The 288358-nt window shown below is 41.5% G+C and overlaps 1 protein-coding gene across 1 annotated transcript; it reads left to right on the plus strand.

Annotated features, from left to right (window-relative positions):
• The first annotated feature begins 2868 nt into the window (after positions 1-2868).
• Positions 2869-179441, plus strand: Itga8 (integrin subunit alpha 8). Its single transcript, XM_038333456.1, has 30 exons — positions 2869-3214; positions 3815-3948; positions 33875-33975; positions 36405-36528; positions 41597-41658; positions 43238-43283; positions 45155-45280; positions 46412-46456; positions 50393-50436; positions 51800-51856; positions 55293-55345; positions 67019-67224; positions 69549-69740; positions 93666-93711; positions 96347-96454; positions 102383-102438; positions 103243-103397; positions 104880-105017; positions 105475-105542; positions 107074-107221; positions 112973-113065; positions 118431-118510; positions 122887-122967; positions 131586-131691; positions 136654-136812; positions 148355-148483; positions 154698-154811; positions 166607-166708; positions 175035-175157; positions 176843-179441. The coding sequence occupies exons 1-30, from the start codon at positions 3009-3011 to the stop codon at positions 176927-176929; spliced, it is 3189 nt and encodes a 1062-aa protein (XP_038189384.1). The 5' UTR covers positions 2869-3008; the 3' UTR covers positions 176930-179441.
• The last annotated feature ends 108917 nt before the right edge of the window (positions 179442-288358 follow it).

Raw genomic sequence — 288358 nt, forward strand, 5'->3', positions numbered from 1 at the left:
CTCATCTGTAAAGGAGAAATTTATAATATTAAGAATATAACTAACTAAGTTATATTCTTATATACAAGCAAGAATGAATCTATATTAAAAGAAAGGAGTGAATTTTCATCCATGTATGTGGAGATAGGAAATGAGGCCCGAGAAGACAGCTCAGTGGGTGCAATGTTTGCTGTGGAAGCATGAGGATGCAGGTTTGATTTTTTTAGCATCCATGTAGAACCTAGACGTGGCAGGGAAGTCTTTAATCCCCTCACTGGGGAGGAAGAGACATGAAGATCCCTGGAGTTGGTTGGTCATGCAGTTCAGGTGAACTGAATTGGTGAGTTTCAGGTTTAGTGATGTCCTGTCTCAAAATATACGAGTGATTGAGGAAGACACCAGTAAGACATCTGCTTCTAGACTACACACACACGTGCGCACATACACACACACACACACACACACACACACACGATTGCATATCACACACACATGATTGCATACAGACTTGCACATACACAAGTACACATGCACAATCACGCACATACCCAATACCTGTTTTTACTACCTACTTGCGTGAAACAAGAAGAACAAACCCCTGGGGGATATTCAAAAGAAACAAGAAAGTGATATGACAGGGATGCCCTGGCGATGAGCTGGTCCATACCACACAATGTGCATCAGGCAGGTCAGCACTGGTCCTGTGTAGAAAGTCTGTCCCTGGTCAAGGACACACCTAGCGTCATGCTGTCACTTTCTACCCTCTTAGACATTCCACACGAAACTAAGCCTTGCCTGCAATACGATGGCCTTCAAAACTGCAGTGCACTGGTGTCAGGAAATGACCAAGTTGTGGTTATTCCCCAGCCTCAGTGGCAATCACAGCTCTGAGCAGTTCCACATGTGTGCAGCATGTGCGTTGTTCATTCATACTCATGCTGGGGCGTCTCACTTTTATTATTAGCAATAACTTAACCGAAGTAGCGGACTCTATCTCTAACACAAATGGATTTTAGCATAGAGAAGGAAAAACAACCAACTGGTCTACCATCTATTCCTTAGTCTTTATATCTGGGAAAGGACAATAGAGTTAAGAAATGATGATGTGACTCTTTGCCAGGAAGCTTGTGACACCTTGCTTATTTTGGTTTTCTAACAGGAACAGAAGAAACACAAAACTGAATTATCCTACCGAGCAGGCTGTGATGGAAAAGGATGGGAAAGTATGTTTCTTTCAGCAGCTGAGATTTTTGTCTGGTCTCCCCAAGTTGTATCAACCTACTGATGTCATCAACCACACCCACTGGGGGAGTGGTACTAATGCTGAACAAGTTGTCATCTTTTGTTTTGTTTTTCAAGGCAGGGTTTCTCTGTATAACAGCCCTGGCTGTCCTGGAATTCACTCTATAGAACAGGCTGGCCTCAAACGTATAGAGACCCACCTGCCTCTGCCTCCTGAGTGGCCAGGCACAAATTGGCATCTTATTCATCCACTTCTGCATCCTTTCCTTCTAAGTAGGTGCCTTGAGACTCAACTTGAACCCTTATCTTGTCTTTCATCCTCTCCCAATCTTTGGCCTTTCCCTTAACTTTTACGGCCCTTCCCTGTTGCTCTGTTAGCCACGTTGGAACTTCCTGGTGCATCTCTGCATTCTCTGCTGTCCAATAACTTAGCCACTGTACATTTGAATCTCTGTTGCTTGTCATGTTTTTGCTCTGGCTCCCTTTGGCTAGATCCCTGGTCTCAGGATCCATTCTTCTTTCTGACTACCCACTAGCTACTCTTTCTCACTTCAAACGTGTACATGATAATATTATACTAGGTGATTAGTATCTTCAAAGTTTTCCTCATCTTCCCGTCCCATGAGGTCCGAATCTAAGTCTCCTATTCAATTTCCTGCCTACATTTGCATTTGTTTCCAGATCTCCTGAAAACAACCAGAAACTGCTTGTCTCTTCCGCATATATATGTTTGATTTCTGTTTGTTTTAACAACGTCTCAGGCAGGCCATGAGTTTGTTAGATTAGCCCAGGCTGTCCTTAAACTTTAGATCCCCACAAGGCACCTGCCTCCAGATCCCAGTGTTGACGTTCCATGTTTGTGTCACATCATACACTTCTTTCCCTACGCTGAAATTCTGTTACCTCGGCGCCACACTGTTTTATCGCCCACCTATGTCCTCAAAGTCATTGGTATCACATTTCTCTTCTCCTCCCTCCGCCTTCAGGTTCCGCAAAAGATCAACAATTAATACTTGTGGGGTAGAGTTCCTATTGATTCCAACTCCCTCCCTCCCACACCCTGCTTTCGTAAACCGTGAACCCCGGTATTTCTGACCTTGTCGCTCTTCATCACAACCTCACAGGACCGGGCTTTGCTACCAAATCATACAATGTACCAGAGATGTCTTTGAGAAAGATTGAAGAAAACCGACAGGATTTCTTTATTACTATGTCATCAGAGTAGGAGAGGAAGAGGGCTGTTACATTGAAATTTCAACTCCCGTTCACAGAGGAAGAAAGTCACTGTCCCTAAAAATCCCTCAAGGGTAGAGGTGGTGCCCAGATAACCACTTGTTTTCTGGAGGTGGGATACACTTTTGCATCGGAGCCGCGCAACTGTGGGAAAACAGTATACTTTCGTCCCTTTTAGAACACTGCTTCTCCAAAATAATGGCTTGAAATTTAGACGGCCTTTAAAATCGCAACTACTGTAGAAACCCTGCAGTCTCCACCACGGCATCTGGCGATTGCTCCAGTCCTGGAGCGCAGGCTCCGGCCCGCAGCTTGGGAACCAGCCACTGGAGGGCGCCGAGAGCGCGCCGGCCCTAGACTGGAGAAGGTCGAGCGCGGGATCCGCCGCTGTAAGCCCAGAGCCACGGGATCGCCGGCCGCACAGGACGCGGACTGTCACTGTGGACGCGCCAAGCTCACCAGCCGGGGACACTGGCCTCTGGGGAGCATCAGGCTTTTTCCTTCGGACTCCACGGCTCCCGATACCGGGTGAACAGCGTTCGGGGCGGAGGGCGATGTCTGCGGGAACCCACCGCGGTCCCCCGGGGAACCGGGCGCCTCCGTTCGCGCGTCTCTGTTGCGTCTCGGCCGCGCTGGGGATGCTGTGGTCCCCCACGACGCTGGCGTTCAACTTGGATGTGGACAAGCTAACGGTGTACACTGGCCCCGAGGGCAGCTACTTCGGCTATTCACTGGACTTCTACATACCTGATGTGCGCACGTAAGTTTCTGGGTTGGGTTAGTGGCGCGCTCCCGGGTCCTGTACCAGTTCCTCCTTGCCTGTCCCCGCAGCCTAGAGGAAAGGGAGATTCTAGCCAACTGCCTACTCGGGATCGGATTTCCTACCAATTTCTTCTTTCATGGCTCATGCTAGATAGATGAGCCCTGTGAACCCTGAAGATACTCCACTTGTATATAAGTCCGGATTCAAAGACAGGAGCATCATACAAAGGAGAGAATGAGACCGGATAGACTAATTTTAAAAATAAAGACGACGATACAGTCTGTTTCTACCGAGCTCTTATCAACTAAGGTCAGAGTGCCAGTACCTTAGGTTGCAGACAGCTGGGATCTATCCTCTGCTTTTCCCCACCAATCTCCACCTACCTCCACCTAGATATTCAGAAACATTGGCAGCCTCTCCCCAAACCAGGGTTTTGATGCTCATAGTCTTCCCAAAAGAAAATCAAGTTTGACAGTCTTTCCATCGTAAATCTGTTTGTGCTCCCGACCCCTACGGCACTCCAGTGAGTATGCTGTTATGGACCGAATTTTGTGTGCACAGGTCCCTGAGAAGTGACTTTCTCAAACCCTTTCGTAGAGCCAGCGTCTTGGTGGGGGCGCCCAAAGCCAACACTAGCCAGCCGGATATCGTGGAAGGGGGAGCTGTCTACTACTGTCCCTGGCCCGCAGAGGGATCTGCACAATGCAAGCAGATACCGTTTGACACCACCAGTAAGTGATGGTATTCCGCACTGTGACCCCTGGTTAAAAAAGATCCTGAGCCATTCCCGTGGCAACTTTGCCTTCTCTTTGCCCTACTAACGTAAATCCGAGTGCTTGGGAGAATCTGGTTACTTCTGTTTCCCTACTGTTCAGAGGTGAGCATTAACGGGGAGTGGATGTTTGGGAGGAATAGAAAGATACACAATCTTGTGAGCTGTGGTGGCGCACGCCTTTAATCCTAGCACTTAGTTGGCAGAGGCAGGTGGGTCTCTATGAGTTCAAGGACAGCCAGAATTACCACCTCACTTTGACTATAGAGAGGATCGGGTTGCTTCTCAAATACAGATTTGGAAAAAAGACTGGCTTCGGAGCATTTGTGCTTCTCCAGTAACCGAGTCCAGGGGCAAGACTTCCCCTGCAGTAGATCCAGACTGCAACCTGGGGTGCTTGCCATTCTAATTCTTTACAGAGAGAATTTTCTTTCAAAATATTGGTCACTGAATGCAAAATACTACAGGCAGAGTGTGGATGGATTACATTCATTTCCAAAATCCCTAGACAGATGTTTCTTATTTAATTAAAAGGAAAATACATTTTAAACAATTCAGTCTGGTTGTGTTTCGTCTGCTGTTTTCTCTTTGGGTCCTAAGAAAATAATTTAAAAGTAATGTTTTGAAAACATTATCATCAAGTGTTTTAGCTTGTACCGCCCAAACGTTAGCATTCAAATGATATGTATTATCAGAGAATAAATATCTCTTTTCAAAAATGCAAATATGTCAGATCAAATGACAGGGTTTGACAAGGTTTGATGGGCAGTTGTTTAACATACCTTGTACATAGCACAGCTATTTTATGACATCATTCTTGCTTTCCTTGTGGGTTTTTTTTTTGGCTATTTAGATGTCGTGCATCTAGAATTTATATAGAATGTCCATTTTCACAGAATTTTGATGAAGTTGATTGGGTGGTTGGTACTTGTGACTTTAATTTGTATCATTTAGGTTGATAGGGAAGTAATTCCAGGGCTATGAACATGGAAACAATTTGAGAGAAAAAAATTATACAAACCTTACCTTGAATTATGACCCAATTAGGAAAATGTTTTATAAAAGCATCTTTGAAATTGTATTTCCATGCCCATCTAGGGTCACAATATTTTGTTTGTTATTCTATTAAATAATTCAGCAGCTTGATGCCAGGTTTATAAGCTTTTATTTTTTACACGTAAGTTTAGCAGCTGGAAAATTGAAACTTCTTGTAAATAAAGCAATAAAGTTTGAGCTCCTTCCTGATCTTTAGTTTAAGACCAAACTTCTGGGGAGATGGCTCGCTGGGGAGGGTGCTTGCTGCACAAGGATGAGGACCTGAGTTGCGATCCACAGCACCATGTCAAAGATGAACACCTAGGGTGAGTCTGGAACCTCAGTGCTTGGGTGAGTGGCAGGCAGGAAGATGTCAGGTGTTTCCTGATGATCAGTTCTTAGCTAAAACTGTGAGTTCCAGCTTCCGTGAGAGTCCTTGCCTCAAGCAATAAGGCAGAGAAGGACTGGGGAGGATAGAACCTCAAACTTCGGCTTCCACATAGTCAACCTACCTGGGTAAACACATCAGCACACACGTATGCACACAGACATATACCATACACACATGAATACACAAAGAGTTCATCTAAGACTTGATCATATGAGCATGAAATCAATGCCATTTTAATTATATGACCCCAAATAATTTGTATTTTTAAAGATTTGTTTTTATCTCGGTGTGCATCTTCTTGTGTATGTTGCATGTGTATGGGTGCCCATAGAGGCCAGATGAGTGTCTAGCCTCATGGGTGTTGTGAGGCCAATGATGTGGGTGCTGAGAATTTCACTCAGGTCCTCTGGAAGGATAGCAAGCAGCCAACCATTCATCCATTTCTCCAGCCACTAATCTATATTTTCTAAAGGAAATTTAAATTCAAATCTTGACACATAAAGATACAAATCATTGTGCTATTTGAATTTGCATTCAAGAAAAGAAGCATTTCAATTTTGAAATGGTTGGTCTTTTTTTTCCAAGTAGCAATGTCTAGTCATACAAATGAATTTAATAACTTTCTAGAACATTCCATAATGTATGAAATCAGGATGTAGTTAGTGTTTTCTTTTCATTTTCTAGAAGAAAAATTGATGTCTGCCCAGATAAGTTATACCTGAGGATCTTTGTAAGTGCTAATGTCAGCTAGTGTCATAATTTAATAGATAAAAGCCACAGAATCCAGGCATCAAACTGACTTTAAAATTGACCTCTCCAGCCAAAACTTTCCATGTTAAGTTGCAGTGGTTAATATTTTCCAACATTCACTCTAAAGCAATTGTTTGGGGCTTTGAGTTCACTTTTCGTTAGCAGCCTCGTGCAGAGAGCGTGTGTTTGGGTTTCCAGAATGGCCCACAGGAATGCACTTAGCCCATAGTGTAGCTCGATTTATATTGCAGCCGAGCAGAAGGGGAGAAGTGAGGACAATTTTGGCAATTACACACATAGGAAAATACTACCAAGGAAAGACCTTTGTTACTGGGAGAATGTTGAAGCGGTCAGTAGCTTCTTTGTATGGTTCTGAAGACATAGCAGGGTGTCTCAGCACTCAGGCATTGGGGTTATGTTTTGAAAATGTATACAGGATTTCTGTTTTGTGTTTATGTGGAAGGCTAGTAATCAAACCCTGTACTATGCATATACTAGGAAACTGCTGTGCTACTGAGCTACACCCTCAGCCTTTAGATGGATAGAGGTTTTTCTCCATAGAGAGGTGCATCTATTACACTTCTCAGCCACAGTCACAGTAATTTGAGAACTCATAATGGAACAAAGGGGAAGAATGGAAGGGAAAAGAAATGGATATTCCTGAAATAACTACACAAGATTGTGTGTGTGTGTGTGTGTGTGTGTGTGGGTTGGTTGGTTGGTTCTTCTCCCTAGGAGCACCAGGGATCCCCCTGTTTCTACCTCCTCAGCACTGGGAGTGCTCTCCTGTGCCTGATGACCTAATCAATCTTCATACTTCTGTGGCAAGCTCTCTATTGACCAAGTTGTCTTCTCAGCTCCAAGAAGATTATTTTTTCAAAAGCAGTGGAGTAAAAAAGGCTGCACAGACTTTGAGAGAAATGAAGGGATCAGACTGGAATTAATGCTTCAATGACCTATGAGAGAGAGAGAAGTTTCACTGAAAGATAAGGTAGAAATCTCTGGGAAAGAAAAAAAAATCCCCGTGTCAGCCAAGAGGGGGTACTGTGAGTCCAGAAACAGGTTTTTGTTTGTTTGCATGTTTGTTTTGTTTTATTTTTTTGTCATTGCTGTTTTAGAAAGGAGGAGATCTGGGAGGGGAGCCAGAAGCCCAGAGATGGGGTGTATATTCCTGAGTGGGTGCTGTTACTTCATACCCAATCTGTCCAGTTATTCTATTCATAAGGCCCAGGGGAGTGGAATTGACAGTAGCTGAAAGTTGGTGCAAAGACCTGAAAGCAAAGAAGGGACAGGAGAAACCCTCAAAGTTGCTTTCTACTTGAGCTTGGACTTTGTGAGCAGATGGGGATATTAGAATCCGGATGAACGGTGGCCACAGGCTTCACTACCTCCGGGTCTCATGGTCAGTATTGTAGATGCATGAACTGGAGTGGTGACTGCTATGGAGCAGCCCCTTTGGGCTTCTCTTCCTTGCTCCTAATCTCTCACACAATGCAACTATTCAAAACTCATTTTGTGAATCAAGAAACTGACCGCAAAACTATGGCTGAGACCATATGATGACACAGTAGCAGCCATAGGCTGTTTCCTGAACTCGTTCCAGAAATGGAAGAAAGCTGGTTTTCTTGGAGTGCAAGTTCAGGATAATGACTGGGTCTGTTGAGCCCCAGAAGCACTGGGCACCTTCCCTCCCTTTACTCTTGCCCAACCTTCACCTGCCCAACACAGGTGGATCTGCAGATCCCAATGCAAATGTCTTCTTCCTCCAAGAGGCTAAACTAAGTAGCAATTTTGGTAAGAGTTTTGGAGAAACCAAAGGTTTAGAAGTAGGCATGTTCTTGGTGGAAATGATGAGTTGTAATGTCCCTGGTTTATTTAAGTTCCCACTGGATCTTTGCTCAGAGTCCTTAATGAGTTACCTCCAGAGTTTTCCTGGGAAAAGGAAGACAATGCCTTTTTTTTTTTTTTTGAGAAAATAGGGGCTGTGACTTAGGGACACTAGCAAGGTGGCATCCATGGAACAGTGTAGAAAATGTCAGGCATATGTGTGCCCTATGTTGTCAGAATTCCTCTGTGGCGCTACCCACCATTCATGTCTTTCTCCCTACCTGTTTTCTCATTGTGTGCCAAGAATACCCAAGAGAATCTGCTAATTCAACCAAGTTGTTTCAACTTGTCCTAGCCTTGGGATGGTCACCATTTCCTGTTTTGCTTCTGTAACCAAGTGTTCTCAGGTTAGACACTGAAGTAGCTAGCCATATCATCTAGTCTTAGAACTTACCTTAATTTCTTTAAGACTAACTAACTGCCTCCTTTCAAAAGTTACCTGTTAGTTTAGTGCTTTTCATTTATTTTTACCTTATCAATCATCTTGGATTTCATTTTTTTTGCTATATCAAGTGATAAATACAAAACAAAAGGAAGTTTCCGATAGCCCAGGACTTCAAACACATGAATACCGCCAAATTCTGGTCCTTTCAAGTAAAGAAGGAGGGATTTTAAAGGCAGCATATGGTGATGGGGGAGGTGCAGAGAGCAGATAATTTCCCTGCTCTGTACAAAATCAAGTAGTTCCCAAGATGCACTTCTCTCTTCCCCCTTCTGTCTTACCCTCACACTTCAGTGTGGTGGAATTCCTCCTAGCTGCCGAATCGATTCCTTTTACTTTTGCCTCTGAATTGTGCCCCTGTCACACAAACTTAAAACCTCACATCTGCCACATGCATGTGATGCTCCAAGGCTCATTTCTTCTTTCCTCTCCACTTTCCACAGCAATGTGTGGATGGCATAAGGACCAGTAGAATACAGTCCTTCTGGTGAAGGATGGGATGAATGAACTAGACATTTTCAGCCATGGATCATGAAGAGTAAATGACTGACCACTGTAACCAAGCACCAGCCCCAAAATATTTGACAGTTTTTGATTCTCGAGTGACAGACTTGGAAGAGAAAGCTAGTGGCATGTGCGAATTTATGGTCACAATTGTTACAGAAGTAGTGAGTGCAGAGTAAGACAGCTGGGATCCACTCAGAGTTGGAGACCCGCGGGAGAGAAAGAACAGGAAGAGGTAGGAGGTGCTTCAAGCCAACTGAGAAAGACTTCTGGAATTTGCCTCAATGTAGTGTCTTTGTGGAAAAGAAAGAGGAAAATAATAAAAAACCAAAATATTAGGTAATTCAATTAGGGCATTTCAAAGTTCCAGAACTATGAGGGTTTTTTGTTTTGTTTTGTTTTTGTTTTTTGCCGGGGTTGGGCTTGAAACATGAAATTCCTTGTTTTGTGGGATCTGTTTTCGTTTGTGTTGCCTGGGCCCGGAACACGGGCCGCTCTCAGCATCTGGCTGTGGCGCTGGGACTGGTTTGTTTTGAGATAGCGTGGGCTGTGCCGCCGCTTTCCTCATGTGTGAGGTGGGGACATGTGGGTGACAGGAGCCTTGCTTTTCCAGCCTCTCTCTCTCCTGGCACCCATCCCCGGGGCGAGGGAAGATCATGTTTTCTTCAGCAACAAAGGAAAAGGAAAATATAGGTCAGCTACCCAAGCTAATGACAGAAGGAAGATCATGAAGAGCCGAAAGCCGCACTCCCGCCGCACCCCAGGGAGCTCAGCTGAAAGGATGGAGGAGGGGATGTAGTGATAACCTTCGCCTTTGAACATCCACAAGGGAGCTGGTGCCCATACAGACCTGTGATCTCAGCTACGTGGAAGCCTGCGGTCAGAATGTTGATAATTCAAGGCCTGTATGGGCTAATGAGTGAGTCCTATTCCAGTTTGGACAACTGAGACCCATCTTTAAGTGGAGCTATCACTTAGTGGTAGAATGCTTGCCTAGTAATTGGGAAGTCAGGGTCAATCCCCAGCACAGAACACTGATGCGGATAAGGAATGAAAACGGGATGAGGGCTGAATCTGATTGGCAGAGTGATTTCTTGGTATGGATGAGCCCTTGAGTTTGAGTTCCATCACTAAATAAATAAGTAAATAAGTGAAGTTGTAGTACTCACAAATATACATAGATGAATTTTATATGCAGAAATATATGTTGACATATAGAAAGTAATAGGTATATATGAATGCATATGCAGAAATATTACTAGCCATATGCTCATCTTGGCTGACCCTCTACTTTTCCTGTGAACAATCCCCGAGGCTACTATGTCCAAATATGCTGGCCTCATAAAGACACCTACCACCCAGTCCTAAAGGAATCTCCGTTGGCTTAGACTTCCCCACAACAAACACAACTGAGTCCTGATAGGAGAAGGGAGGAGGCAGCGGACCCCGCGGTGCTTAGCAACCAAGGGAGAGGGAGGAAGTAATTAGAAAGAGGAAGCCCTTGGAACTCCAACTAGAAATGGAAAACAGATCCGCTCCACGGCTAGTTGAGTAGTACGAACACTAGGCGCCTGTTGCTTAATCTGCAAAATTCTTTCAAGAAGCTGGAAGTCTGTGTGAGGGAACAGGCTTCCAGGTTGTTGGCAAGAATACGCCAGGCAACAGATGCAGCATTCTAAGAGAAATGTTGAAAAATTGTCTTGAAATTATTCTGAAAGAAGAAAACGGCGCTTTGACATTCAAGCTGATTGGCTGAGACGTGCGCTTGGAACCCTGTGCAGATTTCTGCATCCATGATGAGAATGAGGATCATGGCCAACACCATGGAGATGGCTGCATAGGTGCACTCACCTGGTACTGTCTGGCTACACAAACAGATCTTTGTGGAAGATATATAGAAAGCTAGAGATGATTTCATCAGAAGCATCCATTCATCTTTAAGGCAACAAACATGTTTAGTACATTTAATGAAAATGTCTAATTTTTTCAAAATTCAATAAGTGCATGCTTACCAAAAACATGTGTGTCTGCACATGAGGTGTATCTGTATAATGAATTCTAAAGTAGATTAGAAGTAATGTCAGTCGTAGGCCATGTTGTAAGATCTGAGATAGGCAAGCAAGCCGATGCGCCGATAGGTGGTTTATACTCAAAACACTCTGCCTCTCACAGCAGTCCTGCCCTGTTATGAAATACAGATGGGAAGATCGCAGATGAATGCCACTAGACAGTCTGGGGAAAGTGCACTTCAATCTCAGCCATGCGGAAAAGCCAGAACTGGGATCTCTGAAGCGAAGGGTAGCACCGCAAAGGTCTATCGACACCGCCGAAAGCCATTCTTTGTCCTTCAGATTAATTTTGTAAAGCTGAAGTGTCCATTACAAAACTGGTAATTTCTCTTGAAATGCTTGCTGAACACTCCAAAGGGGAGGAACTGACTTGGGAGGGGCAGCAGGAGGGAGCTGGGGCAGCTTGGTGGAACTTCTAGCTTCCTGATTGTTGGGAATAGTTGCGAGATGCAACTAACTGCTGAAACCTATAGAGGTACGCACGAGTGAATTTTCCTGTAAGTAGTAACAACAAAACTTAAAATTCAAGACAAAAAAAGCCTGTTTGGAGAACAACATATAACAGGAAAATTATATATTTAATATGATTAGTTTTGTAGCCATTGCCATGAACACACGAGCATTAAGGTCTTTAAGCCATGGCGACTTCTGAGCTAATAAAGCTGGAAAGTGCAAGAACAGATCTTTTGAATAATGAGTGTGAGCCATTTCCCCTGAGAGTGAACTACCACATCAGCACGGGGGACCATCTTCATCATTCTTTAAATACAGGTTACTACGAGGAACGTACTAGTTAAGAGAGCTTTGAATGAAATCATCTTGAGTAAGAAAGCGTCTGTTCACTGAGATGTCCTAACCTGCAGTTCCCCAGCTTGTCAAATATCAGTGTGGGACCCTCATCAAGAGTCACCAAGCTGAATTCTCACTTTAGCCATAATACTTTATATCAAACGAGTGCAATTGCACTGTTCAGCATTTACCTAGCAACTTCAGGCTGATTTTTCTTTATCTCTGTATTTGATATATGGGCACAGACTCTCATGTGATACTGTCAAAGCTTCTTTATCGATCTACAGTCTGGACATATGGAGACCAGAGAAAAGGACACACAGCATTGCTGCAGTAATATGTTTACCCCAGGACCCTATGTAACCCATGCTATATCCACTATCCACAAGGTCTAGTAAGGGAAAATCCTAATGGCCAGACTGTGGTTCCATTTCAGATGAGAGAGGAGCATCTGTGTATATGTGCACGAACATTTATTTCAGACAGGGTGGATCATCAGCTTTCCCTTAGTGCTACAGAAAATTAGTACACACCTGAGGGGTTTTAAACAACACACATCGATTGCCGTGCTGCCCTCAAAATCCAAGTCTAAAATTGGTCTCCCTGAGCTAAAATCAAGATCTTGGCACAGCCCTGGTCCTTCTGGAAGCTCTTGGGAAATATTGCTTCCTTGACTTTCCCAGGCTGCAGACTGCCCCCTGCTCTGGCTGGTGGCCCTTTCCATTTTTAAAGCTCACAGAGCAGACCACATGTTTCCCCATGGCTCTCTTCTGGGCCTCCTTTTCTGCTTTGCAGAGCTCCTGTTATTACATCAGGGCACATTAATAAGCAGGAGCCCCTGCCTGTCTTCAGGTCAGGTGACTCACATCTCAGTTGTACTGCAGACACATCTCTCCTTTATTGTTATTTATTCATAACTTATCTGTAGGTTTGTAGACACATGGAGGCTATTAATTTGCTTAACCCAAGTGGCCGACAAGACTTCATTGAGGGGATGATACTCGAGAATAGGCCTCAGCTAAGTGAATGAAGCCTGTGAGAGAGAAGGGTTTTAGAGTGTTGTCCAGGGTAAAATCTGGAGGTGAATATATGCGGACAGTAGAGAAACGCCTGCACTTGGGGAGAAGAGAGTCAGAGAAGAGGAGAAAATTAGATCACAGAGACACTGGGGGTAAGACTGAGTCATGATCCCTAAGCTGCATGATTCTGAAGACCCATGGCCTCTGTGTGTATTTATTCACATATACACAGCACACACACACACACACACACACACACACACACACATCTAAAAAAGACATAGATCTAAAAAGGAAAAGTATAAATGTATCTTACAAAGGTTGGTATTGTGTGCAGCCCGCCTTTTAACTGCGGTCAACTGAGATACTGTGATGGACGCTCTAAAGCAAAGTGTCTCACAAGAACTATCAAAGACTTCATAGAAATCATGGTTTCCCATCTCCATCTCCTCAGGATCCTACAATCTTCCTATTCCCTTTTCAACAGTTGACACCTGAGCCAACTGAACTCATTGGTTCAAACAAACAAACAAGCAAGCAAGCAAACAAACAGTACATGGAGTTGGAAGGAAGATTTGGTGGGCAGTTGATCTGGGAGGAGGTGCATTTAAACAAAATACATTGTATACATGTCTAAGCTTAAATTCTCAAAGTTAAAAATAGCCCCTCAGTGGGTCACCACTGAATGCACAGTTACCAAAAGAGTTGAGATTTGTAGACATTTTATGTTTCCCACATGCAAGTGTACAAAGGACATCTCTTCATCTACTGAGGAAACAGGGACATTTTTTAAGTACATTCACAATGCATAAAAACTAAGTCAACATTGTGCTAATGCAATTTCATGGAGTCAAAAAAGCAAAAATACATAAAGTGAACCAGAACCTTCTAAAGTCTTTCTAAAAGCCTCAGGCCATTTGGATACAGTACTCTTCTCTGGAAACACACTCAAAATAATGCCTTAGCAGGCTTCCATGCATCTGTTCTGCCTGACACGATGCAGCCATTCTGGGTACAGCCAAACCATGCAAATCTTTTCCTAGAACTTGACTTTCCCTCCTGCTTTTCCCCTTCAGAGGGAGTTGTGGTTTGGAGAGTTTGGGGTTTTAACATTTGGCACTATAATCTTTCAGGATTGTGATTTCAGAGATCTTAGATTTTTGGCACTGCAAACCTTATGGATTTGATCTTTCAGAATGTAAACATTTAATATTATGACCTGGTATTGTGTCTTTCAGTGTGCTGACCAGCATTAAATTATATGGTACTTTAATAGTCAGGGCTGAGATTTGGGTTTTATACTAAAAAAAGAGGGGGGGGAGTTTTGGGTAGGAAGCAGGATTATTTGAATTATTGTGTTTTTAAAGGATAAGTTGAGCTTTTGGATAAAGAATGGACTATCACCAAGCCAGAACAGAAGCCAAGGGGATAAGGCAGGGACCTCTTACTACTGTCCAAAGAAAGAAAAACAGCTTGACATTAATAGGAACAGTGAAGAGTGAGAGATGGGCAGAGATGGATTTTACATTTCATTTAGCAGGATCTCATTCTGGATCAGATGAGCAGTGTGAAAGAGAAATAAAAGTTTGACCTTAGCTCCCAGGGCAACTGGACAGAGGCTGGGAACAGTGGAGAAGGAGCATGCCTTGGTGGGACTATCAAGGGCTGAATCCAGATATGAGAAATTTGAGAAGCTTATTTGACTTCCAAATGAATGTCTAATAGGCTGTCGGACAGACTCAGTCCTTGTGCAAGATGCCTGGGATTAAGTGTGGAAATCGTGTGTAGATGAGCTTTAAGACAATAACTTACTTTTGGAGCAAAAGTATACAAAAAGGAGAGAGAGAGAGAGAGAGAGAGAGAGAGAGAGATAAGAAAAGAGATGATAAATAGATTGAAACTGAGTCCCATAGCACACCAACCTCTAAAAAGGTATTGGGTGTTTTGGTGGTTTGAGAGAAAATAACCCCAAAAGGAGGTGACACTATCAGGAGATGTGGCCTTGTTGGAGTAGGTGTGGTCTTATTGGAGGAAGTGTGTTGCTGCACTTTGGAGGCAGGTCTCATAAATGCTCAAGTCGTGCCCAGTAAGACAGACCACTTCCTGCTGCCTGTACGATGCAGGACTCTCAGCTCCTTCTCCAGCACCAAGTGCATGCATGCTGCCCTGTCCCACCATGATGATAATGGACTGAACCTCTGAGCTGTAAGCGAGCCACCCCAATGAAATGTTTTCCTGAGTTGCTGTGGTCATAGTGTCTCTTCACAGGAATAAAAACCCTAACTAAGACAGGTGTAAAGGGGAGTGCATAAGGTATTGAGTGTTCTGTTAAATGAAAGTCGAGATGTCAACAACAAATGTGATGTGGAATGAAAAGATTTGCTTTGCTAACTGAAAGTTATGTGTTTTCTTTTTTTAAAAAAAAAGTCGTTTCAAGGGAATATGTCAAGAAACGATTGGGAGAAGATAACAGGATAGAGCAAGCATGAGAAGTTCGGAGTGGGGCCAGGGAAATATAATGATCAAACATGATTACCATAGCATGGTTGCAATATGACGGAAAATTACCAGAGGGAATGTACCAGAACAATACTGACTGAAAGAGAGGGTGATACACGTAGATGGTAATAGGCAGAAATCAATAGAAAGTCTAGCCTCGGAGGATCATGACGGAAAACTGCTCATTCTCAGTCCTAGCTGGAAAGGAGGACTTAAAAACAAACCCAGGGACAAGTGGCTGATGCATTGTGGGTTGCGGGAAGAAAATGACATTTTATTTCACTTTGTCTTCAGATTTTTATCAATGCACTAAAAAGCAAAGTAGTCAGCTGAGAATGAAGAGACCTAGAAAGCTGGAAGGAGGAGGAAGTGTGGATACTATGAGCAGTCGGAATACATGGAATATTGAAGTAACAAAATAGCTAGACAATAGATTGACCACTGTTTCTGCATGCACTTGCTAAATGAATATAGTTTTCTGTCTGCTCACCCCATAGCATGGGTGTACCTGGGTGGGGTAGAATTTAAAAAAAATCTTCCAGAGGACAAGTCTATCTTGGACATTGATTTTCCAAAGTATAAACTGCAGACATAGAAGTATGGGATTCTGTAGTGCCTATTTTAACAACATTAGGAATGGTTCTTTTTTTAATCATACTATGTCATGGATGGGATGGTTTAGCAGCTAAGATGCCTTCTGTACAAACCTGGCAATCTGAGGAGGATCCCTGGGGCCTACAAAGGCTGGAAGGAGAGAATCAACTCCACAAGACTGTCCTCTGATCTCCACATGCACTGTAGCGATACACACCCAAGTGTACAGGCACACACAAACAAATCTATTTTCAAAATTTAAATTGCATGAACTGTTTCATTAGATGAATGGCTCAGGTCATTTTTACTGCATCATCTTCTTACAAAGGAGATGGAATTCTAAGGAATATTCAACCAAGCAACAGGAGTTAGCTTGTGTACATTCCCAAATGCTACCAAGAGAAGCCAGTTTACATTACCCTTATTCTGAAACCCAATCGTATACTGTATTGAAAAGCATTCCCCTGAGGTCATATTGACATTTTCATTAGCCAGTGACCTTCCTGGGACGACCATACTGAGACTTTTTCATTATTCAATGCAAATGAATGATTGGACATTAAATAGAAGCATGCTGTACCTTTGACAAGTAAATGTAATACACAACCCATATTGGAAGCTCTTGGTTTTAAAGCTAGACCCACAATCAAGGCATGTGATCCCAGGTAATTCCTAAAGAGAAAGAGAAAAATCTAAAGAGGGATTTGAGGGAGAATGATCATAAAAAAATTCAAGGTGCCAAATTAAGGTCTCTTTAGTTGGAAGTGACAAGAATCACCCTGGTAAGATGAAGCTTCTATATGGCTGATTTTTCAGTGAAAAAAACTTCTGCCACTGGGTTGAGAATGGAGTTGAAGATGGTACCCTTGAGCAAAAACAGCCCACTAGAGAGCCATGTCAGCAACTGCAGCTGAAGGGCACGGTGGCTGCCATGAGGCATGAGGCAATAGAGACAGAGAGAAATGCAGCAACTTGAGATCTGAGAGAGATTTAGAAAAGCAATCAGCGGAATGTGATGATGGGATGGAACTGTGGCCCACGGGGTTGATGAGTGTCGAGGATGTAATCCAGCAGACTCCTGACTTGGTTAGTGGGATTGTTTTATATCACACAAAACTAATGGACAAGGCAGACACGACAGTCTGTCCATAAAATATTTAAGTCCAATGGGAAACCAGGGCATGAAATTTTATTCCAAGTAGAGGTGTTCTAGCAGCAGAAAATAAAAAAAGAATTTAGGGGTGCAGAAAGATCCCATCTTCGACTGAAATGTGTGTATTTTGTAGGAAAGCTTAAATCGGAGGAAATGATATAGAGACAGAGTTGAAGAGCAGTGAGTGTGTGCATGTGTGTGTGCATACGTGCATGTGTGTGCACATGTGTGTGCATGCGTGCAAGTGTGTGCATATGTGCATGTATGTGCACATGTGTGTGATGCGCGGGTGTGTGCATGCATGCGTGTGTGCATGTGTGCACGTGTGTGTGCGTGTGTGTGTGTGCATGCATGTGCATATGTGAATGTCTATAGCTGGGGTTGTTAGGTAAGAGAGAAAGCCATCCCAGCCAATGCGGATATAGCGAAGTGAGTTGCAGAAACTGAGGTTTAAGTTGATGGTTCCATCACAACAGTCCAACCACAGTCAACTTTGCTCCGCAGCCTCGCTGCCACACTTGGGAGTTGTTTCTGTCTTGGTTCCTGAGCTAGTCTTCTACAGATGGATTATGATTTCTCTTGGGGAGCTTTTTGGTTTGTTTCTTTATTTCTAATTTCTTGCTCTTCTCGCTGCACCATATAAATCAGCAGAATTCCCGCCCTCTAAAATTGCTTACATTGTCCCAACAAAAGTCCATATGTAATTTCAGAACAAACTTTACATAAAACTTTAGTCAGGTAACATATGAAAAACATTTCAAATAACATTATATGATGTAGAAAACTCATTCATTTTTATGGCTAAACAAAACTAAATAGCACTGGCTAGCTACTATGGTTATTCAAAACAAGAAGCTTGGAATGGTTCTCTGTTCTATGGAAGATGATTTAGATATGGAAATAATTATAGAAAAATTAGGTTCTCATCCAGAGAAGGAAAATATAAAATAGGGATATTGTAATATAATCATTACTATTGCCTTCCCAAACCCATACATATGAACATTATTATTTAAGCTCTAAAGGCACAAATTTATTGTATTTAAGCATCTTAATATTTGATTACATATGGGGAAAACATTGAAATTGTGGTTTTGACAAATGAATTTAAAAGTTTCACAATTTTCAGAACAGAATAATTTATTTTTCTGTTCTTAAACTGTGAACGGCTGGATGAGTTTACCATGAGCAGAAAGTGTATCCAGGAAGTTGAATCCTAATGTCCTTTTGGTTGCCCTCTTATAGAACTCTGTATTCAGTTACCTTAACCAGAAAGGAAAGAAAGAAGGCAGGCAAGAAAAGGAACCTCTGTGGCCCATTCTTGTCACAAAAGTACCCAAGAAAGAGCCTTTCATCACTGATACAACTCTAAGACGACAACTTGTCTTTCAACCAGGTACAATCATTTTCTGAGGTCTTCTGTGTCCCCCAGAATGTGAAATAATCCTATTGGTAAATAACAGAGAAAATGCTTTGGACCATTGTTAGCAACACTGCTTGGTGCCCACCACTAAAACCCATGGAGAATGAAGCTTCATGCAAAACACATTACCGCTTAAAACATTTAAAATAACCAAATATTTTTTCAACTTGAAAAGAGAATTTACAGCCTTCTTTATTTATTTGGTGTTGGCATTGGCATAGAATTCCATCTTGTGCAAACTAGAAAAACATTCTGAGGACGAGCTACGTAACCAGCCCTTTTGTGTAGCCAAATTTTTCTTTCGACCACCAGCTCACAAATAACAACACAGAGACTTTTTAGTAAGTGTGAAAGTTTTGCCTTTAGTTTAGGCTTGCTCACAACTGTAACTTAAATTAACATATTTTTTTTAAAAAAAATGTACTTTCTACCACAAGGTTTTTACCTTTCTCCCATTCTGTTCATCTGATTTGTTCCTGTTCTCTCTGGTGTCCACCTTTCTTCTTTCTTCTCTCCCCAGAAGTCCCACCTAGTCTCTCCTGCCTAGCTCTTTACTAAATTCAGTTCTGTGTTAAGCTCACCACAGTGACGCATCTTTACACAGTGTACACAGACATTCGGCAAAACTTTTGTCACTTGTTTGTTTGCTCATTTGTTTTTGTTTTTTGTTTTGGGATAAGGTCTTACTAGTTAGCTTAGGCTGGCCTCAAAATCATAACTTTCCTGCCCTTACCACCCAAGTGAGGGGACTGCAAGATGTGCCGCTGAGGCTGCCATGTAAAAACAGGTTTAAGGAAACGATTTAGAGAAGTCGGAGATAAGAAAGGATTGCTGTGTGTGTGTGTGTGTGTGTGTGTGTGTGTGAGAGAGAGAGAGAGAGAGAGAGAGAGAGAGAGAGAGAGACAGAGACAGAGACAGAGACAGAGAAAGCAGGATGGAACTAAAAAGGAATCAGGAGAGAGCTACAGGAAGGTAGGTAAGGGAAGCCTCGGACATGGAGATCAGATAAAGTCTGTGTCCTCTGGTATGGAGAGCAGGGCATGGAAACGCAATCTGGCAGGCAAAAGTATGACATTCAGTCATACCGCATGCGTGTTTGCACGATACGTACATACCTACTTACATGGAGAATGCGTATGTGAGTTGAATCAACAATCCCAGTGATTGACACCATATCATTCAATCAGAATAAAACCTCCCCTGAGCGTCAGAGACAGAAAAGAGTCAGAAATTTATTTAAACACTTGAGAACTCCCCACAATCAAGAATGGAGCCCCAGAGCTTTCTTTTAGCATTTTAATGGGAGGGGGGAGATTGAGAGTAATTCATCTGGAAGTTTAATTTTCTGTGACATAAAACCTGCCTCATGCTTTTATCTTGAGCTTGTTTCTTTTAGACGAGGGATTATCTGACGCCATCATTTTATCTTGAACTTTGCATATGAGTATTCTTCATTCTCACGTGCAGAAGTCCGACTTAAACGCAACCTTTACAGCACACATTTGATGATGATCAAGATTTAAATGTTGAAAGATTTCTTTCCCCTTTCTTGATCAAAACTGTCTGGACAGCTCCTGCACCAGCTTGAAGAAAGTCCCTGAGGTGACAGACTTGGAAGTGATAAGTGAAGGCTAGAGCCAAACTTATTGTTTTTCCAAGTTGAAATCGAGAGCTGTGTAATTTCCCCAAATTGTCCCATCTGGTGAAATGTTAGGTCACACCTGTGCAGCTTCAGCTTTCCCGCCCCTTCCCCTGGTGATCTAGCCTCGCTTCAGCTTTCCTGCCCCTTCCCCTGGTGATCTAGCCTCGCTTCAGCTTTCCTGCCCCTTCCCCTGGTGATCTAGCCTCGCTTCAGCTTTCCTGCCCCTTCCCCTGGTGATCTAGCCTCGCGTCAGCTTTCCCGCCCCTTCCCCTGGTGATCCAGCCTCGCGTCAGCTTTCCCACCCCTTCCCCTGGTGATCTAGCCTCGCTTCAGCTTTCCCGCCCCTTCCCCTGGTGATCTAGCCTCGCTTCAGCTTTCCTGCCCCTTCCCCTGGTGATCTAGCCTCGCTTCAGCTTTCCTGCCCCTTCCCCTGGTGATCTAGCCTCGCGTCAGCTTTCCCGCCCCTTCCCCTGGTGATCCAGCCTCGCGTCAGCTTTCCCACCCCTTCCCCTGGTGATCTAGCCTCGCGTCAGCTTTCCCGCCCCTTCCCCTGGTGATCTAGCCTCGCGTCAGCTTTCCCGCCCCTTCCCCTGGTGATCTAGCCTCGCGTCAGGTTTTCTCATTCCACTGAACGCACTGGAGAAATCTGCTTTTACTCATTTGTGTACTGCGTTCTGCAGCCTTGCACCCAACTCTTGCTCTGAAATGCATATTTCCCAAAATAAAAAGACCTAAAGCTGGTAGACTTTGCCACTCACTGGGATCTCTACCCAGACTGCCCAAATATCAAATTTTAGGGGAGCTCATGCACAGCCCAGAAAACAGCATTGCTGTTTGCTGACACCCATCTGTGTTTCTCAGCTTGGCTACGTGTCTTTTCAGGGTATCGTCAGGTTTGTCCTTATCTCCACGCTAGAGAAATACATTAACAGGAAATGTCAATCTCCCCAACTCCGACTTAGGCACACTTACTTTTTCAATGAAAGTGAAATTGTACTGAATAATTTATCCTGGGAAAACTTCTGAATGAGTGCATGGGAACTGCATTCATTCAGTAAGCACTTGTGGATGGCTTACAGGGTGCCATGAATTATTCAAGAAGAGGAAACTGCAGAGGAGAGACAGGATAGTCTCTATGCATGGAATTAAAGCATGTTGTCAAGGGAGAGTCAATACACGTGGAGACTAAGATACCATCATCTCAGACAGTGGTCAGTGCTGTAAGAAAAAACTGTTGCAAAGGACAGGAGAGTCGCCAAGAGTCAGGTGATTTAGGAAATGTGTGTCATAGGGAAGCAGCTGTTTTAACTTTTACTTGAGTGATGAAGAGGAATCAGCCATGGGCAAGCACAATGCAAAGAACATTCCAGACATCAGGAAGAGCAATGGCAATGGGAGAGTCTTAAAGGCTGGGTATATTCACAGGACAAACCATCAAAAATCATAGCTGAAGGAGTTTGAGGCAGCATGGAATCTATGTTGCCCCCTAGGCCACATAAGGGGTCTTTTCTTTTTTATCTCTTTCTCTCTGCCCCAGAGATATAATAGCCACCATTGAGCAAAAAGGTGGCACAAACCTTTAATCGCAGCACTGGGGAGGCAGAGAAAGGCGGGTCTCTGTGAGTTCAAGGCCAGTCTGGTCTAGAGTGAGTTCCAGGACAGGCTCCAACACTACAGAAAAACCCTGTCTCAAACAAACAAACAAACAAACAAACAAAAAAGATTGAATTTTTAATAAATGATTGTTCTAGTTTGTGTGATGGTTTGAATGTGAAATGTGTCCTACAGACTCCTGTGTCTGGACACTTAGCTCCCAGTAGAACACAGTTATAGGAAGTTGTAGAAGTTTCAGGGGATGGGACATGGCTGGCAAAAGTGGGTTTCTGTGGGGGATGGGAAACCTTTGAAAGTAGAACCCAGCCTTAGTTTCAATCTAGTTCTGTTTGCTTCCTGGTTGATAGTTTGTGACCAACCAATCTATGCTCCCCTGACATGCAGAGCCTGCCTATTGTCATGGCTTCTTCACCAAATGAATTGAAGTCTTCTGACACAGTGAACCAAAACCCATGTTTTCTCCCTTCAGTAGCTTCTGTCAGTTATTTTGTTGTCACAGTGAGAAGAAAAGTAACCAATACAATGGTGTTGGGACCCATTACTTTTCATGATGAAATAAGCACAGCATATAGGAATAAATTCAACATGGATCATAAACCTCATAAAGTTAAAAGGCAAAAAAGAAAAAAGAAAAAAATGAGAGAGGGCATATGTAACACACACACACACACACATTGATTATTATCCATCAGTAAAGCCAATAAACAAACTTAACAGGGAAGAATGAATTGTCCACAAACATATAAAGGTGATCAAAGTTACTATATTCAGGAACATAAATAAAAAAATAAATAAGTAAGGTGCCCTTTCCTAGCCAGGTTCCTAGGAAAACCTTAGCTGTCTTGAGTAGCAGATGCTCCTCTCCCTTGCTCTGCTGGTGGGCCTGGGAATTACAGTTACTTTATCAGATGAAATAGATTTTTACAAGGATGCTTAGAGTCCACGTGTATGCAGGTGAAATAGATACCAAACACGTACGTGGTTATCTAGTGGGATATAATACTATATAAGAATTTAAAGGAATGAATTAGATTTATGTTTGTCTGTCCATCCACCTGTTCACCCATGCACCTATGTTTCTATATACATGTGCATCAGTCTAGCTAGCTAGCCATTTGTGGCTGTCTCTCACAGATTTATTAAATGCAAAACACAAACACACTCAGCTACCTAGAGATTACAGAATGCCACTTATCAGTTAAAAGAATAATCTATCAAATGTTAGCAAACTATAACTAGATTTTGCTCCATCTTTTCATTATTATTATTATTATTATTATTATTATTATTATTGCACAGTCTGTAAACTATGAGTACTATCAAAGTTCTAAGTGGCTAACACTTTAAAGAAAATTTTATCACATATTAAAATCATATGGATTTTAAATTTCTGTGCTCATACATTAAAATTTTCTCGCAGTTCTGCCAAGCTCACTTTCCTCTGTTCTGGCTGTGGTTTGATTTGGCTCCGAGTGTAGTACTAGGCGGTTGTAATAAAGAACTGCGGAAGGGCTGCAGTGCCTAAGACGTTTATTGTCCTGTCCTTGACAAATGCAGAGCCTGGATATATATTTTTCATGAGATTGTTTGCTTATGTGCATGTGTGTTGAGTGCACACAGAGGCCAGTGGTAGAGGTCAGCTGTCTCCTGTAATTGTTCTTCACCTGAGTTTTTGAGGCAGGATCTCTCGTTGAGCCTGAAGCTCGCCAATTTGGCTAGACTAGCTAATCAAAGGACCCTCTTGTTCCCACCTCCTCAGTGCTGGGATAATGTGGCATGCCACAGCACGTGTCTTTCACATGGCTGAGGAGGATCAGATCCAGTTCTTTCTGCTGCATATCTAGCACTTTGTTGCCTGAGCTGTCTCCTTTACTCCAGCATTCTTGTTAGACAATCACACAATTCATGATGGTGGCACAGCTAGAGGAGGAAGTTGGCATGGGCAGAGAAGGAATTGTAATGCTTACGAATGTGAGAAATCTGTGATATTGTCAGTTCTGCCAGCATTTACATAACTCTGTTCTTCTTTATGACAGAAAAACTCTCCCATGTATATATCCACATTTTCTTTATCAAATTCTTCTGTTAGTGGACAGTTAGGTTAGTTCAATAACTTAGCTACTGTGAACTCCAGGGATGTGCACGTATCTTTGTGATGCATTGGACTGTGGTCCTTTGGGTGAATACATAGGAGCAGAATAAATTTGGTTATATGATAAAGGTATTCTCAGATTTTGGAGGAATCCCTATACTGTTTCCCATGGTGACTGAATTAGTTTATATTCTCATCAACTGGTTTTCCCATTGAAGTTTTATCTTTTGTGTATTGACTTGTGAATTCTTTTATATATTAATTATAATGTTGCTTCTCTTGAAAAAATATCACATGGAATTTCATTATTTATTAACTTTTATAAATTTTATTTATTAAATACTCTCTTTTCACTTAGAAAACTTTAAATTCTGCATAGTTACTTGGCTAATATTTCCTGTCTTTGGACTTTGTTTCACCTGTCATTTATAATATGTTAGAAAGTTCCTAAGATTGAGTGGTCTTTTTGAGGTTTCTGGGGCGGACAATGCTCTCTTCTGCTTCAAAGGGCATAAAACCTACCCTAAATGTTCTGTTTTGTCATTAGTGCATCAGTTAGGGTTGGGTTTGGATATGGGTAGGAAAATAGAGTCCATTTTGCCTGTTATGATTGGGGAAGAAATTAATATAGCAGCTGAGAGACTTGTACACCCCGGGAAAGAGAGCAGCTTCCATGGATTATGGAATCTAGAAGTGCGGAGATATAGAACATGATCCCAGCTGACCAAAGCACACCAAAGACTTGGATGTCAGGACAACATCTGGGAGTGGCTTGGACACGTGATGAAGCATCACATCTGCCACCAGCCACTAAGAGTCTGCCTGCAGGTATATCAGAAAGGAACAGGCTCCCTGTTTCCCTCTTCTTGTTCATCCTGAATCCTCCTCATAAGAAAGTCCTAGAAATGTGTTTTCCAGGGTTTAGTTCTTGACGTAAAAGGAAAAGGAGACTAGACGGGTAGAAGCGGTGATGAGTAGTGAGAGCTATAGCCTGGGGCTACTTTTAGTAAAGGTCAGGTCAACTATATCAAAGCCATCTTCCATGTATGGAAGGCTCATTGAGCACCAGTATGTGGTAGGTAGATATGGTATGATAGTATGGTAGGTAGGTACTGTGTGGTAGGTAGATATGGTGTGATAGTAGGGTAGGTAGACAGTATGTGGTAGATGGATATGTGGCACCCTGGGTCACGCCAATTGGCATGAAAGAATCTCATTCTGAAGAGGAAGATGAGAACTTAGGAGAGATCACTTTCAGCACCAACCGAACATGTTATTTACCAGAAATGTGAAATTACAATGGTTGGAATGTGTGTTTCTGTTGCAATGGAGGTTGAGCCTCACATGAGGTAGGCAAAGGCTCTACCAATGAATTCTGTTCTCAGATTTCTCTTTAGAGAAAGTCTCAGTAAGGTACCCAGGCTGTGTGCTTCATCCCATTCTGAAGTCCGGGAACTCTTCAAACTTTTGAGACTCCCGCGTTGGCCTACCAAGTAGGAGGAATAGATGCCTGTTTCACCAGGCTCAAACTAAAGTGAGAAAAATTATAATTTTTGAAATTGTCATTTAATCACATTTTCCCACTCCTTTTCCTCCCTCTAATCCTCCCCTGTACCCTCTCCACTTTCCTTGAAATTCATGGCCCATTTCCATCAATTATTATTGAATGCATATGTGTATTTCTATATACCTGTATATATTCCTTTATACAATCTTTAAAAATTTCAGTGAACAAATTTGTTGATTTTATTACATCACTTCCATGCTTACTGTACCTTACTCAAAATTGTCCAACCATCATCATCCTCCCTCCTCAATATTTTCACTGATCCCCTTCTGTTCCCCCAGAATTCTTTCTGTCATAAATGCATGCATGCGTATTTACCTTGATATTTCATAATGAAAATATGTCATAGTTTACCTTTCTTTCTCGTCATTACTGTTCTTGCCTCCACTCTCTTCAGACTTCTTTTTCCTTTTTGTAATCCTATTTCTACTTTCATATGTATATGTAATATATATATGTGTGTGTATATATAAATACATATTTATTATTAAGTCTAGATTCCTCAAATAAGGAAAAAATATTCACCTTTCTTTGCCTGTTTTTTTTTTTCATTTAGTGTGATAGTCTCCAATTCCACCCGTTTTCCTACAAAGTACATAATTTCACACTCCAAGTGAATAAAATCTCATTGTGTGGCTGTGCCACATTTTGTTTATCCACTCACCTGTGGATGGGCATCTAGACTTCCCTTATCCTGGCTCTTGTGGATAATACATCTATAAACACAACTGTACAAGCATCCCTGTGAAATGCTGACTTAGAATCCTGGTAAACACCCAGGAGTGGTGTTACCGGATCATGTGGCCGCTGGTTTCCATAGGAGCCCCGCCATGTTACATTCTAACCAAGAGTGTATGTGAGTTTCATTTCTCCTGCAGTCTTGCCAGCATTTTTTATCTGTTTTCCTGACGACAGCCATCTGGTTACTAAGACCTGAAATCTCAGTGCAGTTTTCATTTGCCTTTTTCTCGTGGTTAAAAATGTAGAATTTGTTTTCAAATGATCTTTGGCCATCTTTATTTTGTCTTCTAAGAGCTATCTGCTCAGTTCATTAGATTACTTGTTGATCAAGTTTGTTTCTCCCTTGTGAAACAGAATTTTTATTTGTTTAATTACTGTAAATTGTGTTCTTATTGTGTATGTATATGATGTGTGTGTTTGTGGGCACACAAGTAGAAGAGGACAACTCTTCTGCAACAAGCTCTCTTGTCCCACCTCTACGTTGATTCTAGGACTTGGGTGAAAGAACTCAGGCTTCTGTGACTGGCACCTTTCCCACTAAGCAACAGCACCAGCCCCAAACAATGGTTTTATAAGAAAATGAAATATGACAAGATAAAATGGAAGCCATCATATTGAAGTTGGATAAGAAAAGCCAACAGAAAAATAAAAGAGACCCAAGAGAAGTCACAAGAATCAGAGACCCACATATTTATAGATTCAGAAACCCCATAAACATTCTAAACTGAAAGTTATAATACACATACACACACACACATACACACAAACACACACAGAGGACTGGTGCAGAGCCATGTAGATCTTGTGATTATTGCTTCATTTTCTGAGTTCATATGAGCTCTGTTCAGTAGATTTAGAGGTTTTTCTTCTTCTGGTATCCTCCATCCTCTGTCTCCCCAAATCCTTTTCCTTCTCTTCCATGGGATACTCTGAGCTCTGGGGGGAGAGATTTGATGGAGACATCTCATTTAGAGCTCTGTGTTCCAAGGTCTCTCTCTCTCCATAATGTTTGGCTGTGGGTCTCTATATATGCTGCAGCAGGAAGCCTCTCTAGTGATGGCTGAATAAGGCACTGAGCAGTGAGTAGCAGACTATCATAAGAAGTCATTATATCGTTACTTTTCTGAAAAAAAAAGGTGAGTAATATTTAGATTTACCCTAGAACTCTAGGCTATCTCGACTCTGGTTCTTGGCCACCCAAGCAATGTCAGGTGCATGTTCCATCTCATGGAGTGGCCTTAAGTCAAACCAGACCTTGGTTGGTTACTCCCACAAGGTTTGTACTGCCATTGCCCTAGCATGTTTTGCAAGGGCAGATTGTAGACCAAAGGTTTTGTGTTTGGGTTGGTGTTTACTTTTCTCTTTTGGTAGCCTGCAGAGGACCTTTCCATGTCATAGACACCAGAACATGGTAGTGACGGTTCTATGTAGGCTCAGGCTCAACCTCTCCATGTTCAATGAGTTGTGTGGGTGTTGCATTCTGTAAAGGGGCCTTGCTGTCAGTTTGTGGACCCAAAACAATTTTTTAAAAGATGGCTTGTGGATGTTCAGGATCAATGAAAGAATAACATACCCCCCATGAGAACAGATCAGGGAAAATTGAGACGGATGCAGTAGGAATCTTCTCTATTACAGTGTTTAAGTTGGAAATGGAATCAAGAAAACTCATTCATTGGTATTCTTCAACTAGAAAAATTTGTTTCTCCAAATAACCACAGTTTTCTCTCTTAATAAAGTTATCATTCAGTTCAATGTGTAATAGCAAAACAAAACAAACAAAAAAATACTTGAGAGACACCCAGACAGAGTCACATAATCCATTCTCACAACACAAAGCCAGACTTGGAACCAGAATTATGTTCCTCGTAATTTTCTTCCTTCCTTACAGAAGCCCGAGTCTCTTAATTCCATTGGGGATCTCTTTTAACTGTGAGTGTTTGAGTTGCCAGTCTCCTTTTCTTGACTTTTTACTAGGTTAGAAATTTCAAAGCCACTCCAGTACTTTCTCCCCATTCTTAATCAAAGCCACATTGACAATCTTGTGAGGTGTCACATATTTTATTCCTGAGCCCCACAAATCACTAATAATAACCTATTATGCTTGTGTGTCTGTGAGTTCCTTTCTAATTCTTAGTTGTAGATTGACTTTCTAAGTTTCTAATTAGTTACTTTTTAAGGATTATGGACATTTGGTCAGATTTCTAGAAGATTCTGCTTAATGTGACTGTCAACTTATAAATATCTTTCATGCCAACTCCTGATTATGAACTTGGTGACTTTTGGTCACCTGCAAACAGAAGGACTGAGAACTCCCAAAGGTTGAATCAACCAGCCAAGACCACTCAGTTAGTGGAGGCAAGATTCCTTGGCCTTGAGTTTTTGGTCCCCCATCTGCCTAGTCATCAACGGCGGTGTTTATGAATTCCATTTCAGGCTTTAAACTGCATGATGCTGTGGTTCTTTGCCCATTGTGTGCATTTGGGTGAAAATTTCCAGAACTTGTCTTTTAAAAAAAACCCTAGAAACATCAAAGCTAAGATTTTTGAAAAGGAAATTCATGATTTTCTACTAACATGTCACAATGTAAATTTTAGATTCAGATTGAATACATTATTCTTTTTAAAAAATGTCTGTAGTCATAAGTAAACTCTGCTGAAGTCTTAATTAGGTGTTTACTTTGGCCTTACCTAATAGAACTTAAAACTTCATTTTGTAATGTATTTATTTGAGAGGCAAGAAAGAAAAATAAAAATCTGTATGAGAGGAAACACATGCAGATAAGATGGCTGAGGACAAATGTCCTTAGGAATTCCTTAGCTATTACTATAGCGTACCATGGAGTGGGGCAGATGAAGCGAAGGGGCACGTCAGTTGACTAGGACTCGGGGGAAAAGAACTGGTCGCTGCTTTGGATTAGGACCTGAAGTGTGTTACACTTGGGCTGAGTTTCTCCTTATCTAGCATCAGGCCAAGATCTGCAAAGGGAATGGAAAACTGTGGTATTATGGACACGTGTTACTCAGTTAAAAGCCAAGTCCTGAGCTTCCTTTCTTGATGGTTTCTGATGCACACTGAGACATTTGGTTCTCATCTGGCCAGGGAGAAGGGTATTTTTTTAAGACTTATTTTTCTTATGTGATGTCTGTGTGTTTCTACTTGTGTGTATATCACCTGTGTGAATGGGTGCCCATCGAGTCCAGGAGAGGATACGGCATCCTCTGAAACTGAAGTTATGGGTAGTTGGTTGCAAGTGGCCCAAGTGGGTGCTGGGAGTTTGCTTCTTGTCCTTTGGATGGGTAGCAAGAATTCTCAATGGCTGAGCACTCATTCTAGCCCCGGGGGAAGAATTTTACACCTGTTACTATTGAAAACTAGCCAGCTTTCTTCAAAGATCATAGGACAATGATCTGGTGTCATATCAGCCGTAACTTAGATGTACATTCAGAATGCTCAGAACCCACACTGTGAGGGAGGTAGAATTATCTCTGCAGTGTGAAATGTAAGGGGAAGCATCCTTTAAGTTGTGAGGTATCTTATATGTATTTTCATGGTGTTTGTGTATAATGAAAGCTACCCTCATGCACGCTATATTTTTGCAGAGCTGGGGATCAAACTTAAGTCTGACACATGCTAAGCAGGCACTCTTCAACTGAGCCATATTCTCAGTCCTAAAACCATCCTGTATCTTACCCTTAAAAAGACATTCCCACAGTGTATTAAAATTAGTTTTCAAATATATTTAGATTGACAGGTAGTACTACTATATATACACATATATATGGTATTATATATACATACTACATATATATAGTATATAATGTGATACTTTATATCACACACACACACATATATATATTTATATGTATGATAGATGTATATGTACTATAGAAAACACAAATCAAACTACTTAATGTATCTTTCAGTGTTTTGGTTACTTGTATGTTGCTGTTATAAAACACTCTAACCATAAACAACTTTGGGAAGATAGTTTGTTTTGGTTCATGCTTCCAGTAGAACAGAGTCGATCATGATGGGGTCCATACAAGAGCAGGAGCAGTAGGTTGGCTGAGTTTCATCTTCACATAGGGAGCAGGGGGTAGGGACTGGAAGTAGGCTGTAGCTATTAATGCTCAAAGCCTTCCCCCAGTGACCTTCCTTCTCCAGCAAGGCTGTACAATGACCTCCCGAAGCATTGTCATCACCTTTGAACCAAGTGTTCAATTACATGATCCTATAAGGAACATTTATCGTTCAAACAATAGTTACCAAGCATCATTAACATTTTACTATTGATAATAACATTCAAAATCTATCCTCTTAGAATCTCCAGTATATAATAAATCATTAAAAACTTTGGGCGCCATACTATCTGATAAATCTTCAGAATATCTGCCTCCTAGCTACAACGTGTCTCCTTTTGGCCATGCCTCCTCCACATCCTCTAAAAAACACCACTGTGCCATGGGTTTCTATAAGTTTGCTCCCTCTGTATCCCACTCACAGTTGTGCTCATGCACTGTGTGTGTGTGTCTGAAAAAATATATTTCAGATCATTAATCCATTGTTACAAATAATAGGATTTTCTTCCTTTTTATTGTTTTTATTGAGCTATATATTTTTCTCCCATCCCCTCTCTTCCTCTCTCCTCCCCTTCTACCCGCTCCCATGGTCCCCATGCTCCCAATTTACTCAGGAGATCTTGTCCTTTCTACTTCCCATGTAGATCAGATCCATGTATGTCTCTCTTAGGGTTCTCATTGTTGTCTAGGTTTTCTGGGGTTGTGAATTGTAGGCTGGTTTTTCTTCGCTTTATGTCTAAAAGCCACTTATGAGTGAGTACATATGATATTTGTCTTTCTGGGTCTGTGTTACAGGATTTTCTTCTTTTATCAGGTCAAATAATCTACTGTGTTTTTGAACCACATTTCTTATTGATTTATCTACTGGTGCCCACTATCTTGGCTACTATGAGTTATGTCATCATGAGTATGGAGTGAGGTTAGCTCATCGACACACTCCTTTGAGGGGGATATAGACATTGGAAAAGGGCTTCTGGATTTGTGGTCATTCCATTTTTAACTTTTAAAAGAATGTGTATATTATTTTCTGTGACAGATAGACCAGTGTATATCCATACCCACCGGGTGTAAGGTTTCTTTTCTCACATTTGCACCAGAATTTGCTCCAGTCTTTTTAGTGATACCCTTTTCCCCCTGAGGTAAGTTGATATCACAAGTTGCTATCCTATGAGACCCCATGATCTCACTGTGATATGAATTTCCATTTCCCCGATGACTAGTATATTGAACACATTTTTCATTTACCTATTTTCCATTTTTCCATTTTCTTTTGAGAAATGCTTGTTCAGGTTCTTTGTTCAGTTTTAATTAGTGTTATTGTTGTCTTGCTATTGAGTTGTTTGAATTTTTACAGTTGAGATATTCCCTTACCAGGTGTATGGTTTGCAAATATTTCCTTCAACACCATAGATGGTATCTTCACTTAATTTGACACAATTTCATTGTCTATTTTTCCTCTGTTGCTTGTGTTGTTGGGGTCATGTCCAAACAAATCTTTGCTGAGACCCACACCATGAACTCTTTCTCTTCACTCCTCTGGCAGTTGACAGCTGGAATACCTTTTGAGTGGGGTTTGTATGTCGGTTTGTGTGTGATAGGGGTTGAATTTCTTTCTTCTGCATGTGAGTTGTCTAGTTGTTTCAACCATTTATTTAGTAGCTGTCTCTTCTGCTGTATGTTCTTACTACCTTTGTTGCAGGTCAGCTAGATAAACTGAAAATGTGCGAGTTTATCTCTGCCCGCTCCATCATGTTATGCCAGGGTGATAGTGCTGGAATTTCTATGGTTATTCAGTGTATCGTCTTTTAAAGTTAAGTACAGGGCTGGAGAGATGGCTCAGAGGTTAAGAGCATTGCCTGCTCTTCCAAAGGTCCTGAGTTCAATTCCCAGCAACCACATGGTGGCTCACAACCACCAAATATTTAAAAAAATAAAATAAAGTTAAGTACAGTGATGTCCCCAGGTTTGTTTATTTTGTTTATGACTGCTTTGGCTATGTGGGATCTTTGCTTTTCATTATGAGTTTTTCTTTCTGTGAAGAACCTCACTAGAGTTTTTATAGAGATTACATCAAGTATGTAATCATGTTGATTGTCATGGTCACTTTAACATTAGCAAATTTCCCAACAGGAACGCAGGCTATCATTTCCATTGATTTTTGTCTTCATCAGCTTCTTCCATCAATATTTTATCATTTTGACATACTAATGTTTTGCTTTGGATACAAATTTAGTACAGAAAATTTGATACTATTGTGTTTTATTGTTTTCTTTAATTCATTTACAGATAGTTCTTCTTTAGTATATAATAATGGTACTGATATTTTTTAAATGCCTAGGGTCTCCCTACACAGCCCAGGGTGGTTTTGAAAGCTCTGTGTAACATAGGTTGCCACAAATTCTCCTTCTCAAATTCCTCAAATTGCCGCAAATTCCTCAGAACTGGATTATAAATTTGTGACACTATAGTCAATTCTGATTTCTAGTGTGTATGTGTGTTTGTGTATGTATGTTTGTGTGTGTGTGTTTGCATGCACATGAACACAATTATGTGTTGCTGTAATATAACCCCTAGGGCTTCACATATTGAGAACAACTCTATCATTTAGCTATATCCCCACGCCTCTGATTTCGATTTGCTAATTTTGTAGCAATTTTACTAAAATAAAAATCCTTAATTTTTCAAACAGAGTTTCTCTGTGTAACTGTGCTGGCTGTCTTGGAACTTGCTTTGTAGACCAGGCTGGCCCCGAACTCACAGAGATCTGTCAGCCTCTGCCTCCCAAACACTGGGATTAAAGGTCTGTGCTGCCACTGCCTGGCTCAAAATTTTATTTCTAATTATTTTTCTGGAGTATTTAGTGTTTTCTACAGAGAAGACCATATTATCTGCACAGAGAATTATTTTCTTCCTTTCTGATTTAGATGCCTTTCCTTTCTTTTTCTTGTCTTATAAGTCTATACATTTCTAACATTTTGTTTGGATATATGTGGACAGTGTGGGATCTTTGGGAGATAACTCAGCAGTTAAGGTCAGAAGATTCAGGTTTAGTTTATAGCACCCACATGGGGGAAGCTCACAAGTGCCTCTGACTCCAGTTCCAGGGGCTCTGATGCCCTCCTTCAGCCCTGGTAGGCACTGTTCACATGTGCACATACAGAAAAGCACGCACGGACACACACACACACACACACACACACACACACACAAATAAACTCTCTGATCTAGATTTAAGGTTTTAACTTTACACTATGAAGTATTATATTAACTTGTGATATATAGCTTCTGTTGTGCTCTTTCTGACATCCCTAATTATCTAGAGTTTTGAACATGACAGAATGCTGAACACTGACAATGATTTATCTGCATGGATAAAATGATGGCAAGTGCTTCTTTTCTTGTAGGGTCTTTGTTTGACTTTGATAATCAGGATAATTTTGCCCCTTGGAAATATTTGTTCCTCTTCCAACTTTTTAGATAAGTTTAAGAAAGACTGGTATTCATTCTTCTGGTGTCTCAACTTATCAATTGGTTACTGTCATTTTAATTGGCTGTCATACTTAATAAACTAGCCATCATTCATTTTTCTTGTTAGACAACAGGAAAATCAGAGTTAATGGAACCAAGGAACCTATAGAGTTTAAATCAAACCAATGGTTTGGGGCAACAGTGAGAGCACACAAAGGAAAAGTCGTGGTGAGTATGAATGGCGCGGGGAGCTGCCTGTCTTGTGCATCACACGGTTTAATGCTTTATCTACACACTTTCCTAGAGGGGTGTGCTGGTTGACGTACTGGCTGCTTAAAGAATAGAGTTCTATACAACCTGACGGTCAGTGATTGAAATGAAAGAATCCATTTTTACAAAATGTGCTCAAAGCTATAGGGAATGAAACCTTTTTTTCTAAAATTCCAGATATTTTCAAACACTTTAAAAATTACTAGGAAAAATGCAAAACTAAAAGCCACACCTGAAGGAGTAAACACCTTATTGTTCAAGATCAATTTAAAAGGCTATTTAAAATTGGTCCTATGCAGATTCCCCCGCTAGCCAGAGAAAATAGGTCTAGAAAAATGACTCTAGGGTTGTTTAAATATTCATCCATTATTGTGGGATAAGTTTTTCTTAATAGTAAGACCTTTAAAAATACCAGCTGACCAATGTTTTTGAATTCATTAATGATTTTAAAAGCAAACAACCCCACTTTTAGGTTGGGATCTCTCAGCTCTCAAATGCTATGACTTTGATTTTATTCTCTTATTGTTGTTAAGAGTTATGTGTCTAAGTTATTGAGAAATGAATGACTTTTTAATATATCTGGAGGGTTTTTTGTAAAAGGACTCAGTGCAGTTGTTGGACAGAGGTCATGTTGGATAGAGGATATAAATCTATTTGTTTTTCTAGTTCTAATTCTGCCACATAATTTTTATTTTTGGTGGTGGATACATGCCTAAAAATACATTTAGTAGTCAAAGTATAAAACCGAAGGTGAAGTTCCACAGCTTCAGAATATCTACTCTAGCTGGTCATTGAGATGTATAGACATTGGTTCTGGTTAATTTTGGTGTGTAATGTTTATTTTATTTGCAATTTTTTGTGCTAAATTTTATAAAACAGATTAATTAAAAGAAGAAGAAATCAGATCATGCCATGAATGAAGCATACTTTTCTCATTGTTTAAATTAACTTTTGCTGGTAAAAATCCCTGATATTTAGCTAGCTAATTTGAAGGCGGGTCATTTCTCCCTCATATAGTCCTTGAAATGGCATCACAAAGCATAATTTAACAAGTATGTTTTTGATTTCATCAGAGTCCTAAAATTAGAACATGTAAGTAAGTCATCAAATAAGTATCTGATATAATAAATTACATACCATAAAACCCAACATGTAAGAACTAATTCATAATAACCTGCTATACAACTGTGTTTCAGCTTCTATGTAGAGGGCATGGATTTAATTCCATTCAGCACGCATTTATTTATTAGGGAGATTTTACACGCAAGCTCCATGTTCAGTGTGGCTAGCAGTTAAATAAATTCTGAGCAAGGCCTTAATGTGTGAGCGCATGTTGACAGCGTGTGCATTCTTCTCCTCGTCCCTGCTCTGTATTTTACCTGGAAATAATCGTGGAATGGTTTATTTATATCCTGCAGGGTTTTTGCCACTTTAGAATTAAACATATATTTATGGAATGACTGGGTCATTCATCTCTATCAAGAAGGTTATCTGTGGCCACTGGAGTTTAACAGAGCAAGTAGAATCAGAGTAGTGGTCACAATACCTTAGAAATGTGTTGTCTGTCATTAGCATGTGCTCTTTGACTGCTTGCCCATCCTCACTGCTCTTGACCTGCAGTTTTTCCATGAATAAAACCCATGACATCTGAACTAGTAAAATGCTATGATAAGGAGGTAGCCCACTTATATGACAGTCATTGTTTAAGAGTCATAAGATCAGCTCCAGGGATAAACCAAGGCAGTGCACAGAACAGAGATTTATAAACCTACATAAGTCTATTGATTTGAAAGCTGTTTTAAAAAAATTAATGACCAGACAATGAAAGGAGTGAGTTATTTTAGGACATAGTGTTAATTCATTCAGTGTTTGAATGTTGTTTGCTAGTACAAAGGCCTTTTTTTAAAGGAATGAATAGGAAATGTGAGGTTTTGACTTTTAGGAAACAATTTTTTTCTTTCTTTCTTTCTTTTCTTTTTTTTTCCTTATTGGTTTTTTTTTTTTTTTTTTTTTTTTTTGAGACAGGGTTTTTCTGTATAACAGTCCTGGCTGTCCTGGAACTCACTTTGTAGACCAGGCTGGCCTTGAACTCACAGAAATCCACCTGCCTCTGCCTCCCAAGTACTGGCATTAAAGGAGTGCACCACCATTTTTTTTTATTTAATTAAAAATTCTGCCATAGAATAGGCTCATCCCTTTGTTTATATATAGTTTTTTTTATAATTTTTCAATGAGCTAATATTAAAAACTAGTTGAAGGCCAGTTAGTTCACTTAACAATTTAATACAATTACCTGTAACTTTAGTTACACGAGTTAGCAATTCAAATCAAGCCATTATCTGGGAAACCTGCGCCAATACTGTGTTTCTTGCCTTTGGTGTCCACAGGCCTGTGCCCCTTTGTATCACTGGAGAACTCTGAAACCTAACCCAGCAAAGGACCCTGTTGGCACATGCTACGTAGCGATCCAGAACTTCAGTGCTTACGCTGAGCACTCTCCTTGCCGCAACAGTGAGTTGTTTTTATTCCTTGAAAGTAAAATTTAGTTCAAAGGCCTCCAGGCTTGACCGCTGTGGTAGGTGATATCTGCGATTCAGATTTCCACTCATCTATTCTGTATTTATTTATGCCTATCATACTTTATATTGCTATAATAAGACACCATGACTAACTTAGAGGGGATAAGAGTTTATTGGGACTTACAGCTTCAGTGATGAGTCCATGACCATCATGGTGGAGAGCACGGCATCAGGCAGGAAGGCATGGTGCTGGAGCAGTAGCCGAGAGACTACAGCTGATCCCCAAAGGAGGCAGAGAGAGCGAGAGCTCCGGGAGAATGCTTTGGTTTGAAACCTCAAAGCCTGCCCCCAGTGACTTAACTCCTCCAAGAAGGCCACACCTCATAGTCCTTCCCGGTTCCACTAACAGAGGACCAAACATTCAAATATATAAGCCTATGGGAGCCTTTCTCGTTCAAACAACCATGATTTATTTATTTTTGTTTTATTAAATTTACTTATTTTGTGTGTATGTGCGGCATACACGCCACGGCACATATATAGAAGTTGGACCATAAAGAGTTGGTTCTCTCCACTATATGAGTCTTGGATCACCAGCCTTAGCAATAAGCATCCACACATGAGCTATGTTTCTGACTCTTCTGTATTTAAAAGTCAGTTCTAGATAGTATTTGGTAGAATAACTGTGTCCCCTAGCTGACAATTTCTGTAGAAAATCCCTACTTTGTGTTCTACAGGATGCTGATTGGCCAGCTTGCTTGTTAAGGAAAGCACGTTCGTATCAGGATGATCGGGCTGGAGTCATTTCTGGCTGCAGCATTGTGTAGCCTTCATTCTTAATGGTGGTTGCTTTGTTTGGCAGCTGTGTGCTTGTTATCCGCATAGGAAACTTTCTGCTTAAAATGTTGAATCCTCTATATTCTCAAAAGACTACATCTGCTTAGAGTCCACATCTCATTCAGCAGTCCTAGGGTTCTTCCAGGACAGTATCCTTTCTATATCTCTTGTGTTGGCTTAGAACTAGCAATGGAGACCAGGTTGACCTCAAGTTACTTAGTCTCCTGCCTCAGCATCTCAAGTGCTGAAAGCAAGCATACACCACCACACAATTGCAATGTTTCCTTTAAAGCAAACATTTTCCTTAGGGGCCCTGACACTGAATTATTCTGGGAAGTCATGACTGATAGTGTGATTACCAATTATCAGCTCAGAATTCTTTTGTAAATTCTATTTCTCTAAGTTTTTGATAGATCATTGTGAGATGAGGAGAAACAACAAGGGGTCTTTTTATTCTTCTTCTAATTAATGGGAACACACTATAGAGAAGAAAATATCACTGCAAAGAATATTAGAGTAACTTATTTTAGAATACTAATTTTTAAAAGACTCCATCTGAAATTATTAGAGATTGTCCTAAAAAGTACAAGTAAAATTTCCCTCTTTTACATACTAATTAATATATTTTTTGATTCAAGATCAATTTGGGGAAGACTGTAAGCAAATATCAGGATAAAACAGTGAAGACAAAGAATGGATAAGGGACTTTAAAGGGTTAATAAAGAAGCCACTGGGATTTATAGCTCCAAACCAAACCTGAACTTTCTAAACCCGAGTTTCTCGTGAGGGTTTTGACAGGAAATGGAGTATGATTTCCTAGGTGTGAGCAGGAAGAATGGCCTGAGATTAAAGACACGGTCTTAAACAGCTTTAAAATGAATGTTCTTTGTTGAGAATGAGACTCCATTATTCATTTAACACGTGTTTACTGAATGCATTGGCACCAACTATTCTATACGCAGGGAGTGAGTGTGTCAAGGAGCTAGAGAAAGCAAACCAACAGCGTCCAAAGAACGGGCATTCTGGTAGGAAAGAGAGGGAAGAAACTAAAATAAACAAATTCATAACAAAATATCAAGTAGTAAAATGTTGTATGAGTGAATAATTAGGTCTATATTCAACAGAAAAGGTAAAGAAATGACCGGAGTCTGGAGGAACACAGAGAAGAGAAAATCTTCAGAAAGGGTAACAGGAAAGATTTTCCAGCAGAGGTCATTGAGAGTAGGGAAAGGAGGAATTATCAACGCTGGTAACAGCCAGGAAGTGGCCATGATCCAAACCATATAAGTGGCCAGCATTATTTCCCTAAAGAGATTCAATGCTAGGCTTCTCACCAAGGCTTCCATCTGTGTGTGTCCTATCCCTCAGGCTTTGCTGGAGGTTCCCTCACAGCAGCAGATGATGGTGTCCTTCATATACCCATTGGCCCTGATGACTTAGACTCTCCTGGCTCTCATGAAGTGTCACTGTGTCTCATTCTGCCCTCATATTTTATGTCCTTGTGACCTGAGAGCCTGGGCTAAGTCATAGCCCACAGAATCTCAGCCTGCTGGGTGCCTCTTTCAGCATGAGCTTCAACTATTTTCTAAAAGTATCATCTATAGTGTCCAAGAATTTTGAGCTCTGTGGGCACATCACCATGCCTGTTTCTTTATTTCTTATTTTCCCAGGTAGAAATAACGCAGAGCCGATATGAAATGGAGCTTAGGTGGAGTTGTGGAATAGTTCATTAGGAAACATTTAGCTCTAGGGCACACCAAGGCCTTTAAAACATACCCTCACACTTCCTCATCTCCAGATCACCCAAAGAGCTGGCTTCCTGTCATGGCTGAGAAGCTCACAGTACACGAACACAAAGCCTGTTTGTTCATGAGCATACAGTCAATATCAGAGACGAGGAATATCAGCAATATCCTTTTCAAAAGGGAACTGAAGGAAGTGTCTTGCTTTGCTCCTGTAAAAAAGATCCAGGGGGCACCCTGCGCGGTGCAGGCGGCAGCCTGCTCGTTTATCTGAATGGCGTGCCTTCTGCTCTTATGGTCATTCATAATTCAGGTGAGGGCGGTTCTCACGGGCCTTCAGTTTCACTTTAGCAGTCAACCACGGGCAGTGAATGAACGTGTGGCTGGGTCCCTGAGTTTATACTGGGGCATACTGTTTAGAGACACTCTGAGGTTCCGGGAAGAAAGACTCCTTAGGGGTCTCATAAATTACAATTCAATGAGAAAAGGGAAAGAGACTTGCTGAGCAAGGAACCCCGACTCTTCTCTAATTGCCACTCAAAACAAACACTGGGAGTTGATTATTTTCTCAATGACGTTTTCAGTTAGAGATTAAAAAAAAAATTTTGGTGTCTTGTTTTAAAATAAAAAATGGTCAGGTTTCTTCTCTTCTGAATAATTTATGTTATAAAGGACCAATTTCAAAAGTAGATTTTAAAGAAGGTTTGTGTGTTTATAAATCATTCCTTAAATATAATCAACGCAATGTACATGGGTTCACATAGACTACATCATACAGTCATATATTTCTGGATGGGTAGAAATTTTATATCATGGAACTTCTAGAAAATTAGAACCCCATAAATTGAGGTTATATAGATGGGATTTTAGAGAACCTTATAAAGTTCATAACCACCAATCCTAACATACACTTGTAAAAGAAAGAACAATTTTGGTGAAAGACATTGACATACAAGTGTAAAGGAAAGAAGGAATTTGGTGAAAGACACTGTATCCGGTAGTAAGGTATTTTAAACACAAAGGGAATAAGATTAAGTGTAGTGATTCATGCCTGTAATTCTGACTGGGAGGTAGAGCCAGGAGGAATGGGAGTTCAGGGCCATTCTCTGCTGCATGGTAGCCTCCAGGGCAATCTGGGTTGCATGAGACTCTGTTTCAACTAACAAACAGAACAGGAGGGGTCTCTGCACAGAGACAATAGGAGAAAAGAGAGCTATGAACTGGTTGGAAGACAGAAGATGGATAAGGTTCTAGAAAGCCAGAAGAACCAGGTGCATTTGAAAGATACTCTGGGATGGGGCATGCCCAGCCTATCGGCATTTCCTACAGTGATGCTGGCTCCTTTCTCTCTCTCACTGAAGTAGCACTTAAATGATATCCTCAGTAAGAAATGTGGAATCATTAGCATGCTCTCATCTAACTGGGATAACGGAGAGGGACCCCTACTTAGCTACAGTTTGTCTATAATTCAAGTATGTTAGAAGGCGCAGGGCCTCTTTCAAAGTATAGGATGTAGGGAGTAAATGTATGATCTTAATTTGCTACAGAGTTGAATAACAATTTCCACGGAGTCAATATTCTCATTATAAAGCCTGAAGATTGTAAAAATGTGTGACGCAATCCCACTGGGTCTTCAATTAGTATAGGGAATACAAAACAAACCATTGTAGGAGGGGCTCGCTTCTGTGAACATTAGCATTGCAGTGCCCCTGTGAGACCATGAGAATCAGAAACACAGTTTTCAAGTTAGCCTAACTTGTCACAGTATAACAATTTAAAATCATGTTCTTATTAAAGAGCATGAAATGGCAGTAAGAACTGGAGACGCAGTTCAGTGGGTGGAGAACTTGGGTAGCAGTCGTGAAACCCCGGGCTTGGGTCCTACCACTACATCAATAGGATGGAATACTTGACACTTGTCATTCCAGCACTCAGGAGGTAGAGGCAGGAGGTTCAGAACTGCAAGCTCATCTTCAGCAGCATAGAGAGTATGAGGCCAGCCTGTACATGAAGAAGGAAATCTTTATCTGAAGAAAGCATGCACTCGGGTGATCTTCACAAGTAGTCACTGTAGAAATGGCAGACATATCAGGAGTGGCCGAAGGAGACATTACTGCCACATGGACATTTTGGGACACAATCAGAAGATGGCGGTTTTATTTTGGAAATGAATCTGCATATTCACCCTGATACAAACCCTTACTTTGACATGTTCCCTAGCTGGATAAGGGCTTGTGTGCCCTGTGCTCAGTAGACCTAATGTCATAACCTCTCACGATCTCACTGCTGCATGGATGTGATAGTCAGGATCAGAAAATAGATGGAAATAAACTTAAGATTGCCTGAAATGCATTTTAAAAATAAAACACAAAGTGGTCTCTTTGATTTGGGGTATATGAAGAAAACAAAAAAATCTGTATTACTTATTAAAATACTTCTCAGAAATGAAGTTATAGCAGGTATTTGTTTTGATCATTCCAGGCAACGCTGATCCTGAGGGCCAAGGTTACTGCCAAGCAGGCTTTAGTCTGGACTTCTATAAGGTAATATTTTTGCTCTCTCAGCGTCTGTGGTTGGATGAATTTTCCTGTCATTGTGGCTACTGTTTGATTTTCTGTCTGTCATTCCCATACCCATTCCCCAAACAATAACATCCAGAGAAGCTTTGGGGCCTATCACATCTGGCAACTTCTCCTTGAGTATTTTTTGTTTTTTTCCTATTTTACTTTTTATTTCTGTTTAAGTCTATGAACATGATAATAGTACGGAAAAGCATCCAGGTTGAAGGCACTCTTCCTTCCCACTCCCAGCATTAGTCGTTTGAATGCAAATCTCAAAATGCATTTCTAAAAAATTACAAGAACCTATAATTCAGTCACTTTATCACTTAGCTGTAATTGGCTCCTTTAATTTCATATTCATACTAAAATGTATATATTCATTCAGAAAATAGAGATCATTTGATGAATATATGAAGGAAAATGATTCCATGCTTTTGAAATTAGCAGAAATCAATTCCATAAACGTTTCTGTCTCACTGTTGGTCATTGCATGTTCTATGATTGTTTGCTGTGATATTTTTCCCCTGCAAGCTACAGACAGAAGCTAGAGAACAGGGCTGCTCGCACTTGATAATCTGGAGTTTTTGCTTTCTCTTTTGAAAAAGGGTGGGTTTACAGATTTTTTAAAAATATGATTTTACATTTCTTTACTTATTGGGGAGAAGGGCTTTTTAGAGTGTGGAGAGCTTAGACGAACCTGGTGACCCATTTCTCTCCTATCACGTGAGTTGTAAGAATCAAATTCAGATTGTCGGGCTTGATGACAAACACCTTTGCCTGCAGAGCCATCTTGCTGGAAATATATATATATATATATATATATTTATATATATATTTATATATATATTTATATATATTATATATATATATTTTATATATATATTTATATATATATCAGGAGTTCTGAACCTCCTGCCTCTACCTCCTGAGTGCTGGAATGACAAGTGTCAAGTATTCCATCCTATTGATGTAGTGGTAGGACCCAAGCCCTGGGTTTCACGACTGCTACCCAAGTTCTCCACCCACTGAGCTGCGTCTCCAGCTCTTACTGCCATCTCATGCTCTTTAATAAGAACATGATTTTAAATATATATATATATATATATATATATATATATATATATATATCAGACATCATTGTTGCCTTGAAAATAACTGAAATTAAGTTTTTGGGTTTTTATCATTAAAGTTTTCAAAAGACTATGCCCATTCAGCTGCAAACAATGTGCAGGCCTTGTAGCTCCAGCAGCCTTTCCCCCAAATTTATATGTTCTCAAGAGAGCAAGGTGAACATGCCTAACTGAGTCAAACTAAAATTATTTAACATAACAAGCTAAATAATTGAAAGCAGGGAAAAGGAGAAAACAACCTTCAGGCCTCAGGTACAATGAAAGTGTGGTTTAAAGTCCTCTTTACGAAAAAGTGGTTTAAAGTCCTCTTCAAGAAAGTGTGGTTTTGCAAAAAATAAACTGTTAGAGCATTGCTTGTCAGCAATGACTCAACGCTCTTTAAAACACTTGGATTCTTGTCCACAAGTTCCCTGGATGCTTCTGTTTTGCAGAATGGAGACCTCATAGTGGGAGGACCCGGAAGCTTTTATTGGCAAGGTATGTTCCGTATCAGAGAAAAGCGTGTGTGGTGTTACTAACACAGGGAACAGAAGTAGCACCAAATGCTGACCTTTTCTAGTGACAACAGAAACCTCTGCTCACATTTTCTTGACTGAAGCATCATTGAACTTTGCCCTTCATTGTCCAAATGATGTTTCTGATGTGTCATTCAGTCTACTACCTATTGCTCCGCCAAGAATTAATTGAGGTTATGCCAGGCTTTGCGTTAGGTGCTGGAGAAGTCCTACTGAGAACACAGACAGAAGGCTTGTTTGTGGGAGCTATGCTAGCACTCACTGACTTATGGCCTTGAGTAAGGGTCAGAGATAGATGTAAACCGAAAATTATTTTTATGTATATACATATTTTTCTCTAATCTTGATTAATTTCATGTTGGTTAATTAATTTCTTATTTAAAGTAGAAAAATATCTCACATGAATTAATAGTCATGTAAGAATACAGAAAAAGTTATCTGAGATGCAGAATTTAAAATCTTATAGATGCTTGAGATTTTTATAGACCTAGCTTACAAAACAAGAAATTGTCCAGATGTGGGAGGAAGGAAGGGGAACACGGAGCTGAAAGTCAGAGAAAACTGGCAAGTTTGACATTCTTCATAAATTAATGTGTAAATCTCATTGTCTTGATAGCAAAGCATTCATTTATCTTTATTACTCAGAAATATTTACAACCTGGTTTGACGGGACTTTATTCTTTTCTTGGACCCAAAAGACTGGGAATTCCCAAAGAATAATGTAGCTTTAGATTGGATGTTAAGCACCACGCTTTCAAAAGCATTTTTCCATCTTGTCTCAAAGGGCATGAGATAACATTTTCGCCTTAGATGTCCACACTAAATATTCAGATGCATAGACTTTTCCATATGATGATGGATTTTTGGTATTTGTATGTCCCAGTACAATCATATCTCAAGACTCCTGAAAGTGGCTTTGGGAGCCAATACTCTTATCAATGTTGGTGGTCATGAATATCTTTTTTGTGTGTGAAATTTTAGATCTCATTGAACACAGCTGCTTTCTATTATCATAATTTTATGTTTCCTTCATATAGTTTTGCAATAAATGTAAATGGCTTGAAGATTTATTAGATCCTTCCTTTAACTTAACTGAGATCTTTACAATTTGTCAAGTAAGAGAGTTCCACATCTATTCTTTGCAAGGAAACAAAACTCCTTATTGGAATGCAAAGGAGACTTTAGTTCTATAACCGCTAGCAAAACTATGTGACTTTGCAGAATGGCATCAAGTTCTTTAAGCATAAAACATTTATGTATGACTGGTTGATGATAAATTTCCTTCTGGCTTGAACATTATTGTTTTGTTGTTGCTGTTTGGTTGTGAGACAAGGTCTCATGTAGCCCTGCCAGGGCTCAAACCCATTGCATAGCCCAGGATGATCTTGAACTTCGGATGCTTCTTCTTCTACTACTGAAGTGCAGGGATTAAAGGCATGCATCATCTCCCTGCTCAGGTTTATGCTGAGCTGGGGATTGAACCCAATGTGTGCTAAGTAAACGGTCTATGAAATGAACTCCACCCTCAACTCTAGAATGCAAATTTAAACATAAATTTCACTTGCAATTGTCCTTATTCTTTTATGCTTTTATCATTTGAAGGTAGAGAGGGGATAGACATTAAAAGTCGAGGAAGAATAGATAAAACATTGCCGTTTATCTCTGGCCTCCACTAGATTGGAAAGTTCTACCCACTCAGTTATAACTGACCTCTGCCTGACAGTTCTTGGGGCAGACATTCAGGAGTGTGTGGTATGGTTCCAGGATTGCTGAGTAAGAGCCTGCCCCTCCCTTGAATCCATTCAGTTGATGTATTACTTTGTTCACACACAGGTCAGGTGATCACTGCCAGCATAGCAGATATCATTGCAAATTACTCATTTAAGGATATTCTAAGAAAGCTGGCAGGAGAAAAGCAAACAGATGTGGCTCCAGCTTCCTACGATGACAGCTACCTTGGTAAGAACCATTGCTCCAGATAGTTGTACTTTCTCACAAGGCAAGCAAATTAAATATACGTGAAATGTTTGGTCCTGATTTATCTGATGTTAACTGACATCTTTTGAAAGTTTTCTTTCTTATTATTTTCCTCTTTTTTTTTTTGGTTTTTCGAGACAGGGTTTCCCTGTAGTTTCTAGAGCCTGTCCTGGAACTAGCTCTTGTAGACCAGGCTGGCCTCGAACTCAGAGATCTGCCTGCCTCTGCCTCCCGAGTGCTGGGATTAAAGGCGTGCGCCACCACCGCCCGGCTCTTTCTTATTATTTTGAGTAGACCCTTACATCTTCTTTTTCACCACAACTTATTTCTTCCCCAGATAGCATATATACTGTACATGACTTGGGCTGCTATTTTGTAGGTGCTTTAACATTCTCATGAAAGATCACTGAAAGAAGACATTTATATTAGCAGGGCTTCTGCTCGTGCTATGGGCAATGTGATAGCAGGCCTGTCCAGTTTCTACAAAACCAAAAAGAATCTTTCTAGGTGTAAGATTGTTCTCAAATCGTATCATGTGCAAGCCATATAATATCCTTCTACTATTACTGATAACTGCCTTTGGTGTCCAACCGATTTTGATTGCTTTCTGCACTGAAAAGTTAAATTATGGCTTTGTTTTGTCAATGTAAATGGAACCTTGCTTTTGAGCTCAATGACATCTGTGGGCCGCAATCATGAAAGGAATTAAGAAGTAGTTCACCATGATGATCAACAGGAAGACCTGAACACGAAGGATGTCTGTCTCATAGGACTTGTGCTCGATAGTGATGAACTTGCAGCTTTTAAAATGCAACAGCTGCCACTCCCCCTTAAAGGGGGTTATGAACCGTTCTTTGAAGGCTGATCTAAGCATCTGACTTACTTTTTTTGGTTTTTTTTTATTTAAGATCTGTGTGGCAGACCTTCTTTATAACTGAGAATTAGTCTGGAAGTGTTAATATTTCTGTGATTATTTTTTCCGCTTAATGTCCTTAATTTTTTAGATATTTGTAGAGGTTTTGAAATAAAATAGTACCATGATATTACTTTCATTGTTTTCTAAATACAACTCATTTCTTTCCAAATGCAATTTGTTTCTTTTATTCAATATAGGCTATTCAGTTGCTGCTGGAGAATTCACTGGGGACTCTCAGCAAGGTGAGAGACATTGTTAAACTTGTCATTTTAAAAGTGTGGAGTAACGGTAAATGGCATAAGAAGTCTTACTGTAAATGTTATTGATTTTCTTTGCTACACAAGAATTTATATAGATGGAATACATACATAATACATAATACACACATACATACATACATGTGTGTGTGTAAACAAATTGTCTTTAATCTCAGAGATTACACTATACTGGGTCTGACAGACAGAACACTTGCCAAAAATTGTGATTAGCACTAGTGATTAGCATCAAGCATAGAGAGTAAATGGCTATGGAAATGAGGTACCTACCGGTGCAGACAAGGGGAGATTTCTACAAGCTAAGTTGTATAAAATATTGAATTAGTTAGGAAATCCGTCAGCCTAGCCAGACTTTTATACTTTGATGGTTAACGGGATTGGAGTAGAGAAAGGGAGGTAGGATCAGCTCACACTGGGTCTTAGGGATCATAAAGCTCTAAGATTATAGGAAAAGAAATCACAGAAGATTTAAGCAGAGGAGGAAATACAATCTAAAACAAAACAAAAACAAAAGGAAGGAAACCACACTGGTTATTTCATATAAATTTTCTTGGGAAGAATGGTTTGATAATAATTTATGTTCATGTCTGTCTTCTTGAATCTAAGACCTATGTCTTACTGTTATTTGTCTTGATTCTAAAGACTAGACAATATTCTTTTCATAAAAGACTCATAAAATAAATAGCCTGAGAGTAAGAATTTGAGTCAGTTTTAAATTCTGACCTGATTAACAGTATTTTTTAGCATAGTACAACCTCTCTGATTCTTGTTTGCTTTTAAATCTGAATAATATTAATGCTATGGGGCCTGAATGACCATTTTGAATATTGTATAAAAATGCATGCAAGGCAAAACAGGAGCTTTTACTGAACTAGTGATATGTATTGAACGAATCAACTGTCAATCAATATTTGCCAGTTTCCATCTTGTTTCTTACCAACATTAACTGCTTTTCCCTACTACATGAGTTTGACTAATGCACAAATGTTTAAGCACAAATAAAATATGGCTATCTTTATGAATCATAACAGGTCTTTTAATTGTTTCATATGCACATGTACACAAATCAAAATTTACTATAAATGGTTTTGCAGTTTGGTACAAGTTCAAAATAATCAGATTTCTAGAAAGGAATGCTTTTCTTTAAATAAAAGCTAATTCTTAATGAACCTCTCTTTCCATTACCTTTCTTTTCGAGCTATGTTCATGTCTGGTTTCTTGAATGTAAAACCCATGTCTTATTGTTATTTGTCTCCATTGAAAGACTAGACAATACTTTGCTCACGAAAGACTCATAAAATAAGTAGCATGATAGTAAGAATTTGAGTCAATTTTAGATTCTGACTTAAAAAGAAGTCTATTAATCTGGGTGTGCTTTAGCATACCTTCAATCCCAGAACTTGGAAGGCAGAGACAGGTGTCTATTTGTTCAATGCTATCCTTATCTGCACAGGGAGTTCCATGGTAGCCAGAGCTGCACAGAGAGATCCCGCCTCAAAAATAAACAAATAAATACAGCATGTTGTGGTAACAAAAAACACGGATTTGGCTCCAGACCTTTAGCCTTCTGCCCTTCATTGCTACTAGTTCTAAGACCTGAGGCAAATTATCTACCGTCCTGGCTTCCAATTCCTCATTTCTAAAATATAGGTAATAATAGTAGTATTGTTTATTTCATAGGATGCTTGCAAAGATTAAGTCATGTAATTCTATATATTAATAAAGCAGTACAATGACTAGCTATAGGAAAGATTCCGTAGATTGGAGGTCATCACGGACAGATCTGAGTAACTAGTAATTTTTTTTAAGAAGTCTAGTCTTTAAAGTTGGGCAGTGGTGACACATGCCTTTAATCCCCAGCACTAGGGAGACAGGCAGGCAGATCCCTGTGAGTTCGAGGCCAGCCCAGTGTACAAGAACTAGTTCCAGGACAGGTTCCAAAGCTACAGCATAACCTTGCCCCCCTCCCCAAAACAAAACAAAACAAAACAACAAAAACACCAAAAAAAAAAAAAAACGGAAGTTCTACCACTGGTTTCATGGCTTAACAAAGGGGAGTGCAAAGTGTGTGAATGGTTTTCTTCAATTCCATGGCACTGGGCTCCTATCACTCTCCAAAAATAAAACTCAATTCCTGCCCAAGGAAACAAGTAGGGTTTATAATCACTCTAGTGACTATATCAGTGGCTTTCACTGGATTTTAGAAATATCTAGAAAATGCATTAAGACTTTGAGCTGAGGATTTGTAAACTGTCAAAGACATCTCAAACAGTTCAGCAGGGCACTGAGATCCATGGCTATCTGTGCTCATTAGCAAGTGGGGGAGCTCCATGAAAGGGAACTTGAGGTACTAGAAGATGGTTCAGTCAGCAAAGGGCCTGATGCACAGAGTAAAGAGCTGAGTTCATATCCCTGGCACCCATGTAGAAAAACAAGGTACAGCTGCAAATACCTGGTACTGGGGCAGAGATGGGACTCCTTGCGGCTCAGTGACCAAAGTCTAAGTGAAAGGGTAAGCGCTAGGTTCCATGAGAAACACTGTCTCCTAAAACTAAAATGGAAAATGATAGACGACTATACTGGATTTCAACCTTTCACCTCCATGCACATACTTGCGGATATGCACATGCCCGTCACACCCCCCCACACACACACATACACACACACACATACAAGACTGTAGTGTGAGGTGCGGCTGCCTTTTGTCCAGCCAGTCTTCTGCCCAACCGGCTAGCTTATGCCCAAAATAATTACACAGAAACTGTATTCATTTAAACACTGCCTAGCCCATTAGCTCTAGCCTCTTACTGTCTAACTCTCACATCTTAATTATCCCATCTTCATTAATGTGTATCACCACTTGACTGTGGCTTACCGGCATGAGTCTAACCAGCATCCATCTTGGGCAGGAGAATCATGGCGTCTGCCTCACTTCCCTTCTTCCCAGCATTCTGTTCTGTCTACTCCGCCCACCTAAGGGCTACCCCATCAAAAGGCCTAGGCAGTGTTCCTTATTCAACCAATGAAAGCAACACCACAAGATAAATAACAAGACAAAGAAGAATGAGGAGAAAAAAGTAACCCTATGAAACTTTAAACATAAATTCTTAACTTGGAATCCTTGATCAGCAATTGGTCCACGGAGGGGCCTCATCATAATTGAACTTCAAAGGATGTATCTTTGTGGCAGTATAAAAGATGTCTCCAAAGTGGAAGTTAGCAAAGCTTCTGTGACGTTTCAATCATACACTGACCTGCAAAGATGGGAGGATATCCTAAAAGGCAGTGGAGCATGCCGTCTAGTTCACAAATTGCAACAGCTCAAAGTGTGACTTTTGCTTGTTTGTTTTCTTTCATCTGTAAAGTAACATCGGGAAGAAAGTAACTGTAAAAAAAACCCCTGATTTCCAGGTTATAACCCTCTCCATCACACATCTCCATGGCCCCATCTTTACTCCCTCTAGCACTCATTTACAAAGCACCATCATCTTTCCACTTGACTGCTAAACAGCTTTAAATATACTGGGAACTGAACAGATGACTCAGTTGGTAAACAATGCATGCAAGCGTAAGGACCTGAGTTAGAGCCTCAGAACCCATCTAACATAGACAATGTGGTGGTTTGTGCTTATAATTCCAGAGCTTGGAAGGCAGAAGCAGGCAGATCTCTGTGGCTCACCAGCCAGCCACATAGCCAAAATAATTTCATAAGCTTCATGTCCCAGTGAAAGACCTTGTCTCAAAAATACAAGGTGTATGTCTCCTGAGGGAAAAAACCCAAGGTTATACTCTGGCCTTTTGATGCCTGCTTACATGTACAACATATATGCATGAATACACATATATAAGCACACTTAATCAATTAATGTGGCTCCCCCTCTAAATGACTCTTCTTATCCCTAGAATTGGTTGCTGGGATTCCAAGAGGAGCGCAGAACTTTGGATACGTAAGTATCAATGTATACCTCAGACATGTTCTTTGTACACTGAAATATTTTTCCCATGTAAGCCACTGTAAATGTTTTTTGCTAATGAGTTCCTACCACAGAAGTGTGCTATTTTCCTACTTATCCCAATAGGAGGTAAATTCAACTATATTGATGTATGATTTCTGGGGATCCATGTGAAACAAAAATGTGGGGTGCATTTTTTGCAAAGAATCACCATTATCCAAAACATAGAAAAATTCCTTCTATATTTGTATTTTCTCCTTTCACAAAAGCTACCCAAAGGGTGAACTTTTCTCCAAGTCCCCAACTTATTCCTCTACAAAGGTATTGGAAAATAAGTGCACATTCTGAAGTGTCAGGTTTGAGAGGATAATACTTAAGACCCTCATAACAGGTTACCATGAAGTTAGAAAAAAGATACATAGAACGAGGCCACACAAAAATGGCTCACAGGATGAGGGAGATAGCACAATTAGTTAAGTGTTCACTGTGGAAGCAAGAGGACCTAAATTTGATCCTCAGACTACATGTAAAAAGAGTCAGACATGGTAATCCCAGCATTAGGGAGACAGAAACAGGCTGAACCCTTTAGGACTCGCTGGCTAGTCTGCTTAGCTCAACTGGTAAACCTCAGGCCAAAGAGTGATGCTGCCTAAAAGAAGTAGGTTGATGTCTCTCAAGGAATGACATTTGAGGGTGACCTCTGACTTCCACATGCACATGCATACATGCTCATTTGCACCCATACAAACATATGCATGCAGTCACACAAGGATTGAAGGTAGGCATGGTGGTGCTATTATTCTACTACCCAAGAGGTTGATAAGTCAGAAGAATCCAGAGTCTGAGGTCAATCTGTCTTACACGGGAAGTTCCAGATCAGTTTATGTTCTAAGTGAATCCCTGTAACAAAAAATAAATTAAAATAAAAAAAATATCTAAGCAATATACAATTTGTAGGTTCGTGTTTGGCTAAATAGGATCAAAGGTGACATTTTTCTGTGTGAATAGCATTAAGAAAGGTTGTTTTCCCAAAGAGCCATTTATCAGTCCTCATAATAACAGAAGCATAAATATTTGTTTAGAACAAAATCAAGCTCAGACGAATTAACTGAGCAACATGCTAACTGTTGCCCATACCCTTGCATTTACCCACTTCCCCTTTTTAGAGTCATAAGCAAGTTCCATTGTCTTATTCTAAAATTATTCTTGGGGCCCTACAATTTTGCATCTTCTACATATGGCTAACCAACTATTACCTTTCATAAGAATTTTGAGTGATTTAAGTTTCAATTGTTTAACACCGGTTTCTCCGATTCTGTGATATGATGTATTTATTGTCTTGCCTTTGCAATTTCAGGTCTCCATCATTAACTCCACAGATATGACCTTCATTCAGAATTTTACTGGTGAGCAGGTAAAGACTTTTCAGTTGTTGTCTTGAGACAGAGCCTCATTCAAACTATCCTGGAATTCACTGTGGAGTCCAGGTTGGTCTTGAACTTACTTCAGTCTTCCTGCCTCACCCTCCCAAGCACTGGGATTGTGGATGTTCACCACCATATCCAGCCTTAGGGAAAGACATTTTAATGCAAAACAACTAATGTTCATATGTAGTCATTCATTCAGGAAATAACACTGGATATAATGGTGCACCTCAATTGACTCAGCTTCAGATAGTGGTTTGAAGAATATGTATAAGTATAGAATTATACATATGGTGGGGTAGTACAAAGGCTGGAGGCCTCTACAGCAGAAATGCCTAATGCAAAGCCAGTGGCAGAGAACACAAAGGCTTTCTTTCACACAGGAACTAGCTGGGCAAATCTGACGTTTCTCAGGGCTGCAGTGGCTATAAGCAAGCAAGCAAGATATAAGTAAGAACTAAGGATTCTGGTAAAAAGGTATGAATCCTGGTAAAAGGATTTTGCCACATCCACTTACAAAATTAAGGGCACAGTGTGAAGCTAATACTGGCAACCTGCATTTCTATCTCTTTCTGGTGCTGAGGGTGAAACACAGGTCCTTGAACACATTATCTATGGGCTCTATCTGAGCTAACCCCTAGTTCTTATTTCTTTGATAGTCTCACTATGTAACTCATACTCCCCTTTCCTCTGCCTCTCATATGCTTGGACTATAAGCATGAACCACCAGGCCCAGCATGATCTCTGGTCTTTCAAGGTATAATAAAGGCAAGCCACAGGGAACCTCTTGGTAGCAGAGAACGGACTTTATATTTTGTCAGAATAACCCCTTGACCACTATATAATGCATTTAAGACTAAAGTCAAGTCATGGAAGGAATAGCCCAGAGTCTTTTTTTAAAAGAAAGAATTGTTTGTTTATTATTATTATTTTAATTTTTCATATATTTTATCATATTCCTTCCCCTCCCTCTTTCCCTAGTCCTCCTCACCTCTTTACCTACCCAAGTTCATGCTCTCTCTCACTTGCTGTCTCTCAAAAAAAGAGAAAAGAAACAGAAAGAAAAGAAAAAAAGAGAAAATTGAAACAAAACCTTTAAGACTAGGGTCTTAATGAGGTGGCTAAGTAATTACTAGTGATAAATTACAACCGCAGGTATAGCTGGCATTGAATGCTGGGAATAGCTGGGAATGGCAAAGAGACCATTTGATGTCAATTCCTGAAAGTCCTCAAAGAAGGAGCGAGCTTCCTGTCAATGGTGTGTTTGAGTAGATATGTATGCACGTGTTCGTGTGTGTGTGTGTGTGTGTGTGTGTGTGTTGGAGAGATGCTAAAGAGAGCAAATCAAAAACCTCCCTTTTAATCCAGAAATTCCTGGAAAAAGACTAAAACATTAAGAAATTTAAGTTGGGTTTCTTTCTTCTCCATGTGTATTGTCAAGGACTTCAGGAAGGAAAGAATCGCTGGATGCATTTAGTATTTAGGATTCGTAGCTTCCCTCATTGCTAGCCAATAAGCCAGGTTTCTATATCACAGCAGACTGTAAGGCTCAAAAGCAAGAAGTCACCAGATAATGAGATGACAGAACAATCTCATTCTATTGAAAATGGTGTTCAATGTAACCAAGCTCTCAGAACTTATTTCCCTGTGACAGGAGACTTGGTGCTCCCAGGGCCTACCCTATTGGCCAGAGTGGATGAGTCTGGCTTCTGCTTCTCTTCCTCACTACACCCGAAGCCTTTCTCTGAGCCTCAACTTTATATACAGTCCTGAAACACTGCTGTCTTGTGTCCCTTCCTTGAAAAAACTAGGCATTTATCTCTATACCTTGTCCTTAACTGAGACCCTCTTGTGAACCATTCAATGGCCCGAATATAGGATGCTACCTACCACCTTCCCAACCAAATATGGTTTGATTCCTATGTTTCTCTAGGTATTGTGACCTGGTGAAATTTTTCACTTTTTTTTCAAGCACTGAAGGTAACCCTGTAGATGAGCCATGTCCAGAGAATCAATTAGGAAGGGTTTCAAATAGATAAAATGAGCTTTTCTTACTGTTGTCAAAATGTGAGGGCTCAGGTACCCATTGCTATAAAATTTTCAACAAGGAACTTCATTCCTCTCCTGGAACTTTGTTGGGTGGTAGGATAACTGAGGCTGGGGTGACAGTGAAGGTGGGTGGGTTGGTAAATTTCAGTGGTCCTTCTGGAGGGATTTTATACCACAATGGAGTATATTCTGGTCCACACATTGCTCAGGCATTTCAGGAAGGAGAAAGCTCAAAATAGACTGAAGTCTGCCTTCCTTGGAACATAGTCTCTATGGGCTGTACTTTCAGTGAATTAGTGGATGGTGGGAGGTTAAATCAGCTAAAATATCAGATTGCAGACTAAAGAAACGACAATGAAGCTAGAGTGTTTGGTCAGACACTTGTGCTGCAAACGCGGGCATCTGATTTTCTATCTCCCGTACCCACTGGAGGAGGGGAGCACAATGGGAAAAGCCTATAACTCCACTTCTGGGGAACCAAAGGAAAGAAAATGCTGCCAAGACAGTCTAACCTAATTAGTAAACTCCAGATTTGGTACAAGTCTGTCTCAAAAAAATACGGTAAAGAACAATTAAAGAAGATACCCAATTGTTGACCTCTGACCTCACCCACATGTGCGTACACATGGACCTGCATCCACGCATGAACATGTAGACAAGGACATACACACATGAAGAACAGCATTAGTAGGATGAAATGATGAGCCAGTCTTAAATGAATTATAAAACTATTTAAAAACAATTCTGAGGGAAACAGTGGGAGATTATTTTATAGCATTTACATTCACTGAAAAGATTTAAGAGTCTTATTAAGTATGATCTCACTATAATTTGATGAATTGTGAATTTCCCTAAAATCAAAATCATTTTGTGATTTAATAATATAGAGGCCAAACTAGATAGTGCAATTCCTGCTTAGCTCTTCTACCATTGTACTTACGAGTGCCCTATGTTCTTTGAGTCTATGTGTGGAATCTCAGTGTCGGACAGTGTAGCATCTGAAAATGCCCTGAAATCCTCCACACATGGTGGAGTTGAGCTAATTCCACAGAGTTCAAGATGGCTAAACTAAGTCAAAGCAGTAGATAGATATCCCAGAAAAACTACAAGTGGCAAAGACCTTCCTAACAGCTGTATCCACCAATTAAAGGGGCCTAATGTATTCAGAGGCTGTGCAAGCAGATGTCAGGGTTATTGCGGAAGGAATTATTCATTAGGTCAGAGGTTAGACTAAATGACTTGAACACTTGGAACAAGTTCAGGGGTCTATGTATTTAAATGCAAAAATGTACCACAGTGCAAGTCATTTCTCATGAATAATTAAGAGGTGACTATAAACATGGCTTCCTGAACACAAAAATTATTATTGTATTGCAGATGGCATCTTATTTCGGATACACAGTGGTGGTATCAGATGTTAACAATGATGGGTAAGTTTCTAAGCACTTCCTCCCTGCTGTATGTTATGTGCATACATAAAAGATGTTACATATTTCCTTCACAGAACACATCCCTCTGTGCTTCCTGAACATGATAGAGGCCCTCTTGTTTTAACTTTTGGTTCAGGACAAGAGGATGCATCTAATAAAGAACTCTGTCATCTTATTTTATGTCTTGCTGAGATTTTCCACATCTGCCACTTCTAAAAAGAGGACAGTTTTGTTTGGTTTTTCTCTGATATTATTAAACAAATAGCCATTGGCCCTTCAGACACCACGGCCACAGTTAAGGGCTTGCTCATCTATTTCTCTTTGTGTCTAGGGGTTTTCCCTCCATGTGATATAATCATAAAGATTTTTCACAGTGATGAATTTTTCCTTCTTATGTTGCTCTAGCCAGCATATCAGTAAAGTCCATAGATAATATGTAATACTTTTAGTTTTCAAATCGTGGCAGCAAATTACAGTTGAGCTTGAACTATAATCCACTACTGAACTGTGCTTGCATAGAAGTAACTATATCAAAAGTAAATGATTTCACACCCCTTTGTTTTATCAAAGCACTTGAGAGATAATTTGTCAAAATATTAAACAAAAATCCTGGCCAAGGATGGCAGTGAATGTGTGTGTCTGTAACATAAGCCTTTTTGAAACTGAAGCAGGGATCATGAGTTCAATGTGTATACATTAGAGTGTAGAGGATGGACAAGAATATATAGCAAGGGAAGGAGGGAGTACAGGAGGAGGAGGAAGAGAGAGAGAGAGAGAGAGAGAGAGAGAGAGAGAGAGAGAGAGAGAGAGAGAGGGGGGAAGAAGAGAAGGAGGAAGGGAGGGAGGGAGGGAAGGAGGGAAGGAGGGAAGGAGAGGGGAAACTATAAGTTGAGATGTCCTGCTCATCCATGTAACAAATGTGGTTGGAGAATCTCATATGAAAGGCATCATTCTCAGTCACCAAAAGCACCATACAAGTGAGACAGACGACTCTCTGCTCTCATGAGGATGACATGTTTTTGTACAAAGTAAGTATCTGAAGGACCCTTACTGTATTCCAGGGTCAGAGCCAATCACTTTAGATAGATCTTTAATAGGTTATTTCACTCACACATTTGCAACACTAGAAATATATTTTATATATCATGGTGTGGCATGGAATGGAGAACAATCAATTCATTCTGGAAAAATGCTTTCACTGCTATCTTCTTGTTGGACATGGATTTGTTGTCCACTGTGCTGCTCTACCGTGCTGAGAGCTGCTCTACCGTGAAAGGCATGTTAGAACTGGGGAGATAGGAGACATTGATCCAAATTAGTAAGTCAAGTGATGAGCCTGTCAGATGGTGGTATCTTCTTCAGAAGAACTAGAAACGAAGATGTCTCCAGTAGACAAGTGAATAAATAAGATATGTTAAATCTAGAAAATAAGGCTTTAGTCTGCATTAAAAGATGAGAGCTTGAAAGAAAGAAAGAAAGAAAGAAAGAAAGAAAGAAAGAAAGAAAGAAAGAAAGAAAGAAAGAAAGACACATTACTAAGTGAAAGAAGCCAAGCTGGAAAAGATATGTACTGTATATTGCAATAGTTATTCTGCAAATTGAAAACTGTAAAAACTGTAAAACCATCAGTTCTTGCTCAAGATCCTAGGAGGTAGGAAAGGAAGAACAAGTAGAACACAGAACACTATCAACCAAAATGAACATATAAGATACCGTTGTTGCCTATTCGCTAAACCCCATAAAGATAAAAGCAGCATCTCTGAGTTCTGGGTAAACTAGGCACTTGGATAATTATTCCTGAATGTTGGTTTATTGTTTCATTAGTGTTCCTCTATAATAGGAGACACGGGGGTAGAGAAGGGGACCAGTCAGAGGGCAACAAAGATCTCAGTACTTTCTGCTTCAAATTACTTTGAATCTAAACCTGATCTATAAAATGAATTCTACTGACTCTAATTTGTAGAGGAAAACAGAGAGGACATATTGGGAAGAACACTCTTTTGAAGCGAACACAGGATAAATATCTGTGTGAGAAGAACACCAAGACAGGGCTGTAGCGTGAGAACCAAGAAAGCCATAAGTAGAAAAGGGTTCCCTGCCAAATGGCAAGAGTATAAATTCCCAGAGGTGGGAGTGTCTGGAATAGTTTAGAAACGGCAAAGGGGCTTGAAGAATGATGAGAACTTGGATTATGAAAGGTGTAGATCCCACTACGCTTAATAGACATGGTTACATAACATCGCTGGGTGGGGATGGGGGGAAGAAATCTGCCTCCACGGGAGTCATTCTCCTCTGAACTACTGGGGATTCAAAAGAAGCATCCATTCTGACGGGTGCAGTCTGTTGGTCTGGTTAGTTTCCAGAGAATGCAGGACAGCGTTTTGGGAGCCAAAGCAGTTGCAAACTGGGTATATCTTAAAGAACTTGCTGAGCGCTGATTTTATCCTACAACCAATTCATTTTAATTGAAATAATATTCATCTCCAACCATCTTAGTTGCAAAGAGAAAGATACTTTTAGGGACACTACTCAGACTTCCCAACCTGATAGGCTATAATTGTTATGAAACCCTCATAGAACTTATTTCAAGAAGAATCTAGATAAAGAAAAACAGGAAACCCAAACACAATAGGGCATTTAGATTTAGTGACTCCACTCGATACTGACAGCAATTCCATGGAGACTGGTCAGATGTGCATAGCCATGTTTCTCTCCTGGGTGTGCATCTAGCCACAAAGGCTGCCCCCTTATGCACTGATGGCATTCCATTAGGCCCATCCTTTCTCCAACAGCCTTCTTGCAGGCCACTTGCATATATTCCTGTGACTTTCCCCAGAGTTCACACATGTTCTGGAGGATTCTCCTTCCTGGAAATATGCTCAATTTAAATTAGAGCACAGCTTTGGGGCAATATTTACAATACACATTTATGCCATGTAAGGAGAAAATGCTTGTGAGAAAGGAGCTTCGTTGGTTTCTTGCTGATCAAAACAACTTGCTAATAGCCAACTCAGTAACTGTTCAAGTAGGAACTCTTGCCCTTTACTTGTGGTTTTAAAAATTGCTGTGCAGACTAATTCTTTCCTAACTAATTTATTTCTTCAATTAATAATGTTTTGTACTCCACTAAAGGATGGATTCATGAACCCCTTACTTTCTCACAGATGAAGGGCCCACAAATTTTCAGTGTGCTAATAATTCACTGTTTTTAATTACTTGGATAATGTGAAATTCAAGGTCCTATCACAAATAAATGTATTCTGGAAGCAAATGGGATTGATCAAAGGCAGATCCATGATAGAGCTGGATAACAAAAGTGAAATCTAAGGTCACAATGGTGGTGGTTTATATAGTTTACTCAGAGAGCTAAGAAAATCACTTAGGTAGGTGAGGGCGCGTGTTGAGAAGGGCCACACCCCTTTAACACACGCATATTCTGTTACTCTTTTACTCTGTGTTTCTCTCTGTCTTCTGTCTCTGTCTCTCTCTCTTTCTGTGTCTGTGTGTGTGTGTGTGTTTGTCTCCAGACTGAACTAGACTTTTCCACACCAAAAGATTACTAGGTACCATTGTGTGTGAGACTGATAATGAAGATTGCTTGGTAACACACATGTTCATCTGGTATACAACAAAACCAAGGTTCTTACCAAAATCTAAACATCAGGTGACATTATGCAAGATGACCAGGTAATGACTGATGCTGATTTTACCATAAGCATTTATATAATGCATGTGTTTATTTTTTCGGTAGATTTTTGCCTTGTTACCAGGCTGCCCTTAAACTCAGGTCCCTCCTATCTCAGGCTCCCTAGTTCTGGGCTTACAAATATTCATCACCACAACTAAATATTTTTATTTAGAAAAAAATCTACCAGTATTATAAATGGATTCCAAACATTTAGACCACACAGTTGTGCACACAGTTTGATGGGGAATATTATCAAGTCTGACATGGTTTTTGAATGATGATATATACAGATTGACAGAACTAACCTCAGGTTTTTTTTTTCGAGACAGGGTTTCCCTGTAGTTTCTAGAGCCTGTCCTGGAGCTAGCTCTTGTAGACCAGGCTGGCCTCGAACTCAGAGATCCGCCTGCCTCTGCCTCCCGAGTGCTGGGATTAAAGGCGTGCGCCACCACCGCCCGGCCCTAACCTCAGTTTTTGTTTCTTGATGCAGCTCATACTATGAATTCATCTATGTAAACCTTCTTATAAATTTCTAGAATGGAAAATGGAGATAGTAATTTTCATTATATTTGTAGATAAGAGAATCTGTTTTAATTTTTCATTGTAGTAATTGAACTGTGTAGTATTACTTATCCTTTTCAGAAGCTCAGAGAATTAAAATTGAAGCCATGGATATTTCCACACTCATTGTTTATTGCTTGAACAAGACCAAAGGAGACACATCTCAACAGACTTTTAGCCATCAGTGAAATTGACAGCACTTTGTAGAGAAACTTTTTTAAAGAAATTAGCTTTGAATAGTTATAATTTTAAGCTGGATTCAGTCCAAATATTTTTTATTCACATAGGAGAAATTGTTATGAGTAAATTAGGTAGAAAATATAAAAAACATAAAAAGGTTATAAGTTAGGTTCATTTGACTAGTGTAACTAGCTTGACTTGCCTTTGCCAGTGCCTATCACAGTTAGGTTGCCTAAATATCAACTCTGCAACCCACTGTTCTGAATTCCTTTAATAAGCAAATTCACTATGAATATTAATGCTAGGTATTAACATACAAATTTTATTCCTGGAGAAAAAGAAAGGGGTTCCTATATTAAATTAGTATAATATCTCTCATCTGCAGGAAATATATTCTGATCCTTCAGATTTGATGTTCTCAGTGCATTCCTGCTTTATCACAAATGGTAACTGTAATGTCCTGTTTCACATGTCACGTGAAGAGGAGATGTTGACCTTTCATTATATTAGGTCATCAGAGTTTATTTAGACATAAATAAGAGAGGAAATTGAAACCTATATGCTTCATAGAGGTGTTTAAGTAGAACATACTTAAACTTAATGCCTTTCAGATAAAATAAAGTTGATATGTTATCGTACCTCCATGAAATGCCTTTTCTAAAGAAGTTAAATCTCACTTACACCACCACTAAAGGAAACAGTTTAAGTAAAAACACATCGTTAACATCATTTATTCATAACTACATTATTAAAAACATTTAAACATATTTAAAAATCTTTCTATACATATTCTTTTTGAATATGCACTAGCCTGCCATACACCATTACTGATAAGATGGTCATCAAAAGTCGTCTATGCTATTAAGTACTTCAAATTTTTGAACTTGAATTGGAATGAACAAGTAAAAGATTTGTCCACATATGGTGGCATACTCTTATAATTCCAATGCTTCAAGGCTGAGGCATGAGGATCATGAGTTCAAAGCCAGTATTGGCTACATAGCAAGACCTTATCTTTAAAAGCACAGAGTTTACTACCTATAGTCTATAATATCTAAGGCACTTGCCAGCTAGAATGCCGGACCAGTGTGCAGACGCTCTGGGTTAGAGTACCACAGAAAATTCAGGCAGGGTAACATCTGCTTGCCATACTATCAGTTGGGAAGTGGAAACAGAAAAATCAGAAGTTTAAAGTCATCCTTGGCTATATAACAAATTCAAAACCAGCTTGCACCCTATCTAAAAAAGAAATACATTGGGGGCTGGAGAGATGGCTCAGAGGTTAAGAGCATTGCCTGCTCTTCCAAAGGTCCTGAGTTCAATTCCCAGCAACCACATGGTGGCTCACAACCATCTGTAATGGGGTCTGGTGCCCTCTTCTGGCCTGCAGGCATACACACAGACAGAATATTGTATACATAATAAATAAATAAATAATAAAGAAATACATTTGCATCATACCCCAGCTCTCTCTCTCTGTCTCTCTCTCTCTCTCTCTCTCTCTCTCTCTCTGTCTCTCTCTCTCTCCTTATCCTCATTATGTATAATGCATTTACTCTGTTTTCTATTATTATATTCAGTTTTTAAAAAAACTGTTTCTGGGAACCCATTCAGTCTATTTCATAATCTTTTTTGTTATAAACTGATTGGCCCATTAGCTCAGGCTTCTTATTAACTCTTATAACTTACATTAGCCCATTATTCTTGTCTATGTTAGCCACATGGCTGGGTACCTTTTTCGGTGAGGCAGTCACATCTTGCTTGCTCTGTGTCTGGATCATGACTGCAGACTCCTATTTCATAATTTTCTAATGGGTTGCAAATCAAGATTTTAAAGCATTAGCCTAAACAATCATATGAGCTGTGATTAAATGATACTATGCATGTAAGATAATATTTATAGCAAGTGAAAAGTAGTCTATGAAGCATATTGTGCCAGCTGAATCTGAGCTCGAAATTGTCTTTTAATTCTATGAGAGCATATGTGTAAACTAAGGATATTTAGAGTATTTTAATAGACATAACGTAAGCGTCTAAGGAAATATATTTCTAAGAAGATCAACCAATGCTCTCACCACTCTACCTTGTAATTCAAATGCTCCATGAATGCTCCAGTCTCTCGTGATCATTTCCCACTTCTAGAATCCTGGGTTTGCAAGAAGAAAAGTATTGGGCCAATTGTGTTGACCCAAGTCAGAGCCACGCCCGCAGGAACCAATTAGATGGCTTTGTTCCTTCTTTGTGTAATGAGGAACTGTTTCTGTTAGTCTCTGTAATGCAGAACTAGTAACTTTGTGTGTCCTACTTTGAGGATCCACACTCACAGTTAGATGATTAACAAATGCATCTTCACATCTACGTGACAGTCAGAGAAACACAGCCAGCCAGGGCACCCTGGTACAAGAGCAGGGGCTGGAAGTAAGGCCCCCTGTTCTCTTCTCCAGATGGGGAACAATAAGATGATGTGATGGCTTTAGTCTTGTTTGTGTGTGGCGGGGGGCTGACATGTATTTGGAGCATCTTAAATTGGGTGTGAACATGTAATCCCAGAACTTGGAAGGCTAAGCAGCAGGATTGTGAGTTTCAGGCCAATTTGGGCGATACAGTTAGATGCTGACTAAAAGAAAGAATGAAAGGTATGGAAGGAGAAAGGTGGGATGGAAGGAAGTAGGGAGGGAGAGAGGAAAGTTTGTTTAGGAATCCTTCTTAGGTTTTGGAATATAAAACAAAAAATAACAGCCAGTCCTGAATTACGTCCCTCTGCCTCTACCTCCTTCTCACCATGCAGGCTGCTGGAAGCTGCTCCCAGTGTTTTCCAGTTTGTTGTGTCTGCTACTGTGGGTAGCCTGAATTACGTCCCTCTGCGCCCACTTCCTTCTCACTGCGCAGGCATGTTTTTCAGTATGTTGTGTCTGCTACTGTGGATAGCCTGTTCTAAAAGCATCTCTGGGCTCCAACCATTCCAGAGTTGCTTCTACTTGTTTGTGGCTCTTACAGTGTGAGAAAGAAGGAAGTGAGCTTTACTTTCTGGACACAAATGATTTCTATTTGCATTGGTATAAAGTAAAAATATTGGGTCTTCTCCTTGCAAGGCAGCCCATGTCCTCCATAACACCTGCCATTTGTTAAATGCTACTGTTCAGGGAGTCAGGGTAGCCAAGAGGGAGCAGGGAGAGAAGCCTGCAATGGTATCCAGTGAAGGAGTCTCTTTCTGTATTGTCCACAAGTAATAAATACACCTCCTCATCGTGATATACATGCTTACCATGGTCCTAGGTCTAAATCTACATTAATTGTAGTGATGAGGCGAGCAGGCCTGCTTTTCATCCTGTCCGGTTCCCACACGGCTAGCTTAGCCCCGGAAACAATAACACAGAAACTGTATTCATTTAAAACACTGCCTGGACCATTAGTTCCAGCCTCTTATTGGCTAATTCTCATATCTTAATTAACCCATTTCTAATAATCTTCGTAGCACCACGAGGTAGTGGCTTACCGGGAAGATTCTAACCTATGTCCATCTTTGGCTGGAGCTTCATGGTGTCTGCCTCTCTGCTTTCTTCCTCCCACAATTCTGTTCTGTCCACTCCACCCACCTCAGGGCTGGTCTATCAAAAGGCCAAGGCAGTTTCTTTATTAACCAATGAAAGTAACACATAGACAGATGACCCTGTTACACCATTTCCCCTTTTACTGTTTAAACAAAATATTATTTCAAAATTCCCATTTTTCTCATTTCATCTGGATTCAACTTACTTCTTCAAGTGCCTTTTTTCTTGAGACAGAGAGACAGGGCTTCCCTGTGTAGCCCTGGCTGACCTGGAACTTTCTCTGTAGACCAGGCTGGCCTCAAACTCAAAGCTCCACCTGTCTCTGCCTCCTAAGTGCTGGGATTAGAGGTATGTGTCACCATTGCCCAGCTCTTCAACTGATTGGGAAGTACAGCCTTGGCAATCCCTCCCCTCCCCTCCTCTTTCCCCTGCTCTTAGCATCATGTCCCTGTGTAGTGCGGGTTTCTACAGAGGAGGAAGCATACTCACCGCAGCAGGGCACAGTTTCCATGGAGATTCACTCTCTACTCTATGGTCCTGTGACTCTTCCCATGTGTGTGTCTACATGTATCCATCATTCCCGTGTCACCCACAGGTGACATTACAGTGTTACTACCTTACAAACCCCAGGCACCTCTTCCTGACCCCTCTACCTACCCTACCCCTACAATCACTGTTTTTCCTAGTTTCCATGGTTTGGGCTTTTCCTGAATTGTGTAGTCTTTCTAGATTGGCTTCTTTCAATCAGTAGTCAGTGCCATTTTCTCCATCTTCCCATGGTTTTGTATCCATTCCTTTCCATTGCTAATGAATATTCTGCTAGATGATGCAACACGGCTTTTGAGGGCATCTTGGTTGTTTCCCAAGCTTTAGCAGTGATGCTGCCATGATCTGCATGCAGATATTCATGTGGGCATTAAATATCAAGTTCACTTAGAAAATTAAAGAGGACTACACATCAGCTTTGCAAGGACCCGCTAGATTGCTTCTGAGCAGCTGTATTGATTTGCATATTGCCAGAGCCACACTAACTTTCGGTGGTAGCAGCATCTGGAGTTCAGCTGTTCCCAGCAATTTACAGTAGTGCTTCATTATTTGAATTTTTAATTCCTAACGACATGATATGTAACGTCTTCTCATATGTGTGTGTCTTCTTTGAGAAGGTATCTATTCGGATATTTTGCCCAATTTTAATAGGTTTTGGCTTACAGTTCTTTATTATATGTTATATAAATATAACATGATCATAAAATAACATATGGTGTTACATAATATTACATACGATAACACTAGAATATATAATATTGGTATAAACAATTATATTTCAATTTTTGAATTCAAAGAATTGATAATACATTTTATCTTTCCAATTGAATATGTTAGAATGCTGAAATCATGGAGCTCACCTCAACCCCTCAGTGTTCTCTGACTTGGCTCATTGGTGCCTTCCTTCATGCTCAACATAGCCATTTGGAATGCTTCCTTCCAGATCCGGTAGATTTCCACATGTCAATGTCCCTTTGTTCCTTCTGAGCACCAGCCTCTCCTTTGTCCATAACCTCAGCACTAATTTGGATCCTAATTTTAATTTTTTCAAGTTGCTTTGTTTGTGGTTATGTTAGTGATAAGTTGAAAGTTTATCCTCTTCGCACTTTGACTTGACCCAATATTCAGTGCTCTATTCTTTTGAGATTATTCGCTATAGTCTTAAACCTAGCAGGTGTACACGATACACTTTTTTGTTTTATTGTGTTTTTATTATTTAAAACAATTTTAATTTTAAAAATAATTTGATCACGTTATTTCTCCTCCCTAAGTCCTTTCAGATCCTCTGCCCCTCCTGACCGACCCTACTTTATGTTCTTTCTCAAAAAACAAATACGTCAAAAAGAACCCAGCCAAGAAAACAAAATAAAACCACATTTAAAATAAAAGCAAAACAAACTAACAACAAAAAACCCACAAAACTTTAGCAAAATAAAAGCACACATATAATATGAAATTCATTGTATGTTGGTCAACTACATGAGGCCTGTCCTAAAGTGCTTGATATACCCAATGTCACTTTATTAAAGAAAACTGATTCCTCCTCTTCCATGAGATATAATTCAGTTGTTAACCTTTACCCTCGCAGCAAGGCTTGCATTCATTCATTTAAATACATAAGATATAATAAGGTGAAACAAAACCATCAGATAAACCAGCAGCAAGGAAAGAGCCCTGAGAAAGAGGTGGTGAACGGCTACTATAGGTGAGCCCTAAATTCAGGGAGAGGTCAGGACGATGAAGTCAGTACAGTGAGTCAGTCACACTGCTTAGAGCTTCTGAAAGATTTTGGCTCTAAAGCTGGACATGGTGGCGCACATCTATAACTCCAGCGCTTGGGAGGCTGAGATTGAAAGATCATGAGTTCAAGGCCAGCCCGGGCTACATAGGAGACTCTGTCAAAAAAGAAAAGACAGAGGAAAAGGGGGGCAGGATGGAAGGGGAGAGAAGGGAGAATTAAAGGAAGAAAAGAAGAGAAAGAGGGAAGAGGGGGAAGGGGAAAAAGAGGAGGGAACAATAAAAAGGGGAAGAGGGAGAGAGAAAGAATAAAGTACGTGGCTTCCAATAGCTTCCCATCCCATTCCTTACTTTTTAAAAGTTATATTATAATTATGCCAAATATTAATATCACTTTTATATATTTATACTAACATACCAAAGCATTGCTATTATCACACTGTATATGATCTTAATATACTTGCTGTATTAATAGTTTATTATTAGTAGAAATATCATAGCAATATATAGTTAAATTATGTGACTGAAAGCATTCAGGTAATTGGGTAACTTGGCAGACCTTGACGTTGAGCTGCATAGACACAGGAGTCAAGGGTAAACTTGTAACTTCATATTATTGCATCTGCCAAGACAGACTTTAGTGGCGCTCATTCAGAGAGGTCAAAGTATGAGTTTTGGTTAGCAGGAATTTTCTTAATTTTTTTAAAAAATAAAATCAAACACTTTAGAAGTCTCCTGACAAAATAGAAAATTCCCTGTCCCCTCTCTTCAGTAATGTCTGCCTATGTGGAGAAGACGCCTCTAGCCTCTTTTGTTTCTTTTCCGCACAGTAGTTATAATTCATCTCTAAATCCTTAAAAAAAATCTTTTATTAGATTCTAGCTATGACACACACAGAATGACTGCCTATCTTATCAGGAATTAAAAAGATGTGTTCCAGCCAGCATTAATCACTTCTCTGGCCTCTTTTATTTAACCAAAGGAAGAACAGGACAAAAATGACTTGAAATCTCGTGACTTTCAAGAAGTCGGGGTCAGTTCAATAAATTACAGACCAACTCTTGTGGCCCTTAAACACTAAAACCTGCCCAGGTCTGTTTGATAGGTTTGCCATGTGTACGAAGTTTCTGGAAATTGCACTAACAAGCCAGAAAGGATGAAATGTCTATGGCTTCTCAGTCATTTTTCGCATAGTTGGAAAGTTCAATGTGATAATTTAACAACCTTTCTTTTCTCCAGAATTCTGCTCTGTAGACATAACAAAGCTATGAAAGAAATCCCATGGTTGTAAAATGGCCCTCAGGAAAGGAACCACACCAAAGGAAGAGGACTCCTCTGGTTGATTACAAGCACACCAGAGAACCTTGTCTACCAAGGTGACTGACTGTCCCCTCTCTCTGTTCCTTGCAGAATGGATGACATTTTGATCGGGGCACCTCTCTTTATGGACCGTGAATTTGAAAGTAACCCTCGAGAAGTAGGGCAGGTCTACCTATACCTACAAGTGAGTGCCCTCCTCTTCCAAGACCCACAAGTCCTCACCGGCACGGAGACTTTTGGGAGATTCGGTAGTGCTGTGGCCCACTTGGGGGACCTGAACCAAGATGGATACAATGGTAATTAGAGCAATGTATGGGACTCACTTGTATCTTAAGGCCGTGTTACTGTTGCAAGAAGAAAACCATGGCCACTTAAAAGATTCTTAATGATGGGGCGGTTTATTATTGTTGACTCTTACTAAATTCTGAAAAATCTCAAGATAAATTTAAGTTTGTATGGTTTGAGTAATTAAAGTTAAGATATTGCATAGAGATTTTTGTCATGTATGATTTCTCAATGTGGCTTGAGAGCTATAGAAATTTGCCTATGAATAGGGTGGAGATAAACACACGTTTGTAGGTTAGCAAATATATAGCTGTATTCTGATGAAGCTATATGGCTAGGCAGTGGTGGCACATGCCTATAATCTCAGCATCTGTGAGGAAGAGGCAGGCAGATCTCTGTAAGTTTAAGGCTAGCCTGATCTACAAGGGTTAGTTCCAGGACAGGCTCCAAAGCTACAGAGAAACAAACCCTGTATCCAAAATCAAACAAACAAAACAAAACAAAAGAGAAATTATATGGGTTATGCCTGTTATACAGACTAATTCTTGGTCAGCAAATGCCATTGCAAAGGCCCTTTATATGTTGGAAATATAATAGTATTAAATTCTTATCTGGGCACATTGTTCTTTAAGTAAAGAATCCATTGATGCTTTTTAAATACTGTCTCAGAAAATACTGAATGCTCACATAAAAAAAAATTGTGAAATTTTCAAGACATGTAGGTGAACAACCAAGATAGTGTGTTTATCATTCAAAGAAGAAGGTATAAGAGGAATTTTCTGTGCCTAACTAGCATAGGGAGGATTCCCATCAGAGGGATAGTCACCGGCACCAGTACCAAGTGTTTCAGAATTTTTTTGAAAAAACCATTTCTCAGTAAAGAGTAGTTGTTGAGAGTTCTACATAAGCACATACTTGGGTTATGTATACAGTAGAGCCCTTGCCTAGCATGTGGGAGGCCCTTGACTTAAGCTCTGCAATTGAGAAGAAAACCAAGTGCATGTTAGATGCTGTTCTGGGAGAATGAAAAAGACAATTCTCCTTGAAGGAGCTTGGCTTGCTGCTTCCTGAGACGGCATCCCCAGCAGGGCATGATGCCGAACTGCGTCAGCTGTCTTTCTCATCCTAGTCTCTGCTGTCTTTCCCCTAAACCAGTTCCGGTGCTCTTAAAAGCTAAGAGAAGAATCTCTTGGGTTTTGAGCCTTGGTGGTCAGGAGCACAACAAACAAAATAATGCCAAGCTAGCTGGGCTGAAACTTGGGGACAGCTGGGAAGTCGTGGACTTAGCAGGAGTGCGCAAAGTGGTCCTTCCCAGCAAGCGCATGGCAATGTCTATATTTTCTATAGAGCAGTTGTTAGATCATTTCTCTTCAGCAGGGTCAGCGGAAGTGGATTTATAGTCGTTATGTACAGTGGGTCATTTCACCAACAAATGAGACCCCTCATGTGGCAAACTTGTTTGTTACTGTTTGGGACCTTCTTTTTAAACTATAATAGTTTCTATTTAATATTCAGGACCTTCCTGATGACCCATATGGCAGGAGATGAATGTTTCATATTAGGGTGAGAGCTGGGTGATACGGCTTCTGTCTGGGTTCTCTAGTACCCTTAATTATAAAATGGGCTTTTTTTAGTTCATTAGATTAGGGAACTGTTAAATAAAACATTCTGTGAGAATGGAGCTTTTGTTCTTTGAAAGAAGAAATTCCTAAAACGGTAGGTAACTAACCTGATCTGCCCACTCCCTGATACATGGTAGGGCCTGGCTGTACCTTTCAAGGTACAACATTGAACCCCTATATAAATAGTTCTCTGCCTTCTCTGCTACTCAGATGGGCCGCCCTCCTTCCACCTCTGGCTACTTCTCCTGGAAGGGGAGGAAGTGCTTTTCCTTTTTAATAGTCACATGCTTGGTTTCTTCATGACCATAGATTTCAGTATGGATGCTAGCCATAGTGACACAATGTCTGACCACCCCAGCCTACAACAATGCCATCTCTCTCCACTGTATCAGTAATTTTTTTAAAAAGATTTTTTTGTAACATTTACTGCTTTTAGTATTTTCTTAATTACATCTCTATTCAAAGTGTCCATTACCTTCCTCTGAAACACAGACTCTGCAAACACAGGGCCTTAGAGCAGCTCACCGGCTTTGCACCTGCTGCTTGCAGCGCCTTGTGACCTCTCAGCAGACACTCATCATGCTGACGGAGGGAATGGCGCGTCTCTGTTGGTTTCCAGAAACCTCTAGAAAATGCAGAAAGCCATGTGGGTCTTATGGCATGGCCTTTGGATTGTATTTAATTATTCTTTAAATTTCCTTTGTTCTCTGTAGACATCGCCATCGGCGTGCCCTTTGCAGGCAAGGACCAAAGAGGTGAAGTGCTCATTTACAACGGCAACCCAAAAGGCTTACACACCAAGCCTTCCCAAGTTCTGCAGGGAATGTGGGACTCACACACCATCCCTTCTGGCTTTGGCTTTTCTCTAAGAGGAGATGCAGACATAGACAAGAATGATTACCCAGGTAAGGTTCACTGTCTTTTCCCACATGAGTTCTTGCTTCCTGGCAAGAGTCCATTCTCTGGAAAATACATTATGCATAAGCATTTCTCTCATAAAAGGCGAAGGTCAAGTTTAACATGGCACAGGTTTTTTAGTATGATTCCAGAGGGACTTTCACAAGCATTTAAGACAAAACAAACAGCCCCTTTAGAGTCAGGAGACAATGTTGGAAAGGCAAGATGGCTTTAAAAGCCGCCTTGGACACAAAGCATGTCAACTGTGCAACCTAAGTTTTCATTGAAACCCCAAAGTAATGTGGTCTCCAATGACATTAGGCTGGCTTCAGACGTCTGCCTAAAGCAATTTATTTTAACCTGTTATTCCCTTTTAAGCTCAGAGTTACCATTAGTCGAAGCATAACCTTGATTTTTTTTTTCTGTAAGTCGCTTGTTTTCAGAGTGTGTTTTCCAACCAACTCCTGGTCTTTCCAAAGACAAGTTGACTAGTTTAATGTAGGGAAAGAAAGAAATGGTTCATGATAGGAAACACAAGCTCTTCCTCATTGCCTTTTTCATAAAGAGGGTGCATGGCAACCCACACAGCACAGGCAGATAATTCATATTTTGCAGACACCACAAAAATATAGGTTTGTCCTAAAGGATCAGCCTGGCAATCAAGAACATTTGGCAGAGAGCATTAAACTTTTTGGTTTCGTGGCTCATTGGTCACGTCTATGTTGGGTTTTTTTATGATGGTCTTAATAAATCTTAGAAATCATTAATACTTGATGGACAACTTTGATTATTTATTAAAGCCATCCTTTCTCCTAATTGGGAGTTTTCCATCTGTAGGATGTTTTCTGATTTGGGGAAGAAGTTCAGTAAGCTGACTAGGCAAATATAGATCCTTGATTTTAATTATTTAGCTTTTGTTTCTCCTCTGCTATACAATACTAATCAATGATGGTCCTTAGTTTGATGAGGTGAGGGTTTCCTACATAATGTATTCTAGTTTTAACTAATTAAAAATTCAACATTCCTCATGTCGTTTCTGTTCCAACTATGCCAAGGTGATTAATTAAATCTAACTCTTAGGTTGCAATTTCAGTTTTTTGAGAAAGTTATGGCTATTTATTATGTCTGCCATAAACATCCTTTCCCCACTGGTAGTAACAGAGAACTTGATTGGCAGAATGGCTGTGCCTTCTACAGGGCAAGGAAGTAGAGGATGTTTCAATCAAACAGTCAGTGTCCTGCTTCCTGTGAAGGCTGAACCAGGGTCAAATGGGGCTAGTGTAAAATAACTTTTCTATCAGATTATATTCCTTCCAAATGAGTAGAACAGGGGAGGAGGGTGGAGTAAGTTGAGAGTCTTCCCCATGTCTTTCTTCACACACTCTCACTGAGCAGCCAAGACTGGGCTTCATAATACACCCGGATGAGCTGTATGGGAGTGGGGTTTGGATTGGGGTTCTGAAAGTTAGCAGGTATGCTAGGTACTTATTGAGCCTGCCTATAAAAGCTGAAGGCATGGCACCCATTGGATGCTTTGATTGGCCAACTCTGGGAGATGCTAAGGGATGTGAGTTTTGAACTCAGCACTCTCATTTTTAAAGCATGCTTCAGAGTCTTTGCTTCACTACAGCAGTGGGGTAGAGTTTTCTCACTTGGCAGGAACATTCATACAGTCTTCCACACTTCATTTCTCCTCACAAGGACTGCAAGCTTAGCAGCACCTCTCTTTCCCAGATCATTCTTGTGCTGCTGCTACCAATGTAAGGGATGAATGTACCACAGGCTACAGTCTCATCTAGAAGAACTGAGTGAGAAAGGCACATCTTATTTTTCATGTACCAGTCCCCAATTATTAGAAATTATCTGTGTACTCAAATTAATGTTTTACCAAGTATTATTGTTGGAGGAGGCCGCTAGTTCGTTCCCAGATGCTCAGCCCCAAAATAATCACTCAGAAACTGTACTATTTAAATCACTGCTTGGCCTGTTAGCTCTAGCTTCTTATTGGCTAGCTCTTGCATCTTAATTTAACCCATTTCTATTAATCTGTGTATCGCCACGTGGCTGTGGCTTACTGGCAAGGTGGGCGTCTCATGTCTTTTTCCTCTGGCAGCTCCATAGCATCTCTTTGACTCTGCCTACTCTCTCTCTCTCTCTCTCTCTATATATATATATATATATATATATATATATATATATATATCCTTCAGCCTCCTATATTCTTCTTTATTAACTAATAAAAGCAACACATATACAGAAGAACTTCCCACACCAGAGTATCATTTAAAATACACTAGCACAGTTAAAAATCAAAGTGTATTAATCTGGCTTAGGCAAGAAAAGGAGTATTTATATTAAAGTTAAAGGACTCTTTTCAAGTTGCCCTCTGATATCTACATGTGTGCTAACACACACACACACACACACACACACACACACACACACACACACACACACACAGTAATTTTTAAGTGAAAACTATCTCAAGACAACACAGGCAGGATTTCATCAAGCCCTAGAAAGTATTATCTTCTCTCTCTTTATTCTCCTCTGCTTTCTCCTCTCTCTTCTCCCCTGCTTTCCTCTCTGTCCTGTCCTCATTTCTCCTCCCTCCTCTACCATTTTGTCCTCTTCTCCATTTTCTTTCCCTTCCTTCCTCCCTTTCTTTCTTCTGTTTCTCCTCCCCCACTGGCATCTCTTTCTTCTCTCATTCACCTAACTTCCCTCTTCTCTTCTCTCTTCCTCTTTCTTCCCCTCCTCCTGTCCTTTTGCTTCCTCTATTTCCCTCCATTCTCTCCTCCCCTCTCTCCCCTCCACTCCCTCCCCGCCCCCTCTTCTTTACTTTCTTTTCCTCTCCACACTCCCATCTTTTGAATCTCAGGCTCCTCTCTCTTTCCCCCTTGCTCTCATGTATTCTCTCTCCTTCCCTCTTTCCTTATACTTCCTCTCCCTTATCTTCCTCTCTGGCTCTTTCCTCTCTCCCCTTTTCCTTGCTCCCCTCTCTCTCTAGACCAAATTTCTCTGTACATAGGCTGAGCTGTTTCTGCTCTCAACTCCAAGGACAACATATTTCACTCGAATCTACTTAAAGTCTGCAACTCATCTTAGTCCTCTGGGAAGAACTTAGACAGACGCTGAGACAGAGACAAAATAGACAAGAATTGGCTTGTAGGTTATGCAGGCATCCCAGTAAGCATCCAGTATGGCAACCCTACCTAAGTCAATAAAACAAAAATGACTCCCAGAGAATACTAACAATAATAAGAAATGAGAAAAACAATCTAAAGAAAAATATTACTTGAAATGAAACACTGATTTTAAATTTCTCAGCCTTTTTTTAAAGTTGGTTATTTTAGTTGTGAGGCTTAGGATAAAGATAATTAAGACACTTCATTCTGTCAAACAATATGTGTTTGGCTTTGCTATAGGGACTACACACTGTGTTGTGGCTAGCCTAGTTGCTGCCTTCCCAAACTTAATACCATAGGCAATGTTTACAGCAAAGGACAGGGATTTCTGTAATAGGTGAAGGGAGGCTCATTCTCATTTGGGGACTGCTCCTCGCTGTTTGTAGAGGACCTCTGAGTTGACCTCATGTGAGGGCTGAGTATGAAGCAACCATGTGGGGAAGGAAGGCAGGGAAACTGTGATGAGAACATATGATTTCCTGAAACAGCGGAGGCATCCAGAGTCATGGACAAATTACAGGGCAGAAGAGAAGAAGGAGGCAGAAGAGAAGTCGTGTGGGCGTGTCCGCTACAGTGATGGGAAAAAGGCCACACCTGTTTACACTAGCTTTGGTGAGGGAGCTGGGTAGATGGGGGAAGGGGACTGGATGATATAAGTTCAGTGGAAGATTAGATCTTGGTTGTGACAATGTGTGTCATAACGACATAGACAGATGAAAAGCATCTTAATAGGTGAGTAACTGTTCTATGCACAGGACAGGGTGATTTTTGAATGGCTTCCAGTTTACAGACCTTGGCAACTAGCTACGTGGCAGTAGCATTCCATTAATTCAAAGAGTAAATACTGAGGAGTTCCTGAGCTACGGTGGAGGTGATGATTTGTAAATATCATGCACTTGGGATGACTTTGGTTATCCAGTGGCAATGCAGAGTAGGGGTGTGGTGTGTTGTAGCATGGAGCTTATCCAACTGCAGGCCCGGAAGACATGTGCACTGAAGCAGGGGCTGTGTGAGCTGCCAGTCCGAGTGGCAATTCAGACACAGTGAGATTCCACATCTGTAAAATGCCATTTGGAGCACTGCTAAAGACCATGAGAACCTTCTTAACCTGCCGAGCATCCATTGCTCAGTTCTACCAAATAAAATGTTCAAGGCATGACAAACAGCCTTCACGCTAGAAAGAAAACCATTTTCTATTTTAGCCATCTCTGTCTCTTCCTCCTCCTATATTGTGGTGTGTGTGTGTGTGTGTGTGTGTGTGTGTGTGTGTGTGTGTGTGTACATGTTTGGAGGCCAGAGTAAGATGTCATGTATTTTCCCTCTCTCTCTCTCTCTCTCTCTCTCTCTCTGCCTTATTGTTTCGACGCAGGGTCTCACTGAGCTGGCAGCCGGCTGCTTTCAGTAGGATGGGGGCTCGTAGGATCCATCCGTTTTCAGTTCACAATGCTGAGGTTATAGATGCATATACACTCATATTCAGGTTCTTTTCTTCTTGAGGAATTTGAACTCATATCCTAATGCTGGGAAAGCAAACATTTCTACCCACCGAGCCATCTCCCCAGCCCCCATACCTTGGCTTTCTTGACTTTCTCCAGGAAATTCATAGAATGTAAAATTTTTGCAAATTCATGAAATACTTATACTTTGAAAGTATAGATTTGGGGGGATAGAATAGAATAAAATACACTCACAAAATTTTTAACTGTTGAGTAATATGCTTGTGCATTTAGAAATATATGTGTATATATATTTATGAGAGAAATAGTGCTAGCTTTTAGAAATTTTATAATCATTTGGTCTTAATTATATGCATTGCCAGAAGAAAATGCTCAGGCCCTGTAGTTTCATAAACAGTCACCGTCAGTCCCTGATTACTTCCAGAACACGAGCTGGTGCCAAAATCAAGACAGATGCTCATGATACACATACCGGTCTCACCCAGTCAAGGAGTAAGTGAGGGCAGAATCCAGAAGGGAATTCCTCCCCTAGGGAAGGCCAGAGACACACTTGAGTATTCGCACACAGGCACATTCTTCATGCCTTCCTTTCTAAGCCAAATAGAAATACAAATCAAACAGATTCAGAATTCCAGATTTGGACCAAGCCAATCCTTGAAGTTCTTACCAATTGGAAAAACAACTAAAAATGGTGCTCAACCAACAGTGGTGACAGCTGAAGTTACTGATTGTGTTACAGGGGGCGTTGATTTTCTGGTTTGAATGAAATGAACACTGCTCCTCACTGAACACACCAATAGGCTCAGCAGTAGAGCACTGTTGGTTCCAACTGTCTATTGCCTCTTTCTGGGCATCCTGCTCTTAGACCTCCTTGTGGCATGGCAGGACACATGCATTGTCTCAGTTTGTAAACTAGTGTTCTGGATACAGCTTGACTGCTTTCTTCAGAGAGAAAGGGTAGGGCTGATTGTCATATGCTCTAATTCAATGTCTTGTATTTGAGCAGGGCCTCTCTGTCTCCCTGTCTTTGGAAGAAGGGATGTCAGAATTTAGCAAGCATGGGGCCAATTGTGCTATTAACATTTTTGCAATAATAACCGTGAACTCTCTCTGTGTGTGTGTATATGTGTGTGTGTATGGGGGGGAGGTGTATGCACATGTGTGTGCCGACACAAGTGACCTGTAAATCCTCGGAGAGCAGTGAATGACCTGCACTAGCACTCTCTGCCTTGTTCCCTTGAAGCGGGATCTCTCACTGGACCTGGAGCTAGGCTGGCAGCCAGCAGGCCTCTCTGCCCCTCCCACCCAGCACTGGCCTTCGAGGTCACGGAACCAATCCCAGTCTACTACTGTAATTACTGATCATTAAGAGTCCCAAGCATGCTAGAAACTGTGCACAAGATATAGAGTATGTCCATTTGAATACTATTCTCAAATCTTTTTCACACAGATATATGTGGTGTGTGTGTGTGTGTGTGTGTGTGTGTGTGTGTAGAGCACAAGTATGTGCAGTAAGACTTGACGACACCCTACTTGATTATACTTTGAAAAATGTTGAATCAGTATTGTCCGGGTAAAGTTAGCAGAGCACATCTGAATGGGGACTTGAATTCAGAACACCCCTGTTCAGATTCCCACTGATTGGCTTGACACGCAAGGGGCCATTTGACTTGTGCGAGCTTCTACTTCCCAGGAGTGTCTGTAGAGCCGTGTGTATTGGTTTGCGCTTCTAAGCTGGGACAAGATTCTTACAAAATACTGGGTGTCTCTTAACATAGGAATGGGATCTGGATGTCATGGGCAGAGCCAAAGCCACTTTGTCACAGGTGTGTTCGGTGACAGAGGACTTTGAGAAACTGTATTCTGCTAGGCTGAAGGCAGACTGTCCAGGTTGAAAATGTGACCCTTCTACTTTCCAGCTGGGTACAAGTGAGAACGTGTCTTCACCTTAGTTTCCTCGCATATAAAACTAGACACGAATGTGTGGATGTAAAACTCAAATGGCGTAGGACTTGGCTTGGTGGCCAAGAGAACTCACTAAACGAGTAGGAAGAGCTGAGTTCAAATTTCCAGCACCCACTTAAAACCTGGCAGTGTCTACTCATACACATACAGCCCCAAGGGCTGTAGGGATAAAGACAGAAGGATTGCCAGGGTTTGCTGGCTGCCAGCTTAGCTATAGAGACCTTGTCTCAAAGCAGTAGGTTATACAGTGGCAGAACAAGGCACCCATTGTCCTTGTCTAGTCTGTGAGCATGCACACCTACGTGTATGCAGGTGCATAGAACACACAAGTCGGCTAAATTGTATGATACAAATTGCGATCACATGAAATTAAATTGCGGTTACATAGAACATTTAAGGAATGGCAACTCTCCTCTTTACTTTTAAAACTATGTATCCACTTTTTCCTTTGCAATGCAAGGGCACATTCTTCTCTTTGGCTTGAATAAACAAACTTTCTGGTTCCCTCGATTAACCTATAGGGACATGTTTGTTTCCTTCCCTTCAAACAGGAAGATGAGTCAAGTTGCAGCTACTGTGAGCCCCTAGGTAGCAAGCCCTCAGCAGAAATTTCCCCTATAACCTGTGGATCGCTATCCCCTCTGATGATACAATCCACCTGTCACTGCCAGCCCTGGGTGGGGAGATGAGGTGTTAAGGACTTCTTTCAGGTTGTCTGTGCTTTGCTGGGTGGCAGAGAAAGAAAAATGCACCCATTTTATAGTCCCTTAGTCATTTAAATACGTAATTACATTCCAGTTAGACCTGAACCTCTATGGAAATCGAGAGGAAAGAACTTTTAAATTGTGTCAATGACCAGTAGACTAAACACAGGAATACCATGCTCTGATTAATACAGAGGAGTAGAAGACAGTAAGGAAGAGGAAGAGTAAAGATAACTCGAATATTGACGCAGGATAGTGGGGAAAAGTCCAGACCATGTGAGGGGAGATTGAGATGCGGAACTATAGAGACTTGATTATAAAAATAATGTGTTTATTTTTCTCTTACATTTATGATAGCCATATCACATTTCTGAGTTGCTTTGTATATACTAAGCGTTGCCGCTGGCACATACATATAAATAGGAATCACAGATATTTTCATTTACAAATTAAATCGGAGATGTGTTTAAGTTTCTGTTTGGTCCTCACTGGAAGCCAAGGGCTGACCAGAGGATCTTGTGTACATTAATTGAGAGAAAACATGTCAGAGAAGAAACAGCTGTGGCAGTTGGGAATCCTAAAATCCAATGATCTCGCCTAATCCTGTTAGCCACGATTGCATAGCAACACAGCCTGCCAAACACATAGGCCAGGCAGCACAGGATGGAGGAGGGAAGCGCAGACTCTTCTGAGGAACACAAATCTCACAAGCAATAAAAACCAGAGAAAACATGGGCCGAGGGCCAAGACTATCTTTGTCTTGTTCAGGCTCCTAATATACGGTGATTTTATCATGAAGCCATTTCAGACAATTACACTCAATGAAATAAAATGGCCCATCTGTTTTAATGAGGGCTGGGGAGAGTGGGAGTAGGAGGAAGGAAGGGTAGCAGGGAGGGAGGGGATAAAGGGATAGGGAAACAGGCAGAAAGACAGAGAGGCATGGGGCAGCAGAGAGAGACAGAGACACAGAGAGAGGGCAATGTAAGCAAATAAGTAAGCTAGACCAACCTCCATGTAAGGGGAACTAAAGAGACACTTGACCCAAAGGGAATAGTGTATCTTCATTAAACTTTAAGGACCTTGAAACACCTGATTTGAAGCTGAGTTGAACTGTGTTCAAGTCTTGTGGTGAAAGTTTAAGTTCACTTCTCACAGTGCCAAGCACGTGTCCAAGGCAAATGTGACATTCTTACTGCGGCATGATGCTCATAAACCCATCATAATACATTAGAAATCAGAATAATGCAATTCTTGTAAACATAGCCTACGAGTTTAAATGGAGTTAAATTAATTCAATCGAATGTGTTCTGGAGTTTGAATCAAGCCGAAAGGAATAGAGAGGTAACGGGCCTCAGTTTATGAGCTGTGTCTCCCCATCTCCCCTGGCAGCTCCCCATTTCTGAGCCTTGCTCTGTCTAGGAGTAAAATAGGTATGTAAGTTGCTACTCCAAAGTCTGACCCTCAGCGATTTGGTTATATAACCACATCAAGACACGCTTGCCCCCAATCCAGGTGCTTCTATTATACTGTGTAGGTCTCTAAGGATTTGACTTTGGGGGGAAAAAAGGATTTAATGAAATTATAAAAAGGTTTTAAGTACTTTTGGGAAAGTTTTAGATCCACAGAAAAGTTAGGAACACACTCACATCTCATGATGTGTCCTGCTCAGAGCCCCTATGAACAGTGCCTACATAACTAGTTCAACAGCCATCAACTATAAACATATCCATCAGAAATTCAATAAGACTTGACGGTTTTTAGTTCTTATATGCTTTTGCCACTTCAGAGCAATGAAAGATCCTGCATTGAACTTTATCAGGTCTTCTTATTTCAGTCTCCGACACTCCTTTGATTTTTTTATTTACTGTGACAACCTTGGAACTTTTGAAGAGTATTGACCAGACATTTGAAGAGGACTGAGCTTAGCTTTGTAAGATGTTTGCCTAGAATTAGACTAAGGCCATCTTTTTGACAAGCATAGCACCCACTGGGGTTGTGCTATTCTGGATGCACTCTGTCAAGGGAGGAGCGTGATGCCATTGTCTTCTTGGACCTGTTGCGCTTGCATAAGGGGTTGTCATCCAGGTTCCCCTTCTAGAAAGTTGCTTGTTTTCTGTCACGGTGAGTATATTTAGGAAAATACTATTAGACTATGGAAGCATCTTGTTTCTTTCTCCTGTGTTTCTTCACTTATCTCAGCATCCATAAATAAGTCCTGCCTGCAGAGTTATTCCTGACAAATTTAAATTTATTCTGTATTTAAATTTATTCACTGTCACTCTAATATAGGAATATATATCACCATTTATTTATATACATTGATTTATTTATTCTAATATTCACTAATAGATAGTTATTAATTTTGTCATATTTCATTCCTATGCCCATCTATGTTGCTGAATCTGTTCTACCTTGAGTGACGAGGGGAACCTTTTCATGGGTTTCACTGACTTTTTAAAATTGCTCATCTTTCTATGAATATTTCCATACCTTAAAATACCACATGATATTCTAGGATAGTCTATGTGTGTGCGTGTGTGTGTGTGTGTGTGTGTGTGTGTGTGTGTGGTTTTTATTTGCAGACCTTGTACCCAACCATTCTTTAAGAAGACACCATTCTTTCCTTTTTTCCCTTTAAGAGTGTTATTTGTCAATCAAGATCTGGACACCACTAGAATGCCAAAGACAAAACTTACAATGTGCTGAACTTGGGCTACCTCACCCCACATCATCTGTCTATTGTAATCCATCCTTCAAACTCTATCCATCTCAAACTATCTATACTATTTGAAATCAACAAATTACATGTTTTAACACATAGCTTAACTTGGTGAGTCGGAATTTCTTCACTTCAATTGTTAATAACAGATACTCAGGCTCAGCTAATGTCTAGAACAGCCACTAATTTTCTTTACTATTAGAAATGATAGAAGAATATTGATCAGGTGACATGAAGAGATCACGTTTTTAGGATGGCAATTATTCATTTATTCAACAAATAAATAATAAGCATCTTCTAAGTACCTAGCACCATTCTAAATAAAGAGAATACAGCATTGAATTAAATAGTGATTCACCTCTTTGGGCCTGAGTTCTAAGCCTAGAGGTGACAGTGTTGCAATAGGACCTTGACAAGTGACCGTACTCTGGAACCCCAGCGTCCTCATTACGAAAACAGGTATATTACCTAATAGTACTTTCCTTAAAAGTAGAACTTTTGAGGTTAAGCTAGGTAATATGCATGAAGTACCTAGTACATTTGCTATTATCAGTCACAAGTGAAATAGTAACACTCTGTGGACGTAATCTATGCCCTTAAGGAACACTGTAATCACAGAGACAAAACTTCCAATAATTGCCTTTGATACAAGGCAGAATAGGAGACAATTTTTAAGAAAGTTAAATGTGGGTGAATTTGGGGGAGGGCAACTTGGGAGAAAGCTCAGTCATAAGAATTTTCTGTATAAGCATAAGAAGCTGAATTTGATTTCCTAGATCCCTGGTCAAAAAGGCCTAATGACATACGTCTGTAATCCCAGCAGGGGAAAGGCAGGTACCTGGAGCTGTGTGTCAGTCAGACTAACCTGATTAACCAGTCTGATACCAATGAGAGACAAGACAAGGTGAATAGCTGCTGAAGGATTACCACTGAGGTTGTGTATACACCTATGCACACATACACAAACATACACACAGAGACATACACACAGAGACATATACACACAACACCCACAGTGCTGCTAAGATAATCAAATACTTTCTGTGGGAGAGTTAAATTAACAAGGAACAAGGTTCCAAGATATAGGATATATATATATATATATATACATATATATATGCATATATATATGTATATATATATATATGCAGTTATATGAAGAAGTAACCCAGAAGACTCCAGCACAGCAGGAGTAAATACTCAGAGATGGCATGTCAAGAGTTCTTACCGTGATAACAATAAAGATGTCTTCCTGGTGTAGACAGATTGGAACTGTGAATGGATGGAAGAAGCCACAGATGAGACTCCAGCAGAAGGTCATATGTCTTCAATATGTTATGAACATCATTTGAAAAAAATCATTTCTTACTTTCGAGAAGCCTTCATTGTATCAAGGGACAGAGGGCTGTGAATTACTTGTTTGATTGAGGATGCTTGAGTGAAGATAAAGGACTCACGCATTTCTAGGTCAAAAAGGCACAGACATCTGTAAAAAAGGAACTTGGCATAAATAGTGAATATTAATAGTTCCTGTTTTACATAAAACACTGTCGAATTTGTTACTGTTAGTGTGTGAGAAAATAACTTAGAGACACACCCTCTCATGTTGTCAGATTATGCTAAGAAAGGAACTCAATAAAAACAAAGGGAAAAATTATCTTCTTTTTAACTTTTAAAGCAATTTTGCCCAGACTGATAGGAGCAGAAATAGAGAAAAGGGAAGGTAAGATAAAAATAGATATTTAAAGGCCGTGAAGAATATGTTAAATAATTGACACCGTCTTGGGAATGTAAAGAGAAGCATAGTGTGTTTAATACTTGAAAATAGCCTCAGTCTTTGCAATAAACAGAGTAAGATGTTTATTTATCTACTTTCTACCTCTTCAACCTTCAAATACGCTCTTACATTTGCAAGTGTGTTCACAAATGTTTAGCTACTGCTATCCGGGGGCAAAAGAAAAGCCCGTATTTATAACATGTGCCTATTTCTGCATTGTAAAGTTATCTATAGTGACTGATTCTGACCTTCAGTTACGCTCAGGTGATAAGAGTTAGACAATTGCCTGAGAACAGCTGAGATGAACCCCACATAGCATCCTTCTCCAGTTCAGTCGCTTATATATATTTTAGCTTCCTACTCTTTGTGATATATTGATAAGACTCTCCATCCTTCAGAAGACAGTATAGGAAGGAGTCAATGTGTATAACCCTCAATAGATATCACAGTTTTATTCTTATTACGATATGCATATATCAAAGCTGGGGTAATGACTCAGTTAAAAAGATTTTTGCCCTGCAAGTGTGAGTACCTGAGTTTGATCCCAGATCCCATGTGAAAAACAAAAACAAAACCAAACAAACAAACAGGCATAGTGGTACAGTATGGTACCTGCACCGTGGTAGGCACACAATTAAAGCTCTGAGTAGACAGAGGCAGGATGATTCCTGGGATATACTGACAGGACACCTTAGCCATTCTCAAAAATCAAAAGGTATGGCTCCCAAGGAACAGGAACTGTGGTCACCTTTACCAACAGTATCTCTGGCTTGCTCCTGAGGAAGGGACCATGTTGAAACAGTGTGCCTTCCATCCAAAGCTAAATTGCTAGTCTTAAAATTAATTGTAACTTCTTCACATCTGACTCTGGGTCTAAGCTAAAACTTCCATAAGTACTTGGTAAACAATTCACTCCAAAGCCATTCTATAGTATATTTAAATTATATCCAATTTGAAAGTAGCAAACTGTGGCATTGACCTTGGACTTAACATAGTGAAGGGAACCCTGATGGCTCTTTGTCTTGGAGAGGGGAGGAGTGGGGGTATGGGTGGAAGGGAGGGGAGGGAAGGGGGAGGAGGAGGGGAGAAGATGGAAATTTTTAATAAAAAAATGAGAAAAAAAGAAGTCCAATTGTATGGCTACTGCATTTGTGTGCAAGGTGTCATCTGTCAGTCTAAATCGGAACTAATGTCCTTCTAAGTATCCATAGTGTATACTGGCTTCTTTCTGAAAGCCATGGTATCACTGAGTAAAATGTGATATTACTTACACTTGCTCTTGTTTGTAAAGACATAACTGGTAAAATCCTGATTCCTTACCACAACTTATTTGAAGTATGTTAGGGGCAAGAGTGACATGTGGAAGAACTAGAGTAAGCCTAAACATGGCAGTTTTTAAGACCTCACTTTAATTCTTCCCTCTTATTCCATTCTTTCTATAAGTGATTTAAATTTTTAATATGAAAATGAATACTATTTTAGTGTCTTTCTTCCTTCCTTTCTTCCTTCCTGCCTTTCTTTCTTTTTTCTTTATTTCTTCCTTCCTCTTTCCATCCCCTCTGTTTCAAAGTCTTGGCACACACTGGCAAGAAAATGGCCCATATTTTCTCTTTCTATGTAGAAATTCAGGTCAAATGTCACTTCCTCATGAAGCCTTCCTTGACTGTTAAAATCTTCTAGAAACACACATCGCATATGGAAGCTACAGAAGTGTGTGATTATTTGATAAATGTCCTTCTTAAAATGAAGGGATGAATATGGTTTTGGTTACTTTGGAGTCTTGGTGTCCAAACCATTGGATGATACAAAAAACACCAGGTGAAAATTAGCTGAATAAGTGAATGGTTGCCTGAATGAATGATATAAATACATGAATCAATGTGCCAGCTACCTCACAGGCTCATGTCTTTGCCTACGAACCACTGTCTCTTTCTCTCTTTAACTCACCACTGGCTTCTACCTCTACTGAAACTTAGCAAGTCATTTTATTTCTGCTTAGAATGAGCATGAACTATTAGCAGAGATAATGAGAATGAGCTTCAGTACTTCTCTCCTGAGGGTTCCACTTAAAGTGCCAGTTAGTTCTTGGCAGCTTTGGCCTTTATTCCTAGCTTTCTAACAGACAGACTCATTACCTGTTCAAGATGCTTCAAGGCTAGGTTAGATTTTTCACATCAATGACAAAATACAAAATAACTTAGAGTAGGATGTTTGACTCTCTTAGTAGTCTTGGCCCACACGGTGAGAGAGATGGAAAAGCAGTCTCTACCGGAGCAGGCAGGAAGCAGAGCAGTGCGGTGACAGGTTGGTCCACGGGAAGATGCAGTGTCCAGGGATGCTACTCAGGATTCTTCAGATCTAAAGCCCCGGGAATCTGCTTCTTCCAAAGAGGCTCCACCTCCCACAGCACCACTTCTTTTCAGTTTCTGATCAAAATTGTAATCCATCAGTGGATCGAGTATTGATAAGATCAAAACCCCAGAGTCAGTCATCTCTGGAAATGACCTCATAAACACACACACAAGTATGCTTTACTAATTAGCTAGCTACTTCTCTCTCCAATCAAGTTCAAGATTGAGATTATCCATCATATCAGGTAATGGAAAGAGTACCACACCTGAAGCCAGGAGTCCACGTTCTCCCTTCTTCACCAGCATGGACCAGATTCACCGCCTTGGCATGTGTTAACCTCTGCTTATCTAACCATAGAAAAAGTTAACCAGACTAACCCTCACCATTCAAGCTTGTTCTGGAGGCAATTTGAAAACTCTAGAATTATTGTGACTGAACAGTTAATTATTCCCATTTCTCAGTTCTTCGAGCCAAGTGGAGGTAGCAGGATGGTGTTCAGGCTGAGGTCTGAGCTCTCTGCTTTAGATTCAGTCCTGTGTCCTAAAATGATGACTCAAATAATTAAAGTCTAAAGTTTCCTATAAGAGGATCCGGGGGCCACACGTACATACATGCTCATGCGTGTACATATGTGAAGACCAGAGTTCTATGCCGATGTCTTGTTTATTCTCACTTTTTTTGAGACTTACTGATTCAGCTGGGCTAGTTGGTACACATTACTATTGGTGCTATGTATCGAGTCCTCATCTTTGTGTGGCAAGCACTTTGTTGAGCTAATCCCTAGCCCTGAAATGGTCCATTTTAAAAATAACCAGTAAAGTCCTCTTGAGCCCTTCCTGTTTCCATTATTAATGAGACATTTTTCCATATGCTATTCATCCTATGTAATTTATCGATATCCCTATGGTATTAGGCCTTTTTATCTAATATCCATTAGTCTTAAACGATGTTTATAGAGGAGTGAAGAACAATGGAAAGGCCAGGATGTGGCCAAGCCTTAGAAGGCATGGTGAAGCAGGCAGGGCTCTTCTGAGGATGCTCAGAGTCTCTCTTCTGCTTGTTTTCCTTTCCAGCCATGAAAGCCATAGAAGTGCCATGTTTTACCTTCCCTAGGCATGCGCTAAAGAAGGACTGAATAGTGTCATTGTCATCAATTTAGGGATGATTAGGAAAGACAAGTGACACCTAGAAACTTTGATGCTGCAGGTCCTGGCCTATGTGCCTTACTATCTCTGTTTTGCTTTTTTCATGTTGGGGATGGAACCAAGGGGTGTATTCATGCTAAGCAAGACTTCACCACTTAGTACTCTGTCAGCCCTTGGCCTCCGTTTAGTGAGTTGTACACTGGCCTCTGCGTGAGAGACTAGAAGGACTATGTCCTGCCCACTGATGGGCCTGGGAGGTCAGCACAGCATGACTTGTAGTTGATACAGAAGAATGAGGTGCCTGGCGCATGGAGCCGCTGGTGTAAATGCTGTGCCTGTCTCCTCTACTCCTCTTCAGTCTGTAATTTGTAATTTTACACAGGTGGCCTAGGACAAGGAAAAGCACAAAAAGCATCAAAAACCATGTGTTTCCTTCCAATCTTGTGGACAAGAAGTCCAAAAAGCAAGATAGTAGTGGAGCTGATTCCTTCCACAGCCCTTGCCTTGGTTTGTGTTGATCATAGAGATGCTCAGATATGTTCATGGTCTACTATGTATATTGCTTGTTTCCTCTTATAACACCAGGCATATGGAATTAGAGCCTGCCACAGGATATCACTTTAAATTAACTACCCTCCCCCTAATATAGACACACTCCAAGGTGCTTCCTAAGGAAGTTAGAATTTTGATATCATAAGATCTTTTTATTTTATAATTTTTAACTAAAAATAATTTTAGGTATGTATAAACTGTATTTCAATCTCCCCAATTACCCCTTCCTATCCCCCACTCCTGAACCCCTTCTCCTTCCCCTCAAAGTGTCCATCTTTCTTTCATGTCTTTTCTAAAAGTATACACTTCAGTTCGTGATACTTGGAAAGCACATAAAACCCCATAATGTTCTAATCATAGAAGCTTTCCCTCAGGCTGAACAGGGGTGACTTTCCTGGGGACTGGAAACTCATTTCCTATAGGCTGAGAAAGGCCCCTAGTCCTGAAGAAGCAAACTTTTCTCCAGGACTTTTGGCAGCTGCCTGGCCACTACACACACACTGTGCATCAGTGTGTCCTGTGACAAGGACGTAGTGAGATGATATGTCGAGTGACAATGAAAGCAGAAAGTGGGGGATGAGTGGTTCTTGCAACCACAGGATGTTAATAGCATGTAGAAAACTGTTTTCATAAGACACACTCATTGTTTGATATTCTGCTCTGATTTTTTTGTGGGATTTTTTTAAAGGGAAAATAAACCCTTGGTAAATTACAATGCCGCAACCTAATACCATGTTCAAGCTCATAAATGTTTTTCTTCAGAGTTCATTTGGAAGCATTTCAGACAGATTGTTAGCATTATTGCTTTCTGGGATAAAATCATGCGTTTTTTTTCTCAAACATTTCTTCCTCAGCTCATAACCTTTTCCTCAGTAATATTTTGCATGTTGTGATAAAATAGCAAGAAAAGCAGCCTCTGTCTATTTTTAGATTAACACGTTTGCCAAACTTAAGGAGACTCTAATGTTGGCTTCCCACAACCATGATCTGTTTTTCTGCTCCCCAAACACCAGTTTCTCTGTTTCTAGACTTACACACTCCAATCTTTAACCCTAGCATTCTGTAACAGGTGTCCAGTGCTGGGATCTCGCTTAGTGTAGATGAACAAGTCATGATGGGTCCCCAGATTTTACTAAACTGTCTTTGGTGGTATTTGCATTCTTTAGGAAGAGGCCTGGCAGAAATGGGCCCTGGAAAAGTGGTAAGCAGAGTCTGGAAGAGACTCTATGATGTACGGGCAACAACAGTCCCAAAATATGGATAAGAGTCAGTAGGTTGAGTCACAGAAGTTGGCCAATATCCATGTACAGATTGGAAAGCTAAGAAAACACACACACACACACACACACATACACAACATTCACATACTCTCTCTCTTTCTTCTCTCTCTCTTTCTCTCTCCCTCCCTCTCTCTCTCCCTCTCTCTCTCTCTCTCTCTCTCTCTCTCTCTCTCTCTCTCTCTCTCTCTCTCACACACACACACACACACACACACACCTCTGCATGAGAAAGGCTGCAATACAAAGTAGGAAAGGCTTGGATTAGACCTGAGAACAAAGAATAACATTCATCTAAGCCCAACAAATTTTACTATGCTCTTAGCCTTCTCATTTTAGGCGCCTCAAAGGCTCCATCAGAGATGTGTTAGGGAGTAGAGACTTGTCCAAAGTCATGCAGAAGTCAGTAGTAAAGTAAAGCAGGATTTGGAAATTTAATTCTTCACCTTTCATCCAGCAAACTTCCACTTGACAACACTGCATTTAAAACAGGGCTTCAGGGGGATGGAAAGATGGCTCAGTGGTTAAGAACACTGACTGCTCTTCCAGAGGACCCAGGTTCAATTTCCAGCACACACATGGCAGCTCACAACTGTCTGTGACTCCATCCAGAAGACCCGACACTCATGGCAAAACAGAAATGCACATTAAAACAAAACAAAACAAAGCAGGGTTTCAAAGGTTTTAGAATGTAAATGAGAAATCTCTACACATATAACCACCTATATACACCTATGTGTTGTGACTTCCCATACTTGCAAACAACTTTGGAGTTTCTTAACCAGACAGGCAATGCAACTCTGGGCTGTGTGACAATAACCGCTCATGATGATACACACCCATCATCCCAGCACTTGGGAGTTAGAGGTGAGATCTGGAATTCAAGGTCATCCTTGGCTGTGTGTCAAGTTTAAGGCTAGCTTGGGCTGTGTGAGAACCTATCTCAAAAACAAAAGACAGCAATAACGAAAAACTACCTTGCAAAAAAATTCCATCGATTTACCCTCTCATAAACCAGTCATATGAACTCGGCCCTCCACTAACCACCCCCCAATGCCAATCTTTCATCCTTCTGATTTAAAAAGCTAAAAATAGTATCTCATTGTTGCCTTCATTTGCAATACTTTTGTGACTAGTGAAGTTAAATATCTTCCTGTGTATTTGTTGGCAATAAATGTTTTATATGAATTCTCCCCTTGTAATTTTTTATGAATGTATTCATGGTTTTGTCCATCTGTATGTGTTTGCTACAGATTGGGTATAAACAATTACCACTAACATTTAGTTTTTACTAGGTGACGCAGACTCTGGTAAACATTAAAAAATGCTAACCTTTGATCAGGTGACAACATGGTAGCAGTAGTTCCCTGCTTATTCCGTTCTTTCAAAGATGCTTGGGTGTATTTGCTAAAATTATAATTTGGGAATGCCTGCATGATTTCTTTACTTTCTCAATATTTAAAGTGCCCCCTTTTCAGCTGCGTTAACCTTTCTCTGCAACTACTACCTTTCCACATATGTTATATTTAGGGATTCATTTTTTTATTTATTATATGGAGGATGTGTGTGGCCATTCAAGCCCAGTGTGGAACATCAAGAATCTCGTCATTGCTCTCTGTCTAACTGCTCTGGGACAGGTTGTCCCACTAAGCCAGAAGCTTGCCATTTCAGCTAGTCTAGGTGCTTATTTTGCCCCCAAACGCTGGAGTTAATGGAAAAGACAGTCATGACTGGCTTTGGATGTGGGTGCTGGGTTGTGAAGCAGGTCCATGCTCCTACCCATTGGACTACAGTGCGTGCACATGCACACACATCTGGCAGCCAGAGATGGACTATGCATGTTTTCTTCTATCATTCCCCCACTTTAGTTCTACGATATAGTCTCTCACTGGACCTAGAGTATAGATGTCGAGCTATCCTACCTGATCAACAACCCTCAGGAACCACCTCTCCAGCATCTGAATTTGGATTCTCTTGCTCACACAATGCAAACACTTTGCCCACTTAACAAACTCCCAGGCCCTAGTAAACCTTTTTGAGTTCCAAAATAAAAAAAAGAACTGTCTGATAGCCTTTGTTGTAGCTGACTTCAGATCTGTGTGTTCCTCAGGATAACGGGAAAAGGAGAAGGTTCCAGAGTGGAGGTTACAGGTGAAAAAGACTGCCTGACCTTACAGAGTATAGGTGTATGGATGACAGAGACTTCCCAAGGAAATGACCCTTGATGAAACCTTAGCAGAACACTGTCACCTCTCTTTGTCCCTCCTGTGTGGCCCTTCTCCTGAGAACTCTCCCCTTCTCCTCACTGCATGCTCCCAACCTGCCCCAAACCTCCAGCACAGGCTCCAAAGTTTCAGCTCTAAGATCCCCTTCCTTGTGAGTGAAGACATCCTGCAGTCCAAGCAGCCCTTGGGAAAGTGGAGCGCTTCCCTTCTTCCTTATTTAAGAAGAATAGACTACAAAGAAAGGCACAGCATGGCTCTGATGACTTCACATGTTAGGGTTATTTTGGTTCTTGACAACTGACCCTGCATTTATGCTAAGTCCCCTTTTGTTTCTTTAAGAGTCCTCTGTCCTTCCATCCAGAGGAAAATAAACCCCGCTCCTAAGGCCAGAGAAGCGTGACAAAGCCTCGAAGCATTTGGAGAACATTTTCTGATTGAGTGGAAAGAACTGATTTCGGTTGCCAGCTATTTCTTCCAGAAAAGCAAAACAAAACGAAAACAGCTAATGTGCAAATACGGAGAAGGGCGACATTTTCCCCCTGTTTGTTTTCAGACTTGCCTTTGAAACATTTACCAATAGGAGGAAGTAAGCATGAGCTCATAGTATAAGACCTGTTATCTAGAAGTAAGGGGATGAGGAGAAAGTTTATACGGTTATGGATCCACAGATCAGCAGCAAAATTACTTTCTCTCCAGATTATTGTTTCAATGCCTAGACAAAGGGGCCAGTGAGATGGTTCAGTGGGGAACGGTGCTTGCAATCAAGCCGGCTGATAAGAGTTAGACTCCTGAGAATAACGTGGTGGAGAGGTAAAACGGACTCACACCAAATCAGGACTGTGTAGGAGCGCTTAACAAGTATTGTTTCTGGATGTGCATACGTATTTGTGCATTCAAATATATATATATACAGATATGTAGACACATACAAACACATATTTCTGTTCACATAAAGGATATGTAGACAGGTAGGTGGATGCAAACATGAACATCCATCCTACATCTATGTAATACATAGAGAGAAGCAGAGAGAAAAAGGGAGAACCTACACGGTACTTATCAAAATCGGTCCCATCCTTTAAAAAGACAGATTAGTTAGAAATGAAACCAGCAAATCCTCCTGCTCCCTTAGAAAAGTCTGCCCAACTGGAGATCCCGAGCATGAATGCTTCCTGCCATTGCCGGCAGACATGATACCAAGGTGGGGTCTCAAAAGACAAGCACGCTTTTGTGGTAGATAACTGTTTCCTTGGCCTCCGAATAACTGTGGCTATATTCTTACGAAGAAAATCGGGGCCTCTTTTGTCCATTAGTTTTCTTTTTCCAGACTTGGAAAATTCACTCCCTGAAGCAGAGGACTTAGAGTGCCTAAGGGGACGATCCTCTTCCTTGTCACTGCTAGGAGCTTGTCTCTGGGTTTCTTAGCTCTGATGACAATCTAACTGTGACCGAGCCTCCATGTCACTCTCTAGACTTGGGGGCGTGTGTACACTTCATCTAGTATAGCCAAGGGCACATGCGAAATCCCAGCAGAACTCCATTCTGGTTTCCACTAACCTGCCTGTGTAAGGGGTGCAGTTCTTCGTGTTGCTCATTCTTAGAAGACGATAGCAGTTGCACTTACTCTCCTCTTTAGCAGGAAGCTGTGGGCCTAGATTGTGTGATGGCTCTATGCCTAAGGCCATGAAAGCAAAGATTTACTTCCCTTCTCATTTATTTTAACACATACAATTGGAGGAAGTCGTTATTCTAACTCACAGTTTCCTGCCCTGTAAGGGTTTGTCATCTCATAGTCTTTCACTTTTTTCTCACATTAATTCTCCTCTCTCTCTCTCTCTCTCTCTCTCTCTCTCTCTCTCTCTCTCTCTCTCTCTCTCTCTCTCTCTCTCTCTCTCTCTCTCTCTCTCTCTCTCTCTCTCTGTGTGTGTGTGTGTTATAATGATATGTACATGAGTGTATGGGTGGTCACACTCATACATGACCATGAGAAGGCCAGAGAAGGACACTGCATTTCTTCCTCTAGTGCTCCCCATCTTATGGCCTTCGTAGTTCATAGTTTCCACTAAGCTGCCATGTCCCTGAGCTCTTGAGATCCATCTGTCTCTGTCCCCCAGTGCTGGGGTTACAGGTATGTAGAGTAATGGCTAGTGTTTTACATGATGCTGAGGATTCAAGCTCAGGTCCTCATGCTTGTGGAGTAAGGAATCTTATCCATTGAAATCCTTCAAATAAAATTTCAAAATTCATCTTTCTTTAGTAGACGGTCCATTATTTGTAGATAAATATTTTACTGTACTTAGTGGCAAGAACAAAGCCCACGATCCCTGCAGATGCAAGTGAGGCTGCCTAGGCTGCAGTCATCTCAGGTGAGGGGGAGCCTGCAAGTACCACAAAGGAGAGTTCACGTGCTGGTCACAATAAAAACATGCATCAATATCCTCAAGGAGGCACAAGTAACAAAGACTACATGTGGAAATAGTAAGAGAAGCTGAAATCCTAATACAAGTCATTGAGATGATTTGTAAATCTGGAAGGCTTAGGAACCTAGATATCCTGCGTCAGTGATTTAAGGCAGAAGCTGGCTAGGCTGCAGCCCCCTTTCTTTCCAGAGGTTTCTTTAATTCCAGAGACACGGTTCTCTTCAGATGGCTTGTGTTTGAGTTTCTCAAACAACAGCATGCACAGTGCCTCAGAGTCAAATCCTGAGTCTCTTATTCCAGATGCTGTATTTAAAAAAACAGAAAGGGTTTTCCTGAGGTTTTGGTCTTGAAGATGTTTGAGCCCACTTCTTAAGAGAAAATATTTAATGAGAATTGTTGTATCTCAGACTGAGTTTTCCCCAAGTAGAATTAAGCCAAGGATTAGAAAACAAAGTGTGCATTGGAGGAATTGACCCGCAAAATATTGATAAGGAAAGGATGAAGAAAGACTCAGAAAGGATGGATGCAATAAGTAGAACCACAAATCTGGATGCCTCTGTAGGCAGTTATGGCTTTCTCTGCCTGGGGATATCCAGGACATAGGGAGGGAGACCCCACCAAGATTTCCCACTTGGACAGGGAAGCTGTATGTCTATTGCCCAGTTTCAGCTCCCAGCCCTAAGTGGTCAATGTTGTTCCCAGGGGTACACCTGAGAGAAAGATCCAGACAGAAAGATGACTGACAAGACAGTGTGGCACTGAGTCATTTTGCCATTAAATTCCTTTGCATCAATTTAATTCCTTTATCACCTCCACACAGCTCTGCGAGCTAAGATTCCCCATCGCTCTGCTTACTGTTCTCCTTTACTAGAATAAAGCGATCATAGTTTGGACTGTGTGTATTTCACTCCTCAGCCCTTGTTCCTCCCACACCCATTCTCTGTACATGCTGCAGATGTAGCCAGTGCCATTTCTAACTTTGTGTCTTTCCACCAGGAATGGCCATTGTAAATTAGATAGAGACAAACAGGCTGCTTTGCCTGGGGGACGAAGCACTGAGCTAGTTTGTCCAATCAGAGACCAGGAGTCCACTCCTGCTGTCACTTAGATCTAGCTCTGGTCATGTGGGTGTGAAGAGGTTTATAATGTAGTCATCTTAATATCCAATGTATTTCTCTGTAAGTTGTACTGCTGGCAAACTTTCAAATGTCCTCTTAGAAGTCATAGAAGTCATTGGAAAGAATTTTTATTAAAATATTGGGTTTATTTGTGTGCTATTTTCTGTTACTATTGTTACTTAAGATGATCAGGATAATATTTCAGTTATTTCATATGGTGTGGACTGCTTCACCAAAAGAATACTTATCAACCACACTATCTGGAAAGAGGAGATGGTGGTCACAGAATGACACTCAGAGCGTGCTTCTTTGCAGCGATGATCCTTGCTTCCTAGGGTTGTCCTTGGAAAGGGAGAAATCAGATGGCACGTACAGTGAGTCAGGCTTATAGACAGCACTCAGTGTGTACTTTTCCCTTTGCCTTCTCTTGAGTCATATGGGGAAACAATACCATGGTGAGTTCGCAAGCACATCTAAGACAGAAGGGATCTGAAAGCCACTCATTCATGTGCCAGTTTGTCATCACCCTGAAGCCCCACACTCTTCCAAACTGTCTTAACCGAGTGGAATTCTTCCTCTGTTTTCTTGGTTCTCACTGTAGCCGGCACCCGGGACAGTCCTTGCACTGCTTCAGATTTTGAGCTTAGCGCAGATAAGGCTGAGCCGTCCTCACTAGAAAGCCTCGGAACAGAAGTCTTTAGGATTCAGCTTATTTTCTTTTCCAGTTGTGAAATATTTGCTGTGCATACTGAGAGATCTTCGAGATGGGACCCAAGCACAAACACAAAATGCGTTTACATTTTTTACATATCTTATACACACAGTCTGGTGGTAATTTTATAAAATTTCTTTAATAATTTTGTCTATCAAACAAGGTTTCCTGGTGTGGAATTTTCCACTTATTGCATCATGTTGGTACCCAAAAAGTTTGAGGTTGGGAGGACACTTCTGATCTGGGGTTTTCAGATTTGGAATGCCTGATTACTTTTAAAAAATTATGCATGTATTTTGATTTTGCTTTTTCTTTTAAGATTTACTTGTAGGAGCATTTGGAAAAGGGAAAGTAGCTGTCTACAGGTATGTAGTTGCTGGTATGCAAATATTATTCTGCTTTAAATGCATTTTCCTATTTTGGTAGTTTTGCCTTAAAGAGTCCAAAGACCCATTCCCTTGTTTATCCTGAAGAATGTTTCTATGTCTTTAAAAAATTCTGAGTGTATTTTTCCCTCTGTTTTCCACCTTTCTCTCATTTCTACATAGTTTTATTCTCAAGCTTTATTAGCAAACCTCTAGCCCCTACCAATGTAACTGACATGACATCAGCTATTAAACTCTTGGAATCAGAAAATGGCCCATGTTTTAGATGGACCTGAACTTGGACTTTCTGTACTTTGGGGCTCATCAGTGTCCATACATGCAGGACATAATTGTGGCAGGGAGAACGTGGCTATTTACCCTCACATCCAAGTGTGGACAGGAAGTTGGGACTAGAACATGCCAGGAGTCATCCCTCCCAGAAGCAAGCCCTCGGCAGCATTAGTGCAACAGACTTGGATTCAGAACCTGACCTTTCCAGACACTAACTGTTCTGTAATTCCAGGGAAAACCATAGCAGTGGTTCTCAGCCTTCCTAATGCTGTGGTCCTTTGATACCATTCTTCACGGTGACCCCAACCATAAAATTATTTTCGTTGCTACTTCATAACTAATTTTGCTAGTGTTATGAATCATTGGAGACAGAGGTTTACCCAGGGGTCATAACACACAGGTTGAGAAACACCATTCTATCTCCTTCTAAGCCTCTGGTTCTCATCTATAAAGTGGACTATCCATACTTACCTTATTAGCTTACTTCTGTTTAAAGGACTTGGTGAGAATCTGAATGCAAATTATGCTGAGTAGTAGCTGGTTAGGTGGTTGAGCTTTCTTAAAATGTTTAATATGAATCCAAGAAACTAGATCAGGATTTCCCGAGCAGCTCATAGATGAATGCATGCACACAGACCTGCATGTGCAAGTGTCCCAGGCATGTGCTGCTAAGGTGGCTATAACTCCCAGACAGACCCTAAGGTTAGCTTTCTTCACACCAACTTTTCTTCCTCAGCCCCAACATACATGTGTCGTGGGCTGTTTTGTGCTAGCTCTTCTCACTTAGGATACAGAGCAACAGCGAGCTGAAACTCCCCGCACCTCTGAAGTATGAGGTTTGGGTTTCTTACGGCTGTAAATTTACACCACCAAGAACCCTGCTTTGTTGCCACACTCCAAATCCACCACAGCTCTGTGGCAAGCTCATATTTTCCGTGAGCTACTCCCAGCCTATTGTTGGCATAAGGATATAAATGCACGCCGGTCCTTGGAGACAATCCTGTCACAGGAGCTCTGCCCAAGGACACCCCAGTGTCCACGCCAGAATCTTATTCTCCATACTTGGGGAGGTTATCACCCCCCACTTCCTCCACTCATCCCCTTTTTTCTCAAAGGTGATTGCTACAGCAAATCTCTTGCATGCCTAATACCATTTTATTATCAAATCCTCACCCTCAGAACTGGAGATAATACAATTTTGAAGATAATACCATACAGATAACATCCAGAGGCTTGTAAAATATCCCAGTGGTCCCATGCTGTTATCGTGAAACTGTTTGAAGTATTTGCACAGCATTTACCTCTAGACCTGACCCTCTGTCTATCAGAAGACACCTACTCAACATAGCATCAGAGTACATGTAACTCTGGAATCTTTGGCTCCCAGTGTGTGTCTCTTATAAAGAAACTTCAAAAGCTGCCCCACTTTCCTACTTCATGATTTACTCTCTTACCTTGTTGTCTTCTCTAGGATGGCTCTAATGGCAATCACATCTATTCCCCACCTCAGATATGACTATGACTGTTAGAATTACCTGACGATGTGTTTAAAATTCCAACACAGACCCGTAGCCCAGAGGTTCTAATTCCATTGACCCATGACGATGTCTGGGTGTAGTGTTTGTTTGAAAGCTCCCTAAGTAATTACATTGTGCAGACAGGATTGAGAACCACTTGTCAGAGTGAAATAAAGGATTGTTCTTAAACTGCAAAGCTTAGCTAGAAAATTGCCAATCAGGTTGAAAAATTATCAATGAGCCAACAAAATTCAAAATGCTCAATTACATATTATGAGTAGATGTGTCTGGAGTTGAAGAAGTGCCCTAGTGGTTAAGAGAGCTTGCTGTCCCTGCAGAAGACCCAAGTTTGGTTCCCATATCCCACGTGGGGTGGTTTACAAGTACCCATGGCTCCAGGACATCTGATGCCCTCTCTGGAGTCCACAGTCACTAGCATGTGTACATGGATATAAATAAAATTAAACAAATCTTTAAATAAAATAGGTATCTCCTCAAATATGGACACAGGGCCCCATGAAAATCATGAAGCTGTATAATAATCACACTATATTATCACAACATAGTGAGTCCACGCCATAAAGAAATCAGGTCAATGGATGGAATGTGCTTGTACTGGCCCCCCCAGCATCCTTTGTCAGAGCTCTCTGCTCTCAGGTGGTTTAGAGGGATAATTTGAATGTGGTGCCCACTTGTTCATGCCAAGAGCAGAATTCATTGTGCATGGCTGGCTATGTTGGCAATGACCTCTAGGAGGGTTCCTCTCGTCAGGAAAAGATCCCCTCCATGATTCATGAGTTTCTCATGTCCCGGCTTTCTCCCTACAGAGCAAGGCCAGTTGTAACAGTGGATGCCCAGCTCCTGCTACACCCGATGATTATCAACCTTGAAAATAAAACCTGTCAGCTTCCAGAATTCCCAACACCTGTAGCCTGGTAAGTTAGCCCAGTGCTACACAAATTCTAGCATGGGCTCAAATCACCTGAATCTTTTTTATTTTTAAAAATGCGGATTTGTATGAGGAAAGTCTGGGGTCCTGCACTCTGCATATCTGGAAAAATCTTCCAGAGGTTGTTGAGACCTCCGGACTGCGTAGACTGAGCAGCAAAGAGCCAGTCTTTGCAGACGAGCGTTGATGTGCTGCTGAGCTCTGACTGTGGGCTCAGACAGAGGCCAGTGCTCTAACCTACAGACCTGAGGTTTAAAAAAAAGACCAAAACAGTTGGGAAATTCCCAGTTAAACAAATTTCTCAGCACACTAAATGTTAACCAAACCAAAACACACCAAAAGACTCTTACTTTTGCATAGATTGTGGATACAACTTTTGAAATTTATCATGTCTCTCTCTTTTAAATAAATAAACTAGTCTGGATTACTTAGTTTCATGTACTAAAAATAGCAGTTTTGTAACTTGGCATGGACAACTAGACAGAAGGTCAATGCTATAAAAAGGGGGATTTTCGTACACTGACCTGTTCTTGTGACCATGACATTACAAGAATAAAAGGGGCAGTAGAAAACATGGCTTATCCAGCTTTTGACTTATGTCTGTCACATGAAATAACCATATAAAGCTGGGTTGTAACACATCCCCCAAAAAAACACCAGTTTGCTCGTTAATGTGGGGGCCCCAGACATCAGAAGATGTTGTGCTGGACCACGGTACCAGGACACTTACGGAAAATCAACAAAGGTCTTTGAGAGTCACCCTCATTTTCCAGGAAGACTGATCGGTTCTTGAAAATATCAGAATAAAGACCAGCTGGTCTTGACCCTGAGAAGCTGTTTCCAGCACATCCTAGCATGTCCCTGATGGCCTTTTGACAGGAGTTCCTGCGGGAGTCCAAGCTGGGGGGAGGGGTAGGGGGGAATGGGTAGAGAGTTTTAGGTTCCCTAAGAATTCTTCGGAAAACATTCTGTTGTGAGGGGTTCCCTGTGTGGGAAGGCCTGTCCTCTCCTTTAACTGCCTTTGAAAGTGGTTGGGAAATGCCCTGAGCAAACTTTAAAATGGTTTAAACCATAAAATAGTATAATGAAAACCTGATCTTCGAGAATACGTGGAAGAGCCAGCATTTCCCCACTGCCTGGCGTGATCAAATGAACACTAAAGGAACTGTGAGCGCTATTTGGCTGTGAGCGTTAAGACTCTAATATTCTCCGAGGAGCCCTCTGCTCACACCTTCAAAACCGTGGCTTTCCACACTGCATTCTGTTAAGCACAATGGCAACATTCTAGTATAGAATGTGTTTATTTTGATATAAATGATTTTTTCCTAAAGAGTTTTAGTTTTATGAATTTAAGAAAGAGGCTGAGGTCTTTTTCAAAACAATATAGGACTAATTCCTTTTGTTCAGGAAAATAAAACTTTTTTTAATCTTTGAAAAATTTTAGACATGTCTAGAATGTATCTTGATCGTATCCACCCCTTGCTCCATTCCCAATGCCCCCAGAACCCTCATCACTCCTCCTTCACAATTTAATATACTTCTTTTAAAGTTATTTATTTAGCTCACTGAGCCCAATTAGTGCTGCTGATAAATATGTGGGCATGAATGGTGTCATCCGCTAGGGCCCTGGAAAGCCTCCAGGGCTCACACTGCTGAGGAAAAGTTACTGTCATCCAGGCTGCCACCAACTGCGAACAGCCCCTCTGCTAATCCCTCTCCTTTTGTTTCTTGTTGATTTTTCTTGTTGATTGGAGTCATGTTACTATGATAAAATGTAATTTGTTCTATGGATAAATTATACAACTGTTGCTTAATTCTATTGTATCCTTTTCTGAAGATACTTAATTTTTTTTTTCTGAGACAGGATTTCTCTGTGTATCTCTGGCTGTCCTGGAACTTACTCTGTAGACCAGGCTGGCCTTGAACTCACAGGGATTCGCCTGCCTCTGCTTCCCTGAGTGCTGGGATTAAAGGTGTGCACCACCATCACCTGGCTGATACTTAATTTTCAAATGTAAAAGTTTTTGTGTGTTTCAGAATATTGAAAGACAAAGTTGGGGGTTGAGGGTATTTCTCAGTGGTAGAGTGCCCTGGGTTCTGTCCTCAGAAGCCCAACCAACCAGACAGAAGACAGGAAGCAAACAGCTGACTCACGTAGAATGGTTCATGCAGTTCACCCAGAGTGCTTAAAAAGCATCTTTGCTGTAACTCTGGCCTGATTTGGTATGAACTTGCACTTCAGATAAACCCTTCTGCAAATTCTAGTCACAAATCATTCCTCACTTCCTTCCATGTGGAGTTTTGTGTTATGCAGTCAGCTGTCTGGTTTATAAAATAGCTGTTGTTGGCATTGCTCAGTTAGAAAAAAGAAGTGAGATTCAACATAATAAATATTAAGATAATTGGTTACTAGTGAGAAAAACTGATTTTTTTCTATTTTATAAACATAAAACAAACTATCTACTTCTCCAATCTGATTAAAAGAGGTTTTTCAGATATGAATGACATCATGTAAAATCATATACTTTTCATCCTTAAAGTAGAGTTGAATTGGTAATAGTTGGGCCAATGAGATGGCTCAATTGGTAAAGGCCCTTGCCACATAAGCCTTGGGATCCGAGCTCCATCCCCAGAACCTGAGCAAAGGTGGAAGGAAAACTGATTCTACAAAATTGTCCTCTGATCTCCACATAAGTTCCATGGCATGTGTCCTCCCCAACAAACACACATCAAGTACTTCTTTGGACAGTAATACATAGATAATTAGAAATAGTGATTGTTTGCTTTGTACTTTCATTGTTATTTTGTACATTTGTGGAATGCTTATGTGATACGTATGTGTGTGTGTATGCATGACCACAGGGGTGTGGAGGCTACAGGTTGATATCGGGTATCTTCCTTAATCAGTCTCCATCTTAGTTTTGAGACAGGGTTTGTCACTGAACCTCGCTCTCATCAATTAGGCTACCCTAGGGGTCATAAACCCTAGAGCAGTGGTCCTCAGCCTTCCTAACGCTGAGACCCCTTAATACAGTTCCTCATGTTGTGATGACCCCAACCATAAAATTATAAAATTATTTTCATTGCTACTTCACAACTACAATTTTGTTACTGCCATGAATCATAATGTAAATATCTAATACGCAGGATATCTGGTATGAGACCCGTGTGAAAGGATCTTTCAATCCCCAGGGGGTCTTAACCCACAAGTTGAGAACCAATGCCCTGGAATCATCTGTCACTCTACTCTTCCCACCCTCAAACCCAGCCCTGATGACTGCCGTTGGGCCTGGAGGGTTTATCTGTATGCTGGTGATCCAAATCCAGGTCCCAGGGATTGTGCAACAAGCCCTGGACCGTGAGCATCTCCTCCATCTGGCTTTGTATTTAAAATCAGATTTCACATTTATCTCCTTCCTCATCATACACAGCCACGAGCAGAGTTATTTTTATACAGAGAAGTGATTGTCCACCGGTTTATGGGTAGCAAATAGTACGAGGATCATGCTGTGTCTATCCTGACTACTGTGTATAGCAGCCTATCTGCCGAGAGTTTCGTTTAGATATTCACAGTGAAAGCGCTCAGTTGATTTCATGTAGTTTTTGTTTGGCTTTGTTTTTATTATTTTTCAACCAAAAATTTTGAGACAAATAGGCTTTGCTGAATTTGAACATAAATCATAGCTTAAAATTATATTTCAAATTAAGCTGTATTTCACAGTTTTGCCTGACACAATTCATAAATATGTATTGGCCTGAGACTAGACCTGGTTCCTCAATATATATCTATAGATATAGATAGCAAATAGTTTTCTCTACTTAGAATGGATATTGTCATCCACTACTGTAGAATTTTGAAATTTTCTTTTTAGTTTAGAGTAGAACTATAGAAAAACTACCACATTGAAAAGATTCTTTAACTTGAGCCATCTTTAGCCTGGTGGGTTGAAGTTGAAATGCTGCCATCAATAATTCAGCAGGCTGTGGCAGTTATATTAAATTTGAATGAAAAAGTTAAAGTCGTCCAATTGTTAATGATATTAACAGAAAGGGAGAACTAAGAAAGAAATATAAATGTACTCTGACATAATTTATAAACGAAGATAAAGACTTCAGCTGACATCATTTATCAAATCCCTTCTTGCCAAAGACTCAACATCCATTTTCACAGCCGAGACTTTCTTTGTGAAAGTTCTATTGCTTCATGTTGGATAAAGCAATTACTGTATGTAAATTCATATTAATTTTGTATATTGATAATTTCACCATAAATGTGGAATTGTTTTGCTGAAGCTTTGTCTGTGCTGAGGAACGGTGAATAAAACATAGGTTAGTGGATAATGGTGACTCATACCAAGAGCTTACGAAGAGCTGGGCATGGGGGAAAAATCCATGCCAGAAAATTTAAAGATGTAATTTCCTACCCACCTTCCATGAATAATCTAACTGAAGGAGAAGTGGGCTGCAGTTTGTGATTTCTCTGGGGAAGTGGTATAAACACTTGGAATAGCACAGACGTCTCAGGAAGCTTTTGGCTAAATGGTGTGTGGCGAATTACCTACCCTGAAGGGAGACATTGACTGAGGTCATGGAGATAGATGAATCCCAGATGTGACACATTTTTGTTACGTTTGACACAGGAAGCTGACATCTAATTAAAGCATGATTGGAGGTGGAGAGTATTTACTTCCTTTGAATTCCATAGAAATACTCCAATCATACTAGAATTGTATCAGTAAAATCTTTAAGACTGTCACTAAATGGTCTATTCTCTCGTGTCTGTACTTTCTTAGCAATGCGCACAGGCCCTGGCTGCAGTGCTGGCTGTTAGACTATTTCAGGAGGGAGGTGAGAATATTTGATAAAGTCAGGCAGAAACAAGTAGAGATTTCTCATTCAGTCTGTGGCCATAGACCAGGGCATGTTCAGGTCATGGAACAATCAGCCATGAGTTCTTGGATGGCAGTTAGTGCACACTGAAGGCAAAATGAGTGTCTTCAACTCAGCTGGCATTGCCTTCATACCCATATCACCGCACACTCTTGGCTTGAGTAAGCTGCTCTAACTCTCTCTCTCTCTCCCACCTCTTCTCTTGATGGGGAAGCTCAGCCAATCACATTCTGTTTGTGGGATGTGTCCCCCTAAGGCCAAGATTTACTTATAAATCTTGCGGGTGTGCTTCCCGCTTCTTCTTTGTTTTCCTGCGCTCCTGAATCGCTGGAATCCTGGTTTTGTAAGTTCCCCTTCTTCCCTTTATTAAAGCTAAATATTTTATATTACAGCTAGTCTGGTTAATTCTAAATACCAATCTACCACACCCCTTCATTCTCTCCCTCCACCTCCCAAGTTCCAGGGTCCTCTCAGCAGTGTGACTGACTGGCTTTAAAACCAGCATACTCTTCCATGCTTAGGACTAAATTCACAGGTCCTACCATGACTCCAAAGCCCTATTCACCACCCATCAACCAAACCAGCCAATCTCATCTTCTGGGAGCTCTAACCACACTGAAATTCTTCAAGTCCCTCAAGTAGAGCCATGTTTTTGCTGTTCTCCATGTTTTTCCATAGCCTTTCCCCACTGTGTTCCCCAGCTTTCCCATGTCCCAAGGAAAATCTTCATATGTATTCATTGCATAACGAAACTGGAATATTAATCAATTGATTAAATCTCTATCACTATTTTCAAGAAAAGCTACCTGTGCCAATTGTATTAGTATTGTGTCAAGCTATGGGAGTGTGTGTGTGTGTGTGTGTGTATGTGTGTGTGTGCACATGCACATACATATGTGTATGTAATTAAACATATAGAAGGAAATGTTGTGTTCATTTTATCTGGATGGAGGAGAAGGAAGATTCCTGTCTCAGAATCAGAACTTTACTAACCAGCAAATTACTGACTACTGTTTTCCCACAGCTTTTCTCTAAGAGTCTGTGCATCTATAACAGGACAGAGCATTTCAGATACAATAGGTGAGCATATTTTCATTTTTACGGTGTCTATGCAAAGAAAACATGACATATTTCTCTGCCCAGACAATAGAAAACTAACGGACCCTTTATTAAAATTCAAATTTCTATTGCACATTTAAAACTTTCTAATTAATACTACTTTAATCATGGGCATTAGCAACTAAAAACATAATTTTGGAAAATTATATATATGTTATATATGTTATATATAAGTTATATAATTTAAGTGTTATATATATATATATATATATATATATATATATATATAATTTAAGTTACAAAATACGGGCTAGAGAGAAAGCTTGGTTGTAAAGTTCTCCTGTGCAAGCTGAGGGCCTAACTATGGGTCAGTACTATATAAAGGCCAAATATGGCAGGCGCCTCTCTAATACGAGTCTGGAGAAGTGGAGACAGGCACTGCCTAGACCTCACAGATCAGCGCTCTAGACAAACTGGTGAACTCCAGGCTCAGTGAGAGACCCTGCCTCAAAAAATAAGTGGGTGGGAGAAATCCAGTAAGACACCCAGTGTCAACCTCTAACTTCCACATGCACACATACTCACACATAAACAAACGTGCACATATAAACACATGAACATGTGCACACACATACACCACACATGCATGCAAAGCTTCAAAACTTATATACAGGGCAGTATTTTTTTAATACTTTTTCAACTTACGTGTTATTTGATTCAACTATGAAAAGAAAAGGTTTCCCTGAATAAGTCCCTACCCCTGACAGCACTGTGGTTGCCCAGTGCTGTCCCTCCTGTGACTCTGTTCATTCTCTCTGTCTTTAGCTCTGGTGGCTGAGGTGCAGCTAGATTTCCTGAAGCAAAAAGGAGCCATCAAGCGGACGCTCTTCCTCCATAACCACCAGCCCCATCTCACATTCCCCTTCGTGATAAGGCAACAGAGATCCCTCCACTGCCAGGATTTCAGCATTTACCTTCGAGTAAGTTTTCTAGAAATCATTTCTGGGGCTTCTCACACTGGAATCCGGATTCCAGCCATTTCTATCTAGTTAACCATCACACTTGTCACAGACCTCCCATCTGTCTAGTCTCATTTTCCTGGGAGGAAACTCTAGTTTAAGGATGAATACTTCTTGCTGACCCTGACTTCAACTAACCCAATGATTTGTTGTTATTCATTTCTAAGGGTTCTTTTTCATTTTTGACAACATCTTAATAATAACATTTAACCCAGGTGACTTTCATTTTTAACTGCCTTCCCTTCTCCGTACATAAAAGTTCAACACAATTTATTTGATTTTCTTTTTTTTTTTTTTTGAGCCTATGTGAGTATGTCCTCTTAGATTTTATCAAGATGTACTCAGAGCTGGCTTGGGGAAACATTAAGACAACCAAGCTTTCATTAAAAATAATTTGTTATTGTGTTTTTAAAGGTGATGTGTTTTTACAAATTCTCGTGAAATTTAAAATTCTAAATATCTGGGGCCCCATTATCTACAGCCATGCTGCCAGTTGTTAGACCGTGTGGTCAGTAGTCCCGTTTCTTCTCTTCCCATTAGGGACTTAGTTAACAGAGAACCCTAGTGAGGACCAAAGATCCACAGCTAAGCTTGAGAATGCAAAGCCTGGCCCATGAGTCCCTTCCCCCATCTTAGTGCACCCTTGACTAGCACAACTGGGATGCTGGCTGCACGCTCAGAGCTTAGCACTGGCTGCCCTCTCCTCACCCCAGGACTTTTGTTCCTTTATCCATGACATCTTCAAATGTGCTGAAGGTATTTTAAAGTTCACTGAAACAATTTGAAAGAAATAAAAAAGGGGGGGGGGACAAGAAGTAAAATGTTTTCTTCCTCTGAACCCAAGAGAAGCTTCTGGCAACTTCACCAAAATAAACAAAAAAATACATCCTGATGCATGGTGTACTCTGGCACCTGTGGTGCATGTTTTACTGGTGACGTGACTGATAAGGACTCAGGTGTTGGGGTCCATGGTACCTAATGATTTCTTCCAGTGTAGGGGTTCTCAACCTTCCTAACGCTGTGACTCTTTAACACATTTCCTCATGTTGTGATGATCCCCAACCAAAAATTATATTTGTGTCTACTTAATAACTATAATTTCGCTACTCTTATGAATCATATTGTAAATATCTAATATGCAGGTTATCTAATATACGACCCCTGCTAAAGGGTCATTAAACTCCCTAAAGGTGTTGTGACCCACCGATTGAGAACCATTGCTCTAGGAGATCCCAGGGAAGCCTTGACTGTAGGTGATTTCATCACTGAGTATGATGAAATCTTATTTATTGCAGACCACCACATATATTAGCACCCAGTTCAGCCTGTTGCAGTGAACATTGTCTTTCACTAACACAGATGGGGGTCCAGTGTTGCCTGCTTGTCATAGACTAATATCTTGTAGTCATTTCATGGACTTGAGTTGGTGATTCTTTTTCCTAGGATGAAACTGAATTCCGAGATAAATTATCTCCAATCAACATTAGCCTGAACTACAGTTTGGATGATTCTACCTTTACAGATGGCCTGGAAGTGAAACCCATTTTGAATCACTACAGGGACAACGTAGTTACTGAACAGGTAAGTCCTTGATGTGAAGGTCTAAAGATGTTTTTCCTCCCATTCTCTGGAGAGAATTGTTTTGTGCCCCTCTCATTCCCTTCTGTGCACAGAGATACACAGCAGTAGAGACCTGCTCTGAGCATGTTTCTTCATTGTTATTTTGGAAGCCTTTCCCTTTATGCAACCAAAGTTTGCTTTGTTCAAATGTAGCAGCAATGGAAGCAAGACAGGCAGTCATCCTAAGAATGGTGCAGTTAGCATCCTCTACAGACACTTCAGAGCAAACTGGAAACAGGCGAGGAAATATGCCTCTATCCAGAGATCGCTTAACGTCACAGCAGATGGAGTTGGGAGGCCTCTGCACAGTGAAACCAAAGCTCTGGTTTAGCTGATAGGATCGCTTAGCATCTTCAAGGAAAAGGATCTGATTTGAGCTTTCTCGGCTTCTTCCTGATGCCTCACTTGCTCAAAACAGGCTCACATCCTGGTGGACTGTGGAGAAGACAATCTATGCATCCCCGACTTGAAGCTGTCAGCTAGACCGTAAGTTTAAATAAATAAACGCGTGCATCACACCTGGTGGTCTATGGGTGTTTACTTAAAGCTGCTTTGGGGAGAGTATATTCTCCCAAGAACTGGGGGGTAGGGGAGTGAGGCATGGAATTCTTGAGAGCGGCCACACTTTGGATTTGCCTCTGATCTGGTCAGTCCTCTGTCACTGGTGTCAAGTGACAGACCCTGAGATCTTGCCTGGGCCATTTCATTTTTCAGCAAGAGTGGAGAGGAAAAGCGGTTTTGTTGAAAGGAAACCCATGTGCGGTGTGGCTCAGGTTCTGTTTACCTACCTCAGACAAGTGAGAAAGGGTTCAGACAAGCCAGTTCAGTCCACACCTTAACCAAACTTGTTTTTGCAGCACCCCGTGATTCAAAGGCCTCCTTAAAAACTGTCAAAACAAAATTAATTTTAATTTACTTGGGGGAGGACTTAAAAGACACACCAGGGAGTCAAGCAGAAAGTGTCAGAGAGTCAAATGAGAATCAAAGGGCTTCCCAGCTGCTTGTAATGGCAAGGCTTGACTCCAGAGCTGGAAATTGCCCTGTTGGGTCGTGGAAAGAAATCGGAGTAGGGCTGAGACACCCCTGGGTGGAAAAGTGGGCTGGACACCTCTCTCCCAGGAACTTCTGCACTGCTAGTGTTTGGAATCCGCTTGGTAATCTCTCAAGAGGACTTGTCCCAAAGTTCATAAGTTACTAAGTGTCTAAAGCAATGGCTTTGGGTGGGGGGAGGTAAAGGGAGTGGAAGAGGCATTTCTAAATATTGATTTCATTTGGAGTTCAAAGTAAGCAAAGCTTCTTAAAATACCTTAGAACCCTCTATCAGCCATTTGGGATCCTGTTTCGCCTGACTCTTTTCCCCTCTTCTCATCCATGTTGCTTTGTGTCCTTCCTCTGTTGCTGTCTCTAAACACGCCCTCTTTCTTTCCCTACAGCTCGCTCTCTCCCTAATGTGTATTCTGAGTGATATGGAGGAGTTGGGAGCTCTTCATTCTGGCTCCGAAGTCAAATGTTAAGTTTGCAGGAGTTTTGTTAGCCGACTGAACAGTATGTTGATAGCTTCAAATTGGTCACAGTGGGAGAACACAACACTGGAATCCACAAATGATATGTATCGGTTTTATTTTTTAGAACAAATTGTTAAATAGTTGCTTGCACATCATTGAACATTTCCCTGTCCTTCCCATTCAGAAATTGTTCCCTTAAATCTTCTTGCCAGCCCTTCTTGACCAGTTATCTTCTTTCTCAGTCTTAGCCTTGCATTTGACATTTTCTTTTTTTCTTCCTAAATCATTATTTTTTCTTTGTTTGTTTGTTTGTTTATTTGTTTGTTTGTTTGAAGACACACTGTTGCTATGTAGCTCAGTAGTTCAGGGTTGCCTCAAATTCCAATTCTCCCACCCCAGTCTCCTGAGTGTTTAGATTACAGGCACACATTATTTAAATTTCTAAAATAGATTCATGAAGCATGTGATGTTGAGCTGCATAATCACTCTTTTTAAACTGTGTTTTTTTTTAGAGATAAGCATCAGATAATTATTGGGGATGAAAATCACCTTATGCTCATAATAAATGCAAGAAATGAAGGAGAAGGAGCCTATGAAGCTGAGCTCTTCGTTATGATCCCCGAGGAAGCAGATTATGTTGGGATTGAACGGAACAGCAAGGTGAGGCTTGAATCCACATAAACACTAAGTCTGATCAACAAGGCTTAATCTTTCCTCTCAAAAGACATCAGAATGGTGCCTTCCTTTGTCAGCTCAGACTAGCAATGAGCCTGGAAGAAGATGGGCTGTGAAGTATTAGAGTCTCTCTTTGCCACAGTATGAAGATGAATCGGCCAAAGACCAGGAGCTGAAGCAAAGCAAAGACCAGCCAAAGATGCAGATGACTCATTTCCCAGACTAACCCCTCTCCTCACTGACTTTGTGAGCCTTGGTTTGAGTTCCTTTAAGTTCCAGGCAGATCACAGGAGGCCTGGTTTTTATTACTGGTGATGGAAGAAAAGCCAACCAGTCCTGCTGAGCACTGATAACAGGCTGAACAGAAACTGCAAAGGAAACAAGTTCGTTTGTCTTTCTTCTTAGTCCACATTTTTGGGCCTGCGACCAGAGAAGGGCCTGTTTCTTTCTGGTGTGCCAGCCCTCAATGTCACTGTTATTGAAAAGGTACAATTGCTATTTATGGCCTTCTGGATCTTTACCAGAACACGACTCTTCCCATCCAGTGTGTCCTGGGAACCTGTAGTATTCTTAATTGTTTTGTCTGGAAAAACATTGTAAATAGACCAGTAGGGGCACACATCTAATCCTAGCAGCCAGGCGGCTGGGGGCAAATGAATCCATGAGTTGATGACCTACATGAGCTACATATCAAACTAACTAAAAAGACCAAAACAAATAAGCAAGCAAACAAACCAAACACATTGTTATTAATGTCTGATAGATTGGCAGGTCCCCTGTTTCAGAACTGTTCAAGACATTCAATTAAGGGCAGAGACTAAGTTTCACATTCTTTCACAGGAATAGGAATAGCATGAGCACTCCATAAATGCTTGCTGTTGGATTTATTTGACTAAAATTTATTATGTGTCCACCACTTTTTCAAGACCACATTCTCTAAGGGGCTTTCATAGTCTAATGGTTGAGCAATGTCATGGAAAGTGATCTGTCTGATGTGATGTCATTGTAAGAGCATCTAAAAATGCCTGGTGTGGATGTGTAGCCTTATAATCTAGCACTTGAGAGGGAGAGAAAGAAGGATCACAAATTCAAGGCCAGCCTGTACATATAGGGAGATACTGTCAAAAGAAACAGAGAAGGGGGGGAGAGAAAGAAAGGAAGGAAGGAAGGAAGGAAGGAAGAAGAAAGAATGAAACATCAGTTCTCAGTTGAGATTATGGGTGATGTCTGTTACAATGTTCATAGCCAAAGATACAGATAAGGGTGTTTTCCATTGCAGCAAAAAGAATAACAAACTGGTTGGATGTTCTGGTAAAAGAACATTCTAAAACAGAGGCTTTTAAAAAACAAAGTTAGGGGTCTCTGGGATGATGTGTAGAAAATAAAAACAAAAATTTGACAGGAACCCAGAGATATTTTAAAAAAAAAACACTACACTTAAGTTAAATGTTTGGATTTGTTTATATATCATGTAAGTATCTGTAGGCAACATGCTTTTTCCTCCTTTTAAAAGACTTTTTTTTAGTGTGTGTGCATGTGTGCGTGTGAGAGTGTGTGTGTGTGTGTGTGTGTGTAGATATGTGTGTGGAGCCCAGAAGAGGCTGTCAGATCATCTGGAGCTGGAGTTTCAAGTGGCTATGAGCTGCTTAGTGGGGCTGGTGGGATCTGAACCTAGGTCTTCTATAAAAGAAGTTAGTGCTCTTAGCCCCTGAGCCGTCTCTTCAGTCTTTTCTTCTCTTTGCCTGCAGAGGTTTTTATCATGAGATGGCATTGAACACTGTGATGTATTGGGTGAGGGCTACACTCACCGTCTGTCTATTATTTACTGAAACAACAGAGACACAAACATAAAAACACCATAACTAGAGGAAGGAGAAAATGGGAGCATTTTCTATCATTCCTTGGAGAAATTAGAGTACCAAGGGATGCTGACCGTTGCAGTGGGGGAGGGAAAAATGCCATGACAACTTCTAATATTCTTGGGAAGAGCAGGGAGACTTTCCCTGTAAGTGTCCCGCCTGCCAGTGAGAATGGATTTGAACACTTACACATCAGTGTTTTAAATCGCTCTATTGAGGCATAATTGACAGGAACTCTCAGTACACAATTTGATGAGTGTATGTACTTTTAATCACTTTCTTGAATAGAAATGCATAATGATTTTAAGTGTCAAAGATACTTAATTGCTGTTTGGTTCAATTTTTTTAATTGAGAAAATAATTCAACAAAAACAAGAATCCATGAGACTAGGCATGTAAATAGAGGATTTTTTGTATCCAACTTTTTCTTTTTCCTTTTTAAATTTTCATTCCCTCTCTTCTTCCTTCTCCCCTTTTTCTTCCTTCCTTTCTCTCTCCCTCCCTCTCTCCTACACTCCACACTTCCCTCCTTTCCTTCTCCCTCTTTCTTTCCTCCTTCCTCTTTTTTATTTCTCTTCTTTCTTTCTTTCTTTCTTTCTTTCTTTCTTTCTTTCTTTCTTTATTTCTTTCTCTTCCTTCTCCCTGTGCCTTCAGCCTCCCTAGTAGTTGCTGCGTCATTCACCCCCATGACCTTAAACTCTAGCTCTAGTGAATTTCTGTTCGCTTCGTCCCTCCAATGTGCACTGACACACTAGTTCTATAACTTCACCCTCTTCAGCTACCTCTTTATATTTATCCTTCGGGTCTTCATAATAATTGAAATCTGCTAATAACTGCAGGTGGCTAATAATGAAGACTATCAACATGCACTACAGTTGCTGGGGTCTGGGTACTGCTCTGAACTCTTGCAAGCATTGAATTTGCCTGATCTTGATTCTGACCTTACAGAGAAGAATCAAATTTGTTCTAGAGTTCGTACATAAGCAGACTTGTGCAGTGCACTCAAGTTACTTGACAGTTGTATTGAAGAACCAGTCAAATCTCTCCCATTTTGAACTATCAATAGCCCTTTCCTCGTTTAGCTGAGTTAGATGCTACCTCCTCCAGGATGGCCTCTCTGATTGTTTAAACATGTATGCACATGTATGCATACCTTCCTTAAATTCTATTTTCTTTCTAACTAAAAAAAAAAAAACAAAGAAAGAAAAAACCAGTTAATCCTTCTGTAATTGCATCTCCATTGCTTGCTATAATTCACCTGATAGAATTGTTGTCATGATTAGAGATTCAATAAGGACGTGGGGTCTTGTTTACCTGGTAAAGTAGCAGTCCCAAGACAAATATTTTCAGTGACTGAATAAGGGAGCGAAGAATGCTCTATGAGCCAGAAATGGATTAGAACAAAAATGTCCCTGGAACCAGTGAGAAAAACAATCCGGCAATGTCTAGGAAAAAACGGTTTCTTTTTTCATCAGAGAGAGAGAGAAAATAAAGACTAAAAAAAGAAAGAAAAGAAAAAAGAAAAAGAAAGAGGGTAGAGGGGACATGGTGAAGGAAATGTTTCAACTGATGGCAAAGAACGATTTGTGGGAAGCCTGGGGGGAGTGTACCTATGGGATGTGGCAAGATGGCTGAGCAGTGAAGAGCACTTGCTGCTAAGGAACTGGGTTTGGTGCCTAAGACCCACATGTTAACTTGAATCTAGCCATAACTCCAGTTCTAGGGGATCCAATGCCTGCTTCCGGCCTTTTTGGGCATCAAGCATGCAGGACACATGCATACATATAGGCAAAATACATATAACACATATAATAAAATAAACACTTTTAATTTAAAAATAAATTTTTAAAAAAAGTATGTGTGATCTTCCACCTTCAAGCAAGTCAAACACATTAACTATAGAAACTAAATCCCTGAGTTGTAGCCAGGGGAAACATGGATACTTTCGAAAGCGTTTTAATTTTGTTTGGCTTCCATGATTAATAATCTCAGCATGAAACATCTCTATATTGTTACTCTAGGTTACGAGTTCTAAAGATGAATACCCAATAAACCTACCTTTGAGTAAAGAGATTGCCAGTTCTGGAAAGTTGTGTGAGACAGCTACCATGCCCTCTGCATGGTATTTGTAACCTTGTGTTAAAGCCAGTTCAGCTGAGTAGCAGCCACTCGGCTCTTTCCCACTGACCAGACTCTGCATGTTTACCTGGGTGATGCTAGACCAGACACCTCCTTGTAGTTGCCTCTTTAGGGGACAATGTGTGAACTGCTTCTACCCTGCTCAACTGCTTCTACCCTGCTCAGCTGCTTTGTGCCAACTCTGCTCCAGACGCTGAGACAGGAACAGCTCCAGGAAGTCCTGCCATCCTAATGCTTACAGCCTCAATGTGTTGACTATAGAGTTCCTCAGGTAGAGACTAGAAGATTTTTGGTTTGGTTTGGTTTTTCTTAGTTTGGGTGAGAGTTGGGGAGGGGGTGGTGTCCCAAGGTAGAAAGGAATAGGGAAACATTTTTAAGGCTTTTCCTTGAAAACCTCATATTGTTTCTTTATATAACATCCCAGCAGCAGTACCAGATGAGTAAGGGATTATCACAGTGGAAACCTTCATCCAACTTCCTGGATGTTCCCCAAAGGGTGCTCCACTGTGAAAGTCATTCATATATTATCTTTGGGGATGAAGGGGGCAGGCCACAATTTGATGGCGTAGAATGTCTTAGGATGAAATGATGGAGGAACGTAAGACCTTGTCAGCTACACCATCAGGTGTGGAAAGACGGATAGGGAGTGGGGGTGGAAAGTGAAGGGTGGATTTCCGCCCAGCCATGAAGACATGGGTGGGCTTGGGAGGGGCAGAGGCCACGAAGAAGGGTCTCTGCACCCCGTTCTCATCAGGCAAACTGAGACTTCTTCAGACGAAAACAGGAACCTCCTTAAGCTGGAGTATTCAGAAATTCTGATCAGGATCCGGTGTAGAGAGAGGGGCATAGAGAGGAAGAACCAGTTAAACACAAATCATGAACATTCACCAGAGAATGTGGGGCTATCAAAAGCAATGTGTATATAGCACATAGGTATGAAAATGCCTCCGTGAGGGCTGAGAGAGAGTACAACAGTGTCATGCCTGTAACTCCAAACCCAGAGACCCAACACCCTCTTCTGGCCTTCAAAGTCACCCAAACATATGTGTGCCTACACACACACACACACACACATACACACACACTCACACACACACACACACACTCTCTCTCTCTCTCTCTCTCACACACACACACACACACATAAATACTTTTTCAAAAAAAGTAATTACTGTAATTACTGTAATTCCTTTGTATGCTCACCTAAAAAGTCAATTTTCTAAAATTATATTTTAAATATTTGAAGGATCTGACACACAAGATCTGACAGAGGGTTCATCTTACCCTTCCTCTGTGATGTGTCAGGAGCTGGGTTTAAGGCAGTTCCTCTACAAATGGCCATAGAGACAGAGCAACTGCGTGCATCCCCGTCATTTCGCTTTCGTGGTAGGAACGTCAGAACAAATCTCTTTGTTCTTGTTTGATCACTTCTTGATCTTACTGTTCTGAGTTTAACATTAAGATAGTGAAAGTACAAAATGTCCACATAAGTACTGTCTGAGCCTCTTCTTCCTCAGCAAAACACGTGTTTACACAACTTCTCCAAAAGTTTAACTTGTTCTTTTTCCTCGGGTTTTTGCTCTTGAGTCGATGGTATCCGATTGGATTAACTTGGTGCAGCGTGACCCACACAGGTGTTTGAAATCAAGGGGAGCTCCAAGGCCTCCCACATCGCATGCAACAGGATGTAACTCATTCTGCCCCTGAACTCCATAACGGTGTTCTTTTCCTGTTGTAGGGACTGAGGCCTCTGAGCTGTGAATACAAGATGGAAAATGTGACCAGGATGGTGGTGTGTGACCTTGGGAACCCAATGGTGGCTGGCACGAACGTAAGAGAACACCAGCAGCCCTTCCTGATCTCTGACTGATTGAATTTTACAGAGGACTAGCGGGAAACTCCCCTAATTAGCACCCAGCAAAAAGCAGCTAAAACAGATTGCCCAGGAAATTACCAGCAGACAGGGATTTAGCGTGTTAACCTACACGGAGTGATAATGGTGGGTCAAAGACACAGACAGATCTATGCTTTCACACACTTTTTCTGTAGACTTTACACATTACATCCTGTAGTCACAGAAAGTCCTTGAGCACACGTGCACCTCAGATTTTTGCCTTTGATTATTTTCTTTTAATTCTAATATAGATTTTATTTTAAAACTACAATATTAAGTTAAAAAGCTTTAAAATAAGCTACTTGGGAGGTCTAAGAATGTAGCTTACTTAGTAGAATGCCTGCATAGCATGCACAAAGTCCTGGGTTCGAGCCCCAGTACTGTGTCAACCAACAGGAGTGTAGTCACATGCCTGTAATGCCAGCACTCAAGAGCTGGCAGAAAGAGGACCAGAAATTCATCCCCAAGCTACAGTGAGTTCAAGGCCAGCCTTGTCTAAAGGGGGAGAGGGGATAATTTTTAAACTACATTAGCAAAGCAAAGAGAACTCTTTTCCAGTATGCCTCCCATGTGAATATTATAGTATTTTCATGTTAGAAATAGTCACACCTGGTTTGCAAATGATCTTTGCTGGGTCTTTGTTTGAAAAATAGGGGTAGAAAGGCGGTTCGGCAGTAAGAGCGCTTTGTCCTCTAGGGCCTTAGAGTTCTGTTTCCAGCACCCCCACAATATAACTGTAGTTCCAGAGGCCCAACATCCTCTTCTGGCCTCTATGAACACCTGAACACATCTCTCTCTCTCTCTCTCTCTCTCTCTCTCTCTCTCTCTCTCTCTCTCTCTCTCTCTCACACACACACACACACACACACACCAACCAATTTTAAATAAAATATATTTGAAAAATAATACAAAGATCATAGCGGTGAAAGAAAAATAAGCCAAGTAATGACGCTGAGAGAGAGGAGTCGGCACTGACTCGGGATAACTTGCTCCACTTAGCGTAACTGCTCAACAGCAATGCCTCATAATAAATATAACAGCAGCAATTTTGAAGCCACGGAACATATTCTGAGATTCTGAAAAGGTCACACAACTAAATCACAATAAAGAGAACATACATAATCCTCTGTTTAATCCTTACTTAGGTGTTTCTGTCATCAGCAGAATGTCCTGTTTGAATAGAACTTGGTAAAAGTTTACGATAGCATCAGCTTGCATGGAGACACCTCCCTGGTGGGCTCGAGACACCCATGCTGCTTGGCCATCCTCTCAAGGGGGCTTTGGGGTCCTGTTGCCTCTCCTATGTATCCCTGGGGAGAGTCCCGATTGTCTTTCAAAGGTGCTGATGCGTCTTCTGGCAAATCGATCTTTTATCCCAGTGTTTTGTAACCTGAACTGAGAGTCAGCAACCCTTTCTGAAATAATACCTCTTTCCAATGTGTGCTCCAGGAGCGTGTACAATCAGTCATAGCTTTACTCCTTTACACTACTTTATTGCACTGTTCTTCGGTATTTTAAAAATGTGGCTAGCTGAAATCATGTAAACTTCTTTTTTTTTGTTTTGTTTTTGTTTTTTTTTTTTTTTTTGAGACAGGGTTTCTCTGCAGCTTTTTTAGAGCCTGTCCTGGAACTAGCTCTTGTAGACCAGGCTGGCCTCGAACTCACAGAGATCCGCCTGCCTCTGCCTCCCGAGTGCTGGGATTAAAGGCGTGCACCACCACCGCCCGGCGTAAACTTACTTCTTGTATAAAAAAATTAATTCATTCATTAACTTAAACATTTTAATGCCAGTGAAATCCCTCAACAGATTACTGTTGGTTCTCATGTACCGAATGCCCTCTGTGTCCCCAGACCATCACGAGAGAATAACTATGACAGTGTTTTCCCACTGCGTCTCACCTGTTTAATAGACAAGGACACTCTGGCCTGGAAAAGACAAACACATTGCCTGAAGTCACACTGGTGATGAAAGGCAGAACCAGGATTCCAACCAGGCCTGACCACAAAGCCCAGGTTCTGTCTGGTCTACAGCGCTGTGCAAAGTACTTGAATGGAAACTAATGAACAACAGATGAATGTTAATAAGAAGATATGAAAGACAGAATGAGACATTTTCCTATGATAGTCCTTTCAGCTAGAAACTAGCCTTGGTTTTGTTAGTTTGCAAGGAAATAAGTCCCACCACTCGATGTAATATATATTTACCTGAAAGACAAGAAGAACCTAGTTTGACATGAGGGTATCGACATCAGCATTCAGGTAGGGTCACTCATTCTCACTCAATACCGAGACTGTTAAATCTAGACGGCAGATGATCTCAAAGCGCCAATAACTGTGAGTAAAACTGAACTCAACGCTGCCACCAGTGCCACAACGGAAAAGAGGGATAATGGCAGTGTGGTCTGCACCATGGGAGTGTTTATGTGAGAGGCTATCAATCCATTTTACCAGCAAACAATCTGGAGAAGGCAGGAAAGTAAATTGTTTAGATTCATTTATCTCCAGGTCCCTAGTAGAAGAAAGCTAATAGGTTTCTTATCTTGCCCTTTAATGACCTCAAACACACCGGATTTTATTGCATTCTGTTTTGGTATAAAACATGTTGATTCCCTCACTCTTCATGCTGCACGTTAAAAAGCACTCTCTGCCCACAGAGTGGAGCAAATTGCAGGTGGAAAAGCAGTCCTGCTATTTAAAACGATTTAATAAATAAATAGCCAGGAATATTTATCCCAGGCTCAAAATTTATAAGAAAAATTTTCAAATGACTTTTACCATTAATTTAAACCTGTTCACTCAGTAATCACAATTTTGACTTCTGATTTTTAAAGAGAAAAGTTATTTACATGTAATAAACATGTACATGTAAACATGTAGATGCCATGATGCTATAAAATAGTTCTTATGAGCTAATAATGTTCATAACTTGCAAATTTTCCCAAAGATAAAAAGCAAGACAGATTGGCCAAAATATTGTAGTTAGTATTTTGTCACATACATTTTAATCTATCACTATTTTAAATTTTATTTTATTATTTATGTGTATGGGTATATGCCACATGTGCAGGATGGTTCACAGGGGCCAGAAAAGAATGAGTAGCAAGATCTCTTAACTGCTGAGTCATCATCTCTCCAACCTCTGCTTGTGATGCTTACCCATAGGAAATTGACAGGTCTTGTCTGTCTTCACTCTATATTGTTGTAGGGAGAGAGGCCACTTGTTGGTTCCCAGCTGCTCAGCCCTGAAATAATCACACAGAAACTATATTATTTAAATCATTGCTTGGCCCATTAGCTCTAGCTTCTTACTGGATAACTCTTACATCTTAATTTAACTCATTTTCATTTATCTCTGCATCACCACGAGGTCGTGGCTTACCAGCAAAGTTTCAGCAAGTCTGTCTCTGGCAGTGGCTCCATGGCATCTCCCTGACCCTGCCACCTTTCTCCCAGCATTCAGTTTAGTTTTCCTTGCCTAGCTCTACTCTTTTGCCCTATAACAGGCCAAGACAGTTCTTTATTAACCAGTGGTATTCACAGCATACAGAGGGGAATCCCACAGCACTATATGGGTTGTTCTGTATGAGGACTAACTTTAGGCAGCCTTCAACACAATGACTGCACGTGTGCACAAGGGCAAACTCCCATTCTTTCAACATTTTTTTTTATCACATTCTTCTTGGTGTACCACCATAAACCTGCTACTTAGCAAACATCTGATAAGATCATATGGAAACACGTTATTTCTATGAAACAGAGCACTTGATTAGCAACATCATAGGCTGTGTGAGAAAAGAATAATAATGGAGACAGAGGATAAGAAAGGAACACTTACCTGTCTTAGGCCATGACAGCATCCAATTCATTGCCTCTCTTACCCTGAGTTACAAAGCCTAAGTTTTCAAAGCTCTTGAAGTAGAAAGTGCGAGACAAAGTAAAGATAAAAATCTCCCAAAGAAGAGAGAAGAGCATATGCAGAGGTCCAACAAAAACAGACACATTTGAAATTGTAGAGCAGTTCCTCACTGGGCCATTAAAGCATTGCACACGTTTTATAATCAAGACTCGTGTGCTCTCCCCAGCCAGGTGCTTCGGAACAAGCCCGAAACCAAGTTCTAGGAGGTAACACAAAAAGATCGCTGGGGCTCCAGGTTTAGTGAGAGACCTGTCAAACTAAAACAGTAATAGAAATGAGGTGATGAGGTAGGGAGTTATATAAAGAGAGGCCTATGTCAATCTCTGGCTTCCATATATATATGCACATACATGAGAATACACACACAAACATATATGCACAAAATGATGCTAATGCATACAACATCACGGTAAGGACCATGGGGGGAGGAGTTATGATAAATTATCATAGGTCATTGCTGTTGATTAAATAACATTGTTTTCTGTTGCTGGTTTCATTTGCACAATGCCATAGTTGTAAGGGCTGTTTCTGGAATCTGCCTTACAGGGATTGAAACTCCAGCTCTGCCCTTGGTTGCTCTAATCCTCAGACAGCTACTGAATTGGAGGATGTCAATATAAGTGTCCCTGAGATAAAGCAAACAGGGCAGAGAACATTGCTTGAACGACCATGTAGCGCCATGGTGTATACAAAGGGTGTTACATAGATACATTAGCTTCCATTTTCACTTCCTCATCCCGATTCCCCGTGGGCTCCCTGTTCTCCATTTACAAACCTGTTTTCAGGAGCACTTTTCACAATTTGGAAAATAAAGGAGGACAACGGAATCCTCACAACCATAACCCCAACCTGACTACAACATGTTCTCCTGGAATATTCCTTACAGTACACTTCCACTAACCTTAAGCATATAATAATTTTGCTTGTGTGACCTTCCCAGACCATAGCTAACATACATGGTGCACAGAACTCTGTAACCATCATTCTTGGTTGAGCATCATTATATTAGAATTGTCACATGCATTATTGCATTGGCATCACAGCTGTGATCCCTACAGCTACACCGCATCCATTAAATAGAAGCATCGCAGTTCTCTAAATCTTCTATATTGTGTTGTTAGAAGTTTTGCACCAGAGAGGTAGCAGAAGATGGGCAACAAGGCTAAGTATTAGAGAAGCCAAAGTGTGTATTGAACTGAGTCTCCTAGGCCCTGTGGTCTCCTAGCAGATTTCCTCTTATCTCCCAGTCATCCAGAGTGGGGGATAGAAGGCTGTGATGGTGTTGGAGAAGGGTGGCGGAATGGCTAAGGGTGGGACTGTCACACTGTGTATAGGGTCCTCCTGCAAACACCTTTGTGTCCCATGTGTGTTGTGTTTTGCTTTTAGTTTTCTCTGGGCCTCCGATTTGCTGTTCCTCGTCTTGAGAAAACAAATACGAGCATTAACTTCGATCTCCAAGTCAGAAGGTTAGACTTTTAAATGCTTACTTTGTTGACAGCACCCATGAATAAAGAGCTGCGTGGCGAATATGCGCCCTGTTGCAAGTACCTGCACATTAGAAATTCTCCTAGAATAAGAATCTAGACTCTCACCACCTCATTCTTCTTTATTGTTCTTAATTATTTCACCTTTTTTGTTATTTTGCATTTTGAAAGAGATTAAGGCCAGGATGCAAAATAGTCAGATTGTGTCTGTTGATTCACCTCCATGTTTCCTCTTTCTGGACACAGGACTCTTGTACAACACTGTACAGGACTGTTCTGTAAAACACTATAGAGAGAAAACCTAACCTCACTCTGCACTCAGCAGGCAGGCAGCTCATTCCTGGGGGACATCTGGGGAAAAATTTAGATCTTCCAAGTGAAATCTTGTCATCTCCTAAATGTTCAAGAAGAACTCAGACTCCGGATGGTGTGAATGGCATTCTGTGGCAGGTCAACATGGCCTGACGCTGTGTGGGGACCAGGGCCTTCACTAGTAACCCACAGTGATGCAGAGAGCTGCCCGCCTGTTCTGTAGATCTGGCCATGGCCTTGTCCTTTCATTGTCTATTCTGTTTGCTCTTTTATGACCAGAAATATGTCATGAGCAGGAAGACTTCCAGAGAAATGAAGCATGCACACCGGGGTTTCTCAGATACAAACTTCAGTGCATTGTAATGGAATCAATTAAATGGTTCTAGAGTCTTATTAAAAGAAAAGAAAGTGAAATGAAATAGATGTAATATGATATAACTAATATTTCATGCAGTACAATTGTCTTGTACATGAATCATTCCTTATTGAGAAATATAGATCTAACAAGATACCCTCCCAAATGGATTTCTTCTGCAGTCAAGCATTTCAAAAGCTTTAAAAACCCTATATAGATGGCATATGGGTACTTCTAATTAATTTTTATATTCTGCCTACCATGTAGAATCCTTGCTGGAACCATGCAAATGGCTGCAAAGTTGTTGTTTATTCCTTGGTTATCAAATACTATGTAGTTTACCTTAATATCTTATAAGACAGAGAGATATTAAAGTATGATAAATTTTATGATAATTACTCTGTATGGTAGAATACTTCCTTAATACCTACATCAACTAAAGGTTTGAGAAAAATCTTAGGATAAGAATTAACTTTAAATCTAAATGTGTTACCCACCCCCTCTCCCTGCCCCCACCCAAAGCTTTGATGCAGCTTTCCGGGGATAGGAAGCCTTCTAGCTGGCTCAGAGGCTCCTTTCTCACCTTAATTAGCTTCTTGATTATAATTAGCTTAATTATCTTCTCACCTTCTTGAATTAAGTGTTTTTTTCTGATGAATCTTAGGACTTCATGTGGTCCCCAGATTTTTTATTTTTAAAATCTTGTGAGTGCATATTACTAAGTTTTAAATCTTAAAGTGTAGGCACTGATGAAACCTTAGACAAAAGCACCTGAGGTGTCTGTTTCTCCCCATCATTGTTGACGTCATTGATCCTTCACGGGTCTAAAGCCTTGTGTTACGGGTATGAGGCCTTTTGTCATGTGTGGAAAGATGCTTCGCTTATAAAAACGGAATCCATCGATGAAGGGTTGGATATGGTGGAATCAGAAATGACAACATGGTTAACATGTATTACTTTGTTCTAAAGACAAGTCATGATCATATTCCACTTCTGCTCAAGACAATTGTAATATTATTTTGAAAATTATAAAAGTGCAGAAAAAACTGGGTTATGCATGAGGGATCAGATTTTCAACGTATTTGGGAAATAAAAGAGTTTGAAAACACCTTCATAACAAATACTAAAGAATTTGAAGGTGTTGATCTGTATGCTTTGCTGGCTAACTCCAAAGATGTAAGGATTCACAGAGGTGGCTTTGCATTCAAGTTAAATGTGTTCATACAAAAACTAAACTAGGTCAAATGCTACACAGTCTGCACTCTTCCATGTATTGATTACCATGCTCCACAATGAATGCCCTGTTGTACAAGTTAAAGTCAGAAGGTAGGCTGGCTTCATACATCAATCCACTTAAAATTTATTTCCTGTTACCAAATAATTTTATAAAATGATCTCTCAAAGCCCTGTCTCTGTGTCGGGGACTTTCTCTCCACCCTGAAGTGCAGGACACAGCTCCATAAACACCTTTGTGAGCATTCTGGAGGTTGCTTTCTCAGTCATGGTTAAATGGCATTATAATGTCTTCATTGGCATTCCAAAGGCCAGAATATATGGAAGGTATATTGGGACACAGAAGTCAATAGAAAATGGCACTGTACTAATAAGGAAAAAAACAATGTCCTTTTTATGTGACATGGGTTATAGTCACAGAAGGGAAATTCATCATTCCTTCTGTGGATCTAGGGGGATGGTATAAATAACCCAGGGTCCCTGGTAGTGATGGGTTTCTTGTTGGCATGTAGCTATGGTATTAGTGGGGGAAGTTTCCTTCCAGGAGAGATGTCAAGGAAGCATCTGAGTTATATAGCAAGTCAGATCCTTCCTTGCCGGGAACCTTGCCAGCATTGCCACAGTGCAAAGTGACCCACACTGGCATACTGTGAAAGAGCAATGCTCACTACACAATCGGGGACTGAGCTATGTCAGCCTCTGCTCTCGCTGAATTTCAAAGGAGGAGGTCAGGGAGGAAGGCTCACCAGATGAAGATTCTTGCTGCCAAGCCTGATGACCAAGTTCAATCCCCCAGGACCTACTAGGTTTTAAAGGAGAGAACCGACTCGTACAGTTCTTCCCCAACCTCCAGTCTCATGCTGCGGCACACACATACACTCATATACACATTTATAAGTGAACAGATAAATAAATGTGATTTAAAAATCAAAACATCCTCTGCAACCTCATGTTAAATTCAAGTTCAAAGACAATATTCAGTAGGTGAATTTTTTAATGCCTTCTTTTAAAAGGGATAAAGAAGCCTTCCCCCCACCCCCCGGATGTGGTAATAGTGAAATTAGTGGTTGGAGACGGGACTTTGATGGGGGAAGGAGTTCCTGTAGACTCCATCACAAGCTTAGCAGGGGGAAGTCCCCAACAGGGAATGACCCTGACGTCTGCCAGTTGATCCTTACCAGTGCTGGCAGTTTCAGTAGTCCCCTCGGTAAACACCACCGACCAGGTCTTTTCAAAGGCACTCTGGAAACAACCCTGCTTTCTCCGGTCGGAAGCAGGATTTTATCTACTCCTTTCCCAAGCCACGGCTGGGAGAGCATCAGAACACTCATGCAAATCTACCCTGTGGCCTTTTTCACCGAGAGAGCTTGCCCACTGAACCCAAGCAGCACTCATGAGGACCACAGGGCAGGCTCTCCCTTCTTACCAACCTGGCTATAACCACCACCCAAAGTGGTAGCTCCATCTCTGACTTCGATGAAGGCAGAGAGCAGGCATGAAGTATGGGTGGCAGCTGCATCGAAGGACCACGCGCTGCTTGAGCCTCTTGGGAGTTCTAGTTAATTCTCCTTTTAAGCCCTGACTGCTTAACATGTATTCTTTTTGCAAAGTTCAGTTTCATAATTGATAATTAATCATATTTGCTTGAGGGAAAAGCAGCAAACTTAAAATTATCCGCCATATTCAAAGAGGAATTATGAAACTCATGCTCTCGTAAGACTCTTGAGGCATTTCACAAGCACCCATGTCCTCTGAACCGCTTGCTTATGCAATGCCCTGTTTTCTCGTGCCTCTCAATGCCATAGCCAGGCTTCTAATCCCTCTTGTTCCTTGCCATGGACAGCTCAGGAGGGTAAAATGACTGTAATCACTTATTTTCTATAGTAGTATTAACTTCTAAATATAATAAAACACTTATTTTATTATTAACATTAACTTAAATAAAGCATAAGGAAGATAAAGCTGCCAACAAAACAGCAGATGGTATGATGCACTGTAGAGCCAAACCCAAAAGTTTTCTCAGTTATAAGATGCTCTGGATTATTTACGTCAGGTCTCCATTTATTAGCATGGAAAATCTGGAGTTGACTGAGCTGTCATTTCCTATCTGAATGGCACTGAACATGATGTGTAGGGAAGTAAAAGAATTTGTCTGAGGTAGAAGCAGGAAAACAAATGCCACTCAGTGCCCCTTCGGTTTATTCTAACTAAAAAGTACTTGCTTCTCTCATCTCCACTGTGCTTTCAAACGAGGCGTCACCCCAGGGTCAGCTGATTGGTTTCTATAGATCCCCAAAGCTCTTAGCATCTCCCTGGACAAATGGTTATGATTTTGTAGAATAAATACCGTGGTTTTTCCAAGTGCTGAATTTGGAAATGTGGTTTGCTCTTGTGATGTACAGAAGGTTTTCTTATGACTGTGAGAAAGTGTACTGAGATCATGTCATCGCTGTTTTAGCTCCAACAAGGACAATCCAGACAGCAATTTTGTGAGTCTGCAAATCAACATCACCGCTGTCGCTCAAGTAGAAATAAGAGGGTAAGTGTGGTGCATCATTAAGTTTAACTTTTGTATATAAAGACATACAATAAAGGATTAGACAAAACTACATTCATGTTCAGTTAACTGACTTGTTTTCATCCTTCCTGCTCAGCATTCGATCATCAGCAAGCAAAACGAACCTTGCAAAATAATTAAGTCTAAGGATATCAAAGCAAGAGGTCACTTAACTGTCCAGACTAAGACTTTAGTAACCAAACTAGAAATACCACTAATGAGAGACTAAATAGATAGGTGTGTGATTATCTGGAGGAAAATCCTCACTTTCTCTAGAATTGTTTAACGTGGCAGTCATTTAACCTCGCCCATCTCATTGTGAGTTTGGAAAACTGCTAGCCTGTTTGTGAGCATCAATGACTCCGCGTTCTGCATCCTGGTCTGTCCATCCACCCTATTCTTTGAGAAGGGGAGCGAAGAGGGAGAAGGTCAAGGGAAGTTGTTAAATAACTCCCAGCTGGGAAACCTTGCTTGGCGAAGAAGGAAATTGGATTGTAGCAGCGGCTTTTATTGATTTTGTTACTATAATTCTGCTTTCTTTGGATCAATAGCAGCTAAAAGCGTTAACTGGTACTTTAAACCACATTCTCCTTGGGCTCCAGGATCCTGCTTGCCATCCTTTCCACAGGTCCTGAGTGGTGCTCACTCCTCCAGGATCTCTGCATGCAGAGTTCATGAGGATAAAATGACTGTAATCGCTTATTTTATATATTAGTATTAACTGATATCCTCAATGTACAAGTCAGGGGGTTATGAACACACTGCTAGAAAACACTGAAAGCTAAACTATAACTACAATCTGTCTCTAGAGTTCACCCCCAGGAACAGTGACTGTATCCCTCCTATGAGATAGTCTTTTGAACCTTATTCTATGACCTTGTTAATACTCACTACTGTGGGTTGTTTTGTTGGGTTTTTTTTTTTTGATTCACATAAATGCTTGTGAGATTTGCCCTTCTTAGCTCCTATACTTGTAATTCATCATCTTATTGATACAAGAGTGTTATGTTGTAAAATTCCACCATCACACATCCATTCTATGAATGTCTGGAGCTCCCTCACCCCTAATTTTTAGAACCTTCCATGCACATCTTCTGGTACAATATGGAAGAATTTTAGCCAGAAATATGCTAAGAAGTGGGATTTCAAGGCCAGCTAGAGTGTGCTACTCACTTTACTGACTGACATCAAATCACTTGTAAATGACTTTTACCAAATCTTACTCCCGGAAGAACTGGGTGAAAGTTAGCTCTCAGGGTGGTCCAGCCTTAATCTCTGAGCCTGTTGGTTGGGTGAGACATAGCGTGGTTCTGAAGGACCTAACTTAGAGTTCCCTAGTCCCTAAGTGAAATTGAGGGACTGTTTATACTTTTGTCGTTTTGTTCTTCCTACCAAGAAAATTCATCTCCATATTTCTACTACTGGCCTTTTCCTTACTAACATCGAGATTTTTAAACACCCATCTTTCTTTCGGGAGGTGCCGTAGAGCTCTGATTAGAGTTGGTGAGACTCAGTTCTCTTCTCGTACGTGGGATCAAACTCAGGTCATCAGGCATCTTCAACCACTAGCTGCCCCATAAGAGCTCATTTGTGACCTTAGGCTCTCAGTCGGTCACAGGTCTTTTCATAGCTTACTGGGTTTCCAGCTTGTTTTTAAAGTTAAGTTTGAGATATAGATTGCATGTTGTAAAATTCCTCCTTTGGAGAGCCCACTTAGTAAAGTTAGGATACCGTGAGACCATTGAAAATAACGATTCCTTTGAGCTCCTTTCTGGCCAGCTCTTCTCCTGCTCCCATACCTGGCATCTTGATCTATTTTCTGTCACTTTATTTTTGCCTTTTCTGGAATGTCACAGAGTGAACCCATTCGGAATGAGTTTGGATTCTAATTAGCATAAAGAATTTGAAAAATAGCCATGTTCTTGCATATATATCAGTAGTCTGTTTCGTGTCATGGCTGATAATGTTCCTTTGTATAGTCACCCAATGAATGATTCATTCCCCGTTTGGTGACCATAGAGGTTGTCTCCAGTTTGTGCCAATTAAGAATAAAGCTGCTATGGCTATTCACATACAAGTTTTTGTTGGGATATTTGTTTTCCCAAAGGGAGATACTACTGAGTTATATGGTAAATGCATGTTTATAAGAGCTTGCCCAATTGCCTTGTGGAAGGGCTGAAGGCTGAGCCATGTCTTTTGTGAATTCCCATTAGCAATGCAAGAGAGTCCCTTGTCTCCTATCCATGACATCATGTGAGAGAATACACTCACACACACACATGCACACGCACACATGCACACGCACACACACACAAACGCACACATGCACACACACATACACACATACATTGTAGTACAGTAAGTGTGCATTTTAGAGTACATTTGCTTAAGGACTAGTTGTACTGTTTATGTCTTCCAGGTTTGTTTGCCACTAGTCTCTCTTTTTCCTTGAAGTATCTGCTTCAATCTTTCATCCATTCATTCACTATGAAATTGTTTGTCTTATTAATGATTTGTAAAAACCCCTTACATGTCCTGTGTAGGAAATCACTTGCCACGTATCTGGTCTTAAAATAATTTATTCCCGTGTGATGTATGTGACTCTATATTTTCTTAACAATGTTGTTTAAAGAATGAAAATCTATTAACAGATTTTGTCACCGTTTGTGCCGTTGTGTCCTCTCTGGGAAATAGCTGTCTCTCTGGGCTCACAACAAGCCTTGTCTTTTCCTTTCCCCAATGTTTAGCTTTCTGTTTAGGTTTACAATTCCTTTCCGGGCAACTTTTGTGGCTGGTGTGAGGTAAGGCCCGAGGTGCGTTTCATTCCTGAGTATCTGTTTCTTCTTGGCCTGTTTGCTGGCGAGCCCACCATTTCATCCCTTTTGTTACTGTGGCAGTTGTTAAACAAATCATTTGCTCAAATGTAAGGGTCTAGCCTTAGATGTCTGCTGTGCAATATGACAGGGATGGGAAGTTTTGAAATGGGGGACCATGCCCTGTTTTGGCAAGCATGTAAGTTGCCGTGACATTTTGGTGATTTCCCAGAATGTTTTTATTGCATATGTATGTTGTTTGTGGACAAAATTGTCTTCCCTCTTACTTTCCAAACTGTTTATGCATAAATTTAGCCAATTACAAAGCTGAGGATCCCCCAAAAGAACCAGATTCTAGTTTTTGTTTGTTTGTTTTTTATTGTCAACTTGTCACAACCTGTCACCTGGGGAAAGAAATCCTCTACTGAAGAAATGCCGCAATCAGATTAGCTTGTGACCATGTCTGTGAGTGGCTGATTGATGACTGAGGTGGGAGGGCCCAGCCTCCCTAGACCTCTTGGATGTCAATCTATCCCTAGGCAGGTGGTCTGGGCTGTGTTAGAAATCTGGCTGAGCAGAACCCTGTGAGCTAGTCAGTAACAGCCCTCCTCCATGGTGAGCCCTGTGAGTCAGCCGGGAACAGCCACCCTCCCCCTGGTTTCCACTTCAGTTTCTCCTTGTGTTCCTGCCCTGACTTCCCTTAGCGATAGACTATTACCTGAAACTATAGGCCCGAAATAGACACCTTCCTTCCCAAAGTTGTCTTTGGTCAGAATGTTCTATCACAGCAATGGAAAGCAAGTTAGAACAAGCACTGTCATGTCTAACACAAGCAGCTTACAGATCCTGTCCTAATCTATCAAGCTCACAGAAACAGGTTACAGCTGGGGGAAAATCAGATTGAGCTCACCAAAGGAAGAAGGATAGAAGGAAGGACCTGGACAAGTAGTGCCAAACGCTGGCTTCTCTTTGTCCTTATCTGGAGGGTATGGCCTACTACTTCCACACACTGATGTGCAACAGCAGGCAGGGAGTGCCACCTGCCATGCCCTAAGCCTCAGGGACAAAGTTTCCTTAGTCCTTGTAAAGAGGCATTATTGATGGATTGCCCGCCCGCCCAAGTGATCCATCTCCAAGCTGGCCAAGATGATACGACCAAGTCTCCTGTATAAATTACACTGTTGATGTTTCTGGATTAGACACTATCACAGAAACTCCTCTTGCTGGAACATCTTGTGTGTCCCAAAGCCTCAGACCTTGTCACTTCTGGCAGCCATATGATACCTTAGAAATTATCATGCAGAAAATGAGAACCAAGGCCAGACCTCTTCTTGGACTTGTTGACTGTCCTTCTCTTTTTCTCCTCTTACAGCAAAGACTAAGCTCACTAGTTCATGACTGGATAGAGGGCTAGGAGGCATCCTTGCTTTATTCTCGCTCTTGCAGTGGTTCAGTCTTTCATGTTTAATCGAATGCTAACATTATGGTTTCCACAGATGCTCTTTACCAAGTTCTGGCTGTTCCCTTCCACGTTTTGTTCATTTTTGCTTGAGAACTGCTAGAATGAATACCTATTCAGTTCTGTCCAGTGCTTTGCCTGTGTCTATGAAGATGATTAAATAGTTCTGTCTCCCTCTCCACGGGTCCATGAAAATTGTGAGCTGCTTAATTTTTGTTTTGAAAGTTTAAACTAATCTTGTTTCTGGAGAAGATACTCCAGACTTGAATTGGCAAGAATTATGCTAGTAACTTTTATGCTTATGCTCATGAGAAGTATTGATCTGTCATTTTCTTATAGTATCATTTTCTTTCTTGAGTGTCAAGGGATACCAGATTCATTGAATATATTGGAAGCATTTCTACATCCAAGTGTTCCTAACTTCCGAGCATCTCTCCAGCCTCAGCACCAGCACACGTCCCACCCTTCAAAAGGCTGAGTGTTCTTTCTGGAATGTTTGTCTGAGTGTTATCCTCTCTCCCAGCCCCTTGTCTTCTCTTGCCTACCTCCAGCTGAGGTTTACAGTCTGGGTTTTTTGGTTTTGACTCCCATTGGGAATTCTCTGCTCCCCCAGGGCAGGAAGTACTGATTTCAGAAGGGCATGAGTAGCTCTCTTTCCCCTCATTTGACTCAGACTTAAACACAGTCTCTGACTTCTTGATACTGTGCCCCTCAGGCTATACCTACCTTCTTCCATCACTGCCTTGTTCTGGGGAACAAGGAGAAGGGTGGCTACTCTTCCAGCACCTAGCCACACAGCTCTTTTCTGCTTCTGCTCCTTCTTGTCTCTTTTGTGCTTTTCTGTATTGTTTTCCCTAGTGGATTGATCTTTCTCTCTCCTCCACCAACCCCCGTCTCTGACTCTCTCTCTCTCTCTCTCTCTCTCTCTCTCTCTCTCTCTCTCTCTCTCTCTCTCTCTCTCTCTCTCTCTCTCTCTCTCTCTGTTTGTGTGTGTCTGCCCCCAACCCCTGCTGCTTCACTCTTGAGTAGCTAAAATTACAGTAGAATTACAGGCCTGTGAGTATATGGGATTGCAAATCTGTGCCACCCAATACTCTGTAGTTCATTTTAGTTTTACAACCCAAAAATTATAGAAACCAAGCTGGGTAGAATAGTGTATTATTTATTCACAGCACTTGGGAGGCAGAGGCAGATGGATCTCTGAGTTTGAGGCCAGCCTGCTCTACAGGGCAAGTCCCAGGAGCACCAGGGCTATACAGAGAAACCTTGTCTCATAAAACCAACAAAAATAATAACAATAATGATGATGATACCATGTATATTAATTAACTCCTTTGTAATTCTAAATTTAAATTTTTGTGACTAAATTAAAATGGGGAATTTTTCAGATAATGTATAAGTAATTCCAAGGCATTGAAAGGCTGTAATTCCTTTCATTCTTACACACTCATCTTATGGAATTAATGTTTCCACATCTATTTCTGCCATTGGGTACAGTGAAAAAAGAAATTTCTATTCCTTATTGGCAATAATCCAAACAACTAATTAAAACCGGGTTTCTTGGGTGGATGCAGCTGTTTTAGTTGCTACATTAATGTCCAACAATTGACCATAGTTTATTCTCTAACAGTGTAAATGTTCATTTTGGCCATATCGCATAACAAAACTCTGTCCTCTGATTATGCTTTTAAAACATCGGTTCCAATGTTTAATTCTTCAAGGAACAAGTAGTTGCTATGTCGAAGATCTTCCACGGTCAGCCTTCAGGAACCCTCATTTTCTTTCGGGCACTGGGATTTATTCTGAGCTGCTTTATCATGCTCTATGTTAAGCCCATTTTTATTTGTTGTTGTTCTAATTGTTTAAAAATAATCTTAAGTAGAGTTTTTGGAGTGGGTAAAAGCACTTAAAACTGTTCATTTGACTCATTACTACATGGCATCAACCGGTCTTTGAGCCAGTTGGCAAACAATTCATATGACAAAGGGTTGATTTAACACCGATCTGCACTAAGTAAGCTTAGCCTTCAGTGGCAACACTATGTAGATTTACCAAAATACACAGCCTTTTCATACTAATCCAGTGGGGTTGGCTGTATCAAAAGAGGAAGCAGCAGAACCCACGAGATGGTGCAGCAAGTAATGTACTAGCTGCCCAGCCTAAAGACCAAATTATTATCCCCAGGATCAAAACAAAAAGTGTAGAAGTTCTGACTCATACAAGATATCCTCTGACCTTTACAGGAATATTATGGCAAATACACACACACACACACACATACACACACAAAACACACACACATGCACACACCAGGGAAAATGCAAAGTACGTGCACACACACATGTAATGGCAAATACACATACACATATGCACACACACAAGCCATGGCAAATACACACATGCATGTGCACGTGCACACCATGGCAAATACACGCACACATGCACACCATGTCTAATACACACACATACATGCAATGGCAAATACACACACACATGAGCCATGGAAAATACACACATACACACACACACACGCTGACACACAAGAAAATGAATGAATAGATAGATAGATAGATAGATAGATAGATAATAAAAGAAAAAATTACTAAGAGAAAAACCCATGAATAACCAAAGCCTATGTTGGATTCCGTTCATAGCAGGTAGGGTCAACCTTGTTCAAGACAATAAATTATGTTCTTTGCTATTTGGAATTAATAGAAATAGGAGACAGGTTCTATTATATTTTTAAAAGAATTTGCATCATATAACCAAATCCTTAGTTTTTAAGTTCCCGACAGCAAACAAACTTCAACAACAGAAAAACTATTTTTATTTATGCCAGAAAAATTTATTCCCAGAAAATAAAAACTTAAGCTTACACAGAAATTTCTGTATAAATGTTTGTAGAAATTTATTTGTAAGAGCCTCAAACTGTAAACAACCCAGATGGTTCCCAGTGAGTCAATGGTAAACAAACCATACCATAGAATATTATTCAACAGTAAAGAGGAATAAACACTTAATAGATAGAACAGCCTAGAAGAGGAAAAAATGCTGGAGTTACTAGAGGTTGCATATTACTGAATATTACAGAATATTTCCAAAGCAGCAATTTAGATCCATGCAAGGACTTATTCTGTTGAAATTAATTTTAGCTAAAAAAATGAATATTCTTTCAAAGATACCTTTTCTCAATAGAATTCTACTTTGGGGGCTGGGAGTGGCTCAAGGTAAAGCCCTTGCTGTGCAAGAATGAGGATTTGAGTTTGGACCCTCAGAACCTGTGGAAAGGCTGTGTGTGGCTATGCAAACCCCACAACCCCAACACAGAACAGCAGAGATGGATGGACTCCTTAGGTTTGCTGCTGGGCCAGCTAAAACAGCGAGTGCAAAGATCAGTGAGCTGTCCTGTCTCAAATATAAGGTGGAGAAGCAATTGAGGCAGACATCTCAGCATCAAGTTCTGACCTCCACCTCCTGCAGGAGAAGGGAGTGCTTATAAGCACACATACCACACACACATAGGTACACATGATGCCACAAACTAAATTTTACTCATCAGGTTTGTCTATGTGTACATTGCTAAGTTAATTTTGCACTTAGATGATGGCAATACTTAGTTCTGCCTCGCTTGTCCTACAAACTGTCTGTAAGACAACTCTAGTCTGTGATCACACTTGATTCTACCTGGTCCTGAGTCTGGCTCTGCCCTCTGCAGAAACAGGAGCCAAAAGAATCTACAAAGAAGAAATATATACAGCATGTCCACTGGTCTATGCAGACATATTTAACCAGAAACTGTATATCTTTTCAACTAGATATAGAATACATCTCAAAGGAGCCTAGATATATTTTTACACACACACACACACACACACACCACACACACACACACACACACAAACACACACATCCTCTTTATTACTCTGGGTTAAAGCAGGGATTATATAACCTCTATGCCAGGAAACACATACACATACTTACAAAGAGTGGATAGCAGGCTTTATAAATGTACATATGTGTGTTGAATTGTTCATGTCTGTTCAATAATGCACTCTGCCCTGCTCCCTAGTCTAAGATGTACAAGACTGTAAAACAGTGGCTGGACTATAGGCCAGTGCACAAGAGTACACAGTGCTTCTGTGTCTCCACTATTCCCTCGGTCATTTTGGTAAGCCGTACTAACAGTGTCTAACCGCGTGTCAGATATAGTCCCAGGTAACTGGAGAGCAGTTTGCTTCCTCTGGAACCAGTGTAACTATATAGTAATATGCAACGAAGACGTCCTTAGCAGCGCTCATCAGTAATCAACCTAATATTACACATTCCAGAGTGTCCCACCCTCCGCAGATTGTTCTGCCCATCCACAACTGGGAACCAGAAAAGGAGCCCCACAAGGAGGAGGAAGTCGGTCCTTTGGTGGAGCATATTTATGAGGTATCTATTTCTTGTTTAATTATTATTTTATCAGTTTATGCATTGCGGGTTCTGCCTACATATGTGTGTGTGTATGTATGTGTGTATACATATATGCACAGCATGTGTGCCTGTGGAGGCTAGAAGGTGACATCTGATCCTCTGGAACTGGAATCACAGATGGTTGTAAACTGCCTCATGTGGGCACTAGAAACTAAACTCAAGTCCACTGGAAGAGTAGCCAGTGCTCTTAACTCTTGAGACATCTCTTCAATCCAAGAAAGTTATTTTCTATATTAATATTTTGATGTTGTATTCATGTACTCCTTACTAATAAGAAATTCATAGAACCTCAGGTCCCAGTTCAAGGTCCAAACTTTATAACTTGTGCTATTATGGCTATGGTGCCCTGATGAATAATTACCCATACCCTAGTATGGCTATAGTGGCTGCTGATGGCTACCCAGCTGAGTACCCAGAGACATGGGCACTCAGTCCTCAGTGATGAGATCTATTACCGGGCAAGAAACATTTTATCTTATTAAGTGATCTTTTAAAAATATTTTTAGTTGTTCTCCACTTAATATTTGGAGAACCTATGCATCAAAAGACCTATTTCCTTCGATTGTATTTCTTTCATGCTTTCAGATGTCCCTAAGCTTACCTATGTATAAACTAAATGTCATTAACTATGAAGTACTATTAGAATACTCCATTAATTAGTCATTATTGGACCAAAATATAGATATAATTTATGAGGCAAGAACATGATAGAATGATTTTGCTTTTTGATTTGTATAACTGAAGTTGAAAGTGAATGATTTATTCTCAGATCCAAATACTCCATGGATTAAGCCAACTGTCTTCAGAGGAAAGAGCATCCTGCAAAAAGACCCCCATGTTCTTTTCCCACACAAAGTCTTAAACTGTTAATAGTGAAATCACTTGTTGACATGTTACCTAAAACATTTAAATTTAATATAAACAATGAACATATGACAGAGGCTTAATTTAGCAGTTATTTAGGTTTTTCGTTAAAGTTAATGCTACCAGCCATGTGGTAATTCATTTTCAGGGAACCCAGCATGGAATTTCAGAAAAATAAAATTCCAATCGACTTTCTAATTGAAATCCTTTCTCCATTCATCCTCTGTTCCTCCATGCCTCTGAACCAAATGTTCTGAACATAACTCTCTTTTTTAAAATTGAAAGCAGATTTTAATACAATATGTTTTGATTACGGTTTCCCTCCCTCCAACTCCTCCTAGTTCCTCTCTGTCTCCACGCACACTCAAATCCATACCCTTTCTTGCTCTCTCTCATTAGGATGAAAACAGGCATTTAAAAATAATAATACAATGACACAATCAGAACAAATAAGATCCAAAGAAAAAGCTCAAGAAGCACATATAGGTAGAGAAACAAATGTGCATCTGCACATGAAAAGCCCAGAAAAACACAAAACCAGAAACCATATCTTTATGCAAAGGACCTGTAAGGGGAAAAAAGCCCTGCCAAAGTGTTATGAGACAAAGAACTTCAAGATACCATTGCATTCATTATGTGTTTCCCATCTACTGCTGAGTGTATACCCAGTGAGACTCCATTGGAAAAAACTCTTTTCTCATTTGTCAGTGATTATCAATTAGAGTATTTAGCTTCAGGGCTAGGGATGGAGGCATGTGTCTACTTCCTCTCAGTGCTGAGATCCTACCTGGCAAAGATCCATGTAGCAACTGCTTGCTGCCAGTCTCTGTGAGTTCATATGTGGGTCAACCCTGTGGTGTTTGGAAGCCCTTGTTTTCTTGGTGTCCGCCACCACTTCTGGCTCTAATCATCTTTTTACCTCTTCTTCTGCAGTGTCTCCTAGTCTTGGGAGGGAGTGTGATGGAGAGAAACATCCCATTTAGGATTGAGTGTTCCAAGGTCTCTCCCTCTCTGCATACTCTCCGGATGTGGGTTTCTGCATTTGTTCCCATCTGCTGCAGGAGGAAGCTCCTCTGATGATGGATGAGCAAGGCACTGATCTATGGGTACAGCATAATGCCATTAGGAGTCATTTTATTTCCGAAGATAGCTTTCATCTCGTGACAAGAGTGCATTAGTTACTCTTTCCTTGCTGTGATAAATACACTGAGAACGGTGACTTAAGGGAAGAGAATTTAGTTTAGCTTATAGTCCGAGAGGAATGCAGTTCGTTGTGGCAGCAAAGAATGGCAGTGAGGAGGGAGGACATAGTGGCAGGCACAGGAGGCTGGCTAGTCTCATTGCATCTGCACTCAGGAGTCAGAGAGAAATGCAAGCTCCAGCCACCTCCTTCATTTTTACAGCCCAGGGAGAAAGTCCCACCTACACAGTGAATAAGAACCCTTTCAGCTGGGCAATGGTGGTGCACACCTTTAATCCCAGCACTTGGGAGGCAGAGGCAGGCAGATCTCTGTGAGTTTGAGGCCAGCCTGGTCTACAAGAGTTAGTTCCAGGACAGGCTCCATAGCTACAGAGAAACCCTGTCTCGAAAAACCAACAAAAAAATAAGAACCCTTCCCACAACAATGCAAAATCAAGATAATCCCTGTATCTCAGGTGATTCTAGCTTTTGTCAAGTGACGTTGACATTAACCATTACAAAGGGCTATGAAGACCCCCCTCCCTCCTGGGTTAACAATGAAGCCCAAACTTGAGCTCTTCCTCCATGGGGAGAACAGTATTGGCATAAATTTCCTTCATCTACACCTTCAGAAGCCATGGCCTGAGCTTAGGTTCTTCTGATAACAGAAGGGCAGCCTGTCTGTAGGGGCCCACAGAATTGGGTCCTCTCTACCTTGACTGAAGATGAGAGAGGTTAAGCCTACTCTTGCTCTTTCAAGGTTATTGACAAGAGGTCTGACTTAAGGTGTGGCTACAAAAAAATATCTTGATCTAGGGTGTGCTTACTTGGTGTTTTGGATATTGAGTTGGCCCACAGAAGTGAATCCCTTCCACCCTGACCAAAGGGCAGAGAATTCAAGCCTATTCCTGCTCCTTCAAGGACGTGACAGATGGGTTGACCCAGGGAGTGGCTGCCTACGAGTTGCTTGGTCTAAGGTGTAGTCACTGCACGTCCTGCCTTAACAACAGAATGCTTAACTCAGAATATAGTGACTTGATGTTTCACATACTGAAGCAAGTAATTGCTCTGTCTGTTCTTTGAATCATGTTGAAGCAGTCATTTTGCCTTGCCCCCTTTTGGATTGGGGTCTGTAAGCATATGGAAAATAAATGAAGGCAAATTCAGTATTTCACTTGATTGCCCTCCACATTCTATTCTATGTCTTTGTTCCTTTTCTTTCATATCTCTGTTCTTCCTATCTAATATTTCCACCTCACACACCCCTGCCCTGGAACGTGCAAACCCTGTTGAGGCTGGACCCCGACACCTGTCCCAACGTCCCTCAGGTCAAGAACTTCACAGGGACAATAGCAAGCTGTCAAATCATTATGAAACTGTGGGAGTCAATTTCCTCTTAAGAATGGTAAAACTTCAAAGCTTGGAAAAAATGCTCAGATTCAATCATTTATGTGCAGTTCTGCTTCTAGGATTAGCATAAACATCATGAAAGTTTAAAGTAGGCACCAGGATGCCCCATCCCTCCTCCCAGTCACCAAGTATTTCTTACACACTGATCTCAGGTCTCATAACATGCTATGTCAGTGGATGCCATACTCCTTTAATAATGTGAATTACACAGGCCAACAAATAAAAACTGAAACCACACTGCTTCATAGATTCTAATGGTAATTGTCAGAACGGGGTGGGGGGAGGACAAAGATCTCTACTAATTTTGAAGAGAATTTGTAAACTCATAATTCTTTCCAATGTGCTAAGTGTTTGCGGGGGGGATGGCATCTGTGTCCTCTGAACAGAAGTCACGTGTTTAAAATGTTCGTCTTCATGAGATGTGGCCTTCCTTTCTTGGGGATTGGCTAATGACAGCACATCAGCTTTGAAACACTCACTGGCAGAGAATTGTAAGGCGCACAGACCAGCTTTGGTGCTTGATGGATGGCCCTCTTCCCAGAGGGTGAAAGAGAGTGCATCCCATATGGTTGCAATTGACAAGCCAGTAGTCAGGCAGGAGGAGGCCAATTCCAAATGTAAAGAAAGGATGACTACATGTTGGAAGCCTATAATTAAAATTGAGTTTCTAGTGCTACCGTTAAATTTACATAAATTCAAGGTAAGCATAGCAGTGATTCCACACAGAGAGTACGGATAGGGCCTCTCTAATCTGAAAAACAACGGAATGTATTACAAAGTCCAATTGTTTTGATACCAGCTCCAAGAAGAAAATACCATACCTGACCTCATGGGACAGACTGTAGCCAAAACACAAGCACATTAAAAATACAATGGGCTGGGCAGTTGGCTCAGTGGCTAAAACCCTTGCCATGTGGGTGTGGCAGCCTGCTTGTCATCCAAGGGTTTAGGAAGCAAAGACAGGAGATCCCTGGAGCAAGCTGAACAGCTATGTCCAGCCCTGTAGCAGTGAGCTCTGAGTCCAAGTAAGAGACACTATCTCAATACATAGGTGTGAAGCAATCCAGGAAGACAGCTGATGCCAACCTCAGGCCTCCACGGGCACATGTGTACACAGGCAGCTTTGCACACCCAAATACACTTAAATAAGTAATGAAGATCTAAAAATTTGCCTTCAAGCTACGCATAATAAGGTGTGTCTGAAATATCAGTGAATTTTGTGATTGCAATTGGGTCCCATCCCTGAGTATTCTGAAGCTTAAAATACTTCTGCTCCCAAGCCTTTCTCATAAGAATTGCTTCATGCTCTTCCCTGAATATCTACGTGCTGTGATTTCAGAGCTCCCCTTGCCTGGGGGGACTCCTGTGTTCTACCGCCATAGTCAACACCAAGGACATGGGCTTTCCAAGCAGACCCATGAGAGACAGAGTTGGACCACATCTCCTAATGTGTCACCTTCTTGCAGCTGCACAATATTGGACCCAGCACCATCAGTGACACCATTCTGGAAGTGGGCTGGCCATTCTCGGCACGAGATGAGTTTCTCCTCTATATTTTTCATCTTCAAACCCTGGGGCCTCTGCGATGTCAAACAAATCCTGAGATCAACCCCCAGGATATAAAGGTAGGAGCGTGGTCTAAGCAGTGGCTCAACTTAGCTGGCTTCCGTGATCACTGGGCATAACCTAGTGTAAAGTCTCAACCTGAGCAAATGTTTACTGTTTATAGCAACCTGTCAACTATTGAACCTTTTTCAATGATCACCTTTTATAGACCGTTTCATCAATAGCACAACCAAACCAAAAATCATAATTAGGTATGTTGCATTTGGAAGAGTTAGTATAAAATGCTATTTTTAAAAGTCTTCTTTGGGATGTTGCCCAAAGACATGAGGATCTTTGCCAAGATGGGTTCTTGCAGCTGTTGTCAATAGCAAGTGGTAAAATGTAAGAATTTGCCAAAAGCTGTCTCCATGCCCTGAGAACCCCTAGACTGGAATGTTCAGGGCTCCCATGGTAGTGAAAACTTATAGAGAAACCCAAAGCAGACTGAAAAGCTTCTGGGGGTGTAGGACAAAGTATGGCCAGTGCAGGACCAGTGTCTATGGCACTTAAAAGGACCTTGGCCTATTGGAATGCAGAGGTAGGGCAGGGCCTGAGAAGTCTATTAGAAGCAGAAGCAAAAGCAGAAAGTGTTCTTAGAGGTGTGTTAGAATCCAGGGTCAAAGGAAAGCCTGGGCATCTAGAAAACACTCAGGGCCTGACCTGAGGGGCTGTAAGGAGACTCGGTCAGAACAGGGCCCAGGGCTTTATTCAAAAGCCGGTTCTGGAAGGAGCCTGAGAGTCCATCGAAAATAGGTCCTGGGCTGGGCCTGAGATTCTTCCTCTCTGCCTGTTTCTGCCCCCTCTCCAGGCAGCTGCTTTGCTGGCCACTCATTCATCACCAAAGAGCCCCACTGTCCCAAAGGCAAACCCATCTAGATTAAGGTCCAAATCTGGCTCAGGTTCCTTCTGGGAAGTAAAGGAATGAAGTAACACAAGCTCTTGAGAATGTCACATTTGCAAGGAAACAAAAACAAAACTTTGAGAATCAGATTATGTCCTCAGAAGACAGCCTCTCTTGAGAACCTTCTCCTAGTAGCTACAAGGGCCCAGTGTCTCTGACGCAGAGACAGACTTCCTGAACCACAGTCTTAGCCATCCACAGGACCCGGCCACAGGCTGGGGGTCACTGACACTCTGAATGGCTTTCTTTTTCACCCCCACATGTTCTGTATGTGGGGCAAGAGGAAAACAGGAGGCTCCTCAGTAAAGGACCCAATGGGTGGTGGGCCACCCTCTTTATGGGGCAATAGTAAATAAAGCCATTGTGGAACATGAAATTAGTTCAAATACTTCCTGGAATTCTCGTCTCATTTCCTCTTTCTTTCCCCTTTATTGCGATGATCTCTGTCCTCAGGGACTCCAGCTTTTTAAAAAATAACTGTCTTCAAATGTGAGTGTATACTATTTAGGTGACTCAGATCTCCGCACACTGGGCCCCGTATTTAATATATCTCACACACAGTCTTGAATCACATGCTCCAGCAGAAGGCTCCTAACTCTCAGAGTGCAATGTTTGGCTTACATCTGACAGTGTTTATATATGTTTGTATATATTATGTAACTTGTTTAATGTGCACTATGCTGACTGTAAGGTTTCTTTTTCGTCTGTGGCAATTTAACAATCACTCTCAGTGACAGGGACAGCACTAGCAGATAACTTGCATTAAATGTTGACAGATTCATGCAAACTGAGTGGTGGTGTATACTAAGCACCTGGCATTCTCTGCTCCCTACTTATTCCTCAGTGTGCTAATAGCTTTACATTAAAAAGCTGCCCAAGGCTAGGAAATTCTTTTAATGCAACTTAACTATGCTTCTTTTTTTAAAAAAAGCTTTCAATCTGTAAAAACTAAATATAAGATTTTATGACAATGTGAAGTAACAGCTCCCTAACATAGCTTAATTAGAAGAATGTACAAATTCCTAAGGTATAGAAACATTGTTCTTAACATATTTTATAAAGATTTGCTTTATGCATATGAGTATTTTGTCTGCATATACATATGTGTATCACATGCGTGCTGGGTGCTTGTGGGGGTCAGAAGAGGACATCGTGTCCATTGGAACTGGAGCTGGGGATGATTGGGAGCTGCCAGATGGGTGTTGGGGACAGAACCCAACTTGTTTTGGAAGAGCAAACAGGGTTCTTAATGACTGAGCCATTTTTCCAGTCTTCTTAATATACTTTAACAGGATTTAATATGTTCCCAGAGAAATTTCAAAAAAAAAAAAAACCCTCTTATTAGTAAGTAGACACTAAAATGATAATCTTTAGTTTTAGGCCAGTAGCACTCATAATTTAGAATACCTGAATACCGGTTTTCTCTAAGATATTAAACAGATTAGTGGCACTGCTATTAACTTATTCAGCAGGTATTCCTTCCCTGACAGCGCAGATAAACAACTTTGTCCGGGATTAAGTATGAGTAGAAATTACTGAAAAATAGATTACAACATTTTTTTTCAACATACAGGTTTAAAAATCTTAAAATAGTAATAGCAAAGCTAATTGATAACTTTTCTATATTGTTTTTGTGTATGTTTGTGTAAAGTGTGTGTGTGTGTGTGTGTGAGTGTGTGTGTGTGTGTGTGTATGCGCACGCACGCACACGCACGCTGGTGTCTTCCTCTATCATCCCAGGTGTTCACTAAACCTGGAGCTGACCTATCCAGCTAGCCTGGCTGACCAATGCATTCCAGGGAGCCTGTCTCTGCCTCCCCAGTGCTGGTATTACATTCAACATCAGGCCTGGGGGCACATGTCTGTAATACCATGGGGTCTATTTTATGTTGGCCAACTACTCCTGAGCATGTGGCCTGCTCTGGAGTGTGGGTGATATACCCAGTGTTCATTAGAGAAAATCAGTTTTCTCTAATGGACTGATTCTCCCAGCAGATATCAAGCAAACTGCTCCTTTGTTAGGGGTGAAACTCTGTGTCCATTTTCCCTTCTCATGCTGTTTTTTTTTCTGGGTTGAGTTTGGGCAGGTTGTGTACACACTGTCACAGGCTGTGAGTTCTTATCGGCCCTACTGTGTGTAGATCACATTGCTTCTTTGGAGCCATCCACCACCTCTGACCTTCATAATCTTTCAGCCAGCTCTTCTGTAGCCTTGTGGGAAGAGATTTGATAAAGATATCTCTGTTTGGGCTGACTGCTCCAAAATCTCTCACTCTGCACATTGCCCCATTGTGGGTCTCTGTGCTAATTACCACCTCGTGCCAATGAAGCTTCTCTAACGAGTGTAGACGATGAACTGATTTTGTACCTTCACGCATCCTTCTGAAAAGAAACCTGCTGAATCCATTGGGGCTGCCCTTATGCGCATGAGCATGGGTCCCACCAAAGCAGAGGCAGTCTTCCAGTAACCACACATCCAGAGAGAAATGGCAGCCCAACCAAAAGCCATCAGCTGCCGATACGTCATCTTCTAAGGGTGGAGCCTTACGATCCCCTCCCCCATCCATGATGGAACTTTAAGTGCCTTCCCTTGTACAGGCAGCCATCGCTGCACTGAGCCCACGAGGGCACGTGCCTTGTCACATCAAGGGGACATCATTTCACGTCACCCTTCCCATCCTGCAGCTCTTGTGTTCTTCCCACCCCTGTTCTGTAATGTTCCAGGAGCTCTGAAAGCTGAAGGTGCTAGGAGTGGGCCAGGAAGTGACTGGAAGTGGGTCAGTTGATGATACAGATTCCCATTTGGGACTGAGCACTCAATGGTCATTTATTGTCAACACTTTGACCAGCTGAGAGTCCCTGCATTAACTGCGGCCTACTCCATCATGCTTCAGTAAGAAAGGTGCCAGGCGGTGTCTCTCGAAACATCTGTATTCCTGAGCAGTCCAACTTGTGCCACCATTCAGACGACTTTAGTCAGCACCCCACCCCACCCCCTTCCTGTGCTCAGATACACATCCTAGTCAGCGTGTTCTCCCATGTAAATTCTTGGCTGTGCTCACTTCTGGCTGAAAGGATTTCTGACTTTGCTGTCTCCGTGCAACCTCCTAACCGACTTTGCTTTTCTTTGTTCTTCTGTTCTTTTTTGACACAAGTTCTCACTATGCAGCCCAAGTTGACCTCAAACTCTCCATTCTCCAGACTCGGGCTAATGACTTCTTGAATTATAGGGAGCCCCACCATGCCTGCTCCTCTCACATACTCATGGAAAAGGAACCATCCAGATTTCCCGAGAAGCATTTTCTAGGCCACCCACTACAGGAAACCAGAGCCCCCAACTATAAAGCCTTTGAAATGATGTCGCTATTCCCTTAGAGTCTACCAAACACAGGCACACTTGCCCATTTCTCTACCCAAATACTCAGCATCACAGAGTAAACAAATATTTTTTCTATTTTTTATAATCACTCATATGGCCATTGTACTGGATATTACTATTTTTATTGCAAATATACAGTTCTATGACATAAAAACCATATTGAAGCTAAAGTAGGGTTTTTTTCCCTGGGACTTTTTTTTGTGGACTGGCTTGAGAACTGAGTTACCATTTAAAACATGATTTTTCAAGAGAAATGCTTTCTTGTTGCCAACTATCTCCCAAAACCCTCTGAAATTTGACCTGTGTGCAAACAAAGATGTGTTCCAAATTCAACAAAAGCCTGCAAGTCTTCTCACATGCACACCAAGGTCCAGTAAGCCTGACCTTAACAGGGCTCAGTTTGCACAGTAGGAACTAGTTATTCTATCAAGTTACTCCCATGCCTCCCCTCCAAGTTTGGGGAGGGAACACCGAGTGCCTTTATAAAGCCACCGGCATAATGATTCTAACTGATGGCGGCTTTAGGCAGCAATGACCAAACGATCTCGCCCACATTCACCTCCCTTGCTGCTCAACCACAGCGCATCAGCATCCAAGATGAGATGGGACAAGGGTGGTCATACATAGATGCCACTAGACAACGGGGAATTCTTTATTTTTAATTTTCCCACATCACCCTAAGCTTCATGGAGATTCATTCAGCTTGGCCTGTGAAACATCGGAGTCTGAAGAGAAGTAGAAATGTAGAGAGAAGAAGAGAGAGCAACACAGCCCCTGTTTGTCACTCAAGGAAGCCAATGCCTGGGTGACGTCAGCAGAAAGCAGTAGAAGTGGGTTAGACTCATTGGCTCTACTTGCACATTGGCCTCCCAATCCAAAGGTTGGGGCTCTGTTATGTAGCGATGCTCTCAACCACTTGGGGTTTGGTTACCTGTCTTTTAGATCCCAGGAGAAGGATCAAACATCCATGAAGTTCTGCCTACACACTTCATGGTCTAGGTCAGAAGGAAATGTAGCAGTTTCTCCTTCCTCCACCACCTAAAACATTTTGAAACATTCAACTGTCTGCAGTATTCAGACCGATCCATTAAATCTAATTTGTTCCAGATCCTTCTTGGAATAAGATTTTAGAGTTGAATAAAGTGTTTCTCAGCTATACTAAAGATGGTAAAACGATTTTTTTTTTCAAACTACCAATTTTGTTATTTTGGTGGACTTTATCCAGGGGTTTGAATAGCCTTTCAAACATGCTATGATCTTTAGATAAGATGAGGTTGAAATAGTAAACCCAACCAAGGAACCACGAGTTTCATGAAGAATAAAGGATTTTGAGTTTTTCAATGGGCAAGCTTTTGTAATAAACAGCTCAGCTGTGAGCTAATGAGGAAGAAGGCTGAAGAATTGGAGACTGTGAGTAGCGAGAAAGGCGAAGAAGCTCAGAGCTGATCTGTAGTAGAACCCACAACACCTTCCAGGGATAACTTGAACAAAAGGAGGATCCTCAGGTACAAAGACCAAGAAACATGAGAGTCTCATGTATGCATTGTCCTTGGAGATGTAAGGAGGTCGCCTCTGAATCTCTCCTTGTTTCAGCAAGACTGATCTCACAGGAAGTCCAAATTGCAACCAGATCATACAAACAGGAATGGCAAAAACCCAGAACCCATTCATCTGTCAAGGATTATAGCCCTGCAAATAGTTTTCTAGACTCAAGTGGCCAGCAGACAGTGGCTTGGCAAATTTGCATAGTTTGTCTTATCCCTAAGAGTACTTTCTTGTCATTAACCACCTCTGTCTACTGTTTCTCATCAATTCAAAACCAGGGGACGCCTGTCAGCTCCTAGACAACAGCCCTGGCTCAGTCACCCCAAGGTCCTCACCTAAAATACACCTTTCAAACGAAGGCATAGAAAAGAAGAATATTTCACCTGCCTTTGTCATTGCATACCAATTTCTTTTCATGCCCTTTGGAATCGTTTTAAAGGGCTGGAATGTTCGCAGCCACAGTTTATATCATAACTGAAGCACCCATGACACCTGTGACTTACCCCTATCATGGTCAGGTGTCAACTACATGCTCCCCCTCCTATGAGAAAATATCCTAGCCATCCACAGTTTTAAAAGATCTGAGCAAGACAGCCCACCTGGCTCTGGTTTTCTTTTCCAGCTATGATGCTGTAGTTACCATCTGTGCTTGCTATTGATCTTCTTCATCCCGAAGAATGACAGCTAAGGAAGTCCACTGACTTCCACCTACATGCACATATAACATCAATCTGTGCAACCCCATAGATATTATACAATGGAAAACACCACATCCAAAGGCTAAGGAAGCTTCAGCACCATCAATGGAGTACATTGATTCTTGTATTTAGACTGCATAACTCAGAAAGAAACAAGTGGGGTTTTTCTTCTGCCCACAAACCCTTAACATGTATGTCTTAATTGCAGGGTACATTGGCCCTCTAGGCTTGCCTCCACTTAGATTTAATTATAGTCCCTGAGTGTAGTCTGTTCTTTCGTGTATACTGGGAATACCTGGGCTCCAAAGACACTACAAACAAGAAAAAGATGGGATACAAGGCTTAACTATGGATTCTCAGGGCCACCAGTCTCATTTCACCCAACTTCTTTCTTCAAAGACCATTTTTTCCCAACTGTACTGCACATTCTGGCTACATATTGTTCCTTCAATCCATAAATTTAGGCCTACACTAGAGTGAGGAGTTTGGGGGGGAAATTATGAAAATGAAAAAGTCTTGTTGAGGTCAAATTCTGAGTAGCAGCTGCAGAAAGAAATGTATTTACTAACAATTATTTCCTTGTTGCAGAAGGAAGTTGTTTGTTCTTGGGGAGCCACTTAGTGTTTATTTACAGCTTCTCATAGCATTGAACCCATTTGCTCTTGACAGCATGTCTGCCTCACCCGAGGACTCTGAGTCCAGCCTCCCTCACCTCCACTCATCTCTCCGGCCGAGGAAACGTGTGACCATGGTCAACTGGGAAAGGGACTCCACCGTCCATCAAGAAAATGGATGGGAATTGTTGTTTACATTTCTTGGATAACTTCTCCCCCTTTGTTATGTTTTGTTTTGTGAAATAATTTCTGGAATGCCATTTGAAGAGCTTGGTTTGTAAGCTGTTTGAAGATCCGTTGACTACAGTGCTCAACAGAGACGCTTTTTCTATCTTCTAACCAGTGATATGAAATGAAAGGGGCATGTTCTGTTGGCACCTGTCTTGCAGGGGCCCTGTTTTCTGGCTTGTTGGAGGACCTATGCTTATCCAGACCTGCATTAATATTGACAAATTATAATGGAGCCCAGCACATATGTTCTTTATTTCCACATAAGCCGCATCTGATGAAACCACACAAAGAGTTCTTGGTCTGGGGCCATTGTTTTATTAATACTGATAATAATTATAAGTTATAATTTGAGAATAGAAAATCACAACTAGAGACTCGGGAAATGCCACAGTTGGCAAAATACTCACCGTGCAAACATAAAGACATGAGTTTAACCCCAAGAACCTATATAAAAAAATTACCCAGAGCCAGAGCCAGGCAAATCCCCAGGGTTTTCTGGACTGCCAGCATAGGCTGCTAGGAAAGTTCCAGGCCAGTAAGAGAGTTGGTCTCAAAGCAAACAGAAAAACCCAGAAAACCCCAAAGTGGATACCACTTGAGAAATAATAGCCAAAACAGTACTCTAGCATCCATGTGTATGTTCACACACACTTTCACGCTCTTACCCATATATGACTTACACAAACACACACACACACACAATAATCATGACCCAATTTTTCCAGTACTTCCACTCTGTACATTAGTTTACTTCTAGAGGCCGGGGCAGGAGATAACACGTTTAGGTTAGCCTACACTACATAATGAGACCCCATCTCAAAGGATAAGAAAAGAAAGAGAAGTTGCACATAGTCAATCTGAAGTCCATGGCAGCAGACACATACAGAAATGTAATAGAAAACATATGAGAAACTAGGGATTTACACAATTCTTAATTGTCTGTCTAAGCTCAATGTTTTAAATCTTGGGCTGTAAACACTTTTCTATCAGATACTCCATTTCTGAGCATTTGTGAACAACTCCTTTGTTTATTCTTCTGGCAAGACCAGGCTCTGTCATTGACCTGGGAAATCCCAGTATCCCTAGAGCTGACACTTCTCTGGGTTTCTCACCTCACTCCATCCAGCAGCTCACAATCCTAGGACTTTGGTCATTGTTCTCTAGATACCATACCTCCGTCACACTCAGCATCCTATTCTTCATCCATTCTATTCCTATAATGTTCTCACCGTCTCTCTCCAATGAACCTGCCTCTCTTAATACGCATGCTTTCTCTGAAGCATTCAGCCCAGTTCAGCCCAGTCCATTCTTAAAACTACCTTTGGCCAAACTTTCTTTCCGGTCATGCATAGAATGCAAGACGATTTACCGATTTACCTGGACATTCTTTTAGGAACTTCCAAAGTTTCCAAGTGACTGCCCTGGAAGTCCCAGTTAGATGTACTTTTATAGTCCAGCTTCTCCACTTTTAGCTGGTAGTCCCATTATATCCCAGTGGTTGGAAGTATCTGTAGAAGGAGCGGCAGGCTGCCTTCTTGCCCAGGTCCCGCATGGCTAGCTTTACACCCGAAATAACAACACAGAAATTGTATTCATTTAAACACTGCCTGGCCCATTAGTTTCAGTCTCTTATTGGTTAATTGTCACATCTTGCTTTGACCCATATTTAGTAATCTGTGTAGCACCACGAGGTGGTGGCTTACCGGGAAAAGATCTTAACCTGTGTCCGTCTCAGAGAGGAGAGGCATGGTGGTTGCCTCATTGCCTTCTTCCTCCCAGCATTCTGTTCTGTCTTCCCCACCCACCTATGTTCTGACCTATCAGGCCAAGAAGTTTTCTTTATTAATTAACCAATGAAAGCAACAGATAGATAGAAGACCCTCCTACATCATGGGGTTGTCCTTGTTACAAGGAAGTCCTGTCCTCCTCGGTCTCTATATTAACTACTCCAAGCCTGTGCTGCACTCTTTGTACTGCCTCTCCAGTTTCCACCACATTGCTATTGTCCTGAAGACAAGCGTGTCTTCAAATGATCAATTTCCACATCACAAAATCCAGCCCACAATGTGCACCATCTAATATTCTTTCTCATCTTCAACTTCTCTCTGCAATGCTTTTGGAAAAAGCCATTTCTTTCTGCTGCTCCAGGCTTAATTTTTCTACATCAAATGTCCCCGTTTCCTGTCTTCAACTTCTTCTCCTCTACTATCCCTCCCTTGAACCTTACAAGCCTCAGAAGTTTCCTTCTGCATTAAAATAAAAAGTAAACCAAATAATTCAACCTGCATCCTTTTCAAGAGTGGGTTTTGCCTACCCACTCAAGAAAGGTTTATCACAACTCTAACCAACTAAAAACTAGTTTTTGTTTGATTTCTTGGTTGCTTCATTTGGGAGGGGGACAGGGGGCAGGATCTCACAGTGCAACCCTGGCTACCTGAAACTGTCTATACAGACTTTGACATGGAAAGAGACTGCTTTAATATAAGAATGACCAAGGGACTTCATTTGATGCTTTTCTAAACAATCATTACTTATCCAAACCCTCTGAAGTGATCGTGATTCAATTTTTACCCACAGAATCTCCCACTTAGGAAAGGACCACAAGTCCACAAGGGACATATCCAGTCAATACTTATGTCCCTCACCAGATTTCCCTCCTCTGCAAGATCTGGGTGACACCAAGAGTCCTTTGTTTTTGAAAATTTGCCTTTCATTCCTAATGGGCTTCCTCCCCACCCCAATCTCCCCAAGTTTTCCTTGTTAGATCTCCTCCCTCTGCTTGTTTTCTGGGAAAGGCCATGTGACTCTCTCTCTGTTTCTTACTTTATATGTCCTCACTGAGACCAGTCAGTGGCAAGTGTGGATGGGCCTGACAGTTACTTACAGACCACAGAGATGAATGCCACATGAAATAGAAGCCCAGAGCTTCATGACAGCTCAGGAAGGGAAACTAGAGAGGCTGCTGTGGAGTGGGAGTCAAAGGCCTCTTGGCGTGATGAATCTGGGGAAGCCAACAGGAGCAAGATCCAGTATGCCATGACCCTTGTCACCCTGAAGTGTCTGGATTCCATCCCTTTGTCCATCTGGTAGATTCTTCCAGGCCTTTAGAAACACTGATCATCACTGTTTTACCTTCTGTGGTACATTCCACATCTGCGATGCTGGGATTTCTTTGTCATCCCGGACACCAGTGTAATCGTGCTGCTCCCATAATGTGTAGACAAATCAAGCAAAGGAAGGTTCAAGCTTCATGGTGGAAGTGGGAGGCAGGTTTCTACACTCAGTTGGTCACAGGTAGTCCGAACTTTGTCATTGCGACACAACACTGAGTTTCCACAAAGTGTGTACTTGAGAACCAAGCAAACAAAATAGTAATAATGAACAATCTCATGTTTATTATTACATTATTAATTTATTAATGCAAAGTAGTACATTCACTACTTTGTACTGCGCCTCATTCATAGTTTTCCCTGCTGCTTATGCCCCGTGGGCCGCAAGTTAGGCAAATCTGCAAGCAAATGACGTCACTAGGACATTGTGTGGGGTTTACATACAATTTGGAATCCCAAAGTGTGTTTTCAGCCAGAAGTTGTGCTCAGTAGGAATACCGAGGTAAAAGTCACCTGTTCTAGAATAAAATCTAAGAGTGGAAAGCGAGCTGTCACGCGCCAGTGCGTGCATCAGGAAAGCCATTGTCGTTGGGACACAGGTCTCCTCTCAGGGGCGCTTCTCATGAGCAAGGGAACAGGGTCACAGCCATAAAGACAGCAGGCTGTGGACCACATCAGGCTATCTCCAGCCCTTTCTAGACGCCTCAGGGTTTATCTTTCCACACAGAAGTTGCCTCCATTTAGCCAGGCCCCTTCCTCACAAGGGGAAAACAATGAGAATAACTGATGTCTGGAGCGTCAGTCAACTTCTTGGTTTCTATCCTTCTCGGGAAATTATTTCTTCTTCAAATTTATCTTTGTAAGATAAATTTCCCAAAAATATGTTCCCCAGCACTTCATGGATTCCTGTAGCCAGAGTGGACAGTCTTGTTCCTTGTCATCATGAGTCACTTTGGTGTTGATTGTGCAGATTTAAAGCTCAACCTTTGTGAATCCGATTCAATTGCCCAGGCTTTGAGGTGAAGGAAAATGGTAGAATCTGTGAATGCAGCCATGTGTGGTGATGCTTGCTTTCTCTCTGCAGCCGGCTGCCTCCCCAGAGGACACCCCCGAGCTCAGCGCCTTCTTGAGAAACGCTACAATTCCTCATCTTGTCAGGAAGAGGGATGTGCCAGTGGTCCAGCTCCACAGACAGAGCCCTGCAAAAATACTGGTGAGTTGCACTGAGCACAGGACTGAGGAAAAATATTGGATTAGACAGAATTCCTAGACACAGGTGGTTTTAACTTTAACTCTTGCTTTTAGTTTTCTTCAATGCTCAGACACACCCGACAGCTTTGGGCAGTTTGTATTGTGAAAAATGAAAGTGATTCTTTTGCAAAGATTAAGGAGTGTTTGCAATATCACCTTTCTATTCTTCTAAACCCACCATGGCGACCACCTCAGAGAAGTAGAGGTCAACACTAAGTGTGACCGTGAATCCATTCCAAGAACAAAGAGAATTGGACAGGTGGAAGGGCAGGAACCATAATATCCACATAGGACAATGTCATACTGAATCCCACTATTTGGAGATTAACTTCTGAAAACCAATTTACAACCACCAAGTATCAGTCGTTAGCCCACTTAGAGGCCCTGAGTGGGGCAGTTGAGATGAGCGCCGAGAGTCCCATCGAGCCGGTATGTCCCTACAGTGTCACACCTGTCCCTGAGTCTTACGGGGCATGGCTTGTCTGAGAGAAGCAAGCACCGTTTGCTCAGGGAAACCAAGTCGGCTTGTGATTCGTGCACACCTCCGTGTGTACGGAGGCAGTACTTACGAAGAGGCACGATTCGGCCTAGGTGCTGTCAACACATGAACAGATGGAAGGAATGCAACAGACATGGGTAATGAAGCGCTGAAGAAGGAAAACCAGCCATCTGCAGGAAAATTAATGAAGCTAAAGGACATCACATTAAATAAAAATAAGTCATACAGATAATAAGAATCACGTATCTTTCTAATATCTGGAATGCAGAATATAAAAATAAGAGATCATGAGAAAGCCATGATCATCTTAGCAAGGCAGCAAACACAGCCAGGGACTTGGAGGAAACATGGCTATGACCCAGCACTTGGGAGGTAGAGGCAGAGAGATCAGGAGCAGATCACCTTTGTCTACACAGCAAGTCGAAGGCCAGCCTAGGCTACATGAGGACTTGTCAAAAGACCCGGAATTAAAGTCATAGAGAGACTCCTGGGAAAGGGTGACGAAATAAGGGAGGGGATAGGGAGGAGAGTACGAGAGGGTAGCTGATAGACAGCTGAGAGCAAAGTGTGATGTTTGCGTGTATAAAAAGTCACGGGGCCATCATTAACGTGTGCAGTGAGTGCACATCAGCTTTAGGAGACATTAACGTGTGCAGTGAGTGCACATCAGCTTTAGGAGACATTAACGTGTGCAGTGAGTGCACATCAGCTTTAGGAGACATTAACGTGTGCAGTGAGTGCACATCAGCTTTAGGAGACATTAACGTGTGCAGTGAGTGCACATCAGCTTTAGGAGACATTAACATGTGCAGTGAGTGCACATCAGCTTTAGGAGACATTAACGTGCAGTGAGTGCACATCAGCTTTAGGAGACATTAACATGTGCAGTGAGTGCACATCAGCTTTAGGAGACATTAACATGTGCAGTGAGTGCACATCAGCTTTAGGAAACATTAACGTGTGCAGTGAGTGCACATCAGCTTTAGGAGACATTAACGTGTGCAGTGAGTGCACATCAGCTTTAGGAGACATTAACGTGTGCAGTGAGTGCACATCAGCTTTAGGAGAGCACAGATGACAAAAGGGTGCGGAGAAAAACAGCAGCGTATTTATTAGGAACTCTGTTTCATTGTATTACTGTGTATTCGTTAGCATAAAATAAAACCTTATAGAAACACTAATGTCTTCAGGTTTTCTGGGCTGAAATGTGGGGGTCTTGGCGTTGAGGGCCTCTGGAGGGTCTAGCCTGATCTTAGCTGGACTTTGCAGAACCGTCAGCATGAATTGGTATTTTTATGCAAGGCCCTCATTCATCCCAACGCTGATTATGATCTTACCTCCTCTGTCTCTCCTCACATGAATGCTCATCCTTTCCTGACCATGTAGCAAAGGCACAAAGCAAGCATCAACTTCCAATCCATGAGCATTTCACAGACTACAGCCATAAGGACTCAGTTATAGGTACAGCCTCAAATTCTGCAGAAGTCAGAGACCACCAGACATCCCATCCTCTTTCCAAGCATACCCAGGGACTGGGTGTGGGAACAGGCTGAGAACACTGTGCCTCACATAGAGCAAAGGCTGCCCAGAAAGATGATTCTTGCCCCATACTTGCACTGAAGAAGCCCTTCCTGATACTCATTATCGAAACTGAAGCTACAGCCTCAAGTTACCAATCCAAAGTCACAAACAGAAAAGAGTGGGGCCTTCATCAGGAAGCTTCAGGACCAAGTAAGGATGACTGAAGGATGAGAAAGCTAGAACTCTGAGCCAAGGGCAGCTCTACAGCTGTTCCCATGGGAGCAGCCGTCACCGCCCTGGCTAGGTGGGGAACTGGAAAACTCCTAAGCCCATGCGTTGGCCTTCTCCCAGAAATGCAGAGAGACTCTGAGACTCCTCTGGGCACTACAGTGCTCTGACTCTCAGGCCTGCTTCCCTACCAGCTTACCCTATCTAAAATTCCCTCAGAAGAGAATATGCATGGTGTTCCCTGCATTGCTTCCCTGGGCACAGCTCAGTGCCCAACTTATGGGCTCAGTGACCGTGTGAACAAATGACTCAGGTATAAATTCACTGAACTAATGGCAATAGCTTTTGGAGTTATATCTCAAATGCCCTTAGGATGCCAGTCCACTAACGCCTGTTCCTCCTCTATGGCCCTTAGACCTCTTAACTCTCCATCCAACTACAAAAAATCCACTGCACAGATTAAAAGTTATCTTACTGAGCGCTGGTCAAATTCACCACCCACCACCATCACTGAATTCAAAATACAATGCCCATTCTGGCAATATTTCAGTGAGCCCCATTGTTCCAGCCAGTCATAAAAGTGACATAATTCAAGGAGCAAGGATGTCCAAGGACTTGAGCCTCTGATTTTAGCATTTGCATAGTTGAAAGGGAAGCAATGACAAATGTGGCTTTTCTCTCTGCTGTGACAAATACAAGACATAGAGACTTAGTGGAGGATTCACTTTAGCTCACAGTCAGTGATTTGGTTCATCACATCGTCCCTTGGCCCCATGTGCTGGGGCACACATAATGGTGGTAGTGTGTGTCATTGTGGCTACTGGGATTAAAGGTGTGTGTGTCATGGATGCCTACTCTATGACTGACCAGTGGGGCTGTTTTACTTTCCTGATCTTCAGGTAAGCTTTATTTATTAAAATACAAATGAAATGCCACTACATGAATTGACTGTAATTTTAAGGCAGAAGAGAATACATGTAAAGCCTGATAATCCTAACCACGTATTTCAGTCCAATAAAGTGGAGCAATGCCATTCCCAGTGACAGCACTAATATTCTAGAACACATCCATAGTAGTAGTCAAGAGCTTCCTAACAGGATGCTTGGGTGACACAGATACAAATTCCGGTTGTGTATTAACGAGGCAATGGCTTAAGGAAGTAGAGTTCCAGTTGGAGGGGATAAGTCCAGCGGCAGTGATTGCACAACTGGCCTGGGCTCCTAAAATGACGAAAGAGGCTTTTGTAACTGTATCTTAGGGCTGGGGAGATGGCTCATTCTGAAAAGTGGATTCCTGGCAAACATAAGTACCTGAGCCTGTTCCCTAGAACCCATGTAAAATAGTTGAGTGTGGTGGTGTGCATTTGATCCCAGTACTGAGAACACCAGTAGGTTGGGTGCCCTGAGCTCGCTGGCCAGTATAGCATCTTTGGCAAGTTTCAGGACAGTGAAAGACACTGTCTCAGCATAGAAGATGGGCAGTGCCTGAAGAATAATACCCGAGGTGACCTCTGGCCTGCACAAGCATATGTACACATGTGTATATGTACTTGTACACACACAGCAGCAGCACACATAGGAACACACACAATTGTGTCTTAATTCCTAATATTCATCCACTTGTTTCTTCTTAACAGGAAAATTAAAACATGGAAATGAAAACCACAGGGGAATTTATCTCCAATATCATACCTAAGAAAAATGTACCTGAGATACAAGAGATAAAGCTACAATAATCAGCAGATTATGAGTCGAGGGCCTGTACATTTGTAAGATTGTACAATGGCTTCAAAATGGTAGAGTAGGCGATTCATACTGTCCTTTTTAGAATAAATTTGTTTTAGAAAAATAAAACTGTATGTTGTCAATAAAAGTTGACATCTATAGAATCCTATTATGTACAGTAAAAATGGGAAGAGCCCATTGAAAAACCAATATCCAGCCTTCTGCAGAACTAAACATTTGCAAAAACAGGATTCAGATTCCTCTTATACACACCACTTTGCGCATGAATCTTGAACAGAAGAGCAGCGGAGCTCGGTAAATGGTATTCTCCTGAAATTTCATGCACTTGTGCTGTAGGTCCAGTTTCTTCTCTTCTGCTATTTCTCATGAAATATTTTAACATAAATTTCAGCCTCTAAATATCATAGGAGCCTTTTTCTTGCAAATGATTGCCAAGACAGTCATTAGTTTCTGCATCTGATTTCAAACTCACATTACATTCTCCTTTTCTCTTATTGGCTCAAACGCTACAAGCCGTGCAACACCCACCCGTGTCCTTGAATCAAGACATCTCCAAGGAGAGGATGATTATGCAAAGTTTACTCTAAAATCAAAAGCTGAAGAAGACCTCCTACAGTTTTTGTTTGGTTAAAACCAAGTACGGAATCCCATTCCTGATTAGGAATTTGTAAGTGCAGCGTGCCAACGTCCCATGCTGGCACCACGGTTTCCAGTTTGCATTTTTTAAAATGTGCATCTCCAACATGGAAGCCGAATTCTTCTCGCACCTACAGCCATCTTCGCCTCCCTAACCTCAGTCCCCCGTTGCTTCAGCCAGGATTACCTACCTCTCCAAACTTTTCTCTGTTCTCTTTACATACTCAACCTTACAACATCTGTGTCTTTCTTCATTTCTCCTCTGCATTCGATGCTATGGACCAGCTCGTGAAACAATTATAGCCCTTTCCTTGCCTCTCCCTATATGTCCTCTCCCGGCTGTCTTCCTACCCTTGCTGACCCTACCTGAGAAATTTTATGGACCGCTCTTCTTCCCACTCAGTACCTGAAGATTCCATCTCCAACCTCCTGCTCTCCTCTGTGATAGCCTCCACCCTTTCAGGGCTACTTCTTTGATCATATCTCCAGTCCAATTAAGGAGGCGTCGGTCTGCATAGGGCACGTGAAAAACAGACTTGCGGTATCCATGTATTCCCACACTCGGTTATTAGTCATCTTTGCCATCACTGTGATCACAGCACCTTACAAAGCAAGTGAAAGGGGGAAAGTTTATTTGAGCACAGTTTCTGAGAGGTTTCTGCTTGTCCTAGGGAAGGCATAGTACCAGGAGAAGTTCTGCCTGGACCTTGGGGGTGCATAGAAGCAAGACCACATACATAACCAGTCAGTTAGTAGACAGTGCAGGTTGGAACCAGAAGCAGGTATAAGCTTAAAAGTACACCATTAGTGAGTGACCTCCTCCCAACCAGGTCCTTCCTGCTAGACTCCACAGCCTCCCCAGACAGCGCCACCTGCTGGATAGCAAGTGTTCAAACAAATGAGCCTGTGGAACCCGGGATCCAATGAAGATGCATTTGATAGGTAGAACGTCCTCATCAGGAACCTTTTTTCCACATTGTGTATCTCGTATTTAAAAGGGGATCCCGTATAAGGCGGGTAAATAGGTGACTTAACAACAGCGTAATGCACAGGACTTGTACAAGCGCCAGCTCAGTGATCAGGAAGTGGTTTGGAGAGAGCAGAGAATGTTGTGAAGCAATTGCTTATCAATGAGTCATTAACTTTGAATCTCTGAGGTGACAGGGACTCAAAGGCTTTCTCTGCAAAGGCTTCCAGGTTTTCCCAGTTTCTCTTTCGTCTCTAAGAAACATCTTCCCGGATTCTGAGAAAATGAAACAAAGCTCATTGGTTGTCACAGGGAGATGGAGCGCTTAGAGAGAAGCGTGTCTCTAATGCGATTTTATGATCCACTTTTACCTTTCTATGACCAGGAAACAACTTCGCGTCATTGCTAATTGTTCTTTGTCTCGGTTGCTTCAATGAATCTGTTCTCTTTCTAAACTAAATGAAATAAATTAGACTTGCAGGCAAGCCAGTGTCTTCTGAGGAAAGAAAGCCACGTCAGTGTTGATTCTTCGCTGCCATTCGAGGCACTGATGTTCCGTCTCTGTCTTTGCATTTTGCAGAACTGCACAAACATTGAGTGCTTGCAAATCTCCTGTGCAGTGGGGCGACTGGGAGGAGGAGAGAGTGCAGTCCTGAAGGTCAGGTCGAGACTGTGGGCCCACACGTTCCTCCAGGTAACCCTGTCGCTCACCTAGAACCTCTTTCTGAGGGATCAGCATCAACCGCTCTGCAAGAATTTTTCATTTGCACATGTGCATGTGCGTGTGTGTGTGTGTGTGTGTGTGTGTGTGTGTGATTATTGTGTATTGACCACATGCTAGTGGCCAGAGGTCAAAGTTTTCTTCCATCCTCCTCCACCTTTGCTTCTGTGACAGTCTGTCCCTGAACCTGGAGCTTGCCAACACAACTAAGCTAGCTGTCATCTCTCCCCACACTCCTGCACCTATGTGAACATCAGCATGGCAGACATGCACCGTTATATGTGGTTTTTTACAAGGGTCCTGGGGATCCAGACTCAGGTCCTCATGCTTATACAGGAAGCAGGTTATTGACTGAGCCATCTCCCCAGTCCGGGTTTTTCATATTTTATTTTGAATTTTTTTAAAGTTTTAAATGTAAAGGTTTTCATTTTTAAATTTCAAGAATTTAAATATTTCAAAGGAAACTTCTGTAGGAGAGGTAAGCCAAGATCAACTGGGAGAAGACACTGGACCTCAACCACACACAGATACACGTGGACACACACACACACACACACAAATAGAGAGAGAGGGAGAGAGAGAGAGAGAGAGAGAGAGAGAGAGACGCACACACATTACTCTCTCCCTACCTCAAAACTCCATGAACTTCCCCACTGCACAGATAGATAAAACAGCAGGCGATCTTCATATTCCAAAGGTCCAAAGTCTTTTGAGATGCTTGCCTGGCTACAGCCTGTGTTGTCCTGATGCTGTCTGAGAGGAATTTTCTAGAACAATCTTCCCATTTCACTTCCTGGTCACCTCCCCCAGAAGATAAGAACAGTTTAACTACCCCAAGTCCCTGAGAGTCTGGTGAAAGACTGCTGAATAGCCAGGCGGGGGACAGCGTAGAATCAATGTGGAGATACAGCTATGCAACCCAAAATCTGAACAAACAGAACCAGCAAAGAAGGCAATAGAAAGATTGTTCTAAAAGTTCTCACACAGCATCAGGACAGCACAGGCTGTAGCCAGGCAAGCATCTCAGCCGAGGTTGGACCTCAGAATCTGAAGATTGCTTCCTGCTTTATCTATCTGTGCAGTGGGGAAGTTCATTGAGTTTTGCAGTGGGAAGAGAGAAATGTGTGTGTGCATGCATGTGTGCATGTGTGAAGTGCATGCATGTGTGCCTTGTGTGTGTATGCATGTGTATCTGTGTGTGCACATGCAAGCTGAGGTCCATTATCTTCCCCATTTGAGTTCCTCTTCATTTCTTGAGGCAGGATCTGTTGCTGAACCTAGATCTCTCAAATTCCAGCTAAGTCTAGCTACTCAGCTTACCATGGGGATCCCCTGTCTCTGCCTCTCAAGTGCTGGAGTTACAAATGGCCACCACACCTGCCTGGCTTTTATGTGTGGAATGAATGTGGGCTCTCATACTTGCCAGCAAGCACTTTATCCACTGAGCCAGCTCTCCAGCCTGACCTTAAATACATTGAAGATTTAAGTCTCCTTACGCTGAGAAATGATCATCAATTAAATGATACTGCTGTGTTCAGACCTTACTATTTGGAGAAGCTGTAAGTCAGTCTAATTTTGCTGATAGATATTCTACCTCCCATACTAGACAGATTCATCTGCCTCATGTGATAATAAAAACCAACCATTGTCTACCTATTAATACAGGACTTTGAGTCTCTAAATCCTCACCTTTTCTATTGTTGAGAATCTTTGACAGCCAGGCAGTGGTGGCGCATGCATGTAATACCAGCACACGGGAGGCAGAGGCAGGCAGAGTTTGAGGCCAGCCTGGTCTACAGAGCGAGTCCCAGGAAAGTCAGGGCTGTTACACAGAGAAACCCTGTATCAAAAAACAAAAAAAAGAAAGAAAGAAAAGAAAAAGGAAAACAAAAATACTTTGACAATCCCACAAATCTCCAACTTTTCGTATGAAACAAACAAACAAGAGGAAGAAAATCGTTTGCTTTTTTTGGTTTTTTTTAACCACTTCCCATGTACATTACTGGTTTGCCAACTGTAGTTCAGAGAGACAAAATCACTCGGAGTTTTCGGTTGTCCAGTTTTAAGCCAGTGTTCTTCAACGCTACCCAACACTACAGAGGCTAAGGCAGGGAGATGGTGTTTTGAGGCCAATGTTGAGTTGGAGAACTGCCTGAACAAAATCACAAACACCCTGTGTGTTAAAAAATTGTTTTTTAAATTCCTGTCTTAAAAAATCAAAACTTAAAGGTATATAGCTCAGTGATAGAGCGATTGCCTAATATATATGAGGATAAGGTTCAATCCTTAGCAACTCACACACACAAACACACATACACACACACACACACACACACACTATCGCAAGTCCTAAGCCAATGAGGTGAAGATGTAGGTCCTTCTGAGGGTGCAGGAAGGGAAGTTACTCTCTGCCCTTCCCCTTATTCTTAGCCTCCATTAGTTTGTGAACATCACTCAAACCTCAGTTGCTATATCACCTCATTCATGTCTTGTGTTTTCTCTCTGTCTTTTTGTGAATAACACAGTAGTGTGTAAAGTGTTTGCATGTATACATGTACATGCATGCACACACGTATGCAGGCCAGAGTTAGATGGCAGGTGTCTTCCATTGTGTCTCTTTTTGTTACCTTTTGAGATAGAGTCCCCTGTTGAACCCAGCACTTACTAGCAGGCTAGCCTGCAGACCAGCAGGCTCAGACAGCAGAGAATCTGCCTGCTTCTGTCCCCAACCCACCCCACAGTGCCAGAATTATAGACACCCACAAGCACACCTACCTTTCCAACCCAGGTCCTCATGCTCACAAGGTAGGCATATGCCAACTGAACCATCTCCTCAGGCCTCTTCTCTGACTCTTTAAGGTCATTGTCTTTGAGTTTACAGCCCACACGAATCAGTATAATGTCATCTCAGACTTGACCTTAAGCTCAGTGAAATCTTTAAGTAAAGTCATGTTGTGAGATTCCGTGTAGCCATGGACATGCTGGGCGGATTCTCAGTCTGCTACCATCAGCTGAGTTACTTCTCTCTGAACAACCCGTGTTATTCCTTTTGTTACTGTGTAATAATCTAGTTAATACACTCTTTAAAATACTTTGCTAGACTTAGTGTTCAGGAGAATTCATTAATTACAGTTTAAGACTTTTATTTTGTTTTTTCTCTCTTTCTGTTCACTATACATTTTTTCTATCAGTTCTCAGATTATCATTACTGATCTTGGGCAAAAGTTGTGATTAGAGGCAAGCCAATGTAGATTTCTTTTGCATTCCTGATAAACATTGGCCAAAGTATGTATGAGAACATGTGGGGATGCATGTTTACGAATTTTATAGACAGATTCGTGTCTGAAAACTACCTATGAGCCAAATGCTCTGTAAGAAACAAAATCCACATATTAAAAACAAGTTCTAAGATTGATGTCCCTGAATTAATCTACAATCTGTCCTCACTATCTCAGAGACTTTGGGGTCAGGAGGCCTTGAGCTCAATTCTTTTCTGAACTGGCTGTGTTCAACTGAACTTTGATGGCTCTGAGTTCCCTCCTGTGTGAGATGAAAGGACTGGACAAAAGTCTCCTTTCTTTCCTGAAAATCTCAGTGATGTATGGGCAGCTCATATGGAACCTCTCCTAATAAGTTATTTATGATGTTTATTCTACTTAGCTAAAGTCAGCAATAATTCTGTGTGCTTTATTAATGGCCCCCTTTTGTATTGTGCTGACACGTGGGTTGACTCAGAACAGACTATGTCAAAATGGCTCTCTCTAAACATTAAGGAACAGACAGCCAAACCTTCCAGAGAGCTCTGCCTGTCTGCAAAGAGCCAGGTTTCTGCTGAATGATGACCATGCCGTGAGGCACCAGGATAAATGCTCATGCGTGAATTGCTTAATCTTTAAAGCAAACCTGTGGAATACATACGGTTATTATCAACTACGTTTTACAAGGGAGCAAACAGAGACATGAAGGTTAAGTGGCCTTTCCAGGGTCACATAGCTGGTAAGAGGAGGAGTCTGGAAGTTTGATTCCTACGTGCATCGCTAGGTTAGAGTGCTGAACCAGAGAGTACCACATGATGCTCGCCCACTTGAGATATCAAGTCATAACCGTGTGGCACAGACTGCTGGCCTGTAACCCTGATAGTATAGGTTAGTCTATGGTAACCACATATGAAGATTTTCTAGAATATATAGAATATATAGAGAGAATATAGAATATATAGCCTTACTACTGTGTTAAATGATCTATATGTTGCATAGCAAGTTATTTCAAAATACAGGAAGGAAGACATTGGTTGATTTGAGAGAAGCTCACAGCCCAGGCTAGCCTCCAACTCACAATCCTTCCACCTCTACCTCCTGAGAGCCAGGATTACCAATTCACAATCCACCTACCTGTGCTCCTGAGTGCTGGGATTACCAACTCACAATCCCCCTGCCTCTGTTACTGATAGCTAGGATTACCAACTCATAATCCTTCTGCTTCTAGCTCCTGAGAGCTGAGACTACCAATTTACAGTCCCCCTGCCTCTGCTCCTCAGAGCTGGGTTTACCAGCTCACAGTCCTTCCCCTGTGCTCCAGAGAGCGGGGATTACAGGCATGCACCACCACACCTATGACAAGCAGAAGGTAATTCTTCGGTTGTCCTGCTTAGCGGAGTAGCAGTGGTGATAAAGATTGGATTCAGAACTGCCAAGCATTTGGCTCCTTTTCATTTCCTCTGCCAGAACAGACTCCTGGGGCCCCACAGGACATCAGTCATATCTTGTTTGAGACAGATAGCTCTGGTCAAATCCTGTCACATGTTTTCTCTCTCCTTGAAGATATACAGGCAAATTTCTTTCCATTTTATAGTTGAAATACAGAAAAAAATGCACACCAAAGGACTTTACAGAAAATTCTACACAAGTACAATTTATCTCAGATAATGCCACACAGAGATCTTTTTATAATTAACTCAGTGTATTTATTTCCTTGCCTTGTGAGGAAAATTTCAAAAACAAAATTTTGCATTAAAATGTCAGATGGTTTCTTGAAAAGTTTTTTCAGAAAATAAGAACTTTAGATAAGAGAGAACCATGACAGAATTTCAAAAGATAGGTTCAATAATAATTTTATTTTCCCTATATAACTCAGAAAATGTGATTGTCTCTTCATGATGAATTGCCACGGTAGACTTTTATCATTTAATTGCTTTTCTGACATGCATATATGAATGCTAATTTCTTCAAAGACTGAGCCACAACAAAAATTAGGCCATTTTTAATACTTTCCAATGGCATAAATTTGAAAATTATAATTGACTTTTTCAAATCAGATTCCACCTTTAATAGATAATAACACTGTTGTCCACAGAGTCACAGCTTCCCTAACTGTACAATGTCCCAACTGAAAAACCAGAAGATGACTCTGCTGCTGCATAGCATAGGTCTGAGTGGGTTACTCTGCCTGTGGGTTACTAGTGCTCATCTGAGAGATGGAAGAGAAGTGCTTTAGGAAACTCCCAAGCCCACGCAGTCTAAGTGAAGGACTGCATAGTCCTCCTGTTGCTCTCAGCCTCCCATCCTTCTGAGACAAGAGAGAGGGACCTGCTCAATGAAGCAGGACCTGTCGTTACAGCACTGCAACTGAGTCAGGGAGCGATGGGGTTAAACTGCCTGCTTCTGCTCGGTACCTGGGATTCTATCTCCATAGAGAGATCACATCTTCCTTCTCCTATTAAGAAGACCCAGCATAGAAGCTGGAGAGATGGATCAGTGATTAGGAGTACTGGCTGCTCTTGCAGAGAATCTGGATTCAGTCCCCAGGGCTCACTATGGTCTATAATTCCAGTCCAGGGGATCCAATGGCCTCCTCTGGTCTCTGCAGGCACCAGGCATGGCCATTTATGCATTTGTGCATACGTGTGTGCATGCATGCTTGCAAACATTCATGTGTGAGTATGTGTAAGCAAACACTCATACACATAAACTGAAAGTTAATCTTAAAGAAAAAGAGTCAGTGTGTCTGAAGGACATCACTAGTGACTGAGGAATTGTTTAAACATAGTTAACAGAGGAGTCAGACTAGAACATATATCAACACTCCAAATTCCTTCCACAAAAAGGAGGGCACTCTACGGGTAGAACAATCACTGCCTGTGTACCCCTACATGTACCCACACCTGCAGCCACAATGCCTTTATTTCCTACAGTTTCTACATATTACCCTCTTGAAGCCCAATGCCAAGAAGGACTACAGTATTAAAAAAATCCTTGTCCTCCACACAAACATGGAGTTAGTGATATACATGTAGGCAGTTACTCATTTATATAAATATATTCAAATGTATGCATATACCTTTGTATGTAAATATATATACACTTATGTTTACATATTTGTTTTAAAAAGTAGTTTCATCACATAATCCACGATAAACTACTACTTTTTGCTTCCCCTACCCAAGATTTAAAGTTAACAGGCAGGCCGGGCGGTGGTGGCGCATGCCTTTAATCCCAGCACTCGGGAGGCAGAGGCAGGCGGATCTCTGTGAGTTCGAGGCCAGCCTGGTCTACAAGAGCTAGTTCCAGGACAGGCTCTAAGAAAGCTGCAGAGAAACCCTGTCTCGAAAAAACCAAAAAAAGAAAAAAGAAAAAAAAAAACAGGCAGGTGGGACTTAATGTATTATGCTTTTTTCTCTTCCTGTGGTAGACTTGCAAACTGGTCAGAAAAAGATTCTGCTTAGCTTGATACCAAGTGGCACCTTCTTCCCTCATTGTTGATTACAATAAAACCTTCTTCACTATTGAGAGTTTCACCAATAGTTGCTCAGAAAGCTCAGAAGCGTGGATTCTGGCAGCTAGTGAATATTTAAAGATAAAATTAGTGTGGGCTTAAAAAGAGTTACTGGACTGAACATGGAGACGTACATCTGCAATTCCAATCAGGCAATGGAGACAAGAAGAGGGTGAGTTCAAGGCCAGCTTGAGCTACACAAAAGTCCTTTCTCAAATAAAACCATCATCTTCGCCACCATTATTATCAGTCTTGAGCGGGTTTAAGCAGTTCAAAGATAGGAGAGAGAAAGTTCTCGATATTGGTATTTATCAAGTCAGAAGCCTCCCCTCCCCGTAGTTTGCAGACCCTGTAACTTTGATTAGTACCATAAGGAAACCATAGTGAAAAAGTGTATACCAACTGACTGGGAGGACAGCTCAGTCAGTACAGTGCCTGACACACCAGTACAAGGACCTAATTTCCATCCCCCAAAACCCAAGTGAAAAACAGGACATGGTGGTTTGCTCAGATAACCCCACCCCTCTGATTCAAGTGTATCTCTAAGGCACACTGGCCAGCCATCCTAACCTAACTGCTAAGTCCCAGGTCCCAGGAGACCCTGACTCGAAAAACAAAGTAGACAGACCCTAAGAAAAAGCAAGGAGAGTGGATTTTTGTCTTATACACACACACACACACACACACACCATACACGAACTCATGCATGCACGTACGCACACACTACATGCTAGAGACAGCCAATGAACTGCTGACAACAGCTTAAATGATGTGGTGTGGACAGAGGAACAGTGTACTTCTAAGGAGTAATAGCAGTCTGGAGCAAGGTGAAGTTTTTCGGTCCACACTCTGTAGTGCAGTAGTATGTGCAGAAGAGATTTGTCTCGTGACGGTTTTTTGAGACAGTACCTCCAGTAGTAAGGCAGATCTCAAACTCCCTGTATAGCAGAGAAAATAACATTGAACCTCTGATCTGCTGCCTCTGACTCGGTGTGCTAGATTCGCAGTTTTGCAATTGCAGCTCCTGCTCAAGTTCCTGATCTAACTTCACAATGTCCACAGTGATTGACTGTGACCTAAAAGTAAGCCAACTCAACCCTTTCCTCCCAGAAGTTACTTTCTGTCAGTGTTGTATCACAGCATCAGGGAGGGTATTAGAACACTGCCCAGTGTAATCAATCACTGGGAAACCTAGAACAGCACCAAATGTAATCAATCACTGGGAAACCTAGAACACTGCCCAGTGTAATCAATCACTGGGAAACCTCATCCATTTGTTGTGAGAGGCCAACAAATTAGTCATATGAACACCCAAAGGCCATCAAATAACTGATTCACTACATTTCTGTAGGGTAGGCCTTCCAGTTTGTGCCATCAAGTTGGGGAAGACAGAGCGGTGATGTTATTACCGAACGTTTGTTAACGGCTAATACCTCTAAGAGGTTCACGAGCAGCATTGTAACTGTGCACACAGCACAAAGCAGAGTCAGTCAGATTAAGGCAGCCGTGGTACTATGAGGTAATATAACTTGGAGAGTCTGTACATGTGGTCCAGATATCATTCTGTGGATCATGACTATAAAATAGGGAAATAGAAAATTATAAACCACAATATAAAACTTAAAAAAATAAATATATTTGCTATGATATAATAATATAATACTACACTTCAAATACAGTTTCATTGAAGACAGATTCAGAAACTCTGACATAGATCTCAGGAGTTCTCAAAGACCCAGAAAATTCCAGTAGTTTGTGGACCAGTGAGACAAGAGTAATGATTGGAAATAAATGAACAATTTGAGGGGTCCAGCTGTGACAAAGAGTGGGAGGGGCAAAAGGAGGAGGTGTAGACTATCTACCCAGTGAGACTCCATTGAAGAAAACTGATTTTCCATTTGCCGGCAGGTGTCAATGTCCCATCTACTGGGACCCTGTGTCCACTTCCCCTCTCAGTGCTGGGATCCCATCTAACTTGAACCTGAGCTGGTCTTGTATACTAGCCTCTGTGAATTCATATATGCAGCAGTCCCATTGTGTCTGGAAGACACTATCAAACCACACCTTTAATGCATTGAGAAGCTCCTGTTCCTAAATCTACAAACAGTAAAAGAAAAGCTCTCTGTCTAGAATCCATGCAGAGATGCAACTCTTGCTAAACTTGTTTACTGAAGGCTTCTAGTACTGTAATTTAATTTTCTACCAAATTGTTATTGAACTTGAAGATTAATGAAAACATTTTGAGTTTTTTGAGACTTTTTTTAATCCACACTTACCATGTAGCCCAGGATGACTTCTAATCACAGCAATCCTCCTGCCTCATCCTCTCACCTCCTTTAATTATAGGTATGAACAAACATAACCAGTGAAAACTGCTCTCTGGGTTGTTTGGGGGTTTTTTTTTTGTTGTTTGGTTTGGTTTGTTTTGGTTTGGGTTGGGATTTTTGGCTTTGTTTCTTTGGTTGGGTTCTTGCAGTGCAGGGGTTTGAACCCAGAGCTTTAAGCATGCTAGGCAAGTGTCTACCACAGAAGTTAGAGTTCCTTTGATATGCCTCTCCAAATTCTGTACTGTTTTGTTCTAAGACAAGTCCTTGCAGCCTTGACTGGTAGACTAGCCTCAAACTCTTAAATGGCCCAGACTGAGATCACAGGCACGCACCTCCGCCCCCAGCTCTGAAAGCTTCTTCAGTGATGTTGTCCTGGTTAGGTTTTAGTCAGTCTGAAAACTGTTGGAATCATCTAGGAAAAGGACTCTCAATTGAGAAAATGCCTCCATGAGACTGCCCATAGGTAAGTCTGTGGGGCATTTCCTTGATTTATGATAATGTGCATTGGACCAGGTTACTGTGGGTGGTTCCTCCCCACGCAGGAGGTCCTGGGTTACGTGAGTAAGCAGGCTGAGCAAGTGATGGGGTGTCAGTCAGTAAGCAGTGTTCCTCCATGGCTTTTCTTCAGTTCCTGCTTTTGGGTTCCAACTTTAAATTTCTGCCCTGACTTCTCTGCAAGATGGAGTGTGACCTATAAGATGAAATAAATCCTTTATTTCCTGGGTTGCTTTTGGCCATGGTGTTTTATTGTGGCAATAGAAACCCTAACTGAAGCGAATTTAGAGGCCTGGATGCCATGGAGTATGGGTTTACAATTCTTACCCGTAGAGTCTTACATGCCTGAGGCTGAATTAGGGGAGTTACACTTAGTTTGAGGCTAGCCTAGGCTACAGCAAGAGATCCAGGTGAGCTTTGGCTACAGAGTGTAAAATCATGGTATCTCATTACTGGAGTGAGTGTTTCCTGTGTGAGGAACTTAGATGAAAATCATCAAGTACTAGCAAATATTTCCACATTTTATAAAGTTTTAACTCTTAAATTAAAAAAATACAACTTCTAGCTAAAATAGAAAAGACAGCCAAGAATAGACCATCAAAGAATGACACCTTGAACATAATTTGTTTCAAATGAATGGAAGTATTCTATTAGAAATTAGACAATTAGAAAGAAAACAAAAAGATATATTTTAAATACATAAAAGTTTCCTTTCATGGTCTGTGCCTATTGTGTATAAAAAGTAGGGTTTACTAGGGCAGAAAATTTTATTCATAAAAAAATTTAACCTGTAAAAATATTTGAGCAAAATTTTTACAATCCAAATAGTAGGATTGGTTCCAAGAGGCCCAAAACTGTGTTATAGGTGGGGATGTGCTGATAACTGTTTGATGTATTGAATATTGATGTCTGGGAGGAGTCAAAGGGCTCTGTGATATAACATTTGCCACTTTCTATGATAAAAATGTTCCTACCGTTGTTTTAGCATGCCAGCGCCATGTTAGAAAATATGGGTGCTGGGAAGAGATGCCCAAGCACACATCACTGTATGATGTTTTCCTCTATGAATGAAGTAGACATATGTAATATTAGTAACATTGGTAATTTAAAATATAGTTAAACAGAATTGAGTTTTAACTCTTAAATTTTTATAAATGTAAGTTAATTTATATAATTTAATTTTTTAATATTTTACTTACTTTGGAATTTTTGTACATGTACATAATGTATCTTGATCATATCAACCCCCTACTTCTCCCTCCAACCCCCCCAGGATCCTTCCCAACTTATCTCCCTCCCACCCCATGTCCTGTTTATTTATCTATTATGCTGTGATTTAACAACTGACCTCAGGGTTTCTGAGTTTCAGAGTTTCCTTAGCCCTCAGGAGCTTTCCAGTCCCCACACTGGAATACCTAACAGGGAGAAGGCAGAGATTGTGGTAAACACCTTCAAGTGCCCAGGGCGACTCCAGACACACACACCCACAGCCTCAGTAGCACGGAGGCTGAGCAGCCTCGCTTGGGGTCTTCTGTGTGACATGAGATGAGAAACATTTCTCTGCAAGCTGTCACCAGGACTTTCCTCTTTCGGGGAACAAGCACCTGCAATCCCTGTGGTTCCCTTTGACCTTCACCAGCAGTACCTCCGGAAAGTCCTTGTACTTACTCCTTTTTAGAACCCGAATTTCCTTAGGGCAGGGTTCCTCTTAAACTTAGGCACAAATATTATACTAACAAAATATGTCTTAACCGGGCATGGTGGCACACGCCTTAAATCCCAAGCAGTCAGGAGGCAGAGGCAGGCTACATAGTGAGATTCTATCTTTAAAAAAAAAAATCAAATGTATGTATATGTGTGTGTGTATCTGTGTGTATATACATATATGTAAAATAGACGTTTAAATGGTTATTAAATATATATAACTAAAAATAAGTTAGTCAAATATTTGAATATTTGAATGGATGGGATGGATATTTAGAGGAAAGATAAATTTACTACAGACACATTTGGAAGGATGGATAAATGCATCATAATTGGATGGAGAGATGGATGGATGGACAGAAAAAGAAAAAACTTGTACTGAACATAGAAATACTGAAAACAACTGATTGTGTAACAGTATTTTTAAGAGTTTTCAAGGACATACATTTAAATAAATGCTTTTACTTTCAGAGAAAGAATGATCCCTATGCTCTTGCGTCCCTGGTGTCCTTTGCAGTGAGGAAGATGCCCTATAAAGACCAGCCAGCAACACTCCCCACAGGGAGCATAGCAGTGAGTATCTCTTTAAGAACAACAGGTACAAATGATAAAGTTACTTCTATAGCACTGTTTAGCTTGGGCTTGGTTAAAACAATTACATGAATTAGTGAATATTGCTCTCCTCTTTATCCCACCATTTTTTCTTTCATTCTAGAAATTTCCCAGTGCCTTTTGATCCAGTTATTAAATTTTCACATACATTTCTACATTAAAAACTACAGGTGCAAGACTCACACTATACAGCACTTTCTAAGTCAGTTGTTCTGTTTCAGAGAAACACATTCCAATAGGAATAGTGGCCATAGCAAATCATACTGAGTTTTAAATTTTGATAACAACATGGTGAGTCTGGTAGGGAGAGAGGAAACTTCCCCAGACCAGTGCAAACTTTTAGAGCTCTCTGTCCTTTTCATGCCAAGAGCAATTCTGAGTTAAGAGGTGGAGGAAATATGAGCTTCAGTTGACCAAATATTGCTTTCTAAAATCGAGACTATTAAATACCACTAAACTTCATAGAAGCCACAGAACAATTTTTGACATCTTCAGGATTGTGGCAAACCCATGCAAATATGAGAAAGGCATTGTTGGGAGCACCAGCAGTATGGTTAATAAAACTTTGCCTTTACGGTTCCTTACAAAGACCATCTAACCCTGAAAAACTCAGTTCTCCTAATAGCAATATTAAAGCCAGGCATGGTGCACACACCTTTAATCCCGGCACTCAGGAGGAAGAGACCTGGAGATCTCTGTAAGTTCAAGGCCAGCCTGGTTTGCCTAATGTTACCAGGACAACCAGGGAGATGTAGTGAGATCCTGTCTTGAAACAAACAAAACAGTATTAAAGTTTCAAGCCTCATTACTTAGTTATCAGTGGGTATTTCCAGCCTCCAGTTTGAACTCTGAATCCCTAGGCCTTTGTTTTTCAAAATGTGACTTGTAAACCAGGACATCTTCTGAGAGCTGGTTAGAAATATAGATGCAAGCTTCACTCTAAGCGTGTATTGAATCAAAATTACCAGGACATCCACAGGGTCAGGTTTGGGAAGCCCTCCTTTAGAATCTAGGTAGTTGATCCCTTTGTTGTCCATCCATTTCCAGCCCTGGTCTTCCACTTCACTGTAATGGTTCATCTTTGCAGACTAATTAACCTTTGGCTATAGAAATTAGGGGTTGAAGAAATAGTTCAGTCAGTAAATTGCTTTCCTTGTAAGCATGAGGCCAGGATCTGGAGCCACATCCTTTAAAAGGAGAAGGCGACTGGAGAGATGCCTCAGTGGTTAAGAGTGCTAGTTGCTTTTCCAGGGGACCAGAGTTTGAGTCTCACCACGTGGTAGCTCACACCATCTATTAGTAATTCCCTTTCCAGGGAACTCGATGTCCTCTTCTGGCCTCTGTGGGCACCAGTCATGCGTGCAGTGCACAGACATATATGCAGGCAAAACGCCCATGTACAGAGTACAAAATAAATAAAAGGTGGTGGGCTGGATGGTGCACACCTATACTCCCAGCACGGAGGCCGTAGAGACAGTCTCACCAGGCCTCAGGCTCCCTGGACAGCCTGTCTCACCTTCCTTACCAGTTCTAGGCCCGTGAGAAACCCTGTCACAAAAGAAAAATAAAAGCAAAGGTGGACTAACACCTGAAGTTGTCTCCACACACACATACACATGCGCCTGCTCACAAACACACACGTGTATGTGTGCACACATAGACACACACTACAAAAATAAATGAAACAGATTATCTATTGATTATTCTTTCAGTCTCAACTTTGAGTATACAGTGAGAATATTTACTCATGTAGAAATATTTACGCATGTAGAAATGTGTACATCTTGAGAGCTCGCTCCATGCATCTGGACTAAATAGTTTGGGGGCAGGGCCCTGCGACTGATTTACAGCCCTTACAGGAGGAGGCTCCTCAGGGGGAGCCAAAGCTGAGAGATTTAACGCCACAGATCACTAAGAGGAAAAGCAAAGGCTTTGAAGCCCTTCAATCTAATTTGAAACCATAGCAATCATATGAAACTGTTAAGATAATTAATAAAATTTCATAATCAAACTTGTAGTGGTTTGCAAGAGATAATTAAGTCTCCAGTCTCAATAAATGTTAATAACATCCCCAAATGTCTTCTCGTCTCTCTCTAAGTCTGGTAAGCCTGCACTGGAAATGACAATAAAGATTTGAGCAATGGGTTTTAAAGTCAGCATAGCCACATCTTTCTTCATTTAGATCACTTCTCTCTCTCTCACAAGTTGTCTGCTATAGCCTGGATTTATGTTCAACCCAGCACACAGAGGCTTAGGGCTTTTAATACTGAGTGTTCATCCAAAGAGGTTCAAAGACTTGAAGCTCTCAGGGAGATAAATCCAGACCCCTTTTGTTTTCTTGGAGCACGTGTTTCATAACAAAAACACATGTTCCAGTCGATTCCATCAACAGGATCGCATCCTTCAGGGCTGGCTACAGGTGACAGCCTGCTGTTCTCAACTCATCTCAAAAGATCCATGAAATGATCAAATGCATGCTTCCTCCCACGGCACCATCCGTTACCATATTAAAAACAAACAACAAAAAAAAAGATCCGTTATCTGATGACGAAGATTTACCGCATCGTTTAGGTAGAGGTTATTGGAAAAACATTTAGCAAGGGAACTGCTTTCAAGTCTCCCAGTATCTGACTCACAGGGGAAGACCTTGCCAGTACATAGCTGTTCAGTGTAGGGAACCAGTCTGCTCTCCCTGTGGCTTAGAGAAACTCCTGCTGGAGGGGGCAGACATCTTGTTGAGAAAGTTCTCAAAGGTCTCTCCATTCTTCCTCTTAGAAAGAGCCCCGCCAAAGAGAAATACTGTACAGTGGTTTAATCAGTCACTTGAGAATCAGCCAATGTCCATCTGGACACTGGGAAGACTTTGTAGTGAGAAGTTGATATATGATTGTTTTCCTAGACTCTTGTGTGGGACGGTTGGTTGGTTTGTACTTCCTTTTCAACGTGGTCATAAGTCAGCCGTATCTTATAAGTTAGATCTGCTTGTGTAGGAAATAGTCCCCACCTGCCATTCACGCAGCATCTGAATTGGTAACACACAAACTCCTCTCAGAGGTGAGGCAGGGGTTTAGAGGCATACCAATTCATCTTAAGTCATCACAGCACAGGGGAAAAAAGAAAGATTATTCAATTACTTGAATGCTTTTTTTTACTGATTATTGAGACATAGGCATTTGCATGTTAATCAACAAACACCCACTTCCACAATTTACACCTAGGAGAAAGGATTGTTGTCTAGTATAAATGTAAAAATGATTATTATTATAAACTATTTCACGAAAATACTTATGTAAAAAAATCTCTCCTGGAAGTTACAAATACACTTCATTTTCAGATTTTTTTTTTTACAAAACTTCAACATTTATGAACAGAATTCATGAATGAGATGGTATTTTTGGAGTATAGAACTCTGACGGGATGGCGTGATGCCGAGGGCTGTTAACTGTGTGCTCAGCTGTTCCCCTTTGTGTTTCTATTTTGTTCTAAATGGCATTGTAGGTAAAGCATCTTGGTACATTTATTAAAACATTCGCCTGCCCCCATTGCAGTATGTTTGCATAAGATGTTGTGATCTGTAAGCACACATGTTAATGTTAATTACAGTTGCAAACACAAGGAAGCTGTGTTCCTCCCACCTTGGTGTTTTCTCATCAAAATACCCCAAATTATACCATCAATATCAATGATGGAATGTAGACATATTGAAGTTTATTTATAGTCTTTCAACCATAATAAAGAACAGCAAGATTTACGATTTGATGGAGGTAAGATTAAATGGTCCCTGCTCAGGATCACTTTGAGAAAATCCAACTGTTCATAATTTATAGATTCCACTTCCTAAAGCCACAGATAAAGATAATAAGTGAGTTGCTAAGTTTTTATACTATTTCTTTAAATAGCTTCAAGTTCCTGATAAGCAAAACTGCATAAAAGCAGTTGATTTGTTGGCTGGCAACTGGACTCCCCACTATATCTTAACTTCTCCGGTTACTCAATATTAACCCTTGTTGGGAAATTGAAGAAGCCAATCAGAAGCCTGGGCTCTGGAAATAAATCTTTAAAGCTTTCAATTTTTTGAGGGGGAAGAGAGAGCACGCACGTGCGCACATGCAAACACACACACACTCACACGCACATGCGCACACACACACACACACACACACACACACACACACACACACACGCATGCAGGCATGAATCTAGTGGAGGTCAGAGGACAACCCAGGAATTGGTTCTCTCCTGCCACCTTGTGGAATCCAGGGATTGCACTCCGGTCGTCAGGGCTTCTTTCCAGCGCAAGCCTAAAGTAAGCGCTCTGTACAGTATGTGCCGCGCACTCTGCTGTGAGACAGACCAATCCTACAGGGAAGGGTTGGATGGGTCAGCTGACCTCACCATTGTGTCACATGGACAATGCCATGCGTGTAGAGTCCCAGTTCCTAAAATGTGGGGCTGCGGGACAAGCTCATAACTTGATTGCATTTCCATTCTATAAAACGTGACTGGGAAGAACCTGGTGTCATACAAATGTTTTTTTTTTTTTTTCCATTAAGCACAGTTAGTGTTGCAGGGCTGCATTTCACTCTAGCGTTGACACCTTTGCAGCGGCTGCTTGCCGCCTGTGTTCAGAGCAACCGAACTTTGGAAACAATCAAAAAGAATGTAAGAAATAATTTACTTTTTAAAATATTAATAGCACGTTTAAATGATATTAAATTTGTATTAACACGTAGTACTTGATATTTGGGTTTGAACAGCATATTGTTAAAGTTAGTGTCTCCTATTCTCATTTTTTTTAAATGTGACTGATACAAAATTTGAATTCACAGATGTCTAATATTTCTTTTGGGCAGCAGTGAGCAAGACCAAGGTCACAGCTGATGAGTCTGAGAATACGGGGTGTTTCATATTACTTGACGTAAACACACATTTCTCGGCATAAATCGCAGTCGTAAGAAACCTCATCAGTGGTACACTTTCTCATCAGTTTTGAGCCTGTGGCTACTCCAAGCTAAGCTTCCCGAGGGCTTGTCAAGATGAATATGAGCACTGGAAACGACCGAGCTTTGGTGTTTGTCAGTACTTTATTTTCATTCACATATTTCCAGAGTTATCTTCCTATTCCCCACCACCATGAATTTAAACAAACATAGGTCCTAGCGAAGTGACCAGTTAAATTGTTTCCTTTTAAAGCCGCATACAATTTAAGTCTCTCGTTTATCTCTGCAGAGCAGTACGTCTCAGGAAGAGCTGTGCTTTGCTAGCGACCCGCCATTACGGTGGAGTCACAGGTCGGAATGTTTCCTGACTCCCTTCTTTCCGAGGCATAGAGCTCTCCCAATGGGGCGTGGTGTTCAGCTCTTTGAGGTCACTCTGTTAACTCTGCATTGCCTGCCTGTCCACTGACCCTGGTGTCACAGCTTCTAACTGTGAAGCATAAATGCCAAGTCATCTTAGGGAGACACCAGGGTAGACAGAGGTCCGCAGCAGCACCAACCTTAGACTGTGCCATTGGATCAGAGGCAGAGGGAAGCCCTCAAGTCCCTCAAGGCCTTCTATCCCTTCCCCTTCGTGAACTGGATGGGGCTAAGCAAGAAATATACATGGCATGGAGAGTTCTTACACTTCAGGGTACTCAGAGGGATGGGAGGAAGTGATAGCTTTAAAATAAACCTACTCTTCCTGGAAGCAGGTTGGCCACAGTTTTGATAATGAGAAATTCAGAATTCTGGAACTAAAAGAGGATTTCAGAGTTTGGGATCACCACGTGGTGATCATCTCCCACGCACTGCCTAAGGCACGGCTGCCAGAATCTCTGGAAACAAATATAAGCCAAGAACCACGAGAGTTGCTCCCTGGTTCAGACGCCCCTGCTGAGAACACGTGTCCATCCCTTGCTTGAATTGTGCTTTCTCACTACTGTTGTGAGAGAGAAAGTCCTTCAGGTATCTTTCTTTGATCTTTGTGGTGGTCTTCCATGCTTCTTTCAACAGACAGACTGACTTTTGACACAGTCCATAAAAGCTTGCAATGACCAGGTAGGGAGGTCACCTGGTGAAGGACACATAATCCATTTATATATCTGCTAGATGGGGGTGTGGATTAAGAAGGGAGGAACAATAGAACCAGGAAGAACTGAGCAGAACATTGGCAAGGGTCATAGCTAGTTAAGAAGGCAGAACAAACACACACATACATACATACAAACATAAAAACATACATACATACATACATGGGTGTGGTTAGGGCCCAATATTAGGTTCCAGTGAGGCAAATGCCCAGTCATTTCCTGCCATACCAGTTCACAGCTACCAACTAGCCACGAGTTTCCCTCACAATTCCCTTTAGGATTGTGGTCTAGAGTTCTCAAGTAGTTTCTTTTTTTTTTTTTTTTTTTTTTTTTTTTTTTTTTTTTGGTTTTTCGAGACAGGGTTTCTCTGTGGCTTTGGAGCCTGTCCTGGAACTAGCTCTTGTAGACCAGGCTGGTCTCGAACTCACAGAGATCCGCCTGCCTCTGCCTCCCGAGTGCTGGGATTAAAGGCGTGCGCCACCGCCACCCGGCTCAAGTAGTTTCTATGTTACTACTAACATAGTTTCTATGTTAAATACATTCAATGAATGCATTTAAAATGAAGAGCATATAGACCAATTTAAAGGAAGCAATGCCTATTACCGTAAAGCCAGACACCTATATCAAGCATGGTAGATAATAGTCAGTTCCAAGAATATTCTATATTTTTATTTTCTCTGTGCAAAGCTCTCAGCGGCATAAATTAGTCCTCTCCACTTTACATAGGGGTCTGTAGCTTCCTTGCACAGACTCCCAGCTCTGGAGCAAGAGAGTTCCTTCTTCTGACCGTGTGGGCCTCATTCTCCTCCAGGAATCTTTACAACAGGGCTGGTGGGGGGGAATGACATGGGCTCCTATCATCTCCAGGTGCTTTCTCCAGCTCTGTCCATGAAAACTGGACTTGGGCTTGAAGGCAGCCCAAACCCATGAGGACAATACCACACCACTTTACACAGTTCAGCATCAATGTAACAACCATCAGAGTGTCTCCTACAAATAATGATGTTTAGTGGGGAGTAGAACAGCACTGCAATGGGAATGCATTTGCTATAGCAAACTGAATGTAATTGGAGAAGCCAAGGGAAGGAAAATAGTGTGTGTGTGTGTGTGTGTGTGTGTGTGTGTGTGTGTGTGTGTGTTGAAGTGGCCTTTTTGATCTCAACAGAATCTTCTTTTAAGATTTTCTTTTTATTTATATGTATGGGTATGTGAACATCTGTGTGCAGGTGCCTGCAGAGGTCAAAAGAGAAAGTCACATCTTCTGGAGCTGGGTTTATGAGCAGTTTCAGATGCTGGGAATCAAACTCCCATCCTCTGCAAGAGCAGAAAGTGTTCTTAAGCCTTAAACCATCTCTCTAGCCCCCTCCCCCACGGCAGAATCTTTGTTACTGATTATTATCAAGCAATCATTCATAAAAACCCTCCTTCATACTGCCTTTGTTTATTCCTGTTTGTTAGAACTTACATAAGTGGCTTCACTCTCATTCTGACTATTTTTACATCAAGTAATTCCATAAAAATGCAAGCTAGGGGCTGGCAAGATAGCTCACTGGGTAAGAACACATGCTGCCAATCCTGATAACCTAAGTTCTAGTCACAGAATTCACGGGATTCTATGGACACAACTGCTGAAAGAAAGAAGGAAGGAAGGAAGGAGGGAGGGAGAAAGGGAGGGAGGGAGGGAGGGAGGGAGGGAGGGAGGGAGGGAGGGAAGGAAGGAAGGAAAGAAGGAAGAGAAAGAAGGATGGATGCAGGGTGGCTAGCCTCAAGTTCTCAGCTGTCATTCAGTACCAGATCACAAAGTCTACAGATGAAGAGGTCCAGTACTGACATTAATTAGTGACATTAACTCTTGAATATCTAATATTTCATGATTGTTCACAAATTCACCTTTCAGTGAGATTAGCTGACTTGCATGAAGATGAAGTTAACACTTGTAGCCCTTTGTTTGCATAGAGGTCCACATTTACCTGGATTTCAGTCTAGGGTTCCATGATTAAAGGTCACCACCCAACAAGTATATGTTATTACATTTTCATGTAGCCTCTTAGGCATGGGTGTGTGTCTGTTTTAGAGAGCCCACATTCAGCCACTATGACCTCCTAATATCCCCTCGAATTCCTTCAGCTATCATGAGCATCGCTTCACAATGATCTTCAGTAGCAAACTGGCAGTTCTTGCTTGTCTCATCAGACAGTCACTTTGCTTTCTTTTCAGATTAAGACATCAGTCATCTGGGCCACTCCAAATGTCTCCTTCTCAATTCCACTGTGGGTCATAATACTAGCAATCCTTCTTGGCTTGCTGGTTCTGGCCATCTTAACTTTAGCATTATGGAAGGTAAGCGAGCTTTCTTTGCATTTCCTTTGGGGTTCAGAAGCCATTGAGGAGGTGAAAGGATATTGTTAGAAAATATTAAATATAATGATAAAGTCATAAGCTGCTGGTTTTGATAAATCCTCAGGACAGAAGAAGAGTGTGTCTATTTTGTTTTGGAATTTAGCACATGTGAAGATAATATTGTGAAAGATGGGGGTAAACTGCTTCCACACTGAAGTTTTTGAGGGGAGGTGATTTTATTTGAGTGATAGGAATAGAGCCTGGGGCTTTGCACAGGCTTTCTCTCCTGAGAGACATTCCCAGACCTTATCTTGAGATTTCTAATAAATAAATATATTGAATAATTGTCTTAAGACCCGTGATCTTCTTTTCAATGGGCTCAGAGTAATTTCATCATTAGCAAGACTCCTTTTTCTTTTCAGTAACCAGGAAGTTGCGTGTTTTGCTGACATGAACCTATCATCAGCCCTTTGAATTTCTCTTTAAAAGCAATACAACTATGCAGCTAATATAGATTGATTCTCGTTTTTTTTTTCCATTTCAACTATTAGGCCAAATAGGCCATGCATAAGGTGTGTGGAGTGAGTTTTCCATCCTGCCAATTAGTTTGTCTCTAGTAGAAAATCTTAACGAATCATTAGGGATGTCCTGCTGAGGCTTGTTCTGAAAGTCCATAAGAGCATCAGATCTAAAGCCAAGTGTCTTGTCCATCTGCCAAGTTACACGGAGTCTCTCACTCTAAATAAAAAGCGGTGTCACAATGACATTTCACATCTCGGTCCACCACTATTGTGTGGCCCTCTGAGAACATGGCAATTATAAATTTTGAAACAATAGGCAGCAGTCTGCTTTACAGAACTTAGAAAACTTTGTTTGAGCTGAAGAATAGCTTTTCCAATCATTAACAGCTGCCTGTACTGTCCTGAGCCCATACAGTCCCTGGCACACACGTAGAGATAAGTTCAGCATTATTCTGCTCTTTGTGGTAACTGGATATCACTCTATGTGCTAAATTAGAGAGTACCCTACTAGTCTTGCAAAGAAACTCTTTCTGTGCTTCCCACATGAGAAACAATAAATAATAATTCTAAGGTTCTGGGAAAATAAGCATCCTCTGTGGTTAAATATTAATTTGAAATTCAATAGAAAGACAATTCTGGAGCCATCTTTACCAGAGTACTGGTAAATTTGTAGAAAGTCACAAGGATGTTCCATGCTGCCTGGTGCTGTTATTGACATAAATCACAAATTGGACCTTCCTCTAAACACTGTATGTCCCACCAAGTCCAGAAGAACAGACAACAATGTCACTTCTCCCTACAGAACACAGGGAACAACACATGTCAGGTCAACTGTGGGGCACCATGAGGGAAGCATGCAGAAAGACAGAAGGATCCTTAGCGCACTAGTGACAGTATGGGATATGTGAGTGGCTTCTGTAAAATGAAGACATTCTGCCACTACTTCCTTTGTGGTGGGAAGAAGGCAACAGATGCACTGCCAACCTTGTCTGGGCAATGAATTCTCTCCACCAGTAACCAACACTCTGATTTTCCCTCTAATTTGGACAATTAGACCGATAGTATTCACATATCTTATGTTTCTTATAAAATGCGTAAAATGAAAATTCCTTAAATAAGGTATTTCACACACTTTCCAGATGACTTGATTTTTCTTTCTCCTAGTGTGGCTTCTTTGATAGAGCAAGACCGCCTCAAGATGAGATGACAGACAGGGAACAACTGACCAGCGACAAGACACCAGAGGCATGACTCGGAAGCATGGAGCCCTAACATTCAAACACTGGTCCTGTTCAAAGAAAGAAGGGATGTGACCGCAAAATGATCAGAGCCTTCCATATGTGCCAGTGACCTAGGGAATGGAAGGTGCCTAAGGATCACCTTGTCTGCTCCACGCATGGGCAAGGAGCGCAGAGAACCCTGTGGGAAAAGGAACCCCTGACACTGTAGAAACAACCAGCAGTTGTGACAATTCCTGATGCGTTCACCATTTCACTTCTGGCTGAGAGTTTGGAATGGCTGTGCGGACTCAGACGGCTGTCCAGATCAGCCCAATGTGACTTTCAAAACTGATTCCTACAGAGATGAGATGAACTAAGGTTAAACACTACTGCAACCCAATGGACTTTCTGACACCTCCCTACAGAAGAGCAGCCTTTCTAAGGATGCGATGGCTCAGGGAGACAAGCAATGTGTTGTCAGGACTGTGAAAGTATTTGTGGAACAACAGAGATCATGTAGTTAAGTGAGAACAAAAAAAAATGTATTTATTTATTTTCCATTTCTCTAGGTAGAGAATCAGGCCATCTAGAGGATATCGAAATTAAGATTTAGTTGGCTAGATTTCAACATCATTCTGCTTATTTCTTCTTAAGACAACTACTCTGTGAAGATAAGATGTTTAATTGGGCTTCTTAGTGTGTTAGATGGGGTTACCCACAAATTGGTATTAGGGGTCAGTTTTGCTAATATCTTGCTGCCTGCTACCTGGAGTTACCTTTCTTCGTGCTCTAGAGGAACCCACATCTGCATAATTCAACACAAAATTTTGTATTTATAGTTCTTTTTGTACATGTAAAAAACTATTTCCACTGATTTCTTTAAAGAATTCATTTTAAGGTACTCACTACCCTATGGTGTTTGATTGAAAGTACGGGCACAAGTTGTAGAGTCCATATAAAAAGTAATTTAGCAATATGGGTGAATCTTATTTTAATAGTTTACACACCATTATTTACCTTGGGATCCACACACCTGTTTTTGTTGTAATATCTCATGCTTATATAAAAGAGAAAATGTGTTGAGTATAAATCAGATGGAGATATATGTAGTTATACAGGTGTGAGGCAAATGGAAAACTCACTCCTAAGGACCTAACAATATTTTTAAAGCTTCATTACCCACTCCTTACTATTAACCTCTCCTAGAATGTAATCTTGGAAAATAATCTTCTATACTTAAGCTATTTTACCATCGTCTTTACTTAGTCATCCAGAAAATGTTGCTTAAAGCTCTTGTAAATAATCCATAATCGTTTGTAATGCCACCATTTTGAAGTAATATTGACCAGCCAAATGCGTATGAATGATCTGCACAATTTTATATCCTTTTTATACTAATGAAAAATTGCTAGGGAGAAATGCTGAACAAAATTTTATGTGCAATATATAAAAGACCTATGTATCTGGGGCATGTTTACACTGGCATTAGTTATTTTTTTAATTAATATCCTGAATACGAAGTCTGATACAACAAGCTGACCAAAATCCTAACCGTTTCAGAGCAGTCTTGAAAATCTGTGTCTCAATTTCAGCAATGACACTTTGTTTGAAAGATGAGCCAAACTCACAGACAGTAAATTTTATGTGGTGCCTTAACCTGGAAAGGAGCCACTTGGCTTCGGCTGCCGAAGTTCCTTGGAAAGCAAGTGGAAGACACAGAGACAAATATTGTTGCTGTTCATCATCCCCTGCTTGTCAATTAAATCTGTCCCGGTAGCTGGATCATGTCTACCAGGAGCTCACATCTAGCTCCCCGTCTGTGTGATTTGTGTATGGGAGTTTTGAGGGTTCCATACCAGCCTCTGGAGTAGTCGTCACTATTTGTCATTTTGGTAGAACCAGTTTCATAGTCAGAAAGCCATCCATTTGATATAATTTGAGGGATGACAACAGCTCTCTCTACACTGCATAATGACTTACCTTTGTGATTCCTGATGTGGGACCAATAAGGAACTCAGAGAACTCTTAGAGCTAAACATCAGATTTGGGGGAGACAGTTTATATAGCCTAATGGGAAAAACTAGACATGTCAGGAGGAAAATGGGACCAACACAGAAAAAGATATGGTGATATCAAAGGGAAACCATGGCTTCCCGTTGTCTCCACTGAAGAAGTACACAGCAGGTTGTCATCCACATGCACACAGAAAACTGAGGTCAGGGGAAGCCTCCTGTGGGATGTTCTGAGACATGCCAACCTCACAGAGAACACTAGTATACAACAATGCTCACAACATTGCTGAGTCCTTCATAACTCGTGTGCTGGGCTTCACCAGGAGCTTATCGGTGTTTCTCTTCATTAAGTTCTTTTTTCTAGTTCTTGCAGCTGTTTTCTTTTATGTATAAGACACGGGGAAATGAGCAGATTTTGTAAACTTGGAGAATTTTATACAATAAAGTAATAATGTTCTAGTCATCACTGAAATCCAAATCTTAGAACTCTTGTTTTATTTAAATACATTTGTAGAGATGGTGGAGATTTTCATGTACCTATTTGCATTGTCACCAATAAAATTAAAAATTAAAGGCAAAAAAGCTTGTGTATGGCTTATTTCATGTACTACATGAAGCTTTTCCATTTATAATAGACCAGCAGCTAAGAATTCTTTATACCTTTCTGCCTTGATTCCTTTTTTATAAGAACACGTAACATTGGAAGAAGTTACCTTTCCATAGTAAAACTGTTGTACACTTAGCTTGGGGTGCTGGCTGTTCGACTGAGTAATTGAGCCCTTTAAAACATGGGTACTTTATAGTCATGGATGACATCAGAAAGGAGGATCAAATGTTTGCATCATTCCTAATAGTTCCACACTAGTGAAACTGATCGGTCTGTTGTTTTTTAATTTGCACATCCAGCTCTTTTATAAAGCTCTTCCTTCCATCTTTAGCCAGCTTCAAGGTTCTTCTGTGCCCCCATCCTCCATTTGACTCACTTCCCACCTGTGCTTATGATTAGATTGCAACCTGATTGCCTTTCAGTGTGAACAATCACCACGTCTTTTCAACTATGTGCTTCCTACACCTAGCCACAGCACCTAGTGTATAGTGGATGTTACAGAAACTGAGGCACAAGTGGACATATATTTGCCTACTAAATATTCATGGTGGACATGTACTTTAATAAACCACTTCAAATATTAAATACCAAAGCAGTCCACATTTCTACTTATAATGTCTGTACAATATTATTAGAAGTTGATTGATTACTTCCAATTTAAAAATTCTGGCTTCAGAAATCTGAAACTTTTGAATGTCAACAGGGCCCAAAAAATTCCATATTTGACCTGATGTAATAGATCCCAATTAAAACACGTGCATGGAAGCTGGAGAGATGAATTAATGAATGAGTGTGCTGTGCTGGTTAGTTCAATGTCAGCTTTACACAAGCTAGAGTTATCTGAAGGGAGGGAACTACAACTGAGGAAAGACCACCCTAAGATCCAGCTGTAAGGCATTTTCTTAATTAGTATTAATGGGGAGGGCTCAGCCCATTGTGGGTGGAGCCATCCCTGGGATGGTAATCCTAGGTTCTATAAAACATCAGGCTGAGCAAGTCAGGGGGAGCAAGCCAGTAAGCAGCACCCGTTCACAGCCACTGCATCAGCTCCTGCCTCCAGGTACCTGCCCTGTTTAGATTCCTTTCCTGACTTTCTTCTATGATGAACAATATGGAAGTATAAGCTGGGTCTTTCCTATCCAGCTTGCTGTTTGGTCATGGTGCTTTGTCACAGCAATAGAAATCCTGGCTAAAACAAGAGCTTAATTGCTTTGGCAGAGGACTAACGTTCAGTTCCCACACCAGAGTAGGGGACACACAACCACCTGTGTCTCCAGTTCTGGAGACTATAATCCCTCTTCTGACCTCCTCGAGTACCCATACACACATAGACATACACACAACTTTTAAAAAAAATGAAGAAGTACATGAGCAATACTTTGAAAAAAAGTATCTCCAGGTTATATGTACAAGGTATATGTGAAACAGAAATATATTTTATGGCTAGATATGGATCTAATCCCTAATCATCTTAACGTGGTGTGAATGTAAAAAGTCTTCCAAATGCTCACGCATTTGAAGACTTCAGCTCCATCTGGAGACACTATTTGGGGGAAAACCCTCAAATTGAGGAATCGGGTCACTGGCATAGGCGAGATAGACATTGAGAGTTAAAAGCCAGGCCCCACTCCACTCCCAGTCTACTCTCTGCTTCTTTGTTCCTTGCAGCATGAAGATTCCCAGCCACCTGCTCACCACACGTCACCCATCCACACTAGTGGGCTGTCCCCTCCCTAACAATGCACCAAGATAAGTGTTTCCTCTTTCCTGCTGTTTCTTGTCAGGTGTGCAGTCACCGCAGAGTAGAAGTAGCGAACGCTCCCATCAGGTATGTCTGAGAAGGATAATGACTGGCATCCCATGACAGGTACCTAAGCTCTACTCAGTGAGCTGTCACTCACTACCGTGTCTCTCAGATTGTAAAAAGCTATCCACAGTTTCAGACATTAAGACAGCATTGAACACAGCATGTGTGTACAGAGGTTCTCTCTGCTTTTTTTTTCTCACTAAATGAACTTTGTAAGACTGGAGATTGCTCACTGAGAGGCAATGGAGATCTTTGTAGCTCCCCATAACCAAGATATTGCTCTTAAACAACTGAATAAATTTGCACTGACCTGAACATACATTTTCCTTCATAATTCTGCCATCGGTATTTAAACAGTTTCATGATTACTTCTAAATTTTACTTTATTTTAATCTGAAGTTCATTTTAAAATTAAATAAATGTAATGGACACATTTGAGTTTTAGTTCTAATATTTCATCATTCACTCAACACTCATCAATTTTTGTTAATACCCCATAAAATATTTGTTAATACCCCATAAGACTACCCTTCAGGAAGAGCCAAGACTTAAACACCTTTACCTTATAGCCACAAATATGCAGACAGCGCCCCCAGTGCATCTAATGTTCTTGTTTTTCCCCCAAATACAAAAGATTTTCTCTTACAAGACTCTAATTATTTTTAAAATGCTGATTTCTTTTACACAAGACATTTAAAGCATCAAAACATCAGACTTTAAACTCATTTGGAGTCTGAGTAAAGCCCCAACTTCCCCAGCCATGCTTCATTCATTGGGATTTAGCTTTGGGTGCGCATAAGGTAGGACTCACTTGCCACTTTAAACTCTCCCGATCCCACCTCCAAAGTACCATCTGCCTGACTCACTGCCTTCAGGTTGTTTATGAGAAGGTTCTCTGTTATTTATGATTGTTGGTCAAAATCCATACAGAAATGTAGCCTGATACCATGGCCTCCAGACAATGAAAAGTCTGAGATTCTTTGTGCCATGACACAACACAGAAAGAATGCTCTTAACATCTGTGATGTTGCTTATTTTGATGGGCACTGCATTGAAGAAACATCCATGCTAGCCAACTGTGAGGTGGGATTTTTATAAAAGGTGATTACAGTGTACCTCCCTGGATTTGAAATCTGAGCTTTTAACATCCATTCACTTGGTGTACTGTAAGGTACATACAGATCTAAACTTTTATTACTCTATCTTTTTATTTGAAACCACAGTATCTAGCCTATGTTCTGATCTGCCAAAGCGTTTTTGAGTTGGTCCACTTAAAACAACACAAATGTATTATCTCAAAGTCTAAAAAATAGGTATCTGCCGTGCTTCATCATGCCCGGGAAGCACCTGTTTCCATGCTATTCTCCCGGCCTCTGTCCCCCTCGGGAACTCCTGGCCTTGTAGATCTCCTGACCAGCACTACCTCTCTACCTGATACACTCAGTGCAATCCCCACAGCATCTTCTTTCTGGTATGTCGTGACAGTGTTCCCTGTTCATAAGAACACCAGTTCTATTGGTCCCTCCTGCTGTTGTCACTTAGATTTGTTTGCCTCAGCAAAGTGCTCCTTCCAAATGAGATCACATTTTGAGATTTGGGTACTAAGACTTTAACACACCCCTTTGTAAATGGCTTTGTGGGGAATACATCAGCTCATGCCTCCTCCCTCGGGAGTGTCTGATGTTTAAGACACTTGACAAAGTAAAAGCAAACCAAGGATAAGTGGAAGGCTCTAAAGACAATTGCTATGCATTACTCTTTAGTTTCCATTAATCCAGGAATTATGCCTTGGCAGTGGATTTGCGAATATTTCCATCCATTTGCTAGTTCTCACTGAGAGGGAAGCAGGGTGAAGATGAGATGTTTTCATACATCACATGAAGGAGAGTCAAGCGGCTCAGTCTTCAAACCAGAGAAGGCAATGCCTTGGGGAAAATATTGACCAAAAGCATCTAAAGAAAGAGAAGGGCAGAGTACCAAGGAACTGAGAACAGAACCAAAACCAGCAATGAGCACAATAAATGTGGCAAAGTCTCACACACTCTCCCTGTACCAGGCTCCTCATTGTCTGCTTTCCCTGCGTTCCAGCTCCAGTCGTCACCACAACCGTGTACAGCAGATACTCTGAGAAAAAACTCACTGGCCCCTTTTAAAAGACAAGGCAGAGTATTCAAGAGCACTGCACTGTTAGTAGCAAGCACTGTGGTGGGGTTTGTCTGTAGGGAAGAGAAGTGCTGGTCTCAGCTTCAAACACAGCAAGGCAAGAGAGGGGCTTGTCACGCAAGAGAGGGGCTTGTCACTCAAGAGCAGGGTAGGCAGCTGTGGACCAATGATGCTATTCTGAGCAAACTGGGGACAAGGGCATAAGTGAGGCATAAGGAGTTTGGTCAGATATGGAGAACAGGAAATCTTTCTAAACTGATTTAATAGGAATCTTGCTAAACTGAACTCTTCACAGACAGAGACTGAACTCCAGGCTCAGCTTATGTGAACTAGAGGTCTCAGAGGGCCTGGCCCAAGGCTGTGAAGTAGCGTGTATTTGTCAATACTACATCTATCCTTATTTACAAATGAATAGAGGTCTAGGGATAGTATTTGCCAGTTTGTACCATAATGCATGGCAGAACAGGACTTCAAGTCTACATCAGCCAGGTTCCAGAGTCTGGAGCTGTGACATGCTATTGGCAACAAACGCTGAGCATTAATTACTACCGCATTCTGTGTTGAAAAGAAAGAAGGCTCAGAACAATGGAGCTGGAAGGCTCTCAAAAAATCCTGTAAGTCCTCCCACTCTACTGGGTAGTTTCATATCACCTTGAAACAGGTTAAAGCCGTTTTGAAAGAGGAACCTCAACTGAGAAAATGTCCCTACCAGACTGTCCTGTGGCTAAGCTTTTGATTGATTATAGATATGAGAGGCCCAAGTCACTATGGGTGGTGCCACCCGAGGCTGGTGGTCCTGGGTGCTATAAGAACGCAGGCTGAGCAAGCTATGAGAAGCAATAAAGAAAGCATCACTCCTCCGTGGCCTCTGCATGAGCTCCTGTCTCCAGGTTCCTGCCCTGTATGAATGGGTTCCTGCCCCAACTTTCAGCATTAATGGCGTGTGACCTGAGAGTAGTAAACAGAAATAAAACCCTTTCCTCTCCAAGTTGTTAGAGTCATGGTGTTTTACCACTGCAATAAAAACTCCAACTAAAATACCCACTAAGAGCGCAGCATGACAGCTAAAGTGTGTGCAGGGTCGCTAGGTAGAACATATAAAGCTGAAACCTTCTACTTAGATTCGTACACACCGCTAAACATTGTCAATGACTTTTGACACCTAAAAAGTTTAGCAGATGCTATCCTGATTCTCAAAATATCTGGAAATAGAAATTGTCATGTTCCCAGTCATTGATCAGGACTGGAGCTGACCATAAACTCCTCAGGGATTTGGTGGTTTGAGAACTATGTAGTTCATCAATATTCCTGATAGCAAAAATCTCCTTGCTAAAAGCCTAAATGATATGATAATTAAATTCATCAAGAAAAACATGTCTAAATATTTTTATTTCATTTTTTAAATGATGAATTCACATAAATGTGCTTTAATATCCACAAAGCATTGCTGTCTAATGATCCCATTGCCCGAGAGGTGATTATGATATTCCATTTTCATCTTTTTCAAACTAAAAGTAAAGAAGGATTAGCCCTGACCCATAGAATTCCAACTTAACCCTCAGCCTAGGAGGCTCTTCTGTTTGTGTTAACATCAATATTTGTTCAAAAGCAATTCAGAGCGATGTGATGTTTAAATATCATACACTAAAATATTATATGAATAATAGAAAGAATGAATTTCTAACTTACAATATATAACTGAGAAACAGAAAAGGCATCCTTTGGGTCAAGAAAAGGTCATGATGTTTTATTCTCTGGATATGTACTATAAAAAAAATCTTGGGAATAACACCACTTCACAGTGAGAAATGTGTATCTTTCTCTTTATACATTTGAGCTACACTGTCTTTATGAATTCATGCTTCTCTTTGAGAGCTGGAGGACTATAGATGTGAAGTGTGTGTGGTTATGTGTGCACATGTGTTTAAGAAAGAGAAGGAAGGAAAGTGTGTCCAGAGGAGCGTCTACAATGCTCACTGGCGTGGTTTGGATGTGAAATGTTCCCATGGGCTCATGTGTTTGAACGCTTGGCTCTTAGCTGGCAGCAGTTTTTTGGGAAGATCGTTAACCTGTAGGAGGTGGAGTCTTGCGGGAGGAAGCAGATCACTAGGGCGGGTTCTGAAGTTCTATAGCTCAACCCCACTTCCTGTTCCTTCATCCTCTGCTTCCTGATTGTGGGTGTGTTATAACCTACTGCTTCTGTAGTCTTGTGCTCTCTGTCATGCGGACTGTTTCCTCCCAAACTGTGAGCCAGAGTATACCTTTTCTCCTTTAAGTTGCTCTTGCCGGGTGTTTGTGACAATGAAAAAGGAAACTAATAGACACACTGAGGGAGAAACTTCATGAAGCGTCACAAAATGAGTTAAATATATCATAAAGCATCCCGAAGTGCATCCTCCTTGCTGTTAGACAGTGAGGAATGTTCTAGAAAGAGACAACCCTACAGCACAGTCTGGTAAGTGGTAAGGCAACAGTAAGAAAAGCAACAGTAAGGAATTTCACGAGATTAAGTTCCCTACTGAAAAGAAAGCAATAGAGAAGGCAAACATCTCTAAAGAGCTTCATTTTCTGGAGATTCCATGGATAATGGGAAAGTCATTGTGACATTTGTAATTTCTCTTCTGCATAGCAATGCCTTTCAGTGAGCCTGTTTGGGGCAAGTTTAATGTACCTCTCAGTGGCAGACTCCTAATGGCACTTGTTCTCTATAATGGTGTCTTTTGCTGATTCCCCCATCAAAAGGCCAACTTTCTTTGACTCTTGTTTTTCTCTGTGACATGCTCTGGCAGTAGGACCTGAGCAATGGGGAGGCAACATGCTGAAAACACATAAGGGTAGCAAGACTAGATCTCCCTAACCTCTGACATCCCCACATGATGGACATGCCAGGGTGTAATACCAGGAGGATGAGAGACCCCAGGAGTAGAACTACCTTTCTCCAAAACCAGAATAAAGCAGATAACTCCTGTCAACCCACAGACACACATGTGTGCATATATGTATCATCTTGATCAAGAATACAATTTCAGACCCCACTCTTATCCATTATGATAGGTCATCTCTCTGCAGGGTGAACTCCCAGCACAACTAAAAGGCTATATGTTTCTTAGAGCACCAGTTTTCAGCCTATGAAGCATATTACAGCTATGAAGTAGCAATGAAATAATTTTACGGTTGGGGATCACCACAACATGAGGAACTATATTAAAGGGTCACAGCATTAGGAGGCTGAGAACCATTGATCTAGAGGAACAGGCACCCCATTAAGGTGGTTATGAGGAACACTGAACGGCAGAAAGGGTTTGTGGAAACCTCGAAGCACTAAAGACACTTCTACACCCCACACACACATTCACGCACAGGGTCGTCTTACAATCACAAAATTCTCCCTATGCTAGAAAAGGGCTTCTTTCGAGACAATGAAAAAAATCTTCATGTTATATATCCTATGATTTAAATACAATAAAACTTCCACACGTTTCCGTAAATAACATACATATATGTATGGTGTGTACCTACGGTATATGTGTCAAACATTTTTCATGTGCGTTAATCTACAGGGATACGGGGATTCTCACAGTCAATAATATATGTGCTGTTTTGCTTCTATTTTGGAACCCAGCCAGCCATTGCCACCAGAATGAAGTCTATTATTGTCTTGTCCTGTCATTTAACTAGAGTGTCTACTTTTCTTTCTCTGTTTCATTCTTAATATGAACAGCCTGTGAGCCATCACACAGAGGACGGTCCTTGTTAGGTTAGAATCAAGGTTTTCTTTTGATTAAAATGATCTTAAATTTTAAAAGTTCTTACCGTTGACCTATCTCTGTTAAGAATTCTATTTTCTCATGCCATTGGCTTCTGTGTGTATCCAAGGGGTTTGAGATGAAGCCCTGTCAGCTGGGTACTTACCACTGAAGTTGCAAATCTGTATCTCACTTTTAAGTTCACATGAGAAAAACAGTCTCCTTTAGTAGTTTCATTCCAGACAAAAATTATGAGGAGGGAGAAAGGGTGAAGGTTTCCATCTGGGGAGAGTTAAGCTTTGTGGCTGGCAGCGAACAATGCAGCTGCCTCTCTTATGCGGCCATCTTGCTTTAGCTTGAAAATATGTGTGCTTCTGAAAGGAAAAAGTCAGTGTTTTTATAGAGTAAAAAATCTGTTGTTTATGTATGTTGTTAGCCTGCTTTTGCCCTGGATATACTGACCAGGACAAAGTCATTAAATAAAACTGGGAGGGCTTGGGGAGACTTTAAATCTTGTTTAGTGATGAATTCAGTACAATTAAAGATTTTGATAAGTGTCACACGATAGAGTACTGTGTGGTTGTGTGTGAACATGTATGCATGTGTGTGCGTGTACACACATACCCTTGTGTGTGAATGCAGACACCACACATGCCATAACATGTTTGTGAAGACCAGAGTGTGATCTGGGTGGAGCCCCTCATTCTTCCAACTTGTTTGACAAAGGATCTGCTGTTGACTACTACATACACCAGACGAGCTGGTCCAAGTTTCTGGAGATTCTCCTGTCTCTGCCTCCCATCTCACTGTAAGAACACTGGAATCACTGGTGTGTTCACCACCACACACAACTTCTGCAGCCTCAGGTCCTCGTACCTGTGCAGCAAACACTTTACCCACAGAAGCATCTCCCAAGTTCTCTAGAGCACTTCTTTGTGATGCTTTGCAAACCTAAAGTCTTCACATCTGCTGCTGCTTTGCGCCTTCCATCAAAGTCACTGTTGACTCGAGACTAGCTGTGCCTGAGAACGCGTCTAATGGCATTCCCAAACACCTGCTGAAGTCATCAGAGAATGAGCCCTCCCTCGCTCTAACGTCTCTTGCCTGCCGACCTGCACCGTTTTGGTTAGGTAAGGACGATTCTGGCATTTAAGATCATGTTAACCTAGAAAAGGTCTGATCTCTAAAATATATAAGGAACTCAAGAGACTAGACGGTAAAATGCCAATTAACCCAATTAAAAAATGGGGCGCTGAACTGAACAGAGAATTCTCAACAGAAGAAGTTCGAATGGCCAAAAGACACTTAAGGTCATGCTCAACCTCCCTAGCTATCAGGGAAATGCAAATCAAAACAACTTTGAGATATCATCTTACACCTGTCAGATGGGCTAAAATCCAAAACACCAATAATAACCTTTGCTGGAGAGGTTGTGGGGTAAGGGGTACACTCATCCATTGCTGGTGGGAATGCACACTTGTGCAACCACTTTGGAAAGCAGTGTGGCGGTTTCTCAGGAAATTAGGGATCAACCTACCCCAGGACCCAGCAATTCCACTATTGGGAATCTACCCAAGAGATGCCCAATCATACAACAAAAGCATATGCTCATCTATGTTCATAGCAGCATTATTTGTAATAGCCAGATCCTGGAAACAACCTAGATGCCCTTCAGTGGAAGAATGGATGAAGAAACTGTGGAATATATACATGCTAGAATACTACTCAGCGGTAAAAAACAATGACATCTTGAATTTTGCAGGCAAATGGATGGAAATAGAAAACACTATTCTGAGTGAGGTAACCCAGACCCAAAAAGATGAACATGGGATGTACTCACTCATATTTGGTTTCTAGCCATAATTAAAGGGCATCGAGCCTATAAATTTGGAATCCTTGAGAAGATAATAAGAAGGTGAACTCCCAAAAAAAGATATAGTAATCCTCCTGGATATTGGAAGTAGACACGATCGCCAGGCAAAATTGGGAACTTGAGGGTTGGGCAAGACTGGGCCAAGGGAAGATGGGGAGAGAAAAGTGTGAAAGGGAGAACGGGGGGAGCTCGGATGAATGGGGTGCTTGGGATATAGGAAGGGTGGATATGGGAGCAGGGAAGCATATATCTTAATTTAAAGACCTACTTGAGGGTTGTCAAGAGACTTGACCCTAGAGGGGTTCCCAGGTTTCCAGGGAGGCGCCCCCAGTTAGTTCCTTGGGCAGCTGAGGAGAGGGAGCCTTTTCAGGCCAGTTCCTATAGCCATACTGATGAATTTCTTGCATATCACCATAGAACCTCCACCTGATGATAGATGAAGAAAATGACAGAGCCCCACATTGGAGCACCGGACTGAGCTCCCAAGGTCCTGATGAGGAGCAGAAGGAGAGAGAACATGAGAAAGAAAGTCAGGACCGTGAGGGAACCTCCATCTGGCGACAGATGGGGAAGGTGACTGAGCCCCACATTGGAGCTCTGGACTGAGCTCCCAAGGTCCTGATGAGGAGCAGAAGGAGCGAGAACATGAGGGAGAAAGTCAGGAACGAGAGGGAACCTCCACCTGACGATAGATGAAGAAAATGACAGAGCCCCACATTGGAGCACCGGACTGAGCTCCCAAGGTCCTGATGAGGAGCAGAAGGAGAGAGATCATGAGAAAGAAAGTCAGGACCGTGAGGGAACCTCCAGCTGGCGACAGATGGGGAAGGTGACTGAGCCCCACATTGGAGCTCTGGACTGAGCTCCCAAGGTCCTGATGAGGAGCAGAAGGAGCGAGAACATGAGGGAGAAAGTCAGGAACGTGAGGGGTGTGTTCACTCATGGAGACGGTGGGACAGAACTAAAGGGAGATCACCAACTCCAGTTGGAATGGGACTGATGGATCATGCGACCAAACCCATCTCTCTGAATGTGGAAAACAGCGGGGGCTGACTGAGAAGCAAAGGACAATGGCTCTGGGCTCTGATTCTTCTGCATGGACGGGCTCTGTGGGAGCCTTCTCAGCTTGGTCGATCACCTTCCTGGACCTGGGGGGAGTTGGGAGGACCTTGGTCTTAGCATAGAGTGGGGAACCCTGATGGCTCCTTGGCCTTGAGAGGGAGGGAGGGGAGGTATGGGTGGAGGGAAGGGGAGGGAAGGTGGAGAAGGAGGGGAGGGAAGGGGGAGGAGGAGGGGAGGGAGGGGGGAGGAGGAGGGAAGGAGATGGAAATTTTTAAATATAAAAAAAAAATAAACCATGAGAAAAAAAAAAAAAGAAACCTCCATACCAAAAAAAAAAAAAAAAAAAAAAAAAAAAAGATCATGTTAACCTAGAAAAGTTTCCACTTGAGCAGGAAACAATGGTTCATCTATGTTAACATAGGAGCTACTTTACATATTGCTGCCCTAAGTTGTTCAAAGAAGAAAAATTAGGAAAATGTTTAAAAACCCTTCTGTAAGCTTGATGAGAGAGAGTATTTTTAAAAAGCTCTTTTATTTACAAATAAGTTGTGTTCCAAGAAGCAGTTCACCAGTGGGTTCCTGAGTAAATTCAAAGGCAGCATTGCCTGGGGCATTTCCTCTAAATGTAGTGTGAGTAAGCCTTTGAATTCGGAAAGCTGGGCAGACAGTCCTCCCACATGCTGAGAAGTGCACTTTTCCATAAAGTCCTTGAGGAGTTGGTTCCAGGATCCGTAAAACTGAAATCTACAGCTAGATGTTCAAATTCCCTATGCAAAGGAGCACAAAATTTGCGAATAACTTGTGCATAGGCTCTCGTATACACTAAGTCATCTCTTGATGACTTACAATACCCAAAATGGTGAAAGGACCCGCTATATACACAAAAGAGTCATTACATTATATTGTGTAGAGAATGATGAAAAGGTTGTTAAAACAAACACAATCTTATCTAATATTTTTGATCTATATTTTGTGGGATATGCATTTATACACCCCACAGATAAAATCACATGTGCTTTCTCAAGAGTCACTTCCATAGTGTTCTATATTTGTCTGTGATGCATGAGGAAGCAAAGCAACATCAGTCCTCTCAAAACATACAATTCCTCAGCTACTGAACCCAAAGATGCCAGATGAAGATTTTCACAGTTTACTAGCAAAGACAGGCAATGCCCAAAAGAGGAGAAAACAAGTAGGTTAGTCCTATGCTGGTTCCTTCCCTGTCCGGCTGGAGTTGGTGAGCTCCCATTAGCTCAGGTAAGCTGTTTCAGTGGGTGTCCCCATCATGGTCTTGACCTCTTTGTATTCTCACTCCTTCCACTCTTCAACTGGACTTTGGGAACTCAACCCAGTGCTCTGCTGGGTTTCTGGCCCTGTCTCCATCAGTATGGAGAAGCTGGATGAAGGTTCTATGGTGACATTTAAGATAGTCATCAATCTGACTACAGGGCAAAGTCAGTTAGGGCACACTCTTCACTGTTGCTTAGGGTCCTAGCTGGGGTCATCCTTGTGGATTCCTAAGAATTTCTCTAGTGCCAGGTTTCTTGCTAGCTCCATAATGGATCCCCCAATCAAAATATCTCTTTATTTGCTCTCCATCTCGGTCTTTTCCCCATATCCTGTTCCCTCAGGTTCTCCCTCTCCTCCCCCTCCTCCTATTCTCACTTCTTCCTCCCCTTCAGTCCTGCCTTCTCCCCACAACCCCATGCTTCCAATTTTCTGAGGAGATATTGTCTGTTTCCCCTTCCTAGGAGGATTTATATATGCTACTCTTAGGGTTTACCATGTTACTTAGCTTCTCTGGGGTCATGGGCTATGGGCTCGTTATCTTTTGATTTACAGCTACTGTCCACTTATGAGTGAGTGACAGCTGCATGGCTGGGGCAGACTGCGGGCCACTGGCAGTGGCACCAGGATTTGTCCCTGCTGCTTGCTCTGGCTTTTTGGAACCTGTTTTCTTAGGAGGGATACCTTGCTCAGCCTGGATATAGTGGGGAGGACCACAGAGCAATGTGCCTTTCCCTCTTTGGGGAGTAATTTGGGTGTGGAGGGGGGAGGTAGAGGGAGTGGGAGGAAGGGAGGAAGTGGGAGCAGGGATTGGTATGTAAAATGGAAAAAGAAAGTTTGTTTTCTTTTTTAAAAAAATAAAAGTAAATAACGTGGGGGCAGGGAAGCAGATTAGTTCAACCCAGAACTTAGATAGGAATATCAGCAGCACAGAAGGAAAAGTCAGGATAATGGATGAGAAAATCAGAAATATGAACAGAATAGTCAATTGTATGGATAAACTTGAACAAGGTAATTAACATTGTTTTTTAAAAAAAAAACACAATGTTGGAAATTGATCAAATACAAAGCACAGTGGGAGGCATCACAAACTGTTAAGCAGAAGAAAGAATATTAGGGATAGAGAACAAAGTAAATAAAATATTACAATCAAACATTTTTAGGAAAAATAACTAATATGACTACAGCATATAAGAATTCTGAGATACAATCAAGAGACCAAACCTAAAATTCTATAGGCAAGAAGAAGAGAAGACAAAAACATAAAAAGAATACAAAATGTTTTCAATGAAATCACAGCAGAAATTTTCCCAAATCTAGAAAAATAAACATCCAAATATAAGAAGCATTTAAAGTTCCAAATAGACACAATAAGAGAAAAGCATCTTCATGACATATTATACTTGAGATTCAAAAAATGCAAAGCAAAGAAACAATATTTAAACTATAAGGGGAAATGCCAACCCACAAAGGTAGAAATATCAGTCCTCTCATCCATAACCTTTAAACAATAAAAACATGATGTATTTTAGCCCTAAAAACAAATAACTACCAACAAGATCATTATATTCATCAAAGCTGTCATTTAAAATTAACAAAGAGTGATAGTCCAGACAAGAACAAACTAAGACAATTCATAACCACCAAGCAAACATCTCAGAAGTCGCTCAAAAATATTTATACAAAGAAGAGGAGGGAGAGGAGAAAGAGGAAACAGAAGAAGAAGAAGAAGAAGAAGAAGAAGAAGAAGAAGAAGAAGAAGAAGAAGAAGAAGAAGAAGAGAAGAAGAAGAAGAAGAACAAGAAGAAGAACAAGAAAATAAGAACCAGAATAACAGAAGAACAGAGAAGAAATATTAAGAAATTGTTCTTATATTGTATCGTATCAATCTTCTCAATCTCCACTTCTCTTCTCATTGTCTCTTCCTCTTCCTCGTCCTCTTCCTCGTCCTCCTCCCTCCTCCTACCCTCCTCCTCCTACATCATCCATCCTCTCTCCTCCTCCTCAGAACTGAAGAAGAAGAAAGTCTATAATGAGAGCTTAAGCAAGAATAAATTGCATGAAGGGAATTGGTAAACAAGAAAGCGATAGAAAGAAATCTATCACGGCCAACAGTCAACCAGTAAACCTCTCATACTAATAAGGGAGAAATGAAAAATAAGAATCCATTAGGAAAAGGACCAATAAAATTATAGGAATGAGTAAATACCTTCTTCCAAGAGTAACTTTAAATGCAAATGGACTCAACTCAGTTTTCTGGTCAATAAAGAAACCCAGACTGACTATGTACTAAATACCCTCTGTCTCCAAGAAACAGCAGATCTCACAGCTGAAGACTCTTGCAGTCTGAAGAACAAAAGGATGGGAGACAAACTATTCAGCAAATGGGGGCCCCAAACAAGCCGAATCAATAAATCAACTTCAAACCAAACTTAGTCAAAAGAGATAAATGAGGCCACTACATAGCAATAAAGGGAACAATCACCAAAGATATATATATACCAAATATTAGGGACATTCAATTTCATAGAAACAGTAATGGACATGAAAGGTTAGTTAGTTCTTAATATAATGATAATAAATGCTTTCAACAGGCCATCAAAATGAAAAATTAACAAAGAAACCTCAGGGCACATAGATAAAATGAACTTAATAAATGTAAAAAATATTCCATCTAACAGATACCAAATATATGTTCTTCTTAGCAGACTATAGGATCTTTTGTAAAATTAATAACACTCTAGGTCACAAATCAAGTATTGACAAACACTAAAAAATCAAAATAATTTCTTATATTTTATCAGATCACAGTATAATAAAACAAAGAATTAAAAACAAGAAAATTAACAAATACACAAACACTGAACAATAGAGCCTTGAATGACAAGTGAGTCATTGAAGAAATTATGGAGGAAAAACTAAATTCCTAGAGTCAGATAAAAATTAAAGTACAATTTACCAGAATTTTAAGAACACAGCTATAATAATTCTAAAAAAAAAAAGTTCCTGTCTATGAATGCTTACATTTAAAATAATAAATAAATAAAAACCAAAAGATCTCAAACAAATAGCCTAAAAATGCATGTCTTGTTCTTAGGATAGCAAGAACCATCTAAACCCCAAACTGGTAGACAAAAAGAACCAATAAAAGTCAGGGAATAGAGTAGCAAGGTGGAAACTAAAAGTACATTACATATGAGCATGCAAAGAGTTTATTCTTTGGAAAAAATAAAGAAAATTGATAAGTTCATAGCTGAACTATCTAAAAGAGTAAGAAAACCAAAATTAATAAAATTAGACATGAAAAAAGGGAGAGGTTAGTATATAGTTCAATGAAATACAGAGAAACATTGGGGAATACTTTAAAAACATATATCAAAAAAGGCTGGAAAGCCTAGAAGAAATGGGTAAATTCTTAGACATATATAGCCTGCCAAAATTAAATCAAGAATATAAACAACTTAAACAGTTCCATAGCAATCCACAAAACTGAAAAAGTAATAAAGTCTCCCCACAACGACAAGGCTTTAAAGGATTCACTGCCAAATTCTACTGAAGAAGAATTCTAAAGAAGAGTCAGTTCTTCTTTAACACTAATATTCTATAAACTGTCCTAAAATAAATGGGAGAGGAATGAGCAGTACCAAACTCATCCTGTGAAACAAGAATCACCCTGAAACCAAAGCTGCATATGGACACAACCAAGAAGAGTGAACTGGGCCAATGTCCTTGGTGAGCATAGACACAAAATTGTCAATATAATTCCAGCAAATTGGATTCAGAAACACACTGAAATTATCACACAGCAAGGACAAGTTGGCTTCATTCCAGGCATGCAAATTTGTCCTATATGCAAATCAATAACTGTAAAACACACTACAAACAAACTTAAAAACAGAGATCACAGCACATCTGGAGAGACACAGAAGAGGGTTTGACTACGTTCAATATATTTTCATGATAAAAGCCTGAATAAATTAAGAATAGAAGGAATATATTTCAACACAACAAAGGCTATATGTAATTTATCTATCTATCTATATATGATCTATACATAATATATACGATCTATATATAACTAATGTTATATCAAATGGGGAAAAACTTAGAACACTTCTTCTAAAATCTGGAATGAAACAAGAGTAGCCACTCTCTCTACTCTTATTCAACAAAATTCTTGAAGGCTTAGCTCCAGCAAGAAGACAAGAAAAAATAAATTCAAATATGAAAGGAAGAAATGAAATAACTCATTTGGCCAGTAAAATAATGCTAGTATTGTAACAATGGCCGTATTTCCAAAAGCAACCTAAAAATTCAGTACAATTCCTATCAAAATTCCAATGACATTTTTCACAAAACTAGATAAAACAATTCTAAAATTCACATGAAAGCACTAAAACCTCGGGTAGTCAAAGCAATCTTTAGCAGAAAGAGCAGTGCTTAGGGTACTACAACATCTGACTTAAAACTGTTCCACAAAGCCATAGTGACAAACCAGCATGGAAGAATCTAGCGTGATAAGGACACGGAACTTACCCAGAGGTCTGGGGAGTAAGCCCATACACAGAGGGGAGAAAAGACGGCCTCTTTAGCAAGTTGCTTTTCTACATGTAGAAGAATGAAACTAGATCCATATTTCTTAGCCCAAATGACAATTAATTCAGAGTTGATCAAGAACCAAAACTTTAAGATCTGAAGCTGCTAGAGGAATCTTGGCAAATCACTTCAAGACAGAAGCGTAGGCAAAGGCTTTCTAGAAAGGACTCCCAATAACAGGAAATATTCCCCAAAATGGGATTATGTGAGTGAAAAAAGTTTCTGCACAGCAAAGGAAATAACAACTAAAATGAAGTCACACACACACACACACACACACACACACACACACACACACACAACACTGCCACCATTCGAAAAAAATTTATCAATTACACATCATACAAGGAACTAACATCTAGGCTCTATGAAGAACTAGAAAAATTAAACAACAACAAAAACATCAACTAAGTAGGACAAGTAACTGAATAAACAACCCCCTACAAACACACAACAAAGACATTTAAATGGTTAAATAATCTTTGAAAAGTGTTCCTGTATCCGTACAAATTAAACTACATTTGGGTTCCATCTTGACCCAGTCAGATCAGCTATCATGAAGAAAACAAGTGTCAACAAATATTGAGGAGGAAGTAAAGAAAGAGGAACTCTTACCCAATGCTGGTGGGGATGAAAATGTGTGCAAGCCACAGTGAAAATCAGAACAGAATTTTCTCAAAAACTAAAAAGCAGTGCTCTATTATCCAGCTACACTGCTCGGGCAGATGTCTGAAAGTTCACATGGCATATCATCGCTTTCAAACTCATGATGATGCTGCCCTGGTCACAATAGCCAGGAAATAGAACCAGCCTAGCTTTCCACCAACAGATGACTGGATAAAGAAAATACAGTACAGATACATATGGAGTTTTATTCGGCTATAAAGAAAAATGAAATCATGACGTGCACAAAAATAGATACAACTGTAAATCATTATGTTAAGTGAAATAACCCAGATTCAGAAAGACAAAAGTTATCTGTTTTCTTTCATATGTGGAACATGCAATCTAAGTGTGTGAGGGAGGAGGGGGGAATAGGTCATGGATCTAGAAAGGGGATCTTAAGTGAGAGGCAGCAGTGAGAGCAATAGAATCGACTTGGCATGAGAGCAGAAGGTGAAGGTATTTGGGCCAAGGAAAAAACCAATCAGAGGGAGCGGCAAGAACGGAGGAGAGTAGGGGAGAGGAACGGGTAGAACAAAACATAAAAATGCACATCAGCTAAAACATCATAATGAAACACATTACTTTGTGTGTTAAATTAAAAGTTAATGAAAGCAGGAATGTGGGTCAGTGTAAAAAAGGCATTGTATATGACTAGATATAAGCTAGAATCTAATAATATTGTTTGAATTAAAACAAAAGAAGCCACAGCATCTATATGGAAAGTCAGTTGAAGGCAACACACCTTTTCATTTATGACATCTACAAATGTCACAGCAAATTCCTTGGCAGCTCACTTTTTAATTTCACCCCTTCAACATCTAAACAGACTTTGGTCCATGGACATCACCACAGTTTGTCGCAAACACTACCTGAGTGGTGTAAACAGGGTGCTTCATCCTTAAATATTTTCTGCAAACCACTTGAACTTCTCTGAAATTAATATCCTACCAGTAGGAAGCTGCTCTATGTTATTTTCTTCACCAGACAGTTCACAGTTTTCTATTTATCAGTCCCTTGTCTTTTCTTGCTCATCTTGTAGATGTCATGAGCATGAATTTTTCACTTTCAGCTCTAGTGTCTCTCTCTTTCAGAACCATCATGACAACCCCTGGATTATTCAGCCAGTGTGTCTTGTGATTCCTAGCCTTGTCTCACCATTCTGGGAGAGCAGCACTATTTGTTTGTTTATCTCTGTCTTTCTACGAACTCACACTGTGGATGTGCGTCTTTCCTCACCAGTGTTTTTATGGACTTAATCCTTCTGCCCAAATCAAACATCTCCATGTTAATAATATGTCCCAAACAGCCTAAAATGAAATGCATGCTTAAGGGAACCCAACTAAACTCATTATCAAAGATGTTTTCTGGGTCCAGGTATGATGGCACAAGCCTACAATCCCAGGACACAAGAAGTTTAATTGGGGTAACTGCAGGTTTGTGGCCAACCTGGAATACACCTTGTTACTAATGCAATAAAATTAAATTTTAAAATAAAAAGCAGGAACTGTAGTTCAATGGTAAGTACTTCCTGGCATGCACAAGACCCTGGGTTCAATTCCTAATATTACATACAGGAAAAAGTTTACATGTCTTGGTTCAGAAGTAAGTTGATATAGACTTGAACTCCACATGTAAAATTTTGGATCTGTGCATCAATATTTTAAATTTCTGCCCTCTTTGAATCACTAGATCAGCAATTAACTCAAATTCTCTTGTAGTTACTAGCTCTTATCTGAGTGAAAAGGCCCCTTCAGACCCCTTTGGGCTTTCTGGTCAACCACAGTTAACACCTAACCCTCTTCACTCACTACAAAGTGATCAAGGGAGACAACCAACCTTGAAAAGAAAGTTTTGAGTGCAAGAAGCTCATACAATAAACCTTTACACACAAAAAATAATCCCTTGTTCTTTTTAAATTTAGATGAGCAGATTTCTTTCCTATAATCTTTGATGATTACATACATGTGTATCTTATCCACATACATATCTATCAACCCCCTCAAAGTCCCCTTCCACTTACATGTCTTTAATTTTGTTTTGTTTCAGTTTTGTGTTGTGACCTACTGAGATTAAATAGGGTTACCTATGGGGAGAGAGAGAGAGAGAGAGAGAGAGAGAGAGAGAGAGAGAGAGAGAGAGGGGAGAACACTTGCTCTCTGCTCTTTGATACTGAATAACCCAGTGACAACACATGCCTCTCTGACATGTTAAAAAAAAAAAAGACAACAAGCTGAAGGGCTTTTAAGAAACAAATTGGTAAAATATGGAGAAAACCAAACGAAATTATTTAATGATGACAAATCATTTTCTTATATTGTTACAATTGAAAAAACAACCTCCTGGTAATAATTAGCACTTTGATTGGACACAATGGCGCATACTTACAGCCCCAACTGAATCAGACAGACGCCTTAAGCCCAGCCGTTCCAGTCCTGCCTGAACATACAATAAGAGTCTATAAAAGGGGGATTTAAGGATGGAAAGCTTTATTTTAACTAATAGTTTCAAAAGATTTAATCTATGATCCCTTAGCATCATGAATTTGAGGAAAATATCACAGTGGCAGGAGCCTGCAGCAGAAGCTGTTTACTTCTTGATGGATAGGAAATGAAGAAAAGAATACAAAAAGGTCCAAGGCAAAATGCAGTCCCCAGTGAACATACTCCAACAAGAATTCCCCTTCGACCTTTTACCAGCTCCCAATAATGTCACTATTTATGAATCCATCAAGGGATTAATCCATTGGTTAGGACAGAGCCATTCCTTACTAATGGTCTCTGGAAAGTCCTTCACAGACCCACTAAGAGACATGTTTAACTAATCCTCCAGGAATCTCCAATTCTCCAATTGACAACCAAAATTAACCATCACAGCCATCAGGAGACAGGTAAGAAACCAACACACAGGGCGGGGAGTTACTCTGTGCATCAGAGCACTTCCTGGAAAAGCATGGGGACCTGAGTTTGGATCACCAGCACCCATGAAAAAGCCAACAGGTGGACACAAGCCTGTTCCTCCAGCCCTGCGGACACAGGAGAATTGACAGAGCTTGCGGACTGGCCAGCCTCGCCAAAGTCAACTGAGACTCGGGTCCTATAAGACCCTGTCTCAAGGGAATAAGGCAGAGGGTGGGAGAGTGATAGGGCAGACACTCAATGCCCTCCTTGGGTCTCCACATGTTCACAGGTGTGCACACAGCTCTCTCACATACAGAAAGAGAGAGAGAGAGAGAAAAGAGAGAACAAATGTCTAGTACATAGAAATTTTTTATTACTACTATAATGAATTACTAGAAAGTGATTGTCTTAAAACAACACTAATTTGTCTTCCCCTCCTACAGATGAGAAGTCTGAAATCTGCCTTACTTAATTAAAGTCAAGGTGTCAACAGCACTGTGTTCTGGAAGAATCTACTTCCTTCCCTTTCTGGTACACAGAGTCTGTTCCATTCCCTTAGCTCACCGCCCTTTCCCTGACCGTCAAAGCCAGCATAGTGGACTCCCCTCATTTCGTGCTGTCTACTGTCTCTCACTTTGAAGGGCTTCCATGATCACATTGGAGCCAACATGATACCCTCCTTACTGTAATTATGATTAGTAATTCACAGTCTGGTTCCATATGCAGTAAGACACCATCATAGGTTCCTTGGATCCCATCTTGGGTAACTTTGAGAGATCTACTACATTACGTACCCAAAGTGAAAATATAATCATCATCTACAATTTTGTCTCCAAGCAGGCCTGATATTATGTTTAGAATTTCCTTATTCCATAGAGAGTTTTGTTGTTGTTTCTTTTGCCAAGTTCTGGCACAATGACTCATTCACTCATCCATTCAGTGGCTGCCGAGGACAACACACCAAGCACCATCTAGACACTGAATATATAGTGGTTAGCAAGATGTTCCTTTCCCTCACAAAACCTGCAGCCTTGGTGGTGAACCAGTAACAAATAATCATCAACCTATTTCCATGGCAGTTTTATTGTTCTCCAATTGGTTAGAAAAAAATATTGATTGTGGGGCCAGCAAGATGGCTCATAAAGTTAGAGGTACCTGTGAGTTCCATCCCTGGGTCTTTCCATGTGACATGAGAGAACCTATTCCTCAGAGTTGTGCCCTGACCTCTACACGTGTGATACAACATGCACATGTCTGTACACACACATGCACAATAAACAAAACCAATCAATAAAAATTTTTTTAAAACATATTGATTTGCATAAACACCCCCTAGCTCTTTCCCTTAGCACTGTGTTTACACTGTCTGTGTGTGGTTGGCACACTGTGGGAAAGAGACAGCTTCACTAATGCATGGCAAATACAGCATGCTTATCCATGTGGAAAAGCATGGCAGAACTTCCTACCTCGCGTTCCGAAACATATGACCATGGCATAAAAGCAGGTGGCCTGCTCCCCACACCCTGCCAGGGCAGCAGGGCAATCATTCACATTTTAGTAACAATAGCTTTAGCATCAGGATGGTTGAATTAGTAGGAAGTGCAAACTGCTCAGAATAAATTAGGGGGGCTGAAGGGAACAGTTTCTGGAAACCACCCAAATGAGAGATGGAGAGGTAAGACCACATTAAGTGAGAAGATTCCCACCCTAATTATGACCTGTCTGTCATGACTATATCATCTCAGAAGAGTGTCCATTTGCCATTTAATCTCTTAGCCGTGTTATCCTGACCACATCTATGCCATGATGTCTCCAGTTAGGGGAGGTGAAGAGAAAAGCATGAACCCTCCATCTGGCCATGATGAGGTTATTTTTAAAGGCATTTGAGGCTTGGGACATGTCTTAGGACACAGGTCAAAGGGTTTTGTATACAATCACTAAAATTCTTTCAATGCCTCTGTAGCTCAAACCACATGTTGTCTTTGCCCTCTGACAAGGCTCGCATGCCCCTGAAAGACGTGACCTTGGAAAAATCCTCTTAATGAGGTGCTGACAGGAGCACTGTCTACTCCCTCCTCCCTAGCCTGTCCTCCCTCTTCAGAAGCAACATTTCTATTTATCCTGCACGATAATGTTGTGCTACAATACATGACCATAATATTTAACTTTCAACTAAGCCCTACATCCTAATTGCTAAAGCAACTAATTAATTTTCTCCCCTAATGAAGGCACAAGTACCAGTAACTATAGACTTTATCTAATATATTCCCTCAGAGCACATAGATTGAGAACTAGACAGCTGATGAAGTCTAATATAAGTATCATGTATGCATGCTTTCTTGATGTCTAAAACTCTGTACACTTTTTATTTTGGTTTTTCGAGACAGGGTTTCTCTGCAGCTTTTTTTTTAGAGCCTGTCCTGGAACTAGCTCTTGTAGACCAGGCTGGCCTCGAACTCACAGAGATCCGCCTGCCTCTGCCTCCCGAGTGCTGGGATTAAAGGCGTGCACCACCACCGCCCGGCCTCTGTACACTTTTTCATTCATTTCGTTTCTCCTTTTTTAACTAAAGTCCCCGGGATCAACAGAGATGGTTGGAGGATATGCAGAGGAATCCTACTTCCAGGTATATACCCTGCAAGACTGAAGAACAGAGGACTCTCACAGATTCCTGCCAAGGCTGAAGAGAATAGAAACAACCAAATGTCCATTAACAGGACTACAAAACAAGCAGAAAATGCCCTACAGAGACAATGGAATATCGCTCAGTCGTAAGGAAAAATATTCCAGTCTATGCAGCACCACAGAAGAAGCCTAAAGACACGAAGGTAAGTGAGCAAATGCATATGCCTGAGGACATATAGTATATGGTCCCAATAACATAAAACAGACATCAAATTTATAGAATGTGGAACAGAGGTTTCCAAAGACTAAAAAGGAGGGAGGGATATCTCTAGGTTCGCACTTATACCTGAACTACAGGCACAAACATTAAAACAACAAAAAGCAAAATTATGAGTCAGAGGAAGAAGCATCAGGACCTGTGTTTGATCCCCAGAACCCATGAAAACAAGGCAGCCATGCTTCCACAAGCTTCCAACTCCAGCACTGAGGGGCTCACTGGCAGCCAGCCTGGGCTACTGGGAGAGCACTAGACCAGTGAGCGATTTGCTCTCAAAGATAAGGGGCTCAGCTCCTGAGGAACAACAGCTGAAGCAGTCCCTTAGGTTCTCTCTCTCTCTCTCTCTCTCTCTCTCTCTCTCTCTCTCTCTCTCTCTCTCTCTCTCTCTCCTCTCTGTCTCTCTTTCCCTTTTTCTTTCTCTCTCTCTGGCTCTCTCCCTCCCTCCTCCCTCTCCCCTTCCCTCACGTCCCTCCCCTTCTCATCTCTCTTTCCCCTCTCTCTCTTTCCCTCCTCCCCTCCCTCCCTCTCTCTGCCTCACTCTCTCACTCTCTCTCGACTTTTCTCCCTCTCTCCCCTTCTCTTTCTCTCTCTGCCTCTCTTTCTCCCTCCCTCCCTTTCCTCTTCCCTCCCTCCTTCCCCTTCTCTCTCTCTCCTTCCCCCTCCTACCCCCTGCTCTATTGTTTGTCTCTTCTCTGTGTTCTCATAACTGCCCAGATTCTTATCCTGGGTTTATTTTTCCACCTTTCCCATCACCCACTGGTTAAGGCAGGGACTCCAGGTTTGTTTCTGTGTTGCTGGAGTTCAGTACTCAGCCCGACATCTGAGTAGTCAGTGTGTTCACCACTAAGAGAGTATCCTCTCTCCCTGGGATGCATAATAAGAACAATCTGCTAGTCAAAAAAGCAAAGCGAAACAAGGAAGGTATGCTTCATCCGTTCCTTGCAGACTCAACCACATTCTGCTATGGAAAGACAGGCTTGTTTCAGACTATCCTTCGTCAAGCCAGGCCATGCTCCTTCACACACAAGAAGAGCTAACCTGTGAGAGTCATGTATTCCCTTCCCTAGGGACTGAGTGAATTCAAGAATGCAAGCCCCAAAAAGTAACCCAACACAATTGGGAGCTAATGAAGTACTCCTTGTTACTTGCCCTGGCTGTGCCTCTACTTGCAAGTAATTTTGTTTATATCTCTACAGGGAAAATCTGGGGTTCATTTTTGTAAACTCATAGCAGAAATCAGCTGCCTGGAGACATCCTGACCCTGTCACAGCATTTTAGGAAAATTCCATGAGTGCACAGTTTCTGGTGAACATCCCCCACCCTGCCACACACACACACACACACACACACATTCAAAAATGTGTCTTTGCCAATGAAGGCGAATCTGAGACATCACCTATCAAGGCCAGTCTAGGGTTGATTTGTTCCTAGTTCCCACAGGGAAATGGTCATGTGAGTTCTATTTATAGGTTAAATCTGGTCACCACAAAAATGTGCAATAACAAAAGATGACTGTGCCCCAAGGGAATAACCTGCTTAGAGGAAATCCATTGATCACCAGGAAAGCATGGGCCTTGGAAGATTTAACCCAAGTCTTCCCCGGCTGGAATTTGACCTGTGTAACCATACACCACCCTCTCTTCACAGATCAGTTCTGTAGCAGGGCTTCCTCGGAGCCTTAATCCAAACCTCATTTGCTGCTTTTGCCTCATCTGGCCTGGCAGATGGTATTTCATGAAGCTGGACTGAGTTAAGATAACTGGACGGTCTCGGCGGTTAGAAACGTGAATGGGTGAGTGAAGGCAGAGTGGACTCACGTGCCCTCATCCCAGAAAGCGTAGCAATGGGGCCCATATAAGGTCCTGGGGTAAAATCCTTCTCCTCTTGCCCAAAAAATATTAGAAGAATGTCACAGTATGACTAAGTAGCAACTTGTTCTGTACAAGAATAGTTCACACAGTGTTCCTGTCACTAGCGTTTCTCTTTGCAATCCATCATTCCCCACATTCTCATTTAAAAGAACTAAAACAGCTTAGGTATCAACATTTTATGAATGTGGAAACTTTCCTTCTGTAGGGGACATGGCACGACTCAGATGACAACCAAACTAACAGAGTCTGTCTATCTTTTCATAATTCTTTTTCTGTTAGGCCTTCATCTCTATCTTTGGTCTGTCTTTAGAAGATGCATGCCTGATCTCCAAACCCAGTTCCAAGCTGGTCCAAGCACACATAGATATTCCCAACCCTGCGGGTCCCATGACCCAGGGGCTCTGAAGTATCTTCAGATCTTAAGCCATTCTTCATATTGGGGGTTTCTAAAAGAACACCCCAACACAGGATATACTCAGATCTGCTCAAGTCACCCAAACACTCCAGATTCAGAAGCCTCTCATGGGACCTCAGAGGTCTATAAATCCTATCATGAGTTCATATCATAAGGGCAGGGCTATAGGAAAATTATAAGAAATGAATTTGAAGGTTTTCAAAAGGTACTGTCCTTCCAAATAGTGGGGAAGTCTGGAAAAATAGACAAGGGGAAAGCAGTAAAGATCACAAGAACACACACACAGAGATACACACACACACACACACACACACACACACACACACACACCTGGATTTGTTGTATAATGCAGATATTTTAAATTGGTGTTCCATGTACAAAAGATAAAGCTACATGCACTTGCACACACAGGCAAACACTCACAGGCACACACACAGATTCACTCTATAGAGTATTTTTAATTGACATTTCATGGAGAAAATAAGGCTACCAAACACCATTCAAACAACGGAGCATTCATTTAAGACAGTATGAAGATGGAGCCTTATTTCATATCTTGTAAGCCAAATTAACTCTGAAAGAGGCATAAATATAAGAAAACAATGATAATCTCATAAAAATATTGAAAGATTATTGAGAATTTAAAAAATTAATTCCACCATGAAAGATAAATGAAGAGTCTGGCTCCTACCCACCTTTCTTCCTTTTTTCCTTCTTTTCTTTTAGTGTGTGTGTGTGTGTGTGTGTGTGTGTGTGTGTTGTGTTGTGTGCAGGGCTGTTTGTTCAGATTTTAGAGACATAGTCTCACTCTGTAGCCCTGGCTAGCCATGAACCCATTATCCTCTATGCCACCCTCTGGGCACTGAGATGACAGATAGGTACCACCCTTTGTGCTATGATAGCTGCTTGAGTCTGTAAAGCTAGGGCTGGAGAGACAGCTCCACAGTTAAAAGCCCTTGCTGTACTTGCTGATAAAGGAGGTTCAGTTTCCTGAAACCAATGCAGGCAGCTCACAACCACCTGTAACTTCAGCTCTGAGAGATCTGATGCTCTCCTCTGGCCTCCACAGATTTGCATACACACACACACACACACACACACACACACACACACACACACACAGAGTCACATATCCTAAGTATGAAAACTTACTCAGATTCTGTGAAGGAAAGGAAAGGTTGATAGATGCGATACCATAAAAAAATTTAACCCCTGTGGCAAAAAGGACATAGGCCACACCTAGTAAGTTTGAAGGTTACTAAACAAGGCAAAGAAAGTATTTGCAATAGGTCTTTCTGAAGGTCTGTATAGAAGGGCATCTTGTAAATAAGTAAAGGAAACAGAAACTCCCACTGGGGAACAGCCAAAAGACAAAGAGGCAATTCACAAGAGAAATGGCAGACATCGTAAAACCCTGTTAAATATCATAGGAACTCAAATTAAACAACAATGATATCTCATATTCATCTATCTGATTGGCAACCTAAAAGGAGTGATACTGCCCAGGCGTAGCAAGGTGGAGGAAAATAAGCTTCTTTGTCTACTATTTGTGGGAATGGAATATGATAGCCCATATCTAGAGGCAAGATGGCAGTGAGCTTCTGGATTTAAAATGCATATACTGTCTGAGCAGCAATTCCACTTCTGGGAATTTCTGCTAGGGACATAGCCAGTATGGAGCTGAGAAAACCGGCAGCATCATGGGCTCTGTGCAAGGTGGGATAGGAGCAGAGATAGCCATTAATCCCTGGGGACCAAACAGAACAGGGGATTCTGGCAAATTCTGCTGTAAGTGTACCTAGCTGTAGAGATGGGAGGAGGAACAGAAAAGAATATACAAATGGATGTAAAGCCGGTAGATAACGCTATTCTATTATAAACAAGAGCTGGACCAAGGATCTCAAGAGACCAGGGCAGGAAGAAACCTAGAGAAGTAATGGTGGCAGGCATGTTAATGATGGCAACTGCCAATGCCCACTTCTTGGGTGAGGCAGCTGAAGTTGGATCCCATGAGTCAGCACAGCTGCTCACGTGACTTGTAAGAACAATATCGTAAATGGAACCAGGCCATAGGCAGGGGACATATGGATTCTATCCCAGAGGCCAGGGGCCACCACGGAAGGCTTCCATTTTGTTAGGTTTGCAGTCAGGAGGGTTTCCTTGGCACAATGTGGAGAGCACATCACAGACCGCCCAAGCAGCAAAGAAGATAACAGGCCATGGGCGACAGCAGGACAGGATGGGAAAGGGGACGTGGGAAGCAAACAGTGGTGGAATTAAAAGACACTTGTGAGTTGAGATGCATAGGCTTGAATGACCTGTCACACAAAGAGTGGTAGAATCAGTGGTGTTCCAATGCCTCCTGGTTTCTAATTGGCAGCAAGAGGTAAGGGCATACTAATAGCCCCCAAAATTGCCTGCTGCCTAGTTCCTAGGGAACATTCTTTCAGTCCCCATCTTTGACTTCATGTTTCCTCCTCCATGAAACTTCATGGCCAACTTCATGGTCTTTAGAATAAAGTTCCATTCATTCTCAGATGCCCAACAAATGCCAGGACTCCTGAAGTCTTCATCAGAAACTCTCAGACGTTGTTATCTGGAATTTGCCTTTATCTGTCTGATAACGAATCAGTCAGGCAGATACTTCCTCTTTCTCCCACGTCAGTCTCCTTATAGGAAATGCCATGTGTACTTTCAGATTCTGCAACACCCAACAGGATTGCTTGGGCGTCATAGACATCTAAATAATAGCAATACAGAAAATACACATCTCTAACCTCTCTTCCTCGTAGACTTTAGTCTTTTCAGCTTTAAAAATAGAAAAGTCATGTTTCTTGCCCTAAAAGAACCTAAGAGAATTGGGAGGAAGTTTTGGAATGCCCGCAGGAGATTTTCTTAGTCCTTAACTGGCCAATAACACTTCGGGAAGCTATCTTAAAGAAAACACGGTGATGAAACAGCCGGGTCGGATTACCACTTCCTTTTTTATACTGCGCAGAACGCTGTGAGAGTAATTTCCAGTGGAATGTTTTCCAAGTATATGTAAATAGTCAGGTCACTTGGTGAAAGTGTTTCCAAGATGGACTGATAAACTAAGTGAGATAAAGGGGTCAAATGGGTGAGATGAATTGCCTTGCACTTTTATAGACAGAGCTTGCACGTATTATTGGAAGCAATTGCGCAAGAGCTCAGACATTCTGTGGGTCTATTTCGTTTTAGAGACTGCAACGGAGAACTTTAATCTTGAGTAAAAGTTAGAAAGAAGGCCAGCAAGATAACTTGGTGGAAAAGATACTATAAACTTGATGACCTGAACTCAATCCCCTAGACTTGTGTAAGTGTGGAAGGAGAAAACCAATTCCACAAGCATATTCTCTGACCGTCACATGCACACCATGGCAAGTACACACACACACACACACACAAACAACAATAGCTATTATTTAATGTATATGGGTATTTCACCTACATGTTCAACGTGTGAGCATCTGGTGCCTGAGGATGTTAGATGAGGGCATTGGATCCCCTGGAACTGGAGTAACAGACAATTCTGAGCCAGTATATAGGGGCTGGGAACTGAACCCGGGTCCTATAGAAGAGTCCCCAGTGTTCTTTATCACTGAGCCATCTCTCCAGCCCCAATAATATTTTAACTAGAAAAATATTTTAATTGGAGAATGATTGTTTACACAACTAAAATTTTCTTAATGCTACTGTAGGTCAGAGGCAAGCATATATTTATGCAAAACGTAAGTAGGTCCTTGATAAAAATTACTCAATCTAACATACTCCGCCACATGCTTCAATCATTGTAATGACACAATGATGCCCCTGTTGAAAGTGTCCTTACTTTAAACACAACCACGGACTAACCCTCAGTTTCTCAGTGCACCAATTTCCAAAATTTTCTTGTAGGGGGTTTTCATCACCAAGTATGTTTAGGAAATGCTTAGTACTGTGATCCCCTGGGGAGTCACTGTGTGCATTGGCATGGTGGTTCCAAAGGGCCTGTTTGTGTAAACCTCCACTGTTTGTAAATGTGCTGTTCTAGCAACGCTCTGGAAATGGGGCTTGTAAGAACGAGTGATACCACATCAGAATAGTGTTCCCCACAAGACACTTTGAAAACCTCGAGACCTTAGCCTTAGTTTCTAGTCCTTCTGCCTTTGTCTTCACTTCACCTCTTCACTTCGAAATTCGACAGTCTGAGGGCGTATTTCCTCAAAGGCTGTTGAACAAACCATTGAATTCATTTAAAATTCCTAATAAGTAATCATTTTTTTGTTTTACCTCACTGGGAGATCTTAGGCATTTACTGAGGCCTTTAAAGTAAAATGATTTAGTTCAAAACAAGAGTCCAAATGTCATGAGCCTCACACCCACACACAGCACAAACAACCTCACTTTTGCCCATGTCTCTGGTCTCCACTAAAAAAAATTAAATTAAATAAAGGGAAAAAAATCTCTAAATCTGTCTTTGTCTCTCTCTGTCTCTGTGTGTGTGTGTGTGTGTGTGTATGAGTGTGTGTGTGTGTGTGTGTGTGTGTGTGTCTGCCATATGAGTGTCCTCAGCAACAACCACCCCTCCTGACTCAGACGCTCTATAAAGTCTGGACATTGGAGGTGGGGAACCCTCCCCAAGCTGACCCCCTTCTTCTCATTAGAAATCCAAACAAATGTTACTTCTTCCTCCCTGAGCCCCAGGCTAGAATAAAACTTGAGCTATCCACTTTCACAAAGCCCAGTGATTCTCTTCCCATGCCTCTGCAGTATTTATGACTCTGTACACATGTCTTTCTCATCTTCATCTCGACAACATGATAAAGTGTGCAGAGTCAAAAATGCTGTCTGTCTTAACTCCTCCTGCATGCCCAGACTCTTGACTCGGAAGGGGCATGCAATAAGAAATAAGCAGCTTGAACAGAAAATGTATCGCTCTGTGTGGTGTGTCTGTCTGTCTGTCTGTCTGTGTGTGACTGTGTTTCTGTGTGTATCTCTGTATTTCTGTGTTTCTGGGTGTGACTGTGTTTCTGTGTGTATCTCTGTATTTCTGTGTTTCTGTGTGTATCTCTGTATTTCTGTGTTTCTCTGTGTATCTCTGTATTTCTGTGTTTCTCTGTGTATCTCTGTATTTCTGTGTTTCTGGGTGTGACTGTATTTCTGTGTGTATCTCTGTATTTCTGTGTTTCTGTGTGTATCTCTGTATTTCTGTGTTTCTGTGTGTATCTCTGTATTTCTTTGTTTCTGGGTGTGTCTGTATGCGTCTGTGTGTCTGTGTTATAAAACCTATGAAGCTATTAACCTCCTTTTCAAGAAAAACAGGAATGACATGAAAGTAGCTTAGTTGGTACAAGCCCAGTGGTTTCATTTAGCCTTTCACGTTAACTAAACATCACTATATATGGCAATCTATAAGAAGCTATAGGAAAACAAGACATGTAAGATTCAATTCCTGTCTTTAATCACCCTTCTACTGACCACAAATATGGTTGACCAATTTGGAGATCTGGGTATATCCCAAATACTAAAAGGGCTAGCGAATTCCTTCTTAACCCAAACATTGGATGTCCCAATGTTTACTTAAAAGTTTTACCTTGGCCCTCAGTGCCAATGGCTTACATGAGGCTAATTTTCTGTCTGCAAGGAAGGTTGCCTGGAGAAGACTGAGTAAGTGTGCTTTAGTGCCTCCTCCTGTGCAGGCACTAACACCAGGCCCAAGGTCAAGAGCTCAGGCATGGGGGGGGGGGCTGAGGAAGTCGGGGGTGGGAGCTGTACAGCCGCTGCTGGGCTGCTGGTGTGTGTGATAGCAGCTGAGTGGAGAGCATCTGGGCCCTGTCAGTGCTTCCCAGAGATCCTCTCTGTCTAACTGCAGTGTGAGCAAATTAAGATTGATAAATTGTCTAGCTGTTCCTGGCTTTAAAGATCCCAGATGCGCTGTTAAATTAATGGTTGTTTTATCTCCCCTCAATCTGACACCAAAACAGAGCCTTGAAAACATCCCAGACCCTAACTCTCCCACTCATGTGAGTACACCAGGACGACGTGGCTTCTTTCAGATGGATTTCAGTACATAGGTTTGTCTGTTCAGTGCTTCTATATGCATGTACTTGTGTGTGCAAGTATAATCATAGACACGTGTTCAGACTAGAAGTCATCTTAGCCATGGGGAGTGTGTACACTCAGTCTGGACCAACATTTTGCTATACATCTGGAAACACAAATTGTTGAACTTACCCAGTGTTCTTAAACACCCGACTGTCCACTCTAGAATAATTCCAAGAAAAATGAGATCATCTGTGTCATTTGGAAACTATGGCTTTACAAAAATATAACACATTACTAATAATACCTATGATTGTTCTGTTCTTACTCTTTGGCATTCAGTTCAAGAACACGCTCTCTCCATGGCGGACAGCCTGTTATGTTTATATCAGTAGGAAACAATCAACCATGGCCTGAGGGAAAGAATCCGAGGCCCTTTGCTAACATTCTGTTTCTAGAAATCACACACAATGGAAAAATGGCTTTCTGGTGCTCGTTCTGATACCTCGAAGTCTCCAAGTCTAGGAGGAGTGTCTCTCACAGCACTGTTTACTTTGGGTACCACTAACAAGAAGGAAGTGTTCTAACTGAAGGATGAGCCTTCTACGAAGGCAACAGGATTAAAAGAAGAAACATCCACAAGCAGAATATGATAACAAATGCCTGTAATTTCAGCACTTGGGAAGATGAGGCAGGAAGATTATGAGTTTGAGGCTAGACTGAGATCTACAGAGTCTGTCTTTAATTACCCCCATTGGAGATTTCAACACTGTGATAAAGTTAGAGAATCATGCCAAGTAGTTGGCATGCTCTGGCAATCCCAGTTACTCAGAAGCATCAAAGCTCACTTGAGCTCTGGATGCTTTGTTAAAGAAATAATCCCTCTGTCTCCACACTGTGTGAAGTTCAAGTCAAGAGTTCAAAACCAGCCTGGGCAATATATCAATGTACCCACCAAAACCAAACTAAAATTGGAGAACTGTTGCTATAGATACACCTCCTTCCACCCTCTGAGAGAAAAATCTAAGGGAAGAAATGGGCAATGAATCTATAAAATGTGTGCAATATTTCAGGCAATGATTGATGCTTTTTTGGAAGAAGAAGGAAAAAAACTAACTTGAGGAAACAGGGAGAGAATAATGGGGTGCTACTTCAGATAAGGCCACCAGGGAAGGAAAACCCTCACTTAGGAAGCCGATACCAGGGCAGAGTAATGGACAAAGTGTGGGGCAGGGAACGGCTGTCTGGCTCAGCATCGTGGCCCTGCATTCTGTTTCCTTTCAGAGTCTCTAGATAACTATCAGACCACACTGGAGAGGAATCGACCAGTCATTCCAGAATGCCAATTGTAATTTCAAACCCCCCTCAAAAAATGTAAAATCTACTACCTTCTCCAAGCTACCACTTAAGTTCAGGAATCAGAAGACGCCAAAAGATCCAAGAGCCTGAAATAGTCCAGCTATCAAGGAAACAGACAAAATAAAGAATGTCCTGACAGAGAAGATTGTGACAGCCCAGAGCGCACTGCCAGCAGACTGGAAGCATGCTCCCTTAAAGCAAAGATTGTTCTCAGATGCTCTGCATCCACGTGTGATACAGCGGGAACAAGCCTGTCCAAGCCAATCCTTTAGGGTCAGACTGGTCCCCAGGATTGGAAACATATGCTGTGTCACTCTTGTCAAGGTTTTGTGAAAATTTTCAAGCATACAGCATAGAACAATGATCATATATGGACCAGCGTGTCAACAGTTCCCTTTGTTTTTTTTTAAATAATATGTACATAAATTTTTAAGTGACTGAAACACACACCTAATGCTCTAGTTTTGTGCTAAAATCTGAATTTCCATTTCATCCACTTGACCTCAAGACACAGCAGTTTAGGCCAGGAAGAAAGCTCGGTTACTTAAGTGCCTACCCTATAAGCACAAGGACCTGAGCTTAGATTCCTAGCACACATGTAAAAGCTGGTTATGGAGCTATGTAATATGTGTCTGTAACCCCAGGATTGTGGGGGTGTATGCAGAGACTGGAGGATTTCTGGAGCTCATAGGTTGCTAGCCAGCCTTGCCAAACTGAATGACCTTCAGGTTCAGTAAAATACTCTGTCTCAGGGGGGAAAAACGAGAACAATCGAGCAGAACACTCAGCAGCCATCTTTGGCCTCTACACATGTGCATGCACACAGACACACATGCACATGCTTCCACACACCTGTGCATACACACACTCACACACATGCACATGCTTCCCCATACCTGTGCATACACAGACACACACACATACCAAAATGCAAAAAGAAAGAAAAAAAGGGGTAAACAGACTTAAATAACTAAGAATATGTTGATTTTCTCAGATCTGATCTTTCTTCCTGGAAATGACTTTATTCTAATTTTAGTCTTAAGCAATACTTGAAGCAACGTGGGGTGAAACTATTTGACCCAACTTGGGTAGAAAAAAAATCTATACCTTTGGAATTGTAGTGACTTCTACCCTCAGTCATTGATCCTAGTCCTCTTAAGGAAACAGTGTCTCCTCTGGAGTTCCTACAGCTGGACAAGAAACTAGTGATGTACGGATAATTTAAGAAGCCCATGTACCACATGAACAACCAATCAAAATGGAACCTAACCAAGTCGTTTCCTCATCTACAAGTACAATTTAAAGACATAATTCCCCAGTGAGAGGTCCAGGCAGCATAACTAACTTTTCTTCCACAGAGAATGGTCTTAATCTTTAACTCTGATGGCTTTTCAGGCTTCTCCCAGAAATACACCAACATTTAAGATAAAGGGCTAACGATAATCAAGGTTTTGGAATTCCCAAAAGTCTATGAGATAAATTTGGGGGGGGGAAGCTAATAACTATATGGACAGCTTCCTTCTTGTGTCTCTCAGTGACTGGAAATATCCTCCAAAGTCTATCATTCGCTTCTGTTTTAGATTCTATTTACAATTATTTAAGTTATTCCTTTGAAGAGATTTTGACACCTCCACGTAGCCATGGAATATACCAACAAAGGCCACAGTTTTATATCTGATGCTTTTCAAGTCAACCAAAAGACCCCAGCTGAGCTCTGGCCCCTGGCCACTTTCAGAGGAGCTGCCTCCTCTAGTGCCACTTAATTAACTCCCTCCAGAAAATAACAGGCTGTACAAGGAGCCCTTGTTTCTCTGTATCCTCAAATTAGCTGTAGTGTGACAGAAGTAATCCTTCGGCTTCCACGTCCCTGAGGAGGCCATCCCAAGTGACATTTCTATTTACCTTTGCGAAAAACACAAGAAGCTGGACAGGGATTACTCAGATCTGGTTCTCTTTCCACATTTACTGATTTGCCAGTAGAAGCCACTAGCCTTTCTGTCTCTGCCCCCAAGGTTCCAAATATCAGTTACCTCTCGGTGTCACCAAGCAAGAAAGGGGACAGGACTTAGAAAAGACACCATTTGAAATCTCCACCGTATCTTGCTCTGCATTCTTTGCCCCGTTGCTGCGTCCTCAGCCCTAGCTTCTGTTGCTATGACCAGAATGCCACACATGAAGCTTTAGGCACTTTGGCCACTTCTATTATGGCTCCAAGTTGGCCACTCTCATTCTTGAGCCAGACTAACGAGCCCTCATCAGGGAAAGGATAGCCAGCACCTTCCCTTTCTCTAACAGGCCTTGCATTGCCACAGCCACCTGTGAATGCAAGAGGAGGCAGTTGGCCTGCATTTCCTGCATCGATGGGGTATGGCACCTGAACGGTCGAATGGGGCAACACTGTTAAGTAGAGCAGTCTGTTCTCTAGACTTTGCACATACCCTACAACAAAGCCTCCGGTGGCCATTCTGTCTTCTCTCGCCTTTTCTTTCTTCTCCTTTTCCATCTCCCTCATTCTTTGGTTTCTCTGGTTATTTGTTTTGTATTTGTAATTGAGAATAAAACATCTGCATTTGAGTTTTGCTCATCTTTGAACTTCACTTCCTATGGACAACCAGCTCAATCTTTGTTCCCCAGATACATTACAGTTTTTCCATTGTGTGTGTGCATGTGTCGATCAGAAGTGTTTGGCGCCCCCTGGAATTGGAGTTAGAGGTGGGTGAGAACCACTCAGTGTGGGTGCTGAGAAGTGAACTCGGGTCCTCTGCAGGGGCACTATATGCTCGTCAGCACTGAGCTATCTCTCCACCGTTCCCTCTCTGCCTCAAGTTAAAGGATTTAGACCAGATTGCTCATAGTTCAGTTTCGGGCAGTAATCCAACCATGGTTCATTATACATATCCTGTAGTCAATAGAGCTCAGGGTAGAGAAAATTATGACAACTCATGAGGTTGTGTGTCCTGAAAGCCATGTGTCCTGAAATCCATTGTTAATTACATCAACATCAAACTTACCCTGATGAGCTGAACTTGAGGCAGAATGAAAAACAGCAAAATTACGAGCTGCAGGAGGAAATGAAAGTCTTTCACACTTAGTCCAGTAAAGCCTGTCTGTCTCTGTCACCACTGACAGCTCAGTCAATGACAAAGAATACAGGGCCCATTCAGGAGATCTGATGCCTCTCTGAGCTGTGGGACCCAGGTTCTCCTCAGTGGCCTTGCTTAAGCTTCCTTGAAAGCATGGTCATCTCATTCCCCCTCTCTCCCTGTGGTCCTCTCTTGGTCAGTTTATGGTAATATGATTTTTATCCTGCCCTTGTTCCCAGACCACCGTCTCCCACCGAGGTGTCCCTCTACACAGACATTCACCCATCCATCAAGCTCATCTCAGCATCTACTTTTTCAAGGACTCAGACTCTCCTCGCCTGGTGGCAGCTCTGTGAAACACAACTTTGGCTGGGAAGATGCCGGAGACTCCCTGGACATCTCCGCTGGCCTGAACACCTGGCCTGTGCTTTCTTCTTGTTACTGTTGTTTTACAGTATACACACACACACACACACACACACACACATACACATTGAGAGATAAAGAGTCCTTGTCTAAATCTGTGTTCACTTGTCCCAGTTTCTCCCCTTCCCTCAACCATGTGTGCATCTTACGCCACACCCCTGCCCAGGCACCCACTTCGCTATAGATCATGAGCTTCATTCTTCATGTCTGTCCTCTATGAAAGAGAAAGCTTCCTGTGAGGCTTAAAGTGTAATTAATCCCTTTCATCTCAGTGTGACCCTCTTTCCCAATGGCTAGGGGACCTTTTCTTGCTGAAGCCCTCTGCTTTCAAGTCTCATCCAGGCTTCTGTCCCTCTTCATGGAGATTTGTTAGTCTTTGTCCACCTCAATAGCCCCTTTGAAAGTCTGAGGTCAGTTGATCGCTGACTCTCCTGCCTACCTCTTCCTGTTAAGGATGTGTGAAATCCAAATGCCCCCCTGCTGGGCTGTGGAGGATCCATCCCTAGTAAGGTACATGAAGGTGACCCCATAAATGAATATTCAGGATCTCCAAGTCAAAATTTGAGAAAAGATACGCTGATGCTTTTGTAATCAGGAAGAAAAATAAACAACTCCCTCTAGAAAGAGATTCCTTTCTTTGATGACCTATGCTAATTCAGGAATTCCTTGGGGGACATTTCCACCTCCGGACAAAGGGCAGGAGTCCTGGGGATGGTCACTGCCCCAGATGTGGCAAGCACCTCCTTTTGTCCCCTGAGCTATACACACAGTGAACTCAGGTCTGGTACCAAGAATGCATTATCTTCCTGGTGACATAAGCTTTGGCTTTGATTCATGGGTTCTTGTGGAGGTTTTTGTGACTGAGCCAAGACCCTTGCAGAGAGATGTTCAGCATGGTTAAGACAGAACCTGAATGTGTGCAAACAGGATCTGCCTATTCTGTGCCGTTTGATTTTTGCTCTTCCTCCCATGTCCGGACCTAAAGCAGCAAAGTTGAACTCTATACCAAAAACTTTCAGGTTGTAGTCAACAGGAAGAACCAGAAGCCTAATGTCACACCCCACCAAGCATTGGCCCAGTCCTGGCAAGATGAGAGCAAACCTCACTCTTCCTCCTATTAACTCCCAAGCTCCCCAGCAGATCTGAACAATGACAATCAGGGCACTGTGTCAGCTCAAAGTCCAGGGCCTTATTCCCTGGTTTAGCTAAAATGACTGGATTAGAAGAAGGCTTTCCTAGCCAAACAAATAACAGCTTTTTTTTTTTACTCCTTGTTCCTGTTTCTATTTTACTGTCCTTGGGGAATGTAGAAAAAGCAAATATTATCTATAGCAATTTCCTCTTATTAGTGACTGCATGCAGGAGGCTTTATGTCCCCAAAGAATTTTGGCCTTTCCCAAGAAGGCTTTCTCTAATATCCTCTCTCCAGTTATTTATTGTGACCTTTCTAAAATAAACAACCATACAACCAGACACAGGCTTGGATGGAGATGCCTGGAGTGTAGAGCGATTGGTCTCCAGCAGCCTGCATAGAGAGAAGGAATGATCCCCTTAGCCTGCTGAACTCTGTTCAGTTTTTCCAGTCACCCCGGAGGACTATAACCACACATATTCCCCAGCTTCCTGCTCCAGCTAAGGGGTGGCCATGTTGAGAGACAGCTGATTCCCATTCCCTAAATGGTAAGTCTCTGTGACTATCTACATGACGCGTGCAGTATTCAAGCAAGCTCTGGGTTTTACTTAGCATGCTGAGATTAAGACTTCAACACTTGTTCACCAAGTTTAATCTTGACTTCTATATAGCTCTATTAAGAAGCTAGGAATTCGATCCTTCTTGGTATAGACGCAAACCCTTCTATCCAGAAACATACCTTCTAAATCTAAGTTCCATTGCAAATGTCCCCAAATGGAAGACATCAAGTGGTCAGTGCAGAAGATATAACAGTCCTAGATAGAGCTGGTGACTGAAATGAAAATGGAGCAGACTAGGCTTTGAAGACTACAAAAATCCCTGGATGACAGAAGAAGAAATGAGACATACCCCCACCGCATTGGAGAGTTTGGGTAGATCTCTTAATCTGCACTGTAGATACATCTTCTGAAAGCAACACCCTCAATCCTTTCAATGCATTCATTGATATCTCCAGAGACAACCTCGGGAAGGAATGACAACTTTGCTGGTGATCCTTTTATGAAGCCTCCTGCATCTCTGGGAAATCAATCAAATTAAATTCTCTAACCTGAATAAGACAGTAAACCCAAGAGGCCCAGTGGCATGCAGGTTAGAGTGGAGCTATTGCCACAATAACTTAAGCACTTGTATTTCACTTCACATAAAGCTAGAATGATGAGAAGACATCACCACAGGCTTTAGCTGCTGCTTTTACACAATGCACTAACTCCTCACTTGGGCTTGTGAAGTAATTATGGGCAAAATGAGAGCTGGCATGCATCCCTGCCTTGTATGTGTCTGCCTCCTTTACTGTGGGTCAGAGTCCGGCCTAACTCTGCACAGGCGTGGTAGTCATGCAAGGAATGTCTATCTACCTAGCTTCTCTCATTCCTTCTTGAGGCTGAAGACATGAAGGTAGTCATCAACAGCAAGCATCCATAGTGGTGAGACTGTACTCTAAAGCAGAAGTGATCATCTCCTGTCAAAAAGTTTGGTCTCTTAAACAGTTAGGACTTGGACTACCTTCAGGCTAGAGCTGAAACAACAACCAACAAAAGCATACATTGGCCATGAACACAGCTATCCATGCACCGTCTTGTCCCAAGTTCTTCTCTGTTTAAACCCAAAGCTCATGTCAGAGACCCAGAGACAAATCTGAGGTCACCGGTCCCTTTTATGAGCTCCTCCTCCCAGAATGTCACTTTCAGCAACGTAATCTTTCTCATTTTGAGGTAAAGTGGTCTAGCCATGTCTCTGAGGTTGCTTTCCCCCTGGAACAATCATGAAAAAAATATGTGTTATTTTCTTGAAAAGCTAGGCTGGTGATGAACTAAAGGCAAACTCCTCTGAGGAAGACATTGGAGTTGCCTAGCTTTATCATTTTTGATAATGGACAAAGTACATTATCGGAAAAGATGGAGAAAACAAACAGAACCTAAGGAAAACCAAGAGAGAGATAAAATGGAATTCAAGATGTGATGTTCTTAACCCAGGAACAGTATACACCCTGTGGAAGAATGCCCACAAGGAAAACCCCTGAAAGCATTCTGGAACACTGGGGGAACATCCTATGGTAGGTATAAGAAATTGCTTAGCTACTCTTGCTGTGTAAGAGGGAAATTAAAAGTCAGAATTCTTTGATCTGAGCTTTCATGGGAGACCACGATGGAAGAGAGAGGGGCGGGGATACTTGATGATAGATAGATAGATAGATAGATAGATAGATAGATAGATAGATACATTAATTGATTGAAACCAACTGAGGAAGACAAACAATGTTAAACTCTGGCCTCCATACACACACACACACACACACACACACACACACACACAGACATACACATAAAACCTTTTTCTGAATTACAGTAACTGTGGTACACTTTGAGGAACTAACTCTAATTACCTTCAATGCTAAAAAAAAAATGCAGAATTAATCAAGCATTATTTATTAAGGATTACTGTGGGTTAGGATTTTGTTAAAGACACTTTAACTGCATCGAAGATGTGCTAGGATTAACATCATTAAAAGTGTGTGTGTGTGTGTGTGTGTGTGTGTGTGTGTTCCTTCATTGAGCAACTCTCAGAGGCTGGTTCTCTTCTGCCACCTTGTGGAATCCAGGGATTGAACTCAAGTTGTCAACTCTGCTGAGTCATCTCATTGGCCTAAAACTTTGAAAACAATTAGTAAAAATACTAGTCTGGGTAAAAGTCATGGGTTTCTGATAGAGCAAGAAGCCCCAGAGAAATCTATGGAAGAATGAAAACAGAGTATTGGCCCCGGAAAACTGAGTCCTGAAGGCAGAAAAGGATGGGACTAGGCAGGGATATTCTTTTGCTCATAAAAAAAAGTAAATTAGACAGCAAACAAGGCTTTAGGAGCCAGGTTTGGGCAGTAGTTAGGAGGACTCTGACCCCATCAGAACAGAGGATCTGAGGCTTGGATAAGGTCTAATCGTTCTTGGATGAGTCATTTGGGATCAGATGAGAGAAGGCTTTAACATCAGGCAGGGCCATATCCATCCCATAATAAGAAAATAAGGAGCTACTTCAAGTTTCTAAGCAGGAAGTCAGGCTGACCAGCTACAAAGTGCTGAAAGCCAGGCATCGGGAACCAGAAAAGAGATTAAAAAGTGGCAGCCAAAGCAACACGGAACAGGAAAGAGAACAGAAACATTCCAAAGACAAGATGAGAGAGACATTTCAAAGGCACAGTCCATAGGACATGGTGACTAACTATCTAACCCAAATCTCCCTGGAGACCTGCCATCAGAGCCCGCCGGCGTCATCTGAGCAGAATGCCATGTGTGATTCATTTTCCCAAAATACTCTTTGCAGGGGACAGATGCAGAGAAGAATCTTTGCCCTGGTAACTCAAAAGGCAATGCTTGAATATTTGGTTGGAAGACCACATTCTAGCTTTCAAAGAAGAAAATAATTGTGGGTTGAACCTGGAGACCACATACTGGAAAGAAGATGAAATGAGGTGAAATGTGGCTTGCTCTGTAAAACTGAAGCCGCTCAGCTCCCACACTGAGGTCTGTCTGGCTGTCAGCAGCATCACTGACTCTTGAAACAAATGGGGCCCGTCAATCCCCTGCTTCCTAAAAGGCAGGCCAAGCTTCATGGAAGAAAGATTCACGACGGGCACCATCCCATGACTACCCTTCCCCAAACCAGTCCCTCCCCGTGCCCAAAAAGCTTCAGGATGGAGACTTAGGCAGCCCCAAGTATAGATAGAGCCCCAGTCTCTATTCATTGCTCTCCTAAGCCTTCTTATAAAAAGATCTATTGAGGGCTCTAACTTCCTATTTTCACACATAAGCGAGAGTGCTGCCTCTTCTACCTTTAACCAGGTACGGCAAGCCCAGAGGGACAGCTAATTCAGACACCTCACTGATGTTAATACTGCCCACTGCTCTGCTCCGGCAGCTCCCTGTTCTAGACCACCACATGAAGAGCAGTAAATGTCTGTTTAACTACAGGCATGTGACTGGAGGAGATGTGGAGGAGACAAGAGCAATCTGCTCTGAGAAGACAACAGCAGTGACTTTTCTCTGCTTCTCAATCCTCTCTTAGGCCTAGCCTTCACCATTACGCAGAGGCCTCCTGGGTGTAATTTCTCATTTAAATAAAACTCTCCACAAAAAAAAAAACCTCAAAACACACTTTCCTATACTCTCCATTCTTATTCCCTAATTTAGCACTCAACTATATCAGTAAAATCTTGTCAGAAAACATACTGAACTGAAAGCAGTTTGTGTGCACATACATGAGGATGTACATGGAGATCGCAAAGCAACCTCAGCTGCTGTTCCTCAAATACTACCCATCTCGGGTTTTGGGGGGATAGGGGCACTCTCGGTGTTCAGGAAGTCACAAAGTAAGCCAAGCTGGCTGGCCATAGAGTCCCAAAGATCTAGATGTTTCTACCTCCCCGGTACTAAAATTACGGTCTGTGCCATCACACTCTGTTGTGTATTACTTAACGAGCTATAGGGGTTGAAGGGAGATTACAAGGCAATGCTTTGCCAACTGAGTTATCTACCTAGGCCCAAACAATCATTATATTATTTTAAAAGCAAACCATGTAACTATTATTCATGTAGGAATAAAGAAGTAACCTCTGCAAGTGTATTCTTAATAGGAAATCCACGGGAAAATGTGTACCAATCACTGCTCGAATTCTGCCACGAGCTATACTTAGAATGTGACCCACAGGTAGGTTGTCCTAAAGTGACTCATCCCACACACAGCTTATCTAGAACTTCATTCTTTATGCTTGGTGGCTACAAGGTCAACGCTAATGTGATGACCCCATTGAAGACAGAAAGAGAGCGATGAAAGCAGATCTGAGGTGGATTGTCTGCTCATTCTACCATCAATCAGCTCCTTCTCCCTGCCATGTTCCTCCTCGTGCTCCATAGAGAGCCCAGCAAATGCCTGCTGAGTCTCCAGATGTCATACTTTCTTCATTTGGAAACCTCTCTCTTGCTCCCAGCCTCAACCCTTTCCACCAGGAGCGCTCCAGTCCTCTGCCCTGTGGATCAGCCAAGAACTGTCCTTAACTCTTTGTTTTAAAGATTTATTTATTATGTATACTGTATTCTGCCAGCATTTAGGCCCACATGCCAGAAGAGGGCACTAGATCTCATTAATGATGGTTGTGAGCCACTATGTGGTTGCTGGGATTTGAACTCAAGACCTCTGGAAGAGCAGGCACTATTCTTAACCTCTGAGCCATCTCTCCAGCCCCACATCTGTTCACTCTTATTACACAGCTTTTCCTAGGTGCCCCATCTGTCCTTGCCTCCTTCGTTCAGACAAAAGGTAAATCTCTGACCTTCATCTAAGTGCTGGTCATCTTTACTGTGGGATTTTAACTTCTCCTTTCTCCCTATGAATAGTCTTTAATCCTCCTATTAAGATATCCACATCATTTAGTTTATCTTTATGATAAACCTCCATTGCAACCCAGATTGGTAAAATGCATTCTTATTTACATATAGGAATTGGGGGATGGGAAAGGAAAGTAGAAGGAATCAGTAAGCCTAGAGAGGAGCACTTCTGTAATAAATATTATATGTAGAGATGCTCAGTGGATTGATGCTCTCCCAAGTTATATCACAACCCATTAATCTAGTGTGAGTTCTGTCTTGTAGTTCAAGTCTTCCACTGTTGCTTCCTGCTTGAGAACAAGGCTCCCATTGCTTAGAAAGGCATTTATATTCCCCAGAAATATTTTAAGTTTTATGGGTGGACTCTCTAAGCAAACATTTTTACAGCAGGGAAAGGAAAAATGAATTTGAGGCATGCATAGAGAAGAGACAAAGTTCAATTTCATTTTCAACTCATTCTCTCAGCAGATGCTTGCGGAGATGTGATATGTGCTGAATTATCCTGAGGACATGGTGGAACACATGGCAAAACTCCTACCCTTTGAAGTTTGAAGTAAAGCATAATTAAACGTAATTTATGATGTAATAATGATTACTAGGAGGAAAATAAAGCAAAATGAAAGACAGTCTGAGTAGAGAAGTTTGAGTGATAAGAATAGGCAAAAGCTAGCACATACAGAAATAGCTTTTCCCAGAGGTTAAAATAAGAAGATTGTGGGGCTAGAGTAATGGCTCAGCAGTTAGGAACACTTGTTGCTCTTTCCAAAGACCCAGGTTTGGTCCCCAGAACCCTCATAGTGGCTCAAATCAATTTTAACTCCATTTCTCAGGGATCTGAATCCTCTTCTAAATTGCACAAACACCAGGCACACACGTGGGCAAATACATAGATGTAGACAGGGCACATGAATAAATCTGTTTTAACGATGCTACTCGGGTTCTTCAGAGTCACAGAATGAGTGGCAACTCAGGGCATCATGCTTTGAAATTCTGATTTACTATAAGCAAATGCAGGTCTGAATGTATTGATATTTGTTAACTCTTTTGAAAGAGACCGTATTCACATAATTTTTTTTTGAACTTGTATGGTTAGAACTATCCTGTTTTATTAGTTTTTTTTCTAATTGCTTGATGTTTCTAAATTACAAATTAAACATTATTAGGTAATTATATATAGGAGTAAATAGTATTATAAAATTCAGTATTAGTTTCAGACAGTCACTCAGGGTCTTAGAAAACATCCCATATTATTATAAGTACTCCAGAGTAACAGAACTTATAGAATGAATCTTTTTCTCTATCTCTTTGTCTCTCTAGTCTCTCATTTTATGTATATGTGTGTTTACATGTGTATCTCATAGATAGATAGATAGATAGATAGATAGATAGATAGATAGATAGATAGATAGATAGATATAGGATTTATGGAATTTATCAGAATGACTTTTAAGCTGTGGTCCAGCTAATCCAGTAATGACTGCTTATAAAGAGAAGGTCCAAAATATTCAGCAGTTATTTAATCCACGAGGCTGCATATCTCAAATGGTCCTCAATCTATGCCGGAATCCCAAAAACATCTAATGCCAATGGAGGGATGGACTTGCTAATGAGAATGAGAGCAAACAGGCAAAGACCAAGAGCTTCCTTCTTCTACGTCCTGTATGTAGGCTACCAGCAGAAGGTATGGCAGATCTTCCAACCTAAAGACACCTGAATTAAAGCTTTATCTAGTCAACCTCAAAGATCAGATTAGAAGTGGGTCTTCCAAATTCAAATGATTTAAATAAGAATAAAACCTTCCTTATGGGTATGCCCAGTCGTTTGGGTTTTTAGTTCATTCCAAGTGGAGTCAAGTTGATTGTCAAGAACAGTCATCCCACTCTCCAAGAATAAAGAGGAGATTTCTGTAGATAAGAGAAGTTTTATTCTGTATATTGATTTGTTAGGAATATGAGAGCTGAGAAATCTTAGTGGTACGGAAAGCTCGAGAACTAGGAGAATCAAGCAATGAGGTCTGTGTCTGAAGATCTGAGAACGAGAGCTACAGTTGACATAATCCTAGTCTGAAAACAAGCAGGGTGGGCCTGTGATGAGTCCTGGCGTCTGGAAACTCAAGATCTGATGTCCAAAGTCAAACAAGATGAATAGCCTAGTTTAAATAAGGAGGAAAGGATGAGGGAAAAGAGAGAGGGGGAGACATACATACATGCATACATACATACATACATACATAAGTGTGTGTGCATGTATACACATACATGTATAAAATATTGGACTGTGATAGCAGAATTAAGAATTACAGAAATAGAATTATCCACCAAAAGTCCTATCACCAAGATAAGTATCATTATATGTAGCTATATGTGTATGAAAGACAAGAGAATGTAAGAATGAACCTTTTCTCTGCCTTTTTCTTCTGTTGAAAACCTCAGTGGATTAAGTAAATGATACCCATACAAACTGGTGAGGGAGGGGCTTTTTGTTCTGTCTACTGACTCAAATGCTGATCTTTTCCAGAAATACCCTTCTAGACATCCCCGCAAATAATGTTTTACCAACTTTCTGGGCATCTGTTAGTCAAGTCAAGTGTTATACAAAATTAACTACCACAAAGGTCTTACATGAGAAACTAAAGTCTTTTATCTAAAAAAATGATAAACTTACTGGGGCAGAACACAGGGACCATATAAAGTGAAGCCAGAGAGAGGCTTCTGGCTTCCAACATGAAAGAATAAGGTCAACAATTCTTGCCCCCACAAGCAAGGAAGAAACTGTTCCCAAATAACCATTCCTGGAATTCTGAATAACCAACAACATAAAACACATTGAGATGCATTTATTAAATTGTTCTTGAACTTCATAGGCTAAAGATGAAGTTCTTGCTGAGGCTGCTCTCATATCTCCCCACGCTGTCCCAAATTTTCTATGTGCCTTAATTATAGCAGGGTGATCTGGGAACTCTGTCGTTGCCTGAAGAACAAGCTCATTTAACCTATGGTATCACCAGTTAGAGCGGCCATCTCACCAGCCAGGGAAGAGAAGACCAGTCTAACTGCATTAGATTGAGGGACTACAGCAGATTGGCAAACCAGCTGGGGTGTGACAGGAGTTTCAGTAGATGACAAAGCCCAGGAAGCTTGGTAGGTTTTCACAGAATCCAGATAGATCATGGTGAGACATGAAAAGATCTATGAAACATTGGCCAATGACAGTCTTCATGGAAAAAGTAAAACCTTCAAATTTTAAAAATAGAATCATATATCAAAAGTTCTATTTTCAGGGTAAGAATCATTCCAAAGTGAGCATGATAATTCCAGCTGGTGCAAGACAATGGTCTGTATTCTGTCAATTATATTTTAAATAAATGCTGATTGGCCAGTAGCCAGGCAGAAAGTATAGGCCAGACAATGAGACAGGAAGGAGAGGCAGGTCAATGAGAACAGGGGAATTGTGAGACTAGGAAAGCTTATTCAGCAGTCCTGGCCCAGCCACAGAAGAACCAAGATGTGACTGCCTCGCTGAAAAAGGTACTGAGCCATGTGGCTAACACAGACAAGAATAATGGGCTAATATATGTTGTAAGAGTTAATACGAAGCCTAAGCTAATGGGCCAATCAGTTTATAGTTAATGTAGACCTCTGTGTGATTTCTTTGGGGCTTAACGATTGCGGGAACCAGGCAGAACAGAACAGTCAACATACAGCTAAGCAGACAAATTCAACCAAGAGGATCTGCTCTTTTCAGTAGGACTCTGAACAAAATGCAGAAAGAAGAATGAAATGGATGTGTTAGAGAAGGTAGATATAGAAGCAAATTTAAAACAACAACAAAAAGAAATCTTACCACACTATAGCTTTTCTTCATACATAAGATTGATAGAAATTACAGTTGTATTTATGGTAACTAGATTTATTAAGTCTGGGGTACTTGTTGTAAATAATAGATGTCAACAGTTTAATCTGCCTATTAAAATTTTAGATTTCTTAAAGAAAAGCCAGTAAATTTTTACTGTTTTTACTGAGGTATATATTTTCTCCCTTTTCCTCCCTTGCTCCCCCCTCCCCTTCTACCATCTTCTGTGATCCCCATGCTCCCCATTTACTCAGGAGATCTTGTCTTTTTCTACTTCCCATGTACATTAGATCCATGTGTGTTTCTCTTAGGGTTCTCTTTGTTGTCTAGGTTCTCTGGGATTATAAATTGTAGGCTGGTTTTTTTTCTTTATGTCTTATGTCTAAAAGTCACTTATGAGAAAGTATATGTTTTATTTGTCTTTCTGGGCCTGGGTTACCTCATTCAATATGATGTTTTCTAGATCCATCCATTTGCCTGCAAATTTTTTTTGGTTTTTCGAGACAGGGTTTCTCTGTAGCTTTGGAACCTGTCCTGGAGCTAGCTCTTGTAGACCAGGCTGGCCTCAAACTCACAGAGATCGCCTCTACCTCCTGAGTGCTGGATTAAAGGCATGTGCCACCACCACCCGGCTGCTCACAAATTTCAAGATGTCATTTTTTTCTGCTTTGTAGTACTCCGTTGTGCAAATGTACCAAATCTTCTGTATTTATTGTCAGTCAAGGGGGCATTTACATTGTTCCCATGTTGTGGTTATGACAAACAATGCTGAACATAATTGAGCATATGTCCTTGTGGTATGATTGAACATTCTTTGGATATATACACAAAAGTGGTACGGCTGGGTCTTGAGGAAGGGTGTTTCCTAATTTTCTGAGAAATCACCATCCTGATTTCCAAAGCAGCTACACCAGTTTGCACTCCCACCAGCAATGCAGGAGTGTTCCTCTTATCCCACATCCTCTTCAGCATAAGTTGTCATCAGTGTTTTTGATCTTGGCCATTCTTACAGGTATAAGATGGAATCTTAGAGTTGTTTTGATTTGCATTTCTCTGATGGCTAAGGACATTGAGCATTTCCTTAAGTGTCTTTCAGCCATTTTAGATTGTTGGAGGAATTCTTGCATTGGCACCTGCCCATCTCTTTTTCCAAATGTTCCCCGATGAATCTTCTGGTACAGGATCAGGTCCCCTTGCTGGCCAGGGACCTCTCAGACAAAAGGCTTACCTTGCTGCAGGCAGGCTATTGAAACAAAGGAACTCTTGCCTGGTTGTGCTCACCACCCTGTCCCAGCACCCAAACAGGCTGAGCTGGGGGATGTTATGGCCCCAAAGATGAGAGGGGTAGCCTTAGTGCAAGCTGGGATGGGATAGGAAGAGAGAGGCAGTAGGCGGGAAGAGAGAGGCAGTAGGCGGGAAGAGAGAGGTAGTAGGCGGGAAGAGTAGCCCCTGCAAAATGACCTCAGCCATTTTAGATTCCTCTGTTGAGGTCTGTACCCCATTATTTTATTGGATCATTTTTTTCTTTTGATGAAAATTTCTTGAGTTCTTTGTATATTTTGGAGATCAGCCCTCTGTCCAATGTGGGGTTGGTAAAAATCTCTTCCCACTCTGTAGGCCATCATTTTGTCTTATTTACTGTGTTCTTTGTTTTACAGAAGCGTTTCAGTTTCGGGAGGTCTCATTTATTAATTGTTTCTCTCAGTGTCTGTGCTAATACTGGGGTTATATTTAGGGAGTGGTGTTTGGTGCCGATGCATTCAAGTGTACTTCCCACTTTCTCTTCTATGAATTTCAGTGTGCTTAGCTTTATATTGAGGTCTTTGGACTTGAGTTTGTGCATGGCAATAGATATGGATCTATTTTCATTCTTCTACATGTTGATATCCAGTTATGCCAGCACCATTTGTTGAATATGCTTTCTTTATTCTGTTTTATATTTTTTTGCATCTTTGTCAAAAATCAGGTGTTCCTAGGTGTGTGGATTGATATTCAGATCTTCTATTTGGTTGAATTCGTCCTTCTGTCTGTTTCTATGCCAATACCAGGCTGTTTTCAGTACTGTAGCTCTGTAGTAGAGTTTGAAGTCAAGGATTGTGATACCTCCAGAAGTTCCTTTATTGTACAGGATTGATGGAGGAGAGTTATCTGTCTATGTTTCTTTCAGTGGTTAATTAATAAAGAAAACTGCCTTGGCACTTTAAGAGACAGAAAATTAGGTAGGTGGAGTAGACAGAACAGAATTGTGGGAACAAGGAAGTAGAGTGGGGGAGACGCTTCAGGCAGTCGCCATAGTGAGTCTCCATGCTGCTCCTCTCCGAGATGGACGCAGGTTAAGATCTCTCCTGGTAAGCCACACCTCGTGGTGCTACCCAGATTACTAAATATGGGTTAAAGGAAGATGTGAGAATTAACCAATAAGAGGCTGAAACTATGGGCCAGGCAGTGTTTAAAAGAATACAGTTTCCGTGTAATTATTTCGGGTGTAAAGCTAGCCGGGGGCCGGGTGGCGGGACACAGCCCCGCCGCTTCACACTACACAGGATTGATTGGGCTACCCTGGGAGGTTTTTTGTTTTTCCATATGAAGTTGAGTATTGTTCTTTCAAGGTATGTGAAGAATTTTGCTGGGATTTTGATGGGCATTGCATTGAATCTGTAGATTGGAAAAGCCAGTAATTTTTAAAAGAGAGTAAGAATAGCCAGCACATTTCTCAAGGGGGAAAAGAACAAATAGACAAATATAAATTAACAAGAACAGTTGATTTCTAATAAAGATTTATTTATAAAACCATCTAAAACAGTAAACAGAGAAGTATACAGAAAACCACAACCGATCAAAATGCACATAACAATTGACTCTGGCTTGTCCAGCCCCATTGGATACAACTGTGACACAACTCTGCACCTGAGGCTCAGGGAACATTTTAGAAGAAGAGGAAGAAAGATTGTAATGGCCAGAGAACCCAGATGTCTGCTGTGAGATTGTATCCCTTAGAAATGACAGGGAATCTACAACCTGGATACCTCAACGATATGGCTACCTAAACAAGACCTGAATAATAACAGCATCAATAGACATATTCATGCAGAATGAAGAAATCTCACTGGGCTCTGCTCACAAAGAACTATAGGCAACTAATGACATCTGAGAGTGGGAGAATCAATCTTCCCCACAGATGAGCCCCTATTTGGTTATCCAGTATCAAGTGGTCAGCTCTGAAATCATATACATACAAGCAACACTAAATGGTTTCAACAGGTTATATTTATATATTTATAAACACATGTAACAATAACAAAGAAACCATTTGAGAGAGTGAGGAAGGACATGGAGAGATTAGAAAGATGAGAGGGAAGGGAAATGATGTAATTATATATTAATTTTTAAATGATATTTTGAAATTTTTTAAATATATGATTACTTAAATCAGATCAATGGTATTTTGCTGCTGGGATTTTTAATGAATATACATTATGATAGCAACAGGGAAGGACTAGAATTATATTGAATAAGCTTTGTTTATTTTACCAGGATTAACTAATTTTTTTAATAATATATGTTTTTCATACAACACATTCCTATTAGGGTTCTCTCTCAGTTAGGGTTTCTATTGCTATGGTGAAACACAATAACAAAAAATCAAGTTGGGGACAAAAGGGTTTATTTGGCTTACACTTCCATATTGTTGTTCATACTGAAAGAAGTCAGGACAGGATCCTGGAACCAGGACCTGATGCAGAGGCCATAGAGAGGTGCTGCTTACTGGTTTGCGTCCCATGCTTGCTCAGCCTGCCTTCTTATAGAACCCAGGACCTAAAGCCCAGGAATGGCACCACCCGCCATGAACTGGGCCCTCCCCCATGATCACTAAATGAGAAAATGTCTTACTGCTGGATCTCACTGAGGCATTTCCTCAGTTGAGGCTCCTTCCTCTGATGAATCTAGCTTATGTCAAGTTGACACACAAAACCAGCCAGTATAGGTTCCCCTCCTCCAGTTTCTTTCAGCTCCTCCCCACTGCCCTACCCCCCTGAATCCATACCCTTGATCTCTGTCTTTGAAATTTTCAGGTAAATGAATGGAACTAGAAAGGAGCATCCAGAGTGAGATACCCAGACCCAGAAATACAAGCACAGTATGTACTCACTTGTAAGTCGATATCAGCTGTTAAGTAAAAGATATTCATACTACAATCCATAGACCCTAAAAAGCTAAGTAACAAGGAGCACTCAAGAATGGACTCATGAATCTCCAAGGAGGGAAATAGGAGAGATTTTTCAGGTAGACTAGGGGAGGGGAGGGATTGGAACGAGGTGGAACAGATCGGGTTGGGGAAGAATGGAATGAGAGAGTACTAGGAGAGAAGACTGGAATTGGGAGTTAGCTTCTAGGTTAGGGGTAAGGGTTTGTGATCACCTTACCTTTCAGCACTGGGACCCCAAATGCTTTGAACTGTGAAGGCCCTGTGCTTGTTGTCATGGTTTTTGTGAGCTCATATATGTATCAGCCTTGTTGTATCTAGAAACCCTTGGTGTCTTCCATCCCTTCTGGCTTTTACAGTCTTTCCACTTCCTCCTCTAGGGGTTCCCTGAACACTGAGGGGAAGGCTTTGATAGAGACATCTCTTCAGGACTGAGTGTTCCAAGGTCTCTCACTCTCTGCACATTGCCCAGTTGTGGGTTAAAAAATGTGTCCCCATTTCCTGTGGGAGGAAGCTCCTCTGATGATGGTTGATCAGAATGCTGTTAGGGTCACTTTATTGCTACATCCTTTAACTGAACAGTTGTATTTGTTTTCTCCTAGGGCCCTGGCCTTTGTAGTCTCAGGTTCTTGGTCTACTGGGTAATGTCATTCATGGGGTCCACCTCATAGAAGGGGTCTTAAATCCAGTCACATCATGGTTGGTTCTTCCCACAAACTTGCACCACCGTGACCCCAGCACATCTTGTGGGCAGGTCACCATTGAGCTAAGGATTTGTAGGTGCTTCTTTCTCCTTTAGTATCATGCAGCATAACTTCCAACACCATGAACAGAGTAAGGGTACTAAATATTATTTTTAAAGAGACTTTGATAAGATCAATATTGTAATCCTTGGAGAAATTACTAAAAATGATAGCCTGTTGTTTTTGCAGTGAGAAATTCAATATTGATTTAGAACAATTCACTAAAAATATTTACTTAAATATTTATATAAATGGAAAAAAGAGCAAAAGATACAGATAGAAAATACCAAAATAGCTTTTGGAAATATCGATGATTGCATTAAATATAAATGAGCTAAATATCTCATTCAATACACAGAGATTATCGTTTTAGATTAAAAAGCAAGATTTGTGTATATGCTCGCTATATAAGAAGTAAATGCATTCAAATTAAAAGCATCGGAAAACTACATACTGTGCAAAAACATGAATATGAATAGCAGATAGGTAGATTTTAAGAATTATTTGTGGAGACCAAGGAAAAGCTCCATAGTGATTGAAAGGTCAATTTACCTGGTACATAGAACAGTTACTTATGTTTATGCTCATGATAGCAGATTTCCGAAATACATGAACCATACACTGACATAACAGCAATAGATGGGGGTTTCAATACTCCAGGCTCGATAGCTTATGTGCCCACTGGACAGCAAAAATGAATCAGTGAAGATACAGCACTGAGCAAAGCTATCCAACAAAATAATACTCCTGGATCATATAGCCAGAGATTATAAGATCACAGACTTTATCAAGTACAGAAGGAACATTCTTCAGAGGCTTACAGTGAGCCACAAAACAAGTCTTAACAAACTTAAACACATTAAAATTATACAATGACTTCTGACCACAACAGAAAGCGTGAACCAAGAGAGGAATAAATTTAGGGAATACTTGGACATGAAGCAACACACTTCTAAAAAACCACAGATCAAAGTGAAAACCCACAGGAAAAAGTTAAAGGTTTTGAGCGGGAAGAAAATGAAAATGTAACAACAAAATGTACTGGAAGCATCGAAGGCAACAAAGGAAGAAAAATGTGTTGCCTTGGTGCAGGCGTCAGAAGCCTAAGTCAGTAGCCTAAGAATCCACTTAACACCGCTGAGAGAGATATGCAGACGAAGAAACAAAGATTAGAACAGAGCTGGATGAAATCATAAACAGAAAAGCAATAAAATCAACACAACCGAAAGTTGGGCTTTTAAAAAGATTAGCCAGTTTACAAAAATTTGCCTTGCACTAACCAGTAAGAAAGAAGACACACATTGCCAAAGTCAAGGAGGGAAGTAGGGAAAGCACTACCAACCTCACAAAATGAAGAAGATTATAAGAGAATAATATACCATTTTGCAAAGGAATTAGACTACATGCGTGAAACTTCCAATTCCTAGAATAATAGCTGGCAAAATGGCTCAATAGGTAAAGCTCTCACCATGTACATGTGGGGCCTGAATTTGAACCCATACAGGGTCAGCATGGATCTGTAGTCCTCAGTATCCCTACAGCAAGAAGGTGGGGATAGGAGAGAGTCAGCGAACCTGGTATGCACAGTGGTGAAACAGGGGGAGACTCTGTCACAAGATGGAAAGCAAAGACCAATACTCAAGGCTGTGTTCTAATCTCCATACACGAGCTGGCTCTCTCTGTGTGTCTCTCTCTGTCTCTCTCTGTGTGTCTCTGTCTCTGTCTCTGTCTCTCTCTCTCTCTCATACACACAGAGAGAGAGAGATTGAAAATAGACATACCTAAAAAGACATAACTCATTCAAGAAAAAGTAGATCTATTTCATAGGTAAAGAATTTGTATTAGCAATTTAGAATCCTCCCAGGGGGGAAACATCTCAGAATCAAGTGAACTCAGGACTATTTATCTTGCTAGTAAAATCTCTTGTGTACTCATAAAATAGAATGTCAATATTGTAAAAGCTTTCAGAGAGTAGAGGAGAAAAGACTATCTACAACGAGGTCACTGTTACCCTGTTAGCAAAGGCACACAAGAACATCACAAGAAAGGAAAGCCATTCTGTCAGTGTGCTCAATAAATTATTGACACAAAACCTTTCGCAACACACACAGAGACATGTGCAAGGTGAATGCAAGGTTGGCTTAACACCCAGAAAATTGAAACTGGAGGATTAAAATCCACATAATAATTTCAAAAGATACAGAAAAGAATAAGCTACTGCAATGGTCACAATAAGAAAGAAAACATCAAATATTGTCATGGATGCAAAGAAACTAGAACTTATATATTGTTAGTGGAGATATAATAGGGTGCAGACACTTTAGAAATCTGTTTGGCTGTTTCATAAAAATAATGTCATCAGCTTCCCATAGGACTACTTGGGAATGTACTAAAGAAATGAAAACATATGTCCACCCAAAGCCTTGGGTCTTAATGCTCACAGTAACAATATACCAAATAGATAAAAGCCAGAAATATTCCATATATCCATTAGCTAGCAAACAGATTAAAAGTATTTAGTTTTATCTCCACAATGAGATTTTTTCATCAATTAAAAGGAATGAAAAGTTAATAAATGCCAAAATATGAACTGATGCTCAATAGAAGAAGTTGGCTACTAGGGAGTGCATTTTACACTACTGCATTTATAAGGGCTATAGACAGGAAACATTTACAAAGCTACAAGGTTTATTGCTTGCTTCGTACTTGGAATCTGAAATACTATTGATTTAAAGTGGCATCATAAGAATTTTGAGACTATGAAAATGTTTTCTTAAAGGTTCATTTATGTATGAGTTTGTGTATGTCTCTCTCTCTCGTGTGTGTGTGTGTATGTGTGTGTGTGTGTGTGTGTGTGTGTGTGTGTGTGTGTGTGTGTGCAAGGGTATGCAGATATGTGTAGATGGGGTCTGAGGAGGCTGAAAGAAGTCATAGGGTCACTTGGAGCCGTAGGTTACAGGCATTTGGGAACTGCCCATAGTGGATGCTGGGGATGTGAATTCTAGTCCTCATGACTGAGAACTAATTACTCTTAACCACCGAGCCATCTATCTCTCCATAACCAGGATCACAAAATGGTTCTAAACCTGGATTTTGGTGATGATTTACAAAGACAATAAGTTAATTAAATTTCAGAAGATAATTTTTGTAAAGCTAAGACCAGAAGAAGAAGCAGGGGCCTTCAAAAGCATGGCAAAGGAGCTGGGTTTGAGTGTATGGAGAGTCGTGGTAAAGTAGCTGGGTTTGGGTGTATGGAGAGACATGGCAAAGCTTTAAGAAAGGGTGTTGTATAGTTTTATTTCCTACTTGGACACGTTTTCCTTGTTTTAAAATTTTATAAGCCATTATGTGAAAACTGAACTATGGAGAAACAAGAATGAAAACGGGGAGACGGCTTGGAGGCCCTGACATGAGTTAGGCAGGAAAAAACGAAGGTTCAGATGAGAGACTGAATTTAGCCTCAAGAAAATGGAATTGTTGCCATTTAGCTCAATAAATGAAACAGGAGACCAAAGGGTAAACAGTGCCAAATTTTCCCATCTCTGGATATAGTCATACAGCCAAAGAAAAAGGGGAAAGAAAAATCAAATAGATACCTCCCAGAGAGAAGGCAAAGAGAGCAGATAGTTTCTGGGTCTCCAGGTTCGGCGGTTTCCAAGAGATGAACTTGGGATAAACAAGAAAACGGAATGATTTTTAATCATCCAGCAGTCAGAGTGGTATTCAACATGTTATTTACATTTTAAGAACTTTTTTTCCCCTCCAAGCATTTTATGTTTGTTTGTCCTAAAAAAGCCATCATCAAAAAATTCGGGGATCTGTGTATAGTTAGCAGTTGCGTACTTGACTGGTGCATGCATGTCTGTTGCTCGTGCAGATGTACGAGGCCATTGATGGAGGCAATAAAAGTGGGGAAGCAGAACAGGGGCGCGGCTGATGAGAGACGCCGGCTTTCTCTGCCCGCACCAGCACTGAGAGGTCTCCATATTGCTGCATGTATTTGAGTCTGCTGCTTGTTTTAATTATCTTCATCCAATTCCAAGTGACGCATGATATCAAGCATGACCAAGAATGGAAATATTTCTTGGTGGAATTTTTTAAATCTTGATTGCTGCAAGAAAAAAAAAACTTTTTTAAAAAAATAGTATCTTTCCAAGAACAGAAGAGAGTCCTGTGACTGAGAGGCACCGTTCCCAAAGCGGAAGGATTAAAGTTGCGGTGTGTTTGTCCAGTTCCTGTTAGTCATGATGGTGCACTCCAAAAGGAATCAGAGGGAATGCACCACCAGAGCACAGGGAAAGAAACTAGTCCAGCAGCCAGGGAGACCCTAGAAGGCTTTTTTATGTCTTGGTTTGTGAGAAGAAAGAGCTGTTTATTCAAAATGCTGCTTCAGGGAACAGGAAAACAAGGAGGAGAATAGCGACCCAGTGACCTCCTGGAATTGCCGGCGGTAGCTCAGCCTCCCTGCCTGGTCTGCAGGAAGTCAGCCATGCAGACTCCAAATGTCCAGCCCTAATCAGAAGAGGTGACGGGGCAGCCCTCAAGTGCTGCAAAAGCCATGAGAATGCTATTAACCATGCTCAAAGTTCAGGGCGCTGCTTCCTCCCCGAGCATCGGGAGGATACCAGACAGAAGCTCTGAGGCTGGGGGGGTCAGCGCTGCCGCTTCTAGAGCTGAAGGCAAAGGACTTATACTCTCTCCCAAGAGAATAAATGAGCGTGGGTGGTCAACTTTGGCTCGGAATCCTGGCTTAGCAGGAAGCCCTGAATTCTTCTGGGTCACTGAGCCACTGTGTCTTGGATTTGTAAGCCAAATGGGAACGTTTCAGTCTCTGAGTCCATCCTGCTGACTTCGTGTCAAGGTAGCCTTGAGTGGGCATGATGTTAACTTGACATTACAACCTCTGTCAACTGTGGAATCCCACAGCAAGCTAACTAGTCCCGTGACCCATCCAGGAAAATATCTGACCAGTCATAAGCTGTCTTGCCATTAGCATGACAAGAGGATATAGGTGTCTTTGGATTGTTTCTGTGTTTGGAACTATTTTGCTCTTGTGGGCACTCACTTTTAATACCCACCAGAACATGGTGGGGTATGTGAGACAAATTGTCTCTGGGAAGTGGAAACATAGCACACACCTCCTGCCGAAGCTACTGGAGAAAAAGCCCTCAAAGGACATCAAACTCCTATATGAAGTAATTGCTTCTTCTTCCTGAAGAGTCTTTACTCTTAGTATGTGATATATATGTGTGTGTTTGTGTATGTGTGCACATGTCTATATGTTCATGTGTGTGTATATAGTGACCCAGTGTCCAACACTGTCTTCCTCAGCCAATCATTGCCTTGGTTTTTGCTCCTTGAACCAGTAGCTCACTGAGTTGGCTAGACTAACAAGTCAGAGCAAGGGCTCCTACTCTCTCCCCTCCCTAGTCCTGCAATCAGAATCACGCTGGCTCAAGGCTTTTCTGTCTGCTTTAACATGGTTCCTGAGGGTCCTGAGCCATCTCACTAGCTCTGAAGTGACTTAGCATTAAGCTGACTTATGTATCCCTGTGACCTCTTATCTTGAAGCTCTGGTGTGTAGAATGCATGTCCCTATTATTAGAGTTGCATGTCACAACATTCTTCACTTCGCCTGAGATGATGCCATGAGCGGTTATCACTAAGAACCTGCGGGAATCAGGAAACACTGTTCCAGTCCTTGCGCAGCAGCCTGCGCACCCTGCCCCGGAAGACTCTAGCTCATCTGTGCCAGCCCTAGTAGTTCACTCTCGGTGCTGCCTAACCCGCTTGTTCTTGGGGCAGACGCCAGTGTGCCACACGTCTCTGAGATTTGCACTCATCCCTTTAGTACTCCACATCAAATCTTAGGCAGCTTTGATCAGAGCACCATATTGATTGCGTGTGATGCCATCCCATGGCCTGAGGGCCTAAAATAAGAGGCACAAAGGAAAGTCCAGTGAGTGCCAATAGTTTCCACTCTCTTCTGGCTGACGCATCGAGATGGAAGGAGTCTCAGCACAATGTCATCATGGGCTGTCCCCTCCTGAACAGTGGGGCAAAATAAACCCTGCCCATATGATGTTTCCGCCAAGTATTTTGACAGTGAGAAAATTAACTAAAACCCCAAGCTGGCATGAAGCTGCCCTGACTGATATTTGAGAACGGTGACTAATTTCCTCTCATGCATCTGAAAGCCACCATTTTGTTGGAAGTCTAAATTCCCCACTACTTCCTTTGGTATACACTCTATGGATCAATCTGGGAATACACAGCAAGGATCCTGGGTACTACCCCTTGACCCAGGACAGGACACAAAGAGAAAACATTTCTGGGACCCCTGCTCTTCTCAGGGAAAAGATCAAGCCATACCTATGACCTATGACCTGTAAATAAAGGCATACACACAGCGACAGGGATGTTTATAACTTCATTTTTAAGGTGAATTTTATCTTTAATTGTGTGTGTACTCACTTATATGTAAGTATGTGCACATGTATGCAGGTGTCCACAGAGGCCAGAAGAGAGTGTTGGCGACCCTGGAGTCAGTGTAATAGGCATTTGTGAGCCACTGGAGGGGAGTGTGTTGAGAACCAAGGGGAAGGAGTAAATGGCAATGCTGTCTACATGGAGATGGTACTGGTATTGGGTCAGGTGCTGTGTGGCAAACAGGTTATGGTGAAAGACTCAGCCCATGCCTGGTGCCAAGTGCTATGTATCCAACAACATAATTGGCATTTGACCCAGGAAATGTTGGGAGAGAGTGAGAAGTCTGAGCCTGGATCAGTGTAACCTCGGTTTTGCTCTGGTGCTGGGAATGGAACCCAGTGCCTTGCATATGCTAAGCATATGTTCTACCCTCGTCCCCAGAGCTGTGCGTTATAAAACTTAGTCTGGGGCCTGGAGAGATGGCTTAGCAGTTAAGAGGACTGACTGCCCTTCCAAAGGACCTGGGTTCAATTCCGAGCACCCATATGGCAGTTCACAACTGTCTGTAACTCCAGGTCCAGGGGTATGGGATTCTCATACAAACATGCATACAGACAAAATCTCAATGTACATAAAAAATAAATAAATTGTTTATAAAAATTAGTCTGGTAACCTCTACTGGGAAACAATAGTATACTTTTGTATACTATAGTATCTAGAAGGAAAGGCACTTGGGCCGCCATAACCAAATGCTGCCTGGTGTAGCAGCATCATAGAGCCACAGTTGCCTAGCTCCAAAAGTAGGGTCCCAATAAACAAGGTGAGAGCTGCATGTTCTCTTAGATGGAGTCCCCAAGTTTAGAAGGCTGCCCCAACTGTGTTCTATTTATTACAAACAGTCAGTATGTCCTATTCAAATTAAAGGACAGGGAACATAACATTCCGGCCCGTGAATGGCAAAGCATTTGAAGATGTTTAAAACTACTTTAAGCCCTTGCTATTTAGTTTTTTCTTTTGACATCTTCTCTTTCATTGCTCTTTTCATTCTTTCTCTCTTCCTTTGCTCCAGGACAGAGTCCTTTGAAGACTGAAATTCAAAAGAGCTATTTAGTAACTTCACATGTACATGCCTTGAGCTTCTAACCTGGGACAGGCATCATGCAGGACTGTTCCTTCAAACGGCTGAAATGAGAGCTTACAGCCCTGTAGAGGCCTTCCAGCCCTGTAGAGGCCTTTCCCATCAGCCAGCAAGCAATTCTGATGATACAGTTTTGGCCAGATTGTTATGAGGCACCTTCAGACAGCAACAATTTCACAAACCTTATTTGGAAAAGTAGAGTCACAACAGTGAGATCACATGACTCCAGGGAGCATCTCTTAAGAATTTCAACTTTAAAGGTTGTGTTAAAGTTCCTTTAGGAAAACAGTAAGAACAATCATAAAGTCACAGAAGAGGCACTGAGTCTCCAAATAACTGTTGTTTGAAAAAAGAAATTAAAGTGAAAGGGATTTCCTCCATAAAACACAAAATTATCAGCTTCCGTAATGTCAACTGAATGGCCCTGATGGACCTCAGATATAACCAGTCCATCCTCTGGGCTCCATAGCTGATTCCAGCTGATGGAGACTCCCTCACAAAATTAAGGGATGTAAAGAACTAAGACTTAAAAAAAAAAGTACATGCTAACAAATGGGATAGATGATTCTTTTTCTTAGCTAAATGAATGCGAGGAAATGGCTTTCATCAGGGCAATCTGAAGCATTATAATACAATTTAGCATGAGGGGAAGGTCGTAAGAAAAGACTCACAGTCCATCTCAGGGAGTCCTGTGTGACTCTCCAGCAGTTCAGTGAATGGGGAGCCTCGGGATGTATCCAACAATAGTCAAGATCCCCTCAAAGCACTAGCTAAGCTGACTGTTAGATGTTAAAAGTCTTCCTGACTCTTTACATATGTGTATATGTGAATATGTGCACTGTAGTATTTGTGTGTGTTTGCTGTGGGGGTGATTGTGCTGTGCATAGTACAGAAGCCAGCAAAGAAGATCAGATGCTCTGTTCCATCACACTCTGTCATGTCCCTTTTAAGACAGGATCACTCGCTGAACCTGGAGCAAGTCTGGCAGTCCGTCAGCCCCAGGGACCCCCACCTGCATCCTGACAGTACTGAGGTCAGAAGCAGATGCACAGCTTTTCACATTCATGGGACTCAGCTTCTCACATTCATGCTGGAGATTTGACCTCAGGCCCTCATGTCTGTACAGTAAGCACTCCTTCACAGTAGACCATCTCCCCAGCACCACCGCCACCCAATTCTCTTTCTTTTCCATAATAGAAAGAGTAAAATAGCACACAATCTCAAATTACTGGCATTGGTCCCTCATTTCTCAAATGGAAAAAATTACCTACTAAATAACTATAAGTACTATAGATTCTGTCTTGTATGTGTGTTGTATGTGTTCATGTGTGTGCATGGGAGTGCATACACGCTTGTGGGTATGGAAACCAGAGGTAAAGACTGGGTATCTTCCTCAATCAATCCTCTCTATTTAACTGTATTCATTTGTTTATTTATTTGAGACAGGATTTTTCACTGAATGGAGCTCACCAATTTGCCAAGGCTTGCTAGCCAGGGAACTCCAAGTATCTCCCCATCTCTGCCCACTCCACCTGCCAGGCCCAGGGTTGTGGTGCATGATGTCACCTCAAGCTCTTTACATAGACGTGGTGCATCTGAACCTGGACTCTCATGCCCATATAACAGGTGCTTCACCAGCTGAGCAACTGCCCCACCCAGGATTCTGTCCCCTTTGCTTCCCTCCGAGATACCTCTCACAATTCCCATGAGGGGTGTGGCTGATCAGAAAATTTAGACCTAAGCGTTCCATCTCAGACTCTTTCTTTCCTCTCTAGAAACTTGTGCTCTGATCCAGGGGGGGAAGAAAGGGAGGGGGAAAGTGATGTAATTCTACTTTAATTAAATTTTTGTTAAAGTTTTAAATTTAAAAGAGGAAACAGTCTACCTTCAGTGGTGGAGCTATGAGAGGCATGCTACATGTCAGTCTCTTTATTGGTGGTGCTATGAGCGCATGCTATATGTCAGTCTCTCTACAAAACAGTACCACTGATTTCATGTGAGGTTTTAACAAGCCATCTAGCCATAAGTGTAAGCCACATTCTCTGACAATAAAGAAGTACTATTTTATAACACTCACATGACTCCTCAATCTATACTCCAATTGTTTCTAAAATCAGATATCTAAGAAAGGTCTGATATTTACAGTATGTAAGGTAAAATACAATAATAAAAACATAGAATCGTTCTTAAATACGAAAGGATTCGGATGGGTATCTCTCCAAAGAAGATACAGAAATGGAAAATGAGGATGTGGAGAAAAAGCTCATCTTACCCATGAGGGACATGAACATTGAGAGCCTTCTTCACAGACTAAAATGACAGAAGACAGCAGTGCTGGCAAGGAGGTGGAGTATTGGAAGCACTTATATATCACCAGGGGAGACTAGAAGGTACAGCCATTGTAGAAAATGGGCTGGCAGCTCCTCAGAAATGTAAACAGGGTGATCCCTTGATCCAGCAATTCCACTGCTAAATATATACCTGAGATAACTAGAAACAGACATCCATGCAAAGCCTTATACATGGGTGTTCGCCTCAGCATCATTTATAATAGCCAAAAAGTGAAGCAAACCAAATGTCAATTAACTGATGAATGGATTAGATAACAACAATAAATGTCCCTTTAATGGAATTAGTTCAGTCATAAAAAATTATTCTGGCTGTAACATGGTGGCAGATGAAATGAATTGGACACACTCATTTTCCTTTCAATGTGTGTGTATAAAATCTCCAAAATAGACATAGGTCAGCTGAGCCAGGGGAGGCAGGGGAATAGGAAAGGGTGGAACAGGGGTTGTTAATATGTAGTAGACTTCATTTGTAGATAGTGAAGGGATTTGGGGATTGATGATGATGAATATTATACAACTCCGTGATTATATTTAAAACAGCTAGGTTGCAGGGTTTCAAAGAATAAGCCTGAAATATATGGATTGCTCATTAACTTGAAAATTCAATAATTTTAGTGCAATAAAAGCACAAGAGGTAGGAAAGCAGAAACTAAGTGGAGCAAATAAAAATAAGTTCTGGATACCTGTAGGCCAGAGATACAAGAAAAGCAGAAACAAAACCCAAACACTTTAGTAATTAGTAGAAGTCTCAGCAGAAGTGAAATGTTCAAATCTAGGCCTTCATCTTGCTCCTAGCTGACATCTATTTAAAATATCCTTTGCAAATGAATTCAATATATCTCACTATGTTTACATTAACAGTTGCCATGTAGAAATTTTGACTATATGTATTCATAATAAGACATAATCTACAAAGTTTTGGATTGCATATCACACAAGACAATGTCCACCTTTCCTGTGTACTGTGTTTTCTCATGGTCACTGACTCCTTCTCAGTGCAGATGGCTACTTTATAGCTGTCGTCTCACCGAATTCACACTGCGTACTAGGAGATAAGCAGAACTGGGCAATATTCCATTCTGTGTGTGAGAAAAATACTACATCTTGAATTGGAGAGATAGCTCAGTGGTTAAGAGAATCTATGCCTCCACTACGAGGACCAGAGTTCAAATCTCAGCACCCACGAAAGAAGCTGGGTAGTCCCACAGGTGCCTTTAACCCTAGTTCTGAGAGGAGTTCTGAGAGCAGAGAAATTGGTGTGGCTCGCTGACTTCCCATATAGTTGAGAAGGTACAGGCCAAGATTCATGGAGATACCCTGACTCAAGGGGATGGGGAAGAGTAACAGAGAAAGACACCCAATCCCTTCTGGCCTCTGCAGGTACCCTCACACAATCATAAGCATATCCTTCCTCTCTCTCTCTCTCTCTCTCTCTCTCTCTCTCTCTCTCTCTCTCCCTCCCTCCCTCCCCCTCTCTCTCTCTCTCTCTCTCCCTCCCTCCCTCCCACACACACACACACATTCTCTCTCCCCCATGCCCCCTTCTCTTTCAAACACACACACAAACATATAAATTTTATTAGAAAAATATTGGAGGAAGATGAAAAAGTTTTGCCCTGTGTCCCGCCACTAAATGGCAGAACTAAGTATGAAGAGTTCCACCTCCTAAACTAATGATTTGGTAGGCTCCATCTTGACGATGGGTTAAGTCTCCTGGGACCATCTCCAAGACTCGTGTGGCCCTGAGCTGTCTCTTACTAGCTAAGAGACATCCATGACAGAGACTAGACATTCTAGGTTGACCAGATCTTTGACAGCAGAATCACTGCTTCAGTCCATTGAGGTCAAAATGTTGTAGGCTAGCCCAAAGAAACCTCACCTGAACTGGAAAAGTTCTGATGGCTCCTGCCAAGGAGAGAGGCTCAGTTAGGGAAAAGAACAAACAAATAGATCAATCAACCTCTAGAGAGGTGGGGGAAATCCAGTCATTTTAAATCATTAACTTTCTCAAAAGAACTCCCAAAAATATCTTGAGAATTCTAGGAAATTCATTTTTAATCTTCCAAAATATACCAAGGGTGAATCTTACTTTGTATCCATATCACTAAATTTACATCAAATAAGTCAGTATAAAAGGGAAATTTCTTAAATCAACCATATACTAAATATGTATGAATGATTATATATTGTATACAAACACGTTTTAACATATGTACAAATGTGTGTACTAATTTCCAAGTGTCCACATACACCAGGGTTACAGGCATATTTAAAGGCACACACAAATGTAGAACATACACATATGTGTATTTATTTTTTAAGTATGTAAAGGTTAATAGAAAAGCAGATTGGCCAAATGTTTCCTTTTCTCCTTTGTCATTAGAGAAAAAGAGGCAAGGATGATATTTCCCAGCTGGACCACACTTTGGGAGGGTGACAGGCTGATAACAGAATGAGTTATGAAATATGATTCCACCCTATTTAGACTGAGTCCGGGGACGAATACCATGGTGTTCAAGAGTATGGGGAAAGGTACACAATGGTCTTCCCTGATCCATGGAAGAGGAGCAGTGGAGAGCCACTGCAATCAGCTCCTAAGTGCTGGTTCCTAAATAACCATGAACCAGAAGAGAGGAAAAGATGGAAGAGAATGTGTGCAAAATCTTATGTATGGATATGGGCAAACAAGGGAGGAACAACTGCAAACCACAGTTGACAATAAATAACATACCATATGCCAGTCTTAAAAAATTACTAGCTCACCTACTAGGATACTGCAGGTATTCTGTTAGGCTTGATGCAATATTTAAACTAAAATGAAATAAGAATTTGGAAGTACTATGAGAGCTTATGAAAGAGCACACACACTGAGCAGTGATGGCACGTGTCTTTAATCCTAGCACTTGGGAGGCAGAGGCAGGTGGATCACTGTGAGTTCAAGGCCAGCCTGGTTTACAAGAGCTAGTTCCAGGACAGGCTCCAAAGCCACAGAGAAACCTGTTTCAAAAAACCAAAAGAGAGAGAGAGAGAGAGAGAGAGAGAGAGAGAGAGAGAGAGAGAGAGAGAGAGAGAGAACACATAAGCATACCTAAGCATTATGGTTTTGTGTATTTTAGGACCTTCTATATATTATTGGGTTGTTTGTAGTTAGGAAATATACACTATTACAAAAGAAAACATAGTTAACATTATTAGGAAAATGGTGGTGTAGACTTTTGTTACTTAACTGATCCTACATGTGAGACTCTTGACACAGTCAACAATATTTTATATGAAGCTCATGAAATACCATGTTTTATATATTTATGTGAAGCACATGAAATAACCTAGGGTTTTGCATATTTATCGTATCCAGAAATGGCCATTTCAAGCAGGGAACTGGTGTGCTGTGAAGGCCGTGAGTACAGGGTTGATGACATCATTTCTCTACAGCTTCCAAAGACTGGGAAGGATGAGCTTGTAAACAAAGTACTCATGCAGGTGCCATTCATTCGTTAGCTATACATCAAATATGTTTATATGTGTGCATATATTATTCACAATACACTATTAGAGGATATAAATAACAAGGGACATTTTAATTATTTAACAAATGGCATATTTTTTATTCCATATCTTTCTAAAATCTCCTGAAGGAGTTTTACATATAGGAATTACTCATTTAATAACCAAATGGTCCCATCAGTCCCAGCTCAGGCCCAGCTTATTCTAGGCCCATTCCAGATAGAGAACCATTGGCATGGGATTATTTATCTGTATTCTATATGACAGAAGTCGAACTGTGAGTGAACCATCCAACACAATCAGACAGAGCTAAGAGCAGTGTGCACATCAAGAAAGCATGTCAGTACTGAGTCGGAGGTCCATGATGAGATGCATTAAGCCTGCACAGTATCTCCCCATGGTAACAAGCATCTTCCAAGGAAGTTCCTCAGAATCTGGCATTTGTAGTTTGGTGGCTGTGTCACAGAGAAAACAAACTTTGTACCCTGACCCAATTCCTCTGCTAATAAACAGATGGCTCCCCCAAAGGTCAGAGCAGGGACTTTGGGTGCACGTGGAGATGATTTCAGTTCCACTTTCTGAAAAAAGGTTTACAGAGACACCCATCACTCCAGGAGACAGGCAGATACTTTCCTGATGGTCTGCATAAGGTTATGCTCTCAAAACAAGACACGAGGCAGCTGTTTGGGACAAAGCCCCATCTACAGCAGATCCCTGCTGCACACTGTTGGTGTTGGCACTAGAAGGTATCACAGGAGAATCCAGTTATCATAACACTGGGGAGACAGGGATTAGGAAACAGCCCCAAAAGGAAAGTCAGGTCCTTTGATTTCTGGCCACCCTTGCTCTGGCTGTCCCAGAATCTCCTAGCAGGCTGTGCACACTGCCTGATAGTGCTTAGAGCCCCACGGCTTAATGATGCTTTGAGATTTTCCAACCTTTCAAGCAAGTTTTGTTGTCTTCGACTTTGTACACTTCTGACCCCCACTGCTCCATGACTTACTTGCTCATCTGCTGCAGATTCTCCTTCAACTTCCTCTAAAATAAATATGACCTCCCCTCCGTCTGCCCTGCTTCTTCCTTCCAGGATGTGGCTGGCTGCCATCAAGTCAAGGGTTGAGATGAAAGGGAAGTCACTGGTAAGCAAAGGAAGTGGCAGTGTCAGCTTGTGGTCTCCTGTTCTTCCAGACAATCTGACTCAGAAGAAGAGGTGACTCGGGGAAAAAAGGGGGACAGTGAAGATTTAGGGACACTTCCCACCTCCCAATGGTGATTGAATGAGGCTGTCTGCTAACAAAAGGAAGGAAACCATGTTCATTAAGATTTATGACCAGAGTGTAGTGTTGCCTGCTGGAAAATTACTAAACACTGGACATAAATCTCCAACTCAGAGAATCCTGTTCCCTCTTGATAAACTAAATCTCGTCAACTGTACAGGAGTCCCTTATCTCACCTGGCACCAAAACAAAAATGTCACCCAAAGTGATCTTCCCAGAGCCATTGAGACTCCCAATCTCATGCTTAGTTGGGGTCAGAATTGTCACACTCTGTAAAGGGACCTCAAACCAAGGATGTCTAAGTTGCAAGCACCTTACTTGGATGTGTTGGGAGACTAAGTTTACCACAGGAACATGAGCGTAGGAAGAGCTTTCTATGCTCTGTATCTGAGGCAAGACGGATATCTCCCTTCTTTTCAGGATTCAGAGAAAGAGAGAGAGAGAGAGAGAGAGAGAGAGAGAGAGAGAGAGAGAGAGAGAGAGAGAGAGTCACTCTAAATAGCCAAGGATGTGTAATACATGGGTATGAGTATTTTTAAAAAAGACTCTTACTTATCTTTAAATCACTGTTTTTAAAAGAAACACATACACAAAAAAATCAATAAAAATGATCTATGTCCACTCAAAAATCTATATTTAAGAAGTCATAAAAATATCAGATACTTTGGCATGTAGTAGCAACCCCAGTGCTGAGGAGAGAGACAAATGGATCCTTGGGGCTCTTTGACCAATCGTTCTCGCCTACTTAATACTATTTTGTACTTATTGGTAGCCCATAGGACAAATGCTCAAACCAAGTGCTGTTTTGTTTTGTTTCTTTAATAAAGAACCTCTCTATCCCACGTTGGTCTTGACCTCTTTATGTGGCCTATGATAACCACGAAATCTCAATCCTCATGCTTCATCTAGGGTTATAAATATACATTACCATGTTTTGTTCTAACAAGTAGTATTACTATTGACTTTTTAATTTTATTTCAATAAAAAATAAAAATTTATTAACTGATATTTGTTGTTGTGACTATTTTAAAATTTGAGACATCAACAACTTTAAAATTAAGATATAAAAACCTCCAAAAACATAATGGTACAAAGGAAAAGGCTTCTCACTGCTATGTAATTGCCGGGAAAATGGTTCATTCAGCCTAGTGTTGTGGCGGGATATTTGATTGCACTGTAAAAATCCAAGACTGTGTTAATAAAAATCAACCTTGGGTCAGGGGACAGAGCAAGCAACTAGCTGACAGGAATTGGCCATGGGGCATGGAGGAGCCAGAAATATGAATAAAGAGACATACAGGAAAGAGTAGGGAGGGACTTAGAGATATGCAATCTTTTTTTGGTTTGGGATGGCTGGAGAGATGCTTCAGATACCTGGAGAGATGCTTCTCTTGCTGGATCTCCAACCAAAATGGAAGGTCAACTGGTTGCTTCTCAGATACCATGATCTAACAGGTTTTCACCCCCAACGTCTGACTCCTGAGTCTTTATTGATAAATAAAATAATAAAAACTTAATTAAAACATTATATATATATATATATATATATATATATATATATATATATATATATATATATATATATATATATATATGGCAGCCACAGCTGAGCCAGTGCTAGTAGGATCAGAAAACCCAGCAGGCCAAGATCTGAGTGGCAGGGTGTTAACTACAGGCCATAGGACATAGGCGGTAGTTAAAATATCAGTAGATTCAGGTGCAGCTGCCAAATCAACAGAAAAACAACACAGAGTTTCTATGCAATGGGGACTCTAGTTCCATCATGTAAAGCAGGCTTTGTGACACATGATTCTAACCCTGGTGCTGAGAAGGTAAAGAAAGAAGATCATTAGAACAGGCTAGCCCTGGCCTAGTCTACATTCTGGACCAACTTCTAGCCCACACACACACACACACACACACACACACACACACACACACACACACACACAAACACATACACACAAACACACACACATACACACACACAAACACATACACACATACACACACACAAACACATACACACATACACACACACAAACATACGCACAAACACATACACACATACACACATACACACACACACACACACAAACACACATACACACACACAGACACATACACACAAACACACACACATACACACACACAAATACATACACACATACACACACACACACAAACACATACACACATACACACACAAACACATATACACATACACACACACACACACTTAAATATTAATTTTGGTAAAAATAAACATTGTAAATTCCCACTGAACCATTTTAAGCATCCAGTTCAACATTTCATTCATTCACAATGTTGGATAATCATAACCTCTAACTTGTTCCAGAATAGTCTTCTCATCCTAAAAGGAAACCCTGTACTCATACTCCCACTTCCGCACCCTACCCCAGCTCCTGACAAGCTCAGTTGACGTTTTAGCTCCGCAGCTGGCCGTATCTATTCTGCACAAGGCATAGAGATGTAGCCACAGAGCTGTGGTCTTCTGAAGCTGGCTTTCACTTAGCGCCATGCCTCCACATGAGCCTCCGTGGTGAGTAGCAGCGGGCAGGCAGAATAAACTCCCCACTGCAAGATTTACCTTCACTTTTAAGCGTTCAGCTTGGCTTCCTTCACTAATTACAGTTTCTCTCTTGATTGTTCATGTTTACTGCAGAGTTTAATTTTGTTTCTGCGTCATTCCTGAACCTGCAAGATTGGTCCCACTGGATATGTTGAAGCCTATGGCTATGCTTCAGTTTGTAACACAACATTGGCTTTGCACCTTCATCCTCTAGGATGTTTCTTAAGGCAAGTTATAGAAAGCTCAGCTAAAGCAATTAAACAAGAGGCTTATTATCTTTTTTTAAAAGCAACACTAAAAGTATTTATAGCATCATTCAGCACTTGAGGAATGTCTTTAAAGGCAAATATTTATTACCATTTCCTTCCTTCCTTCCTTCCTTCTTACCGATTCTTTCTTCTCTACTTGTTGAAAACTCCCTTCTACTCTTTCTTCCCCACCAAGATGGCAAGAAATTCTTCAGTGGTTTCCTCCTTGATTTGTTCCAAAGCAGAAAATGACTACTGCTTCTCTTGTACTGGCTTTATCAGGACATAAAAACTGCCCAGCCTTCCCAGCAGATGCTCGCTTGTCTCACTGACTAGAACCACCTGTCCATACCTCTGTCTGGGAAGAACAAGTGACTGGATTGACGTGAAAATATTTCACTCTTGGAATTGCAAAGGGTCCACCAAACCATACGTTCCCAGAAACTATTAAGTGAACTGGAATCTTAGGGGGTCCAAGTTAGGAAAATGCTAGTCTTCCTACAGTACCTGCCATAGTGATGGTGTTGGGGATATACACATGTGTACAATGGGAACTCTCCATGTAGGCTAGACTAGCTGGCCAGCGAGGCCCAGGTAGTCAGCTGTCTCTGCCTTCCCAGTCTAAGATTATAAACAAGCATTATAATGTTCAATGTTTTATTGTCGTTATTTTAAAATGGGCACAGCAAACACTTTTCCCACTGAGCCATCTCCCAACCCCTTGTGTCAATTTTTATTTTTTTTTTTTTGTTTTTGAGACAGGGTCTATCTATGTAGACCAGTTGGGTCTCAAACTCACAGTGATGCTCCTGCCTCTCCCTCCCGCGAGCTGCGATGAAAGGTGTTCACCACCACACCAAGCCCTTGTGTCAATTCTTAAACAATTGCTTTTCAAACTTTCTGGTTTCCTGAGGTCAAGGAGTCTGTGACTCCAGACCAAAAGAACCAGATTGCAAAGGCATGCGTCAAAAAGGTTGTTCTGTCTGAACTCTGGGAGCTCAAATGTTTCAGTCTCATAGCTGGTTCATAGAAAACAGTAGACGGCCATAACAGGAAATCATGCATAGCAGAAGTGAGACCAGAAATGCCATATCATGGGTGTATATAATGAAGGTGTCATGTCAATGAGATGGTTTTTAAAATGTCCCGGCTTCCCTGTGCATAGCACTGAAGTAGTGTATTCCTGGAGTTACTCCCTACAGTTCAGGGGTTACTCTGATATCTGATAATTCCTGTTCACAGGACCAGTTAGTCCCCCCACAGAATTGCCTAGTTTTTTTTTTTTCAGGAACTAGCCCCAAGCCATCCATTGCTGTCATGTAGACAGAGTCTTAGTTGAGCCAATAAATCCAGAAGTCCATCTATTATGGTGACAGCCAAGAAGGGGGAGGACACACAGCTCAAAAGAACAAACAAAGCTCAACTCAGAATGGGAGTTGTCCCCTTCCTCAGTCCTAAAGGAAGAGGGAAGCCTTGTGAAATAGGAGGTGTCCTTTAGCCGAGAGAATAATGAGGCTGAAATCCTGCTGATAGCGAATAGCCTGCTCAGGAAGTGACACTATTGACCCAAGGATCCTCCAGTAGGGGGGACAGTGATTAATGTCCAGAACACGACACTACTATGTGGCTTGGAAAGTGATTGCAAGGATGCTTTTCAGTCTTAGGGCAGCGATTTTTCAGACCTGGAAAGGACTTTGGTAACCATCACCGTTGCCTTTACGCAGCAGCGAGCCAGGAAGAAAGAAGAGAGTGTTTAGAACTCTTTCAAACACTATTTGAAAGCTTGTTATCTTCATTTGGTGTGTGCTGGCTTCCCCCTACACTGGGAGGATAGGTTGCTCATACAGCAAGCTTTCCAGCACTTATCGGTAAATTTCAGCTTGGGATGGGTGCGGGCAACGAGCCACTTTCTTATCGGAGACGATTCTCTTCCGCTGTCCTGTTTGTCTAGGGTATTATTCAGAGACGAGGTGCTGGAGATGGAGCCCAGCGCCTGGTGCATGTGGTGCACAGGCTTTCCGACCGAGCATCACCCCCAGGCCCTGTTTGCATGAGAACATGGACGTTGCACCTTGTTCTACACACTCAAAATGAGACTAGTTATGATCTCTTAGAAACTGATCTTTGAAAACGGAATTCTTGACACCTCTCCAGATATACGCCATGTCTCTCGATCACTCGGTTTTAAGTCTTGCTTCAATGAGAATAGAATCATTTCTGAGAAAAATGCTGAGAGGATGGAAGGGGAGATAAAGTAGGGTAAGAGGGGCTTTTCTGTACTACACTATGGAAATCAGCATATTTCAAATAGAATCTTCAAATAGAATCATTCTATAGGCCAGATATATACTCTCAATATATACCCAAAGGGTTCTAAGTCACTGTGTCTCGTGCATACATATGTTTATGTATATATGAGATACATACATTTATGTTTATTGCAGACTGGGTGCCCATCAACATATGAACAGATAAAAAATGAAGCATAAATGCATAGTAGAGCTTTATTTAGGCATAAATTACCCCCAAACCATTCATTTGCAGGAAAACAAATGGAACTGGCAATCATGTTAAACATAAGCTAGTTTCACAATGACAAGCGCCGTCATTGGTGATCTCATAAGTGGAATTTAGCGGGGGGGATGAACATGAAAATAAAGGGACTCAGGAATGCAAGGGGGACAAGAGGGAGAGGTAATGTTAAAGAATTAGGGGACAAATCTGATCAAATGCATTATATGTGCGTGAAATATAATGAAAAACATTAACCATTAACGTGTATAAGTAGTATAGACTAAATTAAAATGTTGAAGAAATCTACTATATCTGTTAAAATTACCTCAAAGATACAGGTAGAATATGGATGGCAAACGAGAAATGAAACTGCACAGGGGCTGAAGAAAGTACTGTGTGTTCTCCCAGAGGACCTGAGTTCGATCTCAGCACCCACACGGCAGCTCACAATGTCTATATTTCCAGTCCCAGGGGATCTAACACCTCCTTCTGGCTCCCATGAGTACCAGACATGTGCACAGTACACAGACATGCATGTAGGCAAACCCATGTATATAGTTGCTTTTTTTTTTAAAGAATAGGCTTTTTTGATCAAAAGTAAAAACAGCACTTCCCAGTTACACCTACGATATAGGCATTTGCTGCTAGTCTTTGGCTAGACCTGAGTTTGCTGCAAGAGAAATCCAAACCAGTGGTGGCCTTGAATGCCAGGAGGTGATTTCTCTGGCACATAAAAGTCTAGAAAAGCAGGCTATGGAGATGATTTGTTCATTACAAAATACACACCTAATATGCAAGAATGTGAACCTGAACGTGCATCCCCAGCATGTGTGTAAAACCTGGGGCATCAGTAATCTCAGCACTGAGAGGGACTATAGAGAGGAGGGCATCTCTGGACTGCACTGTGCAGCCAGCCTACATGAGCAGGCGAGCTACAAGCTCAGTGATTGACCCTGTCTCGAGAAAATACAGCTCAGAATGATTGAGGACAGTAGCTTATGATGACCTCTGGCCTCCACACACACATACCTGGGCATACACACCTGAATGGATACGTGTATATACACAAACACACACACAGAGAGAGAGAGAGAGAGAGAGAGAGAGAGAGAGAGAGAGAGAGACAGAGACAGAGACAGAGAGAGACAGAGACAGAGAGAGAGACAGAGACAGAGAGAGAGATTCAGAGACAGAGATTGTTTTCTAAGTCTGGAAAGGCAATCCTGAACTGTTCTGGGGCTATATAATCATGCAGGATCCATATTCTTTTTTCTTATGTTTTGCCATCAAAGCAGTTTCCAATGGGACTGAAGAGATGGTTCCATAGTTTCCCAGCACCCACTTGACAGCTCCTGCAACTCCAGTGCCAGAGGATCTGGTGCCCTCTTCTGGTCTCTGTGGGCAGTGCATGCTTTGGTACACACACATGCAAGTCCACACACAACTAAATAATTAATGAAATTTAAAAACCAGTTTCCATTGCATAATTTAAGGTGACTGCTCTACAATGTATACTATGTATTCTAGTTTGAAGAAAAGAAAATAGGACAAGTCAGTAGCACTTCCTTGTCATTTAAGAAACATATCAGGAGAATAAGCGAGAAAAAGACACACTCCCCCGCCATTTGAAAACAAGTAGCCTGTAGTGTCACTAGATACACCTAACTGTAAAGATGAAGTCTTGTTCTCAGTCAGCAATCTCATTAGTACGTAAAAGGAGAGAAAATATCTCAGGGGACAAGTAGCAATGTCAGCCATAGTTGGGTGTATTTGTCTAATTTGAGTTGGCTGGAGGTCGACCAATCCAGTCACTGGTTCAAAAGACGTGCTGTTTAGACTGCCATAGAAACAGGCTAACAGGAACAGAAGGCGGTACAACTTGTTCAAACTAAAAGAAAAAGGAGTGTGCATCCGAGCCTTTTGTGAGGACCCCTTATCTTTTATAATCCCAACACCATTACTCTAGATACTACTCTGCAAGCAGCTCCAAGCACCTGGAGAAACCCTCCTGGGAGGCTACACTCCCGTTTACCCCTTCCACTAATCAATATGCCATGACTATTCCAGGCACCTGGAGAAACCCTCCTGGGAGGCTACACTCCCGTTTACCCCTTCCACTAATCAATATGCCATGACTATTCCAGGCACTCTTTCCTATTTAGTTTAATGTCCCAACCACATTTCATCTCTAGAGTTTGCAAATCTTTGGCCCTGGTTTTGGAAAGAGGGAGAGTGCATGGTTCTGCACATTGAGCCCTGAGCCCACTGCTACTATGGTGTTTGCAAGGGGCCCACAGGCTCTCATGTGTGCAGCAGATTTTGAAGGGTGTTGTGGCAGAGTCTGCACTGTCCCAAGTAGCTAGAAGGAGACAGGAAGGCTGAGGCACAGTGATCTGTTCCTTCCATGGCCGGGAGGGGAGACTGGGGGAGAAGGAGGATTGAAACTATTTCCATCGTCTTTCTCCATGCCAACCTCTTTTCAAAGGGATATAAATCTAAGTAGCAGTGGTAAGAGTCCTAGCTTTCTAAGAGGTAGACATATGGGGGAGGGAGCTTGCTAGAATGCAGAGAGAGCCTCGGAGGGGTGGGCAGCCGAATATGTAGGAGTGACCTCTTTTCTTATAGTTATTTAGGTAAGGTTGATTTCAGAACAAAAACGCATTTCTGGGGAGGATTAACCTCAGGCTGACCCCCAATTTCACACCTTTTGCCTGCACTTTGATCACCCATGGAAATTAGAGTTCTCAAAACTTCAGTGGAGGGACGCTGTGTTTGCATCAGACCAGTGACTGCAGCAGAAATAGTAACATGCCTAATGCCACACTCTAGAGCCGGGAAGAGAGTGGGGAGGGAAAACTAGACAAGCCCAGCTGTTTATGCTCAAACAGGGCACAGAAAACTGCACTGGAGGCTCCTTTAGCCCGAGTTGGAAGTACATTTTAACTGACTGCATCATCATCCACAGAAGTGCGAGAGCCAACTAATCCTTCTTCGCTGTGATCCAAAAGCTCTTCCTCCCTAAATTTCATGCTGGTGTGTGGGAGTGTACCCACACTCACACACATGTACATATCATGTGCAGGCCTGGTCACCAACTGTAAGAGGAGGATCCTTTCTTCCTTAGGGATTTGTCTCTTCCCTTCCTCCCAGGCGCCCATATAAAAAGACAGGCACATGACACCTGGACCCATATAAAAAGACAGGCACATGTGTGCTCGTACTTCCAGTGATGGCAAGATGAACTGCAGAAACAGACAGATCCCTAAACACACTATGAAAAATATGAACTAGCCTCAACTACTTGGCCAAGTTCCAGGCCCTGCCTCAAAGAAAGAGTGGAAGAAGGCACCCAAGGACCAACATTTGAGGCTATCTTTGACAAACGCATAGGCATGCATACACACGTGCGTGCTCTCTCTCTTTCTCTCTCTCTCTCTCTCTCTCTCTGTGTGTGTGTGTGTGTGTGTGTGTTATGTCATTATTGTGATTGTTACTACTGTTGTGTTACTGTTAATTCTACTGGTTCTAACAAACCCCTTTTCAAGGTACTTTGAATCCTGTCCCTGCCAAGTGCAAACCATGTGTGTATATTATCTTCTTTAATTATCACAGATCCTATAAGTCAGTTCTGCTCTCCACATGAGCATCTTACTATGGGGAAATCTTAACCAGTTGCACAGAATACAGAGCTACACAGATGTGTGTCACTGTTTGGTCATGGTTACTTTTAACAATGACCAGTGTCTCTTGCTCGGGTCTCCCCCTTGTCTCTTCACTGCTCAAGGCATCAGAACCCTTTCATCTTGCTGACCAGGGCCCACCTCATACTGTCCTGCCTGCTTCTCCAGTTCACCTCCCCAAACTCCTGCCCCTGCCTCCTCCACTCTGCCTAAACCTGTGCAAAGTCTTCATTAAAGTCATTCGGAGCCTACTGAGCTATTAGCCGTTCGGTTTTGTACATGTCAGTAGAATTTCCAACACTTTTATCAAATAGACATTCCTTTCCCCAATGACCTCATCAGTTAAGACATCAGTTACCACTGAGGGCACAGGAAGATGAAGCACTCCCCATGAAGTGCCCACAACTCCCTGAGTAATACCAGGGCACCCTCTGCCATGAAGGATGCAATATTGGCAGTTGCTATGGCACAGACTAAGGAAGGATTACAGCCTTGCGGTGTGTGTGTGTGTGTGTGTGTGGCGAGGGTCCATGAACCTCCTGGACCCGATCACATTAGGAAAATACAGAGCTGACCAGGTAAATATGAGCAGACCCCAAGCTGAGGAAATAGGAAAACTGATGCTAGCAGGATCTTGGGAGGAGACAGCAGTGAAAGAAGCTGAGGGAAGCTGGAGCTGAACGAGCTGCTGGGGTGTGGAGTGATGGAGCGGAGAAGGAAAGCGGGGATGGGGCAGTGAAGTTCTCTGGCAAGACTTTGGATTCCACTCAGCAGACACAGGAATGCTTGTGTTATCAAAATACTATTATATACAGTCAGTAATGCTGCCACGTGCCTGTAAAGCGAGCGTCTGTGAAGCTGACACAGAAGGAGCGTGCGCTCAGAGGCAAGCCTAGGCTACAGAGCTAGTTCTAATCCAGGTGGGCTGCATGGGGAGATACTGTCTCAAAGAATAGAAAAATGAGTGTTTGATGCAGACAAGTGTCTTGAGCAAATGGCATTTTTAAGCAGTCACCATGGTCTCCACGTCCACTGTGCCTTCCTACACAGCACTGAACACTGCTCTCCATGTGGGGATTCAAAGACGCAGAGGCTTAACCCGTCTAAATCTCCCGAGGAAAACTGCATTTTTGCCTCAGCAATCAGTAGAAAGTGGCTGGAAAATTCTTCCATCACATAGAAGAAATGCTGGGAAGGGTCATGTCATGGTTCCTGCCCTAAGGATGCAGTGGTGGAGTATTGCCCTGGAGAAGGAAAAAAACAAAAAAAAACAAGCTTTGTGTTTAAGTCTATTAAGGACGAATGCAGGGCCCGAAGCAGGCTCTAAAGAAGAGGGCTTCCCAGCAGAATGGCTCTGTTGTAGAAGGTTCTTGAGCCGTCTTCCTAGGAGTAGGTTTAAGGATTTGGTCAGCGTGGACACAGCAAGTAATATTTCAATGATATCGAAGACGGATAGACTCTATGCGCCAGGCAGCAACGCTTCCTTCATCAACAGTGTCTTCCAGGTGAAGAATCCAGTGTCCACAGAAGTCAAATAACGTGCCTGTTTCCTTACACTAATGAAAAAGAGTCCTGGGATTCAAATGGTAGCCTGTCAAAGCTACCTGCACTCTGTGCTGGAGGCTAGGCAGCAACTCCACAGCCACCAGAAAGCTTGATTGGCTCTTCATTGCTACATCCGCATATCAGACCCAGTCTTCCCTGCAGGGGCCTCCACTGTGATCCTTCCCAGCACGTGGTGCCAGCTGCTCCAGTAGTTGCTGGGATGTGGGAAGTGGAACTATGGTCTCATGCTCAGGGGAGAAGGTTCACAATAACACGTCCTCCCCGGGAGGAGCAGGAAAATACACACGCGCGCGCACACACACACACACACACACACACACACACACACACACACACACACACATGAGAGCACAAGTGTTACATCATCCCCAATTCCATTCTTCACAGCTCCTGTCACCAATTAAAATTACACATTTTCTTTACCTATTTATTGTCTGACTTCCCTTACCATGATGTAAAATATATTAAATATATTTTTAAATTTTTATTCTATTTTGTGTGTGTGTGTGTGTGTGTGTGTGTGTGTGTGTGTGTGTGTGTGTGCATTAAGTGCACTTAGAAGTTAGAGAACAATTTGTGAGAATTCTATCATGTGGACTTCAGGAATCAAATCCAGGTCACTGGGTGTCTGAGTGAGGTTTCTGTTGTCACAGTGAAAACAACTTGGGTAGGAAAGGGTTTTGTCAGTATACAGCTGGCTCCACCTCATAGTCTATTATGGAAGGAAATCAGGGCCGGAACTCAGGCAGGGACCTGGGAGTAGGGATGAGGCAGAGGCCATGGAGGAGTGCTGCTTACCGGTTTGCTCCTCAGGACTTTCTGTCCCAGCCTACCTTCTTACAACACCCAGGGTCGCCAGCCCAGGGGTGGCACCATCCGCAGCTGGGCCCTCCCACATCAATCATCAGTCCAGAAAATGCTTGCCCAGGGGACAGTCTAGTATAGGGACATTTTCTAACTGAGTTTCCCTCTTCCAAAACGGCCTACCTTGTGTTGAGCAAGAGCCTTAGCTGCCTATTCTCACTGACATAAGACATGTTTTTTGTTTTGTTTTATGTTTTTTTTCCAGTTCTGGTAATTGAAGTAGAACCGTGTGCATACTAGACAAGAATTCTACCACTGAGTCATATCCTCAACGTAATTTTTAATATATTTTGGAGAGATTCTTACTGTGTATCCCAGGCCATCCTGGAAGTCCCAATCCCCATGTGTTAACCTCTGGAGTGCTGGGATTGGGGGCATGAGCCCCACCCCTGGGAAAATATAATCTAACGCCCTTAGTATCAGGGTTTTTAGTCTTTTGCTGCTGTACAGTTAGTTTCTGGGACGTTGTCTCAGATTAGAAGAGAGTCTTCCCTAAACAGCTTTGCGAAGTTCCTTTTCTCCCCTCACTTGTTGCACACTGCTTAAGCTGTCTATACTCAACACTGGAGTGACTAAGACAAACAGGAGACAGCCATAGATGCAGCTGACTAAAATTCATCCAGAAAACCCCAGCAAAACGTGTTTTTAGTGTTAACTGAAAAAACTCAACTAACCATTATATATCACTGCAATTATGCATCACTGCATATAAGGCGCATGTATTTGAATGGAGCAGAAAGACTGGATCATTTTTTTAAATGTAAACAGAAAAGCTAATGTGAGAAAATCTATAAAAATTATTTGGGGGGAATGGAGTTAGGATTCCCACTCTCTCTCCAGTCTCTTTCTGTTTTTTGTTTACACTGATGTAATATACACATCTTATTTCTCATGTGATGTGTGTGTACATGTTGGCATCCATGCAGAGACACACATGCCAAGGTGAGTGTGTGAATGTGTGGGGAGGTCAGAGGTCAACCTCAGCTATTACTCACAGGTGCTGTCTTCCACCTTTGTTTAAAGACTTAGTTAAGGGCTGAAGATATGGCTCAGTGGTTAAGAGCTTTGCTTGCTCTTCCAAAGGTCCTGAGTTCAATTCCCAGCAACCACATGGTGGCTCACATCCATCTGTAATGAGGTTTGGTACCTTCTTCTGGCCTGCAGGCATACAAGCAGACAGAATACTGTATACATAATAAATAAATAAATACACTTAGTTAATTATTCTTAGTCACGCATATAGTGGGAGGGGTTTGTGTGAGTGTCCACAGAAGCTGGAGACATCAGATGCCCCTGGAGCTGGAGTTAGCAGGGATGGTAAGCTGCTTGATGTGGATCCTGAGAACCAAACTTGGGTCCTCTGTAGAAGCAGGGCATGCTTTTAACTGCAGAGCCATCTTTCTGGGCTCCCTTGTGCTGTTTTAGACAGGGTTTCCAGCTGGCCTAGCGTTCCTCAAGGAGGCTGACTGCCAGTGAGTCCCCAGGTCCCTCAGTCTTCACCTCCCAACCATAGGGGCACGCACACGCCATCATGCCCCCACTGTTTTCCACGTGGGCTCTGAGAGATCAGCTCCTTCCGCGCCCAAGGCAAGCATTGTCCTGGCTGAACCAGCACACCAGCCCTGCACACATCGCTTTTATAGTTAAAGAAAAATGCACACTAATCATTTTTTCAGTTAGCTAGCGGACAAATGAAGTCATTGTTGACCACCTCCCCCGTCCTCCCTGCTTTGAGCTGTGGAAGTTGACTGTCCTCCAGTTCTCGCCCCCTTTCTAAAAGGTCTATCGTGCAAAAACAAACTGCAGCCCAGGCTAGGATTCCTTTCCAGTGCTGTTTCCCATCCTCCTGGCTTAGAGGCTGGGCTTTTCCACCTCAGGGGAGGAGAGCTCTGCCTGTCTCTTCTTGGTCTCAGTGACATCCTGTATGTCACAGCAACTCACCGAACAGTCCTCCCCCACCACGACCCCTGTCACTGTCCCTCCCCTCACAACAGCTTGATTTGTGGCACAGCCTTGGTTGGCAAATCCTTCCATTTGGAGTTCTGTCCATCAGATTGTTGGGAGTTTGTCTACAGATAAGCAGGAGAAATCAGAGAGGCCACAGACAATTGTCAGCCCCAAGGGAAGGGAACTCTGCCATCATTGAGAACTAAAACAAACCCCTCTGGGATTGGCCTGTGGACAAGGAGGGGAGCGCCATTGTCTTGATTCTGACTTCAGACCCCCGCTTTCCCTCAACTGGATCCAGGTTCCTTCAGGCAAACAAAATCACAGAAGGCAGGACAGGGTGAGAGAGGCAAGCCAGCTGGACTTTGGCCATCAGAGGGAAAAAGTTACAAAGAGGGGGCCTAAAAGAAGGGAGGAATGTTCTCCAAAGAGTCTTGTTTTTCTCATTTGAGACTTTTTTACAACAAATTTTACTCATTTGAAATGGAAACACAAAAAGGTGTTTTCTTCATGTAAATATTGTAACAAAAGGAATGCCCCCTCGGAGGAAAGAACGGGAACGGAAGAAACCATCCTGAAGATGTTTCAAGAGTGTTCCACTTGACAGCGGTACAGCTAAACCCAGCACTTTCATCCTGAGGCAAGACCATTCTGGGTTTGACACCAGCATGAACTACATCGTGAGTCCCAACCCAGCCTGAGCTACAGAAGAAAAACCCAGGAACTGGGGTGCTAAGCCAGAGCAGAGAGCCTGTAAAAGCTGGGCACAGTAACACGCACGTGTATGCAGAATGCTGGAGTAGCGAAGGCAGAGGCAGTCAGATCCCCAGAACTTGTTGGCTGGGCAGATTAGCCTACTTGGTGAGTTCCAGAGAAAGAACTCTTTCAAAAAAGGTGTGTGTGAGAGGGGGAGTGGCTCAGTGGGTAAAGGCACTGGGCTGCCAAGCTGGCCAACCTGAGTTAGATCTGCTGACCCACGAGGTGGAAGGAGAAACCAAACCCCTACACATTATCCTCCATTCTCCACAACATAGATGTGCTGCAGCAAGTACACACATACACACACATGCACACATACACACACACCAACCACAGAATTAATAAAAATTAAAACTCTAATATAAAAAATAATAGATGGAGACCGAGGAAGAACAGCCACATTTATCCTTTGGCCTCCGTGTTCACATGCACACATATGAGTCTGCATACACACAACAATGGACATGTGAACATTCACACATGAGGGTGTGGCCTAGTGGCAAGGTACTTGTCTGGCATGCCTGAGTTTGCAGGTCCCCAGCACTGCAAAAGTAAAGAGTCAGCAGCTAATCTGTAGACAATGATTTTACTATGTTTGTGTGACTCACAGGCAACTTCATGTAAATAAAATTTTAATTAAGATAGTTACTCCTCTTTTGAGTGTGGTCGGCAAGAATTAAATTATTCAGCTACATCAGCAACCACGGATTCTTGTAGCACACCTAGAGAGGTATTTCCTTACATGCATTTCAAAGCCTGTCCTGAAATCACTTCAGAGGTCTAGCCATCTTGCCTTTCAGATTTGTTTTCCTTTGTCCACAAAATTCCCCTTTTACTCCATAACAAAGCGTTCATTCCCAACAACAATATTGACGGAGCAGCGCGCTGACCACTTTCATCCTGGACCACGGCTGTTCGGGTCAACGTGTACGGAAGCCTCGGATTATCATAAAAATCCTCTTAGACCTGAGGTCCTTTTGGTTTGCGTCTCCCGCTGTTTTCTTCCATTTCCTTCTATCACAGGCTGCTGGAGCACTGGATTCTCCCCAAGGCTTCAGTCTGTTTCTGGGCTACACTTGTCTTCCCAGCAACAGCTTCTCAAAATAATGCAAGGGAGACCGCATTAAGAAATATTTAAATTGTCAACACATTTTCAAAATCTATGTCTTAAAATGGAGTAAATAGGAAACAATGGTGCTCACTTAGAACCAAAACATAAAGGTCTCCTTGCTGCACATCTTCAAAAGAGCAATTCCCCGGGAGATGCTGCAGAGAGATCTTTGTCAGCTGAGACCTTGGAGGCTTAGGAATAGCCTGCATTACCTTCTCTCCTCAGCAAACAGAAGAGTGGATCTACCTTGCAGGCCCAGACAAAGTGACAGCCACCCTTAGTCCTGGGCCTTTCTACCCCAGTATCAATGGCCAGCAAGAAGTGAAAACTGAAAAGCTTGTGAGCCCAACCACACCAGCCTGAGAAGCTCCATCTGCCTTTGGTTTTGCAAGCATCTGATGCAAATAGATGCTAATGGAGTCACCTGCCATACAGTTTCTGCCCATCCTCTACACCAGCTGCCAGATGCTTATTAGTGAGCCTTGTTTACCCAACCTTGACATTATGCGGGTTGTGTTGTTGCACAACCTGTGTTTTAGATGTGAATTCTTTGGGACTACAAAGAGAGACTCTGTCTCAAAATAATAATAATAATAATAATAATAATAATAATAATAATAATAATAATAAATAATCTGATGAGAAAAGGTTTTTAATATGATGGTTGTAAAGCAATCATTTGATATAGAATTATCTCAAGATTGAGTGGGAGGGATATAAATGAGGACAAAGAAAAATTGAGCCAAATGAAATGGACAACACGAGATATTTTGCATGCATTAACACAATCCATGGTTCTCCCCCTTTTTTTTTACTGTTTGGCCCCTTTTTACCATACACACATGTTGTTTCACCGGGTAAACGAGTTAGAGTGGTCTTGATCAGACAATCATCTTGTCCTGCTGAAGACAGAGAATTTGTGTCCAAAGTGATGGAGGAGAAGTGGGTGCTGATGTCCAAGACCAGCACTGCCCTGCATGCAAAGACTGGCCGTTCATCAGAAGCCTTCCTTAGGATGCCTCTTCCTGGTTCTCCCTAGCACCCCAATACTCACCTTCCCAGACTTTCAGCTCCCTCCCCTTCTCATTCTCAGCAGTCAACTCCTGCCCTTGACATTCAATTCATAAAATACATAGCCCTATATTTAAGACAAGCCTTTACTCTAGAGCCTCCGATCCAAAGCTAGCATGACATCTGCCCTGTCCAGACCTCTCCATACTCAACCCCGGGAATGAGAGGCAGAGCACAGACAGAAAGGGAGCTCGGTTTGTCAGAAGGCATCAGGGTTGCACTTGGGAGGGGGCAAGAGAATAGTGAGTCTGAAGACAGTCTGAGCTGCACAGGGAGATCCATCTCCAAAAAGGAAATATGAATAAAAGGCAATAGAGTCAGCCCGCAGACTCCTTAACTACGGCTGATCATTCAGTGACCAGCGTGCCACGTCAGACTTCTTGTTAATTGAAGCTAACAAAAACAAATCTTAACTCACTCAAGCTTCTTCCCCTAGAGCAGTGGGTTCTCAACCTTCCTAGGGTTGCAACCCTTCAGTGCAGTTCCTCAAGTTGTGGTGATCCCCCAACCATAATTTTTGTTGTTGTTGTTGCTACTTTTAGCTGTAATTTTGCTACAATTGTGATTTGTGATGTAAATACCTGTGTTTTCCATTGTTCATAGGAACCCATAGGAAAGGGTCATTCAGCCCCCAAAGGGTCTCGACCCACAGGTTGAGAAGCATTGTCCTAGAGGCCCTGTTAGTACAGAAGGTGGGCACATTACTTTATCATGGCCGCATCACGTGATATTTGGCTATGACAGCGAAGCGGCAAGACACTGTTGTGTTAGTCAGAATTCTAGAGTAACATAACTGATAGCATGAACATGTATATATATATATATATATATATATACACACACACACATATATATACATATACATATATACATATATATGTATATATATACAGATTTATTAGGGTAGTTGACAGCCCGCGGTCCCACTAGTCCAACAATGCCTGTCTCCCAGTGGAAAATCCATGAAGCCAGTAGTTATTCCCAAGGCTGTTGTCTCAGCTGGTCTCATTTTATACCACTATCCTGAAGAAGTGGGCTCTAATGCCAGTGAAGGAATAGACTTGCCAGGAGGGTTGAAGGCAGGTTAGCAAAAAGCAAAATATCTTTCTGCTTGTCCTTCATAGCAGCTTCCACAAGAAGGAGTGGCCAAGATTAAAGATAGCTCTTCCAGCCTGGAGATGGGTCTGCCTATCTCAAACGATCCAATAAACTAAAAATCCCTCCCAGGTGGGTTTTTAGTTACTTCTAGATGTAGTCAAATTGACATCACAGCTGCTGAAATCCCAGAACTAAGGAATGTCTGTCCTTAAAGGGTCTCACACAGGAAAGACAGATACCCTTTGGGCTGCACCACAGGAAACCAGGTTTCAGGAGACCAAGAGGACACTCTGAGAAAAACACAGACCAGCGAGGGTGAAGATGAGATAGGTAAGGCCAGGCCAGGGAGACAAGGGGACGGGGACCCAACCTCCCACCTCCTCATCATCTGGGTCAAGACGGAATACAATACTGTTCATCTGCTGGGAAGGCAGAGCAGTTCATAGCGCCCTCTGGTGGCTGACCCTTAAAACAGCATGAGTACACTAATTGCTGTGTGTTGCAAGTGTGCACCTCACCTTCATTCTAAAAGATGTTGCTGAAGGGCATCTAGGTTGTTTCCAGGATCTGGCTATTACAAATAATGCTGCTATGAACATAGATGAGCATATGCTTTTGTTGTATGATTGGGCATCTCTTGGGTAGATTCCCAATAGTGGGATTGCTGGGTCCTGGGGTAAGTTAATCCCAAATTTCCTGAGAAACCGCCACACTGCTTTCCAAAGTGGTTGCACAAGTGTGCATTCCCACCAGCAATGGATGAGTGTACCCCTTACCCCACAACCTCTCCAGCAAAGGTTATTATTGGTGTTTTGGATTTTAGCCAATCTGACAGGTGTAAGATGGTATCTCAAATTTGTTTTGATTTGCATTTCCCTGACAGCTAGGGAGGTTGAGCATGACCTTAAGTGTCTTTTGGCCATTTGAACTTCTTCTGTTGAGAATTCTCTGTTCAGTTCAGCGCCCCATTTTTTAATTGGGTTAATTGGCATTTTACCATCTAGTCTCTTGAGTTCCTTATATATTTTAGAGATCAGGCCTTTGTCAGTTGCAGGGTTGGTGAAGATCTTTTCCCAGTCAGTAGGCTGCCTTTGTGTCTTAGTGACAATGTCCTTTGCTTTACAGAAGCTGCTCAGCTTCAGGAGGTCCCATTTATTCAATGTTGCCCTTAAGGTCTGTGCAGCTGGGGTTATACGTAGGAAACCGTCTCCTGTGCCCATTTGTTGTAGAGTACTTCCCACTTTCTCCTCTATCAAGCTCAATGTGTTCAAATTAATATTGAGGTCTTTAATCCATTTGGACTTGAGTTTTGTGCATGGTGATAGATATGGATCTACTTTCATTCTTCTACAGGTTGACATCCAGTTATGCCAGCACCATTTGTTGAAGATGCCCTCTTTCTTCCATTGTGTACTTTTGGCTCCTTTATCAAAAATCAGGTGTTCATAGGTTTGTGGTTTAAGATCCGGGTCTTCTATACGATTCCATTGGTCAACTTCTCTGTTTTTATGCCAATACCAAGCTGTTTTCAATACTGTAGCTTTGTAATAGAGTTTGAAGCCAGGGATGGTAATGCCTCCAGAAGAACCTTTATTGTATAAGATTTTTTTGGCTATCCTGGGTTTCTTTTTTTTCCATATAAAGTTGATTATTTTCCTCTCAATCTCTGTGAAGAATTTTAATGGGACCTTGATTGGGATTGCATTGAATCTATAGATTGCTTTTGGTAGAATTGCCATTTTTACTATGTTGATCCTCCCAATCCACGAGCAGGGGAGATCCTTCCATTTTCTGGTATCCTCTTCAATTTCTTTCTTCAAAGACTTAAAGTTCTTGTCAAATAAATCCTTCACTTCCTTGGTTAGAGATACTCCCAGAAAACCTAGATGCCCTTCAGTGGAAGAATGGATGAAGAAACTGTGGAATATATACATGCTAGAATACTACTCAGTGGTAAAAAACAATGACATCTTGAATTTTGCAGGCAAATGGATGGAAATAGAAAACACTATTCTGAGTGAGGTAACCCAGACCCAAAAAGATGAATATGGGATGTACTCACTCATAATCGGTTTCTAGCCATAATTAAAGGACATCAAGCCTATAAATTTGGGATCCTTGAGAAGATAATAAGAAGGTGAACTCCCAAAAAAAGATATAGTAATCCTCCTGGATATTGGAAGTAGACACGATCGCCAGGCAAAATTGGGAACTTGAGGGTTGGGCAAGACTGGGCCAAGGGAAGATGGGGAGAGAAAAGTGTGAAGGGGAGAACGGGGGGAGCTCGGAGGAATGGGGTGCTTGGGATATAGGAAGGGTGGATATGGGAGCAGGGAAGCATATATCTTAATTTAAGGAGCTACCTGAGGGTTGTCAAGAGACTTGACCCTAGAGGGGTTCCCAGGTTCCCAGGGAGACGCCCCCAGTTAGTTCCTTGGGCAGCTGAGGAGAGGGAGCCTGAAAAGGCCAGTTCCTATAGCCATACTGATGAATTTCTTGCATATCACCATAGAACCTCCACCTGACGATAGATGAAGAAAATGACAGAGCCCCACATTGGAGCACCGGACTGAGCTCCCAAGGTCCTGATGAGGAGCAGAAGGAGAGAGAACATGAGAAAGAAAGTCAGGACCGTGAGGGAACCTCCAGCTGGCGACAGATGGGGAAGGTGACTGAGCCCCACATTGGAGCTCTGGACTGAGCTCCCAAGGTCCTGATGAGGAGCAGAAGGAGCGAGAACATGAGGGAGAAAGTCAGGAACGAGAGGGGTGCGTTCACTCATGGAGACGGTGGGACAGAACTAAAGGGAGATCACCAACTCCAGTTGGAATGGGACTGATGGATCATGCGACCAAACCCGTCTCTCTGAATGTAGCCAACAGCGGGGGCTGACTGAGAAGCAAAGGACAATGGCTCTGGGCTCTGATTCTTCTGCATGGACGGGCTCTGTGGGAGCCTTCTCAGCTTGGTCGATCACCTTCCTGGACCTGGGGGGAGTTGGGAGGACCTTGGTCTTAACATAGAGTAGGGAACCCTGATGGCTCCTTGGCCTTGAGAGGGAGGGAGGGGAGGTATGGGTGGAGGGGAGGGGAGGGAAGGGGGAGGAGGAGGGGAGGGAAGGGGGAGGAGGAGGGAAGGAAATGGAAATTTTTAAATATAAAAAAAAATAAACCATGAGGGAAAAAAAATAAATAAAATAAAAGATGTTGCTGCTATTCCCGCCAAATGTGTAACTGAAAAAGATTGAAAAGACAATGTTTGGATACAGCTTTATATTTGAAAGGCTGTTCTGGTCCCGGCCATAAATATGAGCTAGCCCTTGGCCCGTATCTCCCTGTCATTTGGGTGTGATGTAGACTGTTCACCTGCTGGTGAAGTCAGCATGCCAGGATGGCTCAGAGTGGCTGTAGATGCAAGTCCCTGATAATGCAGCTCTTGGAACTTTGGAAAGTGGAACACGAAGAGAGTTAGTTCTTTTCTCCACCCACAAAGCGTTTTTGTGTGGCTACCCTTAGTTTCATAGGCTTAAGTTGTTCTTTCTGAAGGGTTATTTTTGTTTGTTTTTGTTTTTGTTTTTCTAGACAGGATTTCTCTGTGTAGCTTCTGGTACCTGTCCTGGAACTTGCTCTTGTAGACCAGGCTGTCCTTGAACTCACAGAGATCCACCTGCCTCTGCCTCCTGAGAACTGAGATTAAAGGCATGCGCCACCACCACCCAGCTAAGGGTTATTTCAATGAGTTTAAATTTTATTTTAAAAGTTGCTGAACTTAACTTAAATAAAAACAATAAAAAACAGTTGGGGTGATAATTTTTGAACTACAACAAGAAATGACCCAAGTAATTTTCCTCATTCACCCAAGGTATTTACAAAGGGGAAAATTTACTAGACTGAAGTATAAGAGCTGGAAAGATGCTAGAACTGACACACACAGTCCCACTCAACCACACTCAACTCTGTAGGAGATAGCTGTAGCTCAGGGACACTATTGTTCACTAAATACCAACCCCAGAGCTAAGACACCTAACAGAGAAGTCGCCACTGATGCTCCCAGGGCTGTTTTGATGTCACTTTGGCACTTAGAGGAAGCCTGGGATTGCCAGCTAACATTCGGCCTTGAGACCTTTGTGGTAAACCGAGCTGGAGGGATCCCCTCTTCTTTTGTGGACTCTGGTTGTCAGGCCTGCTTTCAGTTCTCCGTTCTGAATTTTAAATGAGGACAAATACGAAATTAAATTTTAAGAAAATTATGGGCCTTGTGTTTTTTGATTGTTTATTTGCTTGCTTGCGTGCTTGTTTTGGTTTGGGGAGTTTGTTTGTTTGAATGTTTGGTTTTGGTTTTGGGGCGTTTTTGTAACAGATTGCTCACTGAGCCTGGCATGGTGTTAGAGAATCACTTGTCAATTTGCTTTTCTCTGGAGTATTTTTTTTAAAGCAATTAGCTTTCACTTTGTTCTGCCTTCTCCTAATTTAGCCAAATAGCCTTGAAACATGGAAGGATACCTTATTTTGTATTAATTAGAGACAGCAACAAAAAAAAAAAAGGATTTTTAAAGCTCCTGGACTCCAGGGCTCTGAATGGAATGAGAAGTAAAATTAGATTACTAATCGGAGAAAGAGTGGGGACCGCCAGATCTAAAGCGCATAGGGAACTGGTTTGGGCTTAGAAAAGATGATTTCCGTGCGGCAAACAAGGTGAAGATTCTCCTTTAAGATTATCACCAAAAGTGCATAAAGGGGGAAGTGAAAAGTCGTGTGGGATGGTTCAGTCATAATGACTGAAACGTGAACTTTTCGTGGCAAAGAAATCCAAGAACAGATCCAGAAATGATGTACCGGAGTTTGTCTTTGCCGTCTGTGTGTGTGTGTATGTGTGTGTGTGTGATATGTACATATATGAACATAAATATGACCAAGATCTGGTCCCAGTTTTCAGAACATACTCCAACACAGGGTGTTGCTTGTTTTCCACTCTTTGGCTCTTTAAGACTTGGCCCATCACCCAGCTCCCAAATAAATCATCCAGGTCTTATTCTTTCTTATGAATGTCCGGCCTTAGCTTAGCTTATTTCTAGCCAGTTTTTCTTAACTTAAATTATCCCATCTATCTTTTCCCTCTGGGCTTTTATCTTTTTAATTGAAATAATAACCTGTATCTTATGAGCCTGTCATGAATTAAGACTGGATTTTAACAATAACAGAAAGCCTACAAATTCATGGAAACTGAACAGCTCTCTACTGAGTTACCGCTACATCAAGGAAAAAATAAAGAAAGATGTTAAAGGCTACCTAGAATTCATGAAAATGAATGTCTAAACTTATGGGGCACAATGAAAGCAGTTCTAAGAGGAAAGTTCATAGCACTAAATACCTTCATGGAGAATTTGGAGAGATTCATAGTGGTTATTAGGAATATTTCTTTCTTTTTCTTTTTTTTTTTGGTTTTTCGAGACAGGGTTTCCCTGTAGTTTCTAGAGCCTGTCCTGTACCTAGCTCTTGTAGACCAGGCTGGCCTCGAACTCAGAGATCCGCCTGCCTCTGCCTCCTGAGTGCTGGGATTAAAGGCGTGCGCCACCACCACCCGGCCTAGGAATATTTCTTAATGCGAGCTCCCTGCCAATGCAAAAATTCCCAATCAAGCCAAATCAAAACAAGCCAAATTAAGAAATATCCAGGCTTAATTGGAGTTCTGCACTCTCAGGGGTCCCCCAGGGGGAACCTGGAAGCCGTGGGAACACGACCCCTGGAAGGAAGAAAGGGACACCACATGTTCTTCTTTTGGGGGATCACTTAAATACCCTGGAGAGTGGTCCTGACCCCACCTCCATGAAGGGGTCAGGACCTGGCCTGCTGGGATAGATGCGAGGGACTGGGGCCTACGCTCCCAACTTGACCGTGGTGATGTGAAATCACACCTGAAAGCTCTAGAACAAAAAGAAGTAGACATATCTAAGAGGAGTAGATGGCAGGAAATAATTAAACCGAGGGCTAAAATCAATAAAATATAAAGAAGGAGAATAATACAAAGAATCAATGAAACAAAGAGTTCATTCTTCGAGAAAATCAACAAAAACAGATAAATCCTTATCCAAATTAACTAAAAGAAAGAGAGAAAATATCCAAATCAACAAAATCAGAAATAAGGGGAACGTAACAACAGACTCAGAGTAGATACAGTGACTTATTAGGTCATCCTTCAAAAACCTGTACGCCACACAACTGGAAAATCTAAAAGAAATGGACAAATTTTGTGATAGATACCACTTACGGTTGTTAAAGCTAGATCAGATAAACAATTTAAATAGACTGATAATCTTTAGCGGAATTGAAAGCAGTCATTAAATGTCACCCAACCAAAAAATAAAAGCCCAGGGCCATATGGTTTTAATACAGAATTCTACTAGACTTTCAAAGATGAGCTAATACCAATACTCTTCTAATTATTCTACAAAATAGAAACAGAAGAAACTTTGCCAAATTCTTTCTATGAAGCCACAGTCCCCCTGCTACCCAAACCGCACAAAGATGTAACAAAGAAAGAGAATTACAGAACAATTTCACTCATGAACATTGATGCAAAAATACTCAATAAAATAATACTGGCAAACAGAATCCAGGAATACATTAAAAAGATAATCCACCATTACCAAGTAGGTGTCATCCCAGAAATGTAGGGATGGCTTAGCATATGAAAATCTGTCAATGTTACCTACCATATAAATAACCTGAAAGAAAAAACCGCAGATTATCTCCTTAGAAAATGAAAAATTCTTTGACCAAATCCAACACCATCTTACCGAAAGCAATCTACAGATTCAATGCAATCCCCATTAAAATCATAACACAATTCTTTACAGATGTTGGGAGAACAATACTCAAATTCGTATGGGAAAATAAAAAGTCCAGGATAGCTAAAACAATCCTGTAAAATAAAAGAATTTCTGAAGGTATCACCACTTCAAGTTATACTACAGAGCTAATAAAAACTGCATGATATTGACATAAAAACGGACAGGTGGATCGATGGAGTCAAAGTGAAGACGCAGACATAAATCCACACACCTACAGACAGCTGTTCTTGCTTTTGTTTTTTTAACAAAGAAGTCAAAATTATACAATGAAACAAAAAAGGAAGCTCTTCAACTAATGGTGTTAGTCTAACTGGGTGTCTGGGCGTGCAGAGGAATGCAAGTAGATTTATTTCTATCACACAACACAAAACTCAAATCCAAGTGTATCAAAAACATCAACATAAATCCAGGTACACTGAAACTGATAGAAGAGAAGGTGGGAGATAATCTTGAAAGCATGGGCACAGGAAACAGCTTTCTAAACAGAACACCAATAGCACAGGCACTAAGGCCAACAGTTAATAAATGGAACGTTTTTAATAAATTGTAAGGCAAAGGACACTGTCAATAGGACCAAAATGGCAGCCTACAGAAATGTGAAAAGATCTTCATCAACTCCACATCTGATAGAGGGCTAATAATTGTCATAATATATAAAGAACTCAAGAAATTAGGTATCAACAAACCAAATAATCCAATTAAAAATAGGGTATGGATCGAAACAGAAATTTCAAATAGCCAAGAAATAGGTAAAGAGATGTTCAACATCCTTAGCCAACAGGGAAATGCAAATCAAAATGAGTCTAAGATTCCATCTTACACCTGTCAGAATGGTTAAGAACAAAAACACAAGCAGAAACTCATGCTGGAGAGGATGTGAAGCAAAGGGAACACTCCTCCATTGCTGGTGGGAGTGCAAACTTGCACAACTACTCTGGAAGTCAGTATGGTGGTTCCTCAGGAAACTGGGAATTAGGCTACCTCAAGACCCAGCTATATGTATATGTATATATGTATATATATGTATATGCCCTTGGACATATACCCAAAGGATGCCCAATACTACTACCACAAGGCCACTTGCTCAACTATATTCATAGCAACTTTATTTGCAATAGCCACAACCTGGAAATAACCTAGATGTCCCTCAACTGAGGAATGGATAAAGAAAATGTGGTACATTTACACAATGGAGCATTACTCAGCTGTTAAAAAAAAGGACACCAGGAAATTTGAAGGCAAATAGATGGAACTAGAAAAAAAATCATCCTGAGTGAGATAACCCAAACCAAGAAAGACATAGTATGTACTCACTCCTAAGTGGGTATTAGCTGTTAAAAAAAAAAAAAAAAAAAAAAAAAAACGATAGCTATAGCCCCAGAGAGGTTAGGTAACAAGGAGGGTTCATGGGGCAGGGGACACAAATCTCCCAGGGAAGGGGAAATAGAAGAGATTACATGGGTGGACAGACAGAAGGCTGATAGCAGGTCTGGAAGGGAACATGAGCGATCAGGTTGGGGGTAGAAGGCGAGTACTGAAAGAGGCTACTGGAAAGGGGAATATTTGGGGTCAAATAAAAACCTGGCACAAGGGAATCACCCAGGAGTCTATAACAAAGACCTGAGCCTTTAAGACTCCTGGCAATAGCACATACGTAGCCTGAACTGGCCGTCTCCTGTGACCAGATTGGTGCCTAGCCCAATTGTCATCAAAGAGGCATCATCCAGCAACTTAGGGGAACAGATGCAGACCCACAGCCAAACATTAGGCAGAGGTCAGGGAATCCTGCAGAAACAGAGGAGAAAGGATTGTAGGAGCCAGAGAGGTCAAGTACACCACAATCAACTAACCTGGGCTCACAAGGGCTCACAGAGACTGAACTAACAACCAAGGAGCCTGCACGGGACTGACCTGGGCACTGTGTATATTTGACAGTTGTGTAGCTTGGTCCTCTTGTGGGACTCCTAACAGTGGGAGCAGGGGCTGTCTCCAACTCCTTTACAGGCTTTTGGGACCCTACTCCTCACACTGGGTCGTCTTGCCCAACCTCAATACATGGTCTTACTGCAACTTGATATGCCATGTTTTGTTGATACCCATGGGACCCCTGCCCTTTCCTAAACAGAAGCAGAGGAGAAGTGGATTGGGAGGAAGGACTTGGAGGAGAGGAGGGAGGGAAAACTGCAGCTAGGTTGTAAAATAAATAAATAAAACATTAACATACCAATAACATTTAAAAATGATGACAGAACTATTTTCAAGCAGCTGTTAGTTATTGCATGTATATATTAATATTATTTGAAATTTTAGATATAGGTCCCTTTCTTCTCAGCTTTTCAAACAAGTTTCACTATCTAATCCATATTGCCCTTGCATACCCAATCTTCCCGCCTCCCAACTCCTAAGTCCCTTGATTGTAAGTGTGTGCCACCACGCCCAACTAATTCCATTTTGATCTCCCAAATTACATATTGATCCAATACTAAATATATTATACAATTTAATAAATGCTGACAAAAAATATCTGCACACGGTTGACAGGGGCACCTCGTCTCTGTGTTTATGCCTTTCCTGCAAAGACCGCGGGTCTTTGGAGAAGCTTGCTGTGTTAACTGCCCTGATAACTGTTATTCTACTCTCCCCACTTTTGCATACATATCTGAAATTTTTTACTTTATAGGTTTTGGGTGGAGGGCGATCGTTGGCATTCTCGTGTGCAGCAGGCGGGACTCACGTCGCCACTTCTTTGAAGAACTATTTTGGATTTTAGAAATAGCATGAAACACGTGTGTTCTTAGCCTCTACCATTCTACTTCTAGGCTTTTAGAAAACTGAAGTCCTAAGAAGCTGGATTCCTCTCTAAATGACTTTCTAAACTCCTGGCCCGCGACTTCCTAATGCTGTTAGAACATCGGTGTCCGGGAGAGGTAGCATGCTACATCTGACGAGGGAACTGAAAGAGAATCTGTCTATCATGACAGTACTGTTAATGCTTCTTGCTATGAATTATTTCAGGATAGCTCACACTTGAGCAGGAATGCCTCTCCCGTGTGTTTGATGCAATAGTAGAACAGTGGAAGTGGTAGAAATGTGTGTCCGTGAAAGAAGGGTTTAAACAAAGCTCCGACTTCTAGTCTTCCGGTCCCTCCATTTCTCAGACTCAACCAACAGCAGATGAAATACGTGGGGCTGGGCTGTAACTCCAGCTCCGGGAGATCCAGCGCTTCGACCCCTGGGAGCACCTGCACTCACACACATATAGCCACATGCAAACTCACAGTTAAAAATAATAAAATTAAAATTAAAAGTGTATCTACCAAAGATGTGTGTGTGCTAAACGTGTGATTGTCTGAGTCATTATCCACCCGAGAGTACAAAGCAGCAACCGTTTAAGGAACATTTCCGTTTTACTAGGCACCCTGGGTGGTGGGAAGATAACTTGAAGTTTGCAGAGCAATTTACATAGGTTGTATGCAAACATGACAGTATTTTGCATAAGGAATGTGAGCATCTTTGGTTTGGGTGCTGAGAGAGAGGACCCAGGTGGGACTAACACACATTTGAAATGTCCCTGTCATCTTTTTGCTTTCCTCTGAATTGCAAGTATGTGCATGCTTGTACTCTGAAATAGTTATGAGACAGAAGAACAAATTAGAGATGCCTGCTGGAGAGCGCCAACGGGGACCCCATGGGCGGGAGAAGGACCACACATTCACCTGATTTATTTGTCTTATCACTTTCATAGCCTCAGCGATTAGTTATTCTATTTTGATTTTTTGATTTAAAAGGAGGTTTTTTTTGGAAGTATCAATTCAGTTTTCAGAGTATTGCAACCAGTCTAGAATGTGTTAGATTTGTGACCGAGGGTATGTGCTCCTCCAAATGGTGAGACCTGGGGGGATACACGAACGGCCTTCATAACCTCAGTTAGCAATACTGGAGATAAATTCCTCATGGGCAGTATCTCTGTTTTGGAAATCTGTGCTTTGCTCAGGTACAGAATTCTAAAGTATGAGAAAAAAATTAAATTACATGATTTAACTGTAACCTGCTTAGAACTAAGTTAGAGAGCTGGGTTTTCCTCTCTAGTCCAAAGAGCCAAGGCTGAAATATGACCTAAAAGATGGTATAATAGTGCCACCCACTGGACACTGTTGAGTAATACGCAAGCACTCAGGAGGGTCCTAAGATGTGGAGGTAGGGTAAAATAAAGGATAAAATGTAACGCCTCATAAATTTTATAATTGAACTGCTCATTTCATTTTTTTTAGTACTAGAGATGGACGCCTTCACGCAGGAGCCAAATGCCCTACCACTAAGCTATATACCCTTACCTTAACTATGTACCTTATTCTTCAGCAGGATTAAAGTGGAACATGGGACACAGATTTAAAGGTGTACTGTATGCTACCTTGGATACGGCATGGTACCACACTCAAGGACTCGCAGCAGCTGAAGGTGCCCTCACAAGGCCTGTGTAAGATCATGCCAGCCAAAGCTCTGGCCTAGACAAGGGAGGGGTGGGGCGGATCACTCTGTTCTGAAGGTGTGTTCACGGGCAGATTCCTGTGCTCTTTCTGCCAACACCCACTCAGATATTCACAGAACTACCTGGGTTTGGTGGGTAATTAAAGAATAAATAAAAATACATGAAATTGGGAAGGGATCATCGAGAGGGATATGAAAGAAGCTAAAGGCGGGGTTGAGGTTAAATTGTTGTGGGGTGTCCACCAGACTGTTCAGACATGGGTTTAAGCCAATAGAAAATAGAAGGACTTATTAGTCAGCCTACAGCTACACACTGGTTGTTCAGGATCCCAAACCTTTCTCAGGGTGAGCTTCACACACACACACACACACACACACACACACACACACACACACACACAAAACAAAAACACATGTTCTGCGTTAGTACTTCAGTTAACAAGAACAGTTAGTCAGAAGTGGAACTACAGAAGCCAAAAAGCAAGGTTAACACATTTATTGACTTTCCCAGAGCTATGGATTTTGATGGATTAGGTCTTTGTTTTCATTTTGGCTAATGGTGTTGTCTACATATTGAATTTTATGGATCAAATGGTACTTCCATTTTGAAGTGGGACCTATTGCAAAATATGATCATAATTCATTACATACATCCATGAAATTCTTAAGTATAAAGAAAATTTAAATCTGAATATTAGGCATAAGCATCAAAAAAGGGGTTGTATTTTGACATAAGATGGGGGCAGTCACAAATCATAAACTTATAAACTATCATACTCTGCTACCACAGTATTAAATATTTTTTAGATACTTTCCTACTCACTCCTTGTCATGAAGTGTGAATCAGGGCAGTAGGTAGGAGTACAACAAAGTTTTACCAGAGAAGTCACCATGTCGCATAGCTTTGCCCATTTCCATGGTGCAAACACCCCAGCTGTTGCTGATGTCAACATGGGGCTAGTGACCACAGAACCAGTTCCAGGATGTGGTCTCCAAAGAGCTCAGAGGGCGGTCCTTTCCATGAGCAGAAAGGAAGATGGTGGTCACTTCACCTCTCCAAACATTAATCTTCCGTCTCTGAAAGATGACAAATCACTATTAAGACATCCATCAGCTCAATTGATATAATTCCAGAGAAAGAAAACCCACACTTGGTAGATAATGACACCACAGCCCCAATCATTTCCCAGCAACCTCTGCTGTGCTGGGGCAAGTTTGGGAAATATCTGCCAGGTTAACAGCATAATTAGGTGTTACGGATTTTATCACTCATAACTGTGAAGGAAGGAATACAGTTCAAAAATGAACACTACAGAGCTTTTTGGTGACTCCTCCTTAGGATCCCTATTGTTGTGATAAACACCATGGCCAAAAGCAACTTGAGGAGGAAAGGGTTTATTTGGCTTATGATTTCACTTCACTGTTCATCATCAAAGGAAGTCTGGACAGGAACACAAACAGGGCAGGGACGCAGAGGCAGGAACTGATGCAGAGGCTGGGGAATGGTGCTGATTACTGGTTTGCTCCTCATGGCTTGCTCAGCCTGCTTTTGTAGAGAACCCAGGACTACCAGCCCAGGGGTGGCACCACCCATTTTGGGCTGGGTCCTCCCCCATCAATCACTAATTAAGAAAATGCCCTACAGGCTTGCCTACAGCCAGATTTTCTCAATTGAGGCTCCCTCCTCTCTGGTGACTCTAGCTTGGGTCAGTTGGACATAAAACTAGCTGCTGCTATGAGAGAAAAAGAAGCCCTTCCTTGTAAGACTGCCCAGACTATTTTCTGAGGTAATTAACAAGGACACTAGGATGATAAGAAGCACAGTGTCAGCACTCAGAGGAAGAAGGAGAACCTGGTGTGGCATTGCGCTCATGACAGAACTGCATCATTGTCTGCTACATCCCTGGCTGGCCTTGAGACTCTTGCCTTCACTTCCTAAATGCGGAGATACAGGTGTAACCTAGCAGCACATTTACGTGGCAATGGAGTTGGAACCCAGTACCCCATGCATACTAGACAAGAACTCTAGGAGTCAAGCTACAGTCCTAGCCCCCAGGACTGCATCTTGAACAGAATCAAAATGGATCAGTGTGTGAAGAGAGAAGAAATGACTGAGGTGGCTGACCTGGTGTAGGAGCTTCTTCTGTTTGTATGTTGCTTTCATTGGCTGAATAAAGAGACTGCCTTGGCCTTTTGATAGGGAAGCCCTTAGATAGGCAGAGAAGACAGAACAGATTTCTGGGAGGAAGAAAGCAGCAGATAGAGCCGAGCTGCCATGAAGCTGCCAGGCCAGACATGCTGAATCTTTCCCAGTAAGCCACGACTTCGTGGTGACATACAGGTTATTAGAAATGGGTTGAATCAAGATGTGAGAGTTAGCCAATAAGAGGCTAGAGCTTATGGGCCAGGCAGTAATTAAATTAATACAATTTCTGTGTGATTATTTTGGGTATAAGTTAGCAGAGCAGCGGGACACAGCCCATTCCTCCTCATACTACACTGCCCAGAGCATAAAGACTCAGCTTTACAGTGCCCTTCTATACCTGGGCCCACTTGTCATGGTCTTAACCTGCAGCACAGTCGGGAAGTTAGGCTTTGTCTTCCAGCTTCCCCCTCCAAAGGATGACTCAGACCTGTCATGGTGGCACAGTCTTTTTATCCAAGCAATTAGGAGGCAGAGGTGAGAGAACCTCAGCAAGTTTGAGGCCATCCTGGTCTATATAGTGAGCTCCAGGAAAGCTAGGACTACAAAGAGAAACCCAGTCTTGAAAAGAGAGTGGGGGAGGAAAGGAGGGAGGGAGGGAGGGAAGAGAGGGAGGGAGAGAGGAAAGGGAAGGAGGGAGGGAAGAAGGGAGGGAGGGAGGAAAGGGAAGGAGGGAGGGAAGAAGGGAGGGAAGGAGGGAGGGAAGAAGGGAGGGAGGGAGGGAGGAAAAAATGAAGGAAAGAAGGAAGAAAAAAAGAAAGACAGACAGGAAGGAAGGAAGGAAGGAAGGGAGGGAGGGAGGGAGGGAGGGAGGGAGGGAGGGAGGGAGGGAGGGAGGGAGGGAGGGAGGAAGGAAGGAAGGAAGGCAAGAAAGTATGTCTCAGAGTCTTGGACATGATGTCTGAGAGCTTCGTGGCTCTGACCCACAACCACAGGCGACACTAGAATTTTCTTATCTATCCCATTTTTGTTGATTGTTTTGTTGTGTCCCATTTAGGGTGACTGTAAATAACACGCTATAAAGATTTTGGCATAAGTCTGTGTTGTTTGTATGTAACCATTTTGGGTGGGTCATGAAAAAATGACTATGTAGTCTACCCATCCTAATTGGAACACTTTGAGAATAAAGGTTAATATTAAAAACAATTCATGTTTTATGTGGAGCCTGTTGAAGAGAGAGGAAGGATTGTACAGGCCAGGAGGGTCAAGGTCATAACAGGAATCCACACAGACAGCTGACCTGAGCCGGTGGGAACTCACTGTGCAGCTTGGTCTGTTTGTAGGGCTCCGAACAGTGGGATCAGGACCTGTCCCTGGCGCTTGTGCTGTCTGTGGGAAATCCATTCCCCCATGCTGAGCTGCCTCACCCAACCTCAATGCAGGGGAAGGAGCTTGGCTCTGCCTCAATTTGATGTGCCACGCTTCGTTGACTGTCATGGGAGGCCTTCCCTTTCTGAATGGAGACAGAGGAGAGAATGGGGAGAGAGTAAAAGGGAAGTGGGGGGAAGGAACAGGAGGAGAGGAGGGAGAGAAAACTGTGGTCAGTACTTAAAATAAATTTTAAAAATGTAATTAAGAAAATTCATGTTTATTATTAACTGTTAAACTGACTTAACAGGTTAGTAGACTATAAAAAGATTTTTATTTCAAACTGATTTTCAAAGTTACAATCTCCCTGTGCACATTAAAATAAAGTGAAAATGTGATTTTAAAAAGAAAAACATAATAATTATTCTCAGAATATATTTGCATACATGAACTAGACATTTGAGGCACATCTAGGTTTTGAAAATTTTTAATATTTTAATATGGTCTTATTTATTTTTGTAAAGTCACTAGCAAAATTTCCTCTGCATTTCATCTCATGTATTAGTTTGGTTGTTGACATTTTCAATGTTTTTCTCCTTAGAATGTATTATTAACTCAAAAAATACTCTGTACTAGTTTGAGGACCTTGAAACGTAAGAACAAAGCTTGTATAATAACTGACAGGCTCAATTTAGGCTTTTGTTTATAGAAGTGCATAAATATTTATGTCTAACATTGTTCACAAACATTATATTTTGTCTCCATCCAGAACACTTTTCTTCAATAAATACTTTTATGAGCAAAACTTGTCAGCTGTCTCCACAATCCTTTTGAATGTTTTGATACATATAATTGCAGTAAAATTAAAGGCTGTCTTAGTTCATTTCTGATATAGACTATAGATGCCTCCAATTTAAAATGAGCACTCTGGGGTGGCTCAGTTTGTAAAGTATCTGCCATGCAAGCATGAAAGCCTGTGTTCCAACGACCAGCACCCATGTAAAACCAAGTGTTATAGCACACATGTGTAAACCTAGCACTAGGTGGAGCCAGATAAATACAGGTACACCCCTGGAGCTCACTGGCCAGATGCAGGCCGGCTCAAACTATGAACCCTGGGTTCCGGTAGAAACACTGTCTCCAAAAACAAGGTAGAAAGTGGTGAATATGGAGACTCTGACCACTGCACACTAACACAAACACATCTGCAGACATACACTCACACACACACACTGAACATGAGCACTCTGTCGGGTATCAATACAGTTCAAAATACGATCTCAAACTCTCTAAATTAAGCCTTGTTCAGAAATTTAATGACAATTTGCTGAATCACTCCACACATCCCAGAAGTTTCCCCCCACTTGCCTCTAGAAGAATACAATGCAAAGACTCTAATTAGAAGTATAATCTTCAATGATTTTTTTTTGCCAAATTCCTAAAGCTGATGAAGTCTTGGACATCTTTTTTTCTTTTATAATATTAAAAACTATTTTACAGGGGCTGGAGAGATGGCTCAGTGGTTAAGAGCATTGCCTCTTCTTCCAAAGGTCCTGAGTTCAATTCGTGGCAACCACTTGGTGACTCACAACCATCTGTAATGAGGTCTGGTGCCCTCTTCTGGCCTGCAGACATACACACAGACAGAATATTGTATACATAATAAATAAATAAATATTTTTAAAAAATATTTTACATACCAATCCCAGTTCCCACTCCCTCCCCTTCTCCTATTCCCTCCACCTGCCCCTGCCCACTCACCCCCCATCCACTCCTCAGAGAGAGTAACACACATTGCTTTGGGGAAGGTCCAAGGTCCTTCCTACTACATCTTGGTTGAACAAGGTATACATCGAAAGAGAATGGGTTCCCAAAAAGCCAGTATATGCAGTAGTGGTAATCCTGGTGCCACTGCCAGTGGCCCCACAGTCTGCCCCAGCCATACAAATTTTACCCACATTCCCCTTCCACCCTCTCTTCTCACACCTACCCCCATGCCCCCAATTTTGTTGGGTGATTTTATCTATTTCCCCTTTTCAGGTGGATCTATGTATGTTTTTCTTAGGGATCACCTTATTACTGAGCTTCTCTAGGATCATGGACTGTAGGTTCATTATCCTTTGCTTTATAGCTAATAACTACTTATGAATGAGTACATACCATGTTTATCTTTCTGGGTCTGGGTTACCTCACTTTGGATGGTTTTTTCTAGTTCTATCAATTTTCATGCAAATTTCAAAATGTCTTTTCTTTTAACCACTGAGTAGTATTCCATTGTGTAAGTGTGCCAAGTTTTCTTTGTTTATTTTTTGGTTGTGGGACATCTAGATTGTTTCCAGGTTCTGGCTTTTACAAATAATGCTACTATGAACATAGCTGAACAAATGTCCTTGGAGTATGATTGCGTACCCTTTGGATATATGTCCAAGAGTGGTATTGCTGGATCCTGAGGTAGGTTGATTCCCAGTTTTCTGAGAAAATGCCATACTGATTTCCGGAGTGGTTATACAAGTTTGCAATCCCACCAACAATGAAGGATGTTCCCCTTACTCCACATCCTCTCCAGTATAAAATATTTTTGGTGTTTTTGATCTTAGCCATTCTGACTGGTGTAAGATGGTATCTCAGAGTCATTTTGATTTGTATTTCCCTGATAGCTAAGGAAGGATGCTGAACATTTTCTTAAGCATCTTTCAGCCATTTGAGATTCTTCTTTTGAAAATTATCTGTTTAGTTCTGTACCCCATTTTTAATTGAATTATTTGGAATTTTGATGTCTAATTTCTTGAGTTCTTTATATATTTTGAAGATCATTTTTTTGTCTGGTATGGGGTTGGTGAAGATCTTTTCCCATCTGTAGCCTGCCTAAAAAGGCAAAAGTCTTATTGACTGTGTCCTTTGCTTTACAGAAACTTCTCAGTTTCAGGATGTCCCGTTTATTTATTGTTCCTCTTGGTGTCTGTGCTACTAGTGTTATATTTAGGAAGTGATCTCCTGTGCCCATGCATTAAAGATTACTTCCCACTTTCTCTTCTATCAGGTTCAGTGTGGTCAGATTTATACTGAGGTCTTTAATCCATTTAGGCTTGAGTCTTGTGCATGGTGATAGATATGGATCTATTTCATTCTTCAACATGTTGACATCCAGTTATGCCAGCACCATTTGTTGAAGATGCTTGCTTTTTTCCATTGTATATTTTTAGCTTCTTGGTCAAAACTCAAGGGTTCATAGGTATATAGATTAATATCTGGGTCTTCAGTTTGGTTCCATTATTCAACCTGTCTGTTTTTATGCCAATACCAAGTTGTTTTCATTATTATAGCTCTATAATAGAACTTGATGTCAGGGATGGTTTTGCCTGTGGAAGTTCCTTTATTGTACAGGATTGTTTTGACTATCCTGTTTTTTTTTGTTTTTCCTTATGAATTTGAATATTGTTCTTTCAAGGTCTGTGAAGAATTGTGTTGGGATTTTGATGGGGATTGCATTGAATCTGTAGATTGCCTTTGGTAAGACTGCCATTTTTATTATGTTGATCCTACCTATCCAAGAGCATGGGCGATCTTTCCATTTTCTGGTATCTTCTTCAATTTCTTTCTTCAAAGACTTAAAGTTCTTGTCAAACAGTTCTTTAATTTCTTTGGTTAATGTTCCTCAAGATATTTTATGTTATTTGTGGCTATTGCAAAGGGTGATGTTCTCTGATTTCTTTCTCAGCTTCTTTGTAATTTGTATATAGGAGGGCTACTTATTTATTTTTTTTAGTTGATTTTGTATCCTGCCACATTACTGAAGGTATTTATCATCTGTAGGAGTTCTCTGGTAGAGTTTTTGGGGTCACTTACGTATACTATCTTGTCATGCAAAGTGTGAAAGTTTGACTTCTTCCTTTCCAATTTGAATCCCCTTGATTTCCTTTCGTTGTGTTATTGCTCTAGCCAGAACTTCACAAACTATGTTGAACAGATATGGAGAGAGTGGACAGCCTTGTCTTGTTCATGATTTTAGTGGAATCTCTCTGAGTTTCTCTCCATTCAATTTGGTGGTATCTGTCGGAAAAGCTGCATATTGCTTTTATTATGTTTAGATATGTTCCTTGTATCCCTGTTCTCTCCAAGACCTTTATCATGGAGTGTTGGATTTTATTAAATACTTTTTCAGCATCTAATATTATGATCATATGGTTTTCTTTTTTTCAGTTTCGTTGTTTTCTTCTTTTATTTATATGGTGGATTATAATGATAGATTTTTGTATGTTGAATCATCCTTGTATCTCTAAGATGAAGTCAACTTGATTATGGTGGATGGTTTTTTGATGTGTTATTAGATTCAGTTTGCCAGTACTTTATTGAGTATTTTTGCATCTATACTCATGAGTGAGGTTGGTCTGTAATTCTTTTTCTTGGTTGAGTATTTTGTGGTTTCAGTATCAGGGTAACTATAGTCTCATAAAAAGAGTTTGGCAATGTTTCTTTTATTTCTGTTATGTGGAACACTTTGAGGAGTATAGGTATTAGCTCTTCTTTGAAGTTCTCATAGAATTCTACACTGAAACCATCTGGGAAGCTATTGATGACAGCTCTATTTCCTTGCAGTTTACTGGTCTATTTAAATTTTTCACCTGGTCTTGATTTAATTTTGGTATGTGGTACATATCCAGAAAATTGTTCATTTCTTTTACATTTTCCAATTTTGTGGAGTACAGGTTTTTGCAGTATGACATAATGATTCTCTGATTTCCTCAGCATCTGTTGTTATGTACCCCTTTTCATTTCTGATTTTGTTAATTTGAATGTTCTCTCTCTGCCTTTTTATTAGTTTGGATAAGGGTTTGTCAATCTTGTTGATTTTCTCAAAGAACCAGCTCTTTGTTTCATTGATTCTTTGTCTGGTTTTCTGTGTTTTTATTTTGTTGATTTCAGCCCTCAATTTGATTATTTCCTGTCTTCTATTCCTCCTAGGTGAGTCTGCTTCTTTTTTCTAGAGCTTTCAGGTGTGCTGTTAAGTCACTAGTGCCAACTCTCTCCACTTTCTTTATGTAGGCTCTTAGTGTTATGGACTTTCCTCTTAGCATTGCTTTCATAGTGTCCCAAGGGTTTGGGTACATTGTGCCTTCATTTTTGTTGAATTCTAGGAAGTCTTTAATTTTTTTCCTTATTTCTTCCTTGACCCAGGGTGGTTCAATTGAGCACTGTTCAATTTCTATGAGTTTGTAGGCTTTCTCCAATTAGTGTTGTTAAATTCTAACTGTAAACCATAGTGAAGCCGATAAAATATGTGGGATTACTCCAATTTTTTTATATCTATTGAGCTTTGCTTTGTTACCAAGTATGTGGCCAATTTTAGAAAAGGTTCCAAGAGGTGCTGAGATGAAGGTATATTCTTTTGTGTTTGGGTGGAATGTTCTGTAGATGTCTGCTAAGTCTATTTGAGTCATGACATCTGTTAGTTCTCTTATGATTCTTTTATATATGTGGGTGCTCTTGTATTTGGGGCATAGATGTTCAGGATTGAGACTTTCTCTCGATGGATTGTTTCAGTGATGAGTATATAGTGTCCTCCATCTCTTTTGATTGATTTTAGTTTGGAATATATTTTGTTAGATATTAGGATACACCCACCCTCTTGTTTCTTATGTCTATTTGATTGGAAAATCTTTTCCCGACCATTTACTCTGAGGTATGTCTGTTATTGAGGTTGAGGTGTGTTTCTTGTATGCAGCAGAAGGATGTATCCTGCTTTCATAACGATTCTCTTAGCCTGTGTCTTTTTATAGGTGAATTGAGTCCATTGATACAAAGAGATATTAATGACCAGTGGTAGTTAATTTCTGATATTTTTCATTGGTAGTGTTTGTGTGTTTCCCTTCTTTGGGGTTTGCTGGTGTGAGGTTATTTGTTGCCTGTATTTTTGTGGGTACTGTTAGTTTCCTTGGGTTGGAGTTTTCCTTCTAGTACTTTCTGTAGGGCTGGGTTTGTGGGTAGGTATTATTTTAAATCTGGTTTTGTCATGGAATATCATTTTTTTCTCCATCAATGGTGATTGAAAGCTTTGTTGGGTACAGTAGTCTGGACTTGCATCTCTCTCTCTTAGTGTCTGTAGCATATCAGTTCAGGACCTTCTGGCTTTCATGGTTTCCATTGAGAAGACAGGAGACCAATAGGTCTGCTTTTATCTGTTACTTAACCTTTTTCCTTTGCAGTTCTCAATAGTCTTTCTTTGCTCTGTATGTTTTGCACTTTGATTATTATATTAGAAGGGGACTTTTTTTTGGTCTATTCTATTTGATGTTCTGTAAGCTTCTTATACCTTCATGGGGATATCCTTCTATAGGTTAGGAATGTTTTCTTCTATGATTTTGTTGAATATATTTTCTGTGCCTTTGAGCTGAAGTTCTTCTTCTATCCCTATTATTCTTAGGTTTGATCTATTCATGGTGTTCCATATTTTCTGAATGTTTTGTGTTAAGAATTTCTTTTCTTTGACCAATGACTCTATTTCCTCTATAGTATCTTCAATACCTGAGATTTTTTTCCGTCTCTTGTATTCTGTTAGTATGCTTGTATCTATAGTTCCCGTTCCTTTACCCAGATTTTCCATATCCAGAATTCCCTCAGTTTGTGTCTTCTTTATTGCCTCATTTCAGTCTCTAAGTATTGAACTGTTTAAACTGTTTGCTTCACCTGTTTGATTGTTTTCTTCTTGGGTTTCATGAGAGATTTACTGAGTTCTTCCAGTTTTTGTTTGTCTTTTTCCCTATTTTTAAAGGGAATTTTTCATTTCTTCTTTAAAGGTCTCCATCCATTCTCATATAGTTATGTTTAAAATTGTTTGCTTCTGCTTCTTCTGGGTTAGGATGATCAAGTCTTCCTCTTGGATGACCAGTGGGTTCTGGTGTTACCATGTTGATTTTTAGGTTGTTGAATGAATTCTTGCATTGATGCCTACCCATCTCTTTCTCCAGTTGGTGCCAGCAGTGTCTTTGCCTCTTGGTCCAATCCTTGTTGTGGCTGTCTATGTTTTTCGGAACTGTTCTTGGTCTGCTCTACACTGTCACTGTCTGTGTCTCAGGTAGCCACTGAGGTCTCTCTTAGTTCTCTCTATTGGTCCACTCTGTGCAGTCACAGCTTGTGTTTCCGAGTTCCTCTGAGGTTGTGCGGAGGCGGGAGGGGGGATAAGAGGGTTTGGGAACAGAGTGGGACTTACATTTGCAGGGTCTGATGGATGGGATGGGGATGTTGGAGCTGCCTACCTGCAGGAAACTTACCTGCTGGCTGGTTAGAAAAGCTGAGGCAGGTGAAGGAGGGGCCTGGGTTCCCCCACCACCACCACATGGAGGGCCTAGAGAGTGGGGTGTCCCACTGGGTGGGTGGTCACTCACCTCTTGGTCCTCTGGGTAGTAACAGGGTGTATTTCAGAGTTCCAATGACGCTGTAGGGAGGATAAAAGTGTTTGGGGCGGAGTGGGACTTGTAGCTCACAGGGTCTGACTGAACATATTGATTAAGAATTTCCAGTTGATTCTGAACAAAATTCCACCAGAATTTAAAAGATCCACGTTCTAGTTCCCTTCCCTTAAAAACACTGCATCCCCGACCTCATGGCCCTTTACTACTTTTCTGACCTCTATAAATGTTTCTAATGAAGCACACACGTCTGACGATCTAAAACTAGCATCTTCAAATGAGAGAAAACATGATGCTTATCTTTTGGGGGCTGGGTTGCCTCATGTCCTATACCTTGACACAAGGTATATTCATGTGAGAGAAGAGAACCTCAGTTGAGAAAATGTTCCTGTAAGATCAGGCTGTGGGGAGGATGAAGAGATGAATTGAGATCTGATGCCCTTTTCTGACCTGCAGGCACACATGCAAGCAGAACACTGTATACATAACAAATAAATAGATCTTTAAAAAAAAGAAGATGATCAGCTTCAGGAAAGCCTGTAGGGCATTTTCTTAATTGGTGATTTATATAGGAGAGGCCAGTATGTTGTGAGTGGTGCCATCCCTGAAGTAGTGGTCATGAGTTTTATAAAAAAGGAGGCTGAGCAAGCCATAAGGAGCAAACCAGTAAGCAGCACTTCTCCATGGCCTCTGCATCAGCTTCTGCTTCTGGGTTCCTGCCCTGTTTGAGTTCCTATCCTGACTTTCTTCAGCGATGATCAGTGATATGGAAGCATAAGCTCAATAAGCCCTTTCCTCTCAAAGTTGTTTTTGGTCATGGTATTTCATTGCAACAATAACCCTAACTAAGACACCTGACTTAAAATGATTGTTTCCAGTTCCATCCATTTACCTGTGAATCCCATAGTCACACTTAACTGCTGAGTAGTATCCCATCATACAAATTGACCACATTCTCATTATTTAGTCATCACTTTCTAGATGCCTAGGTTATTATAATGGAGCAGCAATGAACATAGATGAGCCTATTGTAGGTTGTAGAGTCCTTACGGTATATGCCCAGGAGTGGGGTAGCTGGATTATACAGCAGATTTATCTTTAGTTTATTGAGGACCTCTGCACTGATTTCTATGGTGGCTGCCCCAGCTTGCATGCTCCCAGCAGTGAGTAATTGTCCCCTTCCCCCACATCCATGCCAGCATTCATTTTCTGTTTATTTGTTTTTGTTTCGTTTTTGACTTAGTCATTCTGACTAGGGTAAGATAAACTCTCAAATTAGCTTTTAATTTGCACTTCACTGTTAACCAAGAATGATGAACATTTAAAAAATATTCCTCAGTCATTTGTATTTTATCTTTTGAGAACATTCTGGTTAGTACTCTGCTCTCAAATGTCTTAATATCATTCCAGAACAACTGCTCAAACATTTCCAAATCATGATTGAAGGGGGACAGGAACTAGGAAGACATTGTAAGTATATGTGTGCATGTGTATGTATGTGTGTGTGTGTGTGTATGTTTGTGTGTAAAATTTTTGGAAAGTTGTATCTTCCATTTAGTATTGATGCAAGAGCACAGTTTTCATTAGTAAAATGTATATAGTATAAAATTGGCCACTTTTTCCAGTGGTTGGAAGGGCACTAATGTTACATAGCCATCACCAGTATGGTCTCCATCATCAATGCCTGTCTCCTAGCAATCTCCACCATCAGCCTATCTCCAGAACTTTTGATGGTCCCAAATAGAAACCCTGCACTCGTTTAAAAAAACCACTCTCCATTTCCCCTACTGGGTTCCTGGAAGCCTCTATTTTCTGTTTCTACAAACTTTCCCACTATAGGTTTGTCTTGGTTAGCATTTCTATTACTGTAAAGAGACACCATGACCATGGCAACTCTTATAAAGGCATTTAACTGAGGTGACTTACAGTTTTAGAAGCTTAATCCATTAGCACTATGACAGACCAGGGCAGCACGGAGACAGACATGGTGCTGTAGAAGGAGATGAGAGTTCCACATCCTGATCCTCAGGTATCGGGAAGTGAGCTGTCTCTGGGTGTAGTTTGAGCACAGGGGACCTCAAAGCCTACCCCCACAGTGACACACTTCCTCCAACAAGGACACATCTATTCCAACAAAGCCACACGTCCTAGTAGTGCCACTCCCTTTGGGGGCCATTTTTTTTCAGACCTCCACAAGGCGTTTCCTATAAGTGGCCATTTGATATTTGTCCTTTTGTATCTGGCTTTTTCATTTAGTATCATGTTTCGACAATTCATCCAAATGTATCCAAAATCCATCCAAAACTAAATAATACTCTACTGTACCCGTGCGTCACACTTTGTTTGTCCATTCAGCTTTGAGCATTCGGTTTCTTCTGTGTCTTGGCTGTTGTCACTAATCCTGCTGTTAGTGTCTGCACACAGCAGTTGTTTGGGTCCTGCTGTCAGGTAATTTGGATATAAACCCAAAGGGAACAGCTGGACTGTGAGAGACTACCATTGTCCACAGGAGTCACACCATTTTCCACGTGGGTTATATGAGGGCTTGAATTTCTCCACACCTTTACTGACATTCGTTTCTCTTCTTTTTATTTTGGAACCCCCTTAATAAAAGCCCTCACAGTGAATGTTAAATGGCATTTCATTATCGTGCTTATCTGCATTACCCCAATGACTAATGACATTGGGCATCTTCCATGTATGCAGTGGCCAGTCGTACACACTTTGTGGACAAATAGCAATACAAATATGTTATCTGTTTATAAATTGGATATTTTTGTTGTTGAATTGTCATTCTTCATATATTGTGCATATCATTCTTTTACACAACTTGCAAATACTTTCTGCCACCCTATAGACTGCCTTTTACTTTCTT

Source organism: Arvicola amphibius, chromosome 6 (genome assembly GCF_903992535.2).
Source record: "Arvicola amphibius chromosome 6, mArvAmp1.2, whole genome shotgun sequence".
In the NCBI taxonomy this organism is placed as follows: Eukaryota; Metazoa; Chordata; class Mammalia; order Rodentia; family Cricetidae; genus Arvicola; species Arvicola amphibius.

Excerpts from the sequence above, each read along its gene's own strand:
- Itga8 (XM_038333456.1), top strand. The coding sequence starts at position 3,009 with ATGTCTGCGGGAACCCACCGCGGTCCCCCGGGGAACCGGGCGCCTCCG. Across the intron at positions 102,439-103,242 it reads GAGCATTTCAGATACAATAG|CTCTGGTGGCTGAGGTGCAG; the intron begins GTGAGCATATTT and ends CTCTGTCTTTAG. Across the intron at positions 131,692-136,653 it reads TGGTGGAGCATATTTATGAG|CTGCACAATATTGGACCCAG; the intron begins GTATCTATTTCT and ends ACCTTCTTGCAG.